The 274,804-nt window shown below is 47.7% G+C and overlaps 8 protein-coding genes across 33 annotated transcripts; 5 read left to right on the forward strand and 3 right to left on the reverse strand.

Annotated features, from left to right (window-relative positions):
- Window positions 1-49,905: 49,905 nt before the first annotated feature.
- DOK2 (docking protein 2) lies at window positions 49,906-55,916 on the reverse strand. Of its 3 annotated transcripts, XM_040242347.1 has the most exons (5): window positions 55,720-55,916; window positions 54,449-54,730; window positions 54,123-54,210; window positions 52,857-53,041; window positions 49,906-52,381 (listed from the first exon to the last, which is right to left on the reverse strand). In XM_040242347.1, exons 1-5 carry the CDS (start codon window positions 55,780-55,782, stop codon window positions 51,758-51,760), a joined length of 1,242 nt encoding a protein of 413 aa, XP_040098281.1. In that variant the 5' UTR covers window positions 55,783-55,916; the 3' UTR covers window positions 49,906-51,757. The 3 variants fall into 3 exon arrangements, with proteins under 3 accessions (XP_040098281.1, XP_040098285.1, XP_040098292.1); XM_040242351.1 differs by lacking the exon at window positions 54,123-54,210 and having other exon boundaries at window positions 55,720-55,915; XM_040242358.1 differs by lacking the exon at window positions 54,123-54,210 and having other exon boundaries at window positions 54,449-55,915.
- A 64,251-nt stretch (window positions 55,917-120,167) lies between these two features.
- Window positions 120,168-155,914, forward strand: XPO7 (exportin 7). 2 transcript variants are annotated; one of them, XM_040242372.1, is made up of 28 exons: window positions 120,168-120,226; window positions 120,766-120,912; window positions 122,987-123,080; window positions 123,843-124,009; window positions 124,976-125,068; window positions 127,419-127,523; window positions 128,963-129,128; window positions 129,712-129,785; window positions 131,097-131,216; window positions 132,602-132,748; window positions 133,563-133,735; window positions 135,655-135,848; window positions 136,283-136,388; window positions 138,573-138,708; window positions 139,244-139,317; window positions 140,476-140,556; window positions 141,723-141,786; window positions 142,471-142,579; window positions 143,472-143,578; window positions 145,798-145,886; window positions 146,601-146,708; window positions 148,571-148,653; window positions 148,894-149,108; window positions 149,360-149,498; window positions 151,273-151,433; window positions 152,545-152,643; window positions 153,157-153,284; window positions 154,305-155,914. In XM_040242372.1, exons 1-28 carry the CDS (start codon window positions 120,206-120,208, stop codon window positions 154,396-154,398), a joined length of 3,294 nt encoding a protein of 1,097 aa, XP_040098306.1. In that variant the 5' UTR covers window positions 120,168-120,205; the 3' UTR covers window positions 154,399-155,914. The 2 variants fall into 2 exon arrangements, with proteins under 2 accessions (XP_040098306.1, XP_040098315.1); XM_040242381.1 differs by having other exon boundaries at window positions 124,976-125,041.
- A 9,529-nt stretch (window positions 155,915-165,443) lies between these two features.
- NPM2 (nucleophosmin/nucleoplasmin 2) lies at window positions 165,444-178,643 on the forward strand. Its single transcript, XM_040242398.1, is given in 8 exon segments — window positions 165,444-165,604; window positions 165,823-165,902; window positions 166,049-166,134; window positions 166,305-166,430; window positions 175,670-175,787; window positions 176,831-176,985; window positions 178,300-178,329; window positions 178,452-178,643. Coding segments are annotated over 7 exon segments (582 nt in total). The 5' UTR covers window positions 165,444-165,599; the 3' UTR covers window positions 178,312-178,329; window positions 178,452-178,643.
- A 5,691-nt stretch (window positions 178,644-184,334) lies between these two features.
- FGF17 (fibroblast growth factor 17) lies at window positions 184,335-189,332 on the forward strand. Of its 2 annotated transcripts, none has more exons than XM_040242412.1 (5): window positions 184,335-184,369; window positions 184,536-184,572; window positions 187,536-187,713; window positions 187,882-187,988; window positions 189,039-189,332. In XM_040242412.1, the coding sequence occupies exons 1-5, from the start codon at window positions 184,335-184,337 to the stop codon at window positions 189,330-189,332; spliced, it is 651 nt and encodes a 216-aa protein (XP_040098346.1). The 2 variants fall into 2 exon arrangements, with proteins under 2 accessions (XP_040098346.1, XP_040098356.1); XM_040242422.1 differs by having other exon boundaries at window positions 187,569-187,713.
- A 5,712-nt stretch (window positions 189,333-195,044) lies between these two features.
- DMTN (dematin actin binding protein) lies at window positions 195,045-221,142 on the forward strand. 12 transcript variants are annotated; one of them, XM_040242458.1, is made up of 16 exons: window positions 195,045-195,255; window positions 207,862-208,068; window positions 208,315-208,389; window positions 209,100-209,255; window positions 210,203-210,247; window positions 210,587-210,686; window positions 211,089-211,145; window positions 211,396-211,548; window positions 211,988-212,112; window positions 212,976-213,081; window positions 218,864-218,928; window positions 219,075-219,123; window positions 219,318-219,325; window positions 219,510-219,575; window positions 219,849-219,929; window positions 220,054-221,142. In XM_040242458.1, exons 2-16 carry the CDS (start codon window positions 208,051-208,053, stop codon window positions 220,165-220,167), a joined length of 1,218 nt encoding a protein of 405 aa, XP_040098392.1. In that variant the 5' UTR covers window positions 195,045-195,255; window positions 207,862-208,050; the 3' UTR covers window positions 220,168-221,142. The 12 variants fall into 12 exon arrangements, with proteins under 12 accessions (XP_040098392.1, XP_040098410.1, XP_040098371.1 ...); XM_040242437.1 differs by lacking the exon at window positions 195,045-195,255 and adding an exon at window positions 196,314-196,427; XM_040242467.1 differs by lacking the exon at window positions 195,045-195,255 and adding an exon at window positions 196,314-196,427 and having other exon boundaries at window positions 208,013-208,068.
- Window positions 221,143-227,563: 6,421 nt separating this feature from the next.
- Window positions 227,564-243,581, forward strand: FHIP2B (FHF complex subunit HOOK interacting protein 2B). Of its 10 annotated transcripts, XM_040242556.1 has the most exons (19): window positions 230,988-231,647; window positions 232,866-232,944; window positions 235,621-235,793; window positions 236,408-236,512; window positions 236,833-236,955; window positions 237,169-237,393; window positions 237,496-237,692; window positions 238,226-238,334; window positions 238,558-238,634; window positions 238,987-239,176; window positions 239,764-239,909; window positions 240,019-240,147; window positions 240,310-240,400; window positions 240,722-240,865; window positions 241,207-241,347; window positions 241,565-241,665; window positions 241,900-242,265; window positions 242,849-242,968; window positions 243,154-243,581. In XM_040242556.1, exons 1-17 carry the CDS (start codon window positions 231,528-231,530, stop codon window positions 242,036-242,038), a joined length of 2,289 nt encoding a protein of 762 aa, XP_040098490.1. In that variant the 5' UTR covers window positions 230,988-231,527; the 3' UTR covers window positions 242,039-242,265; window positions 242,849-242,968; window positions 243,154-243,581. The 10 variants fall into 10 exon arrangements, with proteins under 10 accessions (XP_040098497.1, XP_040098548.1, XP_040098506.1 ...); XM_040242563.1 differs by lacking the exon at window positions 230,988-231,647 and adding an exon at window positions 227,564-227,678 and having other exon boundaries at window positions 240,295-240,400; window positions 241,900-242,968; XM_040242614.1 differs by lacking the exons at window positions 230,988-231,647; window positions 240,722-240,865 and adding an exon at window positions 227,564-227,678.
- Window positions 243,582-244,659: 1,078 nt separating this feature from the next.
- Window positions 244,660-248,170, reverse strand: NUDT18 (nudix hydrolase 18). Its single transcript, XM_040242626.1, has 3 exons — window positions 247,862-248,170; window positions 246,741-246,954; window positions 244,660-246,374 (listed from the first exon to the last, which is right to left on the reverse strand). Exons 1-3 carry the CDS (start codon window positions 248,021-248,023, stop codon window positions 245,779-245,781), a joined length of 972 nt encoding a protein of 323 aa, XP_040098560.1. The 5' UTR covers window positions 248,024-248,170; the 3' UTR covers window positions 244,660-245,778.
- A 5,485-nt stretch (window positions 248,171-253,655) lies between these two features.
- On the reverse strand, window positions 253,656-272,795 carry HR (HR lysine demethylase and nuclear receptor corepressor). 2 transcript variants are annotated; one of them, XM_040242648.1, is made up of 20 exons: window positions 272,709-272,795; window positions 269,886-270,507; window positions 267,992-268,642; window positions 266,398-267,178; window positions 265,014-265,164; window positions 264,747-264,934; window positions 262,624-262,788; window positions 261,673-261,762; window positions 261,379-261,494; window positions 260,261-260,342; window positions 259,541-259,704; window positions 259,170-259,424; window positions 258,661-258,826; window positions 258,389-258,458; window positions 258,077-258,207; window positions 257,835-257,954; window positions 257,622-257,737; window positions 255,644-255,808; window positions 255,087-255,215; window positions 253,656-254,947 (listed from the first exon to the last, which is right to left on the reverse strand). In XM_040242648.1, exons 3-20 carry the CDS (start codon window positions 268,601-268,603, stop codon window positions 254,885-254,887), a joined length of 3,564 nt encoding a protein of 1,187 aa, XP_040098582.1. In that variant the 5' UTR covers window positions 268,604-268,642; window positions 269,886-270,507; window positions 272,709-272,795; the 3' UTR covers window positions 253,656-254,884. The 2 variants fall into 2 exon arrangements, with proteins under 2 accessions (XP_040098582.1, XP_040098573.1); XM_040242639.1 differs by lacking the exon at window positions 272,709-272,795 and having other exon boundaries at window positions 262,624-262,791; window positions 269,886-270,219.
- Between the last annotated feature and the right edge of the window lie 2,009 nt (window positions 272,796-274,804).

A 274,804-nucleotide genomic window follows, 5' to 3' on the forward strand; every position in this document is an offset into this window, starting at 1 on the left:
AGGTCTTCTGCATTGCTGGCAGATTTTTTAACATCTGAGCCATCAGGGAAGCCCTTTCTATGTATGAGGAGATTCAAGAGTCTGGGCTCAATGAAATCATTCCTTTGATTGATTGATTGATTGATTTTATTTTTGGCTGCAATGGGTCTTTTTTTTTTTCTACTATTTATTTATTTGGTTGCATCAGGTCTTAGTTGCAGCATTCAGGATCTTTAGTTTTGACACATGGGATCTAGTTCTCTGACCAGGCATCAAACCCCCAGCATTGGGAGTGTAGTCTTAGACACCATACCAGCAGGGAAGTCCCTGCGATGGGTCTTCATTGCTGCATGTGGCGGGTTTTTTCTCTAGTTGTGGTGAGCAGGGGGCACAGTCGGGGAACCAAGATCCTGAATACCACGCAGCTAAAAATAAATAAATAAATAAGTAAAATAAATTTTTTAAAAAAGGAATCAAAGCACCACAAACCAGAACAAAAGGGGATGCCTCTGCATGCAAGTGACTAAGATCCACACTGGCCCCTGGCCTCAAGCAGAGAGCCTCCACCATCACTTTAAGAAGCATTTTTCCACCTTGGCACCATCGGCATTTTGGACATTTGGTGTAGGATAAGTCTCTGTTGCAGCAGCTGCCTCATGCGTTGCAGGATTTTAGCAGAATCCCAGGCCTCTCCACCCACTAGAGGCCAATAAGAAGTCTCTAGCTGTGATACCAAAAATATCTCCAGACATTGCTAAATCTCCCCTAGGAGGCAACATCTCACCCCGTTAAGAACCACTGCCTAAAAGGTTTAGAGAAGACAGTGTCCGGAAAAGATACAGGCTATACTTCTGACCATGAGAAAGGCCAGGTTTTCTCTCCCATCACCTCCCCAGCCCTACCTTAGCTAAGAGCAACAAATACAATGATTCTTTTTTTTTTTCTTTTGGCTGTGTTGGGTCTTTGTTGCGATGCATACAGACTTCTCTACTTTCGGTGCACAGGCTTAGTTTCCCCGTGGCATGTGGCAAATCTGAATCCCTTGCATTGCAAGGTGAATTCTTAACCACTGGACAACCAGGGAAGTTCCTATAATGAATTTCAGAAGGTAAAGAATCTGCCTGCAATGCAGGAGACCCAGGTTCGATCCCTGAGTTGGGAGGATCCCCTGGAGAAGGAAATGACTACCCATTCCAGTATTCTTGCTTAGAGAATCCCATGGACAGAGGAGCTTGGTGGGCTATAGACCAAGGGGTCACAAAGAGTCGGACACAACTGAGCAATGAACACTTTGGATGGATTAACCCCCAAATGATTCTTGGGGCTTCACAGGTAGTAGAAAGAACCCACCTGCCAATGCAGGAGACATAAGAGATGCAGGTTCAATCCCTGGGTTGGGAAGATCCCCTGGAGGAGGGCACAGCAACCCACTCCAGTATTCTAGCCTGGAGAATCCCCATGGACAGGGGAGCCTGGCGGGCTGCAGTCCATGAGATTGCAACAAGTAGGACACGAGTATGCAACTTAATACGGCATAGCAAGGTCTGATTAGAAGCATGCTCATCCTTGGTACCAGCATTTACTGCACAGAAGTTTGGAGATTGTGATGGGATCAACTGGTAGAATCCATGAGCCTCAGATGCCAGATGTGTTAGAATCTTATCACTGGGCCAGAAAGGGCAGGAGGGCAATTGAAGGTTTGAGGGAAGGGACTCAGAGGTAGAGTGGGCCCCACCACCATCCCGGGCCCAAATCACAGAATGCAATTTGAGTCCAATCGAGCTCCTATTGGTGTCCATGGATCCAGTGAATACACTCACCCAGCAGGAGTCCTCGCTGATTGCCAAGGTCCATCTGGGTTTAGGCAGAACCCTAGGCAGTGCTTGGAGGTGCAGAAAATAGTCTTGGCTTATAGAAGAGGTGGCAAAAGTTAGCCAGAGAGACAGTGCTCCAGTCAACATGACTGGGACTCAAGACAGGCTCCATCCCAGGGGCAGACTGCTTGACCAGTCATGATCAGCAGAGCTCGGAGCAAGGCCAGAGCTCATGGGCACCTGGGAACACCAGGGACTCACCCAGGACACACATGCTGTTGGTGGAGGAGCCACTAAAGCCTCCCATTGCCATTGATTCAGCTGTTAGACCCTGTTGGAAGGAAAGGAGCCTGGCTTAGGGAAGCTTCTCTTATACACCTCAGAGCCACACCATCTGTCTCCACACTGCCATCTTAGGGATCTCCTGGTTGATAAATTGCCCATCCCCTTCGAATGCAGAAATCACAGTAAAGTCCCCCATTGTCACTACATCAAGCTTGACATTTATGGGGTCCAAGGAAAGCCTCCAGCCAGGAAGACTGCAGGATGCTCAAGACACAGGGTGGAGGGGGAAAAGGGGGGGCAGAAAGAGCTGGACTTTGGACTCTGCCTACCCTGTGATCCATCCCAGCTCAGCTGTGTACAGGCTGTTTTGCCGAAGGCAAGGAACTTATTCTCTCTGAGACTCAAGGTTCTCCTGTCTAAAATGGAAGGAACAGGAGGTGCCGACATCAAAGGACTTTAGGATTAAATGAAATGACATACATGAGGCTTTGGCTCGGTGCCCAACACACAAAAAGTCCTCAACAAATGCGCTTTCTTCTATGACAGCCCCATGACATGCCAGGAGTGGCCCCCACTATGAAAGCCATCACACTGACACAGGGCATGGGGCTCGGGCTGCAGGACTCAAGAGAGTGCCCGCCCCAGGTGTCTGCATCAACTTCCAAGACAGCACCCCCAGCACTCGCCTTATAGCTTCAGGGACTCGGAGAGCAGAGGAAGGACCACGGTAAGAGGATCCACTGTTCGTTCATTCACGTCACCTGGCATGCGGAGGCCTTCAGTTTCACTTATCGGGAGCCACGAGCTGTGCACGTGAGAAGCTTGAGCTGTACATCCAGTCAAACTTAGCAGCGGTAGGGCCTCAGCTAGGCTCAGGGCTCCCCAAGGACCAGTGAGCCTGCCCGCCCCAGTTCTGCCCACCACCACAGGGCACAACCATTGAGGGCCAGAGTGCTTAATCCAGACTACCAGGCTGGTGCCCCTGTTACCAGCAGCAAAGTCAGAGACCTGCAGTGTTAGCCCCTCTGGAAGAAGCCATGGGGCACAGCTTGGAAAGGAAACATGGGTCTAGCTTTGCATTAGAACAGCCCAACGCCACCCTTATGGCAGAAAGTGAAGAGGAACTAAAGAGCCTCTTGATGAAAGTGAAAGAGGAGAATGAAAAAGCTAGTTTAAAACTCAACACTCAAAAAACAAAGATCATGGCATCCAGTGCCATCACTTTATGGCAAATAAATGGGGAAACAATGGAAATAGTGACACACTTTATTTTCTTGGGCTCCAAAATCACTGCAGATGGTGACTGCAGCCATGAAATTAAAAGACACTTGCTCCTTGGAAGAACAGCTATGACCAACCTAGACAGCATATTAAAAAGCAAAGACATTACTTTGCCAACAAAAGTCTGTCTAGTCAAAGCTATGGTTTTTCCAGTTGTCATATATGGATGTGAGAGTTGAACTATAAAGAAAACTGAGTGCTAAAAAATTGATGATTTTGAACTGTGGTGTTGGAGAAGACTCTTGAGAGTCCCTTGGACTGCAAGAAGTTCAAACCAGTCAATCCTAAAGGAAATCAGCCCTGAATATTCATTGGAAGGACTGATGCTGAAGCTGAAACTCCAATATTTTGGCTGCCTGATGGAAGAACTGACTCATTTGAAAAGACCCTGATGCTGGGAAAGATTGAAGGCAGGAGGAGAAGGGGATGACAGAGGATGAGATGGTTGGATAGCATCACCAACTTCATGGACATGAGTTTGAGTAAGCTCTGGGAGTTGGTGATGGACAAGGAAGCCTGGCGTGCTGCAGTCTATGGGGTTGCGATAGCCTCAGAGAGATGGGGGTTTTTCTAGTTATTTATTTTTAATTGCATTACAATATTGTGTTGGCTTCTGCCATACACCAACATGAATCAGCTATAGGTAAATATGTCCCCTCCATCTTGAACCTCCCTCCCACCTTCCACCCCACCCCACCCCTCTAGGTTGTCACAGAGCACCAGTTAACTCCCTGCGCCATACAGCAAATTCCCACTGTCTATCTATTTTGCATATGGTAATGTATACATTTCCCTGTTACTTTCTCCATTCGTCCCATCCTCTTCTTCCCTCGCTGTGTCCACAAGTCTGTTCTCTGTGTCTGCATCTCCATTGCTGCCCTGCAAATAGGTTCATCTGTACCATCTTTCTAGAGGCCACGCTGCTGCTGCTGCTGCTAAGTTGCTTCAGTTGTGTCCGACTCTTAGCGACCCCATGGACTGCAGCCTACCAGGCTCCTCCGTCCATGGGATTTTCCAGGCAAAAGTACTGGAGTGGGGTGCCATTGCCTTCTCCCTCTAGAGCCCATGTATATGTGTTAATATATAATAGTTGTTTTCCTCTTTCTGACTTACTTCACTCTGTATAATAGGCTCTAGATTCATCCACCTCATTAGAACTGACTCAAATGCATTTCTTTTTATGACTGAATAATATTCCATCGTGTGTGTGTGTGTATGTGTGTGTGTGTGTGTGTGTATATACCACAGTTTCTTTATTCATTCATCTGCTGATGGACATCTAGGTTGCTTCCATGTCCTAGCTATTGTAAATGGTGCTGCAATGAATATTGGGTGAATATACATGTCTTTTTTGATTATGGTTTTCTCAGGGTATATGCCCAGGAGTGGGATTGCTGCATATGGTAGTTTTATTCCTCATTTTTTAAGGAATCTCCATACTGTGGCTATATCAATTTACATTTACATGCGTCTTTTTGAAGAAAATCAGCGCCAAGTTACTTTGCACTAGGCATCCAAAGTTACTTTGCACTAGACACCCATTGCTTTCTTTCCTCACCTCCTTCTAGCCAACATCACACTTTATGGATGAGTATCTGTGTCCACCACTCAACTGTAAGCTCCATGAGAGTAGAGGCTATAGCCAGTTTGTTCTCTGCCATGTCCCCAGAACCCACTCCCTGTCTGATGGATGAATAATTAAAGACCTTGAGAATACAGACAGTTAAAGGGTCTTTGAAAAGACAAAGCTTGGGATGTCATTAAATTGGTTGATTTGGGACTTCCCTGGTGGTCCAGTGGTTAAGAATCTGCCTACCGATGCAAGGGACACGGGTTCAATCCTTGGTCGGGAAAGATCCCACATGCCGTGTGCCACAACTACTGAAGCCCACACACCTAGAGCCTGTGCTCCGCAGCAAGAGAATACACTGCAGAAAGGAGCCCACACATCGCTGTTAGAGAGTAGCCGCTCCTGGCCGCAACCAGAGAAAGCCAGGAGCCACAGCAAAGACCCAACGCAGCCAAACATAAATAAATAAATAAATAAATTTAAAAATCGGGTGATCTGGAAACATTTCATGAACTCTGTGGTTATTATTGTCACTGCTAACACCGAATGGTCTGGTGAGACTGTGAAGACCGCGGTGCCTTATGACACAGCAGGACCCGCACACACCAGCCCTGCAGTGAGTCAGCTCCACCCGCTTGAGGACCTTGTCCAAACCCGTGTGGAGAGGGCATCCACAGAAATACTGCCAGGGACCCACCGATTCCCTCATCACTCACTGAGGAACATTTGGATGGAGTTAAGAACCCTAAAATGCAAGGCATGCACTGCCCCTAGAACTCCCCAGGCAACAAGAACTCCAGGTGGAGAACCATATTCTGATACTGGCCTGATTTTGAAATCAATAAAAGATGAACCCTCAAAAGGTGTTCACAAGATCCCACAGCTTCTGCACACATCAGGCGTCCTGGGCGAAGAGGAGAGGGATGTGACACCGGCCCTCAGTGCTGCCTGCTTAGACTACCCCACAGTCTGCAGCAGCCACTGCTTGCCTCTCCCACCACCAGGCAGCAGGCTTACTATCCAAGATCTGCTTGTTTTCAAAACTAAAGAATACCTTCCAGCCTTCCTGAGGCAAACACATCTCTAGGATGTTTTCCTTCCTTAAAAAGCAACAGTCACAAAACCAGTGTAATTCCTATAACTAAGAAGATGTTCACGGTATTGGACTCGCCATCTTGGGGACGCTTCCAGGAATGTCAATTAATTATGGAGCACCCACACGGGATATTATAATAAACAGAATTCACCATTTCTGACCAGCAATGCTCCACCTAACCCCACCCGGGGTTGTGCTCAGCCATGAGATGCCAGCAGGAACTGATAAGCCAATTGCTTTTGACCGGAGAGCAACATCATCTGGGCACAAATTGATAAAGAAGCCCTAGAGATTATCACAAAAGTCAAGAAGCCTTAAAACTAGATCTATGTCCTTGCAATTATAAACCTTTTCTGCAAATCTTTCCCAAGGACGCACCTTCCTTCTTAATTATGCTACAATGTATGCGTCCCTGAAATGAGAGGCTCTGCTCAGCATTTATGACTCTATGCTTATCTTTCAGCCTGAAGATGCATTTTCACATGCTGATGTGCTGAACTGTCTACTCGGCCATGTTCCAGAAAACTGCCCCTGAAAACACCCCAGGAAGGGGAGAGACGACTGCAGAAATGGAGGTATAGATGAGGCACGGTGAGGAGTGCAGTCAAGGCACAAGTGCTTCCGAGAGAAATGATGAAAAAGAACCCATTCCCCTAAAGGAGGAAAGACCCCTCCCCCAGTCTGAGCAGCAGAACAGACTGGGGGACATTTAGTACAGGAGCAGATGTGAAGAACTGAGACAGAGAAATGTAATACATGCTCCTGATTTATGATACTTACAAGCCGATGGGGGAAGGGCAATGCCCAAGGTGTCATGAGTGGTAAAGAACCCGCTTGCCAGTGCCAGAGATGGAAGAGATGCGAGTTTGATCCCTGGGTGAGGAAGATCCCCTGAAGAAGGAAATGGCAACACACTCCAGTACTATTGCCAGGAGAATCCCATGGACAGAGGAGCCTGGCAGGCTACAGTCCATAGGGTCACAAGGAGTCAGATACAACTGAAGCGTCTTAGCATGCAATAACCAAGAAATTTACAAGTTAAATATCCAAATGAGCCATGCAGACCATGTGCTATAGGAACTCACAAGAGAGCTGACTAGGAGCTTTGGTAGCCAGCAGGGGACCTTACACAGAGTGGAGATTGGACAGCAGACGACGGGTGTCTCTTAAAGGATTTTTCCAATGGACTGTGAAGTGGGGTGATATTAAGGCTCAGAGGAGGCTGGAAAATGACCCCCAAAGCCTTCCAGGGCAATGGGGAAAGGACAGGCACAGGGCTGGGCAGAGACTGGAAGAAACCAGCGAGGCATACTGAATGAAGGACTATGAAAGCAAACTCCACCGGCAGGGTGACTTTACGACCTGGTTTGCCTGGTCAGTCCAAGTGTACTTCCACTGTCCCACTGTGATTACTAATGGTGCTCCCTTACACCCTCAAAGTGTTAGTTGCTCAGTCATGCCCGACTCTTTGCGACCCCATGGACTGCAGCTCACCAGGTTCCCCTGTCCATGAGATTTTCCAGGCAATGATACTGGAGTGGGTTGCCATTTCCTTCTCCAACACCCTCAAAAGTCTCCCAATTTAAATGAAAAATTATACGGTCACCCTCAGGGGAAGGATCTTTGGGCAGTAACCTACTACTGATAGCTCAGGCGGTTAAGAATCTGCTAGCGATGCAGGAGACATAAGTTCGGTTCATGGTCAGGGAAGATTCCACATAGCATGAGGCAACTAAGCCCATGCACCACAACTTCTGAGCCTGTCCTTTGGAGCCTAGGAGTAGCAACAAGAGAAGCCACCACAAGAGAACCCCATGCACTGCAACTACAGAGGAATGCCCGCTCACTGCAACTAGAGAAAAGCCTGTGTAGCTTTTCTCTAATTCTTTCCTTCACTAGGCCTCTAACACCCTCTAACAGGGACTCTGAGATCATGCAGCTACCACCCCACCCTGAGGGAGCTTTTCCAGCCCAGACACATGCATGTCCTCATTCCCACCAGAAGCCTCCCCATCCCGCAGAACCCAGACCCGTTCTTTCTCCAGTCGCCATCCCCCAGAAATCCTTGGCTTCCCCCAGCAAAGGAAAGTGTTCATTTAAATTGAAAAGATAAAAAGATGTGATCAGAACAAGAGACTCCAGGAGCAACTGAAAAGATACCCCACAGACTGGGAGTAGATGGTGACCACATGTGCATTCAAGAATGAATTTGTAATCCATGGCTGATTCATGTTGATGTTTGGTAGAAGCCAATGCAATATTGTGCAGTAATTACCCTTCCGTTAAAAATAAATAAATTTTTAAAAAAGAAAAAAAATAAGCAGAGTGACAATAATAATAATAAATAATGAATTTGTAGTCACAAAATATTTTTAAAATCCCTGGGATTTTGCCAGTGGTCCAGTGTCTAAGATGCCATGCTCCCAACACATGGAGCCCAAGTTCAATCCCTAGTCGAGAAACTAGATCCCACATGCCACAACTAAGCCCAGGGCAGCTGAATAAAATTTTTTTAATTAATTTATTTATTTATTTATTTTTGGCTGTGTTGGGTCTTCATTGCTTCGCAGGCTTTTCTCCAGTTGTGGCAAGTGGACGCTACTCTCTAGTTGTAGTGCGTCGGCTCTCTTGTTGCAGTCCCCAGGCTCCAGAGGACAGGCTCAGAAGTCGTGGCACATAGGCTCTCTAGTTGCCACCCTCCATGTGGAATCTTCCCTGATCATGAACAGAACCCATGTCTCCTGCACTGCAAGCAGATTCTTTACACCCCCGCCCCCCCGAGCTACCAGGGAAGCCCTACTTGGACAAGTTTCCTCTCCCCTTGACGGAGGCAGAGGAGAAGACAGTTTTCATCCACCAGATTGACAGAGATTAAAAATGTTTGATACAACCCAATATAACAGGTATGACTTTGTTCTGCAACACTCTGGTGCCAGAAATGTCACATTACTCATTTGTCTAAATCCAGCTAAACATGACGACAAGCCCCCACTCTCCAGGATTGGCAAAAAGAAAAAAAAATTCAATCTTAGTCATGATTTGGAGGCCCCTCTCCCTCGTGAAGATCATATTAACTAAAGGCCTGGGGGGTGCGGGGTACACATTCAAACAAGAGGGGCCAGAGGTCCTGGACTTCAGCCTGTCTTGGGCACCACTAAGACACCCATTGTCCCAGCCAACATATTCCTTCAAAGGCACCAGCTCCACGCCCTCTGTGCCTGACTTAGTGCTCCCAAGATCACATCACTTAGCTCTGTCTCCTGGTATCTAGAACCTTCCCTATCAGAGGTCCAGCAGCCTGCCAAGTCCTTGTGTATGTCCAGCACAGGTCCCTGGGATGCATGGAGACCTGCCACCCCAACCCCACTCCAGGTCACCTCCCCAAACCCTATCAATTCCAAAACAGCATGAGACTGCAGGGTATAAGCCCCTTTAGGTGACGACCCTGACATACTGTTGGATCTTGAGGAAAACAGCTACCATCAACTGAACTGTCTTCCCCCACAGTACATATATTGAAACCCTAAACCTCCAGTGGGATTTCTGTGAAAAGAGGGCTTTTAAAGAGGTAATTAGGGTAAATGAGGATACTGAGGTGGCACAGTGGTAAAGAGCCGGCCTCGCAATGCAGGAGACACAGGAGACATGGGTTTGATCCCTGGTCAGGAAGGTCCCGGAGGAGGGCATAGCAACCCACTCCAGTATTCTTGCCTGGAGAATCCCATGGACAAAGGAGCCTAGTGGGCTAACATCCATAGGGTCACAAAGAGTCGGACACGACTTAGCAACTGAGGAGATAAGGGTCAGGCCCTGATCCAATGGGACTGCTGTCCTTACAAGAAGAGGAAGAGCCACCAGCAAGGTGCACCACAGAGAAAAGGCCATGTGAGGACACGGTGAGAAGGCAGCCACCTACAAGCTGAGGAGAGGGGCCCTGGGAGAAGCCAACCTTGCCAGCACCTGGATCTGGGATTTCCAGCCCCCAGAATTGTGAAAAATAGATTTCTGTTGTCTAAGCTACCCAGTTTGTGGTATTTATGGCAAATCTAGCAGACTAATACAACAGCTAAGCCTGTGCATGTGTGTGTGTGTGTGTGTGCGTGTGTGTGTGTGTGTGAAATAAAAGCAGCAATCCTAGAGTCCAGGCAGGGGACAGTCCTCAGCCTGGGTGGTGGCTTTCATGTCTTGTGGTGGCCTGGCTTTCAATCAGGTCGACCCTTTAGTCTGAGTTAAATGCCCCAGGGACCGGATGAGGGTGAGGGGCAGGATGGAAGCACCGGGCTTTTTATCCATACTGCAGGAGGAAGGTTGGTGTGACCATATTTTTAGCCAATCATCTGGGAAATGTTCCCCGATGATTATTTCTGGGCAATGGGATTATAAAGGGACTGTATTTTCTTTGATGTATCCGTGTTTCCTCAGTTTTCTAGGTGAACACAAACTGCTTCGGCAATAATTGAAAATAGTAAGTTATGAACTTTGAAAATGTCTACCATTCTTCCGGGCCCACGTCCAAAGCCAAAAGCTCCATGTGCTGCATCCCCACAGCCGAACGCATGAGCCTTTTCTGCCCTGAAAGCCCGTGGGAGTCGGACTTCGCGGCTTCCTCCGTCTGGGCTGCAGTTATTTCTGTGCGTGATTTTGCTGACTGCTAGCCACCCACAGCCACCCACCACCTGCAGCCCCCACACAGCTCCCTGCCCACCTCTGCGGTCACTGCAGAGCTCGGCCTGGTCTGGCCATGCTAATCTTAAGCACTTTTTCTTTTTTTTTAAAATTAGGACATAGCTGCTTTATAGGGCTTCCCAGGTGGTAGTAGTGGTAAAGAGCCCACCTGCCAATGTAGGTAAATGTAAGAGATTGGATTTGATTCCTGGGTTGAAAGGATCCCCTGGAGGAGGGCATGGCAACCCACTCCAGTATTCTTGCCTGGAGAATCCCATAGACAGAGGAGCCTGGTGGGCTACAGTCCACGGGGTCGCAAAGAGTCGGACACAACTGAGCAACTAAACAACAACAGCAACAGACTATAAAATACTGGCCTGTCCAACAAGCTGTCCTTTCCCCGCTCCAGCCCCGCCTCACCGAGTTGTCCCCTGGGAACCGGAAGCCTGGCTGTGACAACAGTCACCTGGGACCAGGTAGGCCCCCAAATTCAGAGGGAACGTCAAGATCCAGTTGACTTTACTCCCACACGTAACTTCTGATTCCATTCTGAGCCAGCCGAGGCCGCGGAGTAATCGAATTAGGCAAATATTATGGGGAAGAAAATGGGCCTGTAAGTAGCTTAAAGTGATGGAAATGACCTGAAGGTGGCCATGCAAATGGTCTGTATAATATCCTGTAATAACCCTGTCCAGGCAGCCCGAGGAGGCAGGCTTCCTATAATGAGGTGTCTGATTAGAATAATGTTCAGTGGGAGAACGTGTGAGTGTCCGCATAAATCAGTCCTGGAGAGCCTCCCCAATTAGCCGGGAAGAAGACAGGCAAGGTGGGCGCCGACACCGCACTGGAGAGGAGGCTGCCAGGCATGCTGCAGAGATGGGGAGAAAATGAATCAGCCCCAAAACCATCATGACATTTTCTAGCACTCTACAGTTTATTGGGGGCAAGAGGAGAAGGGGACGACAGAGGATGAGATGGCTGGATGGCATCACTGACTTGATGGACGTGAGTCTGAGTGAACTCTGGGAGCTGGTGATGGACAGGGAGGCCTGGCGTGCTGCGATTCATGGGGTCGCAAAGAGTCAGACACGACTGAGAGACTGAACTGAACTCAGTTTACTATAATATATCAGTACATGTATTTATTGATTGTGGCCATGAAATTAAAAGACGCTTACTCCTTGGAAGGAAAGTTATGACCAACCTAGATAGCATATTGAAAAGCAGAGACATTATTTTGCCAACAAAGGTCCGTCTAATCAAGGCTATGGTTTTTCCAGTAGTCATGTATGGATGTGAGAGTTGGACCGTGAAGAAAGCTGAGCGCTGAAGAACTGATGCTTTTGTACTGTGGTGTTGGAAAAGACTCTTGAGAGTCCCTTGGACTGCAAGGAGATCCAACCAGTCCATTCTGAAGGAGATCAGTCCTGGGATTTCTTTGGAAGGAATGATGCTAAAGTTGAAACTCCAGTACTTTGGCCACCTCACGCGAAGAGTTGACTCATTGGAAAAGACTCTGATGCTGGGAGGGATTGGGGGCAGAAGGAGAAGGGGACAATAGAGGATGAGATGTCTAGATGGCATCACCGACTTGATGGATGTGAGTTTGAGTGAACTCCAGGAGTTGGTGATGGACAGGAGGCCTGGCGTGCTGAGATTCATGGGGTCGCAAAGAGTCGGACACGACTGAGTGACTGAACTGAACTGAACAGTTTATAAAGCCTTTTCCTGTGCAGTGTTGCACCTGGTCCTCTCACCCCTGTTCTCAAGACTAAATAAGGTAATGGTATCTTGTGAGATAATTAATGATCCGTTTGGGTCATGGCCTTCACCATGCCAGAACCCAGCATGATGCCTGGCACACAGTAGTTGTCCAATAAACAGAAGCTGGGGACTTTCCTGGTGGTCCAGTGGCGAGTACTCCACACTCCCAATGCAGGGGGCCCAGGTTTGACCCCTAATCAGGGAACTAGATCCCACACGCCACAGCTAAAGGTCTCACATGCCACAGGGAAGATCGAAGACCCCATGTGCTGCAACTAAGACCTGGCGCAGTGAAATAAATAAAGATAAGTATTTATTTTAAAAAAATAAACTGAAGCTATTAAGGATTCCAGAGCACAGAGGTGACAGTTCTCCAATCTGCTTTTCTCCCTATTTGTTTGGGGGACTCTAGGCTCGCATACATCCTCAGGGAGCTTTCTTTCCCTTTCTCTGCTCCGCAAACATTGAGGGGTAGATTAGCATTGCCCTCAGCAGATATCCAATTGAGAGATGTTGGTTTCTGTCTTGGCGTTTCCCAGGTAGCGGAGTGGTAAAGACTACGCCAGCCAGTGCAGAAGACGCAAGAGACGCGGGCTCAGCGGGTTCCATCCTTAGGTCAGGACGATCCCCTGGAAGAGGAAATGGCTACCCACTCCAGTATTCTTGCCTGGAGAATCCCGTGGACTGGAGCCTGGCGGGCTACAGTTCTTGTACTCACAAAGAGTCGGACACGACTGAGCAACTGAGCATGCACACACAGCTTCTGTCTTAATCCTCCCATCTCCACCCTGGCTGACAAGAAACTAGGCAGGATGCTTCAATAGGCCCCATGAGGTACCTCACTCCATTCAGTAACTGGCATAGTCTGCAATGTGGCATTTATTCATTTATATACACCCATATATGATTATTGGGGATCCAAACAGGCCAGGGCCAGGCACCAGGAGGAAGAGAAGAAAATGGAGCAAACCAGCAGCTGTGGGAGCCCAGGCCTGGCGTAGGACTGTGGTCACACCCTCTTTCAGGGATACCAGAGGCAAGGGATCATAGCAGGGGACAGTCAGAGAGCAGGGCCAAGCCACAAAGCCTCAGGGGAGAAGCACTCCTAGAACCCTCAGACCTGTGGGCAGCTGTAAGCTTACCAGGGTTTCCACACTCACTCCACTGTAGGCCCCACAACTCACTTCTGACAAACAACTCCTTTCTCCCTGTCTCACAGAGGAAGAAACTGAGGCCCCCCAAAATTAAGCCACCTTGCTGAAGATACAGCCAATAAGCAAAAACTTAGCTTTGACCCAGGGTTTCAGACTCTATATCTGATCTTTTCCATGTGAACAACTGTATGCAGTCACTGAACACAGGGGCACACCCAGAGCCTCACTTTGTAGGTCTGTGTGTGATCACTCACACTTAAATGAGTGCTTGGTGTCTACAAACACAAACCCCATGTGTGGACACAGCTCCACATGCGTGTGCACACCAACCCCCCCAGCATGGACCTGACCTCTTGGGCTCTGACCTTTTGATGTCACAGTATAGAAATTTGGGAGAAGTGGTTAAAGGGCCGAAACAGGGGTCCAAGAACTACATTCTCTGGGTCCTGAAGTGCTGGGCTGCATATGAGGCTTCTGGGGAAGTCTAGACCAAGATGGGGAAAACCTGACCTTGTTGTAACCACTCAAAGCTCAAACAAATTTGGAGATTCCTTATAAATAATCCATCATGCATGAATGTGCTACCCGCCTGAATGGGTGAATGGATAAATGAATGAATGAGTGTTGCCTCGAGCTTTAGTCAGATCAGACTACTACAGCAGACCTCAGAGATATTGCAGGTTTAGTTCCAGACAACGACAACAAAGTGAGTATCACAATGAAGCAAGTTACATGATTTTTTTTTTATTTCCCAATGCATTGAAAAGTTGTGTTTACACTACACTATAGTCTATTAAGTATGCAATAGCATTTTCTCTCTCTCCCTTCTCTCTCTCTCTCTATATATATATATATACACACACATATCTTAATTTTTAAAATATTTTAAGGATTTCACTGGTGGTCCAGTGCAGACTCTGAGCTTCCACTGCATGGGGGCTGGGTTTGATCCCTGGTCAGGGAATTAAGATTCCACATGACACTCAGCCAAAAAAAATTTTTTTTGTTGCTACAAAACATAAACCCATCACATGAGCCTTTAGTGTGTCATAATCTTTTTGCTGGTGAAAGGTCTTGCCTTGATATTGATGACAGCTGACTGATCACAGCGGTGGTCGCTGAAGGCTAGGGTGGTCATGGCAATTTCTTTAAATAAGACAAAAATAAAGTTTTGCAACATCGATTAACACTTCACTTGTACACTTAGAGGCCATTGTAGGGTTATTAACTGGCCTAATTTTTCAATAGTTCTGTATCTCAGGGAAAAGGAAGACTTGAGGAAAAGGAGAGAGATGGGGAAGGGCCAGTCAGTGGAGCAGCCAGAACACGCACAACATTCATTAAGTTCACAATCTTATATACATGCGGTTTGATGCCCCAAAATGATTACAATAGTAACAACAAAGATCACTGATCACAGATCACCATAAAAATATAACCATAATGAAAATATTTGAAATATTTTGAGAATTATCAAAATGTAATACAGACATGAAGTGAGCAAATCCTGTGGAAAAAATGGCACCAATGCAGAGTCGCCACAAATCTTCAACTAGTCAAAAAATTCAATATCTGTAATAAGTACAATTAAACAAGATATGCATATATAACAAAATACCTTAGGTGGCTTAAGCAATGGACACTTATGGTCCTGTAGTTCTGGAGGCTAGAAGTTTGAGATTAAGGTGTCAGCAGAGCTGGTTTCCGTTCAGTCTTCTTCCTGGCTTGAAGACGGTGTCCTTGTTTGGCCTCTCCTATGTTCTCATGTGGTTCAGCAGGTAAAGAATCCACCTGCAATACAATACAGGAGCTGCTGCTGCTGCTGCTGCTAAGTCACTTCAGTTGTGTCCAACTCTGTGCGACCCCATAGACAGCAGCCCACCAGGGTCCGCCGTCCCTGGGATTCTCCAGGCAAGAACACTGGAATGGGTTGCCATTTCCTTCTCCAATGCATGAAAGTGAAAAGTGAAAGTGAAGTCACTCAGTCATGTCCAACCCTTAGGGACCCCATGGACTGCAGCCCACCAAGCTCTTCTGTCCATGGGATTTTCCAGGCAAGAGTACTGGAGTGGGGTGCCATTGCCTTCTCTGGCAATAAAGGAGACACAGATTTAATTGCTGGGTCAGGAAGATCCCTTGGAAGAGGAAATGGCAATCCACTCCAGCATTCTTGCCTGAAAAATCCCAGGGACAGAGGAGCCTGGTGGGTTAAAATCCAAAGTGTGGCAAAGAGTTGGACATAACTAAGCATGCATGAAGAGAGAGAGAAAGAGAAATAGAAGGAGAGATAGGCAGGGCAATCTGGTGTCTCTTCCTCTTCTTTTTTTATTTTTTAATTTTTCTTCCTCTTCTTATAAGGAGAGCAGTTCTGTTGAATCAAGGCCCCACTCTTAATATCTCATTTAATAATTCCCAGGTGGTAAAGCGGAATCCACCTGCCAATTCAGGGGATGTGGGTTCGATCCCTGAGTCAGGAAGATCCCCTGGAGGAGGAAATGGCAACCTTCTCCAGTATTCCTGCCTGGAGAATCCGATGGACAGAGGAGCCTGGCAGGCTACAATCCATGGGGTTGCAAAGAGTTGGACATGACTGAGCACACACATGCACTCACACACCTCCTTAAAAGCCTTCAGTCAATTCAGTCAGTTCAGTCACTCAGTCATGTCCAACTCTGCGACCCCATGAATCACAGCACACCAGGCCTCCCTGTCCATCACTAACTCCCGGAGTTTACTCAAACTCATGTCCATCGAGTTGGAAATGCCATCCAGCCATCTCATCCTCTGTTGTCCCCTTCTCCTCCTGCCCCCAGTCCCTCCCAGCATCAGAGTCTTTTCCAATGAGTCAACTCTTCGCATGAGGTGGCCAAAGTATTGGAGTTTCAGCTTTAGCATCAGTTCTTCCAATGAATACACAGGACTGATCTCCTTCAGAATGGACTGGTTGGATCTCCTTGCAGTCCAAGGGACTCTCAAGAGTCTTCTCCAACACCACAGTTCAAAAGCATCAATTCTTCGGCGCTCAGCTTTCTTCACGGTCCAACTCTCACATCCATACATGACCACTGGAAAAACCACAGTCTTGACTAGACGGACCTTTGTTGGCAAAGTAATGTCTCTGCTTTTGAATATACTATCTAGGTTGGTCATAACTTTCCTTCCAAGGAGTAAGTGTCTTTTAATTTCATGGCTGCAATCACCATCTGCAGTGATTTTGGAGCCCCAAAAAATAAAGTCTGACACTGTTTCCACTGTTTCCCCATCTATTCCCCATGAAGTGATGGGACCAGATGCCATGATTTTTGTTTTCTGAATGTTGAGCTTTAAGCCAACTTTTTCGCTCTCCTCTTTCACGTTCATCAAGAGGTGTTTTAGTTCCTCTTCACTTTCTGCCATAAGGGTGGTGTCATCTGCATATCTGAGGTGATTGATATTTCTCCCGGCAATCTTGATTCCAGCTTGTGCTTCTTCCAGTCCAGCGTTTCTCATGATGTATCTGCATATAAATTAAATAAGCAGGGTGACAATATCCAGCCCTGATGTACTCCTTTTCCTATTTGGAACCAGTCTGTTGTTCCATGTCCAGCTTCCTGACCTGCATATAGGTTTCTCAAGAGGCAGGTCAGGTGGTCTGGTATTCCCATCTCTTTCAGAATTTTCCACAGTTTATTGTGATCCACACAGTCAAAGGCTTTGGCATAGTCAATAAAGCAGAAATAGATGTCTTTCTGGAACTCTCTTACCTCTACATAAAATCACATTGATGGTTAGAGCTTCAATATAAATTTGGGGGAGACATAGTTGGTCCAGAACACCTCCATACAATGAGCCAGAAGCAAGCTCTGGGGTAGAGCACAGAAACACAGAAAGAGCTCCCCGTCACTTCCACCCCAGGAGCACCCATGCAGGGCCTGGTGGTTGCTCGTCTTGGACACAGCTTCCTTCTGCAGGCCTGGGGCATGTGCTCCTGGGGCAGAAAAACTGTCAGAAAACAGGAAGGCTAACATGCAGACTCTTTCCTCATATTCAGGAGCCTTCCCCCTTAGCCCTTCCCTGGTTCTGTAGATGGGGCTGAGAGTACTCATAGTCCAGGAGCAGCGGCAAGTAACACAGCCTTCAGAGAAGTGGGTCTGAGAAGGAGGAGAAATGAATATCCACACCTGAGAATCACCTGAACCAAGGCTGAGCTATCAAAGTCTAGCTTGCACAGCTGGAAGGGAGCCTAGAGACAAGCCTACTCAAAGCCCTCATTTTACAGATGGGAAAACTAAGAAAAAGGATTTGCCCAAGCTACAACTGGGCTGCAGATCATGTGCTAATGGCTTTCATGAACCCAAACCCAAACTGTTTCAGAATGATGTTTCTCATAGCACAGGCTAAGGACCCCCATGGCTGCTTGTTTTAAAGGCAGATTCCTAAACCCCACACTCTGAGAGTCTGTTTCAAAATGTCTGAGATGGACCCAGCATGTTAATCAGCTCCCCAGGTGGAGCTGCTGCTGCTGCTGCTAAGTCGCTTCAGCTGTGTCTGACTCTGTGCGACCCCGTAGACAGCAGCCCACCAGGCTCCCGTCCCTGGGATTCTCCAGGCAAGAACACTGGAATGGGTTGCCATTTCCTTCTCCAGTGCATGAAACTGAAAAGTGAAAGTGAAGTCGCTCAGTCATGTCCAACCCTTAGGGACCCCATGGACTGCAAGCCCACCAGGCTCCTCCGTCCATGGGATTTTCCAGGAAAGAGTACTGGAGTGGGCTGCCATTGCCTTCTCCGGTCCAGGTGGGACTGGTCCCTTCCAAAACTTGAGAATGATGCTCCAGAGACAGGTCTGTGATAGTAATACAGAAGCTCTCAGGGGACACAGGGACAGGGAGAGGCAGAATCTAATGGTGACATGGGAAGGGGGGGGCAGACCCCACCTGCGACCAACACAGAGCTTACAGACAGTTTCACATGGGACAGTGAGGGTGGAGGTAGACCCCACCCACTCATCAAGGTCAGCCAAGTCCACCCTAGTGATCAAGAGTATGGGTACCACAGCCAAATTGCCTTAAATCAGAAATACAGGCACATCCTTTTCTCTGGGGAATTTCGGGATTTGGCTCAGAGAATAGTAATAACTAGCCAAGCATGGAAATCTTGATTCTTAACTTAGAAACAGAAGTATTTCCTGTCTGAATCTGAAGGGAGAAGTCACAGCACAGACAAGGGAGGGGACAGAGTAGTGTGAGTACACTTATCAACCGTTTCCTGCACGTGGGAACTGCCTAAATTCTTATTAAAATCTGGAATGTTAGAATATATTTTTGTGTTTGCATACTGCTTGTTTCAGCCAATCAGAAGTCCCTTCAAATAGCAACCAAGCAGTGCTGGGGTTGCGAGGCCACCTGGTGGTCACAGGAGGAACTGGCTGACTTTTCCTGACTCCCTGATGCTGCCTGACTCGCCTTCCTTTTCTCTTTTTTCTCTTTTATTACTTCTGTCAGTTGACCCCCTCTCAGATCATCTCTTTCATGCAAATACACACGCATGCTTTTTAATCCCCTTCCTCTTATTAAAGTACACCACTTGGAGGTTTTCAAACTCAAATGCCTACAGGGTCTAACCAGAAAATACCTTCATTAAGTGAAGACCTGGTGGGTAAGCACCAGCCTACTGTCACACTGTGGGAGCTTAATGCTACAAGGCCAGGCTGCTAGGGCTTCCTATTGCCAGAAATCTGGATATCTTTTAATGACATTTTAACATCCTGGCAGGTAATTCTTTTAAGCTCTGAAATGCTATGTGGATACTGTACTGTGTACCTGTAATTTGTTAAGAGGATATATCTTCAGTGTTCTCATCACATACACAAAAAAAGGTGAACTATGCAAGATAACGAGAATGTTAATTATCTTGATTGTGGTGATTATATTTGTATAATATATGCTATACAAAACCATCAAGCCATACACCTTAAATGTATACAGTTTTTCTTTGTCAATTATGCCTCAGCTCTGGAGTTGGTGATAGACAGGGAGGCCTGGCATGCTGCAATTCATGGGGTCGCAAAGAGTCAGACACGACTGAGCGACTGAACTGAACTGAAAGATGGAAAAATGAAATTTTAAAAAATAGAAAAAAAAATGCTACGTTGGATAGTATGACACAGGCTCAACAAAACATGCTTGATCATCAGCAACTTGTGACACTGGGATAATTCTTGTCTCCTGTATTCCTCGTCTTCCCCTCCCTCTTCACTTGCCAAATCCTAAAGGTTACAATGACTGTTAGACATGAGAGGATTTAGGCCAGTGCTATCTCAAGAAGATAAAGTGGTGCAGGAGAACTCCTTGAATTCTTCAATGAAATAAGATACTTAAAGAACTTGAGTGGGCTTCCCTGGTGGCTCAGTGGTAAAGAATCTGCCTGCCAGTGCAGGAGATGTGGATTCAATCCCTGGTCCAGGAAGATTCCACATGCCACAGAGCAACCAAGCCCGTGCAACTGTTGAGCCTGTGCTCTGCGACAAGAGAAGCCACTCCAATGAGAAGCCCAGGCACCACAGTGAAGACTAGCCCCAGCTTGTTGAAACTAGAGAAAAGCCCGTTCAGCAGTGAAGACCCAGCACAGCCGAAAATAATAAATAAGGAACCTGTGCCATCAGCCTCCGTCCCTCAAGAGAGCCCAGAAGAAGCGTTTGCAGATTCTTCCCAATGCACAGCCATAGGTCTCCTCCTCTACTAAATTAACTGGCTTCCCTCAAGAACCAGGATTCTAGATAAATTAAAAATGAGCTCTTATTCAATGAAATTGTTTTCTGTTTTGTTTAATCACTAGTATTACGGCAGTATTGTCTTTTACCATTTCCAGTGCAAACGCAGTGTTTCTGCCTCACTGTGGATTAAGCTGAGTTTTATGCACTAGCCCAGAAAGCCAACCATCACTTAAAAACTACTCCTATGGGAAAATACGTGCCAGTTCCAAAGATCCAAGTTTTACACATCAGCTCTGGGAAGTACAGTCTGTTAATACGCTGAGGGCTGCCTGGAAAAATGTTGTGTTTTGAGGGGTACATTTTGCTTTTCACACTATTCTTACTCGAATCACAGACTGTGAGGGTGAGAAGATCCTTAGAAATCACTTAGTCCACCCCCTCATCTCACAGATGAGAAAAATGTTTACATGCGAGAGAACAGTAAGACGGAGTGACATGCCCCAATTCGCACAGCTAGACACTGACCTGGGTCCCCAGGCTCCCAGTGCAGACGCTACAGCCTTTGCAGATGATGAGAAATACCATGGCCACCAGGCAGCCAAGCAAGAAAGGAAAGGAAACAATGGCGGCCCACGTTTACTGAATACTTGGTACATGCCAGACACCATTACAGATGCTCAAGAGCACTTATCTTCCAAAAACCCTATCTGGCGGTACCAAGCATTATTTGCAGTACACAGACAGGACTTCAGAGGTTAAGCTGACAGACAGTGCGTGAGTGTCCACATTGATTGTCACAGTTAGCAAGTAACCAGGAATTCAAGAAGCTATGCTCTTAATCAAGGTGCTCCTCCAAGTTGCTCAATTTAATCCACTGCCCCACCCTCTTCTAGCCATCCGGTGTATTTGTGTTGTTTAGTCGCTCAGTCGTGTCCGACTCTTTGCAACTCTATGGACTATAGCCTGCTAGGCTCCTTTGTCCATGGGATTTTCCAGGCAAGAACACTGGAGTGCATTGCCATCTCCTTCTCCAGGGGATCTCTCCAAGCCAGGGGTCGAACCTGCATCTCTTGGGTCTCCTGCATTGGCAGATAGATTCTTTACCACTGAGCCGCCTGGGAAGCCCCATCTGGTATATTTAAGACTTCACAACCCCAGAACTGTACCCCCCTTTCCATTTGTAAGAAAGGTGTAGGATTTCTCTGTTGAGAAGTAGTATTAGGAACTTTTATTTCAGGTAATAGACAGTCTAGATGTCCAAAAAAGTCTCCCAATAAAGAGCACCAAAAATATGATAATGAAATTAATTTCATAAATCCATAGCTGAATTAAGGGAAAAGAAAAATCCCCAAAGGTCAAAAATCATCAGAAAGCCCTATCTCAAGAGGTAAGTGCTGATTAAAATCCAGGCTGGGGTGGGGGTTGGGGGTTCAGATAATCCCTGTTGACCTGAAGCTTGGGTTTTAATGGATCAACATGAAAGGGAGTAGCCCAAGAGACAAAATGTGGGTTCAAGAAGGGTGGGAGGCAGATGAGAGATGCCATCACAAAGCCAGCATACCTTTGAAGTGAACTGAAAGTGGCTCAGTCGTGTCCAGCTCTTTATGACCCCATGGACTATGCAGCCCATGGAATTCTCCAGGCCAGAATACTGGAGTGGGTAGCCTTTCCCTTCTCCAGGGGATCTTCCCAACCCAGGGATTAAACCCAGGTCTCCTGCATTGCGGGTGGATTCTTTACCAGCTGAGCCACAAGGGAAGCCCAAGAATACTGGAGTGGGTAGCCTATCCCTTCTCCAGCAGATCTTCCTGACCCAGGAATCGAACCAGGGTCTCCTGCATTGCACCCTGATCCTTTACCAACTGAGCCATGAGAGAAGCACACCTTTTCATTCTAAATAAACCTACCCCACACCTGACAATGGTCAGGCTACCTGCCTGTCTCTGCTCTGGGTAGTCTCCCCTTGTTGTTGTCGTTCAGTTGCTCAGTTGTGTCTGACTCTTTGTAACTCCATGGACTGCAGCACACCAGGCTTCCCTGTCCTTCACCACGTCCCAGAATTTGCTCAAACTCATGCCAATTGAGTCGATGATGCCATCCAATCATCTCATCCTCTGTCATCCCCTTCTCTTCCTGCCCTCAATCTTTCCCAGCATCAGGGTCTTTTCCAATGAGTTGGCTTTTCAGCAGGTGGCCAAAGAATTGGAGCTTCAGCTTCAGCATCAATCCTTCCAATGAATATTCAGAGTTGATTTCCTTTAGGATTGACCGGTTGGATCTCCTTGCAGTCCAAGGGACTCTCAAGAGTCTTCTCCAGACCACAATTTGAAAGCATCAGTTCTTCAGTGCTCATCCTTCTTTATGGTCCAGTTCTCACATCCATATATGACTACTGGAAAAACTATAGCTTTGACTATATGGACTTTTGTTGGCAAAGTGATGTGTCTGTTTTTAATATGCTGTCTGGGTTTGTCATAGATTTTCTTCCAAGGAGCAAGTGTCTTTTAATTTCATGACAGCAGTCACTGTCCACAGTGATTTTGGAGCCCAAGAAAATAAAGTCTGCCACTGTTTCCCCTTGTAACTCCTGATCCAAAAATGACCCTGATGTGGATTTAGGGTGAAACCTATAGCAGCTAGGAAGCATCACAACAAAAAAATTATTTTAAAGTGGTTTTGCTGGAAAAAAGCAATCACACAGACTATCTCTAGAGGAACACCATTCAAGCTTACACATCAAAGAATTCCTGAAATAAGCACTAAAGAAATGATCGGCACTCTTAAGTTCATTGCAGTATTATTTACAGTAGCCAAGATATAGATACAGCCTTAGTCTCTACTGACAGATGAATGGATAAAGACACAGTGTGTGTATATATACATATACATGTATATACGCACAATGGAATATTACTCAGCCTTAAAAAATAAGGTGATCTGCCATTTTGCAATAATATAGATGAACATGGAGGGTTTTATCCCAAGCAAAATAGATAGAGAAAGACAAACATTGTATGGTATCACTTGCATGTGAGATAAAAAAGAAGTGGGTAAAACTTCACCTTCCAATGCAGGAGGTACAAGTTTGGTCCCAACATGGGTTCAATCCTTGGATTGGGAAGATCCCCTGGAGAAGGCAAAGACTACTCATTCCAGTATTCTGGCCTGGAGAATTCCATGGGCTAAGTCCATGGAGTGTCAAAGACTTGGACACGACTGAGTGACTTTCACTTTCCCTGGGAACTAAGATCACATATGTTTTGGGGCCAAAAAACCAAAACATAAAATGGAAGCAATGTTGTAACAAATTCAATAAAGACTTTAAAAATGGTCCACATCAAAAAATCTTAAAAAAAAAAAAATGATGGAACTCATAGAAGCAAGTAGATATGGTGGTTGCCAAGGGCAGGGGAGTCAGGAGTTGGGGAAAGGTTGGTGAAAGAATGAAAGTTTTAAGTTACAAGATGAATAAGTTCTGAGGAGCTAATGTACAGCTTGGTGATTATAATTAATAATACTGTATTATGTGTTTGAAACTTGCTAAGAGTTGATCTGAAGCATTCTCGCAAAAAAACAAACAAAAGAAAAGTTAACTGTGAGATGCTGGATGTGTTAATTCACTTGACTATGGGACTCGTTTCACAATGTATACATACATCAGATCATCACACGTGAAAGTAAAAGTGAAGTTGCTCAGTTGTGTCCGACTCTTTGCGAGCTCATGGACTGTAGTCTACCAGGCTCCTCTGTCCATGGGGTTTTCCAGGCAAGAGTTCTGGAGTGGTTTGCCATTTCCTTCTCCAGGGGATCTTCCCATCCCGGGGATCGAACCCAGGTCTCCCACATTGTAGGTAGATGCTTTACCGTCTGAGCCACCAGGGAAGATCCCACACATCAGATCATCACATTGTACACTTTAAATATATTAAAATTTTACTTGTAAATTACACCTCAATGAAGCTTGGAGAAATAAATTACCTTAGAATCAAAATTTACAGAATACAGGGAAATCCCTGGTGGTCCAATGGTCAAGAATACACCTTCTAAAGCAAGGGGGTGGGAACTAAGACCCAATGTGTCACAGGGCAACTAAGCCTGCACACCATAACCACTGAGCCCGCACGCGCTGGAGCCTGCATGCCACAGCTAGAGAGAAGTCCGAATGCCATAGCCAAGATCCCCTATGTCGCAACTAAGACTCGACGCAGCCAAATAAATAAATAGATTTTTTTTAAATTATAGGATACAGCAGAAACCATGAAGTACCTACAGGGAAAAGCCAAAGAGTGAGAAGTGAACTGGGTTTCAAGGTGCTGATGCCAATCCAGGTGATGAGAACAACAGTCACAACTTACAGTCGAAACATACTTACCATGAGGTGTGCTCTGTGCTACAAGGACATCTCTGTGTAACCCACTGCTACATATTCAACCAATCAACCAATGACTGGCTTCGAAATAAGCCTAAAATAGCAGAACTGGGAAGAACATTATCGACTACCTACTCTCATGTTTTTCAAACTGCAAGGCTTGCCATTTTTTGTCCAATTAGATAGATAACTGATAGGTAGGTAGAAACATAGACAGATAATAGGAAAAGGTGCACACATATATATACACAAATGCATATATGTGTATGGATGTGTGTGTGTGTGTATACGTTTATATAAGTCAAGGTTCTCTAGAAACAGAATAGGAACTATATAGAAATAGATGGACAGAGAAAAGGAGAGATGACAGATAGATAAACAGATAATAGATAAATAAATCTCTATCCTCATATACACACACAATATGAACATATATACTGGGTCTCAATTTAAAGCATATTTTTTGTTTTACCACAGATCAAGGTTATAAAACAAAAAGGCTAGGAGGGAATTCCCTGGAGGCCCAGGGGATAGGACTCAGCTCTTCCAGTGCAGGAGGTGCAGGTTCAGTCCCTGGTCAGGGAACAAAGATCCCACAAGCCATGCTGCATGGCCGAAACAAACACAAAGAAATAGCAAAAAAAGCTAGGAAACAATGATATAGTCCTAAGCCACCATTTACTTTCATGGGGAACTGAAGCCCAGAGAGGGAACAACCACAGTGGCCAGCCTGGCTAGAGCAGAGTCCACACAAGGGCTCAGACTTCCTGTTGCTCCCACTGGCAGCAAAGCGGCACTGGGAGCCCTCACCAGGCACAGCCCTGGGCTGGGAGGCTTGCTCGTGCATCCCTTGGAGCGGGAAGCACAGAGCAAGTCTGGCTCTGCCCAAAACGGGGTATTAGGCAGTCACACCTCTGACCACTGGGTGATGCCTCCTCCCTCCCCACCGATTTTACAAAAATACCTGCGGCCCTTCTGCTGCCTCTCCCACCATCAACACCTGGTCTCAGGAAGAGTTCGTATCTTCCCTCACGCAAAGCTAAGTCACTCCCATGCTAACTTCTTCCGATTATTTGCTCTTGTCCTGAAGGATTGAAAGTTTAAGCCAAAGACAAGACTTTCTCATCCTGGAGTTTTTCCTTCTCTACCGGCATCAGCAAGCCAGGAGAGAAGCATTGAGGGCTCCAGTGGGGGAGGGGAGAACACACTTGACCCCTTTGGTGCCTGATGACCCACTGTGTGAGAGAAGGGCAGGCCTAAGAGCAAACTCCAGGAGATGGTGATGGACAGGGAAGCCTGGCTTGCTGCAGTCCATGGGGTCACAAAGAGTCCGACATGACTACATGACTGAACAAGAGATGACCCAGGGGTCAGCATTATTCCTCTCCCCATGATCTCTTCCAGTTGCTCTTCTCTCTGATATGCAGCCCTCTATCCTCCAACTTGCAAGGTTGACAAAGAAATTAACAGATGAGATTACAGAGTTATGAATCTGCTTTTCCAACAGCAAATTTTATCATTCTTGATAAAGTCTGTCCCTTCAAAGCCATAACACTGGGGATGAATTGCTTATTTCAACAATTCATTTCAGGATCTCTGTTTGGGGACTATTAATAATTACCAATTACGCAATGCCTGTTATAGATCAAAAACCACAGCAGGCACTTTACACACTGTAACTTATTAAATCCTGGAAAAGAAGTATTGTCCCCTTTTAAACAAGACAAAGCTAGTTTCATTCTGTTTTCAAACCTCATCAGTGGCCACAAAAACTCTAATCCCCAAGTTTAGTCATCACACTTGGTCTAAATGACTTTAAAGAAAGTGAAGTCGCTCAGTCGTGTCCGACTCTTTGTGACCCCACGGACTGTAGCCTACCAGGCTCCTCCATCCATGGGATTTCCATGCAAGAGTACTGGAGTAGGTCGCCATTTCCTTCTCCAGGGGATCTTCCTGACCCAGGGATTGAACCCAGGTCTCCCGCACTGCAGGTAGACGCTTTACCGTCTGAGCCGCCAGGGAAGTTCAAAAAATGACTTGAGGCTGTTTCCAGAAATCCAGTCTACCCTTGAATTGCAAAGAGTGACCCCCACAGAGAACAGTGTGTCACAGGCTCAGTTGGGTTTCTAACAAAGGAGTTCCAGGAATATGTTGTGTCATGGCAACATCTTTGCAAGAAGGTCACAGCCCAAGATGACTACTCTCATGTCTGAACTAGTATGTGTATGTGTGTGTGTGTGTGTGTGTGTTTAATTAGTCAAGGTACTTTTATTTTCGATTATGTAGCTGATGAACAACGTTGTGATGATTCAGGTGGACAGCAAATGGTCTCAGCTATTCATACACATGTATGCATTCTTCCCTAAACTCCCCTCCCATCCAGGCCACCACATAACAGTGAGCAGAGTTCCATGTGCTAAACAGTAGGACCTTGTTTGTTATCCATTTTGAATACAGCAGTGTGTACATGTCAGTCCAGAACTCCATAACTATTCCTTCCCCCCCAATCCCAAACTCCCTAACTATCCCTTCCCCCCATTCTTCTTCTGGCAACCAAAAGTCGTTCTGCAAGTCTGTGAACCTGTTTCTGTTTTGTAAATAAGTTCATTCGTATCATGTCTTCTTAGAGTCCACATATGAGTGATATCAAACGATATTTCTCCTTCTCTGACTTACTTCGCTCAGTATGATACTCTCTAGGTCCACCCATGTTGCTGCAAATGGCATTATTTTGTTCTTTTTAATGGCTGAGTAATATTCCATTGTATACATGCACCCCATCTTCTATATCCATTTCTCTGCTGATAGACATTTAGGTTAGCCAAGGTATTACTTTAGAGATGTAGGTCCACAACATAGTAAATCAACTATACTTCAGTAAAATACGATTAAAATTAAAAATCAAGATGCAAACCATGCTCTAAGAAAAACCTGCCTAAATGTCTGGCCTGGCACCTAGAGAGGGGAGGGAGCAAGCAGAAGGGGTCTCAGGAGCTTCTTGTGCTGACCGATGAGGGGGCGTGACCACACGTCACCCGGTGCCCACCTGGTGCCCTCTATCCAGTCCTACCCCTTCCTTCTCACCCCACGAGCTGCATTCCTGGTGGCTGCCAACAGCTAGTGACAGAGAGGATGGCTGGTTCTCAGGTGTATGGCTTGGCTGGCCTGAAAGTCCCTCCCGCCCCTTCCCCTACTTATATAAGACCTACCTGAGGGTTCTGAAAAGTTGGCATTATTTTTCTCCCCCTTCAGCTCCCCTTCCCTCTGACCTGGATGACTGAAGTTCCTCAGCTTTATGCGGGTGTGTTGCAGGTTCACTGTCAAGCTCCCCTTCTGACCAACTCTTCTTCCCCTACCTTCTTTAAAACAGATATTTCTCCAGATAAGAGAGACAGATGTCCTATAAACATGGGAAAAGATGCCCAACATCACTGATTTTTAGAGAAATGCAAACCAAAACTATAGTCACCTCAGACCAGTCAAAATGGCCATCACGATAAAATCTACAAACAATAAATGCCGGAGAGGATGTGGAGGAAACGAAACCCTCCTACATTGTTGGCGGGACGTAAACCAATACAGCCATTATGGAGAACAGTATGGAAATTCCCTAAAAAAAAAAAAAAAAAAAAAACTAGGAATAAATCTGCCATACGATCCAGAAATCCCAGTATTGGGCTTATGCCCTAAGAAAACCACAGTTCTAAAAGATACATGTACCCCAATGTTCATTACACCACTATTCACACTAGCCAGGACATGGAAGCAACCTGGATGTCCATCTACAGATGAATGGATAAAGAAGATGTGGTACACATATACAATGGAATAATGCTCAGCCATATAAAAGAACAAATTTGGATCAGGTCTAGTTAGGTGGATGAACCTAGAGCCTGTTGTACAGACTGAAGTAAGTCAGACAGAGAAAAACAAATATCATATATTACCATATATGTATATATATATGGAATCTAGAAAAATGGTATTGAGGAAACTATTTTTAGGGAAGGAATGGAGACACAGATGTAGAGAATGGACTTGCGGACACAGTGGGGGAAGGAGAGAGTGGGGCAAATGCAGACATATGCGCAATACCGTGTGTAAAATAGACAGCTGGTGAGCAGTTGCTGTATGACACGGGGAGTCAAGCCTGGTGTTCTGTGATGATCTAGAGGGGTGGGACAGGGAGAGGGGAGGGAGGCTCAAGAAGGAGGGGAGATATATATATGTATATATATATATGTGTATATATACACACACACATATATATATACACACACACATATAATTATGGCTAATCTGCATTGTTGTATGGCAGAAACCAACACAACATTATAAAGCAATTTTCCTCCAATTAAAAAATAAATTAAAAAAAAGAAATCCTGGAGTTGCCACCCATCAAAGTGACCCTTGGCACAAACACTACGTCCTTTCCTGAGTCCACTTTCTCTCCTATCTTCAAACTTCCAACACCACCTCCTCCCACCTCCCCCCTCAACTGTGATTCTTAAAGGGAAGTGACCAGGAGAGGGTTCCGGGGGCTCCCACCACTAGATCTGCTGTTCTGCCTCTCCTCCTAAGACCATGTCCTACCCAGCAAACATTGCAGTAACCAATGGACCACCCGCTTCTCAAAACACTGGCTTTCCAAGGCTTCCAGGACAACCAGTTTCTCCCCTGGCGCTTCTCTCAGCTCCCCAGCTGCCCTCTCCCTCTTGTCTTTGCTTATCTGTCCTCATAGCCTTTCTGATTGCAGCACCCCAGAGATCAATCCTTCTCCTTCCTGTCTTTTTTTATAAACACCCACATTCTAAGTGATCTCGTTGTCTCGTGGCTTTAAAATGCCATCTAAATGCTGCTAACATAAATTTCTACCTCCAGCCCAGACTCCTCCCGAAGTTTCCAGCTCATTTTTGCATCTGCCCACCCAGCATCTTCACTTTAAAGTCCCATCTTCACCTTAACCTACCCCTGATTTTCCCTCCAGACCCACACAGGCTACAACCTTGTCTATCCCCAGAAACCGCAATCCCATCCTCCCAGCAGCTCAGGCCTCAACACCTTGGGGCCCACCTGGACACGTCTCTCCCATCACTCATCCAATCAGGATATCTCACTGGATCTACTTTTAAAGAGTATACAAAATCCAGTCATTTCTCACCATTCACCATCACCTTCCTACCATCACCCTAGTCGACACCAGCATCACCTCATCGGGGTTACTTACTGCTCAGGCTTACTGCTCTGCTTGCCCAAGTCAATTCTCAACACAGCAGTGAGGTGATCTCTTTGAAATTTGTCCGATGACTGACTTCTCCGCTCAGAATCCTGCCTTGACACTTAGGCTAAAATACAACATCTTCACCAGCATGGAATCACCAGCCCCCTCAAGACCTGGTGCAACCCCCCACCCCTGCCAACCTCTTACCTTCCTTTCCTGCTTCTTCCTTCCCGGTCGCTCTGCTCCAGCCCCACTGGCCTCTGCTGTTCCACCTCTATGCCTGTTGCTCTGTCTGTCACGAACCTTCTTCCCTGTCCTCTTAGCATGCTAGAGTTTTCTCCTTAGCACTCTCACCACCTGGCAGAACAGCTGTCAGTCTCCCCCTCCTCCACACAGTAGAGCTTCAGCACTTTCTCCACTTCTGCTCATGGAGTGGTACCCAATACAGTTCTCCTACCCATGCCTCTGGGAAACTCTCTCTGGATCTGCAGCTTCCTCTCCATCCTAGAAGCCACAGCATCTAATACCCGTCCCAGCCCCGCCCAACTCACCAACCCATTTGGCCCTTCCCATTTGTCCTTCTGCCCAGTGCTACCCAGTGGCTGGTCCAGGAGACCAGATACTCCCAGGCAACTTCCAGAACCACAGAGCTTTGCACTCAATAGGATCTCAGTAAACTTTGACTTGGGAAGAGATTTCTGTGATGCTAATTTTGGATCCCTGGGGCTGGGGGTAGGGGAATGGTTGAGTGTCCTTTATAAAACACATCCACCTCAACCCTGGGGCAACTACTGGCCCCAGAGCTGACTTATCAAAGCCCCATTTAGACCTCAAGAACACCAGCTACTCCTGAAAGCTAAGCAGATCCCTTGTTCCTCCACCCAGAAGGAGAAGCAGGGAGCACCTCACAGCCTTCCCACCCACTCTTAATGCATTATTTCCCCCCTTGTGGATTCAAGTTCCACTGCTGACCCTTGGACAGGCATTCAATGGCATCGACCACGTGATGGTTAATCATGTGGTTCTCCTTTTTTGATTCTCTTTCAAAGACCCTGTAATGGGAAGAATTGTGTCTCCCAAAAAGACATATCGATGTCCTAACCCTCAGGACCTCAGAGTGTGGCTTGATTTGGAAGTGGGGTTATTGCTGATGTAGTTAGTTAAGATAAGATCATATCTGGACTTCCCTGATGGTCCAGTGATTAAGTCTCTGCTTTGCATTGTCGAGGACCCACGTTCGATCCCTTGCCAGAGAGCAACTAAGTCAACGAGCCACAAGGAGAAAGTCGTGCACCACAGTGAAAGCTCCCATGTGCCACAACTAACACCCGATGCAGCCAATAAACAAATAAAAAGATGAGATCATACTGAAGGAGGATGGACCCCGATCCAGCACGGCTGCTGTCCTTGTAAGATGCGCATGGGAGACAGAGGTACTGGGAGGAGACCACAGGACAACAAACGCAGAGACAGGAGTGACGCAGTCACAGACCAAAGAACAGTCGGGGTGGCCAGCCAGCCACCAGCGGCTCTAAGAGGCAAGGAAAGATCCTCCCCTACAATTTCAGAAGAGAACACAGCCCTGCTGACATCTTGATTTTGAACTTCTGGTCTCTGGAACTGTCAGATGACAAATTTCTGTTGCTTTAAGACACCCATTTTGTGGCAACCCTAGGAAAGTAACACAGATCCTGATTACCTCGAGAAGATCTCATCTGGGACTAGCAGGGTTGTAATGCCTCTCCAACACTTGCTAATTTTCCTCTTTACAAAGAAAAAACAGGCCTCAGGCTAAGGGCTTTTGGCAGGAAAGGCAGCTAACTAAATTTTAATAACCTTGTTTTGATCTCATTATATTTATTTTGATGATTACCATCTATTTCTGGCAAGTGATAACTGGTTTTCCTTGCACAATAGTAAAACAAAGCTTCATTTTTAAATAAATAAAGTTGCAAAGGAGTTCATCTAAAGAAAAATAGTATGGCATATTAATAAAAGTGGACTAAAATTATGACAAAAATAGCAAAGGTAGTGATGGGGGATGAAGACAGTCTCAAAGAAAGCCAGGCCCAGCTCGCCTTTATAGAGCTGCCTGTGGTGTCATGAATCATAAATTCAAAATGAATAAAATGAAAATGACAACACATACAATTAGAATATGACATAGCAAAATGGTCATCACGTTGTTCTTGCTTTTCTATACCTTTTCTCCATTACACTCCATCCCACCTGCCTCCTTGGTCTTCCCTCATTTGGGGAAAAGGGCCTACATACAGCTAGCCCCGCTCTAGTCACCAAAGAAAACTGATCTGATAAACTTCATCCCACTGAGCTTGGGGGCTTCCCTGGTGGCTCAATGGTAAAGAATGTGTCTACCAACTTATGAGGTGTGGCTTCAACCCCTGGGGTCAGGAAGATCCCCTGGAGGAGAAAATGACAACCCACTCCTGTATTCTTGCTGGGAAAATCCCATAGACAGAGGAGCCTGGTGGCTACAGTCTAGGGGGTTGCAAAGACATGACTGAGCACACACACACACACTGAGCTTGGAGTCAAAGGATGTGGGTGACAAGTGATCTGGGGTAAATCCCTCAGCCTTCCCAGACTTCAGCCTCCTCTCTACAAGAGAAAAGTGTTGAAAGAATGTGTTAGTCGGTCAGTCATGTTGACTCTTTTTGACCCCATGGACCGTAGCCCACCAGGCTCCTCTGTCCATGGAATTCTCCAAGCAAGAATACATAGCATGGTGGGTTGCCATGCCTTCAGCAAGTGATCTTCCCAACACAAGGATAGAACCTGGGTCTCCCACACTGAAGGCAGATTCTTTACCATCTGAGCCACCAGGGAAGCCCCCTCTACAAGAGAAGATAAAATTGTCTTCAGGCTCTGAATTCTGTGCTTCTGGGATATTAGTGATTTAATGCATTTCCTCTGTAGGGACTCCTATTTCACTTTATATTCACAGAATTCCCCAGTGGAGGAATTTCAGGTTTGGGGGGCACATGGAGGAGAAAATTTTTCAGGGCTGTAGGATAGAGCATTTCTAAAGTCCTTTGTCTCTACAGGAGGCTGGCATCACCCCCAAATGATGGGCCTACCATCATCTCAGGCCCCTCCTCCTCCTCTACGGGACACGCCCCTCCCCACAGGCCCTCTGCCTTCCACTCTATTAGGAATTAAGAAGCCAAATGTCCAGTAGGTTTGAATGCCACATTTTTTTTTCTAAGTGAATGCATGTCTCATCTGAAGCTTTTGTTCTAAACATGTATTTATTTATTTGGCTGTGCCAGGTCTTAGTTGTGGCACGTGGGAGCTTCACTGTGGCCTGCAGGATCTTTGAGTCCTAGGCACAGAGGTATTTTGTTGCAGCACGTGGGATCTTAGTTCCCTGACCAGGGATTGAATCCGTGCCTTCTGCACTGGAAGCATAGAGTCCTAACCACTGGACCACCAGGGAAGTCCCTGAACACTACACCTTTAATTTTTAAAAATAGGTATTCAGTTGCATGCGTGTTTGTACAAAGACACACACACAGTTGGGGGCAGGAAAGGGCCAGGGAGAAAAATCAGCTTTGACAACCTAATAAATGTCAATTTCTGAAAGGGGCTGGGTTAGAAGATGAATCTTCACAAGTTTAATTGGAGACATGATGGTCGCACTTTGCGGGGGCAGCCCCGCCTCTCTGCCAGATCCCGCCACAGATAGCAAGGCCCTTGCCTCACTCTAATTGACAAGAGGCCTCTGTCTGCTCAGATTTGTTTCTGGGATGTCAGCGATATTATAAAGGGGTGGGGGATGCTCAATGGCCCTCCAAGAGGAGAGAGAAGCAACAGAACATGGGACAGAGCAGCCCCAGGACCATGTCCATGCTGTGCTCCTGAAATGAGATCCAGTAGAAACAAAGGAGCCTCCTGCTGGTGATGTTTATCCCCACCTGGAGGCTAAGCGGTAAAGGATCCGCCTGTCAACGCAGGAGACACAAGAGACACAGCAGGTTCCATCCCAATCCCTCGGAAGGAAATGGAAACCCACTCCAGCATTCTTCCCTGAGAAATTCCATGGACAGAGGAGCCTGGTGGGCTAGAGTCCACAGGGTCACAAAAGAGTCAGACACGACTGAGCAGCTGAGCACAGTATAACAGAAAATCAGGGGTGCCTTAGCAGATTCAGTGGCGGTGTTCTAATCCAGGACAGAGGCAGGCGAGACAAAGAGGGCTGAGGTCAGGGGCAGTACTAGGGAGAAGGCACGGAAGCCCAGGGTCTTCTCCCAGGAGACCATTTCCCATAGTAGTCAAGGGAACCGGTCCACACCACCAGACTGGAGTCAGAGTCCAGCCCCACCACCACTGTGCCTTGGATACAGCGCTTGACCTTGCGGAGCCTCAGTCTTGCCATCTGTAAAATGAAGATAGTCACAGTACCCACCTCTGCTTCAAGATGTGAAAGAAGATTGGGGAGAGGATTTTTTTAAATATTTATTTATTTGTTGTTAGTCACTTAGTCAAGTCCAGCTGTTTGCAACTCAATGGACTATAGCCCTCCACGCTCCTTCTCGAACCAGGAATTGAACCGGGGTCTCTTGATTGCAGGCGGATTCTTTACCATCTGAGCCACCAGAGAAGCTTGAAAAAGTGAAAGTGTTAGTCACTCAGTCACATCCGACAATTTATTTATTTGGCAGTGCTGGGTCTTAGTTGTGGCACGTGGAATCTTAGTTCCCTGACCAGGGATTGAACTCGAGTGCCCTGCATTGGGAACACAGAGTCTTGGCCACTGGACCACCAGGGAAGTCTCTGGGGAGAGGGTTTAAAGGGTTAATACAGGGGGGCTAACCAGGTAGTGCGCTCATACCCCTGCCCAGCACATGGGAAGAACTCAACAAGGAAGCTCTTCTCCAGCCCAGCGTGCCTCTCTCAGCCAGAGCTTTGGAGCCCACACTCCTTGGCCGACTATGGAGCCTTGGCACCACCACCCAAGTGAGCTGCATGTTGTGTGCATAGGACGGCTCAGCTGTGACCAACAACCGCCAATCTGATCAATCTGAGTGGAAACCTCAGTCCTCATCACCAACTTCCCAACCCACCATGCCACGCCCACCAAATTGCTATCCTCTAAAAGACAAAGGAACACTTATTACCTCAAGACCCCCTACTCCAACTCCTTTTATACCGCCACCCCATTGCAGACTCGAGTCCTAGCTATGCAACTTAGGTCATTTTTATATCAGTAAAACCCAAGTAATAGCCCAAATAACTAGCATGTACACAGTGCTTTAAAGTTTAGCAAACCACATTCAATTTCCAGACAGGTATTGTTAACACACTCACATTGTTCAAAAAATTAAAAGTATATGTTTAAGAAGCAAACAACGACTCTCCTTGTTATCCATCCCTTGCCCTACCAGAGGCCAGCCTCACCACCCCTCCATACACACACACAGGTGACCACTGTTCTTAGACCCTCAGAGATCCTTCTAGAGCTTCACAATATGCCTTATACTCAATACAAAGCATTTTCCTCTTTCCTTTTTACAGTTGTATAATACTCCACCATATAGACCAACCATAGTCTCTTAAAGAGACATCTATGTTGTTTCAATCTTTTCCCATTGCAAACAATACTACAACAAATACCATAAACAGACCTGTTGTACTTACACAAGTATATCTGTAAAATCTAAAATTCCCAAAAGTGGAATTGCTGGGTCAGAAGATACGTATATTTATAATGTTGATAGCTACTGCCAGATTGACCTCCATGGAGATTACACACTTTACCTTCCCACGAGAAATATGAGAGGGCTTCCCTTGGGGCACTGGTGGTAAAGAACCCGCCTGCCAGTGCAAGAGTTGTAAGATGTAGGGAAATGGCAACGACTTAGCATGCATGCACAAAAAATATGAGAGTGGTTTTTCCTTACAACTTCACCATTTAGAGCATATTATCAAATTTCTGGACCCTTGCCAATCTGATAGGAAAACATTATTTACCAGAGTAATTTTAATTTACATTTCTCTTATTTTGAGTGTGATCGAACATCATTATATACATTTAAGAGCCATTTGTATTTCCTTCCCTTAGATGTATTCTGCTACCCATTTATCTCCTTTGGTCTCCACAACACCCTTATAAGCTGCAGAGGGCAAGTATTAATAAGGTCTACATTTTTTTAATGATAAAGATCAGGCTCAAAGCGTTTAAGATACTGGCGCAAAGCCACAGGCTGGTGTATGGCAAAGCCAAACTCCATCCTGCATTTTTCTCTCATCTGCCTTGCATCACCTCTATGGAACCTGAGATATGTCGCAAGGAAGAGCAGGGGAACAGGAGTCCTGAGACCTGGCTATTCTCCACGGCTGTGAGTCACATGCTCTGAGCCTTCCCGCCAGAACCTCCACTCCCGGGCGGACTTTCTGTATCTATAAAACCCAGATTTGAACTAAATCACCAAGGTCCCTTCCTGGAAATGATTATAGTGGGAAGCACTCCATGAATCTTTTATTATTATTTCTTTTTGAGTGGAAGAAATAAAACCGTTTTCAAACCTCCCAAGATGAGAACTTTCAAAGCATACCCGTTTATGTGAATCTAGTCTAATCAGACGCGCTGAGAGGTGGCAAGGGAAAAGAGATGGGGGTGTTGGGGTGGGGGTGGGGGGCGGCGCAGCTTCAGGCAGTGTCGGGAAGAAGGAGGGCTATTGCACTGGAGAGCTGGAGATGGCCTGTGCTGAGAGCTGATGGTGAGATTTTCAGGAGTTTTACAACCCGATTGATGTCAGTGATAGCTGAAAGCGGCCAGAGTGGAAATACGCACACCGTGGAAATCAGCAAATGCTACAGATGATAGTATCCCCATCTCCTGCCACCAGGGACGATTGTCTCTACCACCTCACCTCTGCTGGAGGGTCTGCAGTCACAGGCAAGGAGGAGACTAGGCACTTGAATAGAGAAGACTCGTCAGGAGGGTGGAGGGTTCTGATATGGAGGCGAGCATGTGCAGTGCTTACACGATGCGCTGCCAGGCAGCAGGTTCACACTCGCCGCCGCACCTCCAGGGCTAAGAGCGTGGACCCTGCGGCACACTGTGGGGGGATCAGATGCCTGCTCCCTCGAGCTAGCCATGTGACCCTGAGCAACAGCTCGGCCTCGGTTTCCTGGTCTGCAGTAACCATGGCTTCGACCTCAAGGGCCGTTGCGCAGATGCACGAGTTCATCCATTGGAGGCGCTTAGAACTGCTCGGTCAGCAATGGCTACTGTTGCTTTTAGGGCAGCTTCTGCGCAAGCACTCGGGAGGAGCATCCTCGGAGGGAAACCTCCCCATCTGTAGTCGTGGGGCCCTGGGCAGCCCTCTCGTCCCTATATGACATTCCCTCCCCTTCTCTAGAGCTTACTCTGTCCCTTAATCCTGTTGAGTCTGCCCATGAGGAACACAGCTGTCAGAGAATGCCAGCTCTGGGTCCCCTCTTTGCCACGTCTTCCAAGCCCACGATGCCATCTTCAGGGTCCTTCCTTGAGGTGGAGTCCTTTCGGTTGTGAGGCAGCCTTTCCTTAGCTAATCTCACTCTCTGTCTCTTGGCCTGGAGCACCCTTTTCTCCTCCCAAGGATAGTGTACTGCTGCTGCATCACCTCCTCCAGGAAGCCTTCCCTGACGTCTCCTTCCTCTAGCCGGGTGCCTGGTTCTATAGTGCTGTATCTGTAGTAATCCTCCTGCCCTTCCTATTTCCCAGCACTTTGCCTTGAGTATATGCCCATCTCCCCCACCAAATTCCTTGAGGCAGGAATGTGTCATTTTCTTCTATCACCTCTTACCTGGTCTTTTACCTAGAAAAGACCCTAGGGGGGAGTAACGGAATGAGGGAGGGATACATCCTCCCCTCCCCCACACCACCATCCCAAGCTTTGACTTTCTACTGCTGAATAACCCCCATTACGCCACAGGGCTACACTGCTCCCTCCAAATCTTGGTGCAAAAAAAAAAAAAAAAGAGAGAGAGAGAGAAATTACCCAGATTAGGTCTGGGTAATGAGCCATGCCGGGTGAGAAAGCACCATATTCCTCACTAATCTTGGTTTGTCCAGAGCTTGCCAACTCCACAGCCTCCCTCCTCCTGCCAGCTCAGAGAATATTTCCAGCTGGTGGTCTGCCAAGGGCCTAGCTCCCCAGGGTCTCCTTCAGTGAGACCCGGGAGCTCTGTGACTCTGGAGGCACTGGGTGGAGGAGGAGGCAGGTAAGCTCAGAGGGCAAGCCTCAGGGCACTTGCACAGCCCTGAGAGCAAGATTCTTTACCATCTGAATCACCAGAGAAGCCCATTATTTCTAAAGGCCTCCCTTATAAAATGCAAAGACCTCTAAAAGCAGTCATGCATTTAGTGAAAACTTCAAGGATTATTCTAGCTGGAAAGAGATGAGAGCCAGAAATTTGGTCTGCATAGAGGTATTAATGTGTCTCTGTGTGTTTGCATTGAGGGTGGGAGACGTATTTTTTCTGTTCGTTCAGATATTGATCAAGCACCTGTGAAAAGTCAGTGTTCTTGGTTCTGGGGATACAAAGTGAACCAGAGATGAACATATTTGCTCTTGCAGAGTTTACTTTCTTTTGGGGGGAGGGAAACAATAAACAAAAAATGAATAAAATCTTTGGAATGTCAGATGCCAGTCTGTGCTATGGGGAAGGAAAAAGTAGAGGAAGAGGAGGATCAAGGTTGGAGGGGGTGCAAGCCTCCTTGTCGGGGGCTTGCTATGAGGGAAGGACGAGCCTCTTGGCCTCTGTAGGTGCTAGGCTAGAAGGATACTCTTGCAAATGAGCACATAGGAGATAGTCAGGCCCTCAAATCACACAGCCTATAGCCGCACCCTCTCTGAAGCCCAGTTCAACTCCCTGATTACTGAGGAAGCTGTATCAGCCACCATGACCTCTCATGGTCCCCACTGAGGCGGGGACCTGGCTTTGTCCTGACTGTCAGGGCGACTGAGCAGCTGAGCATGCACACACACTGCCATGGGGTACCCTTGAAGATAATAATGACTTACAATTGAATAGAAACACACAATTCCCACTCACTTCTCATGATCTTATTTAAGCTGCCCAACAATCCCACAGAGTCAATGGGTATTACTAACCCTATTTTGTTATTGTTTAATCACTCAGTCATGTCCCACTCTTGCAACCCCATGGATTGTAACCCACCAGGCTACTCTGGTCATCGGATTTTCCAGGCAACGGTCCTAGTGTGGATTGCCATTTGCTCCTCTGGGATGCAATTTGCCTAAGGTAGCACAGTTGTCAGGGGCAAGTCCAGGACCTAGTTCTCTTTCCACTCTGCCACATAGTCTCTTGGAAATCTTTAAGTCACAAAGAAATGACTTCCCTGCAGGGACTGCAGTGAGTAGCATTGGAAGGCAGCTGCCTGGCGCCACCCCACCATGCAGGGAGCTCTGGCAGGCTGCGGGGGGCTTGACTGAGTCCAACACAGACACATGGGAACTTGCTGACCTTGGGCAAGACTCAAATCTGAACTTCAGTTTCCTCATTTGCAAACTATAAACAACACCCACTTCTTGGAGACCAACAGAGAGAACATGGAATGCCCTGGGTTCCAGGAAGCCCTGTGCCCCAGAGAGGCACCATAGTCACAACACCCCCAAACACACCCACACCCACGTGCTTGACACGATGTGGCCTAACGTGACACAGCAGCCTCCACAGCTGACTGTGACTTCCTTAAACAAAACTGTCATCTTCCTCCTGGGGACTTTCCTGGTGGTCCAATGATTAAGACTTTGCCTTCCAATGCGGAGGATGTGGGTTCAATCCCAGGTCAGGGAACAAAGGTCCCATATGTCCCAAGGTATAGCCAAAAATTTAAAAAGCAAATAAATAATAAAATCTATAGTCTTCCTCTGATGATTCCTTTTGTGAAAAGAACTAAGTGGACCAGGCCTACAGATGAGAGAAGCAGGAAAGACAGCCATGCAGAATAGGGATGGTTTAGACTTGGAGACAGAGGTTCCTAATATCTGCATGAGGGTGAGCTCAACTTGGGACCACAGGAGAGGAAAGAGGGTAGCTGGACTGAGGGACAGCTCTGCGGCCAGCTTCCAAGTAAGGGGAAAGTGAAAGTCACTCAGCCATGTCCAACTCTTTGCAACCCCATGGACTATATATGTCCATGGAATTCTCCAGGCCAGAATACTGGAGTGGGTAGCCTTTGCCTTCTTCAGGGGATCTTCCCAACCCAGGAATAGAACTGGAGTCTCCTGCATTGCAGGCAGATTTTTTACCAACTGAGCTGTCAGGGAAACCCAAGTAAGGGGAACCAGGATTTTACAGCCCATGCAGGCATCTGCTAATGAAGGACCCCAGTCCATGAAAAGTGCCTCCCAGGTGCTGCTTACAGCTGTCTCAGGTGCTGGCTCTCTGTCTTCTGGTACTGATACCACCCCTACTGAGACCACCACACCTATGTCTTCTCCTTCTGCACTTTTTAAATACTGAAATGTAGTTGGTTTACAATATTACATTAGTTTCAGGTGTGCAACATAGTAATTCAATATCTTTATAGATCACACTCCATTTAAAGTGATTTTAAAATATTGGCTCTACTCCTTGTGCTGTACAATATATCCTTGTAACTAATCTACTTTATACATAGCAGCTTGTAACCTTTTAATCCCCTACCCCAATAATGCCCCGCCCCACTTCCCTCTCCCGACTAATAACCACTCATCTGTTCTCTATATCTGTAAGTCAGTTTCTGTTTTGTTATATTCACTCATTTGTTTCATTTTTTAAATTCCAAATATAAGTGATAGCATAAGGTATTTATCTTTCTCTGTCTGACTTATTTCACTCAGTCTGGTACCCTCCAGGTCCATCCATAATGTTGTAAATGGCAAAGAAAAAAAAGAAAGAAAACCTTAAGCCACTGAGCCCTTGGATCTGCTGACAGTGCTTGGCAACCTGTAGCAAAACAAGGAAACTCTCCCTCTCCCTTCTCTGTTTCAGCCTCCACTTTAGAAATGCCTAACCATGCAGCCAGTGCTTTAGGTGAAATCAGGGATGCTGAGAAACAAGTCTTAAAGATAGATGGCTCCACCGTGGTCTCTGTGAATGGTGCTGCCTGCACTTGTACAGTGCACAGCCTGAGCCATGGTACATGACGGCCCTGTAGACACTCTACGGTCCTCAAAGCACCCCCTCTCTCTGACGGCTTGTGCTTTATTCCACGGTCAAGCATGTCAGGCTCACCTGAGCCCTCATAAATGGTACCTCCTAGAGTTGTTCATATTGGAGAAGGAAATGGCAACCCACTCCAGTTTCTTGCCTGGAGAACCCCAGGGACGGGGGAGCCTGGTGGGCTGCCGTCTATGGGGTTGCACAGAGTCGGACACGACTGAAGCGACTTAGCAGCAGCAGCAGCAGCAGCAGAGTTGTTCGTTGCTCAACCTGCACAAGCATGCACAGAGATTCTGCAATGCCATCCCCTTCTATAAGGTAAGTCCTCTCCCAAGAGGCTCCTCTGTCCATCACAGGATGGGACCCATTCTCACCCATTCTCACCAGTTCTCCAGACATTTCTGAATCCCAGCAGTAGGTTCCACTACACATTAAATTAAGACTTCGAAGCTATATTTTCTACACTCCCTCTTGTCAAAGTCATTTCTGCTTCCTTTCTGTCCTGGAGATTTCCCCAAAGCAAAGGACTGTAGAGTTAAGGGGGACATTGAAGTTCTTCTAATCCAGCTCTATCATCTTGCACATGGAAGAATAAGCCCAGAGAGGGGAAGAGACTTGTCCAGCATCCCACAGCCCACAGCCAGTTAGGGCAGAGCTGGGATTAGAGTTCCTGGCTCAGTGCTCAGTCTAGCATCCCTCTTTATAGACAGATGGAGGATAAGGACACAGAGATGCTGAAAAGATGCAAGAAAAGATGCCCTGGGGCAAGAAAAGATGCCCCAGGCACCAAGCTCTCTACACCACGGCTGGCCTTGCTGCCTTCACCGTCAACAAACTCAAAGAGTTTTGTGGGGTTTTTTTAATCTTTTTTTAAGGAGGCACATCTGTCTTGTCTACTGGGAAGAAGCATCCTGTGCTGGGTCAGCCAAAACAGAAGGTAGGACCAGGAGAGCTCAGATTGGCTGTCAGGAGTCTGACAAAGTCTGAAGGTCCAAACACCCGCCAGAAGGGTGGCCTGAGCTCTGTTTTAGGCTCAGGATGGGCTTGGCTTATCAGTTCTGTCTGCGCTGGCCCTACGGGATGCACACGGGGTGCCTGGCTCTGAGTGACTTATCTGACTTCCTACGAGATCAACACAAGCCTCCCAGCCTTTGCCCACAAAAGCCTGCTGAATGCTCTATGCCCCCACTCTGCAACTGAGCCCACTCTGCCTGGCCGTGCTCCCCTGATCCCCTTGACCCCTCCTCCAGCACCATCTCCCATCCCAGAGCCAGCCAGGTTCCCACTCCTTCTCAGCCAACATTCCTGGAGAGAACCAGGGCTTTTCTTTCGGGTTGTCGGGCATAACCCCAGATTTGAAACAACCAACCTCCCAGAGCACCCAGCAGCACAGGAACCTGGCTTCACCAACCACTCTGCTTTTCAAAAGCTGCAGCTTCTTGATGTTTCTCCATCCCCTGTGACCAGACAGGGTGGTCTTATCCCAGCTGTTGTTCTGGAAGCTACCCTAAATAACTCCTCCATCCTCTCCTGCCACCCCACTGGAACATCTGCTTCCCCACCCGCTCTCCATCTCAGTTCATTTCTTCTCTTGTCCACATCTTCCCCCACCACCCACCCCAATCCTACCTGCCCCTCCACCCTCCATCAGCCTCTCCCCTGCCCTAACCTTATCCTCACTCATGGATCAAGTCTTTTCTGTCTATAGGTGTAACAGAAGCCTGGGCACCAGAAGTGGCAACTGCACCCCATTCTGGAGTTGTCTAGGCAGGAGAGCTGCCCCTGAGGATGAGGGTCAAGGATACCATGGGAGAAGGACTAGTGTGGGGGGTGGGGCATAGTTATTGGAGGAAACTAGAAAGGGAACAGGCTCACAGAGCAGCCCTTTCTGTATGGACCAGGGAGGCAACCCGCAGAAAATTAACAAAAACAGCCTCAGCCTAGGCGGTTTGCTGTTGTTGTTCAGTCCATGGACTGCAGCAGGCTAGGCTTCCTTGTCCTTCACTATCTCCCAGAGTTTGCTCAAACTCATGTCCATTGAGTTGGTGATGCCATCCAGCCATCTCATCCTCTGTTGCCCTCTTCTCCTCCTGCCCTCAGTCTTTCCCAGCACCAGTCTTTTCCAATGAATTGGCTCTTCACATCAGGTGGCCAAAGTATTGGAGCTTCAGCTTCAGCATCAGTCCTTCCAGTGAATATTCAGAGTTGATTTCCTTTAGGATTGACTGGTTTGATCTCCTTGCTGTCCAAGGGACTCTCAAGAGTCTTCTCCAAGCACCACATTTCAAAAGCAAGTCTAAGCTATACTCCCCTTGATTAATCTGGGCCTCTGGCTCATACCCCTGGGCATTTGCTTGAGGACTTGCCACAGTGACATTGGAGAAGGAAAGAAAGCCTTGCTCAGAAATAATAGAGTAGGGGACTCAGGAGTCCCTTCCCCTTTGTCCCTCTCCATCCACCTAAAAGGCCAAACATGATATCCCTGTGGGTGTCGCCAGTGTCAACAGTAATTATTTGTTCCTGTGGCTTAAGCACAACCATAGACAAATTCTAATAAAATGTAAATACATCTGAGAGGGATTTAAAAATTAACTTGGCCTCAGTTTCTTTAAGTGGAAGATAAGGACTCAGGCAAGAGGAGAGCTAAGGCCCTTTTCTGGCTCAGACATTCTGGCCCTAGAAGTGTCAGCAGACAGGGGTTTCTCAGCTCCATACTCCCCTCTGCACCCGTTGCCCTGGCCTCCCAGGGTCCTGGCTTTGGGGGAATGAGGCTGCGGCATGGAGAGGTGGCCCAGGAAGACGGGGCAGAAATAGGGAAAAACCCATCAATTCAGGGTTCTAGTCAGAGTCTGGTCTGCCAAGAAGTGATGTAGAGAGCAGACTTGCTGACACCGTGAGGGAAGGAGAGGGTGGGATGATTGAGAGAGTAGCATGGAAACATACACATTGCCATATGTAGCTCAAGTATTCTGACCTGGAGAATTCCAGAGACAGAGGAGCCTGGCGGGCTGTAGTCCATGGGGCCCAAACACCACCATATGTAAAATACACCATATGTAAGACAGATAGCCAGTGAGAATTTACCATATGCGCAAGGAGCTCAAACCGGTTGCTCTGAGACAACCCAGAGGGTTGGGATGGGGTGAGAGGTGGAAGGGAGGTTCAGGAGGGAGGGGACGTATGTATACCTATGTATGGCTGATTTATGTTGATGCATGGCAGAAACCAACACAATATTGTAAAGCAATTATCTTCCAATTAAAAATAAATAAATTTAAGTAATAAAAAAAGTGTGTCCCACGCCCAAGGCCTGTCTGTGCCTCCTGCACCTGTAGGCCTGGCTGCCAGCTTGCACAGCACCAGCCAGCCCATGACTCCAGACTTAGGCCAGGCCTCTCCGCTTCAGTGCTCCTTTCTGCCACCACAGGGACCTCCTTCTCCATTCCCAGGCTGGCTCCTTCCACACTCTCTCTCCCAAGAATGGTTAGTGGGTCCCGCAAAGACCTGCCCCAGGGCAAATGCATTTTTAAAGAGGTCTGGGGAGTTCCCTGATGGCCAACTGGTTAGAAGTTCGGGCTTTCATGCTCTCACTGCTATGACCAGGGTTCAATCCCTGTTCAGGGAACTAACTGACATCCCGCCAGCCTCACAGCTGAAATAATAAATTAAAAAATAAAATGAAAAATTGAAACATAAAATTTCCATTGTTGCTGTTGTTCAGTCGCTCAGTCGTGTCCTACTCTTTGCGACCCCCACGGACTGCAGCACGCAAGGCTTTCTTGTCCTTCACTGTCTCCCAGTGTTTGCTCAAATTATATGCATCGAGACGGTGATGCTATCCAACCATCTCGTCCTCTGTCATCCCCTTCTCCTCCTGTGTTCAATTTTTCCCAGCATCAGGTTCTTTTCCAATAAAAATAAATAAACAAACGAGCCTTGCTGGGAGAGGTTTGGGGAAGAGGAATTGGACCAAAATACTGATGATAGGCTTCCTGGAGATCATGAAGGAAACTTTCTGGAGGGGGAGTCCTCCCAGGGCTCCACAAACCATTTGTGTCCACCCCTAACCCCCAAGCAAAGTGGGCTTCATTTATTCTTTCCATCCTGAAATAGTTAATCTGAGCCTACCTCGTGCCCAGAAGTGCATTCGGTAATGGGAGTACAAGGATGAATTAAGTTAAGAATGAATGCTGGAACTTCCCTGGTGGTCCAGTGACTAAGAATTTGTGTTCTCAATACAGGGGGCCCAGGTTCGATCCCTTGTCAGAGAACTAGATCCCACATGTCAAAACTAAAAGATCCAGCATGCTGCAACTAAGACCCAGAGCAGCCAAATAAATTAAGAAAAAAGAAAAACGAATCCTGCCCTTAGCACATCTGCAGTCCAGTGGGAGAGACCACGGACCTCCTTCCTGCCTACCCCCTGCCAGCCTCCTCCTGCTCCTGCAGGGCAGTGGCCCCGGATTGTATGATCACAACATGCTCGCCCCTTGGCAGGCTGTGCTAACTGGCCCCCCAGGTGCTTCTACCCAGCTGAAGCCTGCCCCCACACCTAGGTGTGCCAGCTGCCAGGCCACAGCAGGGATGGAGCAACTCAGATGGGGGGAGGCCATCTCCCCTGTGGCTCCTGCCCTCTGCCTGGCCTCAAGCCAAAGGCCTTCTAGTCTAGGAAGAAATTTCCCCCCAGGTGCTTCCATTTCTGGGCTTCACAGCGCAGGCTCTGCCCAGGTGGATGGAGCCCTCCGACTAGGAACCACCTAGCCAGGGGCTGTAAGGCTTTTGATGTTGTTCCTTGCCTTCTCCTCGAATGCTCTTCTGGTTTTCTTCCTTCTCATTAGAATCCCAGCCAGGTCCTCCTATGTCCATGAAGCCCGAGTTCACCCCAAAGCTAAACGACTCAGCTACTCTGGGCCTCCAGCCTCTGGCTTATGAAACGACATCTCTGCCTACCCACCTGTCAGAGGCCCTGGGAGGGGAAAGAAGGTCGTAGAGAAGACAGAGCTCTGTCGTCCTGGCACCAGTCTAGGACTGTGTATCCATCCATTCAGTCTTCACAAGAAGCTTCTGAGAAACATACTCTCTCCATTTTACAGATGTGGAAACAGGTGCACAGAGAAGTCGCCTGAAGATTCACAGCCAGCAGGAGCAGTGTCAGAATCTGAATGCGGGTTATCTGCCTGCCACGTGGGAGACCTGGGTTTGATCCCTGGGTCGGGAAGATCCCCTGAAGGAGGGCATAGCAACCCACTCCAGTATTCTTGCCTGGACAATCCCATGGACAGAGGTGCCTGGTGGGCTACAGTCCACAGGGTCACAAAGAGTTGGACACGACTGACGGACTAACGCTTTCACTTTCACACACACTTTACAGGCTACAGTATGTTTGCCTAATCAACTACACCTAACTGCCCCCAGAGCACTTTATAAATAAGAGAAAGCTGAACAAACTCAAGAACATTATTATTACCCAAAAGCTGTAGTCCCCTCAGGCACACCTCAGGCACCACCCAGCCCTCTCTGATCAGACACCGAAGCCCAAGGCTGAGCCAGTCCCAGGCTGCAGGTCTCAGAATTACTTAACAGCTACAGGCTCCAGCTCCCCAACAGATCCCTCAGACCCTGCTTCTTCCTCCCTAACCTTCCGGCCACCTCTGGCCCAGAGATCCAGGGTCTGGTGTCAGGAAGAGGACTCTTTCAACTTGGTGCTCTGTGACAACCTACAGGGGTGATATGGGGTGGGAGGTGGAGGGAGGTTCTAGAGAAAGGGGACCTTGGTATACCCATGGCTGATTCATGTTGATGTATACAGAAACCAACACAACATTGTAAACCAATTATCCTCCAATTAAAAATAAATACACTGTAGAATAATAATAATAAATAGAAAAGAAGAGGGCTGGCAGGGAGCACAGAGGAAAAAGGCAGGCCTGGCTGGAGCCTGGAGATAGATGGTCTTGCTCTGCCCTGGCTGGCATGGGATGGGACTGGGAGCTGAAGAGTGAGGCAGGCCAGTGACATGCAGCCCCGCCCACCAGGGGAGAAGCCCACCAGATGCCTAATCAGATGAGACACCCCTTCCCAGATCCCCCTCACACCTCTGTCTTCCCCTCCTGGCTCACTGGTCTCCCTCCCCTCTCTTCCCAACCCCTCTCTCCCTGAGATCTCCAGCTGCCCCTGCTGACTTTATAAATGGCCCTGGCAGGAGGTGGGCACCTTGGCTAATTGAATCAGCGCCCACGAGGCAGGAGGCTGGTTAGCATCACGGCTGAAATGTGGTGGCAGCAACAGCTTGAGTGCAGCCAGCAGGGAGGAGGCTGAGAGAGCAGAGAAGCCTCAACAATCTGGGTCTCGGTTTATTCTGAAGCTCCAGGGTGGGAATTCACCAGAGGACCTTGGTCGCCCCAGCATAGCCTGGGAGCAGGCTTATGGGATGGACCAGAAGTCAACAAGTGCACGCATACACACAGACACACACACACACCCCACATATTTGTCCTATGCTCTGGGGATGGGTGGGGGGAAGGGAGGCAAAGAGGAAAACAAACAAACAGGAATGCTATGGAGTATTTGTCTGTGTATGCACAGTTACACCTATCTATGTATACATCTCTATGTAGGCTAGGCTCTCTCTCTGACTCTTTGTGACCCCATGGACACGGACTGTAGCCCATCAGGTTCCTCTGTCCATGGGACTTTCCAGGCAAGAATACTGGAGTGGGTTGCCATTTTCTTCTCCAGGGGATCTTCCCAACCCCAGGGATGGAACCCGGGTCTCCTGAATCGAGGTCGGATTCTTTATAGATGGAGCCCCCAGGGAAGCCCACGCTGGGCACCAGTCCTGAGGCCATTCTCGCCTGCCCTGATGTTGCCTCTGCATAGCAATTAGCAAATAAAAGCAGTCTCTAAGTGCCTTGGTCAGAGCAGAACATCTCACGGCATTGGCAGCTGTCACAGAGCTGTCTCTTGGTCTTACATTGCCCTGTCCCCTCAAGACCAGGCTGTTTCCTCATCTATGAATTTGCTCCTTGACAACAGGCTGCTAGAAAAATACTTTATGAAGGGCTTCACCTCTGTGTTTCTGTTTGCAGAGATTCATCCCTGAGGCTCACGCCTGCATGAAGCCATTCCTGCACAACCACTCTGTTCAGGAGCCGCACAGGTGCAGAGCAGGGCTGGTCCATGGTGGCAACTAGAGAACAAGGCCCAAGTCCAAGGTGATGGTGCCACTGGAGATGGGCTGGCCCGGCTCTCTGGAGGACCTGCCCCATCTGGTCACATCTGAGAGAGACCCTGTGGGCTTAGTCAGCATCCTCAGGACTCTCGTGGCCCCTCCCACTTCCCCAAATGCTCTGCTCCCCTGCCCCCACCAGCTCTCACCCCATCTTTCCCCAGGGCCCCAATCTACCACTTCCCCTTTCGAGCAAAGCTAGCTTCAGAAGGAAAAACTCCAAAGTCCCAGGATCTCAGTAGAGAGGAGAGAGGCCAGGAGAGAAGCGGTTTTCAGCTTGGGGCCCCACACCTCTCGGTGGCTGGGTCCACAGTCCTCCAAGAGGGACTCTGAGGATCTGAAGGGACCAGCTCTGAAATGCAGATCCTTGCAATTATCCCCCCATTCTCCTGGGCAGTAAATCTTGAAGTTTCCTTCTGTAGGACCAAGCCCCCTCACGAGATTAGGGCTTAAGCCCCCAGTGGCCTTTTCCACAGGCTAACACTGCCCCCTGCTGGGCTGAGCTGTGGTGTCTGTCCCAAGTACTCATGGAAATTGAAAAAGGAGGGACATCTCTGGTGGCTGAGTCAGTAAAGTATTCACCTGCCAATGCAGGAGAGGCAGGTTTAACCGCTGGGTCGCTGGGTCGGAGAGGAGAAGGAAATGGCAACTCACTCCAGAATTCTTGCCTGGGAAATCCCATGGACAGAGGAGCCTGGCGGACCACAGTCCTTGGGGTCATAAGAGTCAGACACAACTTAGGGACCAAACCACCACCACCATCCTTGCCTGAGAACGCCCCAGCTCCCACCCCTCGCCTGGAGAGGGAACTACTGAAACCTTTAGAGGCATTAGGCCTCCTGCCTCCAGTGTCTTCTGAGGCTGGGATGTGGTGTTGACAGCCAGGTTAGTCCTTTGGTGCAGGCAAGAGTCAAGATTCCTGGATGGCTTCCCCCTCTGTCTCCAGCCTGCTCACCCATTGCCTCAAATTCCTTTAAAAGGGGGCAAAAGCATGAGCTGAGATCAAAGGTGCCCACAACCCATATGTGAAGCTGGGCAGCCCATTCGTCTCTATCTTGCTTCCCTCCCCGCTCTGGAGCCCGTTTCCAGCTGCTGCTAGGACCCCTCTAGCTGAATAGAGTAAAATCACGCGTGGGTGCATGGGTGCTGTCACTTCAGTCGTATCAGACCCTTTGTGACCCCATGTTCCTCTGTCCCTGGGATTCTCCAAGCAAGAAAACTGGAGGGGGTTGTCATGCCCTTCTCCAGAGAATCAAGCCTTCTTAGCCTAAAACTGTCAGAAATTCAGCTCACCTTCTTCCGCAAACCCAAATCTCTCCGCCACACCCCATTTCTCTGTGTTCCACATCCAATGTGACTCCAAGATCCACAAGCCCTGGCTCTGCCACAGCATTTGGACCCCCAGTCTCTCTGAATTTCCCTTTCCAATTCAGCTCACTGTGGCACCAGTCCATCTTCCAAGTAACCTGACAGCTTACTGACCTAACACAGAGCTCTATAAGATTCTCTGCTTAAAAGCCTTGTCAATGTGATGGCCATGTATTGATAATTCTTGAAGCTAATTAACAGATTTATGGGGATTTATTACACACTCCTCCCACTTTCGTGTGTGTTTGAAATTTTTTATAATACAAGTTTTAAAAAATAAAGCCTTGTCATTCCTCCTTCCCCTTTAATTAGGTGCACAACAGGGTTAGAATCTGCATCTGCCTTCTCAACTAGATTGCCCCATGTCCCCTCCATTCTTGTTTATTTATTTATTTATTTTTAATTGGAGGATAATTGCTTCACAATATTGTGTTGGTTACTGCCACACATCAACATGAATCAGCCATAAGTATACATACGTCCAGGCTTCCCCTGTGGCTCAGTGGTAAAGAATCTGCCTGCAACGCAGGAGACATGGATTTGATCCCTGGGTTGGGAAGACCCCCTGGAAAAGGGAATGGCAATTCACTTTAGTATTCTTGCCGGAGAATCCTATGGAGAGAGGAACCTGGCAGACCACAGTCCACAGGGTTGAAAAGAGTTGGACATGACTGAGCGACTTAGCAGGCAGACAGGCATACATATGTCTCCAGCCTCTTGAACCTCCCTCCTACCTTCCCCTCCATTCTTACAGAACACTTTCCTGAGCATGTACACACCTCCCCCAATGCCTCCACTCACATTCTTCTACCAGTATGCTCTTTTCATATCCCTTCCCACTCTTGAAGGGCCACCTTAAGTGCCATCTTTGATACGAAGCCTTTCTTGGTCCCCCAGTGAACAGCTATCTCCCCTGACCCCCAGGCCTTGATTCTCCTCTTGTGAAACTTACATCCCCTTTTGTGATAGACATCTGTGTCCTCATCTCAGCCCACCTCTAGACTATAAGCATCACGAGGCGAAGGGAGGCTTTACAAACAGTGCCCCGTAATACTGGCTGAGTTGGCCAGTAGCAGAAACATACTGACGGCCCTTTCCATGAAAGCAGATTCTGATGAAAGGAGATGGCACAGAGCCTTCAGGGAAATACTGAGTTGGAACTTTCGGGCCAACCCAATAGAAACACAAGGGCCAATGAGGAACTTCAGAACAGGAAGGGCTCTCAGAGCCCAAATGGAGAAACCCCCTCAATTTACAGACAAGGAGAGTAAGTCTTAGAAAGGCAAGGGATGAGTCCCATTTCTACTCTTGCCTGTCTTCCACTCCAGGTTTACACTCACACACAGTTTCCTCACTATTTTTTGTGTGTTGACCCTACCCTAGCAAAGGATTGAGCATCTTCCCCGGAGTACCTTGACTTGTGCAAACCTCTACATCTGTGGCCAGATGTGGGGACCCAGCTGATGCCCAGAGAGGCTCCTGCCGCTGGGAGAGGCGGTGTCAGTGGTGACCAATCGAAGCGTCCACCCCCAGCAGGGCCGTACCTGTCCCATCCCTGCCTCCCGCACTCTCATGTTACACAGAAATATTTCTGAAATGTTTAATGCCACAGAGAAGTCCAAAACTGGCAGAAAGCAGCAGCCATCCTCCTGCATGCGTGGGGCCACGGCTGTCCCCTGAAAAGGTGGCCCACACAGACCGAGGAACCAGGGCAATTTGCTGACATCCTTTTGTCCTCTAAATGCCACAGGTTCCATTTAGGCCAGCGGGGCTGGCAAAAGAAGAGGAAGTGGAGAAGGAGTAGGAGAAGGGCGGTCTCCGCAGGGCACTCTTCCTGCCCTCAGATGGTGACTCATGCCGCATGCCCTGAAGGGGACAATTCCTCCGACCAAACTAAAGTAGTCAAGCCGAGGGTTCAAGGAGGAGCAGAGCAGGGCTCCTGGGATGCGGTGGCCAGGAGTCACCAGCAGAAACTGGAAGAGGAGGCCTGCCTGCCCCTCCAGCTCCCTCTCACCAGCCTCTAACTTTGGCCCCGCGTGCACAGGACTCCAGCACTGGCTTCCCATGGGGATCACATCTCCTCCGCGCTTCATCACTTTGGGCCTTTCTTAAGTACAACGTTGTCATACTCAGTCCCCTGTGGCCAGCCAGAGGCGGCGAAGTCCTGTCCCACTATGTAGCCATGCATGAGGCCGCTGGAGTCCCTGTTGGCTGTGGCCTGCCTCCTCCAGGCCTCACCCAGGGGCTCCTGCGGGCTGTCATACAGGGCCAGGGCGGCCATCCCCTCGGGCTCATCGTATATGTGGTCGGGTCGTGGGTCCGGGTGATCCTCGATGCTGTCGTACAGAGGGTCAGCTGGGGGCTGGGGAGAAACAGCCAGGATGCTCCTCAAGCTGTTCCCCAGGCTCCGGGCCACTGCATCGAAGGGCACGGCGTACTCTCCCTCTGGTCCACGCTGCTGCCGGGGAGCGGGCACCGGGATGGTGGGCGACGGTGGTGGCAGCGAGTCGTGGGGTCGGGCGTAGGGGCTCTCTGGCCGGGGGAGCACCGCAGGGACTGGGACTGGCTGGGTCTGGGGCCCAGGAGAGGTGGCGTTCTTCTGGGCAGAGATGGCCTCTTCCAGGGCCAGGAAGATCTCATTGCCTTGCCTGGTTTCGAATTCAAAGTTGCCCTCTCCTGAGACACAGCGCCGGCCAGCCTCGAAGGAAAAGGTTACCTGGGTGGGGGAGAAAGCCTGTTACTGGGAGGCCAGCTGCTCCTATACCCAGTTTCCAATCACAAACACGTCACCTCCAACTTCCCTCCGGCTGGGGAGCTGCTTGGCCTTCTCCCCAAGCTGCTTCCTCTCCAAGTCTTTTCTTACAAACAAACCCCTCTCCTTTTTCCTTCTTCCTTCCATCCATCAGCATATGAAGGTTGGCACAGAGTTCATCCTCCACACGGCCCGTTACTCCCCACCCAGGTCTTCCTCTTCTTTCCTTCCCTCGCCCACCTCCACCTCCATGTCTCCCTCCCCGGGTTTCTCCTCCAGCCCCTGGGCTGGGCTGATTTTCTTCTGCCGATCTTTATCTCATCTTTTCTCCCTCCTCCATTCTCTCTTCCTTTGAGGGCCCCTCAGCCCTCTCCCTGACACTCTCTTTTCTCTCATAGTTCATCCTTCCTCTGCCCTACCCCTGGCAGCCCCTGCTCACCTTATCCCGCCCAAAGCGCCGGAGGAACCTGTAAGGCCATTCATATAGCTGGGTGCCCGACTCGGGGCCGCCCCACAACTCCAGGGCACTCTCCCCAACCCGGAGGGTGTAGGATCCCCGGAGCCGGCACCTCTTACTGACTTCTGTGGGTCTCATGGTCACAGCAAACTCCTTTTGGGGGGTCCCTGGGGAGGAGACACAGTTCATGGGAAAAAAAGCCAACCTCTTTCAATTCTGTGTGTGTGCATGTTCAGTCACTCAGTTGTGTCCGAATCTTTGTGACCCCATGGACTATAACCCGCCATGCTCCTCTGTCCATGGGATTCTCCAGGCAAGAATACTGGAGTGGGTTGCCATTTTCTTCTCCAGGGGATCTTCCTGACCCAGGGATCAAACTTGGGTCTCCGGCGCCTCCATCATTAGCAGGCGGATTATTCACCACTGCTCTAAATAAGGAGGTCAGGTCTCCAGAAGAAAAGTATTATCGGTGGCCCCATGACCCTGGTGCCTGTGTTCTGAAGGCTTAGCTGCCCTGGGCCAGGTCAGACTCCCCAAGATGCCAGGAACCCCCACCCCCTCCCCCAGGAGACATCGTGCCCTAGCCACGAGCACCCCGACTCCTCCGCGGCCACATCCTTCCTGCTCCTGTCGCCAGAGTCACAGCTTTGTCTCCTCCATCTCATTGCTCGCCCCAACCCAGCTGCCTCCCCATCCCTCCTGCCATACCTGCAGGTGCTACCCCACCTCCCCAGCTCTCCCTGCCTACCCACCCTCTGCCGAGGCCACGGGGGGTCGGGGGCCCCTCCGAGGGGTGGAGCCTGGATGCACCCCTTGCCCTGTGTCTTCCTGCTCCCCCCAGGCAGCCCCCAGAGCACTGGACAAGAGGACAGGAGGGGGACTGCCTTGTCAGCAAAAAGCTCCCTTGCTGCAGGACACCTTAGATCCACAGAAGGGAAACCATTATTTTTACAGATGATTGCTCAGGTCCCATTAAGGGAGAACTCCAGACGAGCACTTTCACCTGGGTCCCTCAGCCAGGCCTGGATCAGAGGGAGAGGGCCAAGGGTGAAGGGCTGACATTTAAGGCAGGCCAGCCTCCCCAACCTTGGGCCTGGCCGGAAGCGATGCGGAGTGGCTGATAAGGGGCTGGCTGGGGCCAGGGGCAACCACAAGGCAGGAAGACTGGGCCGGCTGCCGGCCAGCTCTCACCTCCTCCCCACCACGCCCTGGAGAGAGCAGCCAGGGGAGAAGCGGGGGCCCCCTCACCTGCGGTCGCGCTGCTGTACAATTCATTTTCCTCCATGTGGGGCCGGCCAACCTTCCCCTCCAGCCCTGACAGCTCCTTCCGCTGACCCTGGGGAGAAGGCCCAACGTTCACCACCATCGCCATCTCCAGCCCACCTCTGGCCACCCTAAGCTTTCTTGCAAAATGCACTCAGTCTGCCGCCCCCACCCCTCCCATCTTTACTCTGAATTGGGATCCACACCCCACCAAAGAACCACCCACAGCATCCTGACCTTGACTCCCACAACACCTGCCCTCAGCAGGCACCCGGTGCCCCACATCCTCTCTGCAGCCCTGGACGACTCACGGGGAAGGCCAGGAGGCAGATGGCCTGTATCCAGTCGCCACGCTCGGCGGTGGGGGCAGCCAGCAGATACAGGCGTTCCGTGGTCTCCAGGAAGAAGGTGCTGGTGTCCCGGGGGCTGCTGGCCTCCCCGCTGGCCTCGGACACCCGCAGGCAGTCGTTGAGGCGAATCACCCTCCGGGGGCCCTCTCCCCGGCGCGACTTCTCCGAGCCCTCCTGGAGCTCCAACCGGGCCAGTGCGCAGCCTGAACCTCCATACAGCGCAGCCCCGAACCGGCGCCATTTCTGGCCCCAGATGGAGAGATGGTGACCAGCGGGGAGAGGAGGACCCCAGGGGGAGATGTAGGGGAAGATCGCAGGAAACCCAAGGAGGCAGAGGGCTTAACACAGGCCTTAAGAATTAGTATGCGTTGAAGATGCACCCCAAGTGACCCAGAAAGAGGCCTCCAGTGACAGCAGGGAGGAAGCCGGAGGCAAGAAAAGAAGAAAAGGCACAGGGGTGAGCCCCATGAAGACAACTGCAGGGAGACTGGGTAAGCTCAACGCAGGGAATCCCAGGTGAGAGGCAGAAAGCATGTGAGTCCTGAAGCCCAGAGGAGGCGAGGAGGGCAGCCTGAGAGCCCAGACCGGGGAGCTCCACTTTCTGCATGAGGCCCCACAGAAGGCCCTGTCCCCAGGAACTTGCTGACTCTCCTGAACCTTCTTGACTCGTGCCCTGAGGCCATGAGAGGGACAGAGAGAGAGAGAGGAACCCTGGGGTGGGTCCCCTGAGGGAAGGAGGACTTCCCTATTCAAAGAGGCCAAAAAGAATGAAAAGGAGTTTAGACACAATGGGGCCCCCTGGCTCCCAGAGACCCCGGCTCAAGTTCAAAAGCAGCCAAATGCAGCCCACTGGGCAGGAAAGGAGGAAGGAACCTCCACGGCCATCCCGAATTATCCCCTCCACTGTGCAGTCCAGTCCCTCCCAATGTGTTCCGGGGAGGAGAAGTCGCTCTGACTCAAGAAAGAGTCAGAGTCCTCTGGTATCCCCTCCTCTTGGGGTCACGGCTGTCACCAAAGGCCATGATGTGGAAGCTGCTGAAGGGAGCAAGCGGCTGCTAAGGAACGAGCCCTCCCAAGCTTGTGTTCCGCGCCCAGTGTGGTAGATGGCAGTCTCCATCACCCCATAAGGGTTTTGGAACATTCCAGGGCCTCCTCTCCTCTCCGGGGAGTCTCTAGCACCCCACCCTCCGCCACCTCTCAGCCCAGCCCCAGGCCAACGGTGCTCTTCCTACCTTCCCAAAAGTCTGCTGCTGCTGGAGGTACAGGAAGCCCTGCTTCACCACCACGCCCTCCATCCTCGCAGCATCCCGGGGCCCCCGAGCTCCAGCTCTCCCCTTCCACACCCACCCTCTCTCGCTCCTCTCTGCCTTAGGTTCCCCCTTCTCTCAAGTTCATTTCCTCTCTGCCTAGAGTTTTCTGCACTATTCTCGGCTGCTTGATGACGACAGGCCGATAGGCCCTGTGGTTTCTTGCTCTGTGTGTGTGTGCGTGTGTGTTTTCTTTTTGACGAGTGGGTTTCACATTCAAGCTTCCTGCATTTTCAGTGAGTAAGAGAGAATTTCCAAAAAGCCCAACTCTAGTGTTTCACTGAACGCGGCTCAGGGACAGAGGCCAGAGGGGGGAGTCACCAACACAGGGTGGCTGACCCTCTGGAACAGAGACCCAGAAACAAAAATTTGACTGTAAAACCAGGAGCTGAAGGCTCCGCCATGCTCAGGCTGGATGGTTAGCATGATGGAGCTAGGAGAGACCGGAGAAATCAACCAGCCCAACATCCTCATTTAAAAATGAGGAGACTGAGGCTCAAGGAAGGGCTGAGGACAGGTTCAGGGCTACCAAACCAGAAACCAGGTCTCTCAACTCAGCAAGAGCTGAGCCACACAGGCACACTGGACACGTTAGCCTCAGTACTGTCATACACTCTGCTGAAATGGTTTCCCTCTGTGGGGACACTCCCTGTCCCCCAAAATGACACACACACCCACCACCTCCTGAGCTTCTAGAAACATGAATGTCTCCACACTGAAGCGAGCTACACTCCCCAAGCACATCTCAACTGTCGGAGTCCACCTTCTTTTCAGCCTTTGTGAACATTATAAAGACACTTGAATTCTATCTGGAGGTTATCTTTTAAGTTACGATAGCGAACTCTCATATTAAAAAAAAAAAGTTTCATATTTATCAAGTGTGCTTCACAGTTACCAAAGGTTCCAGGTCCACACAGTCTCCAGACATACTTTCTACCCTTGGAAGAAGGAAGGGCAGGTGTGAACCTACCTGTTTGCAAGTCTCCTAAAGTCACAAGGCCAGAGGAGGAAGCACCAGGGTAACTGATCTTTTAATTGAACAGTCTTTTTATTGCTGACCTCAAGGATGCTGTGAGGACAGGGAAGGCTGGTGGGCTGCAGTCCATGGGGTCAGAGTCAGACACAGCTGAGTGACTGAACAAAAACAACAGCTGGCGCTGGTGGAAAAGAACCCGCCTGCCAGTTCAGGAGAAAAAAGAGCCATGAGTTGGATCCCTGGGTTCAAAAGATTCCCCTGGAGGAGGGCATGGCAACCCACTCCAGTATTCTTGCCTGGAAAATTCCATGGACAGAAGAGCCTGGTGGGCTAGAGTCCATGGGACCGCAAGAATCAGACAAAACTGAAGCAGCTTAGCACGCAAACAAAGTCTAGACTCCGTGCAAGAAGATACATGGCTTAGGGGAAATTTAAGTGCCTCAGAGAATATCTAACTTTGGGCCAAATGATTTAGAGAAGCAATCTGACAGAGGCATGGTGCGGAAATATTGGGAAAACCAGAGAATTAGACTAGCACTCTTGGGGTAACCCCATAATGGGTGTTTATGTAACTGAGCCATTTCCTCTACCGCAGGGGTTTGGTCGTCTTGGGAAGAAGAGCAGAGCAGTGCACTGCTCAGACCTTCTGCTGTACATGCCATGTGCTTTACCAAAACAGCTCAAAACGTGAGTATCATGGGCTCTGGGAGGAGAGGACTGAGACACATAAAGCTCATGACACTCAGTCCAGCTGCCTGGATTTGAACCGGTGGATCCAGAAACCAAAGGGGAACCAAGGATGATGGTGAGGGAGGAAAACGCCTTGAGAAGGGGTTAAGAGTATGGAAGTCGGTGGCTTATTCCATCTCTCTGGGCTTCCCTGGTGGCTCAGTGGTAAAGAATTCACCTACCAATGAAGGAGACATGAGTTGGATCCCTGGAGTAGGAAATGCAACCCACTCCAGTATTCTTGCCTGGAGAATTCCATGGACAGAGGAGCCTGACAAGCTACAGTCCACAGGGTTGCAAAAGAGTCAGACTTGACTTAGTGACTGAACAACAACAATTCCATTTCTCCAGCCCCTTAGGGGAGGCAACATTACTTAGGGGCTGCATGGACTGTGGATGATTCAGCATCTCCTTAGGGAGTGAGAAAAGAAGGGCTTCTAAGGGCATCCTGGGGGCTGTCAGAGCAGTGCCTTTCAAACGCTAATATGCAAACCTGGTTAAAAATGCAGATTCAGATGCAGTAGGCCTGGCATAAGACGAGATGTTGAAGTCGCTGGTGGGTGGACCAGACCTGACTGACTAGCCAGACAACAAAGGATCCTCCCCTCCACCTCTCTGATCTCCTTCCTCGAAGGTCAACTGGACGCATTCCACTCAGAACCACAGGGGGGAGCCCGAGCTTGCCAGATTACCAGGAAACTACTTAATCCCTGGTGGCTCAGACCCTAAGGAATCAGTCTGCAATGCAGGAAACCTGGGTTCGATCCCTGGGCTGGGAAGATCCCCTGGAAGAGGGCATGGCAATCCACTCCAGTATTCTAGTCTGGAGAATCCCCATGGACAGAGGAGCCTGGCGAACTATAGGCCATGGGGTCGCAAGGAGTCGGACGAGACAGAGCGACTAAACAGCACACATTTAAACCTGGAGGCCTGAGCCCCAGGAATTTTGGATACCCCGCCCCCACTCCTTGCCATCCCTTGCCTATGGGAGTAGGAAAAGTTATTTTCCTGTGGCTGTTTGCAGCAGGCGTGAACTCAGAGCAACCCCCACTTTTCCTGGCAGGACTTGTGGGGACTCTGCTGAGAAAGTACTAATCCCAGTATTTTCTGCCTGGCCACAGGCAAACTCTATAAGCAGGGACCCAAAAGGACACAGCAGAAGGGCAAAGAGCCAGAGGCCCTTAGATGACCCAGGCACCAAAGATAAGGCATGAGTGGAGGGCGGGGTGCCCCTAGATTCCTTTTTGCTTTTATTGGCAAGAAAGGGACACCTTGCACCTCATTTGTGCCTCAGTATAAGCCACAGGATCCTTTCCTTTACAATGGTTTCTCTCAGCTGGAGTTAGGAACAGATCTGGAGATCAGGGCTCCAAGAATCTGGCAACTTTTTGTTACTATTCTCACCAGTGTTTAGCAACTAAATCTCTAATACAAAAGGACGTTGGGAGCTAGAAAGGAAGGAGCAGAAGAGACTGATTCCTTGGGCAAGTTTAAAGATTAGGCAATCCCCAGAGGATGAATGGCTGGGGAGGACTGGAGGGGGAGTGCTACCCCAAGGGCAGCTCTAGACAGCAAAGAAGCAACAGCAAAGAAGGTATAGAATGGTGGGCAGGGAGTTGGCGGGGACCGGAGAATGACGGAGAAATAAGTTGTAGGGGGTGGAGTTCAGTTCGGTTGCTCCGTTGTGTCCGACTCTTTGCGACCCCATGGACTGCAGCACACCAGGCCTCCCTGTCCATCACCAACTCTCAGAGTGGGGAGGGGGGAGGGTGTTCATAAAAGCAATCCTGCCTTCTCCCACCCCAGTTGTTCCTGTCAGTGGGGGAGGAAGGATCTGTCTCTTGAGTTTTATTCCTAGTCCTCACTCTCCATTAAGTATATCATTATTAACATAATAATATTACTTAACATTGGCATAACACTACTAAATGTTCAAACTCCTTAATGTTCTCCTGAAAGCCCCAAATGCACCCTAGGATGAGATTGAGATAGGAAGAATTTAGGTTAAAAGTTATTTTTTTGAGCATCTCCTCTGTGCAGAGGTAGGAGGGACAGAGCATAAACAAGACATTTGCTGTTGTCGTTCAGTTAATCAGTCTTGTACAACTCTTTGTGACCCCACGGACTGCAGCACGCCAGGCTTCCCTGTCCTTCACTATTTTCCAGAGCTTACTCAATCTCATATCCATCAAGTCGGTGATGCCATCCAACCATCTCGTCCTCTGTTGTCCCTTTCCCTGTTTTCATTGCAGTTCCCTTCTCTTTTTAAAAACATTTCTTTACTTGGCTGCGCCAGGTCTTATTGTGGCAGGATCTTGGATCTTTGTTACGACATACAAGATCTTTAGTTGCAGCATGCAAACTCTTAGTTGTGGCATGTGGGTACTAGTTCCCTGACCAGGGACCAAACCCAGGCCCCCTGCAGTGGGAGGATGGATCAGTCACTGGACCACTGTTACCGAGTCTAAGCTCACTCTCCTTGCCACGCAACAGGCCAATGAATCCGAGAGACGAGATGTTGAGACAAGGAATACGACTTTATTCGGGGAGCTGGCTGATTGAGGAAGAGGTGCCTCAAAATAACCATCTTGTCCAGGTCTGGATGCCAAGTTCTTTTATAGATCAGAGAGAAAGCAATGAGGAACTAAAGTCAAGAGACAGATTAGAGGGAAAGGCAGTGGGGAAGTAAAGATGTTTGGGTCTTCCGTCTTGCAAAACACCTCCAAGGGAATTGGCCAGCCTTGGGAAAGGGTTGTTGTGTGTGCTCATGCTCAGTCATGTCTGACTCTTTGCGATCCCATGGACTGGAGCCCGCCAGGCTCCTCTGTCCATGGGATTTTCCAGGCAAGAATACTGGAGTGGGTTGCCATTTCCTTTCTCCAGGGGATCTTCCTGTCTCAGGGATAGAGCGCCCAAGTCACCTGCATTGGAGGCTGATGCTTCACCACTGCACCACCTCTTGGAGAGGTTTTGCAAGCCTTAGGAAGGGATGTGTTCATCTCTTCTATTCACAGGTGGGCAGGGACAGATTAGCTCTCAATGAGCTGAAAAAAGGCACTTCAGTTTACACTCAAGCAGAGGGGCAGGGTCCTCTGAGGCAAGCTATTAAGTATGATTATAATAACAAAAGCAACAAAAAGCAAGTCAAAGAAAGTTTCCAATATGGACTCAGTCGGCTTCTCTGCAACACCACCAGGGAAGTTCTTGCGTTTTCTTTCTAGCTGGAGACTCAGATGATGAAAAAACTAAATACATAAATAGCTTCAAACAGACCATGATCAGTGCAGTAAGTATGACAGTGATGGGGGGAGGGGACAACTTTCTATAGACCTGGTGAAAAAAGCCTCTCTGAGGAGATAACAATTGAACTAAGACATCAGTGATAAGAGGAAACCAGCCACTTAAAGATCTAAGGGGAAAACACTGCAGGCAGAAGTTCCTTCAAGGTCAAAGGCCCCTAGGCAGGAATAGCTGGACGTGAAGAACTGCAAGAAGGGCAGAATGACCAGAGCATTGCAAGCCAGAGGGGACCGGGGACAGATGGTCCTATCACATGGCTTTTCAGGCTACAGGAAAGATTCCGAATGTTCTAAATGTAATGGGTGGCCGTTTGAGGATTTTAAAGCAGGGATGTGAATGATCTGATTTATGATATTAAAAAGGTGTTCTGCAGCTGTTGGGAACATGGGTTGTCAAGGGGCGAGATCAGAAGCAAAGAAAGCAAAGATTCTATTATCTGAGCCCAGCAGAAAACTGATTGTGGTCTGGATCAGGGTGTTAGTAATGATGAAGATGAGTGGCCAGATTTGGGTGTGTACTGGACTTGCTATGGACTGGCTATGAGGTACTGTTGAAACACTAGATTATCATTTACTGAAAAAGGGGAAGATGGAGAGAAACAGGTGTGGGGAGGGTTGTTGGTGGGGGAGGATTTGGGTCTGACTCCACAGGGAGCTGTTATTTCTACTCCATCAGGCAAGTAGGAAATTGGAAGACTACCCCATTGCAATCATCACTCCAAGAAGACATCAAGGAAGCATCTAACCCACCACCCCTGCTCTGTATGCTCCAGGAGCTAAGAACTGGATACTGAAATGTTGGAAAACAAAAACAGAAAAATCCCACATCTCAAAGGCTAGACTTGTCAGAAGCAACAGTCAAAAGCTCTGTCTCCATAGATTTCTCTGAGTGAATCTAATTGGCAGTGAAGCTAAAGGCAAAGGAGAAAAGGAAAGACACCCATCTGAATGCAGAATTCCAAAGAATAGCAAGGAGAGATAAGAAAGCCTTCCTCAGTGATCAGTGCAAAGAAATAGAGGAAAACAATAGAATGGGAAAGACTAGAGATCTCTTCAAGAAAATTAAAGATATCAAGAGAACATTTCATGCAAAGATGGGTACAACAAAGGACAGAAATGGTACGGACCTAACAGAAGCAAAAAATACTAAGAAGAGGTGACAAGAATACACAGACAAACTATACAATAAAGATCTTCATGACCCAGTCAACCATGATGGTGTAATCACTCACCTAGAGTCAGACATCCTGGAATGTGAAGTCAAGCGGGCCTTAGGAAGTATCACTATGAACAAAGCTAGTGGAGGTGATGGAATTCCAGTTGAGCTATTTCAAATCCAAAAAGATGATGCTGTGAAAGTGCTGCACTTACTATGCCAGCAAATTTGGAAAACTCGGCAGTGGCCACAGGACTGGAAAAGGTCAGTTGTCATTCCAATCCCAAGGAAAGGGAATGCCAAAGAATGTTCAAACTACCACACAATTGCGCTCATCTCACATGCTAGTAAAGTAATGCTCAAAATTCTCCAAGCCAGGCTCCAACAATATGTGAACCGTGAACTTCCAGATGTTCAAGCTGGTTTTAGAAAAGGGAGAGGAACCAGAGATCAAATTGCCAACATCCACTGGATTACTGAAAAAGCAAGAGAGTTCCAGAAAAACATCTACTTTTGCTTTATTGGCTATGCCAAAGCCTTTGACACTGAGGAAATACCAGACCACCTTACCCACCTCCTGAGAAATCTGCATCCAGGTCAGGAAGCAACAGTTAGAACTGGACATGGGAAAACAGACTGGTTCCAAATCAGGAAAGGAGTATGACAAGGTTGTATATTGTCATCCTGCTTATTTAACTTACATGCAGAGTACATCACGCAAAATGCTGGACTGGATAAAGTACAAGCTGGAATCAAGATTGCCAGGAAAAGTATCAATAACCTCAGATATGCAGATGACATCACCCTTATGGCAGAAAGTGAGGAAGAACTAAAGAGCCTCTTGATGAAAGTGAAAGAGGAGAGTGAAAAAGTTGCCTTAGAGCTCAACATTCAGAAAACAAAGATCATGGCATCCGGTCCCATCACTTCATGGCAAATAGATGAGGAAACAATGGAAACAGTGACACACTTTATTTTCTTGGGCTCCAAAATCGCTGCAGATGGTGACTGCAGCCATGAAATTAAAAGCTGCTTGCTCTTTGGAAGAAAAGCTATGACCAAACTAGACAGCATATTAAAAAGCAGAGACATTACTTTGCTGACAAAGGTCTGTCTAGTCAAGCTATGTTTTTCCAGTAGTCATGTATGGATGTGAGAGTTGGACTATAAAGAAAGCTGAGTGCTGAAGAACTGATGCTTTCCTGGTATTGGAGGAGACTCGTGAGAGTCCCTTGGACTGCAAGGAGGTCAAATCAGTCAATCCTAAAGGAAATCAGTCCTGAATATTCATTGGAAGGACTGATGCTGAAGCTGAAACTCCTAATACTTTGGCCACCTGATATGAAGAACTGATTCATTGGAAAAGACCCTGATGCTGGGAAAGATTGAAGGCAGAAGGATAAGGGGACAACGGAGGATAAGATGGTTGGATGGCATCACTCACTCCATGGACCTGAGTTTGAAAGCAAGCCCTGGGAGTTGGTGATGGACAGGGAAGCCTGGGGTGCTGCAGTCCATGGGGTTGCAAAGAGTCGTACAGGACTGGGCGACTGAACTTAACTGAGCTTAACTTGCATAGAGAACCCTGGCTGCAAGGAAGTCTGGGTAATGTAGTTTTTAGGTGTCCTACCTCTGCGAATGAGGAAGACACACTAGGAGGAGGCCGAAGGTTGAAATGAATGCTGAGCACCAGTCCTCCTGATCCTTAACAGAAAGTGCGTGTGTCATTCACTACTAACATACAACCTATACTCTCAGAATTCAGATAAAATTTAATCTGGGGACCATGACTGGAAGCCAGAGTGGGATCTAATGGAAAACAGGATCTATCTTCCCTAGTGGGAAAGACTGGAATTGGTCTCAGCAGGCAAGGCCTTACCTGACCTCACCCAGAGGGATGGCTTTTCCACTCAAGACTGAGCCCAGGGGTCTTAAAATCCCTTTATCTTTCCCCACCACCACCTCCCGCAGCTTCTTACCACTCTTAGGAGGCAGCCTAGACAGCTGATTAAGATGACAATTTATTGGGGAAGGTCGGAACCGTGCCTTCTGCGTATATCAATCATTACCATTACTTGGCGGTTATTTCCATGAACGTTTAGCGTGGAGAAAAGGATAGAAATGGAAACAAGATTTGGGCTGCTGGTAAAACGTAGGATCAGAGAGCAATGACCCCTGTCCACTGGAGCAGAAATCCAGAAGGACACAAATTCGTCGGCAGTGGAAAGTAAAGAATAATGCAGGCGTCCTAACTGGGCGGTGGGCGCAGCGGAAGAACCCCCGGGGGTATGGTGTGATGTGGTGTTACAGCAGTGGCACGGCCGCAGCCGGGTGAGGGGCGTCGGGGCACGACGTGAGGACACTTTTGAAGGGAGGAATCCGTCAGGTGCAGGGGTCTGGGCGGGGACAGGTCCTGGTCCCTCCGGGAGCCCTCGCCAAGCCGATGAGCTAAGACAGCGCCACCTCCCGCTGCCGCTCTCGCCGGCCCGCCGGAGCGAGCGCGGCCCCTTTAAAAATCATGTAAACAAAGCTTTGTTCCCCCGGCCCCCTCCCCTCGCGCCCCCCAGTCTGCTCCCTCCTCCACCCGCCTCCCGCGTCTCCGGGCCGCTGACGTTGCCGCGCCTTTACGCCGTCCCAACGGCGCTGCGCATTCTCCAACCGCGGCCCCTGCCGCCCGGGCCTGCGCAGCCGGGCGGCGCTACGCCGCGAGCGCAGCGCGACGAGCCCCCAGCGCGCAGGCGCGACGGCGGCGGCGGCGGCGGCCCGGCCGAGGTGCGCGTTGGGGGGGAGGGGGGGCCGCAGAGGAGCATGAATGGAGCAAAATGGCGGATCATGTGCAGGTGAGAGGAGCTGCGGGGGAGGGGGTGGCCGCGGAGAGTGGGGACTGGGGGCGCGCGCGGCCCGAGGGGCTCGGGCAGGGTCGGGGCTCGCCGGGCCCGCGCCGCCGCCACTCGGGGCTCCGGAGACGCCGCCCCGTCCCGGAGCCCTGGGGCCTTTCCCGCCTCCTGGGCCGGGGGCCTCCTCCATCCCCTCCCACCCGGTCCCACGCCTCTCGCGCGGGGTTGGAGATTCAGGGATCCGCGCCCCGGCCGGCACAGCCTACATCGCTTATCAGTGACTGTCCTCACTCCGGAGGGAGGCCTCCCGCAAGTCCTCAGTGCCCCCCAAGACGGGGGCGGTAGGGAGACCCCTTGCCGACTGTGTCCTGAGGGGCACTTCCCCGTCACACTCGCCGGCCCTAAACAGATAACAAAAAGAATACCTCGCACTGATCAATCTCGCCCTACCGAGTCTTTCCCGCCGCCTTCCTTTTCTCGCCCCCGAACATGAGACCCCCTCCCTCCTGCCTCCTTCCTCGCTCCCACGGATTCGCCCACCACTCCTCCACTCCTGATCGCACAGCCTGCAGGGTCGAGCTCCCCGATCCTCCAAAATGGGTGCTGAGGCCTGGGCCCGCCCTCCCTCCGGTCCCCCTATCCCCAGTGAAGGAGTTGAGTGCCCACACCTCCTCTGAAACGCGGGGTGGAGGGGGTGTGTCTGAATCGAGAGTTGCAACGTTGGGTGCAGACGTTTGCTCTGGAGGGTCCCCATGGGGCTGCAGAGCTGCCCCGAGTGTGCTTTGGGCCCAGGCCACTTTTTTTCAAAGATATGGCACAGGCCCTAGGAAGAGACCAACCCTTAACCGCTCCTAAAAGTAGCTCGAGGAGTCAGGGTTATTTCTTGCAAACTCGATAAAGTTTTTCCTTTCTGTGCCTTAGATCCGATAATTTTATGACACAATTATTGTTACAGTTGTATTGTCAGAAACTTTTGGATTTTCTAGGTAACCACACGGGTTTTGTGTTGTGGGAAGTAGAAAGAGAGTATAGCAAATGTGTCTCCTTATTTTGCATATTGTATAGTTATCATTCCTCAAGTGAAAAGGAGAATCTTCTCACGTTTGGTCTACAAGGAACTGGGGTGGTGTGACTTCTGTCAGTTTCTTTGGGAGAGAAGGGACTAAATAAATTCTCAGGCCAGGGATCAGTAGAGTAAATCTCTGAAGGGGAAAGCACAAGTTATCAGGACAGAATTATATAGAAAGTTGTAACCACTGATGGAAGACCACAGATTTGTGTTTGAAACCCAGTATGAGTAGTGTGATTCAGAAGTAGCAGTAAGACTTGATACAAGATGATAATAATAATACTGTAGTTCCTTGAGTTTTATAGCAACCATTTCTAAGAAGCATGTAGGATTTTTATGTGATTTTTTTTTTTTAATTTTTCCATTCTAAAAGAGTAGACAGGCATTAACTAACTACTTCTGTCATTTTGAGGAAACCAAAGCATAGAACTGATGTTAGATTTATTTAGGAAGTGGATTGGAGGCTTCTGACTTTGGGTCCCATGCTCTTATCTACTAGGGAAATAAAAAAATAGTGTCAGAGAGCATTCCAGAATATGGTTTGAATAGATAGCCTTTCCAATGATGCTTTGGAAGACAGGAAGTTCATGTACTTTTATGAATATACATGTCTTATCTCTTGCAAAGAAGTCTCTCTTCCTGTGATCTCTCCCACATTTTGAATCAAAAAGGTTGTCATTCCTCACTAGAGGAACGTCAGGATGAGTTCAAGTGGTCTTCATAGCACTTAGCTCTCAAAGGAGGGTCTGCCTTAGTAAGGAGTGAGTTTTTTTTCCCACTCACCCCAACATAAAAATCTACCAAAGTAAGAACTTACTAACTTTTCAAAACAAAGAGGAGGAGGCCAGTTCAGTGCTTCATTTGATTTCAGAGAGTTATAGTATGTTACTCTGTAATAGTGGTCTTTTTAACAACCAGATAAGTCTGGGAAGGAATTTTTTCTCTTCATGCTTTTGTTTGTTAGACCACTAGATTACTTTTAGTTTTGGATACTTGGAGTCTTAAACATGTACTTCATTGTAGCAGAAAACCTTCTCAAGAAAAAGATAAATTCTCCCCTGTGTGGAATGAGTAAATAAATGAAAAGATTAAGGACAAATCTGAAGTGCTTTGAGGGGCAGTATTTTTCTCAAAACACTATTGGAATATGAAGTTTAAAAAAGTCTATCACTGATTCAAAGCAGTGATTATTTGAAAGCTTCGTGTGTAGTTCTAAATAGTTGAGTCATTACGTAGCTAGTGCTTTCCTGAACCACCAGGGTGAGCAGTTCTGTATTGTTGGTTTTTCTATTGACACTGTCATATGATTCTTAGGCTGGAGTCCTGAGCATCTCTTCTGATAAGTCTTTAATGGAAGTCACAAAGCGATAGTAATGGGAAATTACAATATTTGATTTGTCTTTTAGCTCTAGTAGTCAAGTCTCTTCAGAAGAGAGGCTTGTAAGAACCTTCTCGTTGTGATAAGTTTCTTACTCTTGGTATTAGAGGACCTTATCTAACACCCACCAAGGAGGCAGTGATTGTTAAAAAATCAAACTCATTTGTATTTATCTTCATAAAATGAATGGTCCTCCTTCCGTTTTTAAAAAACATTAAGTTAGATGAAGATAATGAGGATTTGGTATTTTCACTTGCTGGCTAGTTATTGTAAAGAGATGAAAGTTAGCTTAGTGTACAGTGGTAACAGAAAAATTAAGAGGGATCATCGGATGTTAGTTTTAATAATGCTAGCTGGTATCCAGGTTCTTGAGAGAAAAAGGAAAATGTATATGATATAATTGGATATTAAGTATATTATTTAACATATAAGTCTATGAAAATATGGGACTTTCCTATAGCTCAGATGGTAAAGAATCCCTCTGCAATGCAGGAGACCCTGGTTCAATCCCTGGGTCAGGAAGATTCCCTGGAGAAGGAAATGGCAACCCACTCCAGTATTCTTGCCTGGAGAATCCCATGGACAGAGGAGCCTGGTGGGCTACAGTCCATGGGGGTCGCAGAGAGTTGGACACGACTAACACGCATGTAAATATATTAAATGAATGATAATTCTGGGGTTTTGTTGGATTTATTCTATTGTTATCCTGGGTCTTACTCAGACTCTTACAGTATTATTTACTGGTCTCTGCATTACGACTGAGTAATAACAGAAAATACAGTTTTCACATCATCATATTTGTTTAAATATTGACCACCACTGTAACTCTAGGGGTCAAGAAGAATCATTAAAACTGGCAGGTTAAAATTTAACAGAGTGCAAAAGTTTAGCCTGTTTAGAGGAAAAGATAGTTGTCTTTTTAGCTTTTAAAAACATGCAAGGAAACATGAAGGACTATGGGTGATTTATTTTGAAAAGAGAATTCTGTACAACTTTGGAGAATTTTAAAGGGGGAAAAATAGTTACTTTTATAATTTTCTTTCAGTTAAACTGATACCGTAAGGGCTTAATGTGCCCAAAGGCCTTCGCTGTGCTGGGAACTGCGGAGGATTGGGGACTGGAAAAGATACTGGAGCCAGACTGCTGAAGTGTCAAATTCTGATACTGTCTTGGGCAGGCTTCACAAGTACAAATGGATAGAAGAACTAATACATTGATTGCAAAACATGCTGCATTTGTGTTGGATCATATGAAATAGCTACACATTGCCTCTCACCCCAGCTGCCTCTCCTGTGGATTTATACAAATAATATGTCTGTATTTTAGATGGACACCTTTTTATGTACTTGATAATTCTGACAATGTTATTACCTCTTGTGAGAAAAGCCTTCAGAAGAATTAAGGGTTGTCTACATCCATGTGATATCATTCAAACACACAATAAAACAAAATATTTCTATAATGGAGTCTCTAATTTAGATGGAGGTAGGAAAAAGGAGCATTAAGAAGATCCCTGATCTGTATCTTACAGATAAATTAACTTCCATTTGATCCCAAATTTGATGTTCATAACCACCAGCTGTATTTTCTTTCTTCTTGATTGGGTTTGGAACACGATATTGTACCACAGCCCTTCGCGAGGTGAAAGTTGCCAATTTAAACCGATAAGCTGATGTGTCTGTAGGTACAACTTCCAAGGCTACTTTGCTCACTTTCGTATATGTAAGGAAGAGAGTATTTAGATATTGCATCATATCTTTTTTTTCTTCTTTTAAACACCAAATATATATTATCTCACAGATATTCTCAGAGTTAGGAATCTGGGAGTGTCTTGACTAGATGGTTCTAGTTGAGGGTCTGGTTGTCAAGCTGTCAGCCGGGGCTGTGGTTCACCTCCAGGCTTAACTCAGGATGGAGAACCTGTTTGCACGCTCACTCACACTCTCATTGGTGGCGTTAGTTACTTAGCTAGTCTCAGGAGGGTGGGTGGGGGCCACAGTGCCTCACTGGCTGTTGTCTGGAGGTTTCAGCTCTTCACCATGCTGGCCCTTCCTAGGATGTAATTTTTAAGGACTTTTTTTTTTTTTTTTTAACATATGTAATGATGTCTGCTACGTATAAATGACCCATCTTTGTTATGTGGGTTTTTTTTTTTAATCTCATTGAAATATTCCTTCAGACAGATACAAAAATCATAATTTTTCAGCCTGATGAATTTTCACAGAGTGTACACTCTTATAACCAACACCCAAATCCACGATGTTTTCAGTGCCTCAGAAGTCCCTCTGATGGCCCTCTCTACAACTACCCACACATCCTTCCTCCTGAGGGTAATTACTGTCCTGTCATTTGATTTTTAAGTATGCTTTTAGGAGTCCAGCTGTGGAAGGCCTATCCATGAGAACTTGAACTTCAAAGCCAGGGGAGAAGCAGCATAGAGCACTGGTTCTTCAGTTTTGGGGCGACTTTGTTTAAGAATGTAATAGAAGCTGTGTGCTCTCTAGGGAAGTAAAGTATATCTATGTAAAAATTTGCCTACAATTTCAAGCTATTTGAGTACTTGAGAACTTGAGTTTAAAGATATATTCCTTTTTAGATGAAACACCTATCGTATTTTATTGACAAACTGATTTATAAGTCTTTCTCAAGCTACCTCAGGGTCTCAGTATATATTCCTGGAGAGTTACATGCAGGTTGAATTTTTAAATTACTGAATTTTTGAGGATAATGAAAAACAATGAATGACTATTATGCATTTAATGTCCTGTCTTACACACATGCAAGGAAGTACAAGATGTGATGTCCTATTTTCAGGGGCCTTGCATGGTAATTAGATACTGAACCTGGGTTGAGTTGTGAATTTGTAGTGAGACATTGTTTTTGTCAACATATCCTTGAATGAAGGAACTGTTGCTTCCATCGCCTTTACCCGATTCCAGTACATCTGAGTTTGTGCCTCACACTGGAAGTGAGTGACTCATGGTGGCAGGAAATTTTCAGTGAAATGAGATTGGTACCCAGGAGTCCATATCAAAATCTGTGGAAAGGAGAGGAAATTTCAAAAATTGAGTCTTAAGTGTATCTGATATTTGCCTCCATGGCTCCTTACCCCTTCATACGTGTTTGTGCACACACACACACACAGACACACACACTTGTACTGTCATGAATGGAAAGGACACATTTGAGAGAGGGCAGCATTGGAAACTTCATGCTGGCATTGATTGGACTTGTAGCTTCTAACCATTTTACATGATTTCATTTAATGCTCACAGCAACTCTACACAGTAGGTATTATAGAGATCATAGTGATGTGCCTTGAAATAGGCTGATGAGAGGACCTGGTATCTCTAGAAGACTAGAGAGCTATTGGAAGATTTAGGTTACAGTGTGGTGGTGGTTCTTGCACACCTTACTGGTGGGGGACCTTGGTTGAGGGTAAGCAAAATGGTGATACAAACGTTTATGGAGTATCTGTTATGTGCCAGCACCACGCTAAGCCCCTTGATATGTGTTATGCCATTTAATTGGGCAACTCATTTAGTATCCTTGAACCTGAATTAGGTCCTCTCTTAAGTCCCTTACAGACTTCCCTGGTGGCTCAGATGGAAAGAATTTGCCTGCAGTGCAGGAGACCCAGGTTCGATCCCTGGGTCAGGAAGATCCTCTGGAGAAGGGATTGGCAACCCACTCCAGTAGTCTTGTCTGGAGAACTCCATGGACAAAGGAGCCTGTTGGCTACAGTCCACAGGTTGACAAAGTCCGACACAACTGAGCAACTGGCACTTAAGTCCCTTACAGGCTTCCCAGGTGGCACTGCTGCTGCTGCTGCTAAGTCACTTCAGTCGTGTCCGACTCTGTGCGACCCCATAGACGGCAGCCTACCAGGCTTTCCCGTCCTTGGGATTCTCCAGGCAAGAACACTGGAATGGGTTGCCATTTCCTTCTCCAATGCATGAAAGTGAAAAGTGAAAGTGAAGTCGCTCAGTCGCGACCCCATGGACTGCAGCCCACCAGGCTCCTCCGCCCATGGGATTTTCCAGGCAAGAGTACAGGAGTGGGGTGCCATTGCCTTCTGGCACTAGTTGTAAAGAATTCGCCTGCCGATGCAGGAGGGGCAAGAGACACAGATTCATTCAATCCCTAGGTTTAGAGGATCCCTTGGAGGAGGAACTGACAACCCACTCCAGTATTCTTACCTGGAAAATCCCATGGACAGAGGAGGCAGGGGGTGGGGGAGGGTTGGGGGTGGGCACAGTCCATGGGGTTACAAAGAGTCAAACACGGCTGAGCACGCACACACACTTATGTCCCTTATACTTTCAGCATTCTGCTAGGATTTCTAGTTGTCATCCTTACCATTCTCTCCCAAATAAAGCACCATCTTCTTAATTCATATGTACTGTCATAAATTTTCCTAAGATATTTATGTAATACTTAATATATTTTCATTTCATCTATCTTAAATATCGCTTCCTCTCCCCCACCTACCAATTTTTGTTGGGGAATGTGAGAACCAAATCTGTAGCGTGTCTCACAAATTGAGCCCTGTTATACCCCAGAAAATAAGTAAAGAGCTCTCTTAAGCAGTAAGCAGTGAAGGACATTTTCTGTGGTGCCAAGAAATTAACATTATTAGTCAGATGTTGATGCTTGTAAAAAATGATTATCACTTAAAGTCCCTGGGTTTAAGCTTCTCTTAGAGAAAAGCAGTCAAATGCTTTCCTATAAATACTTGGGAAAACAATTAGATTAATTGAATATTCCTGTACTGCATCAGGAAATTGTGATCCTATAGCTGTGGTGGCCTTTTAATTTTTAAGTGCATGAATCTATGTTGCTCACAAAATCTGATCTCATTTCTAGTTTGTATGGTAAATTATGATACTTGAAGTGTGTAGTTTCAAAAAGAATTGAGAGTTATGCTAGACATATTCCCTAACATCGGAGTCAAGTGTATGGTTAAAAGGGGTGTATTTAAGGTCAGAAATGGGAAAAGTAGAGTTTTCTGAAGGATTTTTTTCAAGCCTATTTAGTAATATTTGCAGAGTTTTGAAAAAGTAAAAGTGATGTCGCTCAGTCGTGTCTGAGTCTTTGAGACCCCATGGACTCAGCTTACCAGGCTCCTCCATCCATGAGATTTTCCAGGCAAGAGTAGTGAAGTGGGTTGCCATTTCCTTCTCCAGGGGGTCTTCCCAACCTGGGGATTGAACCTGGGTCCCCTGCATTGCAGACAGATGCTTTACTGTCTGAGCCACCAGGGAACCCTGGTGTTTTGAAAACATGTGTTTAGCAAATGATTTCAAATCTCAGTTTTTTCAACCAACTCATCTCCACTAACTCCTGAATTTTGGTATTTTACTTCTCTCTTCCAAAGCACATTGTCTGAAGTCAAGTGTGACATTTAATTTGACTCTAGAAACCTGTAACATTGTTTGCTCTGAGAAGAATCTGGGGAGCCATGTTTGTGTTTCACATATCTATACTCAGTTAAAAAATAAAACTATCCCAGCTTTGACCAATGTATAGCCATAGATTATTTAAAATATTTTTTATTTTTTGTTAGTAGGGATGTTTTAATCATTATTTTGCCTTTGCTCCATCGGACAGGTCCCTGAAAGTTCTTATCAAAAACTAGCCTAGAATTTATTTTTTTTAGCCTGGAATTTAAAAGAATGAATAAAACTTAACTAGAAAATGGGACCTTGTTTTCTTTCCTCTTAATGTTTTGAATTGATAATGTCATTCCAGAGTTGAGCAAGTTTCTTCTAGTCTTCATAGACATATATTTGTTATTCAACAAATATTTTCAAACAAACTGAATCTGAGCGACAGGGTTTTTTGTTGTTTTGTTATTGTTTTTAAGTAAGGATAGTATTTCAGAGGTATTACAGATGGAAACTTGTTTTAACATAAAGGATTATTTACTAATTCTTGGAATCCTACATTTTAGTCTGACTTATCATACATGTTCCAAACAGATCAGAGTGTATGAACAGGAAAGGTTTTCAATTCACAGGATTCCTAAAACTTGTCTGTTTAAAGCTCTTTGATATAAGTAACTACTAATGTGCCCTACAGGTCCCATCTGCAGTGATGGTGTGAGATGCCAGCTTAACTTAACCTGTCCCCCGCTTACCCATCTCCTCAAGTTAAACAGCACTTACGAAAGTGAATAGAACAGTTCACAGAGATTGCTGTGTGTAAATCTGATGCCAGTGGAATCAAGACTTGTTTTAAATCACCTTTATGTATACAAGAAAGAGCATCCATTTAAAGTGTACAAGTAGACATATACATAACTTCGACTGGTTTACCACAATTAAAATACAGAACGTTTCCTAACTGCAGTCTGCCCCTCCGTCAGCCTTTAGTTCTTGGCAGCCTTCATCTGCTTTCTGTCACTGTAGATTAGTTTGTATTTCCCGGAATTTTATGTCGTGCATGTTCTGTGTACTCTTTGGGTTTTGATTTGTCACACTCAACACAGTGGCTTTGAGTTTCACTCCGTTTGTAGCATAGAACCAGTAGCTGGTTACTGTTTATTGCTCGGGAGTATTTCATGGGATGAATGTGCCACCTTATGTATCCCTTCATCCCTCTGTGGTGTTGGGGTGGTTTTCCAGTTTTTAGTCTCTCTGAATAAAGGGCGTATAAATAGTCATATGGAAGTCTCTGTATAGACATAAATTTTCTCTTACATACTTGGAGTAGGGTTTCTGGGTCCTATGATATGTTTAACCTTTTAAAGAAACTGCTGAAGTGATTGTAGCATTTTACTTTCTCACCAGCAGTGTGTAATAGTTCCAAGGACTCCGTATCTTTACCAGCCTTTGGTTTTGCCATTCTTGTGGGATCTTATTGTAGTTTTAGTTGGCATTTCCTTGATGACTAACAGTGTTGTGTATCTCTTCTTGTGCTTACTGACCTTTCTTGTATCTCAGAGGCTTGCAAGCCAGGCTAGTGGTTTGGCTCCACAACCTGTTCTTGTACAGCCTGAAAACTAAAAACAGTTTTTGCATTCTTAAATTGTTGAAAAAAATCTAAAAGAGAACAATAATAATAATGTTTCATGACACATGATAATTACATGAAATTCTGATTTCTCTGTTCATAAATGAAAGTTGTATTGGAACACAGCCACATGAACTCCTTTCCAAATTGTGTATTGGCCACTTCTGTGTTACACTGTTAGAGGTGGATAGTTGCAACAGAGACCGTTTGGCCTCCTGTCCCACAAAGTCTAAAATAGTTACTCTCTGGTCTTCTGCAGAAGTTTGCAGATTCCTGGGGGTGTGTCCCCTCAAATCTATTGCCTAACGCTTCAGTGGGGAGAGGGCTAGCCCAGTATGGGTCTAACCCAAGCCCAATTTGACAGGAACCAGATCAAACTTGATACATTTTCTTGACACTGGCATTTATTGCTGCACTGTTCAGAATGCTAACTGCTAGCCACATTTTGCTATTTTAAAGTGAAAATTAAGTTCTTCATTCAGCTGATCACATTTCAAGTGCCCAGGAGTCACCTGGTGGCTGCCATAATCTACAGTGCAGTTACACCATCTTTCCGTTATCATGGACACTTCTGTAGGACAGTGCTACTCTGGAGTAAGAAAACCTGCCACAGAACCAAAGAGATTGGCCACAGAAGTGGAACATAGGTTATAGAACTGCTCTCCTGTATGCCTACAAAAATAAACTGAATCCTCATTCTCCCAAGTATGTGAATGCAAGCAGACATGTTTAAGAATTTATTTAACATTACAGTTCATGCTCTGAGCCTGTGATATGTTTGTTCCCTTGGCCAAGGGAATGAGAGGAAGCAGTCAAATCATTAAAGAAATTCAGAATTTTACTGACAGGAAGTAGTGTTTTAGAGACTCTTTTAAAGTACCCTAAATGTATTCTTTCCCAAAGCACTTTGCAGAAACAAGCCTTCTAAGACCTGCCTGTATTTGTAACCATTTTACGGATAAAATGGAGGGAGAATATTGAGGAAGATATTAAGCAATTATATCACTTATTCAAGATGCTAACCCTTACAGAGAACAGATTTATGGACACAGTGGGCAGGAGAGGATGGGACGAGTTGACCGTAGCATTGAAATAGGTACATTTCCTTGTGTAAAATAGATAGCCAGTGGAAATTTGGTGTATGACACAGGGAAGTTAACCCTGTGCTCTGTGACAATCTAGAGGCGTAGGATGGGGTGGGAGGTGGGAAGGAGGCTCAAGAGGGAAGGGATATATGTATACATATAACTCATTCACTTTGTTTTGTTGTATATCAGAAACTAACAACATTGTCGAGCAATTATCCGCCAATTAAAAAAAATTTTTAAAGATGCTGAGTCTTGATATGCTAGTAATTCTGGTTCCCTTTAGTTACTAATTTTAAAATATTATTGACCTTAACGTTTTTCATAATTATAGCATTAGCTTTGAAAATAACCCAGAAATATTAGAAATTAAAATGGTTGAAACAACCTGTTTTAAGATTGTATTTTAAGATTTCTTTTCATATCAGTGAAAACTTGTTTTGTGGTACAGCTCTTAGGGACAGACATAACCAATTTTAAATAATGAAGTGGAGCTCAGTAAATCCATTTTCAAATAGTCATCCTCTTCTTTAGGAAAAAATATGTAATTACTATAGGCTTGCCAGTGGCTCAGTGGGAAAGAATCCACCTTCAAGGCAGGAGACATGGGTTTGACCCGTGGATCAGAAGGAGCCCCTGGAGACAGAAATGGCAACCCTCTCCATTATTCTTGCCTGGGAAATCCAATGGACAGAGAAGGCTGGCAGGCTATAGCCCATGGGATTGCAAAAGAGTCCGACACAACGTAGCGACTAAGCAACAAACAACAGCAATGCTATAGTGGATGAATTATCTTGTTCTTAACATAAAATAAAAGTGTTCATAAATTTTTAGTGACTAGGCAGCCATGTCAGTATAATCCACCCTGGAAATAAATGCTTTGCTGCACCAGCTAACAGAAAGTAGAAAGTGGGCATTCTCGTGATGTTCTTGTATGTAGATGTAAGATGTGTAGTGAGGGCGGTACGGCATCAGTGCTCAAGGACCTGAATAACTAGAAATGTATACCAATACATTCCCAGTGGCGCTAGTGGTAAAGAACCTACCTGCCAACGCAGGAGGCGTAAGAGATGTGGGTTTGATTGCCGGGTCGGAAAGATCCCCTGGAGGAGGGCATGGCAACCCACTCCAGTGTTTTTGCCTGGAGAATCCCATGGACAGGAGCCTGGTGGGATATAGTCCATGGGGTCACGAAGAGTCGGACGTGACTGAGTGACTTAGCATGCACAGACACAAGGACTGTAGAGTGAGACAGATGTCAGTCTTCCCTGGAGAGCCAGGAGAGGCTTCTTAACCTGGTGAATGCTTAAGCCAGATCTAAAAAGACATGGTCTTCTCCCAGTTGGTAAGAGTATACCAGGCAGAGGGAATACCATGAGAAAAGATATATATGCACACACACACATGCATACACATACATGCATATATATGTATATATGTACATGTATATACTCATGGAATACTCCAAGAAAGTCCAAGAAAGTGAAAGCAGTGAAAAATTGCTGCTGTATAGGGAATAAAGAGCAGCTAAGTGAGAAATGAGACTCTGATGGTAGAAGAGACCAGAAGGTAAAGAGCCTGTACATCTTAGTAAGGAATTTGTACAGTGGATGTGTAGTTGAAAGTTGTTAAGTAGAAGTGACAGAATAATCACATCACTGTGGTGACGGTATAGAAAATTGATTGGATGTAGACAGTGCAGCAGATGAAGCAGTAGACGATGTAAGAAATAATTGGGACTTGAACTAACGTAAGTTAGCTGCGAGGATGGAGAATAGAAAATTGATGTTAAGGAGGTTACACTGTGGGGTTTGGTTAACAGTTGAATGTATAAAGTGAGAAAGCAGGCTTCCACTGGAGGAGGCAATGGCACCCCACTCCAGTACTCTTGCCTGGAAAATCCCATGGATGGAGGAGCCTGGTAGGCTGCAGTCCATGGGGTCGTGAAGAGTCGGACACGACTGAGCAACTTCACTTTGACTTTTCATTTTCATGCATTGGAGAAGGAAATGGCAACCCACTCCAGTATTCTTGCCTAGAGAATCCCAGGGATGGGGGAGCCTGGTGGGCTGCTGTCTATGGGGTCGCACAGAGTCAGACATGACTGAAGCGACTTAGCAGCAGCAGCAGGCTTCCACATTTCTGGGCAGCAAAGTTGATAGTGAATGAATGAACAAGATGTTGAAAAGATGGTAAGGTCAGTCTTAAATATGCAGATTTTGAAGTGCTGGTGAACATTTGAGTGGAGATTTGTCCAGTAGGCATTTCTTTACCTGTTATCAGCTTGTTTGGAACTCATGTTTTCATAGTGAAGGTCATAGCCTTCAGATGTAAATATGTAAAGTGTTAGCTGCTCACGATACACACCTATCATATTTCTTACCAAGTCTTAACAACAACTGTAAAACTTGAGTGAAAGTCTGGTATTTTATTCATTTGTTTTCTGAAACAGCCTCAGATTGTGTTACCAGAGGCAGGAATAAAATGCTTTTGACAGTCGGCCGGGAAATTGATGTGTGCGCATGCCTGTGTGCTCAGCTGCTCAGTCATGTCTGACTCTTTGGGACCCCAGAGACTATAGCCACCCAGGCTCCTCTGTCCATGAGATTTCCCAGGCAAGAGTGCTGGGGTGGGCTGCCTTTTCTGCCTCCAAGGGATCTTCCCAACCCAGGGATCAAACCCATGTCTCTTGCTTGTCTTGCATGGGCAGGTGGGTTCCTTACCATTGTCCCCGCCCCACCTAGGAAGTCTGAAATTGACATACATGCAGTAAAAAAAGAGGTCATATTTAAAAGTTTGAGTAAAACTTATAGTGTTGACAGTGCTGGCCATCAGTATCTCTTAAAGATTTCTTTATTGTTAATGCAATTAAAACTAAATCTGCTTGATCTTAAACTAAATTTGTAACCCTTGGTCTCTTTTGTCTTCCCATCCTATTTTTATTTTTCGGAAAACCAGATTAGTGTTTGAGGGGTATCCAGAAAAGACTTCTTTTTTTAAAACTCATTATTTCTTCTATTATTTCTTCTAAATCTGTTTCCCAACTTGCCTGGTCTTCCTTGTTGGGTGACTTGAGTTCTTGGATTTTTTTGGTAGGTCATACAATAGTGTAAACTTAAGACAAATTGATATTTTACAAACCTGTTAAGGGAAAAATTCCAAAGAATCAGAAAACTGACATGTATGGGGCACATATACCAAAGCTTAAGAGACATTTACTTAAAACTCTTTACTTTTTCTGTCAGAAGGTAAATACAGAACAACTCTAAATTCTAGCTTCTCTGAATCAAAGTTTAGGGTTCTAAAACTAAGCGTTTGTGATTACCTTTATCTTTTTCCCTTTAATAGTCTGTTTTGAGGGCTTCCCTGGTTGCTCAGCTGGTAAAGAATCCGCCTGCACTGTGGGAGACCTGGGTTTGATTCCCTGGGTTGGGAAGATCCCCTGGAGAAGGGAAAGGCTACCCACTCCAGTATTCTGGCCTGGAGAATTCCATGGACTGTACTCGCAAAAAGGTGGACACAACTGAGCGACTTTCACTTTCAGTTTGATCTCCTTACACTTTTTGGTGGAGTCTTCTAAAGGAGTACATACAGTATTTGGGCTTTTCTCATGGGAAAAGAGATAAGGAGAGTTGAGAGACTTTCTTCTGAATTTTTAGGCCAGTAAAAGCTCTGTTCTCTATGCCTTTCTTAAGTCTTTCTTACTTACAACCTTTTAAACATTTTTTAACAATAGTTAGAATGCTATTCAGTAGGCCAGAGGAGATGCTATCTTAATATCTCAGAATGTTAAATCTCAGCAAGGCTCAGAAATTACAGGTTCTTCCTTCTTGATATGGACAAGGCTGTTCATTCTCCATGTCTGTTAATAGTGAAGTGACATTCACTCAGTTGTGTCCAGCTCTTTGAGACCCCATGGACTGTAGCCTGCCAGGCTCCTCTGTCCATGGAATTCTCCAGGCAAGGATACTGGAGTGGGTTGTCATTCCCTTCTCCAAGGGATCTTCCTGACCCAGGAGTCAAACCTGAGTCTCCTGCATTGCCAGCAGATTTTTTAAAACATACAAATGAGGGAATACAAGGAAAGTTGGCCTATATACATGATATATGGAGTATTTGATATATGCATTGACTTCTTTTAAAGATCAAAGATGCATTTCTGTAGGACAAGAAAGTATTAATTGGCATGTGCTATAGTGTCTTAAGGGATTCCCTGGTGGCTCAGACGGTAAAGAATCTGCCTGCCCGGGAGACCTGAGTTTGATCCGTGTGTCTGAAAGATACCCTGGAGAAGGAAATGGCAACTCATTCCAGTATTCTTGCCTGGAAAATCCCGTGGACAGAGGAGCCTGGTAGGCTACAGTCCATTGGGTCGCAAAGAGTCCGACACGATTGAGCAAATACACTTTCATGATAGTGTCTTACTTTACTGCCACAGTTATAGGAGTACATGACGTTCCGAGGTTTTAGAAAACTGTTGAAATGTCTTTTTATGATGTTACCATTATTACGGTTGTTTAATAGATGATGTGCTATTTTGAAAATTCCTGTAATTGAAGGATTCAGGGTTATATAAATCATGAGTACCCCGATCACATGTGCAGGTTTAAGACTGGAATACCATCCTGACCCCTGTGTTTAAATAGACAATTATTTTAATGATGTACAATAGTAGCTTCTTCCTATTTAATATTACATTTTATTTAAGAAATCATTTTAAAGCCAGTTAAACATGTCTCCACCAAATACTGTTTTTGTTAAGCTACAACTGAGTATTTATAATGTTTCATTTATGAATGCAATAATTGTATTAGATACCCATGGTAACGAGAATAATACTGTTACCAGTTCATGAAATGGGATTAGAATCACATAATTTTTAAGCTAAAAAGAATCTTAAGAGTGTGATGATAAAATTTTTAAAAATTTACATGCCCTCTTTTTCAAGGATAGTTATTGTGTGTGTGTGTGTGTGTATATATATATATATATATGATAATGCAAGGATTTTAACTATTCTGACCATTAAAATCTTAATTTTGTTATACAACTAGCAGAATTAAAGAAAAATTACAAGTCAACCTGCTTAAGGAAGGTTTATTAGACAAGAATAAGTCTAGACAAGAAAATGGTTTTTCAGATTATGTATTTCCTTTCTATGGGGCAGACACTATGCTAAACACTAGAGAAAAACCAGAAGGAAAAAAAAGGCACGATAACTTGCTCAGAGATAGCTACTCAGAAATTGTGCCAGTAGATCTATATTTATGATTTGTGATAAGTGATAGGAAGGGAAAAAGCATGTATTGAAATCTTTGGAGAGTGATTTCTTATTTTTATTATTGGGTGGAGATAGCAAGGAAAGGAAAGTAACAGTGTACCAGACAGAAAGAAACGGCATGTTTAAAGGCCCTGAGGTCAGCAAAACCTCTCACAGAACTAGAAGAGACCATCCTGTCTGTAGCTTAGTGAGCCAGGGAAGATGAAGCTACAGAGATTAGCAAGTTGTAGCATATGATGAATCACTTTGCAGGTATTCAAATCAGATTTTCAGAGATTTAAATGATTTATTAAAATGCTCATTCTAGACAGAAAACAGCAAAATTCTGTAAAGCAGTTATCCTTCAATAAAAATTTAATTATTAAAAAATGCTCATTCTGTAAATTAAAAGAGCACAGAGTGGAACTCTGTGTAGTGTTACAATTCTCATTTTCAGTTGCAAGGAATGAGGCTGTAATAGAGCAAGAAGAAGGAAGAACATCACAAAGGAGATCATGATTACCTCTGATTTTTTTTTTTCCTTCCTTTGTTTTCAGTTTGGCGATTAGTTAGCAGTATGAGAAATGATATGACTAAAATAGGCATATTTGTGTTAGTAAATAAGGACTGTCTTTTGAATAAAATACCTTTTCCCCCAAGGTAATTTGTTATCTCTAAGGACTATAGTAGTTAGTAGTTGTGTATATAGTAAATGTTATGTTTTGGTATATTGTATGTATGTGTGTGTATATATATAACCTTATGTGTTATATATGTATTACATTTTACCTTTAGTTCCTACTAGCTGGAACATTTATTCTGGTATTAGTCAAATATCAACTGTTTCCCTCAAGAATAGTTAACGTCCTTTGGTAAAATGATTCTATTCTGAATATATTGCTATTTACCTAAAAAAGTAAAAACTCAAAAGACTTTTTATTATATATTTCATCTGTTGAAATTCACTTGGGGATAAGTGTCTCATTGCATTTTTCCCACGTGGATTTTCTCAGCCTGTTTATTGCATAGTGCACTCAGCTCTCCTCCTCTGATCTGTGCTGCCATGGCTCTGACGTCTTCAGGTGCTGTCTGTTCCAGTGGTCTATTTCTCTGTCCCTCTACCTATACCATACTGTCTTAATCCATGTAGTTTTACAGTAAATCTCTCTGAGATCTCTGCTAAGGCGTGTGCTCCCAAGCTTGTTCTTCTTCCAAGTAGTCTCCATCATTCTTGGCCCTTTTTCTCTTCTGTATGAATTTTAGTATTTAGGAGAGGGAAGGACCTTTCCTATTTTTCTTTCCTCCCCTCTCCTCCCTCCCTTCATGTCTCTGTTTTGTAGAACAACTTAAATAAGATTGATATTAGTGCTTAAATGTTTGGTAGCATTTACCATGAATGTTTCTGGAGGTGGCACAGTAGATCTTCTCAGGTTTTCTTTTCCTTCTTGAGTCATTTTTGGCAAGGTGTAATTTTGTAAAATTTTTCATTTTATCAGAGTTTTCTAATAAATTGATGTAATTCCATATAATTGTTATTTTTTTTTATTTCTGTACTGTCTTTCCAAGTGGGTTTACTTTTTTTCTTACATGTGCATCTTTTAGAAATTGTTTCAGCAGTTTGAAAAAAGAAACTCAGTCTGCTCTTGTCTGAAAATGTTTTTATTTAGCCCTCACTTTTGAAAGATATTGTAGCTGGATATAAAAATACAGTACTGCCACTTTGTCTCACCCATTGAAGAGGTTATTCGTTTGTCTTCCATCTGTTGTTGCCAGGTATTCTGTCAGTCTCCTTATCATTTCTTTAGTAAAATTACTAGATGTTTTGGCTGGGACATAATAGTCTGTAACAGTCCCAGTTTTTTGTTCCTATTGTCTTGGGGTCCCATCTGGTTTAACATTTGTCTCAGGAAAAAAAAAAGTGCCCCAGTTTGGAAAATAAATTATGTGGTCACTCTTAATAAGATCTCTTTGTTTTACCGCAAAGTGGGGTGGGTTGATATTTATTGGTTTTGTTTGGTGTGTATTTCTTGAAATTAGGGATTTCTAGTTTTCGTCAGTTCTGGAAAATTCTCTGAATATTGCCTTTTGCATTCTGTATCTTCCATTCTGGAAACTGTTTTAGACATATGTTGGATCATCTTGTTCTGTCTCCTGTATGTCTTAACCATTCATATCTCATGTCTTTTATTTTCTAGTCTGTATAATTTCCACAGGTTTCTCTTTTAGTTCACTAATTAATTCTTTAGCTGTGATTATTCAGCTGTTTAACTCACCTGCTAAAGCTTTTGGTTTAATTAGCTTATGTTTTCCAAAGTTTTATTTAGTGGGGTGCCATTGCCTTCTCTTATTCAAATCTACCTCTTTTGTTCATAGTGTCTTATTTTCTTAAGGTTTTGATTATTTCAGCTTCTGTACTCATTCTGTCATGTTATCTCATGTGAATTTCTTAGAGGTTTAATTCTGTTGTTAGTTTACTGATTCTTGCTCTCTTCATATTGTTTTCATTAGATTATGAGATAAACTAGAATAGATTTGTCTGTGGTCTGGATTGGAGGTGCCCTCTAGTGGAGAGGCTTTGTATTTAACTCCACCCGGTAGGAAGTGTCCTTGGCTCAAGGTCAATTTATATGTTAGTTTCTTGACCTGCAATTTCCTGAACCAGAGTTTGACACCACTTTTTGGTTACAGATTCTCAGGGGATTTCTTTTTTCCTCTTTATCCAGAGTCCAGATTAAGATAGACATGCTTCCTTATTGTCTTCCTCTGTGGTGGGCAGATTTTTAACTTACTTTTTTTAAGTCCACCTTTCTGAGACATTTTATATATTAGTATGAATCGAGAATCCTTGGGGGCTCATTTCCAGCTCCGACCCAGTGCAGGCCCAAAATGTCTCTTGTCCTTGTACAGAAGTCACAATGTAAATCCCTAGATTACCAAAACTGACTCCCGTCATCTGCACTAGGACAGTCACAGGTTATCTTTTATGCTTACTTCTTTGAATTTCTTTTATGCTTACTTCTCTCTTAGTTTTTGGCACTCCGATTTCCCCTACTCCTTAGTTACCACAGCCATGCATTTAAAGTTACTTTTGTCTTAAAATATTTAAATAGCAACTCTAGATGTTTGTGTCAGGAAGGTTGGAAGCTAACTAGTTGACCATATTGTTGCAGCCAGAAGTATGAACTTCATTTATAAAGTATTTTCAGATGAGCCATTTCTTTTAATTTTTATGTCAAGGTGCAGGCTTCCTCCAGGCAAGCAAAATAATTGGAAATTGTGCTTTTTGCCCAAAGTCAGAATCAGTGAGAGCCAGGATTAAAACTCTAATATTAAGCTTCAAGTATAGATTTCTTGCCAGTATTCCTTCTTTTCCACTAAGTACAAATGGGATCAGGTCATGTATTTATTGGTATGTATATTTTTTACTAAATAACTTGGTTTTTTGCTTCGTTAGGATTTTAAAAGGAATTTATTTTTTCAGGCAGTATGGTTTAGTGGAAAGAACATTGGATTTGAAGCAGCACCTAAATTTTAATTCATTTAATGGCAGTGTAACTTTGGGCAGATAATTTTAATCATCGAAGCTTTAGTTTTCTTACTGTTGTTGGGGGTACTGGGAAAGTGAAAGTGTTAAGTTACTCAGCCCTGTCTGACTCTTTGTGACCCCATGGCCTTCAGTCCTTGGAATTCTCCAAGCAAGAATACTGGAGTGGGTAGCCGTTTACTTCTCCAGGGGATCTTCCCAACCCAGAGATCAAACCCAGGTCTCTTGCATGTACTGTCTGAGCCACCACTTCCTCTGATTAAATCTGGGGTCCCTCCAGTACCCCTACAGTCCTTATGAGGAGTGTGTATGGACAGGATCTTTCTCTCTCCAAGTCCTGCAAACCCCAGGGACTCTGTCTGTTTTCATTTTTATTCCATTTTCATGTCTGTCTGTTGCCCCCATCTTTTCTGTTCATTAGAGCTTTCTTTTTCCAAACATTTTTATGCACTATATCCCCCTGAAACAGTGCCATAGGACCTTTTCCCCCCTAACAGCTTTACCCCTAATCACTACTCAAAAGACTGACCAGGAATAACTGTTATATAACATTATATGAAAGTGAAAATGTTAGTTGCTCGGTTGTATCTGGCTCCTTTCGACCCCATGGACTGTAGCCCATCAGGCTCCTCTGTCAGTGGAATTCTCCTGGCAAGAATACTGGAGTGGGTAGCTGTGCCCTTCTCCAGAGGATCCTCCTGACCCAGGGATCCTATCGGCATCTCTTGTCTTTTATTCATGTAATTCTATTTAATAGCCAATGTGAAACACTCATTGCTCTTTAGGTAGAATTTTCAGTTTTTTCATTTGAAAAGAGGGAATAACGTCTGCTTCATATTGGGTGGTTTTGAGGATGAAAAGAGGGTTACGGGGTCAGTGTTGACTGGTGAATTAGTCTACTTGCTGCTACATAAGCACCTTGCAAAAGAGAACACTTGCTCTGTCATTAGCCTTGATGGAGTCAGGGTCACTCTTGATAGACTAAGGCTTTGACTGATTGATTCTGTGAGTTTTTATTCTTAAAAAGGAATGATATACTGCCATTTGCAGCAACTTGGGTGGACCTAGAGAATATTGTACTTAGGGAAATAAGTAAATAAAGTGAAATACTATATGATATCATTCATATGTGGAGACTAAAATATAATACAAGTGAATGTATATGCAAAACAGAACCAGACTCATAGATCCAGAAAATAAACTTGTGGTTACCAGAGAGGAAGGACAATTAGGAGTATGGGATTATCAGATACAAACTACTGTATATAAAACAGATAAGTAACAAGGGTATATTTTATAGCAAGGGAATTATAGCCATTATCTTGTAATAACCTATAGTGAAGTATAACCCACAAAAATAGTGAATCACTGTGCGCTACACCTGAAACTAACACAACGTTGTAAATCGATTGTACTTAAATTTTTAAAAATCATTAAAAAGGAAAAAAAAATTTTTTAGGAATAATTTTTTTTTTTTTTTTTTTTTTTTTAGGAATAATTTTTTAAGAAAAAAAATGTCCTAATTTCAAGGTAATAAATGTGAAAAAATGGAAAAAAAATTTAGATCATCTGTAGTCCCACAGTCTAGATATAAATGCTTAACATTTTGTTATATTTCATCCAGTTGTAAATTTGTAAAATTGGAATCAATATAGCATTAAAAATGTATTTTCCTACTTAAAAAAAAACTAATCTGTGAGTTTCAAAGTTTTATTCTATTGCCTCAGACGGTAAAGAATCCTTCTGCAATGTGGGAGACCTGAGTTTGATCCCTGTAAAGATCTGGAAGATCTCTGGAGAAAGGCATGGCAACCCATTCCAGTATTCTTTCATGGAGAATCCCCATGGACAAAGGAGCCTGGTAGGCTACAGGCCATGGGGTCACAAAGAGATGGACATGACTGACCAACTAAGCACATAGCACACAGCACAATAAGAGCTCAAAAAATTGTAAACTTGCATATTTTCTGAATTTTTCAATACGGTGAGAAAAATGTTAGAGTGATATATATCTGTATATATAAAGTTATTTGTAGATTATAAATTACCACCATAAAGCATATACAGATTAGTTTGGTTGAATAAGTGAATTTTATTTGGGTTTATTAAATGTATTTTCAAAGTACACTTGTCGTTAAACTATTTATTTACTTTCTAAAACATGTTGATCTATTGGCAGAAGTACTTTTGATCTGTTTACTACCAGAATTAAAACTCTCGTGTAATAGGAAAGACTTGTGTCTGATATTTTGCTGCCTACTCCACAGGACCTGAGCTTAGTATACTTTTCAAGCTGTGCTTGTCAAGTTCCTTAACCTTCAGAAGTTTTTAGCTGTTTCCTTCATGTTCCCATCGCTGTGCCTCTTACTGCAGGGTTCCTGTGTAAAACAGCCTACTGATTGTCAGAAAAGATACTTCTTTTTGAGTTTATTAATTACTGAAAGGCTCTAAAATCATTGGAAGTTTTTGACTAGTGACTCTGTTTAGTTGTAAAGGATCAAGCAGAAACTGAAGTACCCTGGAACAACACGGAAACCTGCATTTCTGTTTCTCAGTGCCTGATTTTTGGTATCTTTGTTTCTTTCTTAAAGCAGTGTGTATTTGTTGAGCAGCTACTGTGTTCCAGTTGGTATTCAGTTTTTGCAAGTAGAAATGTTATATGGATAAATGAGAAGTTTATGGATAAATGAAAATCTTGAAAGGTCTTAGGTTAATTTATAAAGAAGATAGAAAATTTGTATTAAATTTTTATTAAATGTTTTATTAGTAAAGTTTCAGAGAAATAAGCTATGTTTATGAGTCTTACATATAAGTTTTTCTAAACCTTTTTTATATATAGCCCTTTATAAAAGGACAAATGGTGTCTCACCAATCCCCTGTATTAATTTAAAATAGGTCAATACGTCTATTTTAACTTGTTTTAATGTAACAGATATGAATAAACATAAAGCTAGACATAAACTTCACAGGGTTGCCACTCTTGTGTTATACTCAGTTGTGTCTAACTCTTTGTGACTCTCGCAGGACTGTAGCCTGCCAGACTCCTCTGTCTATGGAATAGAAGAATACCAGGCAAGAATACTGGAGTGGGTTGCCATTCCTTTCTCCAGGGGATACTCCCAAACTAGGGATCGAACCTGAGTTCCCAGCATTGCAGGCAGATTCTTTACTGTCAGAGCCATCAGGGAAACCCTTATGCAACTATAAACACATTTTATCTTAGGAATTACATAAGATAAAATCCATCATTTTGAAAATACTTAATTCAGTGGCTTCCAGTTTATCCACAGTGTTGTGTGGGGTTTATCCACAGTGTTGTGTGAGCATCAGCCACTAACTCGGGAACATTTTCATCACCCCAAACAGAAACCTTAATCCATTAAGAAATTTCTAAGTTCTGTTTTGAGTTCAGCCAGTCTATTGTGTGCTGTGTGATGACCCAGTTCTCCCTATATTTTTCTTCAGAGGAAAAATGTACTGTAACTTGGCCTTCAGTTGGTAGAATGCATCATTTACATATTAAGTCTGCCTGCCCCTTTTTTATTAGCCTTCAATTATTCAAGAATAACTGCTTGGCCCAAGTATATCCCTGAGCAGGTAGGTGAGCACCAAAATTGTGAAGTAGTACTTGATACTAAGGTGATTAGCCAGATGATCCAAATTAGGCTTGTATTATTTTATGAACAATCACACAAGGGAAAACAGATCACTCAAATTCTCATCTAGAATATATAGTCTCACTGAGACTATACCTGAGGATCCCAAATTGAGGAACACTGAAAGTCTTGTGTATACTTAGTGAGAATGAGAAGCATGGGCATTTACAATCTCTTATACTTGAAAAATTTTAAGATAATTACTCTGCAGTCTGGGAAAAAATGTCTTTTTGGGAAAGTCTTTTTCCTATCTCATTTTGGTGAAAAGAAGCTATTTATTTACATAATTTTGTTCACAGGGAGCATGAAAAGGCTTTCTTCCTTTTAGAGACCAAATCATGACATCCCTTATGCACCAAGCTAATGAGATTGAATTTTATTCTGAAAACCAAGAAGTCATTGAAGAATTTTTTAAAATATAGTTAGCAAAACATTTCCTGATCTCTTAAATTTTGTCTGAACTTAACCTTGGCATTTCTGTTAAGAAAATCGTATTTTTAAATCTACCCTGAATTTTGTCATGTATTTGAGAACTAATTATAGTTATCAGCCTTTTCCATTGTTTTTGCTTATGCAGATGGACCTTTTCAGGTGTAAAGCTAGTCTTTCACTAAAGCTAAAACTATAGTTAAATTTAGCCTTGGATGGCCAAAATGTGCTGTTTAGAAATTTGGCAGAGAAGTTAATCAGTTCAGTTCAGTTGCTCATTCGTTTCCAACTCTGCGATCCCACGAACCGCAGCCCACCAGGCCTCCCTGTCCATCACCAATTCCTGGAGTCCACCCAAACCCATGTCCATTGAGTTGGTGATGCCATCCAACAGTCTCATCCTCTGTCGTCCCCTCTACTCCTGCCTTCAGTCTTTCCCAGCATCAGGGTCTTTTCAGATGAATCAGTTCTTCACATCAGGTGGCCAAAGTATTGGATTTTCAGCTTCAACATCAGTCCTTCCAATGAACACCCAGGACTGATCTCCTTTAGGATGGACTGGTTGGATCTCCTTGCAGTCCAAAGGCCTCTTAAGAGTCTTCCCCAACACCACAGTTCAAAAGCATCAATTCTTCAGTGCTCAGCTTTCTTTATAGTCCAACTCTCACATCCATACGTGACCACTGGAAAAACCATAGCCTTGACTAGAAGGGACCTTTGTTGGTAAAGTAATGTCTCTGCTTTTTAATATGCTGTCTAGGTTGGTCATAACTTTCCTTCCAAGGAGTAAGCATCTTTTAATTTCATGAGAAGTTAATCAGGTATGTTTAAATCCACTAGTTCTTTTTTTAAATTAATTTTATTGGGAGTATAGTTGCTTTACAGTGTTGTGTTTTCGTTGTACTGCGAAGCGACTCACCTATATACTTATATATTATCCCCTAATTTTTGGATTTCCTTCCCATTTAGATCACCATAAATTCATTCATTCTTAATGGTATTTTTAAAGTAACAATGTTTGAGAGAATAGCATTGAAGCATGTATATTATCATATGTGAAATAGATCGCCAGTCCAGGTTCAATGCATGAGACAGGGTGCTCAGGGCTGGTGCACTGGGATGACCCTGAGGGATGGGATAGGGAGGGAGGTGGGAGTGGGGTTCAGGATGGGGAACACATGTACACCCATGGCTGATTCATGTCAATGTATGGCAAAAGCCACTACAATATTGTAAAGTAATTAGCTTCTAGTTAAATAAATTAAATTAAAAAAATAATTGGATACCTTAGAGGGTGGTAGGAAACCAATTCATTCTCTTAAATACTGGTAAAGGAATCAAGTATTACCCCTGACTTTTCTAAGTGCACTGAGCCAATAGATAACCAATTAGTAGGGGTAGAATGACTTTATGATGGAGTGGCAGACCAGAAGTTGAGAAGTAGCAGATACGAAGTGACAACTACATTACTGTTCAGTTTAGTTCAGTTGCTCCATAGTGTCCGACTCTTGGACCCCATGGACTGCAGCACGCCAGGCCTCTCTCTCCATCACCAACTCCCAGAGTTTACTCAAACTCTTGTCCATTGAGTCGTCATGCCATCCAACCATCTCATCCTCTGTCGTCCCCTTTTCCTTTCGCCTTCAATCTTTCCCAGCATCAGGGTCTTTTCAGATGAGTCAGCTCTTCACATCAGGTGGCCAAAATATTGGAGTTTCAGCTTCAGTATCAGTCCTTCCAATGAATATTCAGGACTGATTTCCTTTAGGATGGACTGGTTGGATCTGCTTGCAGTCCAAGCGACTCTTGAGAGTCTTCCCCAACACCACAGTTCAAAAGCATCAATTCTTCAGCGCTCAGCTTTCTTTATAGTCCAACTCTCACATCCATACATGACCACTGGAAAAACTGTAACCTTGACTAGACGGACCTTTGTTGGCAAGGTAATGTCTCTGTTTTTTAATATGCTCTCTAGGTGGGTCATAACTTTTCTTCCAAAGAGTAAGCGTCTTTTTATTTCATGGTTGCAGTCACCATCTGCAGTGATTTTGGAGCCCAAAAAAATAAAGTCTGACACTGTACTATTTCTCCATCTATTTGCCTAAGTGACAGGACCAGATGCCGTGATCTTTGTTTTCTGAATGTTGAGCTTTAAGCCAACTTTTTCATTCTCCTCCTTCACCCTCATCAAGAGGCTCTTTAGTTCTTCACTTTCTGCCATAAGGGTGGTGTCATCTGCATATCTGAGATTATTGATATTTTTCCCAGCATTCTATATTCCAGCTTGTGCTTCCTCCTGCCCAGCGTTTCTCATGATGTACTCTGCATACAAGTTAAATAAGCAGGGTGACAATATACAGCCTTGATGTACTCCTTTTCCTATTTGGAACCATGTCCAGTTCCAGTTGTTCCATGTCCAGTTCTAACTGTTGCTTCCTGACCTGCATACAGATTTCTCAAGAGGCAGGTCAGGTGGTCTAGTATTCCCATCTCTTTCAGAAGTTTCCATAGTTTATTGTGATCCACACAGTCAAAGGCTTTGGTATAGTAAATACAGCAGAAATAGATGTTTTTCTGGAACTCTCTTGCTTTTTCAATGATCCAGCAGATGTTGGTAATTTGATCTCTGGTTCCTCTCCCTTTTCTAAAACCAGCTTGAATATCTGGAAGTTCATAGTTCATGTACTGTTGAAGCCTGGCTTGGAGAATTTTGAACATTGCTTTATAGCATGTGAGATGAGTGCAATTGTGTGGTAGTTTGAGCATTCTTTGGCATTGCCTTTCTTTGGGATTGGAATGAAAACTGACCTTTTCCAGTCCTGTGGCCACTACTGTTTTCCAAATTTGCTGGCATAGTAAGTGCAGCACTTTCACAGCATCGTCTTTTAGGATTTGAAATAGCTCAACTGGAATTCCATCACCTCCACTAGCTTTGTAGTGATGCTTCCTAAGGCCCACTTGACTTCACATTCCAGGATGTCTGGCTCTAGGTGAGACATCACACCATCATGATTATCTGGGTTGTGAAGATCTTGTACATGGAGTTATTTACAAGCCAAGATGATTGATTTCCTGATGATCTTTTTGTAAGCATCATGAACGGGAGAATATATTAAGACAAGGTGGCAAGAATATACCAAAGAACTATACTAAAAAGATTTTCATTACCCAGATAATCACGATGGTGCAATCACTCGTCTAGAGCCAGACATCCTGGAATGCAAAGTCAAATGGGCCTTAGGAAGCATCACTACGAACAAAGCTAGTGGACACGATGGTATTCCAGTTGAGCTATTTCAAATCCTAAAAGATGATGCTATGAAGGTGCTGCCTTCAGTATGCCAGCAAATTTGGAAAACTCAGCAGTAGCCACAGGACTGGAAAAGGTCAGTTTTCATTCCAATCCCAAAGAAAGGCAATGCCAAAGAATGCTCAGACTGCCACAAAAACAGTTGCACTCATCATACACACTAGCAAAGTAATGCTCAAAATTTTCTTCAAGACAGGCTTCAATAGTACGTGAACCATGAACGTCCAGATGTTCAAGCTGGTTTTAGAAAAGGCAGAGGAACCAGAGATCAAATTGCCAACATCCGTTGGATCATCGAAAAAGCGAGAGTTCCAGAAAAACATCTATTTCTGCTGTATTGACTATGCCAAAGCCTTTGACTATGTGGATCACAACAAACTGGAAAATTCTGAAAGAGATGGGAATACCAGACCACCTGACCTGCCTCCTGAGAAATCTGTGTGCAGGTCAAGAAACAACAGTTAGAACTAGGCATGGAACAACAGACTGGTTCCAAATCGGGAAAGGAGTACGTCAAGGCTGTATTTTGTCACCCTGCTTATTTAACTTGTATGCGGAGTACATCATGGGAAATGCTGGGCTGGATGAAGAATAAACTGGAATCATTGCAGGGAGAAATATCAGTAATCTCAGATATGAAGATGGCATCACCCTTATTTCAGAAAGCAAAGAGTTTTCTTGATGAAAGTGAAAGAGGAGAGTGAAAAAGTTGGCTTAAAGCTCAACATTCAGAAAACTAAGATCATGGCATCCAGTCCCATCACTTCATGGCAAATAGATGGGGAAACAGTGGCAGCAGTGGCAGACTTTATTTGGGGGGGCTCCAAAATCACTGCAGATTGTGACTGCAGCCGTGAAATTAAAAGATGCTTGCTCCTTGGAAGAAAAGCTATGACCAGCCTAGACAGCATATTAAAAAGCAGAGACATTACTTTGCCAACAAAGGTCCGTCTTGTCAAGGCTATGGTTTTTCCAGTAGTCCTGTATGGATGTGAGAGTTGGACTGTGAAGAAAGCTGAGCACCAAAGAATCGATGCTTTTGAACTGTGGTGTTGGAGAAGACTCTTGAGAATTCCTTGGATAGCAAGTAGATCCAACCGGTCCATCCTAAAGGAAATCAGTCCTGAATATTCATTGGAAGAACTGATGCTGAAGCTGAAACTCCAATACTTTGGCCAGCTGATGGGAAGAAACTTAACTCGTTTGAAAAGCCCCTGATGCTGAAAGCAGGAGGAGAAGGGGACGACAGGGGATGAGATGGTTGGATGGCATCACCGACACAATGGACATGAGTTTGAGTAAGCTCCGGGAGTTGGTGATGGACAGGGAAATCTAGCATGCTGCAGTCCATGAGGTCACAAAGAGTCAGACATGGCTGAGCAACTGAACTGAACTGAGAATCACTTTATAAATGTATTCCAACTCATAAATTAAAAAAAATTGTAGAATTAAAAGTATCACCATTTTATAATCCCCACTGACAGTGGCAGTAAACATCACTGGCTCCTAACATCACAAGAGAGAGATAATGAGGCATTATGTGCCTCCTATAGTCTTGCCAAAGCGGGACAGAACCTGAGTCTAATCCAGTCTCAGGATCCATCTGTCAGTTTTTCAGAAATACCAAGGAAGAGGAACATGCTGAACTGCACCAAGAGTATGCATTTGGCAAAACCCAGGAACTCTATCCGTTCCTGATCTATAGTACAGCTGGGTTCTTCAATAGATAACATTATATGTAAATGAAAGGGAAGCTGGAGAACCCTATCAATTACTAAAGACCTAGAAGACACTTGGGTTTTTTTCTAAATGGGCAAAACTAACCTTTAGTATGTAGGGAAGCTCATGATAGAAAGCAAATGGCAAAGGAATGATTAATATAAAAGCAGGATAATGGTTACATACAGCAGGAGAAGGAAGGTGTGATGGGGTGGGACTTCTGGGGTGGTTTGACAAAGTTCTATTTCTGGACTTGCCTGATGTTCACCTTAGAATAGTTGATAGGTCATCATTGCAGTGTTGGAGAAAATAGACAAGTAGCAAATAGTAGCCCTAAGTATTTCTTGATAAATAAGGTAAATGAGGTAGTTTGTAAATCCGGCTCTATGTAAAGTGGAGCAGGACTTCCCAAAGTGATGCTTCTATCAACTGCAGGAGCAGTTGTCAGATAGTTTGGTCTGGGAACCCCTTTACCCTAAGATTGTTAGGACTACAAAGAGCTTTTATTTAGATGATTTATATTTACCAGAAATTAAAGCAAAATTAGAAATTTTAAAAACATTAGAAATTAATTTTTTTAAGTTAGAAATTAAAGCAAAATTTTTAGATTGTGTATTTATTCATTTAATGTCATAATTATAACCCATTATAAGCGTTTAAGATTTTAAGCATAATTGACATATATTAATTTCAAGTGTACAGCATAATAAAACATGGTATATTCTGTGAAATAATTGCCATGATTAAGTCTAGTTAGCATCTGCCACCATATACAAACTAGAAAGTTTGTGCCTTTTGACTCCCTTTACCCATTTCACCCACACCAGCCTCTGGCAACCACTGATAACATTCTCTGAATCTATGAGCTTGGCATTTTGTTTTGTTTTGTTTTCCTTTTTTTTTTTTTTTTAGATTCCACATATAAGTGAGATGATACAGTACTTTTCTTTCTCTGACGTATTTCACACAGCCAAATAGCCTCGAGGCCTATTCATGTTGTCAAAAATGGAAATACTTCCTTTTTTTTTTATAGCTGAGTAGTATTCCATTGTGTGTGTGAGTGTGTGTGTGTATCACATTTTGTAAATAATGCTGCAGAGAACATGAGGGTACATATACCTTTCATGTTAATGTTTTCATTTTCTTTGGGTAAATATCCAGAAGTGGAATTTCTAGATCATATGGTAGTTTATTTTTAATTTTTTAAAGAGCCTCTGTACTGTTCTCCATAGTGATTGTACCAGTTTACATTCTGTCAACAGTGCAAAAGGTTTCCCCTTTCTCCTTATCCTCTCCACAACCTCACTTGCTATTTCTTGGGGTGTTTTTTTATAATACCCATTCTAATAGGTGTGAGGTAATATGTCATTGTGGTTTTGATTTGCATTTCCCTGCTGATTAGTGAACCCACTCCAGTGTTCTTGCCTGGAGAATCCCAGGGACGAGGGAGCCTGGTGGGCTCCCGTCTATGGGGTCACACAGTCGGACACGACTGAAGTGACTTAGCAGCAGCAGCTGATTAGTGATGTTGAGCATCTTTTCACATGTTTGTTGGTTTCCTGAATATCTTCTTTGGAAAAATGTCTGCTTAGATCCTCTGTGCATTTTTATATCAGATTTTTTGTTTTTGTTGTTGTTGTTGCATTGTTGGAGTTACCGACATTTTTATAAAAAAAAGTCCCAAAATGCAAAAACTTAGTAAAGTAGCATTGTTCTGTATTTCTTTCTCAGCCTCTTTAATATCTTGCTTAATAGAGTATAGCCAGATTTTCGTATTTCGGCATTCAGTCTGCTACCATACTTTTTTTTTTGGTTGAAAGTATTAAAAAAAAATCCAGCCTCACACAGATAAGTAGTTGGAAGAGGAATATTTTAATAACCTTTTCAGATAATTCTGGATATTCTTGGATGGTTTTTTGACAAGTAGAAGTTTCGTGAAGATGAGTTGTAGTGTTCAGTCTGAAACCACATCTGAACTTCCCTTGCTCTGTTAAATGAAAACCCATTGGTATGCAGCAGAAAGATTTTAGGCATACTTCCTATTTGTCACATGCAATATTTTTTAAAGTGCCCCCAAGGTTAGGATTTCATAAAAAATAATTTTTTCTGCTTCCTTCATCAAAGTTGTTGTGAAACTGTCTTTTTTTTTTCCTCAATAAGTGTGTGGTAGTGAAGAATACAATGACTGCTATACACTCTGATGCCACTGCCTTGGTTTGTACTAAGTTAAAGCAATTTTATTCACCATTGCCTTTGTGCACCATTTGTGCAGATGTCAATACAGTGAAAAAGGTAAATGGTGTCTTAGTATTACTGTGAAAATAGCTTGGATTCTATAGACCTCCTGAGAGAGTCTCAGTAATCACAGAAAAGTGAAAGTGAAGTTGCTCAGTTGTATCCAACTCTTTGCGACCCCATCGACCATAGCCTACCAGGCTCCTCCGTCCATGGGATTTTGCAGGCAGGAATACTGGAGTGGATTGCCATTTCCTTCACCAATTAACCATAGAGGTCCATGAATGAGGAACACTGAACTAGAAAACTTTGTGGATGTTCACTGGCTATTATATTCAGCACTTGTGTTTCTTATGTTTTGAGAAAGATATGAAAATATAACTCCTTGTGTTTTCCAGAATTGGCACACAGTTGTGGCTTTCCCAGTCTTGTTAATAATTAAGTACTTCATAATTTATGGAAGTTCCTTTATGGTTGTCATCAATTGAGCAAAATATTTAGGACTTAAGTGTTAGTATGCTGGCTTTCCAGGTGGCACAGTGGTAAAAAATCCACCTGCCAATGCAGGGGACCCAGGTTCAATCCCTGGAGAAGGAAATAGCAACCCACTCCAGTATTCTTGCCTAGAGAATGCCATGGACAGAGGAACCTGGTGGGCTACAGTCCATGGAGCCTCAAAGAGTTGGACATGACTGAGCACACACACATGTACACATACATGTTAATACGCTACAGTGATTAACTGAGTGTTTCAAATATTCTATTCACATCTTCCTGCAAAATGTATAGGCCCTCTCATTCTTTGGGTTACTGTAACTGAATGCATTTCTTTCGCAAGTGTTTATTGCTCTACTGTTTGAAGAAACAAGATTTTTAAGGATATAAAAGCAGATTTTAGGGAACTCCTGGTAGTCCAGTGGTCTTTATTTCCTTCCTTTGAGAGTAACTAAATAGAAAAATCCTGTTTCTTTCCTCCTCTAATGAGGGTAGGACTAGAGAGGAGAGTCTCCTTTTCTTCCAAAATTTCACACATTTAAAAGGCATTCTTCTATAATAAAGCAGTTATTTATTTGCAATTTGCTGCATGTTCAACACTGTTAAATTTCATGGGAGGAAGAGTTACAAATACATTAAACAATTAATAGGCAGTATATAATAAAGTGTAAAAATGTATGTGGCTGAATTCAAAGTGATACTAATGAGATCAATATCATCTGAATGCTCAGAATGGCTTCGTGAAGGATTTGGATGCGTCAGTAAGGCTTAGTAGAAAAGGAGATGACATAGGCAGAATATATCTGAATTTCAGCTAAGCACTGGATAAGATCTTTGAGGATATCCTCATAGACACAGGTAACTGGCTGAAATGTAAATTTAATGCAGTACCAAATATTTGTCAGATAATTAAATAACTAGTTGAATGGTCGTACCCAGGCATGCTAATCAATACATCATTGACAGCTAGGAGCAAGAGTCTCATGGCTCAGGGCTCTGACCGTGGGCTCATCCTGTTCAGTATTTTTATCAGCACCTTAGGTAAGGGCATCCATTCAGTATGCATTTAATGACTGTCACCTGTGAGTTGTATAGTCCAACATGCTGTCAAAAATCAAAATATAAATAACATATAGTAAGCTTCTGTGTTGGTCCCCAATCCACTGCAGGGACACAGGTTTGATCCCTGGTCAGGGAAGTTCTGCATGCCACGAGGTATGGCCAAAAAAAACAACAACTGACATATACCCTATCTTTTCCTCTCAATGGGGAGTAAAAGAAATGATCATATAAACATAAAGAGCTGTGCTTAGTCGCTCAGTTGTGTCTGAATCTTTTCGACCCCATGGACTGTAGCCAGTCAGGCTCCTGGGTTCATATGGATTCTCCAGGCAAGAATACTGGAGTGAGCTGCCATGCCCTCTTCCAGGGGATCTTCCCAACCCAGGGATCGAACCCAGGTCTCCTGCACTGCAGGCAGATTCGTTACCATCTGAGCCATCAGGGAAGCCTGAAGAGCAGCTTGAACAACATTCTAATGGGCTGCTCATATAATAGAGTGAAGGGGTGGATGGTTTGATAATAGGAGCTCAAAAGATCTCAGTAGACTAGAAAAATTCTCCAAACCTGACAAAAATAAGTTTATATAGATAAACCTATGATCCTACATGTAGGTATAGAAAAACTGCATAGCATAAAACGGGCAAGATCTAGTTTAAACGTGTTTGAAAAAGACTCCTGAAATTTCTAGCAGTGTGGCAAAGTACATACATTACTTGAAAATTCTTCTATATAACACTCAGAAATGCTTGGTAAAGTATTAAAATAACTCCTTTCAAGCATGTAGTTGACCTTACCCCCCAAAGGTAAGGAAAATCCCTTGGGAGCAAAAATGAGTAGGAAGATAAGAATTTCAGAAGTGGATCCTGTTGAATTTGAATAAGCATTGACAAGTTTGCAAGAAAAAAAGGAAATCTCCCAAGTCCTCCACCCCATCAGTTAATTTAAATAAACCCATTCTAACTGGAGCGTGAGGAGTGAAGCAGAAGTGGCTCTAGGGTCAAATGCCAAAGCTGAAAACTTTTTGCCTGCTGCAGAGTAAGGAGTCTAAGGCTGAAACTTCCCCATTAATTCAGTTCCCTAGAAAGCAGTTGGAGTTGTTAGCACTCCTTGGCCACTAGCAGAAACAGGAAAACACAGGTATTCAGGATTTCCGCAGTTTCACATCAGCCAGTTGTGAATTTATATTATACTCCCACGTGGGAGAAACCCCCACAAATGAGCATTCATTTGTTTAGTTTTGGCTGTGCTGGATCTTCGTTGCTGCATGGGCTTTTCTGTAGGCGCAGTGAGGGGGACCTACTCTCTAGTTGAGATGGGTGGGTTCTAGGGTGTGCAGGCTCCAGTAGCTGGAATACCCAGTCTTTAGAGCATAGCCTAAATAGTTGTGGCACACAAGCTTAGTTGCTCCATAGCATGTGGGATCTTCCTGGATTGAGGATCAAACCCGTGTCCCCTGCATTGGCATGTGGATTCTTCACTACAGAGTCACCAGCAGGCCCCAGTAGTGATCTTTTTTTCTCTTAAGTGACTATCAGAAATGATGAGGCACATTTGAAAACTCAAGTTGAATATAAGCTAAAAATATAACTGTTGAAATTTTAAACCCAATGAATAATAGGTTACATGTTAGAAAGTGAAGAGGAGAGTTAAAGAACAAGAATATCTGAAAATGTGGTTCAGAGTACAGCACAGAGGACAGGAAATGTATAAACTACAAAAGGTCAAAAGACATAAGGGGTAGAATATTTAAACCTAGAAAGAGAATGGAGGAGAGAAAAGTATTTGTAGAATGTTGACTGAGAAATTTATGGAACAGAAGTTAAAGTGCTCTGCATATAAAACAAGGTACATTTTTAGAAAATCACACCTGAACATGTAGAAAAGCTACAAATTCCCAGAAGGAAAGCATGACCTACAAAGAAAAATCATGCTGACAGAGACATCTCAACTAGCGATCTAGAAGCCAGAAGATAGTACAGAGAGAAATTAATGTCAACTTAGAATTGTGTACACTACAAAGTAATTTCTTAAGAATGAAAACATTCTTAATCCTTTTTAGGTAAAGAAAAACTGAGTTTTTATCAACAGAGCTTTACTTAAGGAATGTCTATAAAGGATACATTTAAAGAAGAAGGAAAATACCTTAGAATAAGGGTAGTGAAAAGTAAAAGGGAGCCAAGAAATTGGCACACATAAGTAAATCTAAACAAACTATATGAAGAAGTAAGAGTAATGTGTAATTTTTAGGACTAAAAATACACAACCAGAAAATCAGCTGTGCTCCAATAAAATTAAAAACTAAGAAGAAGAAAAAGGAAAAATATAAAACCAAGTAGTAGACAATAACAGACTGTAATTAGGAGCGAACCGATCATGTTCTAAGGTCATTGTTTTATTCAGGATAGGGAATAAAATATTGCTAAGTTTGGACTTTATTAAGAATCTGTGGTTACTAGTCTTGGAGTGGAAGATGATGGAAATCAAGAACTAGCAAACCAAAAAAATTGTTTAAATCCAAAAATATCAAGGAAGGGAAAAGAAGCAAAGAGAAGAGGGCAAACACAGCAAAGGAAGAGTCCATGATACATTAATAATAACAGATATGAAGTAAGAGTTAGTCCCTGAGTCATGTCTGACTTTTTGTGACCCCATGGACTGTAACCTGCCAGGCTTCTCTATCCATGGGATTCTCCAGGCAAAAATACTGGAGTGGATTGCCATTCCCTTCTCCAGGGGATCTTCCTGACCCAGGGATCGAACCTGGGTCTCCAGCATTGCAGGCAGATTCTTCACTGTCTGAGCCACCAGGGAAGCCCAGTATGAAGTAACCTCAAAAGCAAATTTGTCCAAGGGTGTTAAAAATAATAATATAGAAGAGATAAAGCTTGACCACCAAATATACCATGTAAGATAAACACTTCAAGCTGGCTTTTAGATCTGAAGTTAAACCAACATTTAAAAGATAACATAGAAGAAAATGTTTGTGAACTTAGGATAGGAAAAAAATCTTTTTAAGGACAAGCAAAACACATAAAGGAAAATAGCAATAAATTGCACTGTATTAGAATTAAGAATTTTTCTTCATCAGAAGACAGCATTAAGAGTAAAAACAAAAAAGAGTGGGAAGAGATATTTATACACATTAACTGGCAAGTCTTCAGAGATCAAAATAGTCATTAAATAACAAAAGACAGCTCTTAAACTTGTTTGCTTTTCATGAAAAAGCTTCTGAATATATAAAGTAAAAACTGAAAAGCATAGGGCTAATCCACTGTTATAGTTAAAAATCACTCAGCACTGATTGGGCAAGGAGCCAAAAAGAATAAAACTACAGAAGATTTGAACACAAGTAACAGGTTGGATTTGATGGACAGCACATTCTCTTAGCATGCATGAACACAAATTCTCCTCAAGCACACATGGGACATCTATAGAAATGAACAAGAACAGAAGAGCTAAAGAGTAAGAAGGTACTGGAAGTGCAGAAGAAGAATGAGTGATAGATCTGAAAGCCAGAGCCGGGAAGGTTTGCATTGAGGGGTAAAGAAAAGGGGATGGGGTAGATTGGAAGTCAGATGGTTTACCAACTTTGTCTCACCCCACTTATGTTGATATAAAAGAAAAGTCTGACCCTTAGATAGAAGCAGAACACAAACATCCAAGTACTTTGAAGGCATTTTTAAGTGTTACTTTTGTGTACTGGATTGAACCACATAAAACTGCCATTTTTTTGTAGAACAAGAAGGATCGGCTATTGGCATTTTCATATGGCTCAACAAAACACAGTGAGAATCGAGCTTTTCTGTTTTGTTTTTTGTTTGTTTGCTTTTAATTCACCTTCTTCAAAAAGACAAGTGTTAGTAGACCAGAATTCAACATCCTATCAAAAACATCTGTGCCAGAGTCTTCCTACATTTATTTAATATCTTACACACTAGAGGATGTCTCAGGCTTTGTTAATGGCACATTCTCAGACAAGAAGTAGATGTTGGATTTCAAAGACACCATTTGGCTCCTCGAAGCATCCTTTAAAAAGCCAGTTAGTGTCCTAAAGTATGTGGGTACTGAATGTGTGGTCTCATCTGTAGTGAGAGTCATCACCAGGAAATACTTTACTGGGTCTGGGTGCTTTCTATAGCAAATTAGGTATCCTGAGATCAAAATAATTTTCTAAAGGTTTGTTCACCTCTCTGTTCAAAACTCTATAATGCCTGTGTTTCTGGTTTCTGTTTCACTGTTGAATTACACTTTTTCAGGAAATCTCATAAACTGACACAATAGTTCCAGAAATTAACGTTACAGAAAAAATTAGTTTATTCTCACTGCAAAGTTTAATTTCCACATTATAATTTACCAGTTCCTTCTGTAACACAGATCCTCCTGGCTTAACCAACTTTTACTCTTTGTGATTGGTTATTGGTCCAGCAGCCAACAAAGGCCCACCCTGGTGTGATCTTTAGCCCCTGTGTGCCCAGAGACAATTGCTACGTAGCTATCTTCTCTCGAATCTGTGTCATTGAATAATATGAAACTGACAAGTAACTTAGACTTGTTCTGTGTGGATACTTCTCCCATTCCTCAGATGAAAGTTACTTTTATGCACTAAATGCACTCAATATGTCAGCAGGTTTGGAAAACTCAGCAGTGGCCACAGGACTGGAAAAGGTCAGTTTTCATTCCAGTCCCAAAGAAAGGCAATGCCAAAGAATGCTCAAACTACCACACAATTGCACTCATCTCACATGGTAGTAAAGTAATGCTCAAAATTCTCCAAGCCAGGCCTCAGCAAGACATGAACCATGAACTTCCAGATGTTCAAACTGGTTTTAGAAAAGGCAGAGGAACCAGAGATCAAATTGCCAACATCTGCTGGATCATCATAAAAGCGAGAGAGTTCCAGAAAAACATCTGTTTCTGCTGTATTGACTATGCCAAAGCCTTTACCTATGTGGATCACAATAAACTGTGGAAACTTCTGAAAGAGATGGGGAATACCAGACCACCTGACCTCCCTCTTGAGAAACCTGTATGCAGGTCAGGAAGCAACAGTTAGAACTGGACATGGGAAAACAGACTGGTTCCAAATAGGAAAAGGAGTATATTAGGCTGTATATTGTCATCCTGCTTATTTAACTTATATGCAGAGTACATCATGGGAAATGCCAGGCTGGATGAAGCATAAACTGGAATCAAGAATGCTGGGAGAAATATCAATCACCTCAGATATGCAGATGATACCACCCTTAAGGCAGAAAGTGAAGAACTTAAAGAGCCTCTTGATGAAAGTGAAAGAGGAGAGTGAAAAAGCTGGCTTGAAGTTCAACATTCAGAAAACTAAGATCATAGCATCCAGTCCCATCACTTCATGGCAAGTAGATGGGGAAACAATGGCAGCAGTGACAGACTTTATTTTGAGGGGCTCCAAAATCACTGCTGATGGTGATTTCAGCCATGAAATTAAAAGACACTTACTCCTTGGAAGGAAAATTATGACCAGCCTAGACAGCATATTCAAAAGCAGAGACATTACTTTGCCAACAAAGGTCCGTCTAGTCAAGGCTATGGTTTTTCCGATGGTCATGTTTGGATGTGAGAGTTGGACTATAAAGAAAGCTGAGCGCTGAAGAATTGATGCTTTTGAACTGTGGTGTTGGAGAAGACTCTTGAGAGTCCCTTGGACTGCAAGGAGATCCAACCAGTCCATCCTAAAGGAGATCAGTCCTTGGTGTTCAATGGAAGGACTGATGTTGAAGCTGAAACTCCAATACTTGGGCCACCTGATGTGAAGAGCTGACTCATTTGAAAAGACCCTGATGCAAGGAAAGATTGAGGGCAGGAGGAGAAGGGGACGACAGAGGATGAGATGGTTGAATGGCATCACCGACACAATGGACATGAGTTTTAGTAAACTCCTGCAGTTGGTGATGGACAGGGAGGCCTGGCGTGCTGCGATTCATGGCGTCGCAAAGAGCTGGACACAACTGAGTGACTGAACTGAACTGAATTGTACCATAATTGGCTAAAAGCAATGTGATGGGGTGATGGGAACAAGGTGGCAAAAAGGTAGTGTTCATGGAAGTTTTAAAGGCTAAAGGCTCCCTGACGTTTCTTTCAGTCTTATGACAACCAAGGCATTACAGCTGCTGCTGTAACTGCCAGGGGTCAGGTAAAGCTTACTGATGCCAGGGGCGACCTTTTGGAAAACCGTTCTACCTCAGCATTTTCAAGTCTCACTCTAATTTGTTGTTCAGTTCTAAACTTTACTGAGCACTGTTGATTATTTTTGAAGGGAAATACAGATAGCACTTGTAGTTTGTTGCAGTTTGGGAAGTCTTAAATTTTCTTAGGGAATAGGGGTATCAGTACTTTCTTTTTAACCTCCAGAGTAGGAACAGATTAAGTTCTGGAATAAATTTTTTAAGGTCATTTTTACTGGGATCTAGGTTTAGCTTGAAGTTTTTTTAAAAAATCAATCATATTAGGTAGGTAGGTTTGTTTTTGATTTAATTCACAGCCATACCGTGTAATATTTCAGAATCCAGGGCTGAGTGGGTCTAAATTTGTTTCACTTCCTTAGGAGCAGTTTCTTTAATCTTATTTGTTCCACAGGCTTTTTAAGGACATTTTCAAAGAAACACTTGCCCAAAGATTTAATTAGCATTAGTACCATTCATTGAGGACTTCCCAGGTGTCTCATGGTAAAGAATTCACCTGCCAGTGCAGAATCAGATATGACTGAGCATGTACACACACACGTACACTCACACACTGCAGAATTGGACATGACTGAGCACACACACACACACGAATTAACACATAACCAGTCCCCAGAGAAATGGTAGTGTTTCCCTTTGAAGACTTCATGTGTATCCTCTTACTCATAGTGAATCCTTGTTAGGAATTGTAAGTAGATGTGCTTACCTCTTCAGTCAAATCTCTCACGTTGTAAACATGTTATTTCATCTTTTCCCCTCTCTGTGCATTCTCAATTGCTCAGTCATGCCTGACTCTTTGCGACCCCATTGACAATAGCCCACCAGCCTCCTCTGTCCGTGAAATTTTGCAGGCAAAAATACTGGAGTGGGTTGCCATTTCCTCCTCCAGAAGATTTTCCCAATCCAGGGATCGAACCCAAGTCTCCTGTGTCTCCCGTATGGGCAGGCAGATTCTTTACCAGTGAGCTACCTGGGCAGCCTTGGCAAATAACAGGCACTTAGATACTTGTTGTAAAATGAATGCTCTGTTTCCTGTATGATAGAATAGAGATGTTCAGGAGTTAGGGAGCTTCCAGTGTCACATAAATAGTCTAAAGCGAAGCTGCACATAGAGCCCCCAGTTAAATGTAGATACAGTGACCATGGTAACGGTTACCAGAAACAGGTGGGGGTGGGGAGGGCAAAATGAAAAAAGGGAATCAACTGTGGTGACTGGTGGGAACTCAATTGGTAGTCAGCACGCTATAGGGTATACAGAAAGTAGAAATACAGTGGACATGTGAAACTTGAATTATAAACCAATGTACCTCAACAACAAATCAAAAAAAAGAACAATTATATGTATCTTTGTATACTACATCACGCACACGAATGCACACACATACCGCCAGTTAAAACCTTCCTTTCATTAGCCTGCCATTCTGTCCATTTAGTTAAAATATCCTGTATTTGGTCACACTTGGAGAACCCCATAGCATATAGGTATGTTATCAGCTGTTTTGTTATTGAGGGTCTCCAGCTACTGCTAATGTTTTTTTTCCAGAGCTTCATGTTGTCAGCCCAGTATTTTTGGAAAATTACTTTTAAAGAGCATTGTTTTTATGGTACTAGAACTTACAATAAGGTCATATGTTAACTCTGAGTATATTTGAGTTTATTGAGTTTATTTGAGTATATTGAGTTTGATGCAGGTTTGATCCGAGGGATGGGACGATCCCCTGGAGAAGGGCATGGTAATCCACTGCAGTGTTCTTACCTGGAAAATCCCATGGACAGAGGAGGCTGGCGGGTTACGGTCCATAGGGTTGCACAGAGTTGGACACGACTGAAGAGACTTGGCACACGTACCTCTGTTTATGTTGTCGGTGAAAAAGAAGATCCTGTGCTATTTAAACAACGGGACTCCCTAGGGATGATGGAGAAGTAATAGTTCGAGATAGGAGTGATTATTAATAACCTAACCCAAGTCCCAGCAAATTTAAACAGAGCACATCAGTACCATCCCCACATTGTTAGAAGCTTTCTCCTTGGTATTAGCGACCTGTAGCAAATGTCACTTCCCTTCTAGAGTGTCAGGTGCATTTGGCCTGTTTCTTTTGTAAGAATTTAGCTCAGAAACCACGCCAGTTTCAGCTGTGAGAACTGCTGAGATACCTGTAGTCAGTTTCTACAGCAAGCTTGTGAATGAAGACTTCAGGGCTGTTCAAAAATAACTATTGGTATGTTGCACACACTAGTTTTTTGTTGTTGCACACTTTGTTATTTGCATATATGGCAACAAATCTGCCAAAATTTACTGTAAACTCTATTCTTCAGGTGTTCTTGTGCTTCTTTTTTTTTTTTTTAATTTTTAAATGACAAATACATGGTTAAGCTACAGAAACTTACAGAGAAGACTTTTTCAGTTGTCAACATGTGCCAGAATTGTATTTGTGTTTTTGAAAGGAGGGCAGAACACCAGAGATATTATATAAAAATAGAGGACCCACAAAGCAAACCAAATTAGATTTTGCTGACCTTTTGCATATAGACATGTATTTGAGTGGTAAGAGACGATTTAGAAGAGTAACAGCAAGTTATTTAAGCATGAACATTACTTTGAAATGACCTTATAAATCCAGCTCTTGAAAATTTTTCCTGTATACATCCTCCAGCAAAAGAATATTTTATACCAGGTGGATGCAGTATGGGTTCCATTAATAATTCACATCTGCAGAGAACCACTGTCAATTACATCATCTTTGAATGACAGTGTTATAATGCCTATGTATTAACCTAGGGAATTTTAACCATTTTATTGCCCTGTCAAGTAGACCAGCAGAGTGAAAGCTAGGATATGAAATGATACATTTTATTATAAAACATTGATTAGTAAACTAGACAGTATTAAGATAAAATTTGGAGAAGATTGGGACTTTTTAAAAATTGACATTAGATTTGTTTTTAATAGACTATTTTCTAATATACTTTACTTTTTAGAGTAGTTTTAAGTTTGCAGAAAAATCCAGTAGAAGGTACAGAGTTCCCATGTACCTCCTTATCCTCAACAGTTTGCTCTGTTGCTAACATCTTCATTACTGTGCTGTATTAAAGTTGATTAGCCAATACTGATACTTTATTACTAACTGAAATACACTCTGTGTTGTATGTTCTCTGGGTTTTGACAGATGTATGTGGTCATGTATTGATCATTAGACTATCATACAGAATAGGTTCACTGCCCTAAACATCCCCTGGCTCTGCCTGTTCCTCATCCCTTCCTCCTCTTCAAACTCTTGGCAACCACTGTTCTTTTTACTGTTTCTAGTTTTGTCTTTGAAATTCGGAATCATAGAGTATGTAGCCTTTTCAGAGTGGCTTCTTTCACTTAATAATAATGCATTTAAGGTCCCTTCGTGCCTTTTTGTGGTTTGATAGCTTATTTACTTTTTAGCAATGATTTAATATCCTATTTTCTGGATATACCACAGTTGGTTTTTCCATGCACTATTTTTTTTTTTTTTTTTTTTGCAACGATCCTCTCATTTCAGTTTATTAGTTTTCACAGTAAGCCCCTACATATGAACAAGTTCCACTCTGAGAGTGTGTTCCTTAAGTCCAGCTTCTTTGTTAAGTCCAACAAAGTTAGCTTAGGTGCCCAGCTAACACAGTCAGCTATATAGTACTGTACTGTAATAGGTTTATAATAGTTTTCACACAAATAACACATACGAAACAAACACAAAGAAATAAAACATTTTTCATCTGAAAGTACAGTATCTTGAAAAGCACAGTAGTACAGGACAACAGGGGCTGGAATCGAGTGAACAGGCAAGAGAGGAAGGGGAGGTGGGAGATGGTAGAGCTGAAGAGGCATCAGCAACAGGAGACAGGGCAAGCTGCGATTTCATACCTGCAGTTAATGGTACAGGTTCTGGTTCCTTGCTGGATTCAATTCTGTCTACCTTCGTGAAAGAACAATCCAGTAATGTCTGAGTGGTAGCTCTTTTTTTCTCATCATAGATGCCACAGTAGCACTGGGTTACATTCTGAATGGCTGCTGCAACCTTCATGTTCCATCCTACATTCGGGTCCCATGCCTCGAAACCTAGCAGTGCCTCCTCAAACAGAGCTAACTTACATGATTAGGGGAAAACACACACTTACGTCTTCAAACGTTCACAACTTGAAGGTTCATATATAGAGACTTACAGTAGCATGAACTGAGTGAAGTCACTCAGTTGTGTCCAACTCTTTGCGACCCCATGGACTGTAGCCTACCAGGCTCCTCTGTCCATGGGATTTTCCAGGCAAGAGTACTGGAGTGGATTGCCATTTCCTTCTCCATTCCATGCACTATTGAAGGGCATCACGATTGCTTCCAAGTGTTGGCAGTTTTGAATAAACTTGCTGTGAACACTCATGAGCAGGTTTTTGTGTAGATACAAGTTTCCAGCTCATTTGGGTAAATACTAAACAGCTCAGTTGCTGGATAGTATGGTGAGACTATGTTTAGTTTTGTAAGAAACTGCCAAACTGTCATCCACAGTGGCTGTACCGTTTTGCATTCTCATCAGCAGTGAATTGAGAGTTCTGTTGCTCCACATCCTTGCCAGCAATCAGTCTGTGTTCAGTGTTTGTTTTTTAGCCATTCTGATAGGTGTGCAGTAGTATCTCACTGTTGTTTTAATTTGCATTTCCCTGATATCATACAGAGTTAAGCATCTTTTCATAGGCTTATTCGCCATCTGTGTATCTTCTTTGGTGAGGTGTCTGTTCAACTCTTTTGCCAGATTTTTAATTGGGTTGTTACTGTAGGGTTTTAAGAGTTCTTTGTATATTTTGGATACTGTTCTCTTCTCAGATATATGTTTTGCAAAGATTTGTCTCCCAGTCTGGCTGATCTTTTTCATTCTATTAAGCAAATTATATTCTTTTTATGACTGCAGTTCCTATCAGCCATGAAAGAACTAGTACCATTAAAAGAAGAGGGAAACGCTATTCCTAAGTTGCTTGAATAGTCTTCAAGCCAGTTAAAATTATTTGGCTGACCTATTAATAAAACAAGTATAGTGCTTGAACCTAAAATTCTCTTTATTTAGTCATTGTTAAACATAGTAGCGAAGCTTGGTGATTGGGGGCGTCAGATAATTGATAATTGTGTGTCTGATGACTTTCTTTGCTCTCTTATATGGATTTAGTGGCCCTTGTAATATTTTGATATGATGCTGCATAAAATATCCCCAGTACTCTTTAAGTTTGGATCTTATACCATATTGATATTAAGAACATAAAATTAAAACAATAAATGCACACTGGCCCAACAGTCTCTATCTATAGTGTAGCTTAAATAATAAAGAACTCAAAAACATACATTTCTTGGAAACCAGAGCTGAATGAAATGTGAAAGGCTGTCCCGTTTTGGCTCCTTTAGCACTTAACCAATAAGCTATTACTTTCTGACCTTTAGAAGTCATTTGTTTGACCATAATTGCTATGTGGTATGTGTGTATATATAGATAAACACACATACACATATATATGTGCTCAGTCACCTCAGTCCTGGCTGACTCTTTGCGACCCCGTGGACTGTAGCCTGCCAGGCTCCTCTATCCATGGGATTTTCCTGGCAAGAATACTGGAGTAGGTTGCCCTGCCCTTCTGTAGGGGATCTTCCCCATCTAGGGATCAAACCTGCGTCTCCTGCCTTGGAGGTAAATTCTTTACTGCTGAGCCACTGGGGAAGCCATGTTTATACACATACACGTATTGAATTTATAAGGAAAAATATACTATCAGTAGACAGTACCATTCCAATGTAAGAGATATGGTTTAACATTCTTAACATGAGTATTGAACTTACAGAATTGTCCCCCTACATAGACCTGCTTTTAAAAATGAAGTTTTAGGGAAATGATAGCAAAAAACTATTTACATGTATGATTGTTTCAAACTGCAAACTTGGGTTCCCACATGGCTGGGTGTTGGCTTACTTCCTAAGGTGATCAGCTAGGCCTTCATAATCTCCTCTGTTACTCAGCCATTTTTATAGCAGAATACTTTGTTTTGGTCTTTTAATACTGTCAGCATGGCAGAATCAAGTTCCATAAAAGGCATTTGAGAAACAAGCAACCTTTTTTGTAAAGAAAGTGAATGTGGCAAAAACCAAGTGTATTCTCCTTTTTCTTAGTAGAACTCCATTTATAAATCATAGGGTACAAAATTTTTATGCCTAGAGCCTATTACCATTTTTAAATGCTGTCAGTAACCACACTGTGCGGTATTCATTTCAGAGTTATCTTTTATGTTGCACAACAGCTTTTGTGTTTGGAATGTTAGTTTAAAATGATGTCACAGCTCTATAGGAGAATTTTCCAGAGTTTAATGGAGGGTGGTTACTTTGTCAGTCGAGGTCATTTCTGTGAACTAAACTTCAGCATGGATTTAGGTGAAATCGTAACATGAGAACCCTGTCCTAGATGGCAGCAGCCTTCTTGGTGATGACTTTGTCTGCATGACTTGTCCCCTAAGCCTCTTAGCTTGACTAAGGCCTCCTTGCTCTCCAGGGCCAACTCTCAGCTGTCATCCCAGGACCTCCCTTCACCATCCTCGCTGAATTCCCTTGATATCACTCTCTGTGTTAAAAGTTCCCATCTGCTGCACTCCATGCTTAAATGTTTTTCATGGTGTGGTGTGATGCACATTCTTTTAATAGTAAATAGCATAGGTGATAAATTCATGTGGCCTTAGGTGCCAGAAATAGCTTTGTTCTGCCCTCCCACTTGATTGCTTGTGTACCTAGGTAAACATTCTGTGTTGATCATTGTCCTTCAGAGTCTTGCAGGGACTCCTTGTCTTGTTAGCAAGTGTTGCTTCTGTGCTGCCCAGAGCCATCTGATTGCTGATCATTTATGTGTTTACCTGACTTGGATTTTGTTTGTGTTTTTCGTTCTGATCCCATCTCCTTGCCTCCTGGGCAGCTCACAGAGTCTTCTTTCTCTCAGGCTTCTCAGGTTTCATAGTGGTATGCCTTGGGTATGGCCTGATCTTCACTTAGGCTGGACTTTGGTAGAGCTTTCCTTCTGACATCTGATGTTCTTCAGCTCTAGGAGGTTTTCTTGGATTATTTTGTTGATGTTTCCTCTCCTCTGTTCTCTGTGCCCTCTAGAACTCTTGTTAATTAGATGTTGGACCTCTGGAATCAGGCCTCTGATTTTATCTTTGCTCTCTTATTTTCCATCTTTTGCTCTACTTTCTGAGAGGCTTTAACTTGATTTTCCAACCCTCTTATGGAATATTTTGTCTCTGCCATCATATTTTTAATCTCTAAGATCTGTTTTTATATTCTTTGAATGTTTCTTTTTTAGAGCACCCTGTTCTTACTCCCAGTTGCAAAATATTTTCTTATCTCTTTGTCGAGCTTAGTAATACTTTTATCTTTATGTTTTTTCTTTTTTCAAGTTTCCTTTTTCCTACACAGTTTTCTGTTACAGGATTTTTTTGTGTGTATTTGTTTTGTTTGCTGTTGTTACAAGAGAAACCGAGGCATGTTAAAATTTTTCAAGAGTATATTTGAGCAGAGCATCCAGTCTGGCATATAGAAAGGAACTCCAAGTCTTGTACAAAATAAAAAGATTTTAGGTGAGAAGGGAGCAGGAACAAGGGAGTCATACTAAGCAAAAAAAAACAAATTAGTTGCTGCAAAGTTGCTTTCCTTTAGGGGAGGGCAGGGTTCTATCCAGCAGATTACCTAACTAGTGCTAATCAGGCAGATCCTGATTGACTGGTTTAAGATTCCATTTTGGGGAGAGCCGAAACTATAATTAAGTCTCGGTTTTCTATCCAACCATAAGCAGCTTCACTTGAGGCCTATTTTGTATTTTAACACTGTCTTCCATGTTAAAGTGCTTCCCTGGTGGCTCAGACTGGGAAGAATCTGCCTGCGGAGACCCCGATTAGATCCCTGGATTGGGAAGATCCCCTGGAGAAGGGAAAGGTTGCCCACTCAAGTATTCCTGCCTGGACAATTCCATGGACAGAGGAGCCTGGCAGGCTACATACAATTCATGGGGTCGCAGAGTCGGACACAACTGAGCAACTGTCACTATACACACTTACATGTTAAAAGCTTTCTTCAGATTTGTGGTAATCCTTATTTCCTCATAATCAAAAGATTGAAAGACTACCAAGCTGATTAGAAATGCAAAGTGTGGGTGTGAGGCTTGTCTGCTTGAGGCATCACAGTGGGGCAATCCAATTATGCCATTTGTTGGGTAACCTCTATATCACTGTATCTTTAGGTGTTTCCTTTGTGACTAATGGGATTCTGAGGGGAAGATTTTCCAAACTCCTGTCAAGGGAGTCCAGTCTGGACACTGGCATTTCTGGGTACAAGGAACCCGGTAAGGGGGCATTCGATGTGTATGTGGCCACTTAATTGACTATCTGGTGCCCACGTCCTCAAAGGTGCTTTCGACTGGCTTGGTGTCCCTAGTCCAGAGGCACTGAGTAAAGATACCTGGCAGTCTCACTTCTCAAAGATACTTTTACCCTGTTCGTTCTTGCTTTGGCCACCACACTTCACCTTAACATCTGAGCAGGGAGTGTAAAACAGCTTGGTTTCCAGTTCTTTTCACCACTTGCAAGATATTTGGCCTTGTTGTGTCAGTTAAGTCAGTTACTGCTGATTTTTCTGTATTCCAAAATTTTGTCCTGTCTTGTATCATATTTCTTGTGAGATTATGTTTGTGGTTTTTTTTTTTTTTTTTTAATCCCTTCAGTGTTGTTTTTGTTGGGTTTGGGAAAGGAACAAGATTAAATATGGGATCACTCTGCCATTTTAACCCAAACTCCCAGGAGGCTTTTTAAGACTTAGGCAGTCATTTATTTTTATTTACTTGGCTGCATCTGGTCTTAATTGTGACATGCGAGATCTTTTGTTGTTTCATGGGGGATCCTTCATTGAGGTGCACGGACTTTCTAGTTGCAGTGTGCAAGCTTATTTGCTCTGTGACCTGTGGGATTGTAGTTCCCAGACGAGGGATCAAACCCACACCCCCCGTGTTGCAAGGCTGATTCTTAACCACTGGACCACCAGGGAAGCCCCGACATCCACTTACGGATGACATTTTTATGAAACTTCTACTGTGTGCTGGACACTGAGGTACGCTTTTGTCCTTTTCATCCACTGTGCACATTAGTACTCACTTACTAAAATCACAATAAATAAATAATCAGTATAAATGGCCATGTAAACAAACATTTGAGTTGACTGTACTAGAATTTGAGTGTTATACAGTTACGTAAGTTAATAAATACCTCTCTTTGAACAAATGCCTGTAACAATGGCAATATAATTCTATATCTGTGGGGAAATACGTACTGAATACTACCCAGTCTGGAAATGGGTGGAAATACAATTGGTCCTCATTATTTATGGTAGTTTGTTCTATAAACTCGCTGAGAACACTGAACTAACAAATCATGAACCGTTTCTCTTGCAGGGCATACAGGGTTAAGTTCCTGCCAACCTCTGGTCACATTTTCCTCAACCAACCTTTGTTTTATTTGTATTTCTACTTAGAGACACCTTTCTAAAACACCTTTATCTAACATTTTTTCACACAACCTTCTTGAGTTTAGGAATACTAGGTAACACTTCAGCACTATGCATGCGGCCATTTTAAACAGCGTAATTGGCAACAAAAAGCCCCACATTGCAAAAAACACGACATTAAGTAAACTACAAGGACACTTTTTAAGTTATGAGAACTAAAGCAAAAACATTACCTTGTTTGACCTCAGCTGAGAAACATATGTCAGGCCACTCAAAATTTTCACCATTCTGTTCATGTCCACAAATGACACAGTTGCTGATAGTTTTGACTTGGGGATTACAAATAAGTTTAGCAAGTAGATAAATTTGCAAATAGGGTACCCGCAAACAATGAGGAGCAATTATACAGAACTGGCCAAAAAGTTCGTTCAGATTTTTCCGTAAGAAAACCAGAACAAACTTTTTGGCCAGCCCAATATACCCTGTACTGTAGCCTTGCAAGGCAAGGCATCTAGAACCCCTCTAGGGCTTCCCTGGTGGTTCAGTGGTAAAGAATCTGCCTGCCAATGCAGGAGACATGGGTTTGATTCCTGGTCCAGGGAGATTCCACATGCTGGGGATATGGAGTCACTTAGCCTGTGCGCCACGACCATTGAGCCACAACTGCTGAAACCCACATGCCCTAGAGCGTGTTCTCAGCAGCAAAAGAAGCCACCACAGTGAGAAACCCACATGCTGCAACTAGAGAAAACCTGGGCAGCAGCAAAGACCCATCACAGCCAAAAATGGATTAATATAATTAAATTTATATGTATGTATATGTATACACACACGAATGAGGAGGGCATGGCAGCCCACTCCATTATTGTCACCTGAAGAATTCCATGGACAGAGGAGCCTGGTGGGCTACAGTCTATGGGATCGCAAAGAGTCAGACACAACTGAGCGACTAGGCACACAGCCCCTATACATATATATATAAAATACCTCTGTAGAGGAAATTATATATATGATACCTCTGTATATATGATACCTCTGTAGAAGAAATTGTAGATTGTAATGCATGTGCTTTAAAAACTGTTGTTCTTCACTTTTTAGTAGACAGTATATTCCATAATAGCAAGTAATAAACTCAGTAATTAAGAATGTACATGTATTGCTACATTAACTTTTACAGCATTGTTAGATAAATATTATTTCTACTTAAAAGAAATGAAAACTAGTTTGAAAGATTTGAGTAACTTATTCACACTCCCACAGCTTATAAACAGGGGAGTGGGGATTTGCCCGATATCTGAGGTCTTAACTCAGGTTATACTGAACCTTCACTCTAAAAGATCCTTGTTCCTGCTGCTAGGTCACTGGCGTTTGTGTTAGAGAGATGTGTGGAAGTGTTAACCTGATTTATTTTTTTGTTAAATTCCCTGTTTTAAAAAGTTTGGCCAGTTGTTTTCATAATCTTTTTAATTTTAATATTTGCTACCTTTTAAATCTGATTTACTTACAGAATTAGAAGCATGGAATTTAGAACTGGCAGTATCTTTGTCAAATTATACACATGAGGAAGCTGAAGCTCCAGGAAATAAACTTGCCCAAAGTCACACTGTTATTTACTAAGTGAAGTGAAAATCGCTCAGTCGTGTCTGACTCTTTGCAACCCCATGGACTGTACAGTCCATGGAATTCTCCAGGCCAGAATACTGGAGTGGGTAGCCTTTCCCTTCTCCAGGGGATCTTCCCTACCCAGGGATCAAACCCAGATCTCCCACATTGCAGGTGGATTCTTTACCAGCTGAGCCACAAGGGAAGCCCAGGAATACTGGAATGGGTAGCCTATCCCTTCTCCAGTGGATCATCCTGACCCAGGAATTGAACCAGGGTCTCCTGCATTGCAGGTGGATTCTTTACCAACTGAGCTGTGAGGGAAGCCCTCCAAATTGCAAGTTGGCAAGGAGTTAATACCCCCAAATTAAGTCAGAATCTCTTATAATACCATATGCTCATTACTTTTTAACTTTGACATCTGGAAGTGGACCACTGATAGGAGACAGAATTGCATTACAGCAAGTGGAAGAAACTCCAGCGTCAGGGGCCGGGACTTACGACCTGCAGTTAGCTAGCAAGAGCCTGCCCTGAGGGAAGCACTGTGCTCTTACTGTCATTTGACTAGTGACACTTGAAAATGCAGGTCCCAGGTAATCAGATCTGCTAGTTTTTTATGGGAAACTAAAAAACCAGATACTATCATGAAACATTGGCAACCATGTTGAACACTGTAAGGTGAACAACCAAAATGTGCATGGGCCAGTGTGAGGCTACCAGTTTGAAACCCGCACTTCAGAGGATTCCGCTTATGCTGCAGCTTTCGTTCCTCTGCACTCTTAATGACTATGAGAAGGAACCAGAACTGGTTTCTAGTGACATGTTAAATAAAAGCTCTTGAGTTAAATGTGTAAGTCAATAAGCCAGGCACAATTAGTCTGGCTGTTTACCTCATGAAATGATTTGTTTACACGTGTTCTAGCTGTGTGTCACCCACAGTGCAAACATCATATGTGTTTATTACAAGTGAGGATTGATTCATATTTTGAAGCTAAGTGTAGAATTTTGCAGTCTCATATGTTAGGAGACATGCTATCCTTATCTAATACACGCAAGGCCCTGGCAATGCGTTATCACCTACTGAAAGTACGTATTTTATCTTGCTTTATGGCAGTAGACATTACACAGCAACAGCAACCAAAAAGCTTTACTTACTCTCTTAGTCCTCTCAGAAAAAGAATGTCCCTCATGCATCCAAAAATCTTACTTCATTTATTTCCTGAACAAATAATGAGAGTTACAGTTCTAAAAGCAGACACTGGTATAAAACTAAAGCATTCTAAATCTAATGTGGTTGTCAGTTACAGATGGACTTCTTTTTCATTAGTATAAGAAAGAAAGATGAGAGTAAATATGTGAAGAATTTGGGGAGAACTGTGTCTCATTTTAAAAACTTCTTATTGAAGTATATAACGTGTACAGAAAAATTCACAGATTATAAATGTAATTCAATGAATTTTCTCAAAATGAGCATGCCTCTGTAATCAGTACCAACATTAAGGAATGAAACATTTATCCATACTACTATTGATGGACATTTGGCTTTCACATTTGGAAACTACTACATTTGGTGCTGGCATGAACATTCCTATTCAAGTGTTTTAGTGAACTTAGCATGTATCTCTGTTGGGTATATATATAGGAGTAGAGTAGCTGGGTCACGCGATATTCAAACCGTCAGCATTTATTATTGGTAAGAACAAAATAAAAGTATTGATAGCAATAAGCACTGACATACTTTTTCAAATTTCAGCTTTTAGAATGTATTGCCTATTGCTTTCCTGATTTTGTAAATTTGTTTTATGAATTCTGATTGGAAGCAGGATCAGCTATTAATTAATAGTAATATGTTCCTATTGAGAGGAGTTAGTTTATAAAAGATTACCTGTACAATTGTTGGGGGGGTTTTCCCTGCTTATAAGTAATATCTACTTGTGATCAAAAATGTAAAACTTAGGGAAATACAGAAAAGAAATATGAGTCTCGCATAATCTCGTCTCCTAAAGATAATTGTCAGTATGTTTTCATACAGATTTTCCTTTATGAATTTGCTAACATGTATCACAGATGATGTATTCTACATACACTCTTTTTTAGATTCTTTTTCTATATAGGTCATTACAGTGTCTTGAGTAGCTTTCCCTGTGCTATAGTAGATTCTGTTGTATGTGTATGTGCTCATGCAGTCGTGTTCAACTCTTTGCAACCCCACGAACTGTAGCCCACCAGGCTCCTCTGTCTGTGGAATTTCCCAGGCAAGAATACTGGAATGGGTTGCCATTTCCTCCTTCAGGGGATCTTCTTGACCCTTCATGGGACTGAACCCATGTCTCTTCCGTCTCCTGCACTGGCAGATAGATGGATTCTTAGCACTGCACCACCTGGGAAGCTCAGGTTCTCATTAGTTATCCCCTTCTTCCAGTTTATCCACCTCCTGCTTTCCAATCTCATAACCAGAAGTTTTTTACATCTGTGACTCTATTTTTATTATGCAGATAAGTTCATTTGTATCATTTTGTTTTGGATTCCACTTATAAGTCAAATCAGGCAAATTTTGTCTTTCTCTGCCACTTGCTTTTTAAGCTAAGAATAATTATTACTGGATTTTAGGAGTTTTTAAAAACATTATCTATGATGATTGAATATTCATTATTGAATATTCATTATTGACGATAGGAATGCCTTATCAAATAGATAAAAATAAAATGTAATTAGTATATCAAATCAATTTTATTAGCCTTACACTTTTTAAATCATTTCTTTTCTGGCAGGTTAAGTATGCATCTTTTTTATTTACCTAACAGTTTTTTCCTAATACACAGAAAACTTCCAACTAAGGAAGATCTAAATTAATGGAGTTTATGAACAGGTTGAAAGTGCCTTGATTTTTGTCAAATTTCAGACATCTTGATCATGAAAATTCAGCTACCAAATTGGTAATTCTGACTGTATATCTTTCATGAGCGCTCCTCTGGATTGAGGGTGTACGTCACACTTTGTACTAGAGTGGTGCTTCTGATCATTTCAGGTGGTTTGGGTGGCAGTAAGATCAAGGATGTTCTTTGCAGAGAACTTAGTCATCTGAGGCTTGTGGTTGTTTTCTAGTCGTTACTCAGCAATATTAGGAATGTCATCAAATCCTTCCTAAAAACGAGTATCCTGGTCTCTGATCAGGAATCTCCAAGTGGATTTTTTTTTTTTCCCAAGCAGTGAGACTAATTTAAAAATATATACTGTCAGGCTTTTTTTTTAAAAAAAAAAAGCAGAATGTGACAAAATAAGTTCCAGGATATACTTTTTGGAGTTAGTATAACATCTAATGCAGAAACAGAAATCTTCGTTTTCCCAAAAGGTACAGGCAGCTCCTCAGATAAATCATTAATTTTGGAGGCCTGAAGTCTCAACTGATTGTACCTTATATTGAAATGAGAATAATTGAGCCGTGTTTTTCTCTATCCTGGTTAAAAACTGTGTAAAATAATATTATTGCTAAATAATAGGATACATTCTTTCAATACTTTTTAATACCTTCATTGTAACTGAATTGTTGGTGAAATCCAAGTGCTGTAGGTTTGGAGGTTTGATTGTCTTGAGTGCCTTGTACTAAAGTAGTGCTTTTCTAGTTGAAGATTGCTTTCCAGTTTTGTGAAGATTTCACCCAAACATGCTTTCATATTCCAGTGGGACCAGATGGAGGTTTCTCTGAGAAATATCAGTTTGGCAGCCTCAGGAATAGAAAATAGACTTGCTTCTCTGGAGTCTCTTCTGTGACTGAACCAGCATCGTGTAATAGATGTCCTTAATAAGAACTGGTTGAATGGGAGAAGGAACTGCGCCAGGGGGTGAGATGCAGTGGTGCTAAATGTGAAATAACTAGTTTTAATGGCTCATCAAACAATTGTAGGATAAATGGTTTTATTCTGGATCCCCCAGAGAGGTGATTCAAAATGATCTAACTGTTAGATTTGCTTGCAAAACATTAGGATCCCAGAGAACATAAATGTAAATGTTTGCTTCCCCTTTCCTTCGATGGGCAACCCAAATAAAAATGACTATTCACCCTGTGGTTTTTAGACATTTCCACTAATTGTTTGGGAAAACAAGATTGTTTCCCATTTGTTCTTCTGGAAACAAAGAAATAAAGCTTTTGTTCTTCTAAATGTTTGTGTAAATGGTCAAATTACTCTTTGGGTTTTTTACGGTCTTGTTTCCTGAGCTGAGAACTCATTACCAGACTCACCCTGCGGTGTGTTTTTGTCTATTACATTAAAACAAATCAAAAGAAAGCGACAACCAAAAAGCCCACCATAACCTGCATGTCGGTTTTTAGCAGTGAGGAACTTAACTACCAGTGACAGATGCTTAGCCATCGTCATGTGAACGACTTTGTTGTAATAATGTAAATAAGAGTGGCACCAGGGTGGGGGTTGCTCCTGAAACTGACTGATCAGACTTCAGGGAAAGTAAGTGATGATACCTTAAGCAGCCTGACCGTTTAGGGAGTTCTGTTCAGGATGCTTGTGGTGAGTGGTCGTTATGGAGGTTATGAGGCTGCTGCTGCTTACTGAAACCTCATACCACCCTTTGATGTCATCTGTGTTAATTATTTTTTAAATCATTTGTTCCCCCTTTAGTTAATCATTTCACAGGCAGGGTCGGGGGTGGAGGTGGAACCCAGTCTGCTGGGTTGAAACAAAAACCTCCTGAGGGAGATTTAATCTCTTGCTTAGGAATGTGGGGATTTATAATTAAACTGATTCATTGGGAGTTTGGCCAGTAGTGGCAGACATAACACTGACTTGCACATATGTCTTACGGAGTATATGTGATTAATTGGCCTTATCCTCTATTCCTTGTGTTTGTTTATAAGCTATATGAAAAAATCAGATTTTACTCAACAGAACTTTCATCACTTGAGATCTGGCTTTGTGAATACAGTTTTCTCTGTGCTTTCAAATTGAGGAAGGTATTAAGTGGGACCCCTGCAAGTCAGAGAGGAACAGATTAAACGGAGTCCCAAGATGTTTTGAAGAGTGGTTTGTTTATTTTGTTCTGCAGTGAAGGTGGTGGTTTTTATTCTTTGGAGGGCTTTCTGAAATGAGACTGACAATCCGAGTGTCAGCATCTGTCTTTCTTGTTTCCTTTAGGTTAATGTTTGAAAGTTATTAATCACATTGAGTAAAATAGGTATCCTGCCCCTAGGGCATTCCTTTTTAGTAGAAAAGCTGTGATTTATAAAGTCCCAGCTTAATGAAATAAAATGATAATGAAAAGCCTTGGGCAGACTGGCTGTGTGATATATTTTAGGGTATTTACACAGGTTGATTTGCCTAATTATTATTTTGGTTCTTGTCAGAATTGTCATTTCTAATAGTAGTAGGATCCTTCAAACTATTTAAACCAGATTTTGCTTGCTGCTGTAGAAGACAAGTTCAAAATTTCTTCTTAAAGTCCAAACTGGTCCTTTAAAAACTTAACAGATGTTTGCCCTCCTCTCCAGTCAGTGAAAGGTGATAGTTACATGAACTCTTACTCACTCCTTTCCTCTTTGCTATTAAACACCACACTAAGTGGAAGTGAATTTGTGTCCCTTTGGGGTTTTGACCAAAGCACACACCCATCCCCTTCCTGCCTCCCTGGAACTGGTTCAAGATTTGGAAAGTAGGGTTTGTTTGGGGGCGTTTCCCGTGTCTTATCTCTGACTGAGCACATGCTCAGGTTGAATTTATTTTGACCCTGCGCTTTAAATTTGGAACCAAAGCAAGAGTTTAAAGTGCAACAGAAGAGAGTCTGCTGAACTTTAGACATGAGGGACCCGGGGAGGAAGGTGCGTACTTGCATTCTGAAACTTAAGAGATTGGCCATCTTTGCGTGTACACATAATTGTAAGCTGATAGCTACAGGCAAAAGGAGAATATTTCAACCTATGAAAAGATCTGTGTGACGCTTACATTGTGTGTTTATGTGCTTAAATTTTACAGTTATGACTTTAGTAATCATAGTTTTGAAATTGATGCCTGAGCAAGTAAATTCTGCATTTTTCTTTGAAAACATTTTGGAAAAGCTTAGGATAGGTATTTGCAAGGAAAAAATGTATCGTTTTTGTCTGAACTTTAAGCAAATGACTGAAAAATGTATAGATTTTAGGCATTCTGTCATTTTGTCTTTTAAAGCATCAAATGAAGAGGGCAATAAGTGGTTATTTTTAGATAAAGGTCACCCAGATTCTCCTCCACATTGAGAAGCAAGTCTCTATTCATTGATTATTATTTATCTTCATCTTGTAATTTCAAGCACAGTATGTATGTAGTCGACTTATGTATGTAGTAGACTGGACTGATTTCTTTTTTGACTGATCTTTTCCAGAGCCTGGCCCAACTAGAGAATCTGTGCAAACAGCTGTATGAAACAACAGATACGACCACTCGACTTCAGGCAGAGAAAGCCTTGGTTGAATTCACCAACAGCCCTGATTGCCTGAGCAAGTGCCAGCTACTCCTTGAAAGAGGAAGTGTACGTAAGATTTGAAAAATCCTAAAGGGGAACAGGTTTAGGAAGATATATTCTGGTTCTAAGTTTAGGGGTGGATTGCGATAACTTCTGTTCCTTGATTCTTCTAGGTACCTCTGCCTTCTTAATTTTCACTTTTGAAACAAACCAGACCTGGCACACTAGCAAAAAAGGCCTTCAGAGTCATCAGGAAAATCTCACTGAGTGTATATTTTTGTCCTATAATTTTTATTCTTGAATCAAATTTCTGTGACTCCTTTTCTGTTTTTTACACTTATGTATCACTTCACACCTTTTACAAAGAAGACAGGGCTATATATAAATGGCCTTTCTTATCCACAAAATTCATGTCACCTTCTAAGATCCCTAGTCTGTTCTGTTTTTCCTCCCCTGTACCACAGCTGCTGCTTTTTGTCTTAGATGTGCGGGGTTGGGGCGGGGGGCCGGAATTTTCCTTCACAATGGAAATGACAGGAAGTTAGAATGCTTAAAATGAAATTAGAACCTCTTCCGGCTTAAAAATGGCATGCAGTGATCAAAATAATGCTTTCATGAGACATGATTTGATTAAGTTAATATTTTTGGCAGGATGGAGGTCTTAGGAAGGACAAGCATCCATCCAGGGTATCATGAAAGGGCATCAAGAGAGTTTAGAATCCCAGCTAGACCAGCAGCCAACACTCTGCCAGAGATGGGAAGGAAGTGTGAAAATAACGAAGGCCATTAATTTGTTAAGAGTATAGAATTCTCAGTGGCTTCATTTTAAAATTTTCATTAATAGTGTTAGAGAATTTATGCAGTAAATAGAACAGACTACAATTGGCTAAGTGATAATCTTAGTAGCTAAAGAAGTTGACTCTTTTCCCAAGTGTCTGGAGGTTAAAGAATCATGGTCAGAGATTGGGTTGTGCTCTGTTCTGTTTTCGCATATAGTATTTTTATATTTCTTTTCCATCACTTGGTTCTGGTATTGAACAGTTTAGATTCGTACTGTGGGAGATTCACAACTAGCTCTCATCTGACTACCACTGAAGCCCCATGGTGTCATTTGTGACACTGTTAACTCCAGTTCCTCACACTGATAGTCAGCAGGCTGGAGTAAAACAGGGTTGGTGCAGTACTGAAAGACTTAATTACAGTGGATTCTTCCTCTTTAATCTCTATCAACTTCTTAATGATGTAGCATTTGATGGTATGATGTAATGCCTGTGGATAGCCTCTATGGATAGCCTACTGCCCTAAGGACTTACAGTTCGACCCTTGATTAAATTATTTCGGTGATTCTGAGTCTGTCCCTGTTATGTGATGTTATATGTAACACAGCTGCACAGAGGAATTCGAATCTGCGCATGGCTCCTTCTTATACATTATGATCAGATTGAATACTCTGCTTCTCCATAAGGTTAAAACTCATTAAAATCTACACTTGAGAATATGGTAATGCTATTCCTTTGCTTAGGGCATAGTTTTTTCTTTCTCATAAATAATTGTTACGAATTTACTACTAAAACCAGCATATACATTCCCCAAAGCAGTAGCTGATTGATAGATGTACTGATGGTAAGATACAATTTGGGGATTAACTACATAGCATAAGGCGGTGGTTCCTTCTAATACTACTTCTACGTTTTGTTTTTTTTTTCTTCTTTCTAATGCTATACTATAGGAATATTATGAGGTGAAACTTTTTTAAACATTGTTATAACAAGGCTATTGGAGAAGATTTCTTGATTTAAATGAAAGAAGAGATTTGTCTTCTATAGAGCTTAATATCTTTCTGTAAAGATCTCCTCTAACTTCTCCCCCCTCAAAATGATACAGATACTTGTATTAGATTCAGTTTGATCAGGCATTCACTTTATCCTTCCCTTTATTCATGACCGAAGTCAGCTTAATGAGCACAGATGATGAATGGGCTCATTTTTCCTTAGTATGAGACCCTTAAAAATCCAAAGGATCGAATGTAGCAAAGCTGATTAATTTTCTTAAATCTGAACTCAGATCTCCAAGTTAAAAAGTTTGACTGACTAACTTAATAAAACTGAATCCTAAGCCCTTTCCCCCTCTCTTTTCACAGTCATCTTACTCCCAGTTACTGGCAGCTACATGCCTTACAAAGCTTGTATCACGCACAAATAACCCTCTACCATTGGAACAACGGATAGATATTCGTGAGTAGAAAGTTGTCTTTTCTCTCTTAAATTAGTTTGTTTAGTGATGTCCTAGTAATAGTGATATTTATGTTGCTTGTCTGATAATGTTCTGAAGTTGCTAGGCATACAGAATATCTAGAATATAGTTTCTTTCCAGAATTGGGCTTAAAAATGAAGAGGACCCAATATAGTTGCTCCTAGATAAAGCCCAAGTTAGCTGTTTTGTTTTCAGAAAGTTTCTTTTACCTGGTCTTCACCATCACCGGTAACTAAGAAAAACATTGCTGAAGATTTTGAATCCTGTGCCAACCATGCTATTTAACCATCAAGAGGTAGATTCAAGGCTCCCTTACTTCAGGTTCTTCATTGTGACTCGTATACAATTCTGAGCTGAAAAGTTTGGTGGTTTAGTCGCTAAGTCGTGTCCGATTCTTGCAACCCCATGGACTGTAGCCTGCCAGGCTTCTCTGTTCATGGGATTCTCCAGGCAAGAATACTGGAGTGGGTTGCCATTTCTTTCTCCAGGGGATCTTCCTGACCCAGGAATTAAACCAGGGTCTCCTGCATTGCAGGCAGATGATTTACCTACTGAGCTATGAGGGAAGCCATCATAGTTGGAAAGTTCAGTGAATCTTAAATTTAAAGTCCTGTTTCTCATTAGTGTGAATAATTAAGGAAGTTGAGGGTAAAGAGTCTAGATTTGCCACTTCTTAGACATTTAACAACGCACACCCTTCCCTGGCGGAGCCACCTCCGATGTAGACTGTTTCTGTTTTATAGGGAACTATGTGCTCAACTATCTTGCCACTCGGCCAAAGCTGGCCACTTTTGTGACGCAAGCACTTATCCAGTTATATGCCAGGATCACAAAGTTGGGCTGGTTTGACTGTCAGAAGGATGACTACGTCTTCAGAAATGCAATCACAGATGTCACAAGGTTTTTACAGGTATGATGTATATATTCGATGAAATAGAAAGAAGTGAAGCAATATATGCTTAACTTAGATATTGATCTGCAAATGGAATTGTTTGGTACATTTTCTTCCGTATCTTTTTAATTCTTAATGTCTTGGTTTTACATGTTTACATGTCAGCACAAACCCTACTTCATTCTTTTTATTGCTTACATACTATTCCAGTTTAAAACATTATAATTCATTTAACTCTTCTAGGTGAGTATTTAGTTAGTATCTATATCTAGACTGGTAAATAAATACTTTGGTGAATATTCCTTGTGTATGTGTGTTTGTGTGTGTTTATACTTTGAGCTAAGTGTGTTTATAGTGTGAATTCCTAGCCTTTGAATTATTCAGTGAGAAGACTATGTGTATTTTGGGTTTACATGGATATTTCCAAATTACCCTCAAGAAAAGTTATTCCCTCCAACAGTTAATATGTCTTGTTTCTCTGTACATCCACCCTGTGAGCTCAGCTCTCTTATTTTTCCAGTTTCATAGGTAGAAAGAATTAGTAGCTCAGCATTTGAGTAATGAATGAGACAAACAAATTTTCATTTACTACGTATTTTTGCTTTTTGTGAACTTTCTATTTATGTACATTTTTTATGTACATTTTTAAAATCAGTTATTTGCCCTTTTTTGTATACAGCCTTTCATATAAATTATATCTTACACATTCATTTGTCTTTTATCTCAAATGTGATTTGCTAATTTCTCTTCCTGCAATATGTATAGAGTAAAGCTTGTAGATATTTTTAACATACAAAAGGTTTCAATTTTGATGCAGTCAGATTTAGCAGTCTATCAGTTAGATTTTGTGTCCTGCAAAGCAGCAGTTTTAAAATACCAATTTCTCATACCTTGTCTAGGCAGTTTAAGTATGACTGCATTCCAGATGCTGAAATCAAGCTGCACAGGCCAACTCTTTCTGCCTTACCTTTTTTTTTAAACCAGGATAGTGTTGAATACTGCATCATTGGTGTCACGATTTTATCACAGCTAACCAATGAAATTAATCAAGTAAGTGCTACAGCCTTCCTCATTGAAGTAAGTGCCATATTTTTACTTAGTATTGGTGTTTTCTGCCTGTGTGTGGGATGATCTTTTTTGGCAGTTGTGTGCTTTTGCGGTAAGTGATTAATGCCTTTTTGAAACAAAATAGTTCCATGGGGTTTTCCTCTGTGAGTGAAGTCCGGATGCCCTTCCATCTCCAGAATATTTTTTCTCTCATCTCAGCTTTCCTCAGTGGTATTAATGTTTAATGTTGGAGAAGAGCGCAGTGATCCTAAGTCAAAACTTAGGAAACCAGCATCATTGGTGTGCTCTTTTTGCTGTATAAGTTAATGTATTTATAATCATTCAAAAATCAGTTCTCATTTGCCTTTATTAAAGATTTTGCTGACAATCTTTTCAGAATGCACAAAACATTCCGCTAAATATCAAATAATTTTTTAAAAATAGTCATCGATGTCACAGATTACTACAGAGGAAACACCAGTGGCTTTCTTTTGTTCTGGCTATAATATTTTTTAGTCATTTACTTTTGTATCCGGCCAAAATGTTATAATTATTGAACAGGCCTGAATTAATTGTAACAGCTCACCCTTCAGCTGTCAGCTATTAATTACATTGGCATCACTGTTGCTATTGCTCATACTTATGCAGACATTTTAATTAACCCTGAGAAATTTAACTGTGAGTTGGTATTTTAAATACACTAGCTTAGAGCCTATTAAAATCTGGAGTCCATATTGTGTTCTCTGTCACATGCAATCCCTACTACGATTGGTAATTATTAAAATAATAATTTATACTTGTGAGTGATTTCTATGTGGCAGACACTGTTCTAAGCACTTATATTAATTTTATTCTCACAGTAGTCGTATGAGATAGAGACTCTGGTTATGCTATTTTCTAGATAAGGAAACTAAGGCACATAAAGATTAAATAATTTGCCTGTGGTATCACAGTTACCAGGCCACAAACAGTTTATGAATTCAGACCCACATAGGCTTATTGCAGAGCCTATGCTCTTTAATTTGCTTATTTAACCACTCCTGTCCTTGTAGTAACTGGAATAGGAAATGGCAACCCACTACAGTATTCTTGCCTGGAAAACTCCATGGACAGAGGAGCCTGGCAGGCTATAGTCCATGGGGTCACAAAGAGTCGGACCCAATTGAACACACACACAAATACACACCTTTGTAATAAGAGAGCATGCATTATGTACAGATTGTGGGGTTAATGCTCTTCCTTTAGAAGCTTGGCTCCACAAAATCCATCATTGTTGGTATTTATTTTAGAATCTTTTCAAAATTTTGTATTTATCTTTCTTAAAGCAATAGGAATGTGTGTGATGTACTTAAGATGCAATTATCCCCTGGATTATGATCTGTGTAACAGATTGTATACGGCCTCTGGTATATAATCTAGCGATACCTTTTTATCTAAGACATTTGTAACACAGTGACACTGAGGCTAAAATCAGAATATTTTGAACTCTGTGCAACTGAATTTTCTATTGTGTTTTTTTTTTTTGCTTTAGATTTAAATTAGAAAGCATATTTCTGTTATCATTCCAGTTTGAACTTAGAAATAAAATTGGGGGGTGGAGGTTCCATAATGTGCCAAAAGGAAGATGAGCTCTCTCCTGCATGAGTTGATCAGTATATAGAAGTGACTTACACTTACAGTAAGTGGTTGGACTAAATATTTTTGGCAACCTTGAAATTCCTTTATCACTCTTATTGAGTACGTACTATGTGTCAGCTATAGAGGACATATGAAAGAAGTAAGAGATTTAATCCCTGACCACAAAAGCTTTAAAATATGACTGAAAAGACAAGGACAGAGTAGTGAGAGACCAGTACAGCCCCTTAGTTGAAGTCTTCACTTCTGTGGAATAGACTGCTTGTTGAAATAGGTGAGAAAAGAGAGTATTACAGGCTATTGCCATTTATCTTAAGTTCATGGCTGTAGTAACTTCAGCTCTGACTGGATTATTTAGCAAAATCCAAGCCTTGCAACTGTCTGTTTTTGAGACTCAGCCTCAAAAGAGCATGATAATAATTATTAACAAAGTCTTGCAACAGTTTGTTAAATATTACCTCCCTAAGTGCAGAGGACATGGAAACCTTGCAGTGGAGTCACTGTAACTTTCTATCTTCCCTCTGTAAATGGTAGAGCCATGATATCCTGCATAGCTGTTATCTGCTTATCGTCATCCTCATTCTCTCACTAAATAGAGTTTAACAGTAACTTAAATGTTTAAAATGTGTTTTGTTATTTTTGTTGATCTTACTGAAAAATCCTTCAACTTTATTTGAAGTCTACATGAAAAATTTTTTCTTTGCAGTTAATTTTAAAACTTGTGTTGGTTTGTTTTTCTGCACAGGCAGACACCACCCATCCTTTAACCAAGCACAGAAAAATAGCCTCTTCTTTCCGAGATTCATCATTATTCGATATCTTCACACTTTCGTGCAATTTACTAAAACAGGTGAGATTGTATGTTGGTACCTGCTTCCCAGTTCCTTTTGAAAGAATCAGAGTAAGTGGGGACTTGTTAGATGTCAGCTCTTCACTGACCCGTGAGAGTTTATGCATTTCTCACATAATATATATGTCCGAGATGTTGATGACCTTCCAGTCTGAGAGAAAGAATTATTTCCTGATTTCACATCTGTTCCCCTAGGTAAGGAGCCAAAAGTGAACACTTATCCCATGCTCCTATTTTAAAGAAACTAGTTTGCCACGAAACTTGAGGTTTTTGTTGTTTGGTCTTTTTAATATCCACATAAGATCTTCCTATATGGAGTTAAAGCATCTTCCTTTTATGGCATTTGATTCTCAGTGCTCTGAACACAGGCTCAGACTACCTTGTTAGCACATTAAAACTAGGCTGGCTCCCCTGTCCCCTGCTGAGTTACAGGCAGCAAATAAACAAGCAACATCTGTAAGGAAAAGCATATTTTGAATTTTTAACATCCATTTAGATTTCCTAACCTGAAGGGGTAGACAGTGTCACCGAAGGAAATTAACTGTTTTAAAATAGAAAGTTGGTATTTCAATTCATTTATTGATAGACTTGAACTAAGGAAGAAATGTTAACCTGTAAATTGTACACATTTATAGCTGTGTTTGGATGTTTTGTCCATACAGAAAGCCAAGTGGAATTACCGTCTGCTTTTATGTTCATTTGGGGTTTTTGTTTGTTTTATTGTTCCTGTTCTCATTTTCCAGTGTGTCTCAATTGTAATATGAGAAGCAAGGTTGGATTTTTCTTTTGTCCCAGTTAATGATGTCCATCCATCTTTTCCTTCAGCTACCTAGTTTCACTTCAGAATTCCCCAGAAGTCCTCAGTTTGGGCAAGCTGCCTTGTAAAAACTGTTGTACCCTCTAGAGGGGGAAAAAGCTTGTGAGAAAACAGGATTGAATCCTCTTCTGATACTGATGCTATCAGAAACAAACCAGCCAGCCCCTGAGGTCACAACTGGTAAAAACTTGAATCTCATAGTCACCATAGCCATAGCTCTGGGCCATTATTGAGCTGTAGGCAGGTACACTGCTGATGAATAAATAAAAAGGATCTAACATGCAAATGAAGTAACCATTCATCCCATATTGCTTCAAAATTATCTGCGGCCATGATGTCTGCAGCATGTAAAGAGTAAATGTCAAAGAGGGAGTGTGTTTAAATAAGCTTCATGTTTTTATGAACATGAAACATGTTTTAATAGTAAATAAGGAGCTAGGAGTTTCATGGTGAAGGAAGGACTTTAAAGGTAATAGAAGTGCTGCATCTCCTGGCAGAGAACCACCACTCGACTGTGCTGAACCACCTCCTTTTCTGGCTCAGCAGCCTCCTTGTAAGTCTGGTAGCAAGCTTGGAAGAAAGGAGTGACTGTTTGGGGCTCATTATGTGGTCATTTTTACAGGCTTCTGGAAAGAATCTGAACTTGAATGATGAAAGTCAGCATGGCTTGCTGATGCAACTGCTCAAGCTCACTCATAACTGCTTAAACTTTGATTTCATCGGCACTTCCACCGACGAGTCCTCAGATGACCTGTGCACGGTACAGATCCCTACCAGCTGGAGATCAGGTAACACGGCCACACCCTCGCACCACGCTGCTGCTCCCCTCTACCTGGAGTCAGCAGAGTGGGCTCAGGATCCCCTGGCAGATCCCCTGCTTGCTCTTAGAGAAAACCTGGGAGGTTGGTGTGGGTCTTTTAGGGAGCTGCACTTTGGAGGATCCCCCTGCTGGGGCAAACTGTTTACTCAGTTTCTGATGGATGTGAGTTTGACCTTACATTTCTCACCTAGAGACTTCTGCTTTCTTACTCATTTGAGAGAATTTCTAGCTTTAAAAACAAAGAACCTGTGTATGTTCTTGGTATTGTGTTCCTAAAAGATAAAAATTCTTGCTATGAAGAGTCCTGCTTGTCTTACGTTGTTTGAGAATCAGAAAAAATGAATCCATTTTTTAGAGGAACTAAAAACTAATGCTTTTGTGAAAAAAGAAAGGAAAACAAAAAGCCCCCATTAGTTTGTCCATTTCAAAGGAAATAAACATTCTGTAAGATAAGAAAGCAAGAAGATAACACTCCCCGATGACTGTAGGGCACCGGAGTGCACCGGCCCCAGTGTGCAGACGATTCCATAATGTGTTCTTTTCTCTTCCAGCGTTCTTAGATTCTTCAACTCTGCAGCTGTTTTTTGACCTCTATCATTCCATCCCTCCTTCATTTTCACCTCTGGTGAGTCAGGACTACAGTTTCTGTTTCTGGAATGCAGCAGTGGCGAATGAGCCTTATGTTCATTGTGTTGTACAAAATCATAGAAGTAAGGTTTCTTCCTAGAAATACTAGGGGTAGTTATCTAGCCTGTTGAGATAAAGCTCGTCAGTTAAAGGTTCTCACTATAAAGTCTTCATTCCTTTAAAACTGTTCCTGTCTAATGACAAGTTGCTGCAGGTGTCAAGTTCTTTTGGTCCCCTTTGTGTCTGACTTTGTACTGTACCTCGAATTGCCACAGGCTAGAGTGTGGGGAATTCATCTTATATGGTCTAGTAGAAGATTGTCAAGACTGAGATTTCTGAAAATCCCTCAGGCCTATGTTATATAAGTGATCAATAGAAGCTGTATTGGAAAGGCAGATTTGCATACTTGTCCTTAATATTTGAAAGCTCTTGCGAATGCTGCATTTCTCCTTTAAAGTAATAATTAACCTCAAATCCCAAAATTCATTTGGGTCCTAAAAAGTCAGTGGTCTGATACTTCAGATTGTTGGTGTAAAATGTTGTACAAAACGTACAAAGAAAGTAAAGGATCGTCAGTGGGTGTCTTGCACAGTGTTTCTGCGTAGACTGCTTTCCTGGTCATTATGTCACTTTTCCAAATTAATGCGGACTTTCGCTTTAGCAGAAACATGAATTTGTGTTGCTTGTATCAGTACATTTACTTCTGCTGTTAGTCAACAGAGGTCCGCCTCCCGGAGTAGAAAGTAGGGAGGAGAAGGGCAGAAAATAGATCAAGAGGGGCTAACAGAATGTAAATTTCTAACACAATGGGGAAAGGGGAAAATGTTTTCATTGTAAAACCTGTTTGCTTCCGAGCATAGCTCTGACTTGGTTATTTCATGATAGCGCCACATAGCAAAGCCTGATTAGTCAAAAAGGCCTTAATAAAACAGAAAAAAAAAAAAAAAAAAACCCGATGTCTATAGCATTGTTTACTGTCAGTTGCTTGGTATTTTCAAGTTTAAGTATGTATCTTAAACACAAAGAAGCCTAGGGGTGGTTGAAAAATAATACCTATATGAATTTCCAAACTGTGGATTTATCTAGTTGTTATGCTCACTGAGGGTCTAATGCCCTTTATTTTTCTTTAAATAAAGCTGTTTCAGATATCCTCAACTATACCCTCCTTGATCTTTTTTTTAATATCATTATAATGATAGCAGAGGGTGACAGAACAGAGAAGAAGAATATTTATAGCAAGGGAAAGAATAATGAAAAGAGCTATACCATCTTGTCTGCTCATTTGTGTTTTGGTTGTTCCCTGCTCTAGGTGTTATCCTGCTTAGTACAGATTGCCTCAGTTCGAAGATCCCTATTCAACAATGCAGAGAGGGCCAAGTTTCTCTCTCACCTTGTTGATGGTGTTAAGCGAATACTGGAAAACCCACAGGTATGATTTTTGAAAATTTACTTTTATTTTATGTGTATGTGTGTATAAGCATGTATGATTAGTATATACCTCTCTGTTATAATGCAAAAGCTCAATCTAGAGGTCACACATAGCAAAAACCCTAGAAAACAGTTCAGTCTGTTATCCTTTAGAAGATTTAAGTGAATGTCTGTACATAGATTTTTAACATTTACCCAGAAAAGGAGCTTCTCCCTAGATTCAGGAATGTTGAAATTATTGAAAGGGTCACTTTGAAGGAAAATAAGGAGAGAGCTAGTCATTTTGTGTGTTTTTTGTTTTTGTTTCCATGATTTTGAATGTAAATTATTTACCTAAGTGAATAGAGCTACTTTTAGCTAGGAAGGGAGATTTCTCATTCAAATATTATTCATTCCATAACTCAGTTGTCCGTCTTGTCTTTTTCAGTCTGAAAGATTCAGCTAACACCTCCTTTTTTAGGTATCACTTCCCCACACTAGGAAATATTATAAATAAGACCCATTCACTTAAATATACTCAGTTCTGGGACTCCTGTGGCAGTCCAGTGGTTAAGACTGCATGCCTTCACTGCAGAGGGCATAAGTTCGATCGGGGTCAGGGAACTAAGATCTCTCATGCCATGTGGCATGGCCAAAAAAAAGAAAAGGAAAAAAAAACATTAATCAATTCTTTCCTTTTTAAAAAATTATTTTTTCTATTAGCAAATTGTATGAAATCACCTACCACGGGCCAAAGATGTAGTGACAAGCAGAACAAAACCTGCCCCCCTTCTCTAATGTAGGAGAACATGTGTAAGGAAACAAATACACTGGTGTAGTGTGCGAACAAAAGTGTCTGATATAAGTAGATAACAAGATAAATAAACATACTAATACAGTGAGTTTGTTGCCATGATAGCAGTGTAATAAAATACATGAAATATTTGTGTAACTTTGCCATTCTGTTTGTGCTTAATGATAAATTAGACAGCTGTGAAAATGAAAATTTCATTACTTTTCATTTGATCAGTGGGAAGCAAACAGGCCTGTTAAATCTAAGATTGTGCCCCTTTCTGCCATTAATCAACATTGCAGCCCTGGCAAGTAGTATGGTCCTTCTGGGCTTCTGTTTCAGACTCTGCCAATCGAGGCCAATAACCCCGTCTTCCAACATGATTATTGTGAACAGATGAGATAATAGATGCAATAGTCCCCTTTAAAAGTGACTTTAAAAAAAATTGTGATTTAATCATACAAATGTGTCATTCAGAATGATGGCCAGCATCTCAGAAGTTAAAGCACATCTCCCACCGCCTCCCCACACCTCATGCCATCCCAGATGTCCTTTGGGAAGCAGTTTAATGAGTCATGTTTTACATTTTCTTTTCCTCCCTGTACTGTCACCAGAGTTTGTCAGACCCAAACAATTACCATGAGTTTTGCAGACTACTGGCCCGCTTGAAGAGTAACTATCAACTGGGAGAATTAGTGAAGGTGGAAAACTACCCCGAAGTCATCCGATTGATAGCTAACTTCACGGTGACCAGCCTGCAGGTTTGTCGTGGATTGCTTGCCTCTTTCTTCCTAAACATTGGAACCTCTTCTCTTGCTTGTTGGTTTTATTTAACCTTGTGGCATTACAAAGAGTGTGGTTAGGAGAACATGAGGGAATTATAAGAATAACACTTAGATTCAAGGCTGGGAGAATTCTTTCATAGTCCCCTTAAAAAAAACAGGCAGAATGAAGGGAGACTCAGCACCCTCTCTTTCTTAGCCATGTGTAGGCAGTGGTTCTTTAAAGTGATGGCTTGCATCAGAATCATCCAGAGAGCTTGATGAGAAATGCAGGTGCTTGGGTCCTATTCCCATCATTTCTGATTCACTCGGTCTAGGGAGGAACCTTAGCACCTCTATTCCTAACAAGCTTCCTACGAGACTATCTTGCATACTAATGTCTGAGAGCCACTTACTCAACCAGCTCAGGACAGCTCTTCTCACTGGACGGTTAGTCTCTGAAATACCAGTAAACACGTTAGACTAGTTGCCGTACGTAGAACAAAGCCCATTAAAGTTTATCCTTTTTTTTTTTTTAAAGAATATTCTTTATGTCAAGTGGCTTGAGACTAATGTACTGTGTACACCAATGAGAGCTAACATCTGATTCTACTGGATCCCTTTAAGAGACTTTGCTGTGTCCATCCAGCCACAATTCTTTCTCCTCTTCCTTCCTTTTAGAGCGTCTGTCTCTTTTGATGCTTCTGGGACCTCTAGGAGGTCACATCAGAACATCTTAAGAGATACTACATTTCAGATTGGACCTCTAGGAGATATGGTGGTAACAGAGGCCTGCTCTCTCGGTTTTCTTTAGCATTGGGAATTTGCCCCAAATAGCGTGCACTATCTCCTGAGCCTTTGGCAGCGGCTGGCAGCCTCCGTGCCATATGTGAAAGCCACCGAGCCCCACATGCTGGAGACGTATACTCCTGAGGTCACCAAAGCCTACATCACATCCCGTCTGGAATCTGTGCACATCATACTCAGGTAAAGAAATGGGCAGCCTCCCTTTTTCCCCACACATGGCCTGGTGTCAGACTTGCAAGGGACCCGACACCCAGTTGGTAGACGCATCCTTGATATGAATCTTACTGGAGCTAACACCGGAATGGGTATTTTTTCCTGTCGGTACAACAGCTGATGAGAGCATAATGTCTGAAAGAAGAGTCTTTTTCTCTTTACCATCCTATTCATGACTGTCCCTTCTTCACCCACCGTAGCAGCATCTTGGAATACAAAGCATATCCACTGATTTTCGTTAAACATGAGAGAAGCATTTCTAAGCCGTAGATGACAACAGTTATAACGTGTAACATAGGTGCTTAATGTGAACTTCTCAAGAAATAAGTGGATAAATAAACCATGCTATCCAGGGCTTACTAGAAGATATAAGAATCCCAGGCAGCTGGCCACTGATTGCATTACCCTGACACATGGGTTCTGTCTTCTTGACTGCCAGCTGGACCAGAACTCTATAGTAAAGAAATGTCAGATTCTTTCAGAAATGACCTATATAAAATACAGTTATTCTTGGTGTAGAGACCTTTCTTATATATTTTTTCATTGGCTGTTTCTCAGGAGAATCTACCCGAACTCTGAAGGTCTGGTTGTTTTTTCATTTTTAAGTTGCATTCATAATTTGCTCAAATCAAGTAAATGTGTCATAATAATTATAGTCTCAGTTGTGTATGACTTGAGTCATTTCAGAATCTGGGTATTGGTGAAGCCTGCTGGAAAGCATTGTTCTATTAGTGGCATAGTTTTTCTTCCTAAGGACTCAGCAGGTTTCAGGCAGGCCATATTGGGGAGGGGGGACATGTATGGGCTCTGGGCCCAGTTACTCAGCTAATAGCTGTGTGCTCTTGGGCCAGATTATAATGGGGATTGAATTACTGTGTCCTGGCCTCGTGTATGGACCATGGTTAACACACAGCTCTGAGCTGCCCATTGTAGTGGCGGTGACGCTGCTGGATTGTCGTATAACCATGTAACGGTAGACAGCTAATGATATGATAAGGTTTTTAAGTCTAGGAAACCAGTGGATACGACAAGACATGGTATAGATCCACAGTGCCTTGTCTGCAGTTCTGAAACTTAAGATGGGAATGTTTAATTTTCTCATAAGTTTGACACAAAACTCATTTGATGGCAAAACTTGACCTGTGCTGATATGAGACCACTTAATCTCAGGTGGCACCAGTGGTACAGTATCTGCAGTTCAATCCCTGGGTCGGGAAGATTCCCTGGAAGAGAGAGTATAGCAACCCATTCTAGTATTCTTGCTGGGAGAATCCCATGGACAAAGGAGCCTGGCAGCCTACAGTCCATGGGGTTGCACAAGAGTCAGACACAATTGAAGCGACTTAGCACATACACATAGTAGTGTTTTTAAAAAAATTTATTTAGTGTGACTATTCGTAATATTTATATATTTTGATGCAGGAATATTGTATATGACATGCCACGGCCCATGGAGGGTTCATGTTACATGTAGAAGCATACAGTACCTCCCAAAAGTCTGAAGATTTCTGAATTCCAAAAGCCATCTGATCACAGAACAAACAGCCTCACAGCAGGGATAGGCTACTTGTAGTTTTAGAGTTTACTATAGTCAGGAACAAACGAGAGGCTGAGAGCTGGGAGCTTTCAGGGTTGAGAAGCATAGGACTGGGAAAATCACTGCAGACAAATGTTACGGGGCTAGGGATTGAAAGATACTTCAGGAGACTGATGCTTGGGTGAGACCCCTGCCTTCAGCCCGTTCTTATCTTCCTTGGTAAAAAGTTGTGTTGGGATATGGGCCTCTACGGCGGCACATGGTGGCAGAATGGAGGAGGAGCGCTGCTGTGACAGGGAAGTCAGCAGCATTCTTTAAGAGGGCTCCTTCCTTCTTCTGTTGGGAGTAGAGATGGACTGGAAGATCCCCTGGAGGATACGGGTCTGGTCCAGCAGCAGTTGGACCAGCTGTCTACCATCGGGCGCTGTGAATACGAGAAGACGTGTGCGCTGCTCGTGCAGTTGTTTGACCAGTCTGCCCAGTCCTACCAGGAGCTGCTCCAGAGCGCCAGCGCCAGCCCCATGGACATCGCAGTGCAGGAAGGTAAGTGGACACCCAACTGCCGTCAGCACCCTTTCACTCATTGTCACCTCCCTTTCACCTCCCCCCTTCAGAAAACTTTCCATCCTCAGTTAGCTTCATATAAACAAGAATATTTGACAATAAATGCCATGGGGAGCTAGGGAAGAGCAACTGAAGTCATATCTGTAGTGGATGTGTTTAAGGAACTACTGCATTCTAAAACTAATGACCCTGTCTGATAGGGGAGCCTTGGTTATCTAGTGAGTTTTGCCCTTGGTATCACCCTTACTAAAGCAGAGGAGTAGCTGTTCTCTGAAGGAACGGTCTGACTTCAGGGCCTTTTCGCTTTCTTAAGATTAAGGGAGTTCACAGTAAGAAGTGAACCTCACAGTGAGGAATTTCTTCTTGCAGTGACGACTGGAGGTGACACTTAACAGGCCTTCTTCCTGTTGCAGGAAGGCTGACGTGGCTGGTTTACATCATTGGTGCAGTGATTGGGGGCCGGGTCTCTTTTGCCAGCACTGATGAGCAGGATGCTATGGACGGCGAGCTTGTCTGTCGGTAAGTGCTCGCACGGAGGCATCCCGTTTCACTGCTCTGACCCTCCCACCCCCTTTTGGGTCCTGAGACCATGGGAGTTTGACATGCTTCTGTTAGTGCTGTTCTTCCCATTTACAAAGTATAATTTATGAAGCTGATTGCCGGTGAAAATGAAAAACTGTTACAGGTCCAGAATCCAAAGTATAAATACAGCAACTGCCATGCCTACAATCTTTACTAAAAAACCATCTGCAGTAATTCAGCTAGAAAATAAATTATGGATATAGAATTAAGAGTATAAGTAGGATACAGAGTGGAGAGTAGCTTTTAGTTCTGTTTAAGTGCAATATCTCAGAGTTAATGAAAATGTGGACTGCTTTTGCCTTGCCTAATAGTCTAATAGGAAGTCTAATAGGAAACTTTGGGTCTTCAAATATCCCTAAAGATGAATTACAGAATTTCTACAGCCTTTCAGATGTCTTGACATACCCTTTTCCATCTACAGGATTTCAAGTTATTTTGTGTTTGTGTGATTCTCATCTTACTAAAAACCTGTAAATGAGCATTTAGTGATTTCTGAAAGCCTACTTACCATTGAAATAAAAAGACAGGATTTTTAAAAATCTTTTTAAACCTCTGCAGCAGAGATTCTCAGACCTTTTTCTTCAGGACTCTTTACCATCTTAAAAAGTATAGAGGTCCTCAAAGAACTTGTTCATGTGAGCTATATCTATCAATATTTAACTATATTTTTCAGAAGAAATGAATGAGAAGAGTAGCTTTGTTTTAATGTCTGGCCCAGTAAAAGTCATCTGGATTCTCTTCTTTTTCTTCTGCATTCAGACTGTAGTGATATCACACAGCTTATAGCCTCTGGAAAAACCCCACTGCACCCTCCTGTGAGAATGCAAGTGAAAGGGCAAATAATATTTTAGTATTTTTATGAAGGGCTTTCCAGGTGACTGATTGTAGAGACTCCACCTCCCAAGCAGGAGACTTGGGTTCAGTCCTTCAGTGGAGAGGATCCCCTGGAGGAGGAAATGGCAAGCCACTCCAGTATTCTTGCTTGGGAAATCCCATGGACAGGGGATCTTGGCAGGCTATAGTCCATGGGGTTGATAAAGAGTCAGACACGAGTGAGCAACTAAATAACAACAATTTTTATGAATATGGTTTGTGACCTTGCAAGGAACTGCTACCCTGAAGGGTTCTAAAGTTCCAGATGCTCTCCTTAGACGTTTTAACATAACACCTTAGAATTTATTGGTCCCTAGACATTTCAGTCCATAATTTTTATTCTTATGCTAAAAATCCCCATTTGTCTCTTTCCACCCCCACCTTATTTATCAGATGCTCATTTGCCCTAATTGAACAAAGATTTAATAAGGATGAAATCCAATACCTTTGTGATTCTGTAGCCTTGTGTAATACTGTGTGTGTGTGTCATAATATAAATTGAGTTTAGACAATTTCTCGTATACTGGTTCTCAACTTGAGTGTTCCAGAACAGTGACTGAGTCCAGTGTACTCATGATGTCACAAAATGTTCAATAGTTTGTTACCTATTTTCACATTATCAAAATGTCAGATGACTCACTTGTAATAATTCATCATTCTTACTCATCCAGCAGCCACTCACTTGCATCCCAGTATGCTTTCTTTTGGGGGGATGGGTGCAGGTGGAAGGGATGAAGTAACAGGGAGCGTATCAGCTCTTGGTCCCTGGAAGTGCTCCCGGCCGGCGGGCATCATCCTCATGTGTCTCCTTTTATGGCTCCGTGAGAAAAAAGGTTGAGAGCCGCGGGCTTAGTCCTGTCGCCCTCATTTTAAAGCTGTGGAACTGGGGCTAGGAAAGTAAAATGGCTGTACTTGAGTTATCATGGAAGTGTCAGGGATGGCCATTACCCCAGTACTAGTATTTTCCCCACTATTTGTAAGCAGTTACGAGTTCTGCCTCCATCTATAGAATCTCAGGGAGGACTGGAAGTTTTAAATATCTAGTCATTCATATTCCCTGGCTGTCGTTCCTGAGGCGCAGAAGGGGAGAATTTTGTTCCCTAGTGGAGCTTAGAGCCTGCAGAGAAAGCCTTTCCAATAGGATGATGGGTGAGGGGAGGGGGCGTGTGCCTGTTTTCAGGGAGGGTGGTTTTCTGTGGTGACCAGGATATCCTGCTGTTGAGAGAATCATTGCTTTTCCTCCTCCAGGGTGCTCCAGCTGATGAACCTAACAGACTCTCGCTTGGCTCAGGCGGGTAACGAGAAACTAGAATTGGCCATGCTGAGCTTTTTTGAACAGTTCCGTAAGATCTACATTGGGGACCAGGTGCAGAAATCCTCTAAGGTAACAGACTCTGAGTTGGATCCATTCAGTGCTCACTTCTGCTTGTGGAGTTTCTGAGTAAAAGAAACGGCTGTAAACAGTTTAGATACAATCTCCAGTGTCAGAATAACCCAAATAGTTCCTCTTGGTCTGTAGAATTTCGGGAGACTCCTCAAAGACTCCTGAAAGAGTAGAAGTCAGCTAGATTCTCCTCTCTGCTTCACATTCAGTCTTCATGTACTTAGTAAATGAGCAGTCACAACATCCATTGGTCTCCCCTAAATTGGCATTCTTAGTCCCTATGTACATGAATTGGATGTTCAAAACAGCAGGTTTTGACAGTCTTTTTATCATTTTAGGGTTGAAGATAACATGTACCCAGTATTTAGTAGTACTCAGAAACCAGTTCATTCCATCAGTAAAGACTTTCCCAGGATTGTTGTTCATATTCTTCTTATGGTTTTAACCTCCTACATGAGGACAGAAACAGTACTGGGATATGGTTTTTCTTATCTGTATTTTCTGGTTACTTTCTCTTCCCCAAACACACCACCAGCTGTACCGCCGACTCTCAGAGGTTCTGGGCCTGAATGACGAGACCATGGTCCTCAGTGTCTTCATAGGAAAAATGTAAGTGTTCTGGCTCGCCCTCAGCAAGAGCCCCTTGCAGTCCTGTTGCAACTGTAAAATGTGATCTTGGCATTGTGCTGCCAGTGCCTTGGTATTCCAGCATTGATCGTTTGCGTCAGAAACTTGTGCATTTGAGTGTGTGACAAGCTGTGCTTAGAGATACGGCCCGGCCCCAGAGCATTCCAGGCTTGAACAGGCAAGGATTTCATTTTGTCCATATGGAATCTCATCGGCAGCCTCTGAAATCACGGGGAACCTGTTGGGGCAAACCTGTTGTGACATTAGCAAAACAGACCTTCCTCCCCAGCCTCTCGCCAGGTCACCCTCCTGCCCAGAGGCCCCGAGCCGGCTTTCATTTTCTGATGCTGATTGCTACTAGGTGTGCCCCCAGGAGGGGAGCCCCACTCTATTTAAAATGGGCTTACTCCTCTCAGGAACCATCACACCCTTTCAGAATCTTGAATCGCAAAAATCAAGTGCTGTTACTTGAATTATCTTCAAAGTTGGAGCTCCTGATTGGCCCTTTTTGGTTCTTTTCTTTTTTTTTTTTAAGTTATGCCGCTTTGTTTACATTTCCCCCTTTTTTAGGAGCTCAATTTATCAACGCACACAGTAGTAGCCAAATAAATATATCACCCAGGGCTGTGTGCAGTGCGCCATTTTGCCTCCTTCCAACCATCCTGGACCTAAACACTCATATCCGTGAGCTGGTTAATCACTTAAGATGAAAAAAGCAAAGGGGGTCTAAAGGACTCTGCCAGCCAAGAATCCAGAAGCAAGGGCTACTAGAATTCTGCAGCTGACAGTGGATGGTGCAGTTGCAGAATTGCATACGTCTGCATGTTATCACTGCCGCAGAAATCTCTTGCCCTTGCTGCAGAAATCAGCCCTGGAGTGCCCCAGAATTCCAAGGGCCTGGGTATGGGCCAGTGTAGCTTTGGAACCAAGTAGTGAAGATTATCTGAAGGATAATTTTTCTAGTCAACCAAATGTAAGTACGGAGATTTTATACCCATTTTTTGTGGTTGTGATGTCTGTGAACTGGTGATGCAGGTGTGTGGTGACTCGTGATGGATGATTTTCTTCTTCTCCCAACTCTCCAGAACACCAGGCATATCAAAAGCGTCTCCTGCTTTTTCTTTTCTTTTTGTCCTCCAGCATCACCAACCTGAAGTACTGGGGCCGTTGTGAACCAATCACCTCCAAGACACTACAGCTTCTCAATGACCTCTCCATTGGATATCCTTTTCTAAGCTGGCTTCTGGGTGAAACAAGGACCATGGTGTTACAGTCTGAGAAATCAGGGCCTCTTCCATTTCTACCTTAATGTAGCTTTATGTATACCTAAGTATGGGCTTCCCAGGTGGTACTAGTGGTAAAGAACCCTCTGGAGGAGGACATGGCAACCCACTCCAGTATTCTTGCCTCGAGAATCCCGTGAACAGAGAAGCCTGGCAGACTACAGTCCATAGGGTTGCAAAGAGTAACTGAAGCAGTTTAGCACACACACATACTTAAGTATTTTCCATTCTCCTCAGAACCAAAGGCAATACCCACATACAATCCAGGACTAATTCCAGACCTTAAAAGTGAGCCAGCCGACAAACTAATCGTCTGTTGTTGTTAAGTCACTTAGTTGTGTCATACTCTTTTGTGACCTCATGGACTGTAGCCCACCAAGCTCCTCTGAAATAGTCTCCCAGAGATTTATTGCTGGCTATCTCTGAGATTTAGAAATCGCCAACAGGTCTTTCCGATAGGTACACACTCTTTGAAGCCAAGGTTTTAGCATAGTTAGCCGTAAAGTCCGTCTGGATTTTTCTATCAGCCTATAGGTAGAAGCAGCCTGATCATAAACTTTGCAATAAAAGAAGTGGCTACACCCTCTTGACTTGGATTCAGTCTGCTGTAAAGGTTGAATTGCTCCAAAACAGCTTATCACACCAGGGGTCTACAAGAGAAGTAAACCCTATAAAAATTATTTGGATGACTTTTTTCATACAGAGCTAGTCTCATTCTAAATGCATAGGAGAGAGGTTTATTCACACCTACAGTGGGTGCCGTACACAGGCTTTAGGGCTTAATTCTCTTTCAGAAGCCCCGTTGAGAAAAGCTTCTCTAGGATATCATGATTCTTGAGGGAAACTGCTGGGTTTTAGCTGTTTTCTTACACATAGACTTCGAGATGGGTATTCTTTCACCTATCAGTTAAAATGTTATTTAGAAGAGAATACCTTTTTCCCCCCATTTGGCAGTGTCATATTCAAATGGTTAAGACAAATAGGCTATCCAGGCATGGGATTCATAGTAAAGGAAGAAACTGCTCTCACCTAGAAGGTGCCCATTCTGCGACAGAGATCTTCCTTTGCATCACACTTTCCTTGACCCTCTTCCTTTGTCCTTACATACAGTAGTGTGAGGAAGCTAGTGAAGCTGAGTGCGGTACAGTTCATGCTGAACAATCACACGGTGAGTGGTTGAGCCTCTTTCCTGGTCCTGCTCTCCAGCCACCTCCCCACCCACATCCTCTCAGCAGTGGACATGTTCACATTGAGCTCCGTGGTGCTCAGTCCCTCACACTGCCTTCACACTGCCAGGCGATGCTTACTATCATCAGAGCTACTCTTTCGGATCCAGATAATCTGAGTTATGGTGAAGTCACTGACTATTGGAGAAGGCAGTGGCACCCCACTCCAGTACTCTTGCCTGTAAAATCCCATGGGTGGAGGAGCCTGGTAGGCTGCAGTCCATGGGGTTGCTAAGAGTTGGACACGACTGAGCAACTTCCCTTTCACTTTTCACTTTCATGCATGGGAGAAGGAAATGGCAACCCACTCCAGTGTTCTTGCCTGGAGAATCCCAGGGACGGGGGAGCCTGATGGGCTGCTGTCTATGGGGTCGCACAGAGTCGGACACGACTGAAGCAACTTAGCAGCAGCAGCAGCAGCACCAACTATTACTCTTACTAAAATAACTTAGTTGTAGATAACAAAAACAGTTAAAAAAAATTTTTTTAATACTCCTCATTTACCATTAAGGAATGATGATATGGCCATTAGCTTGAAAGGGCTCAGTAATTAAAAATTACTGGCTTGCATTCTGCCTCTAACCCTGTGTTTTTATTTTTGTAACTTGTTTTCTTTTTTTCAATAGAGCGAGCACTTTTCATTTTTGGGTATTAACAATCAGTCCAACCTGACAGACATGCGGTGTCGAACTACCTTCTACACAGCACTTGGGCGTCTCCTCATGGTGGATTTAGGTACTGCAATAAATCCTAGTGGCTAGTGAAGTAATTTGGCATTGTTCTCAATTTTTATGCGAGGATAGAAAACTAAATGTTGGGAGAAGTCTTTGCTATTGTTTCAAAAATATCTGAAATTACAGTTTGATTTCACCAAGAACAGATTGTGGTATCATGATCCCTGTAACTGGAAAAGAATTACAGTATTTGTCTCAAGTTTTCATCTGATAGGTTTTAAAATTCTATTCATGATTCTGATCTGTAAGATAAGAGAATTGAGATTCCTAAATGCATCTCATTGGCCAGATAATCCCTCCTGCCACATTGAGATGCAGCCCACCGGAGACGGCCAGCGTTCCTCAGCACCCACTTCCCTGGCATGGACGAACCAGGAGAGCTTATGTATCTTTCTAGCTCTGGTTGTGATATTAGCAGTTTGGGCTCAGCTTACAACCTGAAGCTTAATAGTATCATAATTTTTAGCTATTTAGGTTTAATCCTACTAAACTTACAAGGTAAAACCTTCTATTGTTTATGAAGGATTACTTAAAAAGGAGGGGTAATAAGAAACTCCTCCACATGCACCTAATTCAGGTTCAGGTCTCATCTAGTTCTCATACACCAGACTCGGTCATTTCTCATCAGAATCTTTGATATTGAACCTCAGTATTAAAAAATTGGGGCATTCCTGAGTTAGATGATTTCTGCTGTGATGGTTTTTCTAGTTTAAAAAATTATCTCTGTACATAATTTTATTCTGAAATTACTACCAGTACCTACTGGGATAATCAAGAGACTGCTCTGAATTATCCCTGTGTCTGTACTTCCTTTATAGCAACTTACTTTTCACACATACCACAGCCTTGCACATGTTGTATTGAGGTCACAGCCTGGGTTATTTTCCTTACAGGAGAGGATGAAGACCAGTACGAGCAGTTCATGCTGCCGCTCACAGCCGCGTTTGAGGCTGTGGCCCAGATGTTCAGCACTAACAGTTTCAACGAACAAGAGGCAAAGGTAAGTCCTTCACCCACTGATTGATCAGCTTCTGGTTAAGGGCTAGTCGCTGAGAGAGACTGGATTGGATAGCACTACAGAAAATAGTGTTTTATCTATAGGTTTTCTACTGATACAGCTTTTTATTCAGTCTCTTGGATTCCTGGGATGTTTAAATAGAAGAACCAACATAAGTTTATAAACTTTATTTTTATGTTAAAGTGTTTATGTTCTTAAACAGTTCTTAGGATTTTTTATCTTTAAGTTTTCACATGTATTAGCATAATGTTAATATGTTTTCTCATTGCCTTTTTAATCTCTGAAGTATATTTGGTTATGTCTCCTTTTCATTTTTAATACTGCTTATTAGTGCTTTCTTTCGTTTTTCTAGATGTCTTGCCAAAGATTTGTTAGTTCATTAGTCTGCTCATGGCACACAAAAAATTCTTTATTTTTTCTTTTTCTTTATTTCTGCTTTATCTGTGTTTGATATTTCATTCATTTCTGCTCTTAATCTTTAACTTCATACCTTTTACTTGAATCTATTCTGTGGTTGCCACTTCACTTCAATATCTTCTTTCCTAATACAGTCTTTTAAAACTATAAATGTCTCTAGATGTATTATTTCATAAATGTTGTTTTGTTTTGTTTTTTTAATTAAGTGTTAAAAAAATATATAACACTTACCATTTCAGCCATTTTTAAGTGGTTTAGTAGCAGTAAGTTTCACATTGTTTTGAAACAGGTCTCTGGAATCCACAAGCTATGATATATAGCATCTTTCATTATCATTCAGCTTTTTGCATTTTATTTCCATTAAGATTTCGTATTTGACCTATGAGTCATTTAGAAGGGTTTGTAAATTTCCATATAAATGGAATTTTAAAGCTACCTTCAGTTATTGATTTCTAGCTGTCAGAATAGCCATCTTTTTTTTTTTTTGCTTTCCTTCTCTTGTTTCTTGCACACTTGTACTCTTTACCTATAGATCTCTGTACCAAAACCAGAAACAGTGGACTATTAATATTTGTAGGACTTTTCTATAGTGTTCATGACACTAATACTGAGTTTTAGAGCCACCAAATAGCCCAGTGTTATTGCCCTCTAAAATGCCATACTTTACCTGACATTATAAAATTCTCCTTTTTCATCTCTAGAAAGCCTCTGGGTGTTCTCTCTTCAAATTAACAAGGAAGTCAGAGAGCAATGCCAGTTACCAAACTCTATCTTCTTTACTCTGGTGTACTGGGGTCTGAGATGGGTACTACTATCAAGGATAACAGGGATAGCAGCCCCTTCCCCATCACATTAGTTCTGTACAAAACAAGTAAAATTAATGAAAGAACCACCTTGGCCATGAACTACAACCATCACTATATGTTTGTCATGTGTCATGTAACAAGCCCATGTCTTAAAGTGGAGCTTATGGTATCAGTTTAGGAACAGAGCTGTAAGCAGACCATTAGCAAAAATGCAGACATTTTTAATGAACGAGTCAGGATACCCAGTGTACCTACTGTTGGCTGTTAGCTTTTGGAAAGTGGTTTCATTGCTCTTCAGTGCCCACTAGTAAATATTTTGTTGAGAAAGAGAGCTTTGGATTTGGAATCTTGGTGTCCTAACCCTGGTTCTCTTGCTGCCTTCCAGCAGGACTGTAAACAAATTATTGACCTCGCTGGGTCACAGGCTCTTATTCTGTAAAAGCATAGTATTAGTACTTTATAGGTCCAAGATCCAGTACATCAATCTTCTTTCTAGATAGCCCAACCAAAAGGCAAATAGTCTTGCAGACTTCTATCTTGCTCCTGGCGGGGTCTGTATTTGCATTCCTATGGCACTGACGCCTTTGTAACTAGATGTGGTACCAGACCTTTAGGGATATGACTCTTCTCCGTCTTCTTGTATGTGCTTTTTTGCCTTTTTCTCCCCCACTTCTTCTTGAATAAGCTTTTTGCTTTTCCATTTTTTATATACAATTTATCACATTAATGTCTTAAAATCTTATCCTCTGTTTTTGCTATGATGGGCCAGGAAACTATTCCTTTCTCTGGATATGAAAAGCATCCAAAACTAGTTTTCCAGAAGAGATTGCACTTCTCTCTCTAGTAAGGGAGAGATCGAGTCAGAATACTGCGAAGGAGTATTTGTTGAATGATGGGAGAAGGAAGATGAAATTCCCATTGGGTGGTGATAGGTTTGGTATTTCTTCTGTCTTAACATATTTTTGCCTTCTGCCACAGCGAACTCTAGTTGGCCTTGTAAGAGACCTGAGAGGGATAGCTTTTGCCTTCAATGCCAAGACCAGCTTCATGATGCTGTTCGAATGGATGTATCCTAACTCAAGCAAGTGCACCTCCACAAGCTTTACCTGGAGGGTGAATGGGTGATGGGGTCATTGGAGAAGGTGGGAGGAAGGAATTGTGAAGCTGAGAAGGTGAAGAGTTACCCAGAAGGAAGCCATGTCTTTTGAGTTCTCATTCCTCAGTGATCCAATGACATGAAGCTGCCTGGTCATTGAGATTGAGAAGTGAGTGAGGTGAGGCTCCTCGGTTTCTATTTGGGGCCCCAGTTATAAATCCCTTTGGAATTATTGCATGTGAATTTTGCTACACTTAGAAAAGAGACTTTTCAATCTACTAATAAATAAGACAGCTGTACTAGGAGTTAGAAAGGCTAAGCTTACTAACTTCATAACCTGTAACAAAGCACTTAACATCTAAGTGCCTCCATTTCCTCAAACAGTTATGTCCAGTTATGCTTCCCTGTCACCTCACAAAAGAGGTAAGAGGACAGATAACAGGATGAAATGCATTGTGCTTCTCAGAAGAAAGGCATTATGTTAGTTAAAGTGTGTCTTTGGATGCCTGTTAAAAGGTAAACGACACACAGTTGCTCTAGAACCTTCTGTTCAGAAAGACGCTAAGATTAGCAAGCAGGAGACAGGAAGTCAGAGAACTGTAATTTGGCAGTTTGTGCCTGACCAGTGTTGAGAAATTCTGTACCTTTCTGGATTCAGAATTCTTCCTTAGCTTTTCATTTACAGCTACCCGTCCTACATGCCCATCCTGCAGCGGGCCATTGAGCTGTGGTACCATGACCCAGCCTGTACTACACCTGTGCTCAAGCTGATGGCCGAACTGGTCCACAACAGGTAAGCAGGGAGATTCTCAAAAGGCCCCAGGCCCCGCTGCCCTTCATCTGAGCGGGCCCTACGATTATTTGTTTTACCTAGTGTTTTCAGCAGATTATAGAGCGTACTAAGATTCACTGCTGTCAAACTTTGAAAACCTCTGATAGATTGTGTTCTGTTTTTGTTTGTTTGAAAGAAGGATGTCCTACCCACACAAACCCATAGCAGCTTGCAGGAAGTAAGTCACCTTAAAAAACGTCTCAAGATACCCACTCTTAAGTGAATCTGGCGACCAAGAGTCTCATTTATAAATTTCTTTTTCATTTATTTATTTTTAATTGAAGGATAATTACAACAGGGCTCAGACATAAGTATACATAGGTCCCATTACGTATTCATTGTTAGGCAGATGACAGCTGAATCAGTGAAAGTTTATCTTAAATTAAGAAAGATTTCCAAAATACTACATTTTAGATTTGCCCAACAATTTAGGGGCGTAAAGAAAAGACAGCTTCAGCACCTTGACTTCACTAGAACTTCAGCTCTGCATCTGCCTTGCATCTGTCCTGGCACACCTGAGAGAATTAGTCGTTTTTACAGCTACCTTAGTGAAGAAGTGGGTGATAGTCACAGAAGCTGTAGCCACCTGTGAGGCTTATAGTTAAGACTTATTTATAAAATAAACATTTAAGAACATCTGCTCTTTGCCACTTGGGCACTTTGATATTGATTGTGCCAGACAAAAACCTTGCCCACTTAGATGTTACATTCTGGAGGGACGATAGGCAGTAAAACAAGTGTGGAAGATCATTTGAAAAAAGTAAGATAATAAAACAAGGGAGGTGAAGAAGAGAAGGATTCTCAGAGACAGTAATATAGATGGACCAGAAGCATTCTGGTATTCCCTGCAAGGAGAGGGAAAAAGCAGTCAAAACAGAGAAAAGAACTGCAGTGGCCCTGCGACGGAATGAGCTTGCTGGCTGAAGCCTAGGGAAGGCGGGGAGGCCATGGTGGGCGCCCAGCCAGAGACATCATGCTGCGGCTCAGTACAGCAGTAGTGAGGCGTGGTGTGCACTCAGTATGTGGGAAGCTACTGGAGCATGGTAAGCAGGGATCAGAATGATCTCCTGGACATTATTTAAAGGTGTCCTCACTTCACGTGGAGAATGAGACCCTAGGGGCAAGAGTGGAAGCAGAAGGACCTTACAGCTGGCAGGTGGGTTCAGGGCATATTGGAGAGCTAGATCTTGATGGATTCTCTGTGGCGGCGGGAAGAAGAATTAAGAGGACTCGTGTTGGTCTGAGGCCTTACCAGCCATGAGGTTAGCAGCCTCATTAAGCAGTAGAGGAGCAAGCCAAGGAGAACTCTGGCCTAGGGGACAGTCAGGAATGCAAAGCTCAGGTTGTTGACGTTGTTTGCCCTCCCGGCTTGATTCCCCAGGTAGCACTCTCAGTGCCTTCACAGCTTTTCTTCTTCAGAAGTAGGGACAATGCTTGTACCCCTCCCGCAGTTGCCACTGAAGCTAGAGAGGTAATATATAATAGATTAAAGTCTGCAGGGCTGTGAGTGAGTACAACCAAGCAATGACTGTTTTAGAACCCATACTTTAAATCAAATTTTTAAAAATAATTTTATTTCCAGCTTCATTTCCCTTGTTTCTTTTAAATGTTTTCGGTTTGAGCAACAGAACTTGAATGTATCATGTTTTTCTTCAAGATACAACAAGCTACGTCACTGGTTATCTTGGATTAACTTGGTTATTTCACATTACGATAGGTAGTCTGTGTCTTCACGCAAAAAGTATCACCTAAGGTACTCAGGCAAGAGTGAGTCTTCCAGCAACATATCTCTGACTTTTATTTCCTCTGTGTTACCTGCTCAGATCCCAGCGACTCCAGTTTGATGTCTCATCCCCCAATGGCATCTTACTCTTCAGAGAAACCAGCAAGATGATAACAATGTATGGTAAGGAATTAGGAGGAGCAGTACCCTGGAAGTGAATTCTAGCCCAGTCTCCACTCCGCAGTATGGGTCTCAGGCCAGCCCTGGCAGTATCCAGGAGAGCACTGCCAAGGCATGCTGTGGTGTTTGTATGCTCGTGTTACAGTGCCACCCGGTGCCAAGGACTTTTGGACTAATAGGGTTGAGTTGGTGTATGAACTGTCAGCTACCACGTGATTGAATAAATGTATCTCGTCTACTCAGGCAATCGCATCCTGACACTAGGAGAGGTCCCGAAGGATCAGGTCTACGCACTGAAGCTCAAGGGCATCTCCATCTGTTTCTCCATGCTGAAGGCTGCTCTCAGCGGGAGCTATGTCAATTTTGGAGTCTTCCGTCTCTATGGGGATGATGCCCTGGACAATGCTCTACAGACCTTCATCAAGCTGCTCCTCTCTATCCCCCACAGCGACCTCCTGGTAAGCTCTGAGCTTCATCGTTGACAGAATCTGAGTCTCTCATCACATCTGTTTTTTTGTTTTTTGTTTTGTTTTGTTTTGTTTTTTGGCTGAGGCCATGATTGAATGTTTCTCTGAAGAACTAGAAGCTAGCACCACTGGGCCCTTCTGTCTTCCCATCTGAAGGGCACTAAGCTGTTTATTTCTGATCGTGCTCACACGTGCTGAGGTACGCATTGCCTCCACTGACTCTAACCCTGCTTCTCCCACAGGATTACCCCAAGCTCAGCCAGTCTTACTATTCACTACTGGAAGTCCTCACCCAGGACCACATGAACTTTATCGCGAGCCTAGAACCTCATGTCATCATGTATATTCTCTCTTCCATTTCTGAAGGACTTACTGCACTTGGTAAGCACCTGGGTTGGTGGATGGGCTGGTTGATTGGCTTTTACCACCTCACTAAGCAGAAGGGAGAATCTTGCCCCAATAGGATTATTGCTTTGGGGAGTTGACCCTCACACCAGAGTATATAATATAACTCTTGGGAACATTCTCCTCCAGCACATACTTACTGATGCCCTCCTACAGACTAGGCACTAAGGATCTAGTATAGTAATTAGTCCCTGTCCCTTGGGAGCTTTTCATCTGGTAGATGAAATAGACATGTAAACAGATGACTGCCTGTTCCCGCCCTTACCTGTGTAAGCACAGCAGTGGGGGTGAGTACAGAGCGCTGTGGGAGCACCCCAGAAGAATACCTGAACTCATGGCCTTGAGGGCATCCTGCAAGGTGCTGAATGGGCATCATCAGATGAATTGGGGAAGAAGCCTCCTGGCATCAGGAACAGCAAGTACTAGCCCCCAAAGGCAAAGAAGAACCAGGAACTCCAGATGGCAAGAGAGGAGTGAGGCAAAGCTGGAGGAAGGGAGGAGGCAGGGCAGATCTGGCGGTCATGGAGGCTGCCCTTCAGCTGGATCAGGCAGGGTGTTTGGATCCTAGCCTTAGGGCAGTGGAAGCAGTGGGGCGTTTAACCCAGCATGCTCCGTAAGTCTTCATCCTACTCCACCTGGCTCTGGTCAACCATTTTGTTACCACACTGCCTGCCAGCCAGCTGTCTTGGTTGGTGTATATGTGTGCAGAGAATAAAATACATTTTTATACTAAGCTGAGAAAAACACAAATAAGAAGAATAAGTCAACTGGAAAATGGTCATAATGTATTGCACATGCAGAGGATGACTTTTGAATTGTCTGCCATGGTGAGTTAGCCACACCTCTCTGCCACTTCCTTGATATGCACTTACCTCCAGCAGGGTGCATAACTGTATCTAGAACCATCCAGCCAGGTATCAGATCCTGCTTTAGAAGGCTGTTTTTTAGCTTCTTGAAAAACCTTGGCATGCACAGAAGCAGCATGGTTTACTCGTTTAGGCCTGTGGTCTGAGCCTCACCAAGTCAGTGCTGTCTGTAGGCTGCACTGCAATGTCCCCTTTATAAATGCACAGACACCTGCAGCTTTACACCACACACTTCCCCAGAGAGGCCAGAGAGAAAAGAATGTTTCAGCACCCCACTCTTAACAAACTGTAGTGTTGATAGGCTGTACTAAGCTGGGTTCAGTGACATCACCCAGGTAACTCGGAGCACAGGCTCACGTCACATGCTTGGATTCTAATTATTGCTCTTCCAATTACTTGTAGTTACTAGACCTTGAGGCAAGTCACAGAACCTCTACACACTTCTGTTTACTCATTGGTAAAATGGACCACTTACCTCCTGGCATTCTCAAGAGGATAAAATAGAGATAAAGTCCTTAGCACAGTATCTGGCACAGTAAAAGCACTTGCTCTACTGTAAGCTATTTGTTACTTTTTATGAAGCAGAAGACATAAATCCACATCATATGAAGTCAATGATTTCAGTAGTATTTCTATGATTAGCTATTATGACGAGCTCATTTTCAGATTTGGCATTAAACCCTGCTGTAAGATGAGGGTGAGAGGTTAACAGACAGCGTCCCCACTGGTAGTCTTGGCTACACCAGCCACGTCCCCAGTCCAGCTAGGTGCCTCTGAGGGGTCTAAGCTTGGCATCTCACATTCAGCTGCATCGCCGGTGGCAGCTCAGCACCCCTGCTCCGTTCACCCCTGCTCCGTTCCATCCCTGCCCTGCTTTCTTCCAGACACCATGGTATGCACAGGTTGCTGCTCCTGCCTGGACCACATCGTGACATACCTCTTCAAGCAGCTCTCGCGGAGCACCAAGAAGAGGACGACGCCCCTGAGCCAGGAGAGCGACCGCTTCCTGCATATCATGCAGCAGCATCCAGAGATGGTCCAGCAGGTGAGGAGTGTGAGGGGCAGGAGGCGGCCTGGGAGAGAGGACCTCTCTGCGAGGGGCAGGCCCAGCAAGAGAAGGAACTTCACCAAAACCTCACCTGGTTAATGCTGCCAAGGAGAATTTTATGCCTTAAAATGACAGCAGATTTTTTAGTTTGCTGAGGAATCACTGAATGTGGATATAGACAACCTGAAAAAGTCAGGTTTTGAATTTTTCTTCTGAGTGTTACACCAGCCCCCATGCCTTGGGCCTGTCCCATGAGCATGATCCTCCTTCCATGACAGTGGCTTTGCTCATGCATTGCTATAAATGGAGCATGAGTTAGAGTATCCAGCTGTAAAACTTGTACTGCCACTTGCAGAATAGAAGAAAAGTGTAGGACAGGGAATTCCCGGCAGTCCAGTGGTTAAGACTCCAGGCATTCACTGCTGAGGACGTGGGTTTGATCCCTAGTTGGGAAACTAAGATCCCTGCAAGCCACACTGTGCAGCCAGAAAACTTACATGTTGTTCTACCTTTCAAATAAAGCTCTCGGTTTAACAAAAAGAAAAAAGAGCACATGACAAAAGGAGATTACTGACCACACATGGAGATCAAACCGTATGCCTACCATTATTTAATTTGTATGCAACATATTTTCAAAAATAAGATTTGCAGAAATACACCAGATAAAAATAGATAAGGAAAAAGAATCAATGGAAAAGTTTTAAATTTTAGCCAATAATATTTTAACCAACCTTATCTTTATGTTTTCTCTAAGAAATAGTGAACATCCCCAAAATGTTATAAATCTCTCTCTTCTGAGACAAGATCCTGAGAGCTTTAGTGCAGGGTGATTTTGCCTATTATAATCATTTACTTGACCGATCCCATTACCCACAAAAATGAGGGTTAACTGGAAAGGTCCATTTTTAAATGAATTATCAAACCAATTCCCTGGAAAGGGAATATCTTGTAACTCACCTTATAATAGATTTAAATGAAGTTGCATGAACTGTTTGGTTTACTCTCAACAGAAAAGGCTTTCAGCCTAATACACTCCTCTGTCTGGGATCTGTAGTTCTGTTCTGGGTAGCCACACACCAGGTCACTGCCTCTGCTTCTCCGTTTCCAGATGCTGTCAACGGTGCTGAATATCATCATCTTTGAAGACTGTAGGAACCAGTGGTCTATGTCCCGACCCCTACTCGGCTTGATACTACTTAATGAAAAGGTAGGAGAACCAGCTCCCTGGTGTCCAGGGCACTGTGGGAAAGACAGAAGCACCCCCACAGTGGAGAAAGAGAGAAAGTGGCCCATTTTCTGAGCATGTCCTATTCATGCGCTGAACAGAACATAATCACTTAAACATTAGAAGTCAGCACCTGTAGCAGTTCAGACAGAAGGGGAAGGATGAGGAAGTGTGACAAGGAAAGAAGCCTCTAGAGATCAGAGCACCTGAGGCCTACGTTCGAGTTCCAGTTCTGCCATAAACAGACATAAGTAAGTCTAGAGATTCTTATAAAAGAAGAATCTGCATCAGGTGACCCTCATAGCATTTATCGCTTTAAAATTCTAGATTTTTAAGTAAGATAATGATATCCTACAGGTGCTTGCTTGAACTTTAAAAAAAAAAAAAGTATCCAATTTTGTTTCTTCTAGAACACTCCTATTCTTCACGTAATGAGGGGCTAGTCAACCTTTCTGCCTCTTCTCTCCTTACCTTCTCTCTGTCTCTGCCCTGCAGTATTTTTCTGACCTAAGGAACAGTATCGTGAACAGCCAGCCACCAGAGAAGCAGCAGGCTATGCATCTGTGCTTTGAAAACTTGATGGAAGGCATCGAGCGAAACCTTCTAACGAAAAACAGAGACAGGTAAGTGTCGAAGGCTCTGCCAAGAAATCCTGGGCAACTGTTAGTTTTCAGATCACTGAAACATAGGAGACTCCTTCAAAGTCTTCTAGAGGCTGTCTAAAAAGAAGTGCTGCCCAATAGAAAAGCAAGCCACAAAATAATTTATAATTTTCTAGTTGCTATAAAAAGAAGCAATGTTCATTTTAATATCTTTTATTTATTTAACCTATGTGTCTAAAATAATATGTTAACGTGTAATCAGTATTTTTAAACTGAGAATTTTAACATTCTTTTTATCGTGCTAAGTCTTCAAGATCTTGCGTATTTTACAATTAACAGAACATCTCAATTCAGATGCTAGATTTTCATCAGAAATACTTGATTTGTATTTAGATTTCCTAAGATTTACAGTTGACAAAGTAAACTCCCATACTTAAGTTGTTCCAGACATACTTAGTTGTCCAGTAACTGAACTTATGTCAGGTTTTCCTAAATTGATTTTTAAATATTTCTTTCATTTTAATTAATTTAAAATACAGCTTTTAACTTCAAGTTAATTAAGGTACAATTGGGGAACTGAATTTTAAATGTGTTTTCACTGCATTCGGTTCCTCGGTTGTTCTGAGCACTGCAAGTGCTGTACAGCCACCTGTGACTGACGGCTGCCATACTGGACAGCACAGGTCTCTTGGCATTAAGACATGAGACAGCCTCATTCTCATCCAGCCCTTACCTCGTGAGGGTTACTTCCCATCTGACAAAGAGATGAGATTGAGATTCCTTTTGTGCTGGCATGAGCCTGAAATGATCCTCGGAGCCCTGGATTTAACCAGATCTTGAGCCTGCCTTAAAGTTGTCAGGGAGAAAGGGGTGCAAAACTAGCCCAGCTTCTCCTTAGTCTTAGGACTGAAATTAACTGACCTTAGAACCCATTGCTTCAAACATTCTGCCTCTCAGTAGCCACTTGCTTGCTAGAAACATTTTCGGCAAAGACCTTCGCCTTCCACTCTGTTCCCCCAACTTACATGCTTCTCTCTGTAGGTTCACCCAGAACCTGTCGGCATTCCGTCGAGAAGTCAACGACTCGATGAAGAATTCCACGTATGGAGTGAATAGCAATGATATGATGAGCTGACACCTCCTTGGACTCTACCTGTACAGAGCAGTGTCCCTTTGGTCTGACCCAGGGGGCGAACAATTACAATGGAGAGGGCCTGGCTGATCCTGGCCCCCTCCTCCAGGGGTATGGGGAAAATGGCAAAGGTCAACTAGCTTCTTCCCCAGGGAATAGGGGTGTGCGTGCACTCACTCGGGGGGCAGGGCGCTGCTGGTTCCTGGGGGATTGGGTGGGAAGGGTGGTGGGAGGAGATAAGGAGATAGAGGCACAAATGTGTGAGTCTCCAGCCCCCCTCCTCCTGGGGCCACCCACGGGGAAAGAACCCCCAGTGTCCTGCCACAACCTGCCTTGTATAAACATGTACATTTTTTCATAACATTTTGAACAAGGTTTATATTGACTCAAGTTTAAAAACAAAGTGTGACTGAAAAATTTTTACAGAGTCTAGTGCACCAATGCTGATGTGAGGGGTTGTGTATGCGAGTGAGGAAAAAATGTGTATTCTGGTGGCCTGAAGCTTTACTGGACAAGGATGTGTGAACGTGCAGAGATATATTTAGTGACACAGTGTAGAGAGGCAAAAAGAAAAAAAAAAGTAAAAATTCCAAATGTATATTTTTTCTTATTGCCCTTCCCTTGGCCCCCCAAATTATCACTTCCTGTTACTATATTACCCTTGTTATTAGGAACTCTAAGCCATGCGGAGCACCACCCCTCTGTCAGCCTAGATGCCGCCCTCGGTTCCTTGGCCTCTTGCAGTGACCGACAACTCCAGCTAAAAGTGTTTGGTGTTCTTAGCTTCATCCTCTTTCCCACTTTGCCGATCCCCCATCCTCAGACATATGCCTCTTGCTTTTAAAAGTCAGATGTAACTCTATAATTTAGGGTTCTTGGTCTCTGTTCAAAGTGGAGACCAGAGAAAAGGAGTTGAGCCAGTGGCTCTCCTGTCGAGCAATTTGGATGAGTCCACCAGAGGCCGTCACGTGTGGCCAATAACTTTTAGTCTTCCCCAGCCCTCGAGGCAGTGTGTGTGGATGTGTGCGTGTGGATATTTATATATGTACCCTGCACTCGTGAATGTATGAACTGGAGGAAGTTACTACAGTGGAGGGGTTCTTAATAACAAGGTCTGCCTAGCATGAAGTATTTAACATTCTCCCACCCCTTTAAAAATATACATTTTTATAAAATGAAAACCATAATAAATGTTTTGAATATTAAAAAAAATTAACCTACAGAGGAAAATTAACGGAGAAAGCTATTTGCCTTGTACTTTTTCCACAACTGTTGCTGCTAGTTGTACGCATCTCTAGTTCAGCTCTCGCCCATGGGACACTCATCAATTAGGTTTTATTTTTATTTTTCTCCTCTACCCCCAGAAACAAGCCTGTTAATTTTTTTTTTTCCTTCTCCTCTGGCGACTGTGTGGTGAATCCTTTCTTGCGTGATCAGGTTGCGGATAGACTTGTAAGGGTGTTTGCTGCATACAGTGTAAGCATTGTGACCGCCAATAAACTTCAATGGTTTCTACTGACCTGGTTTCAGCAATCAAGTCTAGTGTGTTGGCAGGGACATGTCTCATTCTGAACACGTGAAACATGCATTCCTGAAAGCCAGTGGCTGACAAGGGACCCCTCAACTCTGAAATTAGCTTGTTTCTCATTGGATGAAGTCTGAGTCTATATGTCTTTTTAAAAGCAGGACTCTTAGTCCATATATTCTCTATATAAAAAATATGCTGGGTCCACAGCTGTAACAAGTGACGCCTCTCTATTTCTATGAGCTTCCAGGTAACAACAGGGTACCCAGGAGAGAAGTAGTAATTGCAAAAACCCCCGTTAATGTTCTGACATATGCTCGTGGGCTGGGCGTCACTCATAGACCCTGACAAGTTCAAGGATAAATATTATCCCCCAAAATATTTGGCAGATTTCATGAAGAACAAACGAAGAACAGAACTGCCATAAAAGGGACTATTTCTCATCCCCTTTGCTATGTAGTACCCAGATGTAAAAGCATTTAGTTTCTAGGAACATTGAAAAGCATTAAAGTACTACAATATCTTCCTGTACCTTAATGCAGAGTGACATTCAGTAATCACAGGCTCTAGAGAGCCACTCTTGTCCACTAGATATACCTTTGTCTGCTGTTTTGGTCTCTGGTCCAAAGTTATTTCACTGGCCAAAACAATATATATTCTAATACCTAGGAGGGAAGTAGAATTGATTCACCTTAGTCAAGTCTGTCTCTAAGCCTAATAGAAAATGGCCAGCCTTTATTAATATGCAGAACACTCCAATCACATGCTCCCTTGACCTGGACTTCTAATTCTGCAGTAAATTAAGACAAATAACTTTCTCACAGATATTTGAAGATGGAAACCCTCTCTCCCAACTATCCTGAAATTCTGACTGATCAGCAGAATCCCTTACCCCTCCCTTTCCTTCCACAAAAACAATTTCAGAGGCAAGAACCTCACTAGAGATGGTGTCTCCCCAGTGCAGTCCTAAGCCCAGTCCAATCACTACAAAATGCCACAGTTAAAATCTTCCCCAACCACATCAGACTTTTTAAACAGTGAAGCTGCTCCTTTCTTGATACTTATAAGAGAGATTCCCCCAAAGGAGCCTTTTTTCCTGATCAGTTATCAGCTATTTCACATGAGTCAACCTAATAAATGCGAAAGCCAGTTAGTTATCTTTAAACTTTGATTTCCTCAAGACATCTTGTGGAGCTTTTATTCAGTTGAAGAATGAATTTCTTTCCAGGCTATCCTAGGCATCAAGTCAAATGTCTCTGGACAGTGTTTCCTGACACAGACTTAACCTTACATTGACAAAAACACCTAGGATCTTTACTGCAGATCACCAAACTGTATGTATGTATGTGTCTTTGTTGGCTCTGCCAACAAATATGGTTATCCATCTTCACTAAAGTATAATTCAGACAAAGGAAGAAAGATCAAATTTTAGGTTTTTAGATTTTAAGAAGTACTTTCAGCCAAGGACCAATTTTCTAATGACAAGTGACAGCCTACGAAGAAGTAATAGTTTTAAGTTCTGCAAACTCAAACTTGTTAAGAACTTCCTTTTTTCCCTATCAAGTGCTAAAATGTTCTAGTAACTTACAAAGTTTTAACCAAGAGTGGAAAAAGACCACTTTACAAAATACCCATGGTTGTGGGGTAAGATGAGTTAACTCCAGAGAGCCAAAACACTTCTCTGTATCTTAACTACCACCAGCCAACCCGTCCTCCACCGAAGATTTTTAGCTAGATCTACAGCAAACCTACATTGCCACATGAAGTGTTACCCAAGTGCTAAAGCAGAAAGGGAAAGCAAAAATGATTACAGGGAGACTGCAAAAACCATAGCCAATAACAAGAGCTGGAAAAAATGTAAATAAGTATTACTTTAAAAGTCCTAGTTCTTTAAACCTTTCATGTTTAAAATATACTCACCAGCCATAATTAATACAACCACCAATCAGGTGCTAGATAATATCTAAGCAGCTTCTTGCATCAGTAGTGTGTCTCCTGGGTCTATTACATTTATCTTGGGTTTCTTAGATAACCCTGGAATTCACTAGTCAGCCAGTTTGGTTTATTTCAGGATCAATGGGTCACTAAACAAATGAGCTGCCAGATAGTGGGACATCAGATGATCAAAAGGGAGGATGAAATCAAGCCTCAGATACTATCCTCTTCCTCAGAAAACCCTTACAGTTCTCAGGACTGCCTCACCACTGCTGCTGTCTGTTCATCAGAATCTACTCAGCCTTTTTGAGGGTCAGCAACAGAAAAGGAAACTAAAAAGGAAAAAACATCATTTGCAAGGCAAATTGGTACAAACACCCCAAAACAATGTAGTGAACAATACTTAGACAAGCACAGCTATACTTGAAATTCTGCTTAACAATCTCGAAGACAAACCACTCAATAAACAAGAGGCATAACAGCACCACCTATATGGACCAGAGCATCCCATTGTTGGGTTACAAATGAATGAAGAGTGTCAAGTGGGAAATTAACCCCTCCTCAGTTCAGTTTAGTTCAGTCGCTCAGTCGTGTCCGCCTCTTTGCGACTCCATGAACTGCAGCACACCAGGCCTCCTTTGTCCATCATCAACTCCTGGAGTTCACTCAAACTCACGTCCATCGAGTCGGTGATGCCATCCAGCCATCTCGTCCTCTGTTGTCCCCTTTTCCTCCTGCCCCCAATCCCTCCCAGCATTAGAGTCTTTTCCAATGAGTCAACTCTTTGCATGAGGTGACCAAAGTATTGGAGTTTCAGCTTTAGCATCATTCCTTCCAAAGAACACCCAGGACTGATCTCCTTTAGAATGGACTGGTTGGAACTCTTTGCAGTTCAAGAGACTCTCAAGAGTCTTCTCCAACACCACAGTTCAAACGCATCAATTCTTCGGTGCTCAGCTTTCTTCACAGTCCAACTCTCACATCCATACATGACCACTGGAAAAACCATAGCCTTGACTAGACAGACCTTTGTTGGCAAAGTAATGTCTCTGCTTTTGAATATGCTATCTAGGTTGGCCATAACTTTGCTTCCAAAGAGTAAGCATCTTTAAATTTCCTGGCTGCAATCACCATCTGCAATGATTTTGGAGCCCCCAAAAATAAAGTCTGACACTGTTTCCACTGTTTCCCCATCTATTTCCCATGAAGTGATGGGACCAGATGCCATGATCTTCGTTTTCTGAATGTTGAGCTTTAAGCCAACTTTTTCATTCTCTTTCACTTTCATCAAGAGGCTTTTTAGCTCCTCTTCACTTTCTGCCATAAGGGTGGTGTCATCTGCATATCTGAGGTGATTGATATTTCTCCCGGCACTCTTGATTCCAGCTTGTGCTTCTTCCAGCCCAGCGTTTCTCATGATGTACTCTGCATATAAGTTAAATAAGCAGGGTGACAATATACAGCCTTGATGTACTCCTTTTCCTATTTGGAACCAGTCCGTTGATTGAACAACAAATTAAAGGAGTTCTATGTATATCTGGATTCAAGGTCTGGAGAACAACCAAACCCAGAATACAAACTGATTAACTGGACAATGGGCTTGGCCTTTTGTGAAGATAAAAGGGGCCACGCCAGTGTCCGATACTGAAAGGATGGGTGAAGGTAAAAGCATGTCTCCCCTCAGCTCGGAAAGACTGATGACAGGGCAATGAAGATAAAGCTCTGCAAGGCTCCATTAGTTCAGCTGGAAAATTAGTGGAAATGAAACCATTCTTTGATCTAAGAATACGACAGGACTTCATCATTTCTATTTAGCAAGAAATCAGTTCCATGCCCTTTAGTCTGGGACATGTGTCACAAAACAAGCCAAGTCATAAACTACCAGTCAAGCTACAAACGCTGCAAGGAAACCCTTCTACTCGGAGGACTGCCACTGCTATCTCTTCCTCCACATTGTACCTTGTGCCTTTTCCCGGTCCGCAGGGCCCTCTCTTCTCGATGTAAACTTCTTTGTTCTTTACCCACCTTTTCAAACTCAGAGTAGAGCTCTACTTCCTCTTTGAAGTCCCCCTACTGTCCCTAAGTCTCACGGGATTATCTGAGGCATTGCTAGCCCCACTCCCGCCCTGTCTCAGCAACCAAAACATGCTCCTTACAAGCTGGGCCTGACAGAAGAGATTATTATACAGAAGAGATCAAAATGAACGAAGGGATGTGTATCAGGGGCGTGGGAGCGTCTGCAGAACCGGAGAGTGGAGGGTAGTTGGACCTCCTTTGGGTGAAGCCCCTGCGGAGAGATCCCAGGCTGCCTGCGTTGTGCGATTAAGCTCACATCGTTAACCATAGGCCTCTCTACCGAAAGGAAAAGGGAAGAAGCCTCTGACACTAGCCCCGAGGCTCTGCGAAGTAAAGAGGGAAAGAATTCACCCCTGACCCGGCACGACTTTCCAACAAGCCTCCGCGCCCCGGAGACGGTTCGATGCTGTCTTTCGGTCTCCGCCGCGCCTGCGCACAGAGGCCGGCTCCACAGGCGCGTGCTCTCAGGGCCGCCGCTCACCCCACCTCCGCCTCTCTGCCCAGGCGCAAGTCGTGACTCCCAGGGTCCGCTGGGCGCAGTGGCGGCTGGGAGGAGGGCTGGGCTGCTCTGTGGTTGCAGAGCGTTCATCTTAGGGAAGGTCAGAGCTGGGCATTGTACTGGATAGAGGTATCCACGGTGACAATCGCAGAGGCACTGTTCAAGGACTTGATCCCTGGCTGGGAAGAACTCAGTGGAATGGGCAAACAGGCTGAAAAGGATGATTACTGCATGCTGTTTGCTCTGGGATACAAAGGAGAAGCCCCCAAGAAGAGCAGTAACAGAAGCGAGTTCATCAAAAGAGGGCAAGGGAGAACATTCAAACAGCGTAAAAATCCTGAAGCACGAAACGCCTTGTACCTTTGTGGGGGCTGCAAAAACAGCATGACTGGAGGGAGAGTGCAACCCTAACAAGTCTGGATGGAGGGTGGAGCACAAGAGGTTGGGATTTGATCCTAAAAACCATTAAGTTTGAAAGCAGCCTAGTGACCAATCTTTAACTCACCACTGGTGAGTAAAAAGCCTTTAATTCACCACTAGTGAGGAGCCTGGCATGCTGCAGTCCATGGGGTCACAAAGAGTTGGACATGACTTAGCGACTGAACAACAAATGAGAAATAAGGAGTTCGAGAGAGGTAGGAAATATTGGGGGTGAGGGGTGGACTCAACAGGACTTGGGAAGGGTAGAGAAAAGTAGATTGTAGTATGATTCCCCCCAGGATCCAGAGTAGGACAGCAGCTGAGTCAAGGCCGAGGAATCGTGGGACATTATGGGAAAGAGTGCTTGGTGAGCCTGAATGGAACTCTGATCTAAGGAGACTTCCCTCTTTTGCAAGCAGAGCACTTGGAATTCAACAAGAAATTAGAAGAGGAGGGAACAGTACTCAATCATAATAAGATATAAACAATCAAATCCAGGAATATGTCAAAAAGCATAATACATCATGAGCAAATAGGATTGGTCCTAGAAACGCAAGGTTGGTTTAAAACATTCAAAAAATCAGTAAATGTAATTGACCATATAAACAAAGGTGAAGAAGGTGAACCTTCCAGTGAAGAAAAAGCGTAAGACAAAAATTCTCACCAACTAGAATTAGAAACATTTTTAGTATGTAGAAATATGAAATATTTCATAAAATATGAAATCAACTATATACTAAAAGATAAACTATCACTAGATGAAATTTTGAAATATATACTATTTGCTATAGCATCCAAAAGTCTGAAATACATCAGAATAAATTTAACAAGATATGTGCTGGATTGGAACATTAAGATCTATAAAACATCACTGAGGAAATTAAAGATCTAAATAAATGAGATTAAAACATGTTCATGGACTGTTGACTCAAAACTGGGATGGCAATTTTCCCCACACTGAACTACATTCTACAGGATCCAAGTAAAAATCCCAGAAGACTTTTTTCTTTTTTTTAAAGAAACTGGCAAGCTGATTCTAAAATTTATATGAAAATGCAAAGAACCTGGGAGAGCCAAAATATCTGTGAGAAAGATCAGCATTGGAGGGTTCAACTGCCTGATTTCAAGGTTTACCATCATGCTACAGTAGTCAAGACAGTGCCGTATTGGCACTAGGATAAACAAACCAGTGGAACAGAATAAAATCCAGAAATAGACCAACATATGTGGTTAGCTGACTTTAGACAAAAGTGCCAAGGTAATTCAATAGAGAAAGAGCTGTCTTGTCCAGAACTGGTGCTATAAGAATTAAATATTCACTTAAAGGGGGAGGGGAATGAACCTCGACCCTTACCTAACACCATGCACAAAAATTAACTTCAAATGGATCACAGATGTAAAAGTAAAAGCTAAGACTACAAGGCTTCCAGAAGGAAACTTAGGAGAAATTTTTCACAACCTTGAGTTAAGCAAAGATTTCTTAAAATATCAAAAGCATGATCCACAAATAAAAGAAAACTATTTGACTTCAAGCTTTAAAATTTCTGCTCTTCAAAAGATACCATTTGTTTTTTAAATGAAAAGGCAAACCATAGACAGGAGTGAATATGTATGCCTAACACAGTCATCTGAGTATAAAGAACTACAATAAGAAGAATAACTCAATTTTAAAATGAACAAAATATTTGAACATATTTTTTTCAAAAGAAGATACACAATGACCCATAAACAATTGAAAAAAATATTCAACATCTTTTGCTATTGAAGAAATATAAATAAAAACCAGAAGAGATGTCACTATATACATCCACCAGGATGACTAAAATTAAGAAGACTGACAATGCCAAGTGTTGACAAAGATGTAGAGCAACTGGAATTTTCATACATTTCTGGTAGAAATGCAAAGTGGTACAGGAAATTTGGAAATAGTTTTACAGTTTCTTATAAAATTTAATATACACATACCAAATAACCCAACAATTACACTCCTATGTATTTATCCTAGAAAAACTAAAATGTATTTCCATGCAAAGACTTGCTCTCAAATGGTACAGCATTTTTATTCATAATAATCTAAAACTAGAAACTACCCAAATATTCATCAACAGGTTTATCAGTCAGGGATGTAGCACAGGAAACTGGCTAATGCAATCATGAGCATTGGCTAGACAAGTCTGAAATTGGTAGGACAGGTTGTCAGGAAGAGCAGGTTGGAAGCTCCAGCAGGAGCTGAAGCTGCAGTCCAGGCAAAACATCTTCAGAGAGACTTCAGTTCTGCTCTTAAGGACTTTCAACTGATTGCACCAGGCCCACCCATGGTACTGAGGCTAATCTTTACCTAAAGGTAACTGATTGTGGATGTAAATCACATCTATAAAATACTCTCATAGAAACTGCCACATAGAAGGTGTCAGCCACACCCTCATTTTGATCAAATAACTGGTTGCAATAACCTAGCTAAACTGACACCTAAAACTGACCAGCAGGTGTCTAGATATACAAATTATGGAGTACTACTCAACAATAAACAGAAACAAACTACTGATACAGCAACAATATGGATAAATAAATCTCCAACACATTTTGCTCAGCAAAAGAGGGCAAACAAAAATACCCGATATGAATCTGCTTATATGAAATTCTAGAACAGTCAGTACTAATCTACAGTGTCAGAAAGCAGAGAAGTGTCTAATGCCAGTTAGTAAGGGGAGGATATTGACTGCAAAGGGAAACAAGGAAATTTGGAGGAGTAACAGAAATTGTAACTTGGCTGAGGTGATGGCTACCTGGTGTGTTGGTGGTAGTGTTGTTTAGGCACTCAGTCGTGATCAACTCTTTTGTAACCCCATGGACTCTGGCCCATTAGGCTCTTCTGTCTATGGGATTCTCCAGTCAAGAATACTGGAGTGGGTTTCCATTTCCTCCTCCAGGGGATCTTCCTGACCCACGGATGGAACCCTCGTCTCCTGCATTGGCAGGTGAATTCTTTACCACTGAGCCTGGTGTATACATCTGTGAAAATTCAAATTATATGCTTTAGTTCAGTTCAGTAGCTCAGTCATGTCCGACTCTTTGCGACCCCATGAATTGCAGCACACCAGGCCTCCCTGTCCATCACCATCTCCCGGAGTTCACTCAGACTCACGTCCATCGAGTCCGTGATGCCATCCAGCCATCTCATCCTCAGTCGTCCCCTTCTCCTGCCTGCAATCCCTCCCAGCACCAGAGTCTTTTCCAATGAGTCAACTCTTAACATGAGGTGGCCAAAGTACTAGAGCTTCAGCTTTAGCATCATTCCTTCCAAAGAAATCCCAGGGTTGATCTCCTTCAGAATGGACTGGTTGGATCTCCTTGCAGTCCAAGGGACTCTCAAGAGTCTTCTCCAACACCACAGTTCAAACGCATCAATTCTTCGACGCTCAGCCTTCTTCACAGTCCAACTCTCACATCCATACATGACCACAGGAAAAACCATAGCCTTGACTAGACGGACCTTAGTTGGCAAAGTAATGTCTCTGCTTTTGAATATGCTATCTAGGTTGGTCATAACTTTTCTTCCAAGGAGTGAGCGTCTTTTAATTTCATGGCTGCAGTCACCATCTGCAGTGATTTTGGAGCCCAAAAAAATAAAGCCTGACACTGTTTCCATTGTTTCCCCATCTATTTGCCATGAAGTAATGGGACCGGATGCCATGATCTTCGTTTTCTGAATGTTGAGTTTTAAGCCAACTTTTTCGCTCTCCTCTAATGAGTACATTTTTGTATATGAACTATTTCTCAATAAAGCCAGTATTTTTTAAAAATAAGCTCTTTCCTGCACAGTTGAAGCTCCACTCCAATCCAGGTTCCAGAGGGATTCCTCCAGCACCATTTGTGGAAAAGACTATGCTTTTCCTTGAAGCCTTTGTTGAAAATCGGTGAAGCTTATATGTAGGTGAGAAGTTTCCAGGATAGAAGTGATGCACAATGAGAGAGGTTCCTGGTTAATTCTGACTCCCAAACAGAGGCATCACTTGGAGGAGGAGGGGGTCAACCGAAAACCTGCCTCCTGTTCACTACACGCACCCAAACATGTCAGTGCTTCACTGTGCCATGTGAACTGGGGTTTGTTAGATAGTCACTGTGCCCCATGGTGCGTTGCTCACCAGCTGCGGCTGCTGTCCCCTTCCTCATCCCCACTCCTTCCTGGCCTTGGGAGAAGTGAGCCTTTTGGAAACTGGGCTCTTCATCTTTGGGGACCACGCCCTGGGGGTCCAGCCCTCTGAGCCTGGGGAGAGGCCCACACTTGGCATGGAGGGAAAGGAAACAAACAAAAGGCAAAGGAAGGGCGGACAAGGCTATGCTTCCTACCGGGTGGCAAAGGGTCTCCACGGAGGGCGCGGGTGGGCTCCCGCAGCAGGCCGCAGCCAGTCCCCATTAGTCAGTATCGCGGTTCTCACGGTGTGGTCCTAGACCCGCAGCATCCACCTCACCTGGGCACCTGTTTAGAAATGCTAATTTTCTGGATCCCTCCCTAGGAAACGGTGGAGGTGGGGCCTAGCGCTTGTTATTTTAACAAGCTCTCCAGGTGCTTCTGAGGCGCCAAGGGGAGGAAAGAGTGGAAGAACGGGATGGGGGCTGATTAGACCCCTCCCGTGGCCCCTTCCCAGGCTTCATAACGACCCGCTGTGTGCGGCCGGGCCCTCAGGTGAAGCCGCGATAAGGCCGGAGTAAGGAAGCCCGAGAGGGAAGCGATCCGAGGAGGAGCCGATGAAGTGAGCGGAGTTAGGGACGGTGAGGTGGAGGAGAGGTCGCGAGAGGGCTGAGTCTCAGGGTAGGGTGGACCTGAGGCCGGGCACCGAGCCGCCTTCCCCGCGGGTGCCGGGCGCTGCACCTCGGGGCGCTGGGAGGGCCGGCGGGGCAACCCTTCCGCTCGGGGCGCTCCGCGCGGGGGTCTCCGGCCAGGGGATTGTAATGGGCCTTTCCTCGGCAGCTGCTCGGCCCCCGCCCGCATCATGAACCGCAGTGCCATCAGTAGCATCTCCGAAAAGGAGACACTAAGCCTGCTCTGGGGTGAGTGAGGCCCCAGGGTGTCCTCGGAGCAGCGGGGGTCCTGGTGGCGGGGAACGTCTCGGGGGGGAAGAGAGAGGGCTGGAGGGAGAGAGAGGACGCCTCTCTGGAGCCCGCCCTCCGCCCTCTGTCTCCGTCTCCCTTCGCAGGCTGTGAGCTAAACCAGGAGAGGCCGACTTGGACCTTCAGACCCCAAAAGGTGGGGAAGCAGGACTGTGTGCTGTTGCTGAGTACGGTGGGTACCGCTCTTCCGAGGAGGGGAGAAACGGTGAGGCAGGGAGGAACTTGGCAGACGCGCGGGAGCGGGTGGCTTTGCCTGGTCCCCACCGCTGGAGCCAGGCTTCCCTCCTCCGCCCTCGCCCTGGGGGTGAGGACGCTCCCTGTCCCTTTTGCCACTCCCCTCAGATTTCCCTGGGGGAGAAAGCCAAAGAAGAGGTGAATGTCGTGGAGATCCTGCCCTCGGCAAGCCAGGACGACAAGAAGAGGAGGCCCCTCACGCTGGCCTCGCTTCGGGCCTCGGTCCTCCCCATGGTGAGCTTCCCCGAGGGCCTAAGGAAACCCTGGCTCCAGCCCGCGGAGGCCCTGCTCAGGCCTCACCCCTTGTGTGCAGACGGACACAAAGGTGGTGTACAGGCTCCTGCAGACGTCCGGCCGGTGCCCCAGAGAAATATTTTTTGTTGTTTAGTCGCTAAATCGTGTCCCACTCTGACCCCATGGACTGTATGTAGCCCACTAGGTTCCTCTGTCCACAGGAATTCCCAGGCAAGAATACTGGAGTGGGTTGCCGTTTCCTTCTTCAGGGGATCTTCCCAACCCAGGGATCAAACCTGTGTCTCCTGCATTGGCAGGCGAATTCTATACGGATGAGCTACCTGGAAAGCCCTAGAGAGGCATATAGCCCAGCACTAAAAGCCTGGACTCAGGAGCAGGGAGCCAGGTTTCCATCCTAGTCCACTCCCTTTTGGCGGGGAGAGGGGAGTGGTGCGCATTGAGTCCTAACCTCTGGACAGCCAGGGAACTCTAGTCCACTCTTCACTAGTTGTGTGACTTTGGGCAAGTTAAATAACTTTTCTTCAAATCCCATTTTTCAACTGTTTACTGCTGGTGACCATATACTGTTGGTAATTTACACACTGCTTGTGTAGCCAGACTGTGTATCCAGAAATCCTCACTTCTAGTCATTTGAGTCTTCTGTGTAGATCTTTGTGAATAATGGCAGTTTTTGTATTTGTTTTTGTTTTTTTTTTAATCCGGTACATGGGCTAGCACCTCCAGTATAATAATGGATAAAATGATAATGGTAGATATCCTTGTTCATTCCTTTAAAAAGGAATGCTTCTCACACTTCTCCATTCAGTATCAAGTATGTGGTAGATACTCTTTGTCAGGTTAAGAAAGTCTCTGTCTAATCCTACTCTATTTTGAAAAATTGACGTTTCTTCTTTTTAATCATGATTGGTTATCGAAAGTGTTTCTATTCCTATGATCAGGGGCACTCTCTCCTTTAAATCTGTTAATGTGGTAAATTATAGTAATAGAATAATATTAAGCCAACTTTGCATTCCTGAGATAAACATTACTGATTGTATTATAAACTTCTAGATCTGCTGTGTTAATAAGACACTTTTTTAAAACCTACATACTCATAAGTGAGCTTGGCGTGTAATAAATTATCTTATTTGGATGTCAAAGCATATTAGCCTTATGAACCAAAGCATGAAGTGTTCCCTTCTTCTCTGTGGACAACAGTGATTTGAAGACCAGGATTATCTGCCCTTAAAGATCTAGGAGGTTGATGTGTAAAACTGCCCTTAAACCTATTTTTTTCTCTATCAACAAGATCTCCCTAGATCTATCATTCCCATGGTTTTGCAGACCACCTATACAAATGAAGACTTGGAAATTTATCCTATAAACCCAGCCTCTCTTGTGCTCCAGATACTCTGTCCAACTCAGTACCTTAACAGTTATCTAATAGTTATCCCTGGTGGGTCAGCCAGTAAAGAATCTGCCTGCAATGCAGGAGACCCGGGTTCGATTCCTAAGTCAGGAAGATCCTCTAGAGAAGGAAATAGCCATCCATTCCACTGTTCTTGCCTGGGAAAATCCCATGGATAGAGGAGCATAGTAGGCTACAGTCCATGGGGTCGCAAAGAGTTGGGCATGACTGAACAACTAACACTTCACTTCAATAGATATTACAAACTTAACCTACTAACTCCAAATTCTTAATTTTTACGTATGACCTCTTCCCCCATCCCCAAATCTGATATCCTCCCAGTAAATAGCTATTTAGAAAACCTTCGAGTAGCCATAGCTAGGACTTCAGAAACTAAGCTATTTAGAAAACCTTCGAGTAGCCATAGCTAGGACTTCAGAAACTATATTGAATAAGAGTGGTGAGAGCGGACATCCTTGTCTTGTTCCTGATCTTAGAGGAAATGCTTTCAGCTTTTCACCGTTGAGTATGATGTTAGCTGTAGGTTCAGAAATGGTATTTTTATTTTATTATTGTTCAGTACTAGCATATAGTTATATAAGTGGCTTTTGTACTAACTGAATTTGCTAAATTTGCATATTAGTCCTAGCAGCTCTTTATTGATGCCAGTGAATTTGCTATGTGCTTATTCATGCCATCTGTGAATAAAAGCAGTTTAACATCTTCATTTTTTAATCTCTATACCTGGCATTTCTTTTTCTTGTCTTATTTCACTGACTAGGACAGTAAGTACAATGATGAATAAAAGTGGTAATAGCAGGACTATCCTTGCCTTTTTCCAGATGGCAAGTATTCAGTATTTTACCATTCAGACAGATAAAAGATTTTTGTAGATACCCTATGTTAGGTTTAACAGTTGTATCAGTCTTTTTCAAGAACCAGATCTTGGCTTCATCAATCTTTCTCTATTGTTTATCCATTTTTGTATTTAATCTATCTGTTGTTAATTTCTTTCTTCTGCTTATTTTTGTTTTAATTTGATCTTTTTCTAGTTTTTTACAGCATAATCTTATATTATTCATTATGAATCTTATTTTTTAGACCTTTTTTGGATATAAGCATTTCACGCTATGATTTCCTTCTGAGCATCTTTGTGGCTTCATCCTTCCAATTTTGCTAAGAATATTCATTTTAATTTAGTTCAAATTATTTTCTAGTTTTATTCTTCACTCCCTGGGGTACTTAGAAGTATGTTTGCTTTTTAATTTCCAAATAATTAGAGATTTTCCATTATTCATTCTTTAATTGATTTCTATTTTAATTTGATTGTGGTATGAAAATACACATTATTCGATTTCCATCTAAATAGGGTTGTGACTTATTTTATGGCCCCTAATATATTCTGTCTTGGTGAATATTTTATTTATACTTGAAGAACATGTGTTCTCCTGTGGTTGGGTGTATTGCGATGTAAATGTTGATTATTTCATGTTGGTTGATGATTTTGTGTGAGCCTTCTAATCCTCACTCATTTTCTGTCCACTTGCTCTCTTAGTCACTGAAAGAGGAATATTGAAAACTTCAACAATCATTGTGTCTTTTTTCTATTTCTCTTTTTGATTATCAGTTTTGCTCCATGTATTTTGAAGCTCTTTTGTTAGGTACATCCTAATAAATTCTGTGTTTCTAAGATTATTAAAATCCTTTTGGTTAATTGATCCATTTATCATTATGAAATGTTCCCTTTTTCCCTGACAAATATTTTGAAGTCTATTTAGTCTGATTAATATAGTCAGTCTAGCTCTCTTTGTATTAGTGTTTGTGTATTTTTCCTATTCTTTTATTTTGTTATTTTACTGAAACCTCTGTATCTGTATGTATAAATTTGATTTCTTTTCTATAATACATAACTGAGTTTTACCTTTTGTTTTTTTACACTTTGATCATCTGACTTTTAGAGCATTTGCAAACTTTTGAGCATTATTTCTTCAAACATTTTTTTTTCTGTTCCATCTCCTCTCTCATCTCTACTGAGGAATCCAATTATCAATACCTGCCCCACACTTCATTTTGCTCTTCTTATTTTTCCTGTGTACTTCATTTTGGATAGTCTTTATTTATTCAATGTCATTTTTCTTTTCTTGTGCAGTACCTAATTTGCCATTAATGTCAGTAGTGTATTTTCTTCTAATTAGATGATAAATCCACAGATCTAAGAAATTCTATGAACCCCAGTGTGTCTTATAATCAAATTGTTCAAAACCAGTGATAAGGAGAAAATCTTAAAAGCAGCCAGAGTTAAAAAGGCATCTCATGCAGGGGAACAAAGACAAGGATGTGAGTAGATATCTCCAAATAATGCAAGCTAGAGGACAATGGGAAAATTTTTTCAAGTGTTTCATCTTGACTATATCTGTTATTATATTCCTCTTTTTAAAATTCTTAGTAGTGCTTATCATCTTTCCTTTTTTCCCTTCATTTCGATCACTGGGTATCAGCCTTTTCTTTTCAAAGAACAAGCTTTTGATTTTGTTGATGTTTTCTATTGTTTCCTTATTTTCTATTTTATTAATTTCTCTGGTTATCTAATTTTTGGTTTGCTTTGTTCCTTTTTCTTACTACCTGAGTTAGCTATTTAGTCCATTCATGTTCTAGCTTATTTTTTCCAAGTACATTTTGTTTGTTTATTTTGAATACTATAAATTTCCCTCTGAAGATTTTTTAACTGCATCGTTTAATTTGTGTCTTGTTATATTTTCACTATTTTATTTTAAATGTTTTCTGATTTCCATTATGATTCTTGTTTTGTTGGGTTTTTTTGTTTGTTTTGCCCATGCCTCAAAACTTTTGGGATCTTAGTTCCCTGACCAGAGATCAAACCCACACCCCCTGCAGTGGAAGCATGGAGTCTTAACCATTGGACTGCCAGGGAATTCCCCCCAGTTACAATTTCTTATTTGATGCATGAGTTACTTAGAATTTTTAATTCCCAAAGATATGTATATATATAAATTCTGTGGTATTTGAAACTTGATTTGTGGCTTACTACAAGGTAGTATTATAGGATTATATGTATGTCCATTAAATCAAGCTTATATAGTCAAACCTATATATATTTTTTTTCTCCCTAATCTGTTGATTACCAAAAGAAATGTGTTAAAACTTCCTACTGTAATTGTGAAGTTTCAGTAGATTCTTCTCATAATTTTGCTTACTTTGTATATGCTTGTTCTTTAATGAAAAAAACTGTTAGATAATTATAGATTCACATGCATTTATAAGAAAAGATACTGGGAGATCCTTGTATATTTTGCCTAGTTTTCTCCAGTGGTAACATTTTACAAAACTGTAATATAATATCAAAGCCAAGATATTGACATTGATTCAATGCATGGGTATTGTTCTGTACTACTTTATCACCTGTTTCTTTTTTTAATTTTATCTATTATTTTGGCTGCACTGGGTCTTTGCTGCTGCATGGGCTCTTCTGCAGTTGCAGCAAGTGGGGGTTACTCTCTAGTAGTGGTGCACCAGCTTCTCATTGCAGTGGCTTCTCTTGTTGCAGAAAAGCCTAGGGTGCACAGGCTTTACCCTAGGTAGTTCAGTTCTTGAGCTGTAGAGCACAAGCTCAATTGTTGTGGCCCACAGGCTTAGTTGCTCTGCAGCACAGTTGCTCTGCTTTTTGTTCAAAAGTCTTAGAGTTTTACGTTTTACACTTAAGTCCATGATCACAGTCACATATGCCATGAGGTTTAGGTGAAGGTTCATTTCTTTGCCTGTGGACGTTCAGTTGCTCCAGCTCCATTTGTCAGAAGAGCTTCCTCCATTTCATTGATTTTGCACTTTTGTCAAAAAGGTTGCAAGTATTTGTGTGGATCTATTTCTAGGTCTTATGTTCTCTTGATCTGTGTCTATCCCTCTAATATCACACTGTCTTGATTACTGTACTGTAGTTTTATGTATGTCCAGACTATGTTGATGCATATAATTTACAGGTTTATTTTTCTTGTAAAATTGTTACCTTCCTTGTATAATTGTAAATGTCTTCCTTATCTAATTCTTTTCTTTATGTGGTGATCTTCTTTATCCCTGAAATGCTCATTGAATTAAAGCCTGTATTGTTGTTGTTGTTGCTCAGTTGCTAAATCATGTCCAGTTCTGCCACTCCAGGGACTGCAGCATGTCAGGCTTCCCTATCCTTCACTGTCTTCCTGACTTTGCTCAAACTCACGTCCATTGAGTCAGTGATGTTATCTAATCATCTCATCCTCTGCCACCTCTTCTCCTCTTATCCTGAATCTTTCGCAGCATCAAGGTCTTTTCCAAAGAGTCGGCTCTTTGCATCAGGTGGTCAAAGTATTGGAGCTTCAGTATCAGTCCTTCCAATCAATATTCAGGGTTGGTTTCCTTTAGGATTGACTGGTTTAATCTCCATGTTGTGCAAGGGACTCTCAAGAGTCTCCTCCAACACCACAGGGTCTGTATTGTCTGATAATTATTTTGCTTCCCGGGTACCATTAAAACATTGACAATGTGATTCCGTTCTTCTGATTTCTGATGTTGCTGTTGAAATCCTCAGTCTGTCTGATTATTGTTTCTTTTTTGAAGATGTGTCCTCTCTAGTTGATGTTAAGATCATTTCTTTGTTCTTATCTGTCATTTCACCATGGTAAGGTGTGGTTCATTTTTATTTACCCGTTCATGGCTGAGGATCTGTCTTGGATTGTTTCTGAAGAACTCTTGGTTGTTATTTCTTGGAACACTGACTCCATCCTCTCCAGTCCCTAACCCTGATTGGATGTACAATGGACCCTCTCATCTGTCCGCCATGTTCGGATCTTCATATTTTATTTGTCTCTCTCTCTCTCTCTCTGCTGCATACTGGGTAGTTTCTACACAGCACTTCTCCAGCTTATCAATTCTTCTATCAGCTGGTTCACTCTGCTTTTTAACCATTTGTTCACTTGATTTCAATGCATATGTTTTTTTATTTAAATTTATTTTTAATTGGAGGATAATTACTTTATAGTATTGTGTTGGTTTCTGCCATACATTAACATGAATCAGCCATAGGTATGCTTCTGTTCCCTCCCTCTTGAACTTCCCTCCCACCTCCCTCCCATTCTATCCCTCTAGGTTGTCACAGAGCACCAGATTTGAGCTCCCTGTGCCTGCACTCCATGGGGTCGCTAGGAGTCGGACACGACTGAGCGACTTCACTTTCACTTTTCACTTTCATGCATTGGAGAAGGAAATGGCAACCCATTCCAGTGTTCTTGCCTGGAGAGTCCCAGGGACGGGGCAGCCTGGTGGGCTGCCATCTATGGGGTCGCATAGAGTCGGACACGACTGAAGCAAGTTAGCAGCAGCGATACAGCAAATTCCCACCGACTATCTGTTTTGCATATATGGTAATGTAAGTGTCAATGCTGCTCTCTCAACTCGCCCCACCCTCTGCTTCCCCCACTGTGTCCACAGTCTGTTCTCTCTGTCTGTGTCTCCACTGCTGCCCTGCAGTATTTCAGTGCTTACGTTTTTGATGTCTAGAAGCTGCTTTTGGTTCTTTTTATTTTCGTTAATATCTTGTTCTTATGGTTCTGATTCCTGTTTTACATTTATATAAATATATTCCTATTTTATATTTATATTGGTTTTCATCAAACTTATTTCATGTTGCTTAGGTTGTTATTCTCTTTTCTCAGATTCATGATTGTACTAGGCTGCGTCCTTCTGTTTCTGTCTGGTACTCCCAGCCGTGTTGTTCCTTGTGTGTTTTGTAATTTTAGATGGTGAACTCATCTTCTGGTTGGGTTTGGTTCTGTTCTCTGAAAGAATTCTGCATGAAAAGAACTCGGTCTCCTAAAAGACTGGTTTCATTTGCCTCTGCTATTTGCCCCAGATATATCACAAGCCTGGGGGTTTTATATAGTTCTCTTAACTTGGCAGTCACCACCAAGTAAATTCAGACTTGGTGTAAGTGAGAGGTACAACCACAGCTCTTAGCTTCTCACAAGAGGCTCTGTTATCTCACACAGGAGTTCTTGCTTCCCTCCTTTGATGGTGGGTCATTCCTGGTTGGATGGGTTGGGGTCCTTCAGTCCACTCTCCTCAATCCTTTACTGAGATGTAGCCATTTGAGGGTCCCAGCCTGCATGAGGGGGCTCCATTACAGCTCCCCTCTTGAGCCCAAGCCGTTTGTCTCCTGTCCACATGAGTGTCACAGCCCAAGGACATTTTCTTCTTTGAGGGGGCTGTGCTGGGTCATCTTTGCTGAGCACAGGCTTTCTCTAGTTGTGGTGAATGGAGGTGGCTACTCTTTGCTGTGGTTTTCGGGCTTCTCATTGCAGTGGCTTCTCTTGTTGCCACTCGTGGGCTCTAGGGCACAGGATCAGCATGGGCTTAGTTGCTCTGTGGCATGTGGGATCTTCCTGGACCAGGGATGGAACCAGTGTCCCTTGCATTGCAAGGTGGATTCTTGACCACCAAGGAAGGCGTCTTCCCTTCTGCTGCGGCATCAGCCCCTACAAGGGCTGCTCTTTCTGACCACGGGGAGCCTCTTTTCTGTCTTACTGTTCAGGCAAGCAGTAAAAACATCAAATTACATTTTGTCTACCATTTCTAGGTGTTTGTGGCTGCAGAGTTTGTTTTCACTTATCTGCTCCCTGTCTGAAATAGGAACTCTAATTTCTCTAAGCTTCAACGTCCTTCTCTGTAAAGTAATAGCACCTCCTTTGTGGGCTCCTTGTGAAGATGTAAATAAGATAGATGAGGTAAAATGCTTAACATGGGGCCTGGCACATAGTAAGAACTCCAGAAACTTAAGTATCATTATTGTTACTCTAGAAAATTTGCAAACTTTGGAAAAGTAGAAAGAGAATCAATACAGTACTGTGCTGTGCTTAGTCACTCAGTCTTGTCCGACTCTTTGTGATCCCATGGACTATAACCTGCCAGGCTCCTCTGTCCATGGAATTCTCCAGAATTCTGGTGGGTGGCCATTCCCTTCTCCAGAGGCTTTTCCCACCTGGTCTCCTGCAGGTGGATTCTTTACTGTATGAGCCGTCAGGGGAGCCCTTTAAGACAGCAGTAAAACTAGAACTTTGCATCTGCTTTTCTCGTTCGATCAGTGCTTTAGTCAGCTTGGCTACCATCACAAAATACCAGAGTCAGTGGTTTAAACAGCAGACATTTCTTTCTCACATCTCTGGAGACTAGAAGTCTGAGACGGGGATGCCCACATGGTTGCTTTTTGATCAGGGACCTCCTCCTGGCTTGCCGGTGGCCACCTTCTTTCTGTGTCCTCACACAGCCTAGGGAGAAAGCAAGCTCTCTGGTCTAGCCTTCTAAGGGCACTAATCTCATGATGAGGGCCCTGCCCTTATGACCTCATCCAACCCTGATTACGTCTCAAAGGCTTCATCCCCAGTTACCATCACATTGAGGGTTAGGGGGCTTCAGTGGGAGAATTTGACAGGATGCAGTACAGTCCATGGCTATAAGATTTCTCTGTCTAACAACTGCCCCCCAGCTTGGAAGCCCACCTATGATCTTGGCAGGAATGAAATGATCAGATCCATGTTCTTCTCTGACAAGAGTCCACCTCAGCAGGGAAGCCCAGGGGGTTGGGAGTGCAGACGGGTTCAGGGAACCCCTGAAGTGTGTGGCGGAGGGGAGGGAATAAATTGAGTATTTCTGCCTGAGGCAAACCCCCCCACCCCATCCCACCCCCCGTCTCAGGTGCCAGGTCTCAGTAGCTCGTCCTGTCTCCCCCTCTTCTTCCCCCTTCTCTGCCTCTCCTTCCCTCCCCGTGCCCCTCCATCTCCCCCTGCAGGTCGTTCTGGGGTTGGAGTTTTCCCCTCCAGTCACGTTCCAGCTCCGGGCTGGCTCTGGACCAGTGTTCCTCTGTGGCCAGGAACATTACAGTAAGTCCAAGCTTGGACCCTAGTAAGGTCTTCAAGTACAGTGCCCAGCACAAGGACAAGGACGTAAGAGGTCCTCAAACTCTTGATAGATTCTTGAATGGTTAGAAAGGATTGCCAAGGCAACAGAATCACCAGCAGCCTGGACCAAAGATGTGGGCACGGGTCCTAGCCCCGGTTCTCCTTTACCCCTCCACCACATCCTCTGTGGACCACGGACGCCTCAGCTGTAACACCAGGGAGGGTGGGGGTATACTTGGTTTCATCTTCCAAGACTAGTTATAAGGAATACATGCCATATTCAGCAAAAGCACTTAACATAATTCCTGGTAGCAGCACACATTTAAACATTACCTGCTATGAAGTATTGTTGGTCAGTCCCTGAGTCGTGTCTGACCCTTCGTGACCCCATGGACAAAGCCCACCAGGCTCCTCTGTCCATGAGATTCTCCAGGCAAGAATACTGGAGTGGCTTGCCATTTCCTTCTCTAGGGATTGTCCCAACCCAGGGAGTAAACTCACCTCTCCTGCATTGGCAGGCAGATTCTTTACCACTGAGCCACCTGGGAAGTATTGGGTTGGCCAAAAGTTCCTTCAGGTTTTCTGTATGCTGTTATGGAAAAACCCAGACGAACTTTTTGGCCAACGCAATATGAAGCTGTAGCAGTGCCATGGTCCCCGGCAGATGGCTGTGCTTGTCAGGCCCCTTTAACTGCCTTCTTCTCTGTCCAGTGGTGCTGCTTTCATCAGGGTTCTCTCCTGCTCCAAACCCCGGGCAGGTTCCACCTCCCTCGGGATCAGGCCTGAGCTCCTTGGCTGCTGTGTCCCCACCTTCCTGCATCCCCTTCCTGCCACCAGAGCTGTACCTCGCCCTGTTCCCCCACCCTCCTGCCACGGCCTCAGCCTCACCCACTTGAGCTGCACGTTGTCAGGGAGGCCAGAGTGTGTCTGCGGGAGGCGGGCAAGCAAATGCTTCCCACTCCCAAACTGGGAGATCTGGGAAGGGGAACTGGGCAGAGGTCCCAGGGCCCCGAGGCCCTGCCCCATCTCCCATGCCATCGCTGACGTTTCAGATGGGTCCTGGGAGGAAGTGGAAGAGGAGGAGGATGACTTGGAGGAGGAGGAAGATGATGACGACGACGATGAAGATATTGATATGTTCCTGGAGGAGACGCCCATCAAACAAGTGAAAAGGCTGGCACCCCAGAAGCAGACAAGCGCTGGCAAGGTGAGGGAGGGTTGCCCCAGGGCTCCCCAGAAACCTGGGCAGAGGCTCCAGGCAACTCCTGCCAACGCTCAGCCCGTCTTCTCTGGCCCTGGCCTCGGCCAGACTCCCCTTAATGCTTGTGTTGGTTTCCAGGAAAAAAAGGTGGAAAAAAAAGACGAGGCAGTAAGGTAACTCTTTCCATCTATTAAATTAGCCGACAATTAGTATCTCTTTTAACGGAGATACATAGTGCTTGAAAGAGAATGCTACACGTGTGTGCAGGTGTGTGGTACGCGGGGACACAGAGGGCTGCTCCTGTCGGTTGGCAGAGCCTTTTTGAAAGGATTAAGCAGTTCTTCTGATTTCATTCCACTTATGGCAGTTCCTTCCAAAGAACCTCATCTGAAATATGGGGGAAATTATTGCCGGGTGGCTCTGCCTGCCAGTGCAGGAGATTTGAGTTCGATCCTTGGGTCGGGAAGATCCCCTGGAGAAGGAAATAGCAACCCACTCCAGTATTCTTGCCTGGGAAATCCCATGGACAGAGGAGTCTGGAAGTCTACAGTCTATGGGGTCACAAAGAGTCCAACACAACTTAGCAACTAAACAACATATGCACTAAGAAACTTATCACTTCATTATTCTAATAATAGTATAAAATGGAAGCATTCTAACATCCATCTATGTAACAACTGCTTAAACTGTCACGTCTTCTCAATGGAATGCCACATAATGCCCACGAAGAATATAGCAACCTGAAAAGTGTTTATGGAATTCAGAGAACAGGATATTATTTTCATTTTATTTCACATGTTTTCAGAACAAACAAAAAAGTTCTGAAGGGGAAAAAAATGTTAATATTGGTAGGAGGTAAAGAAAATTATAGGTAGTATATTTTCATCTCTATTTGCTATATTTTGTACAAGGTGGTTAACATCTTTTATGATGAGAAAGAAATATTTGTGTCTTAGACACAAATAAAGCAGATAGAAGTTTAAGAAAAAAAAAATCTTGTTTTGAAAAGAGTCAGGAACTTCCATTGAGGGTCCAATGGTTAAGACTCCATTCTTCCACTGCAGGGAGCACAGGTTTGATCCCTGGTTGGGGAACTGAGAATCCTGCATGCTTTGTGCCACAGCCAAAAAATAATTTAAAAAAATAGAGAGTTGGTTCCTATTTAGTGAACCTCTAAATCACAGCCCCTGCTTCCTGGGAGTGTCCAGGGCTCAACTCTGCAGCCTGGGCTCTAGTACGAGGGCCTGGGGCTATTGGCATGGAGCTGAGCCTCTCTCTAACCCATATTCCCACTCCTTGTCCAACCCCACCCCATTCCAGACACCATCTTAAAGGGAGCCCTGCTGGAAAGTGAGTATTGCTAAGAGGCCGTCCTCCTGGGGAAGTGGGGATGGTCTCTGGGAAGGCGCTAGGATGGGGAGACGGTGGGACACTGGAGCCTCTCTCCTCTCATATGCCAAATCCACACCCAGACCTAAAAAGGCAGGACGTTAAAAAGAGATGAGCCAGGAGCGCCTGGCTGCAGTGACCGAGGGAGAACCCGTGAGACCACCGCGCTGAGTCTGAATGTGATGGACATGATGGGGGGTGCAATGCAAGAGCCTCTCACCCCAACTCTCGGTTGCTGGAGGAAGAGCCCTGACTCACAGTCACAATAAAATGTGCTTTGCTAGGACCTTGTTTCTGTGGTGTCTCCGTCCTAGCCGGCCGCAATGAGCCCACATGTCCAGCAGAGGGAGGCCTTGTGCCAGCACACCAGGGCATGCCCACACCGGCCAGCTATGTCTGCTCTTTACCTTCCTCTCTTTCCCTGGCATCACCCCCATTCCCACCTTTGGGGGGAGGAACCAAGTGTCTCAGCCCCTTCCCTAGCTTTGAGAGAAGGAACTAGAGCTGGTGTGGGTCTTCCTGCATCCACACTCCCTTCTGGCAGGGCCTGGCTGTCCAAGATAACACAACTGAGGGGTGACAGCTGCCCACCCCCGCCCCCCCCAACCAAGAAGGGGCCAGCCTGCATCTCAAGAGCCCAGCCTAGACCTGCTCTCCCAGGTCTGCGTCCTTTTTGGGGGGAGCTCCTCACAGGGTGAAGGTCTGTGTCAGTCTGTACCTTCAAGGGAACCTCACAAGTGGGGAGACAGGCAGGCTTCCTGAAGCCTATAGAAGGTCTCTTCCAGAAGGTGGGCAGTGAACACTTTCAACTCCCAGGCTAGCATTCCCTGAGGGCAGCAGCCAGAGCCACAAGAACAGGGCTCAGTAAATTGCTGGCTTGAGGCCAACAGAGGATTGGAAGGGGGGTGAATGACTCATCGCCTGGCTCTGGGCTTCTGCTCCCAGCAGCCTGCAGAGCCACTTTGAGGCCAGGTTCAACCATGGTGACATGCAGGTGGCTGTCCCGTTGGGGTCTACTTGTACAACCTCTCTGAGCTTCTCCTTGCCTCTAATCAGCACCCCACTGGCCAGGCTGAAGTGGGCCAGTGGGGAACTGGCCCTGGCCTCCCTCCTTAGGACCCCCCAAGTATGGGTTCCAGGAGGCTGGAGGTCTCTGAACACCTGCATCAGAAAGGCAGGCTTCATTCTCCCTATTCAGCTTCTCTTGATGCCAGAAAGAGGTAGAGGTGGGCAGGGCTGGTGCTTTTTGGGTTTTTTTGGCCGTGCTGGGTGGGTGTTCATTGCTGTATGGACTTTTCCCTGGTTGCAGCCAGTGGAGGCTCCTCTCTAGTTGCCCTGCTGGGGCTTCTCACTGCGGTGGCTTCTCGTTGCAGAGCATGGGCCCTAAAGCATGTATGCTTCAGTAGTTGTGGGTCACAGGTCCTAGAGCACAGGCTCAGGAGTTGTGACACATTGGCTTAGCTTCTCTGCAGCATGTGGGATCTTCCCAGACCAGGAATCAAACCCATGTCCCCTGCATTGGCAGGCAGATTCTTATTCACTGTACCGCCAGGGAAGTCCAGGGCTGCCGTTCTTGCTTCTGCTTTCTACACCCCATGAGGCAGATGTGAGTTTTGTCCTGCCTTCTAACAAGGGAGGGCATGGCACTGACCTCAGTCACCCAGAGTGACAAGGGACATCAGGTCTGGCTTCATTCACGTAGGCAGCTGGCACTGACTGTGGCCTCATCCCACCAAGATATGGGGTGGGCAAGACAAATTCCTTCAAGTGACCCAGGTCTAGTGGAAACAAAGAGCCAACAACGTAATTTCAATGACCATCAAGCACTGTGGAGGAAGTAGAACAGGCTAATTTCAATGGCGGGGGTAGGATGTTTAGTTAGATCTGAGACTCAAAGGAGACCATAGACAGGAAAGGGATGATGGCTACGTGTGGAGCTGGCAGGACATTCCCAGGAGCAGAGGGTGCAAAGGGCCTGAGGCGGAACAAGCACAGAGATATGGGCAGAAAGAAGGCTGATGTGATTGTGGTGATGATACTGTTCTGGGCACTGCTCTGAGTGCCTTCAGTGGATTCATGCCTTTAATCCTCATGACTCTGCCCAGAGGAGGGTATTATTAGCCCCATTTCTCAGATGTGGAAAGTGAGGTACAGAGAAGTTAAACAACTTGCCCCAAAGTCACACAGCCAGGATTCAGGCTCAGATAGTCTGGCCCTGTTTTTAACCACCCTGTGGGTGTGAGGGAGACGTGAAAGTTAGAGGGCATTGGGAAGTCTCAAACTGAGAGCAGGGGTTAGAGTTGAGTCCGTGTGTAACTGGAGCCCAGGATGGGCAGCTCCAGAGCTCAGTTATAGCAAAGCGTATGTTCCCCTCAGGGCCTTCTCCCCTGCTCCAGCCTCAGGCAAGCGCCCCTGTTGTTCTCCTTTCCTCTGACTCAGCCACAGGCAATCAACAGCTAGACTGCTGATATTTGATTTCCACATGCTGGCTGGTGGTGGGGGTCAAATAGCAAAGACGGGGGGATCTGCACTGGGGCAGAGGCCTTTGCCCTTCACCCTTCCTCGGCCCAACCTCTTCTGTTTGTCAACAGGAAAGGGGTGGGCTAAGGTCGAGCAGGTGGTGACAAGTGGCAGGCCTGCAGGTGGCCGCCTGTCTGCACAAGCTGGGCTGCGAGAGGCAGGCGTGAGACGTCCCCGCTGGGGGGGTGTTGAACTTGGCACTAGGGGATGGGATTAACCACCAGGGCCCAGGCTACTTCTCACTCCCCTTAGCACCTCATGCCACCCCCCATAAATGTTAATGAACTCTACCCTTCTGCCCCCTCCCAGCTCCCTTGTATCAGGAGAGAAAGTCAAAGTTTAGGTAGACAGGCTGGACTACGTAAGAGGGTCTCTGCCTCTCTCTCCCTCATTCCTGTAGCTCTTGACCCTTTGCAGGAAGTGTCCTTCCTCTTAGCTGATGTGATGGATGGTAGTTTTGACATCATGGCTTGTGGCCATTTCCTTTTGAAAAATTAGGAAGCTGAGACCAGAGAGGTGAAGGAACTTGCCACAGGTCACACAGCCTGGAAGGACCTGGGCCAGGGAAAAGGGATAAAATTCAGAGGCCGGGTCTGAAACATTCCTCACTTGGGGCCCATCACTAGGGTTCCCATGGGGTAAAGAAGCAAACAGAGTCAGAAACCAGGCCTGCAGGTGCAGAATAGGAAGGGACGAAGAGCACAAACAGGCTACCCAGCAGTGCCCCAGAGTCCCTGGCACCAGCCCCCTGGCTGAGCCCCAAGGCCAAGCTTGACAGCGGGCATCTGTTACCATGGAGACCCAGGCTGGGCTGGGGGCTGGCCAGTTAGAGCAGGCCCTTCCCCCACTGACAGGAACCAGGCTCTCTGGCTCAGAGACCTTGGACCTAGATGGAACTCACACCTGCCTCTCCTCACTGCCTTCCATTCCCCGAGCTTACCCCATCACCCCAGACCCCAAGTTTAAGCCTCTCTGCTCTTACCTGTGAGTCCTAGGGATTGAAGTCAAAAGAAGGTAGCTCTTAATACTCTTCCAGGGAGTAAGAGCAGGTGAGGATGAGGGCATGGCTTCCATAGAGGGAGCCGGCACCAATCACAGTGGAGAGTCAGAATCAGGACGTTGCCATGGGAGAGACAGAGTTTAAATGGGGCCCCTAGTGATGGTGCCAATGTGGAAAATGGAAATAACCAGGGGGACCATTGGTACCTTGTCCCAACTGTGCTGCTAACTAGCTGGGAGACCCTCTCTGGACCTCGCTGGTGAATGAGGAGGTGGGACCAGATGAAGAATCTCCTAAGATCCCTTCCAATTTTGACATTCTTTCTGATTGCTTCCGGGGCTTCCCAGGTGGCACAATTGGTAAACAGCCTGCCTCCCAATGCAGGAGACATAGGAGACATGGGTTCCATCCCTGGGTGAGTGGGGAGAAGATCCCCTGGAGGAGAATATGGCAACCCTCTCCAGTAACCCTCTCCAGCCTGGAGAATCTTACGGATCAAGGAGTTGGGCGGGCTACAGTCCGTATGGTCGCAAAGAGTTGGACACGACTGAGGTGTCTGAGCATGCAAGCACGCATGCTGATTGCTTCCAACTCGGGCGCATAATTACAAAGATCAGGGCTGGAGCCAACACTGCACCCCCCAGGCCAGCTCAGGCTCAACTCACCCTTGAGCTCCCAGCGGGGCACCTGGGGTGGAGCTGGGAGTGAGCATGGAGTTGGACCCGGAGGTGTCCCTGCTTGTTGGTGGGTGGGGAGGGGTGGCAGACAACTTTGTGGATTGTTCCAGCTCAGGAAGGTGAGAAGGAGGCCTGAAGGTGAGAGTTTCTCCCTCTGCCTCATCTCTTTAGGTAAATAAATCCCCAGCCAGCACTTCCCTTCTCTTCCCAAGCTGGGGGCACTGTGACCTCCAGGGAGCCTAGAGCTGAAGTGTGAGCTTCCCTCAGAGATGCCCCCTAAGCACTAGCCCCCTCCCATGGCCACCATCAGCCACCTTCTGCAGGGAAGGAACCCTGGTGTAGAGTCCCTGCTCATCAGCTTCCAGGACCAGGGATATTGGGTCATCTTGAATGGGTGCTGTGCTGGGCCGGGAGGGCGTGGACATAGTAGAAAGAATGCACAGTGGAAGAGAAAGAGCAGGGACTTTGGAAACCTGACCACATCATTCGCTAGATGGCTATGTGGATGTGTGTTAGTCGCTCAGTCATGTCTGACTCTGAGACCCCATGAACTGTAGCCCACTGAGCTCTTCTATCCACGGGATTTCCCAAGCAAGAATACTGGAGTGAGTTGCCATTTCCTTCTTCAGGGGATCTTCCCAACCCAGGGATTGAACATGGGTATCCTGCAGTGCAGGCAGATTCTTCACCATCTGAGCCACCAGGGACTAGCTGGGTGATCCTGAACAAATGACCTATCGGTGTGCCTCAGTTTTCTTGCCTGCAGAATGGGGTGATACTTGGCATGGTACCGGGCAGTGTGGGACCACTGGGAGGTTGCTGGCACTTTATCCCAGACAGCTGCTGGGGTACGAGAGGAGGAGGCCCCAGGCTCCTCTCAGCTCCCAGAGGCACTAGAGATGGCTGCTGGCCTGGGGGGAATGCCAAGTGGGGCCCAGAAGATATATCTCTGGCTTCTGCTTAAGCGTGACAATCTCGCTGGGTCTTCCAACATCCTGAGGCATCACTGTGCCCATCTCTCAGAGGAAACCGCAGAGACCCAGAGGCAAGCGGCTGATGCCTGCTCTCCTCCAGGGGATCCACCCAAAGCCCCAGCTGTGCAGTCTCTCTGCCCCTGGCTCCCAAGCTGGAGCACCCCCTATTTGCTGTTAGTCAGGAGGGCCTTAACCCCTCCTTCCTGGTGGTCAGACAGCAGATAGGGGGAGCAAGGGGTGACAGAGACAGTGGAAGCACCTAGCCAAGCCCACCTCCTGCCCCCTGGTAAGGCTTTTAAGGCTCCTTTTAAGCTCCTGGTAATTTCCACCCAGAGAGCCAGAATCAGCGACCCCAGGCCTGGACTGATTGATACCTGCGGCTCACCCTGGGGGAGGTGGGCCAGGAGGAGGAGAGAGAAGGAGGGACCCTGTCGTTGAGGTCCTTGAGGGTCTGGAACAACACAGGAGCCTGTCTTCCTGATCCAAAGCCCCCAGCAGCTCCATCCTTTGCGCTTGGGTAGCCCTGCCAGAGGCTGGCAGCGCCCCGCCAGTGGCTGCGCTTTGCAGTCTCACTGGCTGGGAAGGTGGACTCCTCACACCTCAGTCTCCCAATTATACCCTCCTCCCCCTCCCCCCTCCGCCCCTCTCTCCTCCTCCCCTCTCTCTCCTCTTCACTGAAAACCTGTGGCTCGAAGAGACCTTGGCTTCTCTGGGACTCTGCCCCTGGGGACTGCCCACATCTGCTCCTGACTTTGGGGGCAGGAGGGCAAACGGCCCCAAGAAATCTCTCCGGCAATGGGAGCCACCCGCTTGCTGCCCAACCTCACACTGTAAGTGCACTGCTGTAGGACCCCGCTGTCTTGTTGCCATTTCCAGCCTCGGGGGCAGACTTAATGGTCCCGGGACTGCCACAAGGACCGCGGGGTGGGCACCTGGTGTGCCCTTTGGCTGGCTGTTCTGGCACCCACAACCAGGTCCACCTTGTCTCCCACACAGGTGCCTGCAGCTGCTGATTCTCTGCTGTCAAACTCAGGTAGGTGGGCATCCCCCCCACCCCCACCTAGCTTTTCCCCATCTCTCTCACCCTACCAATGTGGGGGTGGGGGTGCAGTCTCCTTTCGGTGGACAGAGGCATATCCTGGCCTCTTCCCCGGTGCGGTGCAGAAGACTCTGAGGTTTGTGGGGCTGGGATGGCATGGGGTAGGAGATTTGGGGATTGACAGACGTTTTCATTTCAGCCCAGTTCCCCTGGGGTCTCTTCCGCTCCCTCCATCCCTCCACACTGGGTTCCCCCCAAGGCTAAATGCACAGGGGCAGCCAAGCCTGAGGGATGGAGCCCAGCAGTGGTCGGAAGAGGGCGGAGGTGATGGCTCAGGTGAGGCTTGTATCAATACTTGCAAGTTCCAGAGAAAGGACAGGTTTCCAAGCAAAACCACCTGTGTGCACCCCGCACCCCACCCCACTCCCACCAACACAAATGTCCTGCCAGTCATAGTCCTGGGGGGCATCTTGTGGGCACTCAGAATGCCCAGCCAGGGCGAGCGACTCCTTACCTATAGGGCAATGAGGTCAAGCCCAGAGGTTTGTATGGGACAAGATTCAAGGGTTTGCTTCTCCACAGCCCCCAACCCCAAGTCAGCCTCCCCCCAGCCTCAGCCCCCCGTGCGAGGCTCGGTCCCTTTTTGTGATCCTCCATAAAAGTGCAGCTATTAAAATGCACTGGTCCAGAACCGCTCTGGGGAGACATCGCTTGGCTTTCCCAGGCCAGAGGCCGGCTTCTCTTCATAGCCAGTGGGGACTTTTTTTGAAGGTAAATGCCTTTTCTCTGAGCGAGGGAAAGGGGCTGCCTTTGAAGCGGTGGGGGGGTGGGAGAGAGAGAGACACCCCCCCTTTTCCTTCCCCCTTTTGCTCTAGCCCCCGTTCCAGGCCTTTTGCTTCACACATCCAGGGAGAGCAAGAAGAAAGCCCCCAGCCCGGCCAGGAGGGGGCTGGGGGTGGGCCCAACCTGTTCAGGAGGGGGAATTAGCACAATGGTGCGGCTGGCCAAGGCGTTTATGGCCTGGCTGAGGCCCCATTCAGGACTCCAGGAAGGTGGCAAAGCTGTCCTTTCCCCCTTGAAGTGCCCCCTCGCCCCCCTTGGTGGGGGGGCCAGCAGGCCGGACCACAGCCATGCTTGAGGAGCCGTCTGACAAGCAGCTGTCTGCGGCAGGGGAAGGGGAGGTCCCCCACAACCCCCACCCCGCAGCGGGAACATGAAAGGGACAGGCCAGGTCCCGCGGGGAGAGCGACTTGTGGGCTGTGGGCTGTGGGGGGGCGTGGGGCTGCTTTTGTGCAGGGCTAGAAGGGGGATGGGGAGAGGAGGGGGTTTGGGAGAGGGGGCCCTCTCTCTGCTCCTGACCTGGAACAGACAGACAGGAGGAGGCTGCCCGCCAAGAGGGGCGGAGGGTCTGAACCTGGGCCAGGAGGCTGGGGCTGGGGACGGGCCGGACCCCCTCCCCCTGGCACGTAGGCAGGTCCCCCACCCCAAATGCTGGCCTTAGGTTTTCTCAGGGCCGTGGAGAAGTGGGATGGGCAGACCCTGCTCCCACGGGCTGGGGTTGTGGCAACACTCCTGGGCTGTGGGGAGCCGGGGTCCACCTTGGGCAGTGACACACATGAAGGGTTAACCCTGCGCAGGTTCCGCAGGTTCCGCTGTCAGCCTGGAGCTGCTCCCTCACCTTCCACTTCCTCCAAGCTGATATTTCCCACCCCTCCCTCCAGGAGACACAGGCCCCTTACAGATGCTGGGGCTGGGGGGTCTAGCTCTGTCCAGATGGCTGCGATTGAGCTGAGATCAAGGTGGACTCAGGAATCTGGGGCATGGAAAGGCTGTCCCAGCACAGGCCAGCAGGATCCACATGAAGAAACATTTTAGAGCTAGAGCCGGAGCTGTCACCAGCAGCTGGGAAATGTCATCCAGGTGTGCACCTTGCCAGAGAGTGAGCAGGCAGGAAGTGGTCTGCTTCTTTCCCATTCAGCGCTGCAGATGGATAAGGAGAGACCATGCTGGAGAAGGCACTTGTCCTGGCTTTGTATGGAGCACAGTGCATGGTGGCAACAGCCCCTTTCCCCGCTGGGGAAGCAGTGGGAGGCAGTATCACCCCTGACTGGCCATGAGCCTCTGTGGCGCAGGCAGGCAGCCTCCCAGAACAGCCCCTGGGCCCCCACTGGTAGTACCTCTCCACTTCTTCCACGAGGGAGGCCTCTCACCCTAGAGCGGGGAGGAATGCTGGATGGGGCAATGGCTTCTCTGAGGGCCCTGAGCACCCAGGGGGAGTGGCAGAGGAGATGGGCGTGAGCTCAGGAGTTCTTGGTTAGCAGTGTAAAGAGGTGTAAAGAAATGCTTCCAGGGGCCCTGCAGGAGCTACAGAGAAGAGTCTTAGTGCCCCCATAATGGTCCATAGACCAGCTGCTGTGTGTGCACATACATGTGTGTGAGCGTGTACACATCTATGTGAGTGGCATGTGCTAGGCTTGGGCTGTGCAGAGGACTGGGGAGACATCTGGTCACCCTGGCTAACAGAACCAAGCCCCTGGCATTTTGGAGAAGGGACAAGCTCCCATCCTAGAGGCAGAGCAGGGGTCTGTCACTAACCAGCTGTGTGGCCCCATGCACCTCCTCCCTAGATCATGGAGATCATATAGCACCAGCTTGAAGCTTCCTTCCAGCTCCCAGGGTCACCATTCCAGACCTGAACTGTGTCCCCAAGCCCTCGAGCCTGGGCAGCTACTGGTCCTCTGCTCCAGGGCAGACGAGGAGCCAAGAGGTCATGATGACTGCCTCACACACTGGCCTGGGAAGGGCATGGCCAGGTGCCCCCTTCCCCCACCCCCCCTACTTCACAGGGCAAATGATCTGCCCCCACCACACTCACCTCCGCACCCCTCCCCCGGATGGACCTGCGGTGGTGTCACCCAAAGCAAATTGACACTATTTTTCCCTTGGTAACCGCAAAGGGGGAGAATCACCCGTCTCCTAATTTTAACCAGTACGTGAGGGACCAGGGCGCCATGACTGACCAGCTGAGCCGGCGGCAGATCCGTGAGTACCAGCTCTACAGCCGGACCAGCGGCAAGCACGTGCAGGTCACCGGGCGTCGCATCTCCGCCACCGCCGAGGACGGCAACAAGTTTGGTGAGACCCAGCCCTCATGGGAGGCCACCCCTACACCGCTGTCTGGCCTCACATGATCCAAGGGCCTCCCCATGCCCCTCACCCCCACCCAAACTCAGAGGTCAGGCCCCCCGCTGCACCCCTGGGCTGGCAGCCCCAATGGACGGAGGTTTCTCCCCCTCCCCACAGCCAAGCTCATAGTGGAGACGGACACATTCGGAAGCCGGGTGCGCATCAAGGGGGCTGAGAGTGAGAAATACATCTGTATGAATAAGAGGGGCAAGCTCATCGGAAAGGTGAGGCCTGGGGGACAGGGAGTAACAAATGAGTCCGTCTTCCTGGGGTGAGGGCAGGCCGGGTCCTGCAGCATCACACCACCCTCTGCCCGGCCCCACTCAGAACTGTGACTTCTCTCACCCCACCATTCAGCCTCTCTCTGATCCCTTTAGTCCCTGTGGGTCTAAAAGTCCTCTGAGAACACTGGCTGATCCATAAGGATCCTTGGCTCTGGTTTATGGGGTAATTTCTCAGGATAGTGAGGAAGAATTTTAGCACCTATATCACGTACCAGCCCTCATGTTGAGGGCTAAGGGCTGATCAGTGTTGAGAAGGCCAGAAGTTCCCCTCTTAACCCCCACCCAAGGTAAGTGGAGTCCACAGGCTCCAAATGGCAAAATTCATACTAACCACTTACTAGTGTAACCGCTAGTCACTCTCTCTGTAATGGTGGGTCCAGAGTTGTGCAGGGAGAATTCCACTTCCTTTTGCATCAGCCCATCCTGCATTCTGATTCTGGCTGTTCTCAAATATTTGCTTATTTTTGTCAATTCTCAGTCTTCTCATCTGTAAAATGGGCATAGTGTCAAGATTATCTATAGAGCCAGATGGGTGGATGCCTGGTTCTCGACATAGTTGGTGTTTTACATACGTTTACCCCTTCTTTCCATCACACTGTTGCCTACCCTCCCTCCGCCCAGCAACACCATTCACCCAGATGGAGGACTGTTCTGCTTAATGAGTGCCCACTGAGTGTGCACTGAACTGCATAGTTACCTTGATCATTACCCCCAGCTGGATAAACCAAGGCTCAGTCTGGCTACATACCTTGCTCGAGGTGTACAACTTAAAGGACAAGGTTGTATTTAAGTTCAGATCCGACTTCATCAAAGTTTGTTCCTCCCTCCACTTTGCCTCTCCATCAAGAGTGCCCACCTCACCAGGCAGACATTCTTGGACTCCCAGTCTCTGTGGTTCCCTCCCTGGTCCTATAACACAGGCCCATAAGGCAGACACGCCAGCCAAGGTGGGCAGACAAACTCCCCTTCTCTCCTTCCTACCCCCGGCAGCCCAGCGGGAAGAGCAAAGACTGCGTGTTCACCGAGATTGTGCTGGAGAACAATTACACGGCCTTCCAGAATGCCCGGCACGAGGGCTGGTTCATGGCCTTCACACGGCAAGGCCGGCCCCGTCAGGCCTCCCGCAGCCGCCAGAACCAGCGAGAAGCTCACTTTATCAAGCGCCTCTACCAGGGCCAGCTGCCTTTCCCCAACCACGCCGAGAGGCAGAAACAGTTCGAGTTCGTGGGCTCGGCCCCCACCCGCCGGACCAAGCGCACGCGGAGGCCACAGCCCTTGACGTAGTCGGGGACGGGGGCCGCCGCCCCTCGCTCTCGGGCTTTCCCATTCCCCTCCCTTCCTAATCCAAAGACTGGGCTGGGGGTGGGGGCCGGGGAGCCAGAGCCCCCAAGGGGGATGCTGAGGACCACCGAGCATCACAGCCACACAACCCCCACCCCACCCCCGCTGGAAAGGGGCAGGACTGCCACTAACTAGGGCGGCTCCCCGGGGCCCCACGCTGGAGTCTCCCCTGAGGGTGGGGCGGGCCCCCAGGAAGGAAGGTAGAAAAGTCAGTCTCCCTGAACCGAATGGGAAAGTCAGCGGATTCAAGGTTCCTCAAATTCTCCTCCCCGTTTCCCTCAGTCTGCCCCCAGCCTCCGAATTCCTCCCGGCCAGACGGTAGGAAGGGACTTTTGTTTTGGTTTCAGAAAGGGAAAAAAAAAGAGGGAGGGGAAAAAAAGAGCGCTGGCCATTCTTCACATTCCACTACCCAGGCCTGCACCCCCATCCCTCAACTCCCAGCCCCGGAATAAAACCATTTTCTTGCAAACAGGTTATCTGAAGGGGCGCGGGAGAACTGCAAAACTGAACTGGGGACAAACTGGGACAAACTCCTCTCCGAGAGGAGAGGAGGCGAGCGCACAGGCCCGGGAGTGGCGCGACAGGTGGAGGCCGGGCTGGGCCCCGCACCTCTCTGCAGGGGCAGGGGACACGGACAGGGGCAGCCAGGAGGGAGGGATGGCCGGCAGGCTCTGCACCTCCACCCCGCGGGAGGCTGGCGGCCCACGGCGCGCCCCTCCTCCGCGGGCTCGAGTTTCCTGGCTGGCACCGCGCGTCCCGTGCGACCTGCTGGGGCACAGAAACCCCAATCCTGGGGCCGGCCGGAGCCACCGGGGCCGAGGCCGCCTCCCGGGCAGCCGCGGGCGCAGCAGCCTCCTCGCCCGGAGCCAGATTGCTTTTTTCCGGTGAGGAGTCGGGTGGGGGAGGAGCGCGGAAGGGCAGAAGGGGAGGGAGGGCGAGCCCGCGTCCCGAGTGCCCAGGTCCCCGCGGGGGGCAGGGCGGGGGCCACACCTGGGGGAAAACCCGATTAGAGGCTGCGGCTAGAAAAGGCGGGGTGTGCCGGGCGGCAGGGGCAATCCTCCCCCGCCTTCCTCCCAGCCCCGAGCTCCTCTGGTGGGCTTTCCAGACGCCTCCAGGTGTGCATTTGGGGAGTGGAACTAAGAGGCCGTAAAACCCGCCCCTTTCCTCTTTTGCCACGGCTTTTAATCTTGTCAAGGGGGGAGGCTCTTCCTAGCAGTAGCCCCTTCTCTGCTCTTCTCTTGGAAAACTCTCTCGGAGCCCTCTCTTCTGCGGATGAACCCCCCCTCTCCCCCAGACTCAATTTCCCTTCCCTTTCTGCGAAAATGTTAAGGGGAGAGGGGGTGTGGATTTTGGAGAGAGAAGAAAGGATGAAAGACATCCCTTTTTCCCCTCTTCTCCCAACAGTGGCCTAAAAATAAGGAAAGAATGGAAAGCGGTGGGGGAAGGTTGGGGGCTGGTTTAGTCAAAAGGGGAGGTGAGTGGAGTGTGGTCCAAGTGCATGGGGGTGGGGGGATCAGTCACCTCTCCCTGGGTGAGGACTGGAGCCCAGGCTGACACCCCCAACTCCTGGGGAATTTAGACGGCCATAGCCAAGAGGGAGGTCCCCAAGCCATTCTCCCTCCAGCTTGTCATAATTGCTTTTCACTAGGTTGCTTTTTCCTCCCCCCCCCCCCCAATCACAAAGAGTCTTAATCCTGGCGGGGACTGCGGGAAACGTGTAGGGGTCGTTTTCTGCGGGGGAGAGTAGGGAGGGTGGTCTGGAACTACTGCACATAACAGGCGAGTTCAATGGGATTTTCAGGGAAGGGGCAATGCCCCGTAATTACCTGAGGACAAAGGGTTGGGGCCCCAGGTGTGGAAGACTGGACTTGGGGGGCTGAGGGAGGGGGCTGAGAAGGAGGTGTGCTGGGGAGCGGGAGTTCTTACAATCCCTCCGATTTCCGCAGGAATTTGAGACATTCTTTAAAACTCTGGACCATTTCCCCCCAGCTGGGCTCTCAGGCCCACCCCCACCCCTCCCTGGCTGGGGTTAGAGAGAGCTTCAAAGGTGCACGGGGCCCTTTGTCTTGCCTCCCCTTTCTTCTCTGCCTTTCTCCGGCCCCTCCCTCCCTCTCCGTGACCTCCCCAGCTCAGACAGGCCTCTGGGGGCCGGCTCCAGAAAGCCCTCACTGTTTCCTTTCTTGCTTTTTGAGGTGGTGAGACCTGGCGGGGAGGGACAGGGAACAGGGAAGGGTGAGAGAGGAAGGCAGCTGGGGAGGCCTGTGCCACCTCTGACAGTGCCCTAGCCCCACTCCCACCCCGAGCCTGGCAAGTCTCGGCCCCACTTGTGGTCATGGGTCCCCGGCTGGGCCCTAGGAGCCATCTCACCCCACCTTTTCATGCCTCTGCGGAGTGCAGGCTCTACACCTGAGGTGCCTCTTCATGTTCTGTGGAGATATGGATAGTGCGGAGAAAAAAAAAAGTATGTTCAGCTCATTCCCTCCTACCTGGCGGTGCTTTCCAAGATGCTAAAAGGAAGAAAGCAAAGGAATGGGTCTCTAATAATGGGACCTGGTGTGGGGGTGTGGGGGTGCAGAGGTGGGATTGAAACTATCTGTGACTGGCAAGAATTTGAAGGAGAATTCCCCTAGACCTCCGATGGCCGCAGCTCTGGTTGCTTCTGGGCGCCCTAAGTATTCCAAGCCAGTGTGAGGGTTGGGAATGGACATAGTGGGTTGGAAGACACTTAGGGTGAGTTGAACACATCCGCTTCAGGGAGGGTGTGGCAGGAGGGGGGCAGTGGCAGCTCACCTCAAATCCTGTGCTCCGTTTAGGATGCCTAAGAACTCTGGCTAAGAATAGCCTACCTATTGATCTCACCTTTTCTGTCCTGTCCTCCAAACAGCCAGCTGAGGCAAGAGGGCAGCTGAGGCAGGAAGTCAGGGCAGAGATCCTCTCATGCTTTAGCCCTCTAAGCTGGCTTCTAACTAACGTCTGTCTGTTCAGTCCCTCTGACTCCCCTGGCTGGGAAGTCAGTCACCCAGCCCCAGTCTCACTACCCTGGACACTTGGAAGGACCACCTGTCCTGGAAGCTCTTTCCTCCCTGGCCCGCCCTAGACTGTCCTTTCTTCCTTCTCTCCGTCTCAGACTCTTTCTTTCCTGGCCCTGCTTCATAGAAACGTGCCCTGAGATTTGCGCCACTCTCTTATTCCCCTGTCCCTGAGAAAACCAGCATGTCAGCCTTGCACACAACTGCTTTCTCCACCAAACTCTGCACCTTGGCTGGACTTCCCAAGGTGCAGAGACACTGAGCTCTCTCTCAATGACTGCAATGGCTTTCCACGTGGTCTCTCTTCTACACACACATTCCTCAAGACATCACATAGTTTGTTCAACTCGCCTTGCTTTCTCTTACACCACAGCACTGCCTCTATCACACCATCTCTAGCAGACTCAGCATGGCTTGCAAGCTCCTGCCCAGTCCTGCCCAGGCACCCCCCTTCAGCCCTATCCTTCCAGCACCCCTTCAAGAATGCTGGCAAAAGTACAACTCTTGCCATCCAACAGGCACACTGGGCCTGTTTTTTTGGTTTTTTTTTTTTTTTTTTTGGCCATGCCACGAAGCTTATGGGATCTTAGTTCTCTGACCAGGGATCAAACCCTTTCCCTCTGCAGTAGAAGCGTAGAGTCCCAACCACTGAATTGCCCAGGAATTCCCGCTGGACCTATCTTTGCTCCAGAGTTTCCCGTTGCCCAGGACACCCTTCGCCAGCATGCTGGCAAGTCCAGACCACAGACATCTCCTCAGCTCCACACATGCCCTTCACTCCCCCAGGGACGGTGGCCATCTCTGCTGTCCCTGGTTCCTCTGGCCATAAACTTGCCCTCGCTTTAGGGCACGTATCATGGCTTTTCCAGAACCGTACTTACTATGGTCCTAGTAAAAGCATAGTCCTGGTTCTGCGGGACAGCATGAGACTCTGATGTAGATTTAGTCAGTGTTTGGCTCCCCCGTTATACCCAGCACGGTATGTTACACAGAGTATTTATTGAAGAAATAAACCAACTGGAGACCCAGAAAGAAGTCCAGCACCTTGTGGTCCCTGAAGGTGGAGGTAGGATGAAAAGTCAGAATCCTGCCTCTAAGCTCCATCCTTAGGTGGACTTGAGCAGGAGGGGTCTTAAGCAGTTAATCCAAATCGTTATGTATTTCCTACAACATACAACCGCTGTGTTAGTCCTTCAGTTACTAAAAAGATGGACAGGATAGTGTGTCATCCTCTGTCAAACTCAAGATGCTGGAAATTTAATCGAGGCGGGGGTGGATAAACCTATGGGGCTTCCCAGGTGGCAGGAATGGTAAAGAACCCACCTGCCAATGCAGGAGATGTAAGAGATGTGGGTTTGATCCCCAGGCTGGGAAGATCCCCTAGAGGAGGTCATGGCAACCCACTCCAGTATTCTTGCCTGAGAAATCCCGTGGACAGAGGAGCCTGGCGGGCTACAGTCTACAAGGTCATAGAGTCGGACTCAACTGAAACAACTTAGCACATAGGCTGTACCTATAAAAAGGCAGTTCTTTTAAGGACTGTGGGAATCTGTCTCTTACCCCTAATGGATATACCATAGATTGCAAAGCGGCATTTGGTACATTCATGGGAATTCCCTAATGGTTTAGTGATTAAGGATTCGGGCTTCCACTGCAGGGGTGTGGGTTTGATCCCTGGTCAGGGGACTAAGATCTCACATGCCACACTGTGGCAAAAAAAAAAAAAAAAAAAAAAGGTGGTATATCCCCAAAGAGTGAAAGGGGAGGAAATAAAGACATTGATGTGTACTGAACTCCAGAGATGTGCCAGGCAGCACACAAGGCGAGCTCACATTGGAACCCCTCATTTAGTGGGTGAGATTATTCCCATGTCATGTGTGGGTGGGCTCAGACTCCGAGATGTTAACTCACCCACACCCGCAGACAGGGAGGAGGACAGTCAGGATTCTCTCCTGTCTGTGACACCTATAGTGTGATGTCCTCCATTCCTTGGCCAGGCACAGTGGCTCCAGGGATGTATACAGGGGGGCGGTGCTGGGAAGGGCTGGGGTTTGCATGATCTTGAAGAATGAACAGGATCTTTGTTAGCAAAGAAGACCCACAAGGGGGAAATATTGAGAGTGAAAACAGCAGAGGAAGAAGGGCTTTGAGACAGGGAAATGTTGAGATTTGTTACAGGGCAAGGAGGAGCTGTGAGCAGTGAATGGGTCTGGCTGGCACTGAAAGTTTGCATTCGGGCAGTGACAGGAAAGGATTGAGCCACGTTATGGCGATTAGGTCTCTGCTGCAGCAGGAGATGATGGTGAGGGGCTTTGAGAAGGGAGGTGACCAGGTGCAATTGTGGGGTAAGGGACTGGAGGAGAAGGGCTGGTCTGGGGCAGCCGCTGGGACTAAGGTTCTGGGATCTGACAGTCAGTCCAGTGCTCGGAGATAGGGGTGTATCTTCCAAACTGATGAGAAAGGCTCACTCGGAGGCCCTTGTCTTTCTTTTTGTTCCGCTGGCCCAGTTCTCTGGCACTGTCCCTTCTTAGCCGCCCAGGGGCCCAGCCAGCCTCTCCAGGAGTTAATGTTTAGACCTCCTCAGGCAGGTCATGCAGGGGGCGGGGCAAGGGGTACTGGAGTGAGACCAGAGGAGGGCACAGGCCCCAGGAGAGGGGCAGGCTGCAGGGCCAGCATCCAGTCAGGATAACTGGCACCAGCGACCTTGCTGGGGAAAGAACCAAGAACTAGGTATCTTGGGCCTGGGACCACCCTCCTGAGAGGGGCAGGAGCCCCCGCCCCCTCCTGTGGACTGCAGCACCCATCCTCAAGGCCTTGAGGCACTGCTGAGCCTAAAGGTAAGCTCGCTCCTCCTGGTAGCAGCCTGCTGGGTGCAGCCCAGCGGTGCCCAGGAATCCTGCCCAGGCCCAGCTTACAGGTGACCTGGTGTTCAGGGGTGCTTGCTTCTGGGATTGAACCTTTTTGCCTCCAGTCTCCTCCCAGCCTGATGGGGTGACTGGCAAGCAAGGGGGAAAACTGAACCATTCCACTGGCCTTGAGGAGTCTGGGACCTCCGCAAGAGGAGAGGGATAGAGGCAGAGCAAGTCTCCCTATAGGGCAAGACCAGAGATGAGGGGAGGCAGACGAGGGAAGGCCCTTCTGGCCTGGCTGTGCCCTTGCAACAAACACACACACATACACACACACATACACACATCAGGATCCCTCAGTAAGGAATGACCTTGACAGCTACCAAGCCTCGGGTCGACAGAGGGAGCCCTAACTCCGCAGTCCCCTTGGCTCCAGGGCCGGCTCTTGGGAGAGTTTCACCCAAGGTATTGGCCTGCCCCTGGACGGACGTTCCTACGGACTGAGGGACAGTGGGAATGGGCCCTTTGGGAATGAAAGAGCTCTCTTCCGAGCTCCGACCTTCCTCTCAGTCAGGGGAATGAGAGGGTCTATGGCTGAGAGGAGGTGCTCAGAGAAAGTGGAGGGGTGGCACCGGAGACGATGTCTGAACCCCCGTGGCCTGAGTCCCCAACCCCAGCCACACCCAGGGCCTCTCCTTCCTGCCAGAAGCCGCCCTCTGACCCTTCAACAGAAGCCAACCCTCCCTTGTTCCTACTGTTCTTCCCAACTCCACACTGTGCTTTCTTCACTGGGGGATGTTGCCCAGTGCCGTCTCCCTCCCCAAGACAGGCCTGTTATCTGGCCCTGAATTAAGGTTCTCCTGAGGCCTCCTCTGAGCCAATCGCAGAGCGTTATAGAAGGAAAGGGAAGGGGAGAGTGGTGGGGCTCCTGAAGCTCCCCCACCCCCACCCCAGCACTGAGGCCCCCTCCCTCTTTCACCGAAGAGGAGGCAATAGGAGTCACAGCCGCCTCCTCCCCCCTCCCTGCCGCTGCTGCCTCTTCGGCTGAGCTGGCAGGTTGTCTTGGCAACGGGAGGCGGAGAGGAGATGCGCCGAGGGATGGAGGTGTATGTCACCGAGGAAGCCGCTGTGCTCCTGCCCCAAGCCCCAGGCCCTTGAAGGTACCAGAGAAACCCCCCCATCCCCTCCCCCTCCCCCTGCCCTTTCCCCTCGCCGCACCCCCCCAACTCTCTATCCAGTGTGCTTGTTTCCCTGGGGAATGCTCCACTCCTATCCATTCCTCCTGAGCCACCTCATTCCAGGCCCCTGTCCCCAGCTGTCTTTCCTGGCGACAGCTCATTCCAGCCCTACCTCTGGGGACCCTGGCACCGGAAGGCAAATCTCCTGGAATGGAGTCTAGGGGAGGGGGTGGCACATGAAAACAGAGAAGGAGCCGAAGTAGTGGGAAAAAAATGAAGAATTCTAAAGGGCTATCTGGCGTTTGGTCTCCTGGAGTGGGAGATGGAGGCTGTGCAGGACTAGGGTGGGGCCAGGACAATAAGGGTGGGGCTGCAGGGTCAGAAAGCTGAGAGGCCAGGCTGGCTGTCTAGAAAGGCCTGGTTCCCCTCTGCTGGGTGTGTGGCCCGCTCCTGCCACATCACGGGTGCACCTCTTCCTGCAGCATCTCCTGGCCTTTTTCTTACGGTTCCATGGATCCTGTGTTTCTCCCTGTCTCCCCGTTCCGCGGTACATCCAACAGCTAAGCCCAGATTCTTTCCACTCTTCCTCAGCTACTCAGCGATCTGTCGTCTTAATTTCTCCTTTCCGGAGCCCATCCTTCAGGATTCTTTCTTCTCTGTCTCCCACTAACCCAGACACATCTCTCCCTTCCTGTCCCTACCTGTCCTCTCCTGCCCTTCTCTCTTTAGAAAGAAGTTCCAGAGCACACTCTCACCTGTCCCCTCAAGACCCTCCCCCTGTGATTTTTCCATTCTGTTACCCCAGAGCCCCCTCCCCAGATTCTAGATTTCCCCAACGACAGCTGATAGCATCAGCTGAACGGCTGTGGGCAGTGGTTACCAGGGCAACAGTAAGGACTGCCTAGGTAGGCAAGTGCACAGAGGTGGAGAGGGGGCAGGGCTGAGGCCAGAGTCAGCTGGCAGGGTTCCCTCACCTGCTCCTGGGGGTCATACATGAACCAGACTCTGCGCTGAGCCCAGAGGGAACCAAAAGGCCAATGACAAGGTCCCGGAGTTGGGGGGTGGTTTTCCCAGTGTCTCTGTTCCCACAGTTCTACAGAGGGGCCTAGGCATGCCCTGGCAAGAACTTCTCTTTTGCAGACCCTGCCCTGGAGAGAGGATTGTGTCCTTCCCACTAACCACCACTGTGCTCTGTCCCCCAGAGATTTGGGTTTGGAAGGGCCAACCTGGTCTCTTGTCCTGAGGACCTGGTCTCCTGAATCCTCCCATTCTGTCCTCCCCAGGAGAGGGTTAATCCTTGGGTAACCAATTCTGGCATCCAGCCCACACACTCCTCCCCTCGTCATCTCTGGGCTTTCATGCCCCTCATGCCCCGGCAGGGTGGGGGGCGGTGGCGTGGAGGGGGAGGCAGAGACCCCAGAGGCCTGGCTGGCGGTGGGTGATGAGCGGGAGAGACAGGTGCTTGGAGAACCCAGTGTTATCACCCCTTCTGTGATCAGTAGAGCCCCTCCCCATCCCCCACGCAGACGCTGGCTGTTTAGGAGGCTCGAGGGGCTGTGTGTGTGAGCACGAGTGTTGCTGGGCAGGGGGTGGGTGTGGGAAAGGGAAAAAGGCCAGCGGCTGGCCGTGTCTGCTTCCGATTCTGCTTCGTCATGATGCCTGGTTAATGCTCCTCTTGTTTGAAATGGATTGCGCTGCAGCGAGCAAGCGAGGTGGAAGAGCCGACACACAAACACACACCCGCAGGCCAGCGGCCACACGCTATCAGCTGGAGGTGGGGAGGGTGCAGGAGTGGGGAGCTGCGGCCCGCCCTGCCGCCACCGCCGTCTGCCTGGCCTGCCCACCCGCACACACGCCCTCCCGCCTGGCCAGGGATCGAGATCCGGGATCAGCAGAGGAGTAGGGTGGGGGTGAGGGAGTGGGGGCCCAGAGGGTAGGTCCCCTCCTTCACCAGCTCCCCACCCACTCACCCACCCCAAGCCAGCTTTTATCTGGTTATTTGTACTCCGGGAAAGCACGCTGGGTTCCTGGAAGAGTCTCCTATTACCTGGACTCTGAGCAAAAGCTGCAGCCCCGATCTGCGTCTGCCTCTGCCGGCTTGGGGCCTCAGAGCATCTGGGCCTCAGTGTCTGGGAAGAGGTAGGTGGCAGGACCCTTGACATACCCCTCCATCCCCTCCCTACCTCTCTTCTCCTCTGTGGGCATTTTGGCCATAGCACATGCCTGGAAGTGAGGTTCTGAGTGGGGGTAGGAGTCCCTGGGGAGGGGTCAGCTGTGGCCCCTTGTTCAGTGGGAGAATGGGCTAGACCCTGAGGCTAGCCGGGTTTGGTCTGATCCACCTCCTTCTGATTTGGGGGGCTGGGGTGAGCCACAGTATCACCGGTATCACCGAGTAGCCCTCTTCACCTAGCTATGCTGGCCAGAAGTCCCAGTGATGGTGGGTTGTGGGGGGTGGGGTGAGTCGCCTGGTTTGGTTGGAGAGCTTTCTGTTTTCGCTAAATGATGGGAGGGGAGTGGGGGCTGCCGGTCTGCCAGTCTCCTGCCACCTTGCCACAGATGCTCTTGAGAGGGGAGTAGTTCACTCGGGGGCCTGAGTGCCATTGGTGTAGGGCCTGCTCCTTGGGGGAGGGGCCCAAGGAGCCCCCTTCCAGCCCTTAGCTGGCCAGGCTAGGTGGCAGGGTGTGGCCACAGGCCTGACTACGGTGCTCTCCGTGTGGGCTGTTGAAATGCTTGAAGGGGAGGTGGGTGCAGGGGAGCTGAGCAGATGCAAAGGCACCCAAGGAGGATCAGAAGTACCCCCTTGCTAGCTCTGCCCCTCCCTCTGCCTGGCAGGCCAGGCTCCCTGCCCTTTAGGGGCAGAGTGTTTTCTTCCCAGGGGACTGGGTTGCCAGGATTCGAGTCAGGGGAGCAAGGACAGGTATGGGAAAAGGCAAGCAGTCTTGCTTTGGGAAGGAGGGGACACGGGGAGTGCCCACGGGATGGGTAAGTAGGGGCTCTGTGTGCCTTGCCATGCACATGCTTGGGGAGGGGGTGTCAACCCATGGGGCAGGTGACTGTGAGCGTGGAGAACAGCAGACAGGTGGGGGGTGTGAGTGGGTGTCAGAGGCACCGCATGGCAGCGTGGGGGGGTCCTTGCTGGAAAAGTGGGGGTGTGATCTTGCAAGCAGTGTGTGTTTGCTCTGCACCTGTGTTTCAGCGGGGGCTGCCTGTGTAGGTGAAGCGCCTGTGCCCCTAAGGGGGAGTCTGCGCTCCGTGCTGCCAGCCTTGCCATGGCCACATGTCCAACACCTGAGCCAAATTGTCCACCTGGGGGTGCAGGTCTGAAGAATTCCTCCTTCAGAGCTTATGCGTGTATGTAAAGACCAGAATAGGGATGCCCCCAGGATTCAGGAAACTGAATTTGGGAGGCCATCTCCCTTGCATCTCCCTTGCACCAGCCCTATCCATCCAGCTGGTTAAAGTGACACCACCACCTGCCCACAAGACCAGCTATAAATAGAGGCCAGAGCAGGAACAAGCCGAGGACCAAGCAAACCTGAGGGGCTGGGGGCATAGAAAGACGAGCCTCTTCAGAGCTGGGGGTGTAGATTGAGGATACAGAAACCCAAGAGAGAGCTAAAAGAAACCGGAAGATGAGATGCATATTTAGGGGAGCGGGGAGGAAGGGGGCGCCTAGGGCTGGGCCCTGCTGTCATCAGAAGTAAGGGGCAGCAGGACCTTGAGCAGGTTCCCAAGATGGGACTCAGATTTTGGGCCCTCCTGCCCCTGCATGATGATGCTTCGCCAGAGTGTGTGAGAGGGTGCTGTTGGGGGTTGGCATTAGAGGAACCTCAACCCTACTCCTAGCAGATAGACCAGGGCTTAAACATGGGGGTGGGGAAGAAGGATAAAAAGAGAGGAGGGGAGTGGAGACTCCAACAGTCTTAAAAAGGTGCAGGCGCAGGCTTGGCACAGAATGTTTCCATGAACCACCAGCCCAGGGTAGGGGAATCTGAGGGGCGACTGTGGGTGTCCCCCTCTACCCAAATACAGACACGGACCCCACCCTCAGGGCCTCCCCTGTAGGGCCAGGCTGCTCTGGCCCACCCTTCCCCTCTCCACCCTGGGATGCTGTTTTGGAAACTGGTGACCTAGCTGGATCCTGCCTTTATTTCTGGCATTGAGTTGTTGCCACAGTAACTGCGGGGGTGGGGCCGGGAGGGGGAGAGGGTGAAAGGGAAACAGAGCCAAGGGAAGAAAGATGAAGAAAGGAAAGAAAAAGGGGATGGAAAGCAGAAAGAGCGGGATGGGACTCAGAAATGGGGTGAAGCAGGCAGGGACACTGTAAATGAAATTGGTGAGAAAGGAGAGGAGTAGAATCGTGCCCACCTGACCCTTAACCTACGGGGACAGCCTGCCCATTGCGTAACCAGTTTACCCGTTTACTGTCTGCACAGCCAGCCTCCAGCCTGGCTTCTCCATGCCCCAGGGCACAGAGCCTGTATGCCAACCCCCTCCCCCAACCCCCAGCCTCTCTGCTCCTTGTCCACAGGCCAGTTCAGCGAGCAGGATTTTGGCGGCTCCGCAGTATAAGGTTAGCTCACGGGACCCCAAATCGCAAGTCCATATTAAAGTGGGATCTTTGGGGACCCACGGAAAAGAACATTCATTGGCTTTGATCCGAGATAGACCTGGGTAGGAATTCCAGCTTGACCTTTATGGGGAGGTGCGAGGGTAGGGGCGGGGGGGAGTTGGCAGGTCAATCTCTCAGCCGTATTCTCATCGCCTAATGGGGAGACGTAAACGTGTGTGAAGCTAGAGAGGATGGGTGCAAGTCCCTGGCCCAGAGCAAGTGGTGGTTGGTTTAGAACGCGGGCGGGGGAAAGCTGACTAGAGGCTCCAGACCACCGGTCGAGCCTCCATTTCTAAGTCCAGGGAGCCAAGGCAGGTTCAGCTCCTACCTGGAACCGGCCCCAGCGAGGATGGGTGGGCGGGCCTTATCACCCAAGCCAAGCGGCTCTAGTTGCTATGGAGACGGGGCGGGCGGTGTGAGGTGGAACCGGGCTGGGGGTTCAGATAAGGCGCATCTGCACAGCTGGGGGAGGGTGGGGCGGAGATGGAAGGACTGGGAGCGGCGGCGCAGCTGAGATGGCCCTTCCGCCACCTCGGCTGGCCTTCCTCCCCGGCGCTTTCCCTTTCCTCTCATTGCGCCCTCCCTTCCTGCTGCAGCCTGCCCTCTTGGTCTGTACACCGGAGGCAGCCCGGACCTGGGAGTGCACGTGCCGAGACCAGGGGTGTGCACCGGTTGGGAGCAGGCGCGGATCGAGCAGGGGCAGCTGGTGCGGACGCGCGAGGAAACTGGCTTTGGGAGGGGCTACGCGTGGGTGGAGCAAGCGGTTCGCGGGCGTAAAACGTGATTTGAGAGAAGCTACGAAAACACTCCCTCCGTCCCTCCCTTCCCCCTCGCCTTTCCCTTCCCCCAACGCCCCTTACTCCACCGCGAAACATTTTCTCTGCTGGCTTAATATTTCACTAGTAAGACCTTCACTCCTTCAGGTTAGTCCCGAATTAACATGCCAGGTCCCCGAAAGGGTAAGACATTAACAGTTGCCGCAGGGTGCTTTCCAACACACCAGGCGCTGTGGAGAAAGAAGGTGGCTCAGGGCAGAAGGCGAGGAGACCAAGCCCAAGAGATGAGCCGGGCGCTGTGGAGAAGGGGCAGGGGCTAGAGCGGGGACATCGTTATTCTGAATCATTTGAGTGGCTGCGCCTATAGGGCCGTGTTCGTGCAGGGGAGAGTGGGGGGGTCTCAGTTCAAGACCTTGTAACCTGTGACCTGGTTCACGGTGGCCCTCTACCCTCCCTCTCTGGGCAGTGACCACTCTGATGGGCAGTCACTGCCCCACGCTGTAGCCACGCGCAAATGGTGTTCAAGGGAAGGTTGCATGGGCCAGCCCCAGCTTCAGCCTGAGGCTCCAGGACCCGTAGAAACTCTGTTCTCCCAACTGCTCAGCTGTCCACAGGCCCCACCATGACCCTTACAGTCCTTTCTACTCTCTTCAGCCTCTGCTTAACCGACCTGGGCTTCCCTGGTGGCTCAGATGGTAAAGAATCCTCCTGCAGTGCAGGAGACCAGGGTTGCATCCCTGGGTGGGGAAGATCCCCTGGAGGAGGAAATGACAACCCCTCCAGTATTCTTGCTTGGAGAATCCCATGGACAGAGAAGCCTGGCGGGCTACAGTCCATGGGGGTCACAAAGAATCTGACACAACTGAGAGACTAACCCTTTCACTTTCAACCCACGTGTTGAGTCTGCATATGCCCTTCTGTCAATCTTCCTGGGAAAAAAGAAGCCTCCTGATTGGGATCAGCTCCCTCTAAATGCCCCTAGTTGCAGTTACCAACTTCCTTTTCTTCTCCTTTCAGAGGAGCCATAATTTCTTTCTCTCTACACTTCACTCTCCACTGAGAGCCTTTACTCCTCACTCCCCACTGCTTACAAACCTGTTCAAGTCTCCCTTTTCCTGAAAAACCTTTAACCAGGCTCACCTCCTCCATAGTTACTCTCTTGCCTGCCTATCACACTTCTCAGAACTGCCCCTCCCTGGCCTATGCATCCCCCGCCACCTGCACCCCTCCACCCTGCACCCCATTACTAACAAGGAGGCTTCATGCTTCCTTTGCGGATGCTCTCAGAGGCTGCCAGGCCTTGACAGCCAAACTGGTGAGCTGTCTCTCCTGTACACACATCTTCCCTTCTCTGGGCAATGGACTCTGGGCTTCTCAACATTCTCTCTTTCTCTTAAAAAAAAAAATTATATAAATATATTTGGCTGCACTAGGTTTTAGTTGCAGCATGCAGGATCTTTAGCTGTAGAATGTTCCCTGACCAGGAACCCAGCTTTGAGAATGTAGAGTCTTAGCCACCAGACCACTTGGGAAGTTCCTTCATAACATTCTTTCTCAACCCCTCTTTCCCTCCCCAAATGTCTTTCTTTCCAAGTGGCACAGTGGTAAAGCATCAGCCTGCAATGCAGGCAACTTGGGAGTCAGGGCTTCCATCCCTGGGTTGGGAAGATCCCCTGGAAAAGGAAACGGCAACTCACTCCAGTATTCTTGCCTGGAAAATTCCATGGACAGAGGAGCCTGGCGGGTTACAGTCCATGGGGTTGCAAAGAGTCGGACACAGCTGAGCATGAGCACACACCACCCTTTCTCTCATATTTATTGCACCTTCACTGTTTATTAGGTCCTTTACAGAAAATACAAAGAATCACTAGGTATACCCCCAGCCCTCGTCTTTGCCCTCCCACCTCCAGATCCTTTTTTTCTTCTAGTCCTCTAGGTACTTCCCAGAATGCTATTTGTGATCTTCTATCTCCATTGGCAACCTCATGTGCAGACTACCACCTCTAGCTCAAATGGCTCCCAAATTTGTGTTTCCCGCTACTGCCCCCACCTCATTATCAACCTGGCAAGAAGTGAACTCATTGCCTCCCCTTCTCCTGTCACTATCTGCTCCTCCTTTTGGTGGGGTTTCCAGATCCAGTTCTGTTTTGCACATTCTGCCTCTTCGGCCCCAGACCCAAGTCTAGCGCCTCACCATCCCCTGCCTGGACTGCTGCCATAACTTCCTGGCTGGTCTTTCTGTGGACCTGAAAATTCATCTCCCAGTCTGCAGCCAGACTCCTTTCCCCAAAGCACTGCTTAGATCTATCACTTCTTCATTTTGAAAAAAGTTCCTAAGCATTCCATAGCCCCAGTTGCCCATGGAATACATTCGGAATCCTCTAGTCTAATTCAAGGCATCTACAGTCTGGTCCCCAGCGTCCTGCCCTAAAACTGTCTCAACCTCCTGAGCTCCACAGTTCAGCCATGTTTGCTGTCCCCAGACAGACATAGTGCTTTCCCGTGCCTCCAGTTTCCATCATGCTGCTATCTCTTCCAAGGATCCCTTTTCAGTTTTTGCAGGATCTCCAATTAGTCATCTTTCAAGGCCTGCCTTAAATACCTCCTCTTGAAAGAAAGGATTTTCTTTGGGGCTCAGTCAGCAAAGAATCTGCCTGCAATGCATGAGATGCAGGTTCAATCCCTGGGGAGGGAAGATCCCCTGGAGAAGGAAATGGTAACCGACTCCAGTATTCTTGCTTGGAAAATCCCATGGACAAAGGAGCCTGGTGGGCTACAGTCCATGGGGTAGCAAGAGTCAGATGTGACTTAGCAACTAAAACCACCAACACCTCTAAGAAATTTTTTTATTCCCTGCTCTTGATACTCCATTAGGAGTGATTCCTCTCTCCTGTGACCTCTTACAGCCCCTTATGCCATCTTTTTTTTTGTTTTGGCTGCACCTCATAGTTTGTGGGATCCTAGTCCCTCAACTAGGGATTGAACCCTGGCCCTCAACAGTGGGAGTACAGAGCTCTAACCATTGCATCACCGCTTATACTATCTTATCTGGCATATGTAACTGTTTGTTTGCATGGGTATTATCTACACACATGGCCTCATTTCTGGAGGGGCAGCTTAGCTTCGTTGACTCATCATTCTATTCTCCATAAGACCACAATGGTCTGTGGTCATTGAAGAGTAGGTGCTCAGAAAGTATTTGGTGAATGGATGGATAAAACAATACACAACCCGGTGGGTAGGTAGATGTATGTATGTATGGGTAGGTGGATGGGTGGATGGATGGATGGGTAGGTGGATGGATGGATGAGTGCTTGCCTATAGGACTAAGTCAAGTGTATGGCTATTTTGATACTGTCTGTTAACAAGGTAAAGATGAAAGAGGAGTGAGAAGGAGCTAATAGCTCTTTGAATATATACTAGAGTTTATTCTGGTCCTCAGACACCTAGTTAAAAGCATTACAAAGTACGTATTAAGAAAGAAAGAGTAAGATGAAGCTCTGGAATGAAGTCTTTCCATGGGCACCAAATACCTAATGTAACCCTGATGGTCAGAATCTCATCTTAGAAATGCTTGACTCTAAAATTCCAAAAAGACTTAAGAAATGTGGCAAATGCTAGTCTGGCCACACCGTGAACCTAACACAGTACTGGGAAGGCACTATGAATCATGCCGGTGCTGAAGACACAGTCATTTTCACCCCCACAATGCTGGACAAGTTTTAACCTCTTTGAACCTCTGTTTTCTCACCTGTAAAACAGGTCTACCTTATAGGGTTGTTAGGGGGATGAAACAAAATAATCCTTGTAAAGCGCTTGTCAAAATACCCAGCTTAAAAAAAAAAAAAAAAACCAGCTTGAGTATTCAAATAATAGCTATTATTACTGTAGAAATTAGCAGTCATTCTAGCTGGCAAAAATACATATCAAGCAACATATAATCAAGGACTGAGTTACATGGTCTCTGTTTAAGTTCCACTGGAATTCAGAGTAGAGTTTATCAGTGAGGACTAGAATAACTGGGAAGGTCTCCTAGAGAAGTGTTAAGGATGACCCTTGAAGGATTGGTGGGATCTGGGAAAAGAGAATAATTCAAGGGCATGCACAAAAGCAGGGGAGTGGGAGTGAGCTGCCTATGCTCAAGGAGGCAGTTTGGTGGTGGAGAGATAGTGAGAAATAGAATGGCCTGATATAGAGTAACAGATAAGACTGGGAGCACCAATGACCTGTCATTCATGACCTTCTGTGGCAAAGAGTGGCTATAAAAAAGCCATCTAAATTCATCAGTCCTCAGGGAGATAGACATCATGCTGCTGCTGCTGCTAAGTCACTTCAGTTGTGTCCGACTCTGTGCCACCCCATAGACGGCAGCCCACCAAGCTCCCCCGTCCCTGGGATTCTCCAGGCAAGAACACTGGAGTGGGTTGCCATTTCCTTCTCCAATGCATGAAAGTGAAAAGTGAAAGTGAAGTCGCTCAGTCATGTCCGACCCTCAGCAACCCCATGGACTGCAGCCTTCCAGGCTCCTCCATCCATGGGATTTTCCAGGCAAGAGTACTGGAGCGGGGTGCCACTGCCTTCTCCGATAGACATCATAATAGTTAACATTTCACATAGAATTTATATTTCAAACATATCACGTTATAACTTGCCTAATAATCAGAACAACCCTATAACAGATATTGTGACCATCTTCCAGTTTACAGACGAGAATATGAGTCACAGAAAGGGTAAGTAACTTGCTCAAGGTCACACACCTTCTGAGTAGCCAAGTCTCCTCTCCCCAGTCACTCCAGTCCAGAGCCCACAGTCTTAACCACTACATGATTGCTGCCTCTTCCCTGTACCTTTTGTAGCCATCAGCTTTCTCATCCTGTGGCTTACTGCCAGCAGCTGCAAGACAGTCTCACTGTCACCATCACATTGGAAACTCAGCCAGGCATTAAATGAATGGTTATTATGTGTTTGGTCCAGGGGTGTGCGGGGAGGATGGGAGGATTGCTAAGGGAGTTACCGAGGAGGCAGATCTGGGCTGTGCCCAAAGGGGAACTCCTAATCTTTGCAGCAGATAGGACCCAGCTCTCCAGGATCCAGCCCGGAGGCCTTCCTGCTGAACCAGGGGGCTCTGGCTTGCAGCAAAGTAGTACCTCAGAGGGCAGCCTCAGCTCAGGCATTCGAAGATGGTAGGGAACTGCGATGTGGCCTTGGTCCCCAGGGTGCTTTACCAAATGCCTGCAAGTGAGATTGCCTGTTGTACCAGGACAGGCACAGGGGGCTGTGGCTCCCTCCCTTCTCCACTGGGCAGGGATCCTACCCAGGGCAGTGAGACAGTTCCCAGTCAGTGGCCTGACTGCTTCCCACCAAGTTGCCTTCGCTCTGTCCTTCCCTCCTGCTGTAGCCATCTCATAGTATTACTAAGACCTTCTGCGTTAAAGCTTTCTGAGGTGGCAGGGGACTTCCCTGTCAGTCCAGGGAAAGTTAAGCCTCTGTGCTTCCAACGCCCAGGGTACATGGGTTCCATCCCCTGGTGGGAGAACTAAGATACTATATGCCATAATGTGGGGCAAAAAAATAAAAACAAACAAAAAAACCACCACACCTTTCTGGGCTATGAGAGGGTGTGGTACTTCGGATAGTAGGTTAAGAGAGGGAGGGGCAACGGCCCAAGAACAGAGCCAAGGAAAGGCCATGGCAAGGGAGTGAGACCCTGGGCCTGAAACTGACCACAGGCCGGGCAGGGCAGGTGTGAGGAAGAAGGGATGTGGAGACTGCCTTGGGAACGGCTGACCCCTGCCGTCATTTCCTTTCCAACTAGAGAACAATGGCTTAAAAACAAGTGCAGCCCGACCGCTTTCCCGTCTCGCCGCGGGCCACAGGCGGCTCGCTGTCCCCAAGAGCTGAGCAAATGAGAAAGCCGAAGCCCTGCTCCCCGGAGATAAGCCGAGCCAGAGAGGGCTGTCCTCGACCCCGCCCTCAGAGACTGCGGGGTCCGACAGCCCCGGCTGGCACGTTCTCCCTCCCCTTCCAGGCCCTGCACTCGGCCAGCAGCCTGGACAGTCACCGAGGGATGAGGGCGCCACAGCCTGGGGGAGCGCCCTCTCTGCTCTCGCGGCCCCGAGCGCGCAGCGCCCAGGAGCCGGACAGAGCCTGACGCCTGCGTCGTCTCCTCTCGCGCACAGGATCCCGAGAGTGATCCGACCGTCCACATCCTTGCTGCATGGAACGACTGCAGAAGGTGCGCGGGGCTGCACCCACGCAGGGGCAGTGGGATGCTGGAGACAGAGGGGCACGCGGTGGGGGCCCGGCTCCCTGCAGAGGGTCAGGTCCGGGAGTCAAGGGTGCCACCTGGTGGTTACCCATGGCACCGCACCCCGGGGCCCCGGAGGCCTAGGGAAGCCCTCCTCTACCCCAGCCCGCTTGCTCCAGCCCGGCCCTGACACCCACACACATTCCCACCTGCCTGCCTTCTCGCTCTCCCCAGCAACCACTTACCTCCCCTGGGAGCGTCAGCTCCTCCCGAGACTCCAGTGTTCCCGGTTCTCCCTCCAGCATCGTGGTGAGTACCCGTTGGCCACCAGCGTCCTCAGGCTGGGAGGAGGGAGGAGTCGGGGACAGGCTGTGTGCTGGGCAGCTTCACTCAGACGATAATGGTCCTGCCAGGGTTGGCAAGCAGAGAAAGCCCCAGATCCAGAGAAGATTCCACGCACCCCTTCCTGCTGGTCTGGTCCTGTCTCCTTGTATCCAAAGTGCTAGGTGAAGGACTATCATTGTTTTAAGATCACTCTAGCATCACCGACTGAATGGACATGAGTCTGAGTAAACTCTGGGAGTTGGTGATGGACAGGGAAGCCTGGCATGCTGCAGTCCACAGAGTAGCAAAGAGTCGGACACGACTGAGCGACTGAACTGAAAACCCCTTAGGGGCTGCCCTGATGGCCCAGTCAGTAAAAAATTCTCCTGCAATGCAGGAGACCCAGGTTCAATTCCTGGGTTAGGAAGATCCCCTGGAGAAGGGAATGGCAACTCACTCCAGTATTCTTGCCTGGAGAATCCCACGGACAGAGGAGCCTGGCGGGTTTCAATCCATGGGGTCACAAATTGAGTGACTAACACTTTCACTTTAAACCTTTAGAATGAAAACAATAGAAACGTTAACTTATAGGAGCTGCCCATCTTCTTCCTAATAAATTGAAATCGGGCTCATAAGGTCAGGATTCTAGATGAGGCTTTTGGCTCCTCTGTTCCATGGGTACCATTTCCCTTCAGGCCAAGATGGACAATCAAGTGTTGGGCTATAAGGACTTGGCTGCCATCCCCAAGGACAAGGCCATCCTGGACATCGAGAGGCCTGACCTCATGATCTATGAGCCCCACTTTACCTATTCTCTGCTGGAACATGTGGAGCTGCCCAGAAGCCGGGAGGTAAAGGGTGGGAGGGTCCTCTTGGACGGGACTCGGGGCAAGGACTCCCCCAGCTGCCCCTGGTGGGGGGCAGGATCCCTCTCACACTTTCTTTCCTGGAGGCCAGATGCCAAAACAAGAAAGAGAACCTGTGCACGGGAATCACCACTCAGCTGGTGACTGAGTGTTTGTACTACAAAGCGGGTAGAGATGGCCTGGCCTCTGGCCGGTTCCAGGTGGAGAGCAGGAGAGGCCATGTTTGAGTGGTAGCAGCACAGAGTGGGGTCATGCAAGAATGGGGCGCGAGTGGGCAGAAAGTGAGCAAATTTGTGGAAAGCATGCAGAAGCCAGCAGCTCAGAGGCCGAGTTTAGCAGCCTGAACTTGGAGGCCGGAAGTCCTAGCTGAGTGTGACCTGTGTGATGGTGTGGTCTCAGTTTCCCCTCCTCCAAAATAGAAGTGATACCTTCGCCGGTCCACCTCACCAGGTAGTAAATGCATGAGATAACTCGGGACAGGTACTTTGCAAACTGTATTGGAGAAGGGGGCTGTGTCATGGCTGAGTGGAGAGAGACGGCCAGGCTATGGGGAGACTTAAATGCCTGGTGAGGGGCCCCGACTCCATCCTGGATACCGTGGGTCTTGTCCCTTCCCGTCGTTGCTCGGCTCTGGGATCAGGGCCAGAGCCACCTTCAGCTGGCCCTCAGAGCACATGGACACTGCTCCAGAATCCTCAGCTTCTTCTGCTTCTTCATGGGTCCTCGGGAAAGTTTCAAGACCCTCTTTGGGAAAGAGAGGGTGGAAGGCCAGCCCTGAGAGCTGGCAAGGACTAAGAGAGAAGAGGTGGCCCAGAAATCAGCAGAGCAATTGCAGGATTGGGCGCGGGGGAAGAAGTGGCCCACCTGGGGTCCTAGGGACGAGGGTTTAATCCCACCCTTGTGGCTCTGACCAGCCTCCTCTCCATTCACAGCGCTCGCTGTCACCCAAATCCACATCCCCCCCACCATCCCCAGAGGTGAGTCTGCCCCGCGCCTGACACCGGTCCAGCCCTGCTCTGATGGGGCTAGCCCCTGCCCCACACACATCCAGGCTGGGCTCGGCAGAACCTAGGGGGTGATGGAATCAGTGGGCCTCGTCCTGTCACTGGCCAGCTCTGGGTCCATCTGCGTCTGACCCAAGATCTCATTTGATCCTTTCTCCTGGATCAGGCACCATTAGTAGATCGAGTCCTTGGACAGCCCTCCTCTGCCCTGGGGTTGGGGGCGTGTGGGCTGCTAGGGTGGGAGCACCAAGATAGTGGAAGGGGTGGGATGGGGGCTTGGGAGCTGCAGTGAACCGCACTTCTGCTCTGCAGGTGTGGGCAGAGAGCCGGTCTCCTGGAACCATCTCTCAGGCTTCAGCCCCCAGAACTGCTGGGACCCCCCGGACCAGCCTGCCCCATTTCCACCATCCTGGTAGGTTTTACTGTCAGCATGGCTACATCCTTGCCCTAAGACCTCTTTTTTTCCTTCAAGAACCCAATTGCATTACTCTCAGTCTGCTATTCTCTGGAGTATATGCACACCACCAGAACTGGCTAATGCTGGAACCCAGGCAGAGCTCCCAGAGAGGGTGGACCTGTTGTATTTTCCCTCCCACCCAGACAGAAAAGTGTGAAACGTCCCAATCCCCGAGGGAGGGACAGTTCTAGGATTTCCAGTTCTGTCTTGGCTCTTGGCAGGCCCCTGAGAACTTCCTACCTCTTCCCAATCCATGTCTCCATTCCCTTCTCTGACCCAGCCTTCCCATCGTCATCACTGTCACCCCTCCCCATCATCACCGCCTCCTTCTCATCCACTGTTGCTCCCTCTCCACAGAGACCACTCGCCCAGATTCCAATATCTACAAGAAGCCCCCCATCTACAAGCAGAGAGGTGAGGGTTCCCCTGACGGACCAGCACCCCTGTTCCCACCACCTGCTGGGAGGCTGCACTGAGGGTGGGAAGGCCATAGGAGCAGAGGTGTTCATAACATGCCCTGTTCTCTTCCTCGTGTATTGCTCTTGTATCCACGATCTTACAGGGGTGAAGAGGGAGACGTGAGCAAGTGGGAAGCTGAGGTGGGAGGTGGCCTGCTGGGCAGGGTATGCCTGGGCTGACCTTGACCTCCCCCTCACCCTTGCAGAGTCCACTGGAGGCAGCCCTCAGAGCAAGCACCCCATTGAGGACCTCATCATCGAGTCCTCCAAGTTCCCTGCAGCCCAGCCTCCCGACCCCAACCAGCCAGCCAAGATCGAAACGGACTACTGGCCGTGCCCCCCATCACTGGCTGTTGTGGGTAGGAGAAACTGCTGGAGAGGGGAGAGGGAGGCCCAGACACTGCCTTGTAAGCCTGGCTGAAGCCCCAGGAACCCACTCCCACCCCCTACATGAACCCAGCATCCCCATCCCTCTCAGTGTAAATGACCCTGCTTGTTAGTCATTCATTCACTTTTCGTTCATTTCTTTCACTGCTTAACAGATATTTGTTGAATTTCTACTGCGTCCCAGGCTCTGTGATGAGAGCTCTGGAAAGAGAAAGATAAATGAGACGAGGTCTCGGTCCCTGGTGACTTTTAAGTCTCATGAGCATGTTTCTTGCATCTTCACTGCAAGACTAGAAAACATTGCTTTTATTTTAATGATTTGCAGTGTTCCCTTCAAGGTGCAGCCCTAGAGAGATGCGAGTTGAGTGTGTGGTTGATTGACTGATATGCCTGTTTGCCTGTGTTACCTAGAGACAGAATGGAGGAAGCGGAAGGCGTCGAGGAGGGGGGCTGAGGAGGAGGAGGAGGAGGAAGATGACGACTCCGGGGAGGAGATGAAGGCTCTCAGGGAGCGGCAGAGAGAGGAACTCAGTAAGGTAGCGTCTGGAGACCCCCGCTCGCCTCCTTATGTCATCCTGGGCTTCCTTCCAACGTGGCAGCTGGAGAGGAGCGAGACCCAGAACTGGAAGCTACCAGCCCTCTCAGAGCCTGGCCTCAGAAGCCACGGGGCACCCTTCCAGTGTCCCGTTCTGATCTGAGTGACTTCATGTCTGAAAAGCATGCTGGTCAGAACATGTGAGGAATTCCCCTTTTTTGCCAGGATGTCAAGCTATGCTTTGACAGGGACACAGGGATTGCATGTCACTGTGGGGGACGCCACTTATGATTAGGACCAAAGGCACAGAAAAGGGTGGTGTGGACAGTGCTAGGCTTCAGCAGCCACAGTAGTTCATGGGATGAGGAGAAAGGAGTGAGCAGACTGCTGGCCTCCAAGCAGAGAGAGGGGGCCCAGGGAGTCACAGAAAGGCCACTGTTGGTGACATGGGCTTGTGCTCTGGACATTGTGGCCTGGGATACAGAGGCCCCTGGGGCAGAGGTAACACCAAGCAGCTCTGACTCTTTGCTCTCAAGGGTGACCAGACCCAATGTGGCAGAGCTTCCCACAAGAAGGACAGGCTCCATGGGCTCCAGGCTACCAACCAGCCCCTCAGGAGCTCTGTCCCCACTCCTGCCTGTGCTATACCAACTCCAAACCTTTTGGAGATGAGAAACAAGTATCAGGACTTCCCTGGGAGTCCAGTGGTTAAGACACCATGCTTCCAATGCAAGGAGCACGGGTTCAATCCTTGGTCAGTGAACTAAGATCCCAGATGCCATGCAATGCAGTCAAAAAAGTTAAAAACAAAAACAAACAAGTACTGATGCCGCCTTGGATCCATCTTCCTTTCTCCTCCCCCAGGTTACTTCCAACTTGGGAAAGATGATCTTGAAAGAAGAGATGGAAAAGTCATTGCCTATTCGGAGGAAAACCCGCTCTCTGCCCGATCGGACACCCTTCCATACTTGTGAGTGTCATCGAGGGGGCTCAGAATCACCTTGCTAGACCATGAATCAAATACTCTGCTGAGCCTGTCACATGCCCAGCCCTGTGCTACTGTGGGTGTACGAGATGGAGAAGATTCCGGTGCTCTCCCAGGGTGCTCACACTCTTCTTAGGGCAAGAGCACCAGCTATGGAACAAAATGAGATGACAAAAAATGGCATCAGTTAAAACAGAATTAGCATATTTCATTTAATTCAACAAGCATTTATTGGGTGTCTACCATGTTCGTAGGGCTTCCCTGGTGGCTCAGAATGTAAAGACCTGCTTGTAATACAGGAGACGCAGGAAATGCAGGTTCTGTCCCAGAGTGGGGAAGATCCCCTGGAGAAAGGAATGGCAACCCCAACCCACTCCAGTATTCTTGCCTGGGAAGTCCCATGGACAGAGGAGCCCTGTGGCCTACAGTCCATGGGGTCACAAAGCATCGGACACGACTGAGTGAGCAATTCACACTTCACCATATTCTTGATCCCTGGGGATATAAAAAGTAAAACACTATAGTGCTGCCTTCTGGTAGCTTCAGGGCATGGGGAGAAGTAACATGGAAATGGGTTTTGGCACAGCAAAGCTGGTGCTGGGAGATGAGAGCTACATTTGGAGTTCTTTGAAAGGATGCTGACAGGGCCTGGGTTCCAGAGTTGGAGTCTTGCAGAATGAGACACAGTGAGTCGGGGAGAAGGGCAGTGAAGATCCCAGGGATGGTGTGGGAGCAAAGGCCAGGAGCAGCAAACATCCAGCCAGCGAAAAGGGCCTCTGGAAATCTGGAACTATAGAGCACAGAGCCTGTGGTGGAGTGGCCAGGGCTTTGGTGCCACAGTGCTCATCACCAGGACTAGCCTGGGCTTCCTTCCAACATGGTGGCTGGAGAGGATGGGGGCAGATCTGAGAACCCCAAACTGGAAGCTTGAGGCCTCTCACTGCCTGGCCTTGGAAGCTGTAGGGTATCCTTCCAGTGCCTTCTTCTGGTCAGAGCAGGTCATCAGGCCCCCCAGACACAAGGGAGAGGAAAGAGATTCTGCTTCTTGATGAGAGGAACCACCAAAGGGCACACAGGCTCAGAGATGATGTTGCAAGCCATCTTTGGAGACAATCTGCCACCCTTCCCAGTTGTCTGGGTAAAAGCTAAAGATTTTCATAGGCCAGGGAAGAGGGAATGAGTTTGAGAATTATACAGACACAGTCTGTATAGTAATAACACAGAACTTAAAATTTTTCAATTTTACAATGGTGCAAAAGCAATATGCATTCAGGAGAAACTAACTGTACGTCCAGTTTTGAATGTTGACCTTTTCCCAGGCTAGTGATGTGCAGTATGATGCTCTCTTGACTTTTTTTTTTTTGCCACATTGTACAGCATAGGAGATCAAACCCACGCCTGTGCCCTCAAGAAGCCCAGAATCTTAGCCACTGGACCACCAGGGAAGTCCCATGGTGCTTTCCTGAGATGCTGGGCAGCATCAGTGAGCCATAGCTCCCAGTCAGTCACACCATCAAGACAGGAAACAACCCGTGCATTTAACAACCCCAGGGGGCTGTTCTGTTTCTCACTTTGAGTACAGTACGCAGTAAACTACATGAGCGATTCAACACTTTATTGTCAAATAGACTTTGTGTTAGAGGATTTTGCCCAGCAGTAGGCTCCTGTAAGTGTTCTGAGCACGTTTAAGGTTGACTGGGCTAAGCTCTGATATTTGGTGGGTTCAGTGTATTAAATGCATTTTTTTTTTTTTTTTTTTTACTGTGATGGGTCTTCATTGCCATGCAGGCTTTCTCTAGTTGCAGCGAGCTTGGGCTAATCTACTTGTGGTAGAAGGGCTTCTCATTTACGTGGCTTTTCTTACTGTGGAGCACAGGCTCTAGGGTGTGTGGGCTTCAGTAGTTGAGGCTCACGGGCTCATTAGTTGTGGCCCATGAGCTCAGTTGCCCCGTAGCATGTGGGAATCTTCCCAGACCAGGGATTGAACCGGAATACCTTGCATTGCAAAGTGTATTCCTAACCACTGGACCACCAGCAAAGCCCTGTTAAATGCATTTTGACTTACGATGGTTTATGGGCTCGTGACTCCATCATAAGCCGAGGAAGGTCTGTAGAGGAGTTGGAATCAACAGGACTGAGTGGCTGATTGGATTTGGGCAGTGAGGGAGGGATGAGTGGGGGGTTTTGCCTTGGGTTCTGGGTAATGACAGACCTGGGACAGGTGTCAGGGGAAAGATGAAGACACTGTTTGGGATACGTTGGGTCTTAAGTGCATGTAGGTGAGATGCTGAGTTTGACTGAGTTGGAAGCTTGAGGGGTGTGTCAGGGCTCAGGTAGAATCTTCAGCTTATATGTGGTAATGGGACCATGAGAAAAAATCTCATTGTGTAGAGAGAGAGGAGAGAAGGACAAGGCACCGAGGGCTTAACAAGGTTCACCGAGGGCTTAAGGGTTTGAGGAGCACTTAACTATGCTCTCCTGGGAGCACTGGCTGGGAAGAGTGGGGAAAGAGACCCAGTCTTAGGATGCAGGAGGCTGACCTTGAAAGGGTCTGGGACTTGGACCTGGGAGCAGGCCACATGAGAAACTGGGCAAAGAATCAGCCTGCAATGCGGAAGACCTGGGTTTGATCCTTGGGTTGGGAAGATCCCCTGGAGAAGGGAATGGCAGACCACTCCAGTATTCCTGGCTGGAGAATCCCCATGGACTGAGGAGCCTGGCAGGCTATGGTCCATTGGGTCGCAAAGAGTCAGACATGACTGAAGCGACTTAGCCCACATGCACGCTGAGCTCAGGCTGAGGCTCAGTGAGAGTGGTGAAGGTTCAGAACAGTTTCTGCTGGGAATGGGAACTGGGTAGAGGGTTTAGGGTCTGTAGTGATACTCATCCACACGGGGTGGGCCTCCCTGGTGGCTCTGAGCGCCACACAGGGTGGTGCTTCCCATAGCCTGTGGGCTGAAGGAGAGCACAAGGTTGTTGCAGATTAGACTTTTTTGTTTGTTTGTGTTTTAACAAGAGGAGATTTTTCTTCATATGAAATATTTAACGTATGTAATTTGTTTATTTGGCTGTGCTGGGTTTTAGCAGCAGCAGGCAGGACCTTCGATTTTCAGTGTAGCATGCAGGATCTTTAGTTGCAGCATGTGGGATCTAGTTCGCTGACCAGGGATCGAACCCGGGACTCCTGCATTTGGAGCATGAAGTCTTAGCCACTGGGCCACCAGGGAAGTCCCAGGGTTAGAGTTTTGTAAGGCAGGTGCTGAGGGACTAAGTGCCCAGATGAGCTGCTAAGTGTGGATGGAAGTGTGAAGGTAAAAGTGTTAGTCACTCAATCGTATCTGACTCTTTGGGACCCCATGCACTGTAGCCCACCAGGCTCCTCTGTCCATGGGATTCTCTAGACAAGAATACTGGAGTGGGTTGCCATTCCCTTCTATAGGGGATCTTCCCAACCCAGGGATCGAACCTGGGTCTCCTGCATTGCAGGCAGAGTCTTTACTGTCTGAGCCACCAGGAAAATCCAAAATACTCAAGGTTATATGCCCAGTCACAGGTTGAAGGTCAGGGGAGAGTGGGGGATGCTGGAGGCCCCATGAGACTGACCAGCAGCTGTGCCAGCAATGTGGCTGATGGAAAACTTCAAACAAAGAAGGGCGCTGTGACCCCAAAGTGGGATACCCAGGCTTCAATGTCAAGGTGAAGCCGCTAGGGACAACAGGATCCAGGAGCTGACCATTGGAAGGGGTTGCCTGCTGTGGAGCAGAAGTGAAGGTCACTGGATTGGGGGACTCAAGGAACTGTTAAGGCTCATATATGGCTGGGACATCCACCTGGTCATCGAAGTGATATTTCAGCTGGATGATATTTCACTGTGGGTGGGAAGAGTTATGGTAGGCTTTTTTAGAGAATGTAGAATAAATAGTTAAGGCCTGAAGAATGAAGCAGAAAGAGAGAAATGTCCTGGAGGCTGGATTCAGCCCTCGTGCTCCACCAGGATTAACTAGTCAGGCAAAATTAGCTCTTTAATGTGCATTTGGCCTTGCAGAGTTGAGTAGCGAAATGCCTGCATCAGCATCATTGGCATCCCTGAACTTGTATGGGACCAATGGTCACATGATCGAGCAGGTTACAGCATAGCTGATCAGCCTTGACAATTGCAGAATTACGGACAGGCTTGTCATTCTGACTTAATGGTGACATTGAAATTAATGGTCACTTTCAAACATAATCTAGAAGTAATTAGGAGTGAAAACGTTACAGCTGAAATTCTACTAGTCCATCAATGGAGAAGTGCATACTTATTATCACTAAGGTGAAGTACTTCAGTAATGAATAAAGGACTTCTCTGGTGGTCCAGTGGCGAGAACTCCACACTCCCAGTGTAGGGGCCCCAGGTTCAATCCCTGGTCATGGAACCAGATCCCACAGGCCATAACTAAAGCCTGGCACAGCTAAATAAATAAATATTATTTAAAAATAATTAATGAGGGTTGTGTAAACAGACAATTCTCTATATAAAAGTAAGAAGTATCAAGAGGAAAAAAATGAGGTTGCCCTAAACACATTTTATTCTCACAAATTTCCAAATAACATATCTTAGAATGTTTGAAGAAAACAATTATTCCTCACAGTTTTGAGTCTATCCAGGCTAAACTTTCACGCACACACACAAAAAATGCTGGTCAAAACAATTGCTATAGAATGCCAGCAATGTCTAGCCTCTGGAGATAAAGGAATTTTGAGATTAGTTAGCCCAAACAAGCTTTCTAGGAAACCTGTTACTGAAAACCAATTTTCCTGAATTATAAGATGTAGTTCTTGAAAGCTTAGTGATGTTGAAAGTGAAAGTTGCTCAGTCATGTCCCACTCTTTGTGACCCCTGCCAGGCTTCTCTGTCCATAGCATTTTCCAGGCAAGAATACTGGAGTGGGTAGCCGTTCTCTTCTTTAGGGCATCTTCCCCACCCAGGGATCAAACCCAGGTCTCCAGCAATGCAGGCGGATTCTTTACCATTTGAGTCACCAGGGAAGCCCTTAGTGACATTATTAGAGGTCTAATTGCAAGTGACATCTGACTTGGGAATGTCAAGTCTAAGCGACTGTGGTGCCATCTAGCAGCTGACAGTGCTGGGAGAATGACTGCTTCTGTTTTATGACATCAGGCATTTGAAATTCGATTACTAACACTGCTAAACATAAAACTGTAATAATTCGATTCTTTTGACTTACTTTAGACTTATTTTTGTATCCCAGAGGTTCATTGTATGATGGTGAGCCTCATCACCTGGGGCTTCCCAGGTGGCGCTAGTAGTAAAGAACCTGTCTGCCAGTGCAGGAGAGATGTGGGTTTGATCCCTGAATCGGGAAGATGCCCTGGAGAAGGGAATGGGAATCCATTCTAGTATTCTTGCCTGGAGAATCCCATGGACAGAGGAGCCTGGCGGGCTATGGTTCACAGGGTCGCAAAGAGTCAGACATGACTTACCTCATCATCTGACTCTGAATTTGAACACTTGGGCCTTTGGCCCAAATGTCTATTTTGCTCACGCCCGTTAAAGAGAGGGGAGGCGTTAGGGGCAGTTCAGAACTGCAGCACACTGTCACCTGCTGCAGGTAACAGGCAGGAGGTGGAAACCGAAAGAGCTCCACTGGGTGCCCCCGATTCCCCTCTCCATGGCTGTGCCCCTGGCAGGGGCGGCCACGGAATGACTCTCAGGAATGACTGTCAGGCCAAAGGGACTGAATCGGGGCCTCCTGCTCTCTTCCAGCCTTGCACGCAGGAACGTCTAAATCTTCTTCCCTCCCCGCCTATGGCAGGACCACCCTGAGCCGGGTAAGGTCCCAGCACCGAACTCACAGATTGCTAGGGAAGAGTGGGCATGTGGGGCCGCCCGTGAGGGACCGGGTACTTGGGCAGGGGGTGAAGGGGAACGATGCAGTACACTCCCATCTCCTCTGATCCTTTTGCGTCCTTTCCAGCTCCAGTCTACAGACTTCAGCCCATCTGGGAGTGAGGCTGAAAGCCCAGGTGAGGGACAGAGCTGACGTGATGCTGGGCAAGGGACTTGGGCAGGCCCCAGGGGCAGCCTGTGCGTGCGATGTGGGCAGGGCTCTGTGGCTGGAGGTGGGGGAGGCTGAACTGGCAGGTTGGAGGCCTGCTGACCTCAGGCCTCCAGCTGAACCTCAGAGCCACCTCTGAACAGTGACTCTTCTCTCCCGCAGGCCTGCAGGTGAGTGCCCTCTGAAGGGGAACATGTGGACCACGGAAGTCACGGATGGATGGGGAGACTGGCAGTGCTGGGGGAGGGGGTTGTGGGGCCACGGAGTCACCTGGTGAGGCCGCAAGAAGCACATGAAAAGGCTGGGGAGGTCTCCTTGCCGCACTCTGGCTCACTGCGGCTTTGGTCTCCCCAGAATGGAGAGGGCCACAGGGGGAGGATGGACCGGGGGAACTCCCTGCCCTGTGTGCTGGAGCAGAAGGTGAGGGGCAGGGGCAGAGGCAGGGGGTGGCGGGCAGGGGACAGAACTGTCTCTAGCGGGGGAGGGCCAGCTTGGGAGAAGCCAGAGAAATGAATGCACTGAGGGGTCCTCTGGGCTGATGTTGGGAGGGGCAGCACGGAAACTGAATGGCAAGATGGCATGAGACCCCACGGCCCCTTCAGGCTGATAAGCGGGCCTGGGGGACGGCAGGGGTAAGGTTGACAGGCACCTCTATGTGCCTAATACTACCCGCCTCTCCTCCCCAACGCCCAGATCTATCCTTATGAAATGCTGGTGGTGACCAATAGGGGTCGAACCAAGTTGCCTCCAGGTGTGGATCGGATGAGGCTGGAGGTATGCAGGGGCAATTTGCAGGGGAGGTGAGGGGCTTCCTGCGGGGAGGACCACCTCCTGGTCACTCGGCCCAGCCCCACCTGTGCCTCCTCCCCCTAAACTGCCCCTGTGTGTCCCCCCGCAGAGGCACCTGTCAGCAGAAGACTTCTCTAGGGTCTTCTCCATGTCTCCTGAAGAGTTTGGCAAGCTGGCTCTGTGGAAGCGGAACGAGCTCAAGAAAAAGGCTTCTCTCTTCTGATGGCCCCCACCCACTCCGTGATGGACCCTCACCCCTGCCGCTTCAGGGCCCTGGAGCTGGGGTCCCAAGACCCCAGAGCATCATCTCTTGGTGGGGGGAGCAGGGAGGTGGCGCAGGGGTGGGGTTGGCTCCGTCATCCAAGTTGAGGGGGAGCAAGAAAGACCTCTGCCGTGTTGGGGTTGTAGGATGTGGACTTTCTTCCCCAATATGAGCCGGGACTGGGGAAGGGGCTCTCCTTCTCTCATCCCTGGTCCTCACAGTACAGGGCAAACGCAGTGTGGACTCCAGCACACACAGAGTTGACATTTGCATCCTCTCCCTGCCCCACCCCCACGTGAATGTCCCAGAAGAGAGTGATGAGAAATGAACATGGCACTTAGTGGCCAGGCCTGTCTGCTGGGTGGGGAGATCTCTTGGGCCTGGTAGGAGGTCCCATGAGGGTGGGGAGCAGCCAGGTAGGCAGAGAGCACCCCAGTACCCCATGTGTACCCAAGCACTCCTCTGCAGCTCACCTGGGACAGGTTCCCCTGCACTTGGGCCTTCCACCTCTCAGCCTCCAGCAGGGAGGCCACCTGGTCCCCCAGCTCGCGCCCTACCCTGACCTTGTGATCCCCAAGCTTCGAAGCCTCCTGCTCTAGCCCTGTGGCTTCCCCAGAAGCCTGCGGCATAGAGTGGAGATGTCGCCTATACAGACCCCCAGCCCACCATCAGCCTGCAGGCGGGGTTGGCTAGAATGCTGCCTTCTAGCATCCAAGTCTTGGGCGGAACTCATCTACTTGGATGGGATGAGGAGCCAGGCTGAGAGTCCTGGCCACTGGTTCCGCCCGTGCCTGTGCACCCCCCACCACGCTCTCTAAAGAATGTAATTTATTGGGGCACCCCCAGCTGCTTTCCTCACCTTACTCTCCACCCTACCCTAATCACGCTCCCAGCTTTTCTTCTCTCCAAATACACATGTGTATATAATTATATATATATTTTTGCCCGGGTCTGGGTTTTGTTCCTGCCCAGACCCTGAGATCCCTTTCTGCAGTGTGTCTGTGTGTATGTGTGTGTGTGTGTGTGCGTGATCATGCTGGGGGAGGGGGACTCTGCTTGGAATTAAAAGGTTGCAATGGGGCCCCAAATCTATTTGTTCTTTATGAGCTTCCAGATCGGGGTAGGAGGGACAAGTGATGCCAGGCTGAGAAAAGCCATGGAGCAAGGGTTCAAATGGGGGAAGGGGGAAGGCAGAGTTGGAGGAGGGAGAAAGATGGCACACATACTACCCCTCCCGTCCTGTCCCAGGAAAGCCGGGGCAGGCTAGCAGTTCCTGTCTGCCTCCTCTCCTTTAGGGGCTGAGCGATGGTGGCATGGACAAGGGGACAGAAAGTCACACTCTGGAGGGTGATATAGAGCCAGCTGGGAAAAAAGGCTCTGTCCTCCACTGAAGCCCTAAGTGTAGCCTTTGGCAGTCAAGCTCATCAATAGTCAACATGGTTGTACCCTTCCGGGCCTGTGATACCCACAGTTTAATGGGGAGGCCAAACACCAGGAAAGGTCAACGGTGTGTGAGTAGGTAGTGAGCTGATTGTCAAGGGTCAGGAGGGAAAAACTGGGGGGTGTTGTATTTAGTTGTGTCCAACTCTTTGCGGCTCCGTGGACTGTAGCCCACTGGGCTCTTCTGTCCATGGTGGGATTCTCCAGGCAAGAATACTGGAGTGTGTTGCCATTTCCTCCTCCAGGGGATCTTCCCAACCCGGGGATTGAACCCACAACTCTTGCATCTCCTGCACTGGCAGGCGGATTCTTTACCACTAGCGCCACCTGGGAAGCTGGGTGAAGAAATGATGGGTGAAATCTAGCAGGAACAAGGGTCAAGCGGTGGCTGAAGGAGCAAGGGTAACTTGGTTGACTTGGTAGGACCGTCCAAGGCAACTGGGCAGGGAACAGGCCTGTGTGAGTGGGTGGAGGGGGTGAAGACTGCACTGGAAGATCAGAAAAAGGACTCTGGCTGTGGGTGCTGGTGGGGGCAGGCCCAGATCACCCAGCAGGATCAGAACCTGGGTTTGGGGACCTGAAGAGGTATGCAGTCTAGAGTACCTGGTGAGTTGGAGGAGGGTCGAGTGTGAACCCAAGACTATACCTGATACCTGAATCAACTCTCCTGCCCCGCTGAGTTTCTAGGCCCTTCAGCTGAAAAAAAAATCAAAGTGGGTAACAGTCGCTCAAATGGGGATGATTACTTCTTTTTTTAACTTTTATTTTGTAGAGTATTTATTTATATGTATTTCTTTTTAGCTGCACCATGTGGCATCAAGATCTTGGTTCCCAGACCAGGATGACCAGGGATCAAACCTCAGCCCCCTGCACTGGGGATGTGGAATTTTAACCACTAGACCACCAGGGAAGCCCCTGAGTGATTGCTTTAAATGGTTGGAGTTCTGTGACATCCAAAACGTTGTTTGATCCTCTTAACAAACTCGTGAGGTCAACAGCACACATAGGTTGTTTTCATCCTTTTCCAGAATGAGAGAATTGTGGAATAGAGACATTTCTTGTGAAGTTTTCACTAGAGGCTACAAGCAACTAACGAATGCAGTCTGGAGACACACATCCCAGTTTCTTCACCACTAAGCTGGGGCTTCCCCAGTACAGACAGTTGTCTCTCCAAGGGCAGCAGAGAGAGGAATGGGTATTTAGTGAATGTTTGGAAGACTTACTGTGTTCTAGCATGATGGACAGGAGCTCCCAGGATGCTTTGCATCAAGGGGTGGGAGGAATGTTTGATCCCAGGGCACTCTGGGAAATGTTTACAGTAGGGGCTCAACTGGACTTGAAGTCCTAAAGGATTTGAGGTTCCCGAGAAATTTAGAGCAGCTCAAAGTGGAGTGTGTGAGCTCAGACTCTCAGTCATTTCCAACTCTTTGCAACCCCACTGACTGTAGCCCGCCAGGCTCTTCTGTCTTTGGGATTCTCCAGGCAAGAATACTGGAGTGTGGTACCATGCCCTCTGCCAAGGAATCTTCCCAACCCAGGGATTGAACCAAAGTCTCATACCTTCTGCATTAGCAGGCTGATTCTTTACCACCAGCACCACCTGGGAAGCCCTCGAAGTAGGGATCTAAAATAAAACCTCAAATAAAACCTTGGTGATTATATAGTCCAGTGGTTTCCAAACCTTTTTAGTAGCCAGTCTTTTTTTTTTTTAATTAGATCTTACTATTAGTAATTAGAATACATTTACAAGTGAATTTTATAGTCAATTATTATGAAATCAATCAATGAGAATAAGGAAGCTATTTGATGGATATAAAAAATTTAAGCCAGGGATTATATATGACCACTGCCCTTTCAACAAGTGCAGGACCTAAATTACTCTTGTTTTTGGTTGCAAAGTATCAACAAAATCCTGATTCACATAGATTCATATAAGGAGCTCAGTCATGTCCAACTTGTTTGAGATCCTGTGAACTGTAGCCTGCCAGGTTCCTCTGTCCATGGGATTTCCCAGGCAAGAATACTGGAGTGGGTTGCTGTTTCCTTCATAGATAAGTAGTTACAAAATTTTGGTGGTTTAAAAATGCACACAAGAGACTTCTCTGGTGGTCCAATGGTTAAGAATCTGCCTTGCAATGCAGGGAACTCCTAGTTGGGGAACTAAGATTACACATACCCTGGGTGACTAAGCCTGTGTACCCCAGAGAAAGATCCTGCATGACACAAGGAATATCCATCATGCTACAACCAAGACCCAATGCAGCGAAATAAATAAATAAATATTTTAAAATAATGGCACACACAAATGTGAACAGCCACATTCCTAGTGTTGAGAGACAGCAGCTAAGTCCCGTCTCTTTGAATCTGGGCTTAGTGACTTGCTCTTTCAAGCTGTTTCTTCTGCAACAGCCTTCTACCTTCATTTACATTGACAGAAAAGAAAAAAAAAAGAAAAGTGAAGTCGCTCAGTCGTGTCCAACTCTTTGCGACCCCATGGACACCAGGCTCCTCCGTCCATGGGATTTTCTAGGCAAGAGTACTGGAATGGGTTGCCATTTCCTTCTCCAGAGAACTTCCCGACCCAGGGACAGAAGGGGAGGTTTATTCAAACCTCTTCTCAGTAAGGTAAACTGGCAGCAGAATTTAGCTGCATCAGTAGGCTCTAGCACATATATAAGTATGTCCACTGACTTTTATTAGGGCTTTTAAAATTAAAATTTTAAAATTAAACCAAATAAAATATCATGAAGTTCTTATATACTTCCCCTATATCCTACATTTCCTTGAAATATCTTGAAGGGAAAATAAGTGGATTTAATCTATCCAGCCTGCTTCCTTTACCTACGAGGAAGGAGACCCAGAGAACAATGTTGGACTACACTCTAGATTACTTCTGTTTTAATTTTTTTTAATTTACTTATTTTGGTGGGATCCAAATACTAGCTCAGCCCAGGCTTGGCCGAACTCTAGCCTCTGCATTGCTGCACAGGCCTTTCTCTAGTTGTGGCGAGGGGAGGCTACTCTCTAGTTATAATGTGCGGGCTTCTCACTCCGGTGGCTTCTCTCGTTGCTGCAGAGCACAGGCTCTAGGGTGCGTGGGCTGCAGCAGTATCAGTTCCTGGGCTCTAGAGCACAGGCTCAGTAGTTATGGTGCGTGGTCTTAGCTACTCTGACATATATGGTATATTCCTGGACCAGGGATCGAACTCTGGTCCGAAAATACTAAAGATGATCTTATTTGCAAAGCAGAAATAAACACACAGAGAACAAATGACTGGATACCAAGGGAGGAAAATGGGGGTGGATGATTTGGGAGGTTGTGACTGACATCTATACAATACTATGTATAAAACAGATAACTAACGAGAACCTACTGTATTTAGCACAGCGAACTCTACTCAGTGCTCTGTGGTGACCTAAATGGGAAGGAATCCCCAAAAAAGGACATTCCAAAAATGTCTCAGGCATTGTTGTTGTTGTTCAGTCGCCAAGTTGTGTCCAACTCTTTGTGACCCCAAGGACTGCAACACGCCAGGCTTCCCTGTCCCTCACCATCTCCTAGAGTTTGCCCAAGTTCATGTCCATTGAATTGGTGATGCCATACAACCATCTCATCCTCTCCTGCATTGGGAGGTGGATTCTTTACCAATGAGCTACCAGGGAAGCCCTAGATTGCTTCTTAATACACAATACAGGCTTGTTTCTTGTCTTTGTTCTTATATTTTATACTTTTTAGCTTAAAAAGCCTCCTCTCATTTCCCATAGGCTTCTCACCAGGGACCAATTGTAGACGAACTGTTTGAAACATCTATTTCCCCCCAAGCAGCTGCCAGAGAACTGAGATCCAAATACTAGTGCAGCCTGGGCTCAGGGGAACCCCGGCCTCCCCATGACTTAGTCTGGACTGCAGGCTCCACTCCACGGCACACACCCACCTCTGGGCAGGTGCTGCCTCTGGGGCCTCAGTCTCACTGGTGAATGGGGCCCCCAGGGCAGGGCTGGAACAGTGAAGCTCCACAATGCCACAGCTCCAGGTCCTCAGACCTGTGACAGGGGCTACCCCCTTCCTTCACAGAACCCCTGGTGCCTTACTTTCTCATCAGATGGTGTCAGGGGTCAGCAGGAATACATTCTGAACAGACATCAGCCCTGTAGTCGTGAGGACTATCTTTCCATTCTGGGCAGGTGGAGGGGTGAGGTGGGGAATGGGCTTTGACCCGGCAGAGCTGGCTGCTAGAAAGCCTCCTTCTTAAGGGCTCAGCTTTGGACATTAGGGGAAAGTCTGCTCCTGTTGAAGGTTCTGCCTGTGTGACTCTGGGGTGTATTTTTCCAGTGTGGCCCCCCACTTTTCCAGGAGACCCACCATCTGTATCTTTCCTTGGTGTGTCTACAAGGGGCCAGTGTGACTTCCTTGACAGGAACTATGGACCAGCACTGTAGCCACTTAAAAGTAACAGGCAACAATGAAATTAATTTTATAATATACTTTGGTTAACTCAGTTTACCTAACTGATTGCATTTGAACTTGCAATCAACCTAAAACATCATTGTGTGTGTGTATGTGCCTAGTCACTTCAGTTGTGTCCAAATTTTTGTGACATTATAAACTAACTGTAGCCCTCCAGGCTCCTCTGTCCATGGAATATCTCCAGACAAGAACACTGGAGTGGATTGCCATGCCCTCCTTTCAGGGGATCTTCCCCACCCAGGGATAGAACCTGTGCCTCGTATGTCTCCTATATTGGCAAGCATGTTCTTTATCACTAGTGCCACCTGGGAAGCCCAAAATATCCTGTGACAATTTATTTTTTAATTAAAAAAATTATTTATTTATTTATGGCTGCACTAAATCTTCGATACTGAGAGGGCTTTTCTGCAGTTGCAGCAAGTGGGGGCAACTCTGTAGTTGCAGTGTGAGGGCTTCTCATTGCAGTGGCTTCAGTGTCGCAGAGCACGGGCTCAGGGGCAAGCAGCCTTCCACAGTTGCAGCAGGTGGGCTCAGTAGTTGTGGCAATGGGCTTAGTTGCTCTGTGGTATGTGGGATCTTCCCATACCAGGCATCAAACCCACGTCTCCTGCATTGGCAGGCGGATTCTTTACCCCGAGCCACCAGGGAAGCCCCGTTACTGACTATTTTACATTCTTTCCTTTGTCTGACATGTCTTCAGCATGTGTCAGTTAGGAGTAACACTTTTCAGCTCCATAGCCACAAGTGGCCAGTGGCTACTGTGCTAGACCGGGATGGGGGAAGAAGTCACACTGGCCTGGTTCTGCGCTTCTGGACTCAACAGGGGAAGAAACAGTGTCTAACCTGGGGAAGGGGATAGCGCACTGAGAAAATCAAGGCCGAGGATTATATAGGCAGAACCCTCAACCAAGCAGGGCTTCCTGGAATGTTCAAAGTTGGGCCCTTTGGCAGGGTGCTTTCTAGCAGCTAGCTCTGCCAGTTCAAAGCCCATTCCCCATCTTCCCCCCCAGCCCCCGCCCCAACCCCCCAGGAATGGAAAAAGATTCTTCATCACAAGGCAGTCAGCCGTCCAGAATGTATGTCTGCTGATCCCTGACATCGTTACGATGGAGGTGGGGGGCGGTAGGCATAAGGGGTTCCCATGAGGGACGTCTAGAGACTTCCAGACCCATGGACCTTTTCATTCCTCATGGGAAAAACGTGCTTGGTCCCACGCGCCCTTCCCTAAGGGTCGTTCGCACGCTGCCTCCGGGCTTCCCCGGGGGCCCCGGCGGACTTGACCTTGTCTTTCTGCTGCCGCGGCAGGCGGCGGGCACCCCCAGCCTCGGGGCCCCTCCTCGCTGCCCCGCCGGGCCCCGTCGGCGGCTGGCCTCCTCTACGACCCCGCGCGGGGCCGGGCGGGGGCTGCGGGGCGGGGCGGCCGGGGCCCCGCCTCCCTCGCTGCGCCTCCGGGTCGCCGCCTGCGCCCGGGAGCTCCGCCGCCGCCCCGGAACCGGGAACCGGGAACCGGGCCGCCGTCATGCTGAGCCGGCTCGGGGCGCTGCTGCAGGAGGCCGTGGGGGCGGTGAGGCCGGAGTGGGGCCGGAAGGGCGGGCGCGGGGCCGGGAGAGGAGCCGGCGGGCGCGCGGGCGGGCGGAGGGCGCAGGCCGCCTCGGGGAAGGGACCCCTACCCGGGCCGCGCGGAGCCCCGTCCCGGGCCTCTTCGCTCCCCCGCCGCGCCCCCTCCCGGACCTCTCTTCCCGTTTCCAGTGTCTTCTTTCTTGATCGTCCCTCTTCTAGCTTTTCTCCAGGCCGCTCCAGCCCCTAACCCTTCTCCCCGAATTGCTTCCTGTTTATTTTCCCTGCTCCCGGAGTCTCCCAATTCCCAAACTCCTCCGTGCCGAGTGCTCCCCTGTCACCCAATAATTTCTTCCCAAAATTCCCCCCAAGTCCCCTCCCCCAGCCTGTGGGCCTTCCTCTTCCACCGCGCTCCTCCCTTCCTGGTCACCTGGCCTTAAAAATTAGCTGCCCCTTCCTCTCGTTCCTTGCCCTCCGACGCCTCTAAGACCTCACTCGCGCGGTCGGCCCTCTCACCTTCGACTTGGGAAGTGCAGGCCCCAACTGCCCAAGTCCCCAGGAAGGGTACAGATAACAATCCAAGTGTGTGTGTGTGTGGGGGGGGTGCGCCTAGCCCAGGAAACAGTCTTATCCTGGGTACAAGTGCCTTTTCCAGAATGTTATCTCAATCCCAGGCCACCTCAAGCCCCGCTGACCTTGAGTCCAGAGAGGCCAGCTCTGGTGGTGCCTGGGGTGGCCAGGGGGCCAAGGAATTTGTGTTTCTGCCATTTTCTGTTGGGTTTGAAGGCTGGTCAGAGGCACCCACAGTTCACTCAGCAAGATAAAAGTGCGAGTTTAGATAGGGTAGGCAGGATGCCTTCCAGTCAAAGTAACCCTGCCAAGAATCTGCCTGTGAAGTTAACAATTCTTTTGTCCATAGTCTAAACTCTCCTAATTGATCAGTTGAGTGTATCAAATGTTCTCAGGAGAAACAGCCTTGGGTTCTATCCTTTTCCTTCTCAATGCATGCCTGGGTGCTCAAGCTCTCAGTCCAGTCATTTCCTACTCTTTGTGACCCCGTGGACTGAAGCCAGCCAGGCTCCTCTGTCTATGGGATTTTCCAGGCAAGAGTATTGGAGTGGGTTGCCATTTCCTTCTCCAGGGGATCTTCCTGGTCCAGGGACCGAACCCACTTCTCCTGCATTGGCAGGGGGGTTCTTTACTGATAAGCCACCAGGGAAGCCCCACCTCCCCAACACACAGCCCAGATCAGGGCTTTTGAATGAGAACAGCCTCAGCCTTAAGCAAACTTGTGAAGAAAGTGAAAAGTTCCTGCTTTCTCAACTCTCACCTGCCCCAGCCCTGCCCTTGCAGGCACCTCGGGCCATCCTGCCTCCGGAGGGGATTCCAGAATGATCTCTCCTCCCCTCCTCTCTGTCCCCAGTCAAAAAAATAGCTGTCATGTTAGAACATAATCTGACACCCCTTCATACCTATCTGGGAAAGCTCCAGACACAAGGTGAACAGGACAGACAGGACCCTAGCCCTGAGTGAATTTCTAAGGCTGCCTCTGTAGAAATTTCAGTGTCTTGCTGGAGGCGAGTTGGTGGTCACGGGAGATATTTTTAGGCAGGTGTCCTTAGGCCCCTCAGTATACAACATATAGTCAATGCCCTAGAAATTTGACTGGTCCCATGCGACCACCAGGGGAGATGGTCCCCTCTCCCTCCTCAACCCCAAGCTTGAGCACAGATCTTCCCAGGGCTGGGTCACTAGATTAAAACCCCCAGTAAGTTGCTTAACTCAACTTGACCCAGCAAGTGTTAAGGAGAAAGAGTGCTCTTTCCTGCCCTCTTCTGACAAAATAGAATAGCAATCTTTACAGTTATTTGTAAAAATAATAATAATAATAATATTATCTTTAAAAAGAAATCATTTGGTGCAGTTTCTTTTTTCTGGAGTTACAGTAGCTAACAATATATTCAGGTAAAGATTATCTAATGGGTTTTTTTTTAGCTCTAACGGTTTGTTTTGGCTAACTTTTGTTCTGTTTCTCCTTTTTTTTTTTTTTCCTGGGTTGTTCTTTTTTCGTTTAAGTCCAGCTTAAGGCTTTAGGAGACTATAAGTGAATTTTAAGGTTAGATGAGACCCCATCACAGGCTTGTGAGACGATCATAGTGTGGTTAAGGGTCAGAGGGTTTTCCCAGAACAAGGAACTGTGGGAAGGGCTTAAGGAGGGTTGTTGTTGTTGTTGTTTTTTTAAAGATGTATTTACTTGTTATTTATTTATTTTTATTTTGGGTTGCACTAGGTCTTCGTTGCTGCTTGCGGGCTTTCTCTAGCTTCGGCAAGCGGGCCTGTTCTTTGTGGCAGTGCTCGGGCTCCTCATTGCCGTGGCTTCTCCTGTTGTGGAGCACTGGCCCCAGGTGCATGTGCGTTAGTAGCTGCAGCACCTGGCTCAGTAGTTGCGGCCCTCGGGCTCTAGGTGCATGGGCTCAGGAGCTGTGACGCTGTGGGTTTAGTTGCTCCATGGTATGGGATCTTCTTGGACCAGGGATCGAACCTGTGTCCCCTGCATTGGCAGGCAAATTCCTAACCACTAGACCACCAGGGAAGTCCAGGTTTAAGGAGTTTGCTGAGATATTTTAGTAAGTATCAATGAGTAGTCACTCTGTGCAGAGCCCTTTAGGGACTCTCAGAGATAGAAACACAGAACCCTGGGCTTGAGGGAGCTCACAGTCTCCTACAGAGATGATTGTTCACCCAACAATAATAGCATCATGTAGACCGTGATAAGATACAGTCACTCCATATGATCTGTGTGTTTGGAATGACTGTGGGAGGTGCCACCTCCATAGAGGTCATGGCCCCCAGAGCTAACTCTGAAAGAAGACTGCCCAGGCCGCCAGGGCAAGGGGCAGTATCTCTGATTCAGTGTCATTTCTTCCTCCTCTTGTCATAGTGGCCTGCTAAACCTTCATTTTGCATTTGTCTCCTACACACTCACCAGATGACTCTTCTTCAGGAGCTCAGAAGATGTCACTGACCTGTACCCAACTGCCTGCAAAGAAAAAAAGAAAAGGGACTTCTTGGTTTTGCCAAGAAGTTCAATGCCCCACACACTCATCCATCCATCCTTGTGCTGGACACACTTTGCAAAGATCGTTCTGCAGGAAACATCTCTCCTGTGTCTTATTGTTGAAATCAGACCAGCTCTTCGGGTTTTAGTTCCCGCATGACCTCAGCATAGCCTCTTCATTTCACTTGTTGGAACTGACCCTTCTTCACCCAAAGGTCGCTGTCCACCTCTCCTGTGTTCTCACACCACTACTGCTTCTTTTATTTGACCGCCCTGGGTCTTAGTTGCCACATGCAGGATCTTTGATTTTCATTGTTGCATGTGGCATCTTCTGTTTGTGACGTGGGGCATCTAGTTCTGAACCAGGGATCAAACCCAGGCCCCATGCGTTAGGAGCATGGAGTCTTAGTGACTGCACCAGCCACTGTCTCCCACTATTTCCTGTGGTTGAGTCATTCAGTGCATTTGATGTTCTCTTCTCCTCCATGGCATGTTTCTGGAGGACTGGCTCTTAGACACCCTTGTGTGGCTCATAGCATCAGGCGTGGTGTTTCGTACACAGTAGGCATCAATAGATACCTGCTGAGGGAGTTATGGAAGGAGGAGACACCCTGTCCTGTGGTGCAGTAAAGCATGAAGTTAGAGAGAGGTGTGTCCAGGGACCCTGGAGACAGCTTTGTGGAGGCGGTAGCTTTGAGCTGGACCTCACTGGGGACTGCTAGGACCTAAACAGGTGTAGGGGGATATACAGAGTCTCCTAGGCAGAGGAGCAGCTAGAGGAAAGACCATAAGGTAGGGATGTGGGTAGGGACTACTGGAATATGCATTTTTCCCCTGGGAACATTCACTGTGCAAGAAAAGAGAAGAAATGCCCTTTTTGGAGAAGTTTTCAGAGGTAGTGGTTGTTACCAGTTCAAGGTTAGTTCCAGCTGGGGCATGGGAATGGAGAGGTTGCTTTAGGAGAAGGGGGAGGTTCAAGGGCTGCTCATGGAAGATCAGAATTCCTTGGGGTGATTGAAGGAGCTGGAGGTGTGGACAGGAGCAGAACTGAGAGAAGATAGTGCACACCCTGCACTGTGAACAAAAGATGCAACACATTATAAGGAAGACGGGCCTCCCAGGTGGCACAGTGGTAAAGAACCTGCCTGCCAATGCGCGAGACCCAGGTTCAATCCTGGGTCGGGAAGATCCCCTGGAGAAGGAAATAGCAACCCACTCCAGTATGCTTGCCTGGGAAATCCCATGGACAGAGGAGCCTGTCAGGCTATGGTCTGAGGGTCACCAGAGTCGGACATGACTTAGTAACTAAAACACCACCATAAGTTAGGCATTTTTTGGTGGGTGCAAGCCACATGGCACGTGGAATCCTAGTTCCTGATCAGGGATCCAACTGGCGCCCTGTGCATTGGAGGCACAGAGTCTTAACCACTGGTGTGTGTGTGTGAAGTCGCTCAGTCGTGTCTGACTCTTTGAGACCCCATGGACTGTAGCCTACCAGGCTCCTCCCTCCATGGGATTCTCCAGGCAAGAGTACTGGAGTGGGTTGCCATTTCCTTCTCCAGGGGATCTTCCCAACCCAGGGATTGAATCTGGGTCTCCCACTTAACCACTGGACCCCCAGGGAAATCCCACTTGCTTCATATTCTAACATTACGCACCTAGCTGAATTGAGTTGTGGTGGCCTTCAACCCAAATTTTCAGACTCTCAGAGTGAAATGGACCTGAATGCTTTGTCTCTGCCACATTTTCCATTTAAATTTTGTTGTTTTGGGGGTGCTTTCCTGTTTTCCTCTACATACCCCTATTGTAGCATAACCACGTTGTACGGAAATGATCTGTTTCTGTGTCTGTTTTCTCCACCAACAGTCTTAGCCACTCTGGGATGGGGGATGGTCATGACATGTTCCAGGACCACAACATCTCAAGGAGGGAGGGGGTGTCTGGGGAGAGGACACAGGAGATTATTGGGAGATGTGAAGACAATGTGCAGATGTCCTGGAGAAAATGTGTCACTAATTCAGTTTGAGAACCCAGGATCCCAACTGCCTCCTCCAGGGCCCAGCAGCCGTCCAACACTTAGCAGATGGTAGAGTGTCATAGTGGCAGCCACTTAGGTTGTGTCTGCTCTCTCCACAGCGGGAGCCCAGCATTGACTTGCTGGAGGCCTTCATGGAACACTGGAAGGGCATCACGAACTACTACATCGAAAGCACAGGTGGGGCCTGGTCTCCTTCCGTGCAGGGATCCCTGAAGGGTTTGGGGAGCAAGGGGTGGGTGGGGGTCACCCCACAGCTCAGAGATGCAGGTGTCCTGGGGAAGGTGACATCCACTGCCCACTTCAGAGTGGGGGCTGCCTCACTCTGACCTTCCAGGAAGGGACCTGTGTGAGTAAGAGTAGGGACAAGGAGGCTGGGTTTCACTGGCCTGACTCTGCATCCCAGATGTTGAACTCCACTTGCCCTTAGCTGGGCAGAGTATCCAGGCCTTCAGTTTCCAGGTACCTGTGCCCAGGGCCTACTGACTAAAGAAAAGAAGTGGAATAAATTTCTTTTTTCCTTGAGCCAATTTAGAGGGCATTTCCCTTGTAGAGACCTGGCACAGGAGGAGAAAAAACCAAGGCACGTAGCGTGCCTGGTCCTTCTCCCGCAGCTGACACTCTAGCTCTGGGGTTCATCTGGGCCCATCAGGATCCCTCACTGAGGGGGCAGCATCTCATTGGCTGCTTGGTAATCAGTATGCTGGGCTTGGTGGAGATGCACTGGTTGCTAAGTAACCTTCCCTGCATTCCTAGCCTTCCACCTCCTAGAGTTCAGACTGGGGACTGACTCCAGTTTTGTTGTTTGTGGTTCAGTTGCTCAGTCCTGTTCTGTCTGACTCTTTGTGACCCCATGGACTGTAGCCTGCCAGGCTCCTCTAGAGTTTGCTCAAATTCATGTCCATTGAGTCGGTGATGCTGTCTAACCATCTCATCTACTATTGCACCTGCCATCTGCCTACACCTTTCCTAAAGGCTTTACTTCCAGCCTGAGCCAGGCCCCAAAATTAAAAGTGGCCTTAGGACACTCTGAGGGATGCTCTGAGTGTTCTGTTAGACCAAGGTCCTCAGTTGTGGCACTGGTGACATCTGGACTGGATCGTTCTTTGTTGTAGGAGGTTGGGGGGGCGGGGGGTACACCGTGTGTTTCGCAGCAACTCTGACCTCTACCCACTAGATGCCAGTAGCACCCCCTCCCCATTGTGATAAGCATAAATATCTCTCCAAACATTGCCAGATATCCTGGGTAGCGGGGGCAAAATTGCCCCCAGTTAAGAATAATTGCTTTAGGTGGTGCAGTGGTTACGAGTCCTTGCTTCCATAGCAGGGGGCATGGGTTCAATCCCTGGTTAGGGAGATAAGATCCTCATGCTGCACAGCAGCAAAAAAAAATCCTGATCCATACCAATAGGTCATTTTATGGGGTTAATATAAATGTAAAATATAAAATATTTTATATAATCTAAAATAACAAGGAATACTTTTTAAAAAGAATGCTTTAGATTGACGATCTCTTTTTTTAAATTGAGATATAATTGACATATAACATTATGTTAGTTTCAGGTGTACAACATACTGATTCGATACATGGATATGTTGTGAAGTGATCATCACAATAAGGTCTAGTTAACATCTGTCACCACCCATAGCTACAATTTTTTTTTTCGTGTGATGAGAAATTTTAAGATCTTCTCTGTTAGCAACTTTCAAATATACAATATTATTAACTCTAGTCTCCATGCTGTACATTACATCCCCAGGACTCATTTTACATCTTAAATTTTGCACCTTTTGGACTGAAGATCTCTTGTCATGGAGTCACAAGCAGAAAACTAGGAAAAGTTCAAGAACTGCCTCATGTCCACTTGGGGCTTCACCTGGCCCAATTCATTAATTACCAGATGGTCCCTGGACCAGAAGTGCAGGGCTGGGTGAGGTGAGCTGCCTTGCTCAAGAGCCTATGCTTTCAAGAAAAGCTAGGGGGTGCTGCAAGGCCAGTCCCAAAGTACCAGAACTTTCTTTATAAAAATCCTCCACCCTGTGAGACTGACTAAGAGAACTCCACTAACCAGCAGGACCTGGGCATCAGGCAGTGAGTCTGAGTCTGAACCCATGGTCATAAATGGATTTTTTTTCAGCTTTTTTTTAAAAAAAGAAAATAGAGTATTGCCTTCCATGAGTATGAGAGAGACATAAATAGGCCCCTGGAGGTTATCTGTTAGGAAGCTGAAGACAGCTTCTAAATTATAACAGAGACCCCTGAGCCCATAGCTTCTCACTCAGGCCCAGAGGTAGCCGGCAGCCCACCAAACTGTCCTTCCCCAGGGTTCAGAGAAAAAAATGCTGCTTGCTTTTCTCTAATAAAGTGCTGGGACCTGTACACATGTCCTGTCAGATAGCTATATCCTGGGCTTCATCTAAAGGGTCTTTCATCTTTTTAGCTAGCACATGCTAAGTCAGTTTAGTCATGTCTGACTCTTTTGCAACTCCATGGACTATAGCCAGCCAAGCTACTCTGTCCATGGGATTTTTCAGGCAAGAATACTGGAGTGGGTTGCTATGCCCTCCTCCAGGGGATCTTCCTGACCCAGGGATCAAATCCAGGTGTCAGTCTCCTGCATTCGCAGGCAGGTTCTTTACCATTAGCGCTACCTGGGAAGTTCTTTTTAGGGTTAGCTAGAGAGGCATCAACTGTAAACTTCCCTTGGCCCTGGTCTTTGAAGAAAACTGTTAACCTGGCCTTCTCCAGGCTGTTCTGTCTCCTCCACTACCTCCCCTAGACCCTGTGGGTTGACCCTTAAGCCACAGTGTCCCTGGACTTCACACCATTCACCTTGTTTCCTGGATCTCTGTTAGATGAAAACACCCCCGCCAAGAAAACAGATATTCCCTGGCGGCTGAAGCAGATGCTGGATATCCTGGTGTACGAGGAGAAGCAGCAGGCAGCGGCTGGCGAGACAGGGCCTTGCCTGGAGTACCTACTGCAGCACAAGATCCTGGAGACCCTGTGCACACTGGGCAAGGCCGAGGTGGGCCGGACCTCGGGTGCCTTTGGAAACTTCCGCCTGAGCCGGGGCCCCGGGGATCCAGGTCTTTCTACCTGTGCTCCTCCTAGTGCCCCCCCTGGGGCAGGGGGCAGGGGGCGGGGGGTAGGGGTGGGATTGGGGCGGGGTGGGGTGGGGTGCGGTGTGAGCTCGGTGGGGACGGGATCACTTGGGATGGCTCAGAACAGCCACCACCTTCCCCAGGCTTCAGGCCCTCACTGCTTTGCTTTGGTGGCGTGTTCTCGCTGTCCTTGGGTTGAGGACATGCTCCCTTTCGTTCAGTCCGCGTTCGTTCATCAGTGATGTACTGAGGACCAACCATGTACCAGCCGTGGCCTAGGCGCTGGGGACCCGACAGTGATTGAAACAGGCGAAAATTCTAGTCAGGTGCATCAAAGGAGCCCACGGATAGTATGTTCAATAACGATAAGGTTAGGGACAAAAATTAAGCGAGAAAGGGGGCAGGGCAGCAGCAGGGGTCCAGTTTCCTAGAGTGAGAGGCGGCGGCGCTGGTGGAGAAGGCAGTGAGGGGAGGAGCGGCCCAGGCGGGGGCGTTGCCTCGCCGACTGACTGACAGGCGCTCTGTCCCTGCCCCGCAGTACCCGCCTGGCATGCGGCAGCAGGTGCTCCAGTTCTTCAGCAAGGTTCTGGCCCAAGTGCAACACCCGCTCCTGCATTACCTCAACGTCCACAGACCTGTGCAGGTGAGGGGCCCAGAAGCTAAGGGGTGTCTGGAGGTGAGGCCTGTGCTTTCAAGCAAAGCTGGTGGGGGTGGGGTTGCTCCAAGGCCAGGCCCAAAGCACCAAAACTTCCTTGACAAAACGCTCCACTTTCTGAGACTCTAAAAGAGCTCCCCCTGCCCCCCGACCCGTCCCCAGCTTCTCCATCAGGCTCTGGGCACCGTGCTGCAGGACTTGAGTTTGAACCCATGGTCGTGCACAGATTTTGTTCCGTGCTGCCCCATTCCTCCATCTCTTCCCCGCCACCCTATCCCCCTCTTGTCTCTGTCTTGCTCCCCTTCTAGAAACTTCTCCGACTTGGTGGGACAGTTCCTGGATCCCTCACAGAAAAGGAGGAGGTGCAGTTCACCACAGTCCTCTGCTCCAAGATCCAGCAGGACCCAGCCCTGCTCACCTATATCCTAGAAGTGAGTACCTCTGGGGAGCAGGAGGGGGAGGGCCCAGACCCCAGGGCAAGCCCCTGGTGGCCCTGCTGAGGGGCAGAAGGATGGAGCAGGTACTGAGGAGGCACTTGGCAGGCTCCCCTCCAGCTCTACACTGAGGCCCCCTTTGGACTCCCAAGGGGCTATCATGGAGAATGGTCTGCACTGCGGCCTGGCCTTACCCATCCTCCCTTGCAGGGTAAAAAGACTATTGGTAGGAAGGCATCCAGAGAAGCCACCGCCTCTCTGAGAGAGGCAGCCAGTGTCAGGGACAAGGACCGCACACACAGCAAGCCTCCCGACAATGGTACCTGTGGGGCCTGGGCCTCAAACACCCAGCTGCCTGCTGAGACCGAGGAGCCAGATGGAGCCATTGGGGAGAGCAGCCTCATTACCACCCTGATTGGCTTGTGCAAGAGCAAGGTGCTGGCAGCCTCCAAGACGCAGGGGGCGGGGATGGGGCGGGTGAGTTACTGGGAGGTGGGGATCAGCCACAGGTCTCTGAAGTCCTACCCTTATCCCCAGAAAGGTCGGGTGGCCCTGAAGGCCCGGGAGAACCTGCTGCTCCTGGTAAGTGTGGCGTCCCAGGCCGCCGCCACCTACCTGGTACAGAGCAGCCCTTGTTGTCCTGCCATCGTTGAGCACCTCTGCCAGCTGTACCAGTCCCTGCCCAGCTCCCTGGACCCTGCAGACATTGCTGCTTTAGAGGGCATCAGCTGGAGGTAGGCACTTAGCCAGGGAAGGCAGGTCTACATTTTTAGCGGCTGGAAGCCCGACCTGGCATCTTCCTGGTAGCCTCTCTTGTTTTCCAAGGGGGATGGGGACCCCTGCTGGCCACCCTCCTCCTGAGGTTATAGTCCATGCCAGGGGCCTTCTCACCCTCCAGGAAAGCATCACTCTGGTTTCTGCCCTCAGGGAAAGTGAAAGTGTTAAGTCGCTTCAGTTGTGTCCAACTCTTTGCGACCCCATGGACTATAGCCTGCCAGGCTCCTCTGTCCATGGGATTCTCCAGGCAAGAATACTGGAGTAGGTTGCCATTTCCTTCTCCAGGAGGTCTTTCCCACCCAGGGATTGAACCCAGGTCTTCTGCACTGCAGGCAGATTCTTTACCTGCTGGTCTGAGCCACCTGTCTGCCCTCAGAGCCCCCAGTAGAACGGCCCTCCGGCAACGGAGGTTCCAAGGCAAGGGGTGAAAGAGCCCACTTCCTGGTTATACCTGAACCAGGCCTCACACACTTCCCTCGCTCTTGTGCAGGTTACCCAGCGCCCCGTCTGATGAGGCTTCCTTCCCCGGCAAGGAGGCCTTGGCTGCCTTTTTGGGCTGGTTTGACTACTGTGACCACCTCATCACAGAGGCACACACGGTGAGCAGAGCGGGTGCTCCGCCCCACCTCCAGCTTCATGCTGCTCTGTTCTGTCTCTACCTGGAGGACCCAGGGGATCTCTTGGGAGCTGGGCAAGGCCCAGGATCAGCAGACCCCCCTCTACTTGTTATGTTAAACTCTGTACAAGGACACAGCTATTTCTCAGTGGAAAATTGTCGGTGGTCGGTAAAATGCATTTTAAGACATGCTCTTTGGCACCCAGGTGGTTTCGGATGCCTTGGCAAAGGCTGTGGTTGAGAAGTTATTTGTGGAAATTCTGCAGCCCCAGCTCCTACACGTGTAAGTTCTATCTAGTTCCCTCCAGTGTGGCTATGCTCCGGGCGAAATGCCCACCCCACCAAGCCCTTTCCTGTGCTTGAGGCCAGGGACCTCCTTGGCCAGAGTCATGGGGTCAGTGGGCTCCACTGGTCGATGTTCCCCTTCACACACTTGTAGCCCAGAGCCATGTGGGCTAACCAAGGCCTCCCACCCTCAGACTCCAGGACCTCAAGTGGAACAGGGAATGGACAGAGAAATACCAGCAGAAGATGCAAGAGAACCAGGAAGGGGTTCTGCGCCTCTACACCCTGTCCCTCCCTGCTTGTCCTCTGCTGTCCCCTGCCTGGCGTGGCTCAGTGCACTCTCCCCATAGGTCTGAACAGAGCGTCCTGACCTCCACTGCCCTGCTCACAGTCATGCTGCGCCAGCTCCGCTCTCCGGCGCTGCTGCGGGAGGCTGTGGCCTTCCTCCTGGGCATGGACCAGCAGCCTGCAGCCCCTGAGGACAGCCCCCACACCCTGTGTGCCCACCTCATCAGGCACTGTGACCACCTCTCTGATGAGGTGAGGCAGGCGGCCCTCCTCTCTATTCACCTGCACCCCACCTTGCCCATGGGATTTCCAGAAGCTTCTTCCTATTTTCATTAGTTTTCAAGGCGGTTCTACCTTTGAGGCATTGAAACCCAGCTCCCTCTCCCCTCCAAGCAAAGAAAAAGACAGTGACCCAGTGACTGGTAGCCAAACTCTTGTCCCACTGTAATTTTCTGTGATTACAAACTTACGATGACACTTTTTAGTTTTACAAAGTGCTTTTATTGTATTCACTTGGCTTGTTGGAGGCTGACAGCCGCTCTGTGAGGTAGGCGAGGCCGGTATTCCATTTTTCAGACATGGAAACTTAAGGTGCAGAGGAGCCAACTGGCTTGCCCAATACCACACCTCAAATTAGTTAATGGAACCGAGACCAGCCAGACTTGTGGTTCTCAGGCCAGCACCCACTTGCTCCCCTTGAAACCTGCCACCTGAGCCCCCAGCCAGAGGAGGCAAACCCCCATCCTAGGGGACGTCTTCTCACCTGGGTGAGCAGTTTCCAGGCACCCCTGGAGGCCCGCATGGGGAAAGGGTGTCCCGCTGATTCCTTCTTGCCCCAGATCAGCATCGCCACACTGCGGCTGTTTGAGGAGCTACTGCAGAAGCCCCATGAGCAGATTGTCCGGAGCCTGATCCTGTGCTACCTGGAGGGCCGTCCTTACGTGGCCCGTGGCTCGCCTGAGCCCGAGAGCTACGAGGACACCCTGTAAGTGAAACCTGGCTCCTTGGAGGAGGCCTTGGGCCACTCAGAGCCCCTCCCCGGCCCCCTGCTGGTTCCTCTGTTCACTAGTGCTGCGCTTTTCCGACCCGCACAGAGATCTAGAGGAAGATCCCTACTTCACCGACAGCTTCCTCGACTCTGGCTTTCAGCCCTCCGCAAAGCCTCCCCCGGCCCCTGCCACCAACCCTGATGGCAAGACAGCGGTGACCGAGATTGTCAACAGGTAGGGGCCCATCAGGAAGTCCAAGCCACCTGAGCTTTGTTCTGTCTTTGGCCAGAGCCCTGATGGGGCACAGGCTGGGATGGAGTGCTCCCAGGGGCTGGAAATGGAGCAGGGCAGCCCAGGCTGGGCCCTCCTCCCCACATCTAGGGTCCTGTCTCTCAGTTTCCTCTGCCTCGTTCCTGAGGAAGCCAAGACATCGGCCTTCCTGGAGGAGACAGGATACGACACATACGTCCACGATGCTTATGGACTGGTGAGTGTTGAGGCCTCTGCCCGTGCTCGGTCCTTGCCACTCAGAGTGTGGGGTTAATGCACTCTGCCCCTGTGATCTCCAGCCCAGTGCTCCCAGCTCTGGCCAAGCGCCCGAGCCCCGTCTGCCTGTGTGGCTCTCCCAGTCTGCTGGCACCCCTGACCGCTGGCGTGTGTTAGTCACTCAGTTGTGTCCGACTCTTTGTGACCCCATGGACTGTAGCCTGCCAGGCTCCTCTGTCCATGGGATTCTCCGGGCAAAAATACTGGAGTGTGTTGCCATTTCCTCCTTGGCCTATGTCCTTAACTCTGCCGCCTCTTTTAGTTCCAGGAGTGCAGCTCCCGAGTGACACCCTGGGGCTGGCCACTGGCTCCCCCACCTCTGGACCCCCATGAACCCGAACGGCCTTTCTTTGAGGGTCCCTTCCTCCAAATGCTGTTTGAGCGCATGTCCCGGATTTTAGAACAGGTAGACAGCAGGGCTGGGCCCTAGCCATGGGGTGAGGTCTCCGGAGTCCTTTGGGAGAGCAGGGCCCAGCCCTGGGGGTCCAGTCATCCCTTTTCTGGTTCCACGACCCCCCTCAATCCCCACCTTTCTCCAGCCGGGAAGCCCCGTCTCGCCTCTGCTTCACACGCCCTAACATGTCCTGGCCCTCAGCCCCAGGGAACCCATGACACACACATCACGTGCGTCTCCAACCCCCGCACACGTTCACACTGGCCAGGCACAATGCTGGGGTGGAGGGGGGCAGGGAGTAAAAATGCTCAGCACCCCTGCCAACCCTTGCTTGTCCACTGCGCTCCCCGCAGCCATACAGCCTGAACCTGCAGGTGACCTCAGTCCTGTCCCGGCTCGCCCTCTTCCCCCACCCCCTTATCCACGAGTACCTCCTGGATCCCTACACCAACTTGGCCCCTGGCTGCCGAAGCCTGTTCTCTGTGCTCGTCAGGGTAAGGGCGCCCAGGCCGGGCCAGAGGAAGCATGCCAGTGCTGGGGGCAGGAAGGGAGGGCAATGGGACAGGGGCAGGCTGGGGGCTGCAGGTGTGGGCACCCTTGCCAGCGCCAGGGGAGAACCTAGGTACCGCTCACCCTCCCATGGTATGACCAGGCCAGGGACCACACGGCAGGGTCTCTGGTCTCATCAGTCCCCTCTTGTTCCCACTCCAGGTGATCGGGGACTTGATGCAGAGAATTCAGAGGGTGCCCCAGTTCCCAGGCAAACTGCTCCTGGTGCGCAGGCAGCTGATGGGCCAAGTCCCCGGGGAGCAGTAAGTACCCGCGGGAAGCGGGTGTCCAAGGAAGAGCCCTGGGTTGACATGGCGAGGGCTTCCGGGTCAGGGAGGCACTGGGCCAGGGGCAGAGGAGGGCTCATTGCTGAGGCCTGTGGTCCCTCATAGACCCTCAGAGGTGGCTGTCCCTGGGTAGTCCCTCAGATACTGGGATGTCCCGCTGGGCACACTCCTCACACTTCCCAGCTGTGACCCCTGTGCTGTCTCCCTCAGGCTGGACCACCAGACCTTCCTCCAGGGTGTGGTTGTCCTGGAGGAATTCTGCAAGGAGCTGGCTGCCATTGCTTTCGTCAAGTTCCCCCCCCACAGTCCTCACCTGCACCTCTCCAAACCCCCAGAAGGGCATGTCTGAGTCAGGAGGGGAGACTCCCGTTCACGCCTCTGCCCAAGAGCTGCCCGCTGCCTGGCAGTGGTGCTGCCACTGTCCTGGAGCAGGGCGGGCTGGCCTTGGCTCCATCTCCTTTACATCCCAGGGACTTCTACCTGTGTGGAGGTTTGGCCTTCCACTCTTGGGTTGACTCAAGACCACGTTGGCCTGTTGGCTGCACCAGACTGGATTTCAAGGAGTGGGTCTCTGAGGTACCAGGAACCAAGGAGCCAAGGTGGCTGCTTCCTGGGCAGCATGGTGTCCTTGGGGCCCTCTCTGGGGAGTTGGGTGACAGCCAGGTGAGCCCCCAGAGCCAGAGCCTCATTTGCTCTGTGCCTGTCACCCGTGTCCATGGGTCTTCTATGGCCAGAGCCAAGACCTGAGAGTCAATTATAGGGGCACAATGGGGAGTAAGTCAGTGGCTCTGGGGCTGGTCATGCCCCTAGGCCAGAGAGATGGGGGCACGGCCCTGTCTCTGTCCCACTAGGTACCACAGATACTGCTGACACTTGATGTTTTTTCTCCTGCCTTCTCGGTTTAACCCTTGGGGAAGGGGCCATGGATGGCAGGGGAAGCCCCTCTTCCAGCTCACCCTCCTAGAGACTGTTGCAAAATTCCAACAGCCTCATGGCAAATGCCCAAAGCATGTTCCACAGCCAGGCGGGGGCAGCTGCTAATGAGAAGCTTGATGTAACTGCAGCCAGGGCAGGAGAGGGCCTGGGAAGCCGGGGGGCTGGATGCCAGGCTCCGGCTCCAGCTGGTTCTCGCTGGCGCCTTCTGAACCCGTCTCGGCAGGTCCACAGCACCTGGGCAGAGGGGCTCAGAGACCCGGGGAGGCCAGGCCTCACCCCAAGCATTCGGCTGGGGTTCTCCACAGAATACTGTTCCCAGCAGAGCCGGAAGGTCCGGGTCCAGGTGAGGCCAGGGTGCCCACCAGACCGAAGCCTGCCCCCTCGTCCCTCCCCCCGCCCCCTCTTGACCCCAAGGCCTGGCAGGGTGGGGCTGGGGCACAGGCAGTCCTTTGCGGTGCCATTCTCCCAGCGTGCCCTCTGCGGCTGGGGCTGCCACCCCACCCGGCCCAAATCTGTCTCGACCTGCAGGAACACACAGGCGGCGCCAGGCATTACCTCACAGCAAACTGCAGTTGCTGGCTTAACTCCTGGGCAAGGAGGAGCAGGCCAGAGCCCCTTTCGCTTCCTTTTCCTGCCCATGCCGCTTCTAGAAGCCGGCCACAGGTTGCCAGGAGGTGACATGAAAGCAGAGGAAACTCAGTGACCTCTACCTCTCCTGTGTTCCTCCAAGCTGGGGAGGATTTACCTGCTGTTCCCGAGGACACCGTGCAAGTCCCTGCGTGTGCCCACGCATGGGCGTTAGCATGGAACGAGGCGGTGAACTGGGTCTGGACTCTTCGATTCAGAAAGAACGTTCAGGCGTCCGGGAGTCAGACCCTCCCCTCCTCGATGCACCTGGGCATTCGCACAGTGTCTCCCCAGACAGCACGGCAATAAATGGTGTGGTTGCGTGGTCATGGCTGCCCCATTCTTCTCTGCCCTCCCCATGTCCTTCTGCCCAGGGCTCCACTGCTCATTCAGGCACATTTTCTCCCTAAGGAAGACGAATTCAGTTCCTCTCCCAGCACAGGAGCAGAGGGAGGGCAGTGTGTGTGTAGTGGGGGCGGGTGGTAAACAGGGGCAGGCTCTGGCAGCGCAAATGTGATGTTCCCCCAGTGCCTGCCAGGAACTGGGAAACCAGCCTCTCCTGGGCAGGGAGCTCTATTTCTGCTCGGCTTGCCTACAGCTGAGAGCCGGCAGCTCCAGAGAAACTCTAGGGAATGGGCCACCTGGGGCCTCCGTGCACAAGTCTCCTTTGCAGGGTTTGTGTTGTGAAAGGTATCACTGCTTTAGTGGTGAACAGTGGGCCTGATTCTTGTTTTTTGCAGCACTGTGCAGTGTGTGGGATCTAGTTCCCTGACCAGGGATGAAACCTGTGCCCCCTGCATTGGGTGTGGACGCCAGGGAAGTCCTGGGCCTCATATTTAAAATAATCTAGTCCCTGAGTGCGTGGAGATGCTCTGGGGAGGAGGGTCACCAAGAGTCCTCCAGGCAAGGCAAGAGGGAGGGCTGATCAGTGGCTTTCACCTCCTGGCATGTTCCAGTCACTTGGGCTGCTTTTAAAAATACCGATGCCCTGGTCCCACCCTCCATCAGTTAATCAGATCTCTAAGGGTACACCCACAGTTGTTCTTTTAAGGCTCTCCAGATGATTCTAGTGGGCACCTGGGGTTGAAAGTGCAAGAGTTAGGTGCTCAGTCGTGTCCCACTCTTTCTGACCCAATGGACCGTAGCCCGCCAGGCTCCTCTGTCCATGGGATTCTCCAGGCAAGAATACTGGAGTGGGTTGCCATTCTCTTCTCCAAGAGCTCTTCCCGACCTAGGGATCAAATCCAGGTTTCCTGCATTGCAAGTGGATTCTTTACTGTCTGAGCCACCAGGGAAGGGTTGAAAACTACTATTAATAATAGGCTAAATAATGGAAGTAAAGGTCACTGTCCAGTATGCTTACAGACCGGTGGGTCCCTCAGACACTAAGAGAAGGGATCCAGAATAAAAGGGTTTGATTCCTTCATTTGGAAGAAGTCTTTAGAGGGAACAAGAGGGTTCCTAGCACAGCTCCAGAGGTCAGAAAAACAAGATGGCAGCCCAGAGAGGCAGGGCAGGGGGCCTCTGAGGTTGTCCTGGTCCTTGGGCATCAGAGTGGAGTTACTTCAGGAGGGAAACCCAGCCAAGTATTTTCCCTGCTCAGAACCAAAATTGTACATCCAGTGATGCGTGTATAGTAGTCAGTACATATTTCTTCATTTCCTTTGGTTTTCCCTTAAACTTCAGTAAAGTTCTTTAAAAAAAAAAAAAAAATCCTACCATGATTCAGCTGAGCTAAGGGGAATGAAGAGAGGGTTTTGGTCTGGCTTTGGGCTGGAGTTGTACCAGGGCAGAGGCAGGAATGAGCCTGGGGGCGGAGCGATGCTGATCCCTCAGAGAAACTCAAGGAGAAAAGAGACTGGCAGCTCTCACAGCTCCTCGCCCACCTGAAGCTTCTGGGCATCTCACTGCTCAGACCTTGGAGGGGATGTGCCCACATCCCACCCGGCAGGCCTGCGCCAAGCTGTGGTGGACAAAGGGAGTCTGCCAGCCGGTCACCTGCTGTCTGGGAAGGCCTGTGTGGTTTCCATGGATGAGCGGAGGAGCTTCTCTTGATGGCAGCTCCCCCTTCCAGCTCAGGTCCGACCCACAGAAACATATAGGTGGGAATGCAAAGTCAGGAACACTTATTTACTCAGCCAGGGACCCTCTCCCTTGGAATGACCTCCCCCACACCGATTCCATGTTCTAAGTGCCTAGCATCTGGCAAGGGCACAGAAAATGAGATGCCACCTCAGGTCCCGAAGGTCCTCACGTCCCCTTAGGGAGTCCTGCCCTCATTGGAACTTCAGGGCAACTGGGTCCCCGACCTCTGGACTCCTTGTTAAGTTGAAGGCATTGTCCCTTTGGGTGCTGTGCAGGGACCTGCTCTGTGGTGACAAGAGAGGGCAGTCCCCCTGGGAGCCAGGAGAACTGCTCAGGTCCTCATGCAAGAAGATCTCTGACTGCTACACCCCTGCCCCGCTCCAAAGCAAAAACTTCCTCCAAAGCGCGAATGCCTTGCTCCAGCCCACTGACGTCCACCTCCTATCTGTTGATTGGGACGACAGATGAGTCCCGAAGCCGCTGTAGAAGCTGGTTTTGCAGGTCTTCCTCCACCACCTTCCACCAAAAGAAGTTCTCACCCCGAACCTTTGGGGGCTCGTTTTGGAGGCCCGGATTCCGAAAAGCCACGGTGACCAGCACGTTCATGCAGATGCCATCCGTTAGGTCTTTGCCCAGGTGTTGCAGTCCAAGCAACCCCTTGGTCTCTACTGCCAAGTGGTGCAGGGTCAGACACTCCTGTAGCAGCCGCAGGACAGCCATCTTGATGCCACCCCTCTGCTCCATGGGAGCGAAGCCACAGGCGGTGACAGGCAAGTGAGGCGTCCCCACTGTGCCCGCCAACACCCACACTGTCTGGACGCTGGTGAAGGTGGCCACAAGGCGCTGGCAGACCAGACTGCAGGGAAGCTCTTGGGGAAGGAGGAGAGGGTGCCTGGCTCGCTGGCGATACTGGGCAGCGAGGTCGACCAGATGAAGAATGTCCTGGGCCCGCAGTGGGGTAGGCAGTGAGGTTCGTGGGTACCAGCCAGCCTGTAGGGACTCTGCATCTGCTTCCTTGGGAGTCTTGAGAATTCCACCTGGTGGAGATGCAGGGGATGTGCTCAGTTGTGTCCAACTCTCCAACCCCACAGACTAGCCCACCAGGCTCCTCTGTCAATGGGATTTCCCAAACAAGAATGCTGGAGTGGGTTGCCATTTCCTTCTCCAGGGCACAGGGAGGGCGAAAAGGTCTACGTTGAATGAAGTGCTGGGCCTGGTAGAATAAAGGGCCACCCAGGGTTCCAGCTGTGACCCAGGGGGGAGGCCCAGGATCAGGTGTTCAGTCTGGAATCTGGAGATGCCAGGGTTATATTAGCCAGCCTAGGGGCTCATCTCACCTGAGGACAAGCCAGGGGACTGGTGTCTACTGCCCTCAGCCCACGCTGCCACCTGCTGGGCCATACCTGTGGGGCGGGTAAGGAATGCGAAGCGGATCCAGGAGGGGCCCCGCTCCTCCACAGACAGCAACGTCAGAGGCTCACACTGCAGCCCGGCCTCCTCCTTCACCTCCCGCTGCAGCGCCTCCACAATGGTCTCCCCAGGCTCCATCCGCCCCGCAGGAAGGTACCACGACCCACGGCACTCCTTCTTGGCCTCCTGGACCAGTAGCACCTCATCCTGAGGGGGAGAGAGAGGGTCCTCGCCCACCACAGCTGGGATGGGAGCTCCAGAGGGGCAGCAGAGCCAGCAGCCTTCACTTGCTCTGGGTCCAGCTCCAATCTCAGATATAGTCGCTCAATACCCACATCCCGGGGGCCACCCTGAAATTGCTGAGTTCTCCAGGAGACTGGCCCTGGTTCTGGGGACTGCAGCGGTCTCTGCAATTCATCTTTCCCTGCATTCAGGTTTCCATTTCAAAAAGGGGTTAAGAATTCTGGGAGCTACCTCAGGGGCTGGAGATACCAGGGAGAGTTGCCATGCGTCCTGCACTGATTCGCAGCTGCACAAGTCACAGTATATCTCTCACCTCCCCTCACGGTTTATAAACTGTGTGGCCTGCTTAGGCTTTGAAACACACCCCAAACCCTCACGCCAAACAACTCCTACCTATGGCTCTGACCCGTTCTAGCTGTTGTTACCGCACCATGTACAGGGATCAACACCAATCAGAGCATCAAACAGGGGGTCAGAGGCCTGAGTGTAAGGAAAAATTGTGCACTTACTGCCCATGGGGCCCAGGGAAGGCCTCTGAAGCACTGGACAGGTTTTTAAGCCCGCTCCGTGGCGGGCACCGCGCTAGCTTCTGGGGAGAATGGAAGAGGAGTAAGACAGCCTCCTCTCAAGGAACTGAGGCTTGGTGGGATTAAACAGGCTCGTGAACCTCAGTTTCCTCCCTTGTACGTTGGGAGGATCGCAGGGCTGCGCTTCTCAAGGCTCAGATGTTAAGTGTGAAAGTGCTTTGCAAAACTGGGAAGAGCCACACACCAGGAAGCTGTGGCTGTTGCCGGTACGTCCTTTGTTCCCTACCGGGGCTGGCTGCGAGCCCCAGAGACCTGGGCGGTGGGCCCGACGGGCGGACGCTCACCTGCTCGTTGAGGAACACGGCCAGCACCACGTAGCAGACATTCTTCCGCAGCCGCACCGGCGCCGGCGGCTCCCCAGCCGGCCCCGAATCATAGTTCTGCACGAGCAGCCCCCGGCCCCCCAGCACGGCCGTCAGCGCCCCTCTGAGGGCTTCCGAAGCCATAAGGTCTCCCGAGAGGCGACGGGCCGGGAACCGCAGATCGGCCGAGCCGGGTGGGATGTACGTGGGTGACGGTGGGGCCCTTCGGCTTCGCCCCCTCCCACTGAGGACTCGGGTCGGGTGCACTCGCGAACACGGAAGCGCCCGGCGTGTTGTGGACGCTGATAGGCTGCGCGTCACCGCGGCCGGCTCGGATTGGCTGGCGCGCAAAGGTCACGGCGGGGGCGGAGCCAGTCCATAAGGGGGCTAGGCACCCAGCCCTGGTGGTGCGGACACCACACCGCATCTGCCGTTGCATCGGTTCCTTTCCCGGCATCTCAAGCCGCCAGCATCGCTAATTCCTCCAGCGCGCACTTGTCTGCACGGGTTCCGACGGTGACGTCACCTGCCCGCAGGCTGCGGAGCGGCGCAGCAGCCAGCGACGGTGACATCACAAACCCGAAGACGTCACCGGGCCCGCGGCGTGGACCCAGTGTCCAGCACTTGTAAACAAACCACGGCATTGCCCTAAATGACACTTCCCAAATAACCTTATTTCTCTACTGAGAAAGTACTGGCTGTCACGTGGCAGGGAGGACAAGAGCTCCTGCCTTGGAGGAGATTCTGATCTAGTTGGAAAGGTGGACGTAGACAAATAATGGAAAGCCAGCTGACTTATAAGACGAGTGCTACAAGATTGGTTCAAAAAATTGATTTGGGCATGAGATGCTGCAGGCGCTCAGAGGAGGGAGATTGCAGAGCTGGGATGGTCGAGGTGTGCCTGGCCATGGGAGGCAGAACTTGGAGCAGAGACTGCGCATTTCCTAAGCAGGGTCCGGGCCCTCTCCCCTTCAGGGGATGGGTACTGCTCCTTCAACTTTGTTATTACCGCCTTCCCCCCGCCCCCACTACGTTGGTGGGGTTCTGGTCTGTTGAGAGCAAGGTGTGGGTTGATTTCAGGAGCTCCTTCTCCCCCAGCCTGACCTTTCCTTCTTCCTTTAACCTCTTTTCAGGACAGGAAGGAAAAAGCTGAAACCAGACAACTCTGAGCTCCTCAGTCCCAGTGAGGGCTCCCTTTTCCCTCCTCCTGGCTTTGGTCATGCCCCTTTTTGGGGGGACAGTAGCTTGGTGGAGCTAAGCATTGGACTTGGAGTTGGATGCCCAGCCATTGCTCCCTGGTTGATTCTGTGCCCTAATAGTGTCAGGGACTTGTTTGTGGGTCTGTTTTGTGGGCCTGTTTCCTTGTCTTTCTTGTTGTCATTCAGTTGATAAGTCATGTCCGACTCTTTGTGAGACACGGACTACAGCATGCTAGACTTCCCTGTCCTTTACCATCTCCCAGAGTTTGCTCAAACTCATGTCCTTTGAGTTGGTGATGCCATCCAACCATCTCATCCTGTCTTCCCCTCCTCCTGCCCTCAATCTTTCCTAGAATCAGGGTCTTTTCCAGTGAGTTGTCTCTTCACATCAGGTGGCCAAAGTATTGGAGTTTCAGCTTCAGCCTCAGTCCTTCCAATAAATATTCAGGGTTGATTTCCTTTAGGATTGACTGGTTTGATCTTCTTGCTGTCCAAGGGACTTTCAGAAGTCCTCCAACACCACAATTTGAAAGCATCAGTTCTTTGGCATTCAGCTTTTTTTATCGTCTAACACATCCATACATGACTACTGGAAAAGCCATAGATTTGACTATATGGACCTTTGTTGGCAAAGTGATGTCAGTTTTTTTCTACAATAAGTTGCTTGCTAACAGCTCTTCCTTCCCAGAACTGCTGGGAAGGTGAGCCATCATGAGAGGAACTCTCTGGACTGTCCAGCATGGGTCACCACCACCAAGCAGCCCAGCAATGCTCCAGGCTGGGCTCTCCTGGCCACAGCATTTGTGGCTACCAAACAAAGGCTCACTTATGAAATGTGCCTAAGGGCCACCATGAACTAGACCTTAGTCTAGGGAATTCCAGCCACACCAGATAAGCCTCCTTAGGCCCTTCTCAAATACTAAACTGACTGCAAGGTCTCTGGAGGCAGAGCACTGGATTAAGCTGTGGGTTATCCCTGGGGGAGCTGCAATCATGTGAGGCACTTGTGAACGCTGCCACCCCCACCCCAACCAAGACCTCAAACGTTCCAAACAACTGAATTCACAGGGCTGAAATCAGGCTCCCAGGACTGCAAAGCAACTTTTTCACGTATTTGCCGGGCACACACGCATGTCTGTGTGTGTTTAGACCTTTATTTTCACATCTGTGAAATGGGGACAGCATTCATCCCAGACTCCCTTCTGCCTCCCAGGGATGATTTGAGAGAGAGTGAGATCATGTCTGGGCAGGGCTCTGAAAGCCTCAGAGGCGGCCTAAGATAAACACCAGACAGCCTAACTGCCTGGAAGAGCAAAGACTGTGGCAAACCGCGGCTCCACTCTCCCCATTATCACTGGGCAAAGCGTTCCTCGCCAGTTGAGTGGACCTAATCACCCCGGTGATGGGAAGCACATGAGAGAAACTTGAAAACCAGCTGTAAACAGTAAAGGGCCCCATGGGTGGAAGGCCCTAGAGGGGGTTGTGCTGTACCATGCTAAGCCACTTCAGTCATGTCTGACTCTTTTTGCGACTCCATGGACTGTAGCCTGCCAGGCTCCTCTGTCCATGGGATTCTCCAAATAAGAGTCCTGGAGTGTGTTGCCATGTCCTCCAGCAGGGGATCTTCCTGACCCAGGGATAGAACCCGCCTCTCTTATGTCTCCTGCATTGGCAGGAGGGTTCTTTACCAGGCCTTCCGAGAAGCTGAGAAGGACAACAGAAAGTGACTGTCTCCAGGTGTCAGAGGGCACACACCAGATGGAGACAGGAGACAGGAGAGGCCCCAAGGCAGAACTGGAAAAGCTGAGGGAGGGAGAGGGGCTGACATAGAAACCTCTAGAACCTGAAACCAAGGTAGGGCTCCATCAAATGTGCTCTGCGTCCTCCATTCCCACAGAGGCTAGAGCACTGGCTTGTGTGGGTGGCCGCATGCAGCCCAGTGGACAGAAGTGGCTGAACTGGTTGGCCCTGTGGTGCAATGCTTCCAGCGCCCACAGGAGCCAGGCTTGGACCAGCCATTTCAGGGCCTGTGGACAAGCATGTGCATGTGAGCACGTGTGCAGAAAGACAGTGTAGGCAACCTCAGAATTGGGCCGGGCAAGAAAGGTGGGGTAAGGGTGTCTATAAAGTTAGAGTTCTTTAAAGGAGCAGCAGCCCTGGCCCTGGACAAAGCAGAAGGGTGAGGAGGGCAGCAGCCCAGGGCACTGGGAGGAGGAGGCCCGACTTCAACCTGTGCCCTACCACTAGCTTCCCGAGTGACCTCGAGGGAGCCACATCTACCCTCCAGGCCACCTGTAAGGAAGATGAGTGGATCCTCAAACAAAATTGGTGAAAGCCCAATAAAATCTGTTGCTTAGTTAATAGAGTTGTATCAGTAACAATTTCTTATATTTTGATCACTGTACCCTGGTTACATGGGCTTCCCAGGTGGTGCTAGTGGTAAAGAACCCAGCTGTCAATGAAGGAGATGTTGAGACAAGGGTTTGATCCCTGGGTTGGGAAGATCCCCTGGAGGACATGGCAACCCACTCCAGTATTATGCCTAGCGAGGAGCCTGGTGGGCTACCATTCGTAGGGTTGCAAAGAGGTGGACACGACTGAAGCAATTTAGTACCACCACCACCACCATGGTTATTTAAGATGTTACCACGCGAGGAAGCTAGATGAAGGCTAACTGGGAACTTTCTGTAGTATCTCTGTGACTCAACTAGAAACCTCAAATCATTTCGAAATAAAAAGTCTAAAAGAAAAAAAGAGACTTACCACCTTCAGTGCCTAGGGCTTGGCTTGTCCTTGTTGGGGAACTAAGATCCCACAAGCCACAGAGTACAGCTCCCCCTGCCCAGAAAAAAGCCTAAAAAATGTATTTGATAAGAAAAAAGAGAAAGGCAGAGTTGGATATGTACATTCTGATGTCACTTCCAGCTCTGAGGTTGTGAAATCTGGGCCAGTGAGCAGGACTAGAGCAGGTAGACCACAGGATGCTGGGAGAAACAAAGGCCCAAAGGACAGGGCTGGACTGGGGGTGGCCCACTGAGCCTCCTTGAGGAAGAGGGCCACCAAGGGCCCCAAGTTGTTTCAGAGTCAGTCCCCACCTGGACTGGCTTCATTCCCAGGTGAGTCCTGGAACATTTGGTCCACCTTGTTCCCTAGGAGCCCGACCCAATAGGCCCTCAAGGATGCTACAACGCGCCATGAAAAGGGAGGTGGCAGATAGGACTGGAGGGGGGAGAGGTCCAGAGAGGGGACTGGAGGTCCCTGTCACAAGGACTTCCCCCTCTTCCCACAAGAAGGACCCCATGTAGGGGGTTCTGGGGTGACATTAGGACACAGCATTACAAGGTATAGGTAAGGACATCTCACTCTGTGCCACTTGGAACAAGAGCAGCTGTGAAGTGCCTGTCTGTACTGGAAGAAAGAGGACATAGGAGACAGCAGCAAGGCCATCTGCAAAGCCCATTAAGTGTGAAGGCTGTGATATCCATGAGGTAGCTCCAGTCAGGAAACTTGGCTCCAGTCCCAGGGCTGCCAATAAAATTGCTGTGTGACCTTGGATGATGCTGTGTGACCTTGGGTGTGACTTAACCCCGGCCTGCCTGTTTCCTCCAGAGAAGGCAATGGCATCCCACTCCAGCACTTTTGCCTGGAAAATCCCATGGACTGAAGAGCCTGGTAGGCTGCAGTCCATGGGGTCGCTAGAGTCAGACACGACTGAGAGACTTCACTTTCACTTTTCACTTTCATGCATTGGAGAAGGAAATGGCAACCCACTCCAGTGTTCTTGCCTGGAGAATCCCAGGGACGGGGAAGCCTGGTGGGCTGCCGTCTATGGGGTCGCACAGAGTCGGACACGACTGAAGCGACTTAGCAGCAGCAGCAACAGCCTGTTTCCTCTTCTGTAAAATAGAATTAAATAATATCGACCCCAAAGTTATGATAAAGGGTTTCAATGAGATCAGTTAAAACACTGACACATCAAAGGCAGTAGTTCCTTAATTTTCTCTTCTTTTCCTATCCCAGGAAAAAAAATGAAAATAGCCTAGCTTTGCATACAAGGAAGAAATCGAATTTTTTGAAAAAATGGGCGATATTTATGTAAATCACTGCCAAGCCTAAAACAATATAAGTGACCATTTAAAATAAATTGCCTTCCCTGGTGGCTCGATGGTAAAGAATCTGGAAGCAATGCAGGAGACTGGGGTTCGATCCCTGGGTCAGAAAGATCTGCTGGAGAAGAGAATGGCAACTCACTCCAGTATTCTTGCTTGGAGAATCGTATGGACAGAGGAGCCTGTGGACTACAGTCCATAGGGTGGCAAAGAGTCGGACACGACTGGGCAGCTAACACTTTCTTAAAATAAAGGTTAGAGAGCAACCCAGAAAATGATGATGATCAGTGTTAAAGAAAGAAACTTAATGCAAAACACCCCCAATTCAACCATGTGTAAAACAGACCCCTGGAGAAAAGAAAAAACTAAAGGAAATACAACAACATAAGAGTGGTTGGATTGAAGGTGAGTGGAGATAAATAGTATACAGGTTTCTTTTTCTTATTTTCTAAAAGTTCTGAAGGTATATTAAATTTATAATAAAAAATTTTATTTCATAAAAAAAAATAACATTCCCAGAACCACCGCAGGAACAATTGTAACAAGAGTCAGAGCGTGTTGGGGGTGAGAAATACAAGGAAGAGGGGAGGGGTGGAGCCACACCAGAGGGCCCTGGGGGTGGGGAGGGGCTGTCAACTGTCTCCAGCACCAGCCAGTGGGCATGGGGCTGGCCATGGGCACCGATGGCAAAAGGCTGGTCAGGGGCTTTCTGGGGCCAGACTCCCAGAGCTCCAGTTCAGACAGGAGAGATGGGGTGGCCTGAAGTTTGCAAGGTGAGTTAGGGCTTCTGGGGCTCTAGTGTCGCACAGGGAGATGCCATGCTGCTGTGACCGAGACCTCTGCCTTGCCTGCTGTCAGGAGCATCCTCAAGGTCAGCCCCCCTTTGCTCCTCTGTGGGAGGGAGGGACACAGCGCCCTCCCCCACCCTAAGAGGAGCAGGCAGGGGTGTCTGAGGTCCCTGTCACCACTGCTTCAGCCCCCTCCCACGCTGCTCCAGTTCCTGGTGTCCCCCTCCCTCCCCATCCACGTGGCCTGCAGGAGCAGGGCCAACCACAAGGCAGCATTCACAAAACAACAGCCTTTAATGGAAATCCAGAAGGAAGGAGGCAAAGGAGGGAGCAGGGATGGGGCCTCACCCATATCTATCGCACCCTACCCTCCGGCCAAGCCTAGATGGTGACCTGAGGCCGTCCCCTCCCCACACTTCACAGCTCTGTGGCAGGAAGGCGGGATGTCAGTGACCCCTTGTCTAGCACACCTGCAGGGAGAAGGGCCTCTGGGAGCCCAGGAGGATGTGGGTGGTATGAGCAGAGCTCAGGCACAGGAGACAGCAGGAGGTGAAGCAGCAACAGAAGGTGTCGCTTAAGCCAGAATGATGCCTGAGGTCCCCCAGGGAAGGGCTGTTTGTCTGCTGGGTTGGGGGCAGGGGTTAGGAGACAATCACCCCCTAGTCTGGGTCTGATACCTTGGAGAAGGGCTGAGGGGCAGAGCAAGTGCCAGTATGCAAAGGGCAGGTGTAAGCTTCAGTGGCACTGTGGTTGTTGGCATCAGGGCTCAGGTCAAGGGCAGGGAACATGGTGCCTGCTTGTGTCCAGAGTGCGAGATTGACTCAAAGTCCCCAAGTTCCCCAGTGCCATTCTCTGCTGAAGCCATGCCTGCCCCTGACCTCCACCCCAGACACCTGGGACCTCCCACCCCTATTTAGCCTCTTGCAATGTTCCCACAGCCACCTTCACTGCTTGGAACACAGCCCAGTCCATCTAGGAGAAAGAGAGAGGACAAGGAGTTTACAGTCATGCCCCTGGGCTCACCCTGCCAAGAAGGCCCTCCCTGGACCCAGCTCTGCTTGATGGCGAAATTGGGCAGCACACCCAGGCTCCTGGCCTGTGTTCCACTCACCTGGGCATAAAGCAGGCGGTGGTCAGTGGGCAGGCTGGGCCCCTGGTGGCAGAGCTGAGCAGAGAGGGCAGAGGTCTCAGGGGACAGGAAGTGCTGAGTGATGCTCACTGTGCTTACCAGGCCCTGCACCTGTGCCGGGGAGGAGACAGGTCGGGGTGGGGGCAGTCAACGGAGACTCAGGGTGACGCATCCTGCCCCTCTGATCCCTGAGCTCTACTTCTCATTAATGAACCCCACCCAACCGGCTCTCAGAGAGCGGACGCCCTGGATCCAGCAAGGGGCACCACAAAGGGTGTGGCCAAAAGCAGGCCAAGGGGATGCCAGAGATGGCGCAGGCAGAGCAGACATCGAGGGACAAGCTTGATGCCCGGTAAGCTTGATGCCCAGTAAGCTTGATGACTTCAAGACCACAGGATTCTCCTCTTCCCTCCAATGGAGGTGTGACTTCCTGTTTTGCCTGGCTCCGCAGGAAGAACAGAGGGTGTAACAGCCTGGGGACTGCTTCTGATACTCTGAGCTCTCTGCAGAGCCCCCACTGGCACACGCTGGGGAAGCACCTGGTGGGGAGCCCCCGCGGGCACCAGCACGGCTTCTCCGGGGGCCTGCAGCAGGGTCCAGCAGCTCACACCCCACTCCTCCCGCAGGCGCCGCCGCAGCCCTGCATCCAGGTAGCACCTGCCAGGGGTACCAGGCTCCAAGTTTCCTGCCCCAGTGGGGCACACCTCAAAGAAGAGAAGGAGGGGTGAGCAAGTGGAGTGGGGGAGAGGCTAGGGTAGGGCTGCAGGAAGATGGGGCATGGGCTTCCCAAAGGCCAGAGACACAGGTAGGAGCTGTAGAGTCTTGAAGGGCAGGTCGGGGAGGATGTAGAGGTGGCGGGGACAGGACCCGGGTACTGGGGCCTGGGGCCGCTTAGGCCAGCAAAGCAGAGATCTGGCTGGAAGAAGATCAGAAGGAAGGATTAAGAGTCTGAGGCAGAGGGTCCAAATCTCTGCTCCTCCTGGGGATAGATGGCATGAATAGCCTCTGTGTCTCTGGCCCTGGGCTCTCTGCTCCTTCCTCCAAAGGTACTCCTTTCTCCAAAACCCAGGAAGACATCCTGCAGAATCGCAACTCATAAACCGTCTATGCCAGGAGCTCTTAACTTGGTGGAGTCCTGGGACATCCTGAACTACTTGCTAAAGTGGGTGAGTAGGTAGCCATATGTCCCTAGGAAGACAATTTGAAGCTTTTGTCAGATTCTCCTAAGATCCCAGATCCAGACTCAGAAGTTCTGACTTTCAGTGGATGAACCTAGACTGTCTAGGCTGAGACCTCTGAAGCAGGCAAAGCTTTGGGGGGCCTTCACCACCCATCCCCTCTCCAACCAGAGTGGGGAGCTTCTTGTGCAGACGGGGGCTCATGGAGGCCAGGGGCCAGGGAAACCCAGCCTTGTGCTCCAAGTGCCCACCAGCTCCTTCCAAGCCCTTCAGTTAGGACCTCAGCCATTATCCCTGGGCTCAGGGTTCAGACCTCCAAGACCAGGCTGATGAGTCAGGCTGGACCATAGGCTGGACTGTAGGGTAATCCCAGGCAGGTGCCAAGGAAGTCCAACCTGGAATCTGAGCAGTGTTTCCCAGGCTTCTCAGTGAGGCTATGTCCCTCCGACCCTCCCCATGAATCATCGGCTTGACCATTCAGGACTGCCCACATCTGGCCACACCCAGCCCATGTGTGTGTGAAGGCATACTGTGGTCTGCTCCGCTCTGTGTTCCAGCCCATGTGAGTCCACCCACCTTTCTTCAAGTGTGGGTAGGGGGGTGGTGATGGACAGCCGCGCTGACATTTGCATGTCTGTGTGTACGCATGTGCCTGAGCAAGGGTGACCCTTGGTGGGCATCCCTTCCCTAGGACAATCAGGGCTTCGCTGGACTTTGGAACCACAGGGCCTTGGCCACCTTCTGCTCAACCCCTCCTCTTCTCCTTCCCTGCCCCTTCTCTAGGTCCCATCTTTCCCTCTGCCTACTATGGCTGCCCCCCCTCAGCTGTTCCTTGCTAGCACCCCAAAGGGCACCTCCTCATAAAGTGTGTGGGTTAGTCACTCAATCCTGTCTGACTCTTTGCAATCCCATGGATTGTAGCCTGCCAGGCTCCTCTGTCCTGGTAATTCTCCAGGCAAGAATACTGGAGTGGGTTGCCATTCCCTTCTCTAGGGGATCTTCCTGACCCAGGGATTGAACCCCAGGTTTCTTGCGTTGCAGGCAGACTCTTTACCATCCTGAGCCCCTAGGGAAGCCCTACCAAATGTGGTATCTGTGACAATTAACTAAGATGATAGACCCAGGGCCCAGCCGGTGGCAGCTCTTGCCTCATATCATCACCAGGTCCTGCCTCAACCCCCCACTTGCTGTGCACCCCACCACACACCTCTCTGCTTTCTCTGCACCTGTCGAGTCCAGCTCACCTGAGGTGAGGGAGCGAGCACACGGGGTACACACACAGAGGGAGAGCTCCTGGGGCTGGAAGGGGAAGGGGAGGGTTCCCCGGCTCCCTCCTCACCATCTGGAGAAAGCGGCGGATGCGCTGGGCGTCCTGTGCCCGGAACACATGCCACACGGTGCTGACCTGGCTGCCTGGGGACCACAGCCCCTCCCCGTCCAGGCCTGAGAGGAAATCTGGGAAAGAAAGACAGCTCAGGAGGACCCGGGGCCAGCAGAAACACCACTTTGCCTCAGAAGCTCGTGCCCACCCTGCTTCCAGCTGAGGACGCACCTTTCTGTGTCCGGCGCCAGGCGGGCAGGGGGGCTTCAGCACGTACCAGGACACTGACCAGGTCAGTCACCTCCACACAGAGGTTCTTGGTCCCCAGGTGCCCACGGTGTGGGCTCACACCTGTATGGCGGTGGAGAAAGGCTAGTTGGGAATAGGCCCCAGGACCTTGGCACAGACTCATGGGTTCTTGGGGATGATGGATAGAGGGGGAGGGATTGGGCAGGAGTGGAGTGGACACTCACCATAGGCTGCCCACAGCTGGGGCTCCAGTGGACGCAGGACAGGGCCCGGAGGGAGGTAGGAAGCCAGGTTGAGTTTCCCATGGCGGGCACAGTACTCTGGGAGTGGGAGGCTGGCAGCCAGGTTCTCTACCCTGTGTTGGGGGGGGGAGGGGGAGGGTAATGTCATGCCCAACAGACTCAACTCAGGCACCAGGGACCCTGTCACAGCCCCTGAGGCTAGGGTAAACCCCCCAAGGCAAGCACAGAGCACTGAGGATCCCAAGGCCAAACAGGAGATGTGGGGAGGCCCGGGCGGCCCTTGGCACCACATACCTGCTGGTGTCCTCGTCCCCCAGAGCTCTGTGCAGTAGGAACACCGAGCCCTCATCTGACTTCGGGCGACCTAGCAGGGAGACAGAACAGCTGTTGGCTCAGGGAGAAACCTCATGGGCCCAGAGGGCCCTGCTCCCATGGTGGTGATAGAGTCTAGTTTCTGCAGGGGGCTTCTAGCCTCCCCCAGGTCCACTCTGAGACTCCACGGCCTTGCCCACTGCCACACCCCAGGCTCAGGCTCCCGCCTCTTCCTCCCTGTCTGGGATACTCACTCTCAGGCTGGGAGAATCCCTCCCAGAATGTTGCGCTGCCCAGGCTGGTGGGCTGGGGAGGCCCAAGGGGGGTCAGTGCCTGCACCTGGCCTCCGAGTGCCCCGAGAGCTTCTGACCCCCAAAGGTGGCCCTGAAGTGTCCTCTGAATTCCTGACACCAGCACAGGCTGCAGTGGGGAAAGAAAGAGGAACATGGGGAGAATGGAGGGGGTACCCAGTGGGGCCAGACTGTAGCATGTTGTCGGGCACCAGAACGGCATGGGGACCAGCCTTGTTCCCTGAGTGACTGACCAGGTCTGCCTTGGCCTCAAGATCAAAGGCCCTGTGTGTATTCGGAGGGGGGTGGTCATGCCCAACAGACTCAACCCAGACACCAGGGACCCCATCACAGCCCCCAAGACTAAGGTAACCCCTCAAGGCAAGCACAGAGCACTGAGGATCGTGGGGCCAAAGAGCCAGGAAGCCTCCCTCAGGCCTCTCAGGCAAGGCCGTGAGAGCTAGGAGCCTCACCTGGCCCTGCCTCCAGTGCTCCTGGAAGAGGTGGAAGCCTCGCTGAGGCCTGGGCTCCTGCAGCCACAGCAGAGCTCCAGGGGGAGGCAGCCGGGGCCGAACGGGGGAGAGGGGCAGGCCCAGGCCCTTGCGCAGGCCCGGCCCAGCCCGCATTCCCGGCCCGGCCCGCAGCCCCGGCCCCAGGGCTTTTTCCTGGATCTTCCGCTCCACGACCTGCGCGATGATGCTGTCCAGGATGTTGGTGATGCGGTCGTCCTGCGGGGAGGGAGGGACAGAGGGGAGGGAATACTCAGGACCCACCTGAGCTTACAGGGAAGGCCAGCCCAGCTTGGGTCCCGGGCCCCCAGGCCTCCCTTCATGCCCTTGCTCACGCTGGGCAGGGCCGGAGTGACAGGGGCAAAGGCCATGTGTATCCCTTCATGCCCCAGGCAGAGTTTGACAGCGGTGGAGGCAAGCAGTTCACACAGAGAGGGACAAGGCAGGGGCCCTCGGCTGGCACGGTCTTCTGCCGGAGTCTCTGTGGAGTCTGGGGTCTCTGTGAAGGAGGAGAGGGGTGCGGGGCTTCACCTTTCTGTAGAGGTTCCATTGCCCACACACGTGCTTCCCTCATCTCCTGGCTATGCCTGTTCAGCCTTCGCTGGCCTTGCCCATCTCAACTCTGTCCTAGATGCACTCGCCTCCCACCAGCTTTCCTGGCAGGGTCTCTAGGGCCTCTTCAAACGAGGGACTCAGATCAGGGGTCTGGACAGAGAAGAGCTAGAAGTCTTGTCCTAGATTTTACTGAGATTGATTTTCTTTAGATGGAAGAAGGCATGGCACCCCACTCCAGTATTCTTGCCTGGAGAATCCCATGGACAGAGGGGCCTGGTGGGCTACAGTCCATGGAGTTCAAAGAGTCAGACACGACTGAACTGACTTCGCACACATACACACACACACACACACACACACTACACTTTCTTTAGGATGACTTGAGGAGAGAAATGGTGATGGGGGTAGGGATGGCTAAAGCAATTCCAATCTCTCCTGGGGATTCCAACCTGACTCAGCTTCCCCCACACAGTCTGAGTGAGGGGCAGGGGGCTGCTCACCCTCTTTAATGTCCTTGGTCCTGTTGGTATCCCCATTGCAGGAAGGTTGTGGAGTTGGGGGAGTTTTCTCCGTCGGCTCCTTCTGTTAAACCCAGTCACCACCACCACCCCCAATCCAATCAGAGATGTAAAAATGGCAAATGCAACTCAATCCAATTGAACCCCCAAGTATTCACAGTGGACCCCTGTAAGTCCTAAAATGGTGTTTACAAGGAGCAAAATGTCATATGATAGAGCATTAGGTAGAGAAAATTTGCTCATGGACTCATGCATGCAGCCGGATCTAAAGTCTATGTAAAAGAGGCTGGAATAAACATGAGGCAAATGATTGGAAAGAAATATGTCAAAACGACAATGGTGACATTATAAGCCATTGCTGTTTTTTTATCTATATTTTCCACATTTTCCACAGCTGGAATGTATTCAGTATCTAACACACAAAAACAATTCTCTAAACTATCTATTGAATATATGACTTTTATAGTTAAGTACATGAACTTCATAAAAAAAAAAACTGTGAAATGCATATTGAGCACCTGCTCTGTATTAGGTGTGGGGAGTACTAAGAAGAGGACTTCCTACGGTGGCTCTGGTGGTAAAGAACCCATCTGTCAATGCAGGAGACAAGAGACGTGGGTTCGATCCCGGGGTCAGGAAGATCCCCTGGAGGAGGGGGCAGCCCACTCCAGTAATCTTGCCTGGAGAATCCCATGGACAGAGGAGCCTGGCAGGCTATAGTCCATGGACTTGCAACTGAAACAGGTGAATACGCCTGCGCATACTGAGAAGACGGGCGCACATTCTGCCTGCAAGCGCGCTCTTCCAAGCGGAAAGAAGAAACGCTAGCAGTTATACCAAGAACACGCACAAAGAAGGTGGGATCTCTGGGCAAGCAGAGTGAGGACTTCTGGGGCCTGGGTGGGGGCAGATGCTCAAGCTCACTCCAGGGATCCTGGTCCCCAGGGGAAGAAGAGAAGTGTCCCAACTTCACCCAGCTTCCACATCCCTCTTCATTCCCACCAAAGGACCAAACCCTGCCGAGGTCAGGGATTTGAAGACACACTGCCTTATCCTGGGCCCCACAGGCTAGCGTCCTATCCCATGCCCTGCTTTCTTACCTGCAGGCCCCCATCCCCAGCAGTCCACACTCGGGCATCAGCTTGGCAGGGGCAGTGCCCCCGGATGTCAAACTTGACCCAGACCTGGTGCATTGCAGCGCTTAATTCTGCCAAAGCTGTAAGGGGTAGAGGGGAGATGGAACTTGCCAGTGACGGCAGACAGGGGGCCACTCCTGCACTGCTTGGCCTCACTCACCAGGAAGACATGGGATAGTGCTGAGGGACATCCACACAGGAAGCTGGTCTCCCCCTGGACCCGCCCTCTGTCCACCCTGCCCCTCCAAGAGAGCTCACCCTGACTGGAGACAAACTGGGTGAGCATCAGGGAACCGGCACTGTGCCCAGCTTCCTGGCCACACTTCTCTGTGGACTGTCCCTGAGAGCCTGTTGGGGTGGGAAGGCAGAAGCTGTGGGTCAGGAAATCAAGGTAACCTCAGGTTAAGGTCAGGGAAGAAGGGCAAGGGCGTGATATTTCAATCGGGGACCTTGACAATCTACAAAACACGGGCCTTCTGGGAAACTTGGGTTCCATAGTGACATAAGATCCTCTGCTTGCAGAACACAGAGCCTTTAATATGCTGAGTGCATTGCAAGATGATCGTGTAGAATACGGTGTTCCGAAAGGTTTCTGACCCTGGAACTCTTTTTGGCCATGACTGTTGGAACACTGGGAAACTTCAAGTGTTGAGGTGGCCGAGTTGAGCCAAGACAGAGAAAGCTGAGAACCATGAAGACAGCAGGACTTGGAATCAGAAGACCTGACTTTAAATCCTGGACCTAACACTTACTTGTTGTGTGACCTTGGGCAAGTCACTTAACGTGAGTTTTTCTTCCTATCTGGAAAATGGAGGCAATAATATCCACCTCACAGTGCTGTAAGGTTTAAAAAGGTACAAGCTGAGCAAAGTGAGGGGCAGAGAGTAGGCATGTGACTTCTTTCAAGGGTGGGCTAGAACACAGGCATGGCCCTCTGATCTGGAGAGGAAACTGTCTGGTCCAAGGGGCATTGAGCAGGCTGGGGAGGGAGACTCTTGGGGAGACTCAGCCGAGAAATGGCCTTGAACTCTTTTTTTTTTTTTTTTTTGGCCCATGCCTTGGGACATGTAGAATTTTAGTTCCCTGACTGGGGATTGAACCTATGCTCCCTGTGGTGGATGCACAGAGTCTTAACCACTGGACCACCAGGGAAGTCCCTGACCATGAACTTTAAAGCAGCCCTTCTGAGGCCCCCAGCTCCTTTCCTACCTGCTTTCTCCCTGGTCCTCCCAGCACCTGCCATGCGACCACAGGCCACACACAGCCGGTGGCTGCAGCGAGGGCATCGCCAGTGGGTATTGAACAGTCCATGGTGGCAGTGGCTGCAGCAGCGTGGAAGGCTTGGGTCGTCCTCAGTGCCGACTGGTGCCTGGCCTGCTAACCACAGGAGAGAACAGGGTCAGAGGGGCCTCAAGCCAGAGGCCCCTTTGGGGACCTCATGTGGGAGGGATGCACAGACAGGGGCAGTTTTCACTGAAGGGCTACCCCCAAAAGGGAGACAGGCCTCTTGCAGTCACCCTGGATCACTCAACAGCCCCTCTACCACACCACCATCTGCAACCAACCCACCCAGGACAGCTCAGTCAGTATTCCCCTCCAGTGCCTGTCCGAGGGCTTCCGGATCCACCCAATACAAACTTTCATCCCTCATCCTCCAGGGCAGTGGGGTCTTCTCAGGGGCATGCGTGCTAAGTCACTCAGTCGTGTCCGACTCTTTGCGACCCCATGGACTGTAGCCCACCAGGCTCCTCTGTTCATGGGATTCTGGAGTGGGTTGGCAAGGATACTGGAGTGGGTTGCCATGCCCTCCTCCAGGGAATCTTCCCAACCCAGGGACTGAACCTGCATCTACTCCATCTCCTGCATTGGCAGGCAGGTTCTTTACCACTAGTGCCACCTGGGAAGCCCATTTCCTCAGGGACTCCTCTGTATCTCAGAAGAGGAAACTTTACTCCCTCTCTCACCTAGAGTTTCAGACTAAGCATTTGCTGGCAGGTGGGAGGTCGCTGGTGAGCAGACGTTCATTTACTCATTAGACACACACTTGTCCCATCTCGGACTGGGTGCTGGTAGTTCAAAGCTGGTCAGAACCTGGTGCTTGCCCTCCCAGCACTCACATCACAAGGCGAGAGATGAGCCCACAAGCACGGCAGTGATCATGGCATCACAGGGTGGCTGCTAGATTATGAGCGGGACGGAAGGGTGAGGGTGGGGACAGCTGCCCAAACGGGCCCCGAGTGATGAGTAAGTTTTCATTCACCAGGTAGGAAGGGAGGAGAAGGGCATTCCAGACGAGGGATCTGAGGGTGCCAAGGCCCGAGGGAGCAGACAAGCTTGAGTGAGCTGCGCAGACGGTGATGCTGTGTGCCGGGAATCCGGGCGGAGGGAGTGGTAGGGTGGACAGGAGCTGGCTGTGAGAGGGGAAGGGGCTGGACTTTCTAGGATAGGAGGGGGCCACCACTGTCTGGATGGGGGGAAGGTTGAGGGAGAGTGGATACATATATATGTGCGGCTGAGTCCCACTGCTGTCCCCCTGAAACTATCACAACATTGTTACTTGGCTATACCCCAATACAAAATTAAAAAAAGAGGGAACCACTTATGGGCCTCATCCAGGGAGTGACAAGGCCGAGGGTGTGTGTTTTCCAGGATCCCATGGAAGGGAGCCTGGAAAAGACCCTGATGCTGGGAAAGACTGAGGGCAGGAGAAGGGGTGACAGAGGATGAGCTGGTTGGATGGCGTCATCGACTCAATGGACATGAGTTTGAGCGAACTCGGAAGATGGTGAAGGACAGGGAAGCCTGGCGTGCTGCGGTTCATGGGGTCGCAAAGAGTCAGACATGATTTGGTGACCAAACAACAACAAACAGGAGGGAGAGGCTGGAGCCAGAGGCACTAGCTGAACACCTCGCCGCACTCTGCTGACCTCTAACCTTGGCCCCAATCCTACCAGCCTCCCAGGGCCTGACAGCTGGCCGACCCGGAAGCCTTCCCTCCCGTGCAAAGCCACAGGGAGCTCCCCCACCACCTCCCGGAGCTCTTACAAACACTTGGCATTCAATCTTGTTTCCCTAGCAAGCCCAAAGCTCTAGAAGCGTTGGGCCAGACCAGGTTTTACACCTTCCCAACATCCTCCGCCCAGGCCAGAAACTTCAGAATACAAGTTGACTCAGAGCCTGAGCTGGAAATATGGGCACAGCAAGGCAAGAGCTCCTGAGCTGAGCTGGAGGCAGGATGGGCAGGCAGTACTGGGAGGGAAGGAGGCCCCATGAGAAAGCACTGGCCACAGGATCAGGCCCTCGCAGGGTGAATGCCCCATGGGCGCACTCACCTTCCTGGTGCGCCCAGGCCAGGGCCTCCCGCTCCCTCCTCAGAACACGGCACAGTCGGTCTCCCAGTGCGCTGAGCAGGTGCTTGGCGAGGCCCACGCTGAGCCCAACCTCCGGGCCAGACCCTCCTCCCTCCTCAGAGCTGGCTGCCGAGTCCTCCTCCTGTGGCTGCTCCCCTCCCAGCGGCAATCTGGAGACAGGGTGGAGGCAGGTGAGCGGGGAGCCCCCACTGGGAGGGTGCTGGGGGCAGCCAGGGGCAACAGGCTCACCTGGACAGTGGCTGGGAGTAGCGGGCAGGCCCTCCCGTCTCGCCAGCTGCCTGGGCACAGCCTTGGCACTGAGTGATGCCTGCCACAGGAGGCACACCAGGTGTATCCTGGGGCCCTGGGGCCTGCAGGCTGGCCCCGTCGTCCCGGGGTCCTGAGGAGACATGGCAGCAGGTAGAGCATCTGGGCCCCCTGGGCTTTGGTGAGCCCCAGGCCCTGCCTTAGCACCCAGCCCGCCCCCACGTGGGGCCAGCGCAGCTCCTAGGCCCAGGCCTATGAGGCCTGATTCGGAACAAGAGAAGCAGGTCTCCGAAAACTTCAAAAGAGCTGAGCCCTGACACGGACTGATGGGCCACGAGGTGGGCTCTACGATACTAGGGTAGCTGGGGCTCTGGATACAGTTGGTGTAGACTTGGGATGGCTTTGCCTCAGGCTCAGTGATGCCACTGGCTGTGTGACAGCGTGAAGAGGCAATCCCAACGTGGATGGAGGGCGCTGGAAGGTGAGAAGCCCACAGAGTTTCAACACAGGCCACAGGTGCAGTAACCAAAGAAGGCAGTGGAGGAGCCAAGAGCTTCCCACCGCAGGCAGAGGCCTGGGAGAGTGCAGAAAGACCCGTGCCAGGCGCAGGGGTACAAGGCCAGTGAAAGAGTCCTGATCCAGGCCCAGCTTCCAGGAGGCCGAGAAACTGAGGTGGTCCCGAGGAACCGAGGCTGGGTCTGCAGTGCCAGCCTCTGTGAAGGGCACTGTGTGACACAGGGGTCCGAGTCGTGCCCAAGTCCTAACACCAGCAATGTTCACACTGACTTTCCATGATCCAGCTGGCCTAGAGATTTGTCATTTGTTCCTGGGGCAGGACAAGGGGTCCTTCAGGAGAGCCAATTCTCCAATGGGGTTTGTGGCCCAGATAATCACAGAGATGCCTGTTCATGGGATGCTTACTTAGTGTCCTTCATGTGAATGATATGGTTTCATCTCTGCAGCAGTCTTTACGAGGTAGGTGCTGTCTTTATCCCCGTTTTATAGATGAAGAAACTAAAGTCCAGAGAGGTGAAGTAACTAGCCCAAGGTCACACAGCACTGAATCAGTCAAGTCAGGACCCAGGCCCTTTGACTCCACGTGCTGAACCCTGTCATTATATTCTCACTAGTATGCCATGACTTGGGAGGAGGCACATGAAAATAGGAGCCACTTGCTGGAAGGCTCTGGCTTGCAGATGCTAAGGGACTCAGTGAGCTACCCCATTGAGGTGGACAATGGGGCAGCTGGGTGTAACCCACTCATAAGGACTACTGACCCACCTCCCTGGAAAGCCCCTGTCCCGGTGGCGCCCTCCCAAGTAGGGCCCCAGCAGCCCCCGCTTCCACCCCATCTCGGTCCCCTTACCTCTGTAGTCATCACGCTGTTCTGTCTCCACTTTGTTCCCAAATAATGAGTCCAGCACTTCCTGCCGGCCTCTGGCCCCCTGACCCACACTTCCCGGGAAAGGACCGGTCGGGCGCTTGGCAGCTGGGCTGCTCGCTGTTCCCTGGACCTCGGGGCTGCTTGACCTCTTGCGGGCTGGCAGCTGGGCTACAGGGCTCTCCTCCTCCCCAGGGCAGCTGTCTGGGCACCCAAACTGCTCAGAGTGTCGAGTGAGCCACGTCTTCTTCAGCTTGGTGTGATAGCTGGGCGGGCAGGCCCTGGGACCGGGGGTCTTGTAGGCTTCCTCGCCGGATTCACTGGGCTCACTGGTGGCCCCCTCCAGGTCCTCCTGGCACTGCCCACAAGGGTCATCTCTAGCTGGTGGGTGAGATGAGCAATAGCCTGCCTGGGTGGTAGGAGGTCCAGGAGATGGGCACCTTGTTGTGGCTGATGGCCCCAGCTGGTACCCAAGGCTCCCACCTCCAGGGACAGCCCAGACATTGCCAAGAGTATGAACCAGGCCTGGGGAACAAGTGGGCCACGGGGTCCGGGCCACAGTGTCTGGATGTCCCAGGAGAAGGGGGCAAAGGTTCGGATGCCTGCCAACTCCTGTCTCTCCATCCCTCTGGTGGAGAGAAGGGTGTTCCACCTCCCCAGTTCTCTGGAGATGCCCACCAGGGGCTGAGCCCAGCAGCCCAGATTCCACAGTTGCCAATGGGTCCTTTGCCAGTCTGAGTATGCTTGGATCCTTGTGGTAAAAGCCCTAAAGAGAGGAGAAGGGATTAAGCTAGTGCTGACTTTGCTTCCCAGTGCTTAAAAGGACAAGAACAGGTATGTGCCTGTGTGGCTTTAAGAGTTGTGAAAATACGGAAGAATGTACTGGTTAATAGGCACTGGATCTATAAATGTCTGCTCCACAGCCTCATAGCCTTGGATATCGCAGATCCTTCCCCAGGATTTCTCAGGTCTCCCCATAATCCAGCAACTAAAGGGTTAATGCCATACACAGTCAAAGGGCTTTCAGGATCTATTCAGATGGTGTGATACCCTGTACCATACTGGATTCAAAATATTTTACATCTCATCCTGGAGATGACCCTGGAGGCCACTTGGAGGAGAGGTGCCATAGGTAGAGGCCATAGGATCACCAGCACATCCCAGAGGGCCTTGTCTGCCCCTCCTCCCAGAACAAGACCACACATTCTGAGGCCCCAGTTCCCAGGGTCTCCTTCTGGGTGGACAATGGGTGAGTCAATTCCTGAAATGGCCCAAAGGCCACAGGGTCACTCTTGGGATGGCCACCCTTATGCTCAGGAATCAGGGGGCTGTAGCGAGGCAGGCAGAATGCCAGCGGATGGGTAAACATCACCTAATGAGAAGGCTATGCCCAGAAAAGGAATTGCTTGGTGTTGACTCTGTCTGAGCTGATAGCCTCCTCCCCGACCTGGGTACCACCTTATCTTTTCATCAGAATGAACTGGCAGAGTGGTCTGGCCCTGCCAGTGTTGCCCCTGGGGCCTGCTGAGCTCCCATGTGTGGCCTCAGCCCCAGGTACCCTCTCTGCTCCAACACTCACCTTGCTGCCTAAGCTGAAGGCGGAGGGCACTCTGGGCTGGCCCCCGGAGTACACCCAGGGGTGTGGGGCCAAGGGCCAGTCACATGGATGCTCTGGGGGCAGGCTGGACACTAGGTAGGGTGGCAAGCAGGTGGGCATCCAGAAGGGAGCTCGCTCCAGGATCTTGGTCTCCAGAAGGAAGGGGCAGTGCAAGGGTCGGAAGGCCACAGGGTCACTCTTGGGATGGCCACCATTATGCTCAGGAACCAGGGGGCTGTAGCGAGGCGGGCACGGTGAGCCACAGAATGCCAGTGGATGGGTAAGCATCGCCTCCTTCCAGCGCAGCCCATCCTTGCTGCTTGGCCAGCTAGCCTTCCTCTCTCCATTCCGGGGACCTTCACCCTCCACCAGAGGGAGCGTGTCCTTGGGGCTCTGCGGGAAGCCAGGGGGCAGCCAGGAGCCTGGGGTGCTCAGGACACCCCTCCAGAAGGGACTGGGCTCTCCCAGGCACAGTGCCGCAGGGCGCAGGCCATCTCGTGGTGGGGTGTCTAGATCCCGTCCTGCGATCCCATTCTCAGGGGCCGTCTTCTCCCAGGCTGGGCTGTCCTTCAGGAAGCTGGGCGGACCCTCCATCACTCTCCTGCCCTCATGGGGCTCTCCCAGAGGGGGTCCCTGGAGCAGAACCATGACAGCATGAGTTGCTTAGAAACATGCTTCAAGCACCCCAGTTCCTGGCACCGCCCTTGCAGCACCAAGGCACCCCAAACCAGTAAGGCAAGTGCCAACCTACAGCTAGGTTCCATGCTACCTGCCCACATGAGACTCGAAGGACCTGCCTGGGTGGGATGCCCCAGTAAGGGGGAGGTTACCCTTTCCCCCAAGTGCCTGGGATCTGACAGCCCACCTGGGCCAGAGTCCCTTGTCAGAGACTACCATTTCTAGAAAGACATGTCCTGGCCTCGTTGAGCCTGGAACTGGTCATGAGCCATGGGGAAGGACAGAGGGTGAGAACCCAAAAGATGAGCTCTGTAGAAGGTGCTGCCCTGGGAGACAAGAAGGTTGGATCTTGGCCCTGATCCAGCCCCCTGCTGTGTGGCCTCGGGCAAGTCAGTTCACTCCTCTGGGCCTCGGTGTGCCCTTGTGTCAAACACGGTTGGGAGATGCACAGTTTCAGAAGCCTCTTCCTGCACTGCATCTTTGGTTCCTGGGGTGCTGCCAGGCCACCCCAAGCCCCACCTGGGCTTGTGTGGGTGGGCAGTGCAGGCAGGGCAGGCTGGAGTCATCGGGAAGAACAGGGTTGCTGGCCCGAATCTGTCTCTACACAGAAGCAGCCTCTTAGCGGTGCTTTACAGTTTCTTGGCTCCTGAGGTAGAGCCCAGGACAACTGCTAGGGGCTGGGGTCCCCACCGCTGCCCCAAGGGAAGGAGTGAGCCAGTCTGGGAGAGGGGAGTTAGAGGCCTCAGGCCAGATGGGTCTATATACCCCAGTCTAGCCCGCAGTGCGAGGACGCTGGTAACTGCAGCCTGGCAGGGGGGAGGGAAGGAGGCGGGGAAAGCAGGCTGGGCCCCAGAGAGAGGCAAAGGAGGGAAAATTGAACGTGCATGCAAAGGACCAGGATGACAGGTGGTACCAGAGCTGCTGCACTCTCCCAGCAAGGCGGCATGGCCCAGTGGGGGAAGCCCCAGGAAGGAGGCGAGGGAACCCAGGAGAGCCGTAACATAGGGCGCTTGGGTTTTCTGGGGTCACTGCTCTGACACAGTCCAGCCTTGTCGGGCATCCTAACTTTCAGAGGTGTGTGGCCCAGCCCAGAGGAGCAAGCAGAGCTCACTCCCTGCTTGTGGCCGGCTCGGTTCGGAAATGCCCGGCTATGGGCGTCCCCAGAAGGCGCGGGTCTGGCGCCCGTCTCTGCGCTTACCTGGGCTTCACGGGCCCGGCGCGGCGCGGGCGGTGGCGGTCGTGGTGGCCGACACCGGGCGTCCTCTCCCCATGGGCCGGCTCCGGGGCCTCCTGGCCGGCGGGCGAGGACTCTTTCTCCCGCTCTCTGCTCAGCGCGCTCGCGCTCTCTTTCCCCCGGGGCGGCGGGGGCGCTCTAGGGCCGCAGGTTGGAGGGGTCGGGCTCCGGGATCTGCAGGATGCGGCACACGGCGCGAATCGGCCGCACCAGCTTCTGGGCCGAGGCCGTGGGTTGCGCCATGGGACGCCGAGACTCCGTGCTGCGCCGCGGGGAGGGCCGGGCCGGGGCTAGGGAGCGGGTGCCCCCGGAGGGAGAGAGGGAGCCGGGCCGGGGGGAACGCGCGCCCCGGGTCGGAGATGGCGGAGTTGGGGGAAAGGCCGGGGGGCCGGGGGGAGGGGGTCGTGCCTGGAAGGGGGGCCGATCCCGCGACCCGGGAGAGAGGCACCAGCGAGGGCGCAGCGCGGAGCGGCGCGGCTAATGGAGGGAGAGCCCAGCGGAGAGGGCAGCAGGACCTCTGATCGCCATCGCCAGACGCGCAACTGAGAGTGGGGAAGCTGCTCCGCCGGTTTCCTCCTCCAGCACCCTGCGGGAAACAGGAGCCCGTGATTCGGCGGCCCCGCCTGGGCCTGCCCCTTCCCGGGCCCCGGGGGCTTCCGCCAACGCCCCGGCGATGCCACCGGCTGCGCACGGGGAGAATGAGCCCTTTGTTCCCCCCTCCCCCCCGCGGCACCCGGGCGCCTGCCGAGAGAGGCTCCCCCGGGGCAGCGTGCCAGCTTCCCAGCCGCCCCACCCTCCCGTGGGCCCGGCCCCGGAGCCTGGCAGGCGGGCAGCACCCCCACTATAGGTGCCAAGCCCGGGAACTGGAGCAAAGGGCGGGAGGGGCCGGACCAGGCCACCGATGGGGCGGGGTGCCCCCAGGGGTGCCAGGGCAGGGCGGCTGGGAGGGGTCAGTGCCAGAGCTGGCAGGGGCAGTCGAGTTCTCACGGGTCAGTGATGGGCACTCTGACCCACACTAGCCACCCCGTGCCTGCTGGACCACTGGCTTCTGGTCGTCTCCAGCTCTGGCACACAGGCACACTCGCTGGCCCCACTCTGCCCAGCCTGGTCCTCATCTGGCCAAGCTGCTGTCCACCGTTCCAGACCCAAGCCCCCTTCCAAGGGGGTGTCCTGCATTAGCCATGCTAGAAGGGTCTAGACTCTATCCTGTTCTTGGTCTAAGGGTCCCAGTTTCACCAGTTGCCCAAAGAAGTGGGACCAGATGCCCTCCCACCCTGTGTTCTGGGGGTCGGCCCTGGCCTGGGATCCCAGTGTCTCCAGGCCCAGGACTGGAGAGGAGCCCATGGGAGTGGCTCCTGGGAGGGAGCAGAAAGGAGGAGAGGAAATGGGAACGCAAGGCACCCTCCACCCGAGGAAGCATCCCAGCTCCTCTGCGGGGGTGGTTCCAGAGCACAGACACAAACAGACAGATTCAAACACACACAGACAGATTCAGACACACACAGAAACCCACACGCCCAACGGGCGCTTCCCTTCCCCTGGGGCACCCACCACCCACCCCGCACAACTCCCCTGCCTCCTTGTGGAAGCCATCCTTGGCCTGCCTTTACCCAGCCTGGGACATGGGCAGTGCCACCCCACCCACCCCCGGTCCATTGAAGGGATGCGTTCACGGATGTGGCCAGCCTTGTCCCGGGTCACTGCACCATTCCTGGAGAAGGGCGCCATGAAAGGCCTGAAGGAAGCCTTCCTCGGGAGGCCAGAGGGGAGGCAGGGACCCCTGGACCAGCTGAGAAGAGGTGGGGTCCTGAGGAGAGGAGGCTTGAAGGGGTCAGCACCGGGCAAGACTTAGGTCACGTTGGCATAGATTCTCCGGCCTTTTGCCTCCCTCCAGAGGCTGGCTCTGTAGCAGGGCAGGCTGGTAGGGGTTGTTTACATGACTGAGTTGTTAACACTCCCTTCCTCCCCTGGCTCCCCTGAGGGGTGGCCTGGACCTGAGTGTGCCCAGGGAAGTGATCACGGAGGGTCTAACCCAGATTGCAGTCCCAAGGCCCCCAAGCCCTATCCTCCCGTTCCTAGGCCAGTTCCGGGATGCGGATGGGGGCCGGGGTGTGCCCATGGTCCCCCATTTGTGTCCTCTGGCAGCCGAAGCTTGTGGGAGAGTCCACGGGGAGAGTCCAGGGGGAGAGTCCTGCGGCTCAAGGCCTAGAAGAGGCTGGGCAGGCCAGGGTGGGAGTCTGGGCTGTCCGGGGCCCCAAGGGCCGGTCACTGTCATGCCCCAGGGGGATGGGGACTGTCCTGGGGGAGTGGAACAGACACCCATCCCACCCCATTTGCCAGTCTCTCGGGTCACTGGACTAGACCAGGACTCTCATGACAGGCTCCTAAAAATGCCCAGGGGGTCGTGGGGGGGGGGAGGGGGCGAGAAGGAGCCCCTTTCCACCCTCACCAATTTTCCATCCTGCTCCATAGCCCATGCCACAGGCCCAGAGCCCTTGTAGCCGGCTGTTCTGTGCCTGAGGACAGAGCAGGTCTGAGGAGACACACAAAGACACAAACACAGAAGGAAAGCCACGCAACGTGGGGACACAACGCCGGCTCCAGCTCCGTGGACAAAGGCGAGCTGACCAACACCCTCCCCGCCACGCACAGGCCGCTCCTGCCCCGCGCCGACCCCTGGAGAGCACACACACTCACACACACACACATTGAGACACACGTTCCCGCTGACACGCGCAGCAGCACTCACAAGCCAGCTGACCTCACGCTGTCCCCAGAGCCCCTTACCTGGGCAAGCACAAGTGCCCCTCGGGCGGAGCAGCCCCCTGCCCAGGGGAGGGCAGCAGGCGGGGGCGGGGGAAGGAGCCCCGGAGAGTCAGGCCAAGCTGCCACTAATCCGGGCGGGGAGAGGGGGGGCACCCACGTCAGAGCGGGGACTGCCGGGTGGAGGGCATCTCAGGACATCCCCTCCCACACACGCGGCCGTCTGGGCACCTAGCCCTGCTTCCCCAGCCCCTCCATCCTTCAGACAGCTGAGGCTGGCCTCCCCCCCAACCCCCCACCCTTGTGGCAACGCCTGGGGCGGGGGCAGGGGGGAGGGGGAATACCGGGGAGATTTCTCCCAGGACGCTGGGGGAGGGGCGGAGGAAGGGAAGTGTGGAGATGCTTTGGGAGCCAGGAGGAAGCCCTGCGGCTGATGCCCCCTCCCCTCTGACCCACCCACCCACCCACATCTCTACCTATTTCCTCTTCTACCTCCCCGGTGCCCCTCCCCCCCAACCTTCCCTCTCCTGCAGTCTAGCCACCCCGTAGAGAAAGCCACCTCATGCTGCCCCAGACTCACTCAGGACCTTCTGCCTAGCAACCCAGCTCTGGTCCCCCACCCTGGGGTTTCCCCAGCAGGGCATCATCCTCTTGCCCAGGCTTCTGCCCCTACCCAGCTACTGGGCATCCCTGATACTCAGCGGGCGGCGGTGGGGTGCGGACAAGGGATGAGTGCCTAAGAGTTGTCTCCTCAACCCTCTCAAGGGTGGGGCCGTGTCAGCTAGGGCTCCCCAGCTCAGCCTGGGCCTGGGCTGTGTTGAAACAAGAGGCTAACCATGCTGCCGCCGCCCAGAGTAACACTGAAAAATGCACCAGTGAGGCCGGGGCACCTGGAGGCCAGAGGTGGGGAAGGGGGACCAGGATCCAGAGGGGCCAAAGAGGCAGGGAGAGAAAGGAGCTGCCTGGAAGGTCCAAGGGACTGTGGGTGTGTGTTGGGGGGGTGCTGTAGGGAGGAGGGAGTAGGAAGACCTGAAAATGAAAGACCACTAGGGAACTTGGAAGCATTGGGGGGCATCCCTCAGAAGCAGGCAAGGTGGATGGGGAGGCCGGAGTGAGCTCAAACCAAGCAGGGCTGGTACCTGGGCCAAGCAGAGGTGTGTGCTTCTAAGGGGACTGGCCTAGGCTCTTTATCTCTGTACCAATGCCTGTGGCAGCAGAACCTGGCCCATCTGTGCTCCAGGCCAGTTGGAATTCTGGCCAGCTCTGATTCTGCCTGGGGAGGCAGTGGGCACACTTGTGGGTAATGGAGATGGGGGTGTGGGCAGGCCAGGGCACAGCCCAACCTTCCCCTAGAGGCCAGGCCAGAGAGGTGGCGGGTTGGGCTAGGAACCCCATGCAGAGGGAGAGGATGCCAGGCAGGTGTCTCCGTGATTCTCAGAGGGAGGCCCAGTCTGCATCCAGTGCTGCAGTCTCAGTATCACACGTGCTGGTCCAGAACTTGGATTTCTCCTTGCTCCTTCCCCTCTGGCCCTAGGAGGTCTTGGAACCCGTACAACTGCAGCAGACATTCACCAAACATGTATTACAGAGACTTGGGCATTTTCAAGGCTCTGTGACGGGCACCCAGGAGATTCATAATACAAAAATGAACGTACAAGGTTCCCTGGCGTCGAGGAGCTTCTGCTCCCTTGATGCTTGTTCTTTTACCAGCAAACATTTGCTGAAACCTCTCAGGTGTCAGGCCCTATGCTGGGTGCTCTGGGTGAAGACTGGGGTCAGGCATGTTAACAGACTATTAAGGTGTTTCTGGTCCCAGGCTGGGAAAGTCAGGGGAATGTCACAGAGCGGGCAATGCTGAGCTCAGAAATGAGAGAACAAGTACTTCACCATGAACCACAATATGTCACCTGCTCTAACCACTATTTGCTCCAGGACAGGATACAAAAGTAAGATGTAGATCTGTTCATTATGAAGCCACAGTGCAGTGTGAGAGGTGGTCTGGATGAGCAATCAACCCCAAGGGGACATGGGGAAGACTCACAGACGGCTTCTTGGAGGAGGTGATGTTTGAGTAAAGTTCAAAGGGTAAATAGGAATAGGACAGAGCACGGGGGGGGGGG

Source organism: Oryx dammah, unplaced genomic scaffold, assembly GCF_014754425.2.
Source record: "Oryx dammah isolate SB20612 unplaced genomic scaffold, SCBI_Odam_1.1 HiC_scaffold_1, whole genome shotgun sequence".
Lineage (NCBI taxonomy): Eukaryota > Metazoa > Chordata > Mammalia > Artiodactyla > Bovidae > Oryx > Oryx dammah.

Coding starts and splice junctions, on each gene's coding strand:
- FGF17 (XM_040242412.1), top strand. CDS start 184,335: ATGGGAGCCACCCGCTTGCTGCCCAACCTCACACT. Junction 184,573..187,535: donor TTCTCTGCTGTCAAACTCAG/GTAGGTGGGCAT, acceptor GTAACCGCAAAG/GGGGAGAATCACCCGTCTCC. Junction 187,989..189,038: donor GGGGCAAGCTCATCGGAAAG/GTGAGGCCTGGG, acceptor TACCCCCGGCAG/CCCAGCGGGAAGAGCAAAGA.
- XPO7 (XM_040242372.1), top strand. CDS start 120,206: ATGAGGGACCCGGGGAGGAAG. Junction 143,579..145,797: donor TCAACGAACAAGAGGCAAAG/GTAAGTCCTTCA, acceptor CTTCTGCCACAG/CGAACTCTAGTTGGCCTTGT. Junction 152,644..153,156: donor TGATACTACTTAATGAAAAG/GTAGGAGAACCA, acceptor TCTGCCCTGCAG/TATTTTTCTGACCTAAGGAA.
- HR (XM_040242639.1), bottom strand. CDS start 268,603: ATGGAGGGTCCGCCCAGCTTCCTGAAGGACAGCCCAGCCTGGGAGAAG. Junction 265,165..266,397: donor ACAGCGTGATGACTACAGAG/GTAAGGGGACCG, acceptor ATGTCTCCTCAG/GACCCCGGGACGACGGGGCC. Junction 255,216..255,643: donor CCGCGGGGGCTCCCCACCAG/GTGCTTCCCCAG, acceptor TCCCCGGCACAG/GTGCAGGGCCTGGTAAGCAC.
- DMTN (XM_040242458.1), top strand. Junction 208,390..209,099: donor GTTCTCCCTCCAGCATCGTG/GTGAGTACCCGT, acceptor ATTTCCCTTCAG/GCCAAGATGGACAATCAAGT. Junction 211,549..211,987: donor CCCATCACTGGCTGTTGTGG/GTAGGAGAAACT, acceptor TGTGTTACCTAG/AGACAGAATGGAGGAAGCGG.
- FHIP2B (XM_040242541.1), top strand. CDS start 231,528: ATGTGGGTAGGGACTACTGGAATATGCATTTTTCCCCTGGGAACATTC. Junction 239,910..240,018: donor GAGAGCTACGAGGACACCCT/GTAAGTGAAACC, acceptor CGACCCGCACAG/AGATCTAGAGGAAGATCCCT. Junction 240,866..241,206: donor TGTCCCGGATTTTAGAACAG/GTAGACAGCAGG, acceptor CGCTCCCCGCAG/CCATACAGCCTGAACCTGCA.
- NUDT18 (XM_040242626.1), bottom strand. CDS start 248,023: ATGGCTTCGGAAGCCCTCAGAGGGGCGCTGACGGCCGTGCTGGGGGGC. Junction 246,955..247,861: donor CCGTGTTCCTCAACGAGCAG/GTGAGCGTCCGC, acceptor TCTCCCCCTCAG/GATGAGGTGCTACTGGTCCA. Junction 246,375..246,740: donor ATTCCTTACCCGCCCCACAG/GTATGGCCCAGC, acceptor CATCTCCACCAG/GTGGAATTCTCAAGACTCCC.
- DOK2 (XM_040242347.1), bottom strand. CDS start 55,782: ATGGAGGGCGTGGTGGTGAAGCAGGGCTTCCTGTACCTCCAGCAGCAG. Junction 54,211..54,448: donor TCTGCCTCCTGGCCTTCCCC/GTGAGTCGTCCA, acceptor CCTTCTCCCCAG/GGTCAGCGGAAGGAGCTGTC. Junction 52,382..52,856: donor GGCGCTTTGGGCGGGATAAG/GTGAGCAGGGGC, acceptor TCCCCCACCCAG/GTAACCTTTTCCTTCGAGGC.